Source organism: Meles meles, chromosome 6 (genome assembly GCF_922984935.1).
Source record: "Meles meles chromosome 6, mMelMel3.1 paternal haplotype, whole genome shotgun sequence".
Classification (NCBI taxonomy): domain Eukaryota; kingdom Metazoa; phylum Chordata; class Mammalia; order Carnivora; family Mustelidae; genus Meles; species Meles meles.
Window position 1 is genome coordinate 139,689,406 of NC_060071.1, and position 218,522 is coordinate 139,907,927.

The 218,522-nt window shown below is 39.6% G+C and overlaps 1 protein-coding gene across 9 annotated transcripts; it reads right to left on the reverse strand.

Annotated features, from left to right (window-relative positions):
* Positions 1–230: 230 nt before the first annotated feature.
* Positions 231–162,635, reverse strand: PCNX1 (pecanex 1). Of its 9 annotated transcripts, none has more exons than XM_046007325.1 (37): positions 162,350–162,635; positions 125,463–125,671; positions 114,760–114,865; positions 108,786–108,831; positions 107,880–107,969; positions 98,588–100,294; positions 93,692–93,742; positions 89,109–89,238; positions 83,578–83,762; positions 70,700–70,790; positions 69,375–69,432; positions 67,436–67,653; positions 63,876–64,029; positions 60,999–61,031; positions 58,223–58,394; positions 57,634–57,744; positions 54,428–54,519; positions 45,474–45,583; positions 44,734–44,839; positions 43,174–43,266; positions 42,383–42,533; positions 39,878–40,019; positions 38,983–39,160; positions 36,082–36,190; positions 35,144–35,273; positions 31,130–31,188; positions 28,904–29,119; positions 22,336–22,589; positions 20,105–20,335; positions 19,367–19,467; positions 18,440–18,590; positions 12,774–13,004; positions 11,568–11,842; positions 9,954–10,159; positions 6,622–7,064; positions 6,072–6,212; positions 231–5,874 (listed from the first exon to the last, which is right to left on the reverse strand). In XM_046007325.1, the coding sequence occupies exons 1-37, from the start codon at positions 162,500–162,502 to the stop codon at positions 5,734–5,736; spliced, it is 7,074 nt and encodes a 2,357-aa protein (XP_045863281.1). In that variant the 5' UTR covers positions 162,503–162,635; the 3' UTR covers positions 231–5,733. The 9 variants fall into 9 exon arrangements, with proteins under 9 accessions (XP_045863281.1, XP_045863282.1, XP_045863280.1 ...); XM_046007326.1 differs by having other exon boundaries at positions 67,436–67,638; positions 89,109–89,241; XM_046007324.1 differs by having other exon boundaries at positions 89,109–89,241.
* Positions 162,636–218,522: the final 55,887 nt, after the last annotated feature.

Below are 218,522 nucleotides of genomic sequence, written 5' to 3' on the forward strand. Positions count from 1 at the left end.
ACACATTCAGATAAATTCAAGACCTAAACTACAACCTTTCTACCAAGTATGAAAAGTTATCCTTTTAATATGAAATATGTATATTTCTGTTATAAGCTGAATCACATGTTTATAGGCTTCTGATTAAAATGATTATTTCAGGACCAAGTACATGTTTCAAAATATACTATGCAGAGCTTAATATGGCAAACCTGAATTTTTCTTAATTTGACAAAAATGGACAAAAGACAAAATGAAAAAAAATTTATTTCCACAGTGTTTTATCCACTGTCAATACTGTATTTTTGATGCAATATATTTGCAAAGAAAAAAAAACAATCTCAGCTTTTATTTTCCATTTTAAACAACTACAATATTTACAAGCTATTTAGAATAACAAACACTCAGACGCACACACACTCACAGACCCACGCAAGTACATATATTCTTATCTCTGGTTTATACTGAATGCTGGTAAAGGCAATGAATGCTTTCAGAGCCCATGATCAGAAAAGGGAAACCCATTTTCCTTCCTCACACAGATCTTCCTGAACCACTGTTAGTCTTCTTCCTTCCATTTCCTCATGCAGAGCTCATTGTATAGGCTTAATCAGTTTTTACAATTTATTTTTAAACTATAAGCTTTAAAAAGCATAAGCAGACATGATTTCCCCCACATTTCTGTTATTTTGGTTGCAGAATCAAGCTTCACATATTAAAAAATCTTGTTTAACCACAGTCACACTAAACCCAAGAGTCATCTGGAGCAGCCATCTCATTTTCTACCTGCTACTCTGTTTGGAATCCCAGGGCATCACGTCACCTGCGAGAGCAACACCCAGGCATCCAACCTTCCCGCCATCTTACATGACTGTTGTTCCTTCTAGCGTGGCTCCACCGAATCAGAAATTGTCAGGTGCAGAACGGAGGCATAAGAAAAAAGTTCTGACCCTATATAATACGTATAAGTCTTACGACAGAGTTGTCATGTAACCTCGCGAAGACAACTGGCTCTCGTTCCCCCAAAGAATGTTGTGTTGCTTCCATAAAATGGCAGATATTAAAGTTTAGCTCGCAAACAGAACTTATCTACTCTACTTCAGAAAGAACACGTGGCTGATAAGCAGTAAGGAGAAATTCTTATACATATTTCTTGACAGATGACTCTGCTGAGGTGATTCAATGCAGAAAATATACGTGTTTCAAGCAAAATTAATGCTCCACTCACATACCTACCAGATCTATTTGTATAATAATTCATTCCTTTCCAGTCACAGTTCTTACCTAAACATTTCACAAGTTAAAAATGAGAAGGCCTAGGTGTATACCAACCAGATTTTTTCAATAGAGAAATGAAGAAGTGAGAGGCTGGTTTTTCAATACTTAGTTAAAAACCCCTACAGATAGCCAATGTGATAGTAAAACTTATGCTGCACAAATACATGGTCCTATCTGATTTTCCTCTTTCTCTAGCTCAATAAAACTCAATTTCCACATAAGACTGAAACCAAAAGTTCATAGGCCATTTACAGGTTCCAAGTACCATTTTGGCCTTGATTGACATTCTTTTTCTACTCATTTTAGAATTACAAGAAAAGCCTCTGGAATAAAAATTGATTTTGTATACCTTCTCTGAACAATTTATCGTATCAAAGGAAAATGGACTGGGTCTGTGTCCAGGTAAAGTAGTTTTGCGTGATTATATTACACTACAGAAAGGAATAAGGATGAAGCCTGAGGGCTTAAACAGAAGGGTGGGGGATTGTCTATATTAGTGGAAGAATAAGGAAGATAAACAAAAAGTAATTAATCTGGGCAGCAGTTTGTAGTTTAATAGCTAGTAAACATAAATTCAAAGACTTCTTTTTTTTTTTTTTAATTCAAAGACTTCTTAAGCAAAAATTACTAAGGTATCTTTTTCTCCAGTCATTTATTTAGGAGGAAAGATTTTTGAAAGTTAACTAAAAGAAGAAGATAATTTTAGACTTCGGGCAAATCATAAGTTAAAAAACCTTGTTCTGGATGAGGGACTCAAGGCAGCAATCCACCAAATGAAGAGTTTCTAAGCAGAGGCGGAAGGATGCTGCTCGGAAGCAAAGCGGAATTTATTAAGGCTAAGCTACCCTTGCTTAGATCGGAGGCTGGTTTTTTTTTTAGTATTTTGTTAGAAGATAGAAAAATAAAGCAACTCAGGAAGAAAAACACATCTTCCTAATGAGCTTAGTCTCTACATAAAAACTTGCTATTTTCATTGCCTGACATTTGGTACACAGAGTAATTTTCCACACCTCACTTAGGATAGAAACATTGACTATCTCTGTTTCAAGGATTAGTAGAAGTATCTCAGATATACTTGAAATATTTTTAAAACTACTTCAAATCTAATGGAAGCTCATCTTCCAATAATAGAAACTCAAAGAATGCAGAACACTGATGAAGTCTGTTCATTAATTTCCTGAAAGTCTGTAATTAATTTCCTCTTACCTTAAAAATATACAGCCTCCCCACCTACTCTCCCAAACCCCTTAGATATTAACAGCTTATATGAATCTAGACTCTTGGAAAATTTAGAATACTTTAGAAAAAAGTGAACATTTAAAGTTTTATCAAGTATTGAAAATGGTGCAAAAAGAGGGCCCACACCAAAGTTATATGCTGGAAGATTAACCAAAAGCTTAATTTTGAGTTATAAAGTGATTTTTGCCACTGAATGAGAAGAAATAAGAAAACAAAACAAAACAAAAAAAAAAAACAAAAAAAAAAAACCCTAACAATTTATAATCCACTCCAGGACTCTCTCTCAAAAGAAGGAAAAAAAAAAAAAAAAAAAAAGACAAGAGAGATACCAATGAAACTCTGTTTAAGAGAAATGTATAAAAAGCTAGTATTTTAATTCCATATTCTTATTTTCAAATTATGGAACTCTGAAAGTTTTGGCAATTATGAACTAAAGACACTAGTGTATGTACACTCAAGTCTTCCACACTAATCAAGGAAATTAATCGGGGAATCTTAACAAACAGCTCACTGTTCTCCAAGGTGGGGTGGGAGGGAGAATAAGACAGGATGATCAATTTACTTAATGGAAGCATGTATGTTTGTATGGAAGCATGTATGTTTCTATGTAATCATTCAGGTCCAATTATTGTTAAGAACCTTTCCCTCAATTACCACTGCTTCCTCTGACATCATTATTAGAAAAGTATTTTGACTTTCAAAAGACTATCAGTTTTAGACTTAAAGAAATAAGAACAGGGCTCCTGTTAGGGGTTCCTAACTGATAAATTCACTAAAGGGCTATCCGATAATAAAATTCGACTTGCTTTGAGATGAATGTCCATAGTTGCTACTCCAAATCAAGACGCAATATATGTGTTTTGTATAAAATCTAGTCTTGCATTTTTAGAGTATACAACGTGTTTAACAATTGGGGGTAGGAGGTTAGGAATACAAATAATTCTAACTCTTCTGACTGAATCACCTGAAGCTTAGATTTTCTTTCCCCCGTGTAGGAAAATGAATTATCTTCCATTTAAGACTGAAAGGGCTCCACTTATCTTCCCACTTAGGTAACGGCCACGAAAAGATCATATTCATTTCAGAAAGACAATAAGCAGCAGGAATCATAACTCCTTTGAGAATATCTTAAATAAATATGGATGGTTAGACCGATCATATATATTCAGTTTCAGAAGAAAAAAAATAACAGCCTGAACCTTAATGACATGCTGTGGATTTGCCAAAATGAGGCAAATACGGAATACAGAATGTCACGACAGTATCAGGAAAATACATTTTAATTGGTCAATTTAGCAAAGGTACCCTTTGTGCAAAGGTTCAGGAAATCACTCAACAAATGTTCTTAAACAGTAAATTTTGCGAAGTGTGAAGTATGGAAACATCAGCACGAGGCACACTGGGTTCTGAATTACCACAAAAATTTTTAATTAGAAAAAGGCTTAAGAGATGAAAATGCAGTCGGGTGGTGTATTCTTAGCTACTGATCTCCTCCGTTTTCCTCCCTTCTACTGAAGTGTTGGGCTGCACCGCAGGAGCAACAATGGGGAGCGAGGAGGGAGACAGCTCCCCTCTCTCCTGTCACCTCATCGAAAGAGATTTGAAGCCTGTGCCGTCCAATGTGGGAGCCACCAGGTGCACGTGTGGCCAGTGTGTCCTGGGAATCTGGCTAGTGCCACGTGCTGAACGAGGAACACTTTGGGCGCACTGGATCCGCTAAACTGTATGATTAAAATCAATTTCACCTGCTTCTTTTCACCTCCCACACACAGCGGGGTAGAAAGATGGCTGCTCCCAAATGCTCAGACGAGACACAGTCGTCTTTGGAGTTTCACCCAAAAGGGGAAAGTTTTTTGGAGGCTCTAAAAAATGCCAAAAGTTGGAAATTAAATCTAAACTGCAGTTTCCACCTAGCCCGATTGTAAATCTGAATTATATATTTCCCTGAATACACACAGATTTTTTTAAAAAAACCAATAAAATTTATGAGACAACATATTAAGTCAATTTCACAGTTATAAATATCTCAAATTACACCTACATACTATAAATTACAGGAAATAAAATTCAAGTAATAGAAAAAGAAGACAGGAGCAAAATAAAAGGCAAGGTTATTTAGAGAGGGGTATAACAATCAGAACTGCACCATTTGGAGAATTTAGCTTGAAAAAATTTTACTTGATTAACTGAACTGCATGTGAGTCCCTTCAAGAGCTAATACCTCTTAAAAGAAAAGCAATCAATTCTTTCTTGCAATTCCTGGATGTTCATCTTCGTCTTTGAAAAACAAAAATATTTTCTTCCCAGAACTGCCCCCGGCAGAGCTGCCCCAAGTGCAGAGAAGCTGAGGGCCTGGGGCACCCCTGGTGCTGGGGCTCATCTGCCATGTGGACACAGGAGCTGGCAGTAGTGTTCACAGGACCGACGCGCTGTTACCGCCGGGGAATGCCAAAGGCGAAGCTAAGTGTATCTTCCGATCTAGTGCGCGTTTTAAAGGAAACACCCAGTGTACTGGCATGAAGTACAGACTCTAACAGAAAAGGAGCAGCACAGTTCCTGCTATGTATGTTTTAAGGAAAGGGAAGGGCTTAATCCCAAAGGCAATTTAAATAATGGTATTTTATTTTTATATATAAATAAACGTTCTGAGAAATCTCAGACTTTAGTGCATTGTTGTAAAAAATTAGTGCAGTTTTCTCATTAAAGTTTTTAGCGCTCAAGGAGTAAGATAAATCTATGTCTGTTCATAGTCTCTTTCCCTGTACATTAAACGTTCATACTGCTAATGTCAAACTGAAGGTTTCTACACTGGTCTGTTCTTAAAAATCCAGGTAAATGGATTTCATGTTCTGTGACAAAACATGGCAATTATTTTTGGCAAAGAAATTAGAAAAATATGAGATCGTAGTTTATAAATGAAGAGTTTGTTGATGTAAAGCATAGGCAATACATAGGAAAAGACTTTAAGGATGTATTTTTAACAGAACTTTATCCTTCATGCAAAATGTTTTCTCGGCAGCTAACTTAAAAAAATATTTCAGCTTTATTTGGGGATGGAGACAGTGACAGGAGTTGGGGTGAAGGACGAAGGCGAGGCGCGGAACCAAGCCTGCTCTCCGTCCCCGTCTCTCCCATACCGGAGCCAAGGGATACCTGCAGGCATCTTCCACGCTCTCCTCTCTTCTTCCAACGACTTGGAATGGAGAGGGCAAAGAACCGTAGTTATCCGACACCGGCTCACACTTCAGCCCCAAGTTCTAGTACCCCAGTTTCAATCACAGTCACGTATTTATCATCAATCTGGACCAGCAGTACTGTCTTGTCGATGTGGGATCTAGTACCTGGATCTCTGCTGCAAGGCACCCATCGGTGAATCACCTATTGATTCAGAATACAGTAAGTCAGTGGCAGAGACCTGAAAAATATTCACAAAATTCACTCACACTTACGGGTAGTAATTGTGTTTGGTGAAAAGGTACATTTAAAATAACATAAGCATAAATTAGCTAAACACACGCAAAGAAGTCAGGCTACAAGAAAGTGAGAGGCTGGGTCAGCTTCATGAGAGAACTTACATGGCCTTCCATGCCCTCCTGAGGACTCCAGTCTTTCCAGCTGTTTCTCCCAGCTTTTAACCGAATACCCTCATCAGGCCACTGCAGCTCCTTCCTTTTTGACAGGTTGATCCCATCCAGAATTTGACTGGGATCTACAATCTATATTGCAAATAAATATGGGTCATTTCCAGTTCAATTTTTCTCGATGATGACAAATTATATAATTTCAAACAAAATTTCTTTCATAGACTCTCTATGTCTCAAGTTCTCCACTGCCTACAACTGAACAAACAGTCTGAAGGGCCGCCTCCTGAGTCCCCTGTAGCCTGCCCGCTGACCGTACTGCAATGGTCACACGACGGCAGCTGAGTAGGGCCAAAAGTCACCACTGAAACGCTACTTGCTTTTGGTTCTTATGCTGGCAGAAACTTTTTCTCAACATTCAAACGTGTCCTAGTCTTCATACTAATTAATAGGAAGGTGTGTTCTCACCAGAATGCTTCACTCGATAAATGAGAAAAAAACAAATAAGTGTCACGAACGGCACAAGAACCACGTGCTTACTCACTTGGACTCTGTAAATCACTTCCCCCCTTTTGGCGTGTGAATTATTGGCAGGACTTAAGGTGTTGCTTGGCTGGGCATCCGTGGCACTGCTCTGACCTCCCTCTGTCCCAAGAAAGCCCACGAGAGTGTGATGTTTGCAGGCTGGGATGCTCTGGCTGGAGCTGCTGGAAGAAGGCAGGCCATGCTGCACACAGGCCATGCCGCTCTGACCGGAAGGCTCCATCTGGTTCACCATGGAGAGGCGGGACTGGATGGAGGACGGTAAGTTTCGAAGCGATATCTGACTCGTGGAAGAGCGCCGACAAGGCACAAATCCCGTGGTGGACATCCGGAGGGACGAGTGCCGGCTGCTGTAGCAGTAAGAGGACTGGCTGGCCACCGAGGCACGAGCAGGGGACTGTCTGACCAGGCTTGACTGCACGGAGTGGGAGCTGTGGCTGGTGCCTAGGGAAGGACAAACAACAAGCTCATTCTAAGTTCGATGATTCAAACACAGGGTCTTTATAGTTTCTAAAAGTTTTCCCTTAAGTAATTACTTGGTCAATTCACTGAATTTAAATTATACCTAAAACTTCTTTTTAAAAAGTTTGTATTTCTACCCAAAACTTTTAAAAGAAGATTTATTTGAGAGAGAACAAGTGTACAAGCGTGTGCGTGGGCAAGTTAGGAGAGGGACAGAGGTGGAGGTTGAGAAAGAATCTCTGACAGACTCCTTGCGGGACGTGGAGCCCAACGCCGGGCTTGATCTGACCCTGAGACCATGACCTGAGCCAAAACCAAGAGTTGGACGCTTAACAAACTGTGCCACCCAGGCGCCCCATACCTAAAACTTTTAATGTTGTCAAAAAGAAATAAATATCTGAGATCTGTTTTCTTGTGTGCTTTTGAATTAATAATTTTAATTTGCTAATGCTTTTTAAAATTAAAATTCTGGGGCAAAAACAAGACACATGATTTGTGCAAATATCAGGATTTAACACTGAGGTGAATCCTAAAATATCTTCCACAGATATGCTTCAGAATAATAAGAATACCTCTTTAATGTTTCAGAAATGAAACATCTCATGGAAATGTGACCTTAAGAAATATTTATTAAGGAGGTACTATGTGGTAGGATCTGTAACTACTACTTCTCAAAGTATAGAATTAATGTCCTTTCAATCCATTCCAATGACAAACTATACAGTCTATAGAGAGATGGTGAGTCCAGACTGTAATTTTCATATCCATTAGGGGGTTACTACTAAATATGAATTACCAGTGATTTGGAATGGCAGGTCCTTCTATGTCCTTTTTCAAATGGCTTGATATGATTCCCCAGGTCCGTCTTTTCCCTGACTTATAACAGTAATGTGAAGATTAGGAAATAATTAACTATACTGAAAAAATTGCTCCATGTACTTTCTATCTGAAAATATAGAGCTGATCAAAATAAGAGCATTTAAGAAAGCACAAAGTTCTAGCTTTTCACTCAAGTTACAAAAGAACATAAAAAATGTTGGTAATACACCTATTTAGAATCTTAATTCCAATGCTATTGGATTTTTTTTTTAATTTAACACGGAATGTCTTAAGACTCTCATTCATGTGAAGTGGCAGGGGAAGGCAGCACTGGATCACCCGACCAGCCATATGGAAACAGATTAAATTCGATTCCTACTGCATACCACGTGGATTACAGATCTTATGTTAAAGGGAAATTAGGAAAAACAAACAAACAAAAAAAAACAAAGAAACCCGTCATGCCTTAGGACAGGAATAATTTTCGTAAGTTAGGATACAAAAAGTACTAATCATAAAGGGAAAGATCAGTAAACTGCTCTACACTAAAATTAAAAAGACTTTTTTCAAAAGAAGAGGAACCACTCTTGTTAGGAAGAGAACGGGAAGCCCAGGGAAAGAATGGGAAGAGATATTTGTAGTATAGAAAACTGACAAAGAACTCAAACACAGAATATACAAATGAGAAAAGGATAATCATGGAACCAGAGGCTATTATGCTAAGCAAAATAAGTCAGTCAGAGAAAGACAAATATCCTATTATTTCACTCATGTGGAATTTAAGGAACAACAGATGAACAGGGGAAGGGAAGTTAAAATAAAGTAAGTACAGAGAGGGAGGCAAACCGTAACAGACTCTGAGCGTTGATGGAGAGAGGAGGGGGAGGGTGGGCTAAATGGGTGCTAGGCATTAAGGAGGGCACTTATTGGGATGAGCACCGGGTGCTGATGTGGGTGATGAACCACTGGATTCTGCTCCTGACCAGTGCTGCACTGCTAACTTAAAAGCAAGTTTGAAAAAGAGAAAGATAACCAAAGAGAATAATGGGCAAGAGACTTAATAGGTACTTCAAAAAGGGAAACCGGTGATAAACTCATTTAAAACTTTCCAATCTTGGGTATCAGAGCAATGTAAATTAAAACAATGAATTAAAGATCACCCTTCCCCTTCCCTCCAAGCAAGTAGGGAGCAGAGATGAGAAGCGGTAATACTCCAAAGCTGGTGAAAGTTTACAGGATGGGCATTCTGATGTACGACTGGGAGAGTACCAATTGGTAAAAAACAAAACAAATCAAAAACAAACAACTTGCTGGAAAGATTTTTGGCACTATTAAATATTAAATATTCTCATAGACTTAATGACTGTATTTTAAAAGTCTCTAGCCCAAGAAAATGGCGATTACAATAAGTTTATTATAACATTCAGAAGAAACCAAACCACTGTCCAATGAAAGAGAAGTTAAATTATACTAAATTTATTATAAATTATATATATATTGTATATATATTTATATTATATATAATATTTATATTATATGTGTAATATGTTATATAATATATAATATGTATTATATTTATATTTATATATTTAGTATAAATAAATTATACTAAATATTATTAACCTTTAAAAATATGATATTCCAAATAATACATATATTTAATTAATATAAATAGGATAATGTCCAACCAGGAATCAAGCAAAATACTCTTTTTACATATTTCCAAGTAGGTAATACAGAATTCCTTTTTCTTTTTGAGAGAGAGAGAGAGAGAGAGAGAGAGAGAGAAAGCGAGCACACACCCATGAGGGAGGGGGCTGGGGAGGGACAGAGGGAGAGTGAGAGAGAGAACCCCAAGCAGGCTCCATGCCCAGTGCAAAGCCCATGGGTCTCAGGGCTTGATCCTACCACCCTGAGATCATGACCTGAGCTGAAATCAAGAGTCTGACGCCTAACTGACTGAGCCACCCAGGCACTCTGGTAACACATAATTCTCTTTATACACGCACACTGAGGGGCTAACTTAGATACATAATTTTGTTTTCACATTACCTAGTGCTGGAGGGTAAGATGTGACCGGTGGATGGAGTCCGGCTCCTGACCCTTGCCCTGGATTTCCAGTGCTTCCCTGGGCCGCGCTGCTGTGGGGGTCACCGGCACCCGCTGCATTGTTGCTGGTGCAGGACATTCCGCCTCCAGCGTCAGAACCCTCAGTATTGCCGCCGCTGTTACAGCCGGCTCCGCACCCTTTCCTTAACCTAGGAACAAACACCAGAGCAAGCAGCATTATCCCATGATCACTTCAAGCTAGGTGTTTGATTCCACTTCTAGCTATTCTGAATGTTTAATGCTACTAATGTGCATCTTTGAAAGTCTTTATGGTGCCATCAATATTAGAAACAAAAAAGGCATTTACGTTTTCAAAGAATGGCCTAAGAACTATCCCCTCCTTATTCTCGCTGCTTCAATTCTCCCCAATCTACCTTCACTTTAATATAGTGTATCATCTTTCCCAATCTTTTCATCTCTCCTTAGCTGTGATAAACCGCACGTAACAAAACTGTTCCATTAAGGTGGAAATAGGACTCTTGCCAGCGTCTGCTCAGTGCCTCTGAAGTGTATAACCCCTGAAAAATCCTCATTTCTGCTGTAGCAAACTTGGGAGAGAGCTGCTGCAATCATTTTTCCTGGTTTTTTGTTCGTTTGTTTGTTTTAACGTAGGGTGACCAACTATCCTGGGTTGCCCACAACTGTCTCAGTTTTGCACTGAAAGTCCTGCTTCCCAGGACAGCTAGGAACCTTCATCTCTATTACCGTTTGTCTCGAGGGAAGAGAACTCAATCTTTTTAAGGCAATTCCAGCAAAACAGGTAATTTTTTAAAAGAAATTTGACACACCACTCTGGTTTATGTTCTTCCTTCTGTTTGGATAGGGACCGATATTAAAATGGTGAGACTTTTTTTTTTAGTTTGCCTAGAGGAAAATGCCTTCTTCAGAGTTTGCCACCGTAATCCCACATTCTGTTTTTCCTAAGTTCCATTATTTAAGGACCTAAACGAAAGCCGATAAGAAATTGAAAAAATACTCTGATTTTTCTTCACCATCCACCAAACTATGATGTTCCTATACCGAACACCATAGTTTACTAGACAAAGGCAGAGAAAAAATTCGTGTGCATACTTGAAGACACTAAAGATTTGAGATCGGAGTGACGACTGATCGTTGAAATGGCAGCAGCGTCATATAACGCGGAGTTTGAGCAAGTGCAGCACGCTGGCCCTTCTGCGACACTGGACTAAAGCAGAAGGTGAGCAACTCCTTCAGGTGTCTTGGGTTCTTCTCTAACTTGCTGTTTGTCGACCCACACATCCTACTAGTGTCATTAATGTTGCAATACAGAGTCAAAAAGGTTAAAGAAAAGAGAACTATCCAAGATTCTACCAAATGCTGGAGCAGTGCGATCAGAGTTGGACATGAGATTTCTCTCACAAGAGTCTGAAGAGAAAAATGCTCAGACTACTTTCTGAAGTTCCTGATAGAATAGGTTTATATTGCGCTATGGCACCTGTATTTTTCTGTAAGCTTTCCAGGTGATACTTATGTGAACTGCCTCGATGAAGAAGGTCAGAACACGGCACCGCTGAAATATGCAACCCCACAGCTCACCTGTGCCAGGTTGACACTATGAAGTTTCTGATATTTCCCAAACTGATAGGTCCCCCAAGGATTTCTTTAAGCTGTTCATGGCTGTCAGAGTAAGAAGTTGTCAGGGGTGAGACAAAGATTGGGTAGCCAATAGGTTGGTCACAAGATGAGTTTATCATGTTTCTCAGAGCTTGTTTGGCATTCTGGATGCTACCTCTCTCTGGGTTACGGTTACGTAGAAAAACAAGCTCTTGCTGTTGTCCTGCCCAAAGACCTCGGACGCATTCCTTATTAACCTGAAAACCAGAACACAACGGGAATTAGGTTAAAGGGCCAAGAATGAAATTCATATAAACAGAGGAGTATAAATGAGAGGGATACAAAAGACACATGAGAGCCAAAAGTGAAAAGCAGGAAACAAATACAAGTTGGTCACAGTTGAATAGAAGTTCATCAATTTTCCATTGTCATCAATGGGCTATTAAATAAGCACGTGCACAACTCTTTTCCCTGCTCTGGTAAAAATATCAAGTTTTCCAAATTAACGACGCACTGGATTTTGCAACTGAGATAACAGATGTATGTGATAGAAATCAGAAGTAACAAATATTCAGAGTTAAAAGGATGTTTGTGACTTTGCAGGTTGATTAGATGAAGTAGCTAAAAAGCAATCATTATAAACTATTAAAATAAAATTCAGAAATTATGTCTCCTAAAGCCATGAGATGTATAAAAAAGCAACAAAGGGAGGTAGATGGGCAATGGCGTAACTGGGGGATGGGCATTAAGGAAGGCATGTGATGTAATGAGCACTGGGTGTTCTATGCAACTGATGAATCACTAAATTCTACTTCTGAAACTAATTTTAAAAAAAAGACAAACAAAAAACAAAAAAAGTACAAGCTATGGTATTGTTTTGAAACCGGGAAATCAGATTAGCAATATGGTGTTGATGTTTTAAGAAGAGACAGTGTGCCCAGAGTGTATATATAACAGATAAAAGACGGCCAAAATGGAAATAAGCAAAAATTTTAAGACTTTATGGCACATGAAAAAAATTCAGAGGACACAATAGATTGCAAAATAAATCAAAGTAAGCGCTCATAATCAATGCTAATGCAGTATGGTCATTTTTCTTCTATAAAAAGTTTCGATCACTTTCTAAACTTGGGGTAAGGTTACGTGACTTTTTTTTTTCAGACACAAATAAATGCCTCAAAAACTAACCTTAATGACCCTGAAGCTCAGGTAGCGTCTATTGAGCATGATGATCTTATATTCATTGGTGCCGTCATCCATGACATGCCGCAGAGCGAGAAGAGAGGGAGAGTTGGCAAGGACTGCACTCCGCCACGCAGGGTCCCCTTCATGGGCTATTACGAGGTTCTTTTCATGAGACACAATGGCTTCATAGAGCACAGTAGGGTCATCATACTCATCTGGAGAAGTGAAATGATCCTAAACAGAGAATAAGAAATATATACTTTACAGGAAAAGAAGGACTTGCGGATAAATGATAAAAGCTTCTGCGGTTACTAAGTGAAAATTCTGAAAAACTGGTTTAATATGAATATTTCATATCCGCACATATTATTATTGTCGGAGACAGGGTGTCTTAAATTTAAGCAGGTTAGGAATTAGCTCTTTACTTTTGTAAATACTTCAACCCAACCCTAACTTCTAAGTTTTAAATAAACAAATATTTTTCCAATTTTTATATATTTTCTTTGTTTTTCTCATTCAGGTGGGGTTTTACATGTCTTCATTCATACAACTTTTTTTTTTCATAAAGGACTGCCTCACTGGTATCAGTTAAGGAAGGCTAAACAATATAAAAGTCCCCTAAGTTGTGTTCCTTTTTAATGAGGCATTTTTCACACAGGGCCACATCTCTAGAATGATCCCAATATGCATTTTATCTCATCTAGTTAAGATACGGAGATTAAGGGTCCTAGTCCTAAAGAAGCTAGTCAAGTCTTCCCTGAGAAACCTCTTGGTCTAGGTAACCACCACTCCTGCATTCCACAAGCCATTATTTAACACCTCTCATGTGTGGGATTCTGTGGCAGAAAGCTCGGATGAAAAAGGACTATGTGGAATGTGTCCCCCTTCAGAAACCTGCAAGTTAACAGGGGATGCAGGACATATACCCACATAACCTTAAGACAAATTTAAAGTTCTGAAATGAAGAGTATACAATCGTAGCCATTCATAGTTGGGAGGTTGATCAATTTTTACATCCAGGTAAAGTAACTCATTTCCACTCAAGCCAAGTGACCAGACTGTGTGCGATATCTGAGGGGAGATGGGTGAGTAAAAGAAGGCAAGCTCCCCAACGATGCACCTCCACATCTGGGGCTGGCCGGCCTATATGAGAATAGAAAAAGTATTCACTTGTGAATGTGAATAATGCTTCAGAATGTAAAAAATTCTAGCAGCATGCTCCCCCTGACCCCAGCAACTCTTAACAACCTTGCCAAGCCGATTAAGTAGGTAATACCAGCTTTGCAAATATCAAATCTGAAGCTCAAAGAGTCTTCGCTGCTTCTAGGTTTAGAAAGTTAGTAAATGATTAAGCCAGGACTTCAACCCATGTTCAAAGAGAATTTATCATTCTGATTTTAAAAATGTGTGATTACAAACCTTAACTGAAAAACTGTAAGCCCAGTTGATGTGATTAGGGGAAGTTACACGGTGCAGGTGGTTCTGAACCGAATCTACAAGAATGAAGACAATTCTGTGGATGGAGATGGGCACTGTGCCGGAAAGGGGAAGAGCTCCAGGCAAGACATCTTACAGGAGAGGCACAGGTCAGTGAAGAACATAAAGGTGATTATAGCCTAAAGTCTCTCTGGGGAATTGAGTTTCTATGACGCTGCCAGGCAGCCCTGCGCTAGACTCTGGAGAAAGACCAGTGAGTGAGACAGATACAAGCACTGCTCTCAAGGAACTTAGGGTCTAGTTAGAAAATGCTGAAAACAAAACAAAACTAGAAAACTAGCTTTTAGCCAGATTGTGGAGCATCTCCCTTGTACCTTGTCCAGATTTCTGCTGTTGGACTGGTATACTTGCCTCTGTTACTCCCTTTTCTTACAACTGCCTTCAACTGATGGGGCTGCCTAGGCAGGAAATGTCAGGGGAGGTTTATTACTCCACTTGGTTGTCAGGGGGGCCAAGGGTACACCATATCACTCTTGGTGACACAGACACTCCAGAACTCCCTCTAAATCCAGCAGAAGCTAGAATTCAGCTGAAACAGTTTTGCTTAGCTCTTTCCCTCTTCTTTCCCGCTCCCCACCCTTCCTTACAAATTCACCTGAGGACACCCTTTCAGTCTCTGGCACAGGAATCCTGGGCTCTGACTCTGCTTCTAAAGAGTGTGGCCTAGGCTAGCGTTTATGACACCTCTGTACATCGTACACCAGCCCTCCCAATCTTCCCTTTGAAATACTGAGCTCGCCTTCAGCAGAGAGCTAGATATCGTTATGATGTGCTCTCCTTTAACAAACAGTTCCTTTAGGGAAGGAATTCTATCTTTGTATAGTAGTCTTTGTACAATTTTTTGAATAACAAATAAAAGTGCAGACATAGGCAATAGTTACAGTCTACATTTTATTAAATGGACAACGTTGGAAATTATTAGGCATGCCAAAATGGAATATGATGAATCTTGCTCAATTATTTCTTTTCGCTGGGCTTAAGATGGTTGGATGAGTATTGTTTGAGAGGTGAAGTATTTGAAACAAGTAGAATGTCCATGAATAGGGAAATGGTTGAATAAACTGTAGTTAAGAATTATATTCTGGAATACTACAGAGCCATTAAAAATGTAGAAAGTATCCAAGTTATATTAAATATTGGGGGGGGAAGCACGTGTTACAGATCACTTTATGTAGCGAAAAGGAAAATATTTGTATCTATAGATGGAAATGTCTATGAACTCAGGAAAATAAAAAAAGATATGCATCAAATTATTGGCAGTGACTGCTTCCTGGAAGGGCCATACAACGGTACTGGGTGATGGGAATACTTATTCTTGGGGGAACGCTCACTTTTTAACATTTTTCATTATTTTTCAAATACAAAGAGGAAATGTTCCCAGTTTGGGGAAAAGTTTTCAAATGCACAGTATATATAGTATATATTTTTGAAAAACGAAACTCATTCATTTTACATTCACTGGCAACCAAGCCTCGTGCTAAGCAATGAAGACATAAAGATCAGTAAAAAATGATTTCTGTCCTCGACCACACATTGTAAGATTTTTGTCATCTATCACTTAAAGCCAAAATGGACTTTGATTAGTTTTAGTTCTAACAACCATGTAATCATCAGAGAGACTAACAAAAAAGGTAAAAACAAATAAGGATGTAAAGTGTTTTATGTTTTACAAAATGATTAAATAGAGGATTAAGAATAGGAGAACATGTGAAAAAGGCAATTTGCTTAATTTCTCTGAGTTCTGAGTCTTCACCTACCAAACTGGGATGCAAATAATTTTCTCTGGTATTATGTATATGCGAGCACTAATATGCTGTACAACACTGTACAATTATTAAATATCACACAGATTATGACCATTTTTATTTATAAAGTAAAAGCATAATACAGTCAATTGGAGAATTTAAAAAAATTTTTTAAATGGTAAAGGAAAAAACAAAAATTAAAAACACCTACAAAGTGTGCTAAACAAACATTATCAAGGACTGTCTGAGAGGCAAGAGTTAAGAGAAATTTTGTATTTCTAGCTTTCTGGGAACAAAACCTTTTCTTTACATACAATAAATTACACCATTTTACGTGTGCAGTTAGATGCATTTTGACAAATACGCACACCCACGTAATCACCGCCACAATCTAGATCTAAAACTTTTCCATCACGCCAAAACATTCCTTCCTGTCTTTTGGCATTCAATCTCCACATCCTAAGGAATCACTAATCTGCTTTCTGTGGCTGTAGACTAGTTTGGCTTGTTTTAGATTCTATATAAATAAAATCACACAGTATGCACTCTTTTTATGTCTGGTTTCTCCCGCCGTGCATAATGTTTGAGATTCATTCATGTGGTATCTAACAGTAGCTCATTTTTTTTTACTGCTAAGTAATATTCTATCATGTACATATGCCATAATTACTATGTTCATCTGTTGATGGACACGGGAGTTGTTTCCAGTATGGGTCTATTACAACTGAAACTGCTAGGCACATTCTCTTAAGTAATTATCCAGGAGGGGACCAGCTGGATTATATGGAATGTGTATGAATAATCTTTCTTTTAATATATACGCCTATGGTTCACTTTTGTGGGTTGGGCTTTCAAGAGTATATAATTCATGAAATATATGAGTAAATATATGAGTATGAACTTTGGAGATTCCCAGTACTGATTTACAGATCTATCTTTTCTTGGCCTAAGAGTCCCTCACGGGCAACCCAACATGTGTCTCAAAATGATGCTCAGTAAGTGGTTTTTTCTGGCTACTACAGAGTTCGATCTCACCCTCCTCAAAGGTGTATCAAAATTATGGGACTTTTCCAGGCTGCATTTGTATTCTCTATCTTCCCCCCACTACCAGCCCTTTGTGGCTCCTGGGTTCCTGATTCCAGCTCCTTCCCCCACGGTTTGTCGTAAGCTGTAGTGTGTAGCCCACGTGTGTTGGGCCAAATGTAAGGTAGAGAGACCCTGTCACAGGCAATAATGCCACAGCCAAAAGAACATGTAAGGAAATGGACCTGACAACAATAGGTAAGAGCACCTGTAAGGAGAGACGGGAAAAGACCTAAGGTATCCGAAAACTCCCTGTGCCTCAGTTTCTTCTCTGACAGCTGGAGAGAAAATACCTGTCATAATGTTTAGAACTGACTGAAGATGTGGCTCTGGAGCTGTTAGAGAACCATGCTGTATAAAAGAGTATTTCTTACATACAGATACATTATTAATCAGTGCCTTTTGAGGAATTCTGAAGTTTTAAAAACATTTTAATCTAAAGTCATGATCTTTTTCATTTAAACACACTGACTTGGCTCAAACCTGTAAAGCTCATCTGAAGACAGACAACTCTTAATGTTCCCAAATGTGTATTTTCTCAATGATCCTCAAAAGAGTATTCCATTTTTCCACAGAGACTTTCAGATAACATATCCCTTCTCAGTAATCTCCTAAATAATATGGGACATTGACTTTATTCTAGCAGTTCAGATCACAGTAAAATCACTTGAGGAGTAATTCACCCTTTATTTGGGGGGAAAAAGATTCAAACCGATCTGAGTACAGCCGATGCATTTTAATGAGGCTTATCATGTGGTCTCGGTCATCAAATCTGATGACTATTATTAAGTGGAATGACTAGAGGAGCTTGTACTGGTACTTCATTTCCTAATATAGTTTTGAAATAACCCAGGGTTTTGGGTAGTACTTTGGGTCTGCATTTTATTACCCCACTAGGATTATTTAAGTAAGGCTAAATCTGTCCTAATCATCTGTTATTCTATATAACATGCTACATGAAACAGAAGCACTTACAACCCTCCTGAGATGTTACCACAATGCATTGGGAGTTAGCTAACACTTGCCTACAAAAGAGGCTTGAATCACAATTATGTGAAATGTGAGTTAAAATAAGGGCCTGAGAGCTTTATTCCTAGTCTGTCACTGCTGACAGTTTTCCTCAAGTTCATGTCCAGATCAGTTACTCTCCAATATTAATATTCAAATTTACCCTTAGAAACACAGGTTCAGGCTTCCAAGATCTAGTATCTTGTCATAAATCATGTTTTCCTGTGTTTCAAATAACAGTATTTCTCAAAAGGTTCCTAAAAAACGTCAATTTGGAAGTCAAATGAAGAAGTGCCTTTAAACACCAGTGATGCATTATAATTCTCCTCTTCTTACCTGATGAAGTTTAATGGACATGCGGATTCCCGGGACGACTACTTTCCTTAGCAATTCCATATCGGCGAAGATCCATTCATCTCGAATTGAAGAAATACGGAAATCTCCCTTAAATAGGGCATGCAATCCATAGAGGAATGACTCTAAATTACTGTTAGGATTGGAGATAAAGGTTTACGTATTTTGACAAAGAACTTCCATTACACTGATTCTTACAAGTGGTTGTGCATCAGAATCATCTGGGAGTGTTTTGCAAAGACAGAGTCCAATGACTATACTCATGTCAGAACCCGAGTCAGACTCACAAGAGACAGGGGCCCTTTGACCTGGGACCCTTGTTTACGAACCACTATAAGAGTTAAGTCCATGAAAATAAACAGCAGACAAAGTGTATAAGCCACAAAAGCTTACAGAGGGTCTAATGGAAAACATGTAGTAATCACAAAAGAAATTTAAAATATGTAATATTGCTTAGTTCTAATTCATTCAGACGCGTATGTCAAGAAATTCAGCTTATATTTATACTCCCAAAAAATCTAATGTACTATGTTAACTATATTAAGAGCATAAATGCTCTGGATCAAAAAAAATTACAAGGAAATATGGAAAAACAAGAAGAGCTAACTCAATAGAAAAACAGATGTAAAGTGGAAAAGACCAATCAAACTTATAGGCGATTATTTTTAAAAATGTCTTAAATCCATGAAACTCTCATGATCAGTAGTCACCCGCGCATGTGTGAATTTTAAAAGCCAGCCATTAACCACTAGGGAGAACTCAATTATGTGAGCAAAAGATCTATAAAAAAACAGTATCAGAAGAGACTTTTGCAATAAATTAGCATAGAATGCTTCCATGAAAGGCTAATTCAGATTTCCATTATACAGCTTCTCCTACTCTTCCTGAAAACAGAAATGCCTTCCTTACCTGGACATATGGTGGGATGCGGTCCCCAGAGCTCTCCGTCCCAGAACACAAAGTCCATAACAAAGAGTCACTAGGGATGAATCTTTGTCTACATCCAGCGGCTTGAAAAAACAAAGAACATTCATTATCAGAAAGATATAAAGGTATTTAACAAATCAGAATAGCTAATAAATTAGAGGATGAAGAACTCAACTAATATATAAGTTCTAGGTCTTTAAATAGTTCTAATGAGACAAAACTTAACAAATCAGTGTAAAATGAAGTACGAGTGTATATAAGGAGTTCCTCTGAAACCTTTAAATAAAATCTAGTGCTTTATAATACTGGGACACACTTTTTAAAAAATCCTGACTTTTATAAAGTATTAGGATCTTAGCAAAACATCTCAAAGTACTTACTGGCATACATCATTCCTGATAAGTCCTCTCCTGAAAATATAATATTCTTTCTATTAATTAGTTGTTTTGGGACATAACCTGACAAATAGGTTATGAGTGACAGCTGTGGTAGCCTACTAGCGACCATTACCAGAATACAGAAAATCAAATTTGTATCTGTGCAAATACCGCTTCCCCTCAACCTCTCAATTTTTTTTTTTTAAACTGAAGATTTTCTTACCCAGATGGTCGGAAAGGAGGAGGTCTGGAAAAACTGACCTCCTAATGACAAATGGGGATATTCTTTCCATCTCTGAAAAAACGGACTCAAACAGTTACAAATGAAGTACATGACCTCTACCTTTGCTCTTCGGGAAGAGCAGTACTCTATCCAGTTGAGGTAAATCACACAGAAACTCTCTCTGGATATGCCAGCCAGTCGATGGTCATAGTCTTCATCGATGTTTGGATTAAATGTTGGGTCCACATCAACATAATTTCGATCTGCACACAGACGTAGTCCTTCCTGCATTGTCTCATTGGCTAGCCACTCCTCCAGTTTAGAAGAAGTTGTTACATAATAAATGATACCCTAATGGGGAAAGATTAAAAAAACAACAACAACAACAAAAAACCCAGGTTAAGTTACAGTTTGAATTAAGTCCAATTCTTCATTAAATAAATTCCAATGGTTTATACTGATTGTATAACTAAAAAATATTTTATTCTAGCTCAATACTCCAAGAATATATTTTAGGAATGCTGTAAAAAATATACCTCAGGCCTTTCTGGATGAACAGTTAATTTAATACTTTAAAAGTCACAACCATAAATTCATCAAGACAAATTCAAAACAATTTTTTTCTATTGATTTTAGAGCTTTTGAATTGAGGACATTTTAAGAGAGGTAGAAAAACTTTACTGTGATGCATTTCTCACAGAAAGTTACCAAATCATCTTGTGAAGCTAGTCAAGTTATAAAAATATAATAGTAAAGCAACAGAAATATACCTATTTAGAACCAGAGATAGAAAATACCAATATACACAGAGACACATAGCACATAAATAATGCAAACTAGATCTATTTAGCTTCCTGAGGTTGGGTTTAACCAGCCATTAATTATAAGACTAACATTCACCCCAGTCAGCACAAGTAAAGTGGTACTCAGAGGTAGTAACACAAATACAGAAAATCCAGATATGGGTCACTAAAATTCAGCATACATTTCCCTCTTCAAAATACTGGCTTTGCCTGCAAGCTGCCATATCATAGTTTTCTATAATCTTGTAAAATCTTTAGCAAAAACAGAACACCTGTATAGTAACGAACTAACCTTGCCCAAAGAGAGGTTTGGTCTTTGCCCTTGGGTCCTGGGAGGAAACTTCTACTCCTTTGGAATGTCTTTGTTCACCTATGAGCTTACAGCCATGACCTCTGGAGGAGCTGGGAACTAACGCTGGTCATAGGGTAGTCAACCACATCTAAGTGACTACGCTCCAATAAAAACTACACACCCAGGCACAGGTGAGCTTCTTTGGTTGACAACAGCTGGGAGAAAGGGGCATTATCTATATAACGGCACTGAGAGAAGACAAGTGGAAACTCATGCCTTGGTGTCTCTGGCCCCTGCCCTACACACCTCTTTCCTTGGCTGATTTTAATCTGTATCCTTCCACTGTAATAAACCCTAACCATGAGTATAATGGTTTTGCTGAGTTTTTGGAGTCCTTCTGGCAAATTACCGAACCAGAGACTAGTCCGTGGGGATGCCAAAATTGCAGCTGGTGTTGCAAGTGAGGGTAGTATTGGGGACCTCCCAAACCTTGCAATACTTTTATTCAGGTTACTGAAAGCAGCGCAAGAAATGGTTAGCGACAAGGGCGCAGGAGCTGGACAAGTCTAGATTTAAAATCCTTAACTCCACCTGCTAATTAGAGGACTCTGGGCAGGTAACTTCTGATTCTTGTTTATTCGTAAAACACAGAAGGGGGGCGCCTGGGTGGCTCAGTGGGTTAAGCCGCTGCCTTCGGCTCAGGTCATGATCTCAGGGTCCTGGGATCGAGTCCCGCATTGGGCTCTCTGCTCAGCAGGGGGCCTGCTTCCCTCTCTCTCTCTGCCTGCCTCTCTGCCTACTTGTGACCTCTTTCTGTCAAGTAAATAAATAAAATCTTTAAAAAAAAAAAAAAAACACAGAAGGAACTGTCTGCGTATTCCTTAGCCCAGTGCCTAAAACATATGAGGTACATATGGTAGCTATTATTCATGAACAAATGGAATGAGTTCCACTAAAGAAGGAAACAGCAATACCAACAGTAGGTATTCTTTACTGACTTAATGGATACTAGAGAATTTTTTTTTTTACAAGAGACTCCAGCTGGGCATGGAGCCCAAAGTAGGGCCAGAACTCACAACCCTGAGATTAAGACATGAGCTGAGATCAAGAGTTGGACACTTAACGGACTAAGCCACCCAGGCGTCCCAATACTAGAGAATTTAAATCACTACTTAGAAGCAAAGCACAGTATTTAAAAAAAAAAAAAAAGTTTTTTCCAAGAAGATCAAAAGCTCTAACTGGGCATACAGCCTTACCTTGACGTAGTAAGTGGTGAGTACTTTCCGAAGGTCAAAGACTTGGAGCATAGAGGCAGCACTGTTGTCAGTGATGCTGTAGCCCTCCAGAATATACTTAGTGACGATCACTTCCCAAGCTAGCCAGCGCTGGCTAAACGCAGCATTAAATGAAAGCACATGAGGAATATGTCCAGGTTCACAACAGCAAAATCCTTCATCTTCTTCAACGCCTTCAGTAATGGCCTCCACTTCCCGTTGTTGACAGTAAGTACCTTAGAGAGAGAGAGAGAGAGAGAGAGAGAGAAAGAGAGTAAGAGAGAGAGAGACCACTGCATACAAAGGAGAAAAAAAACCACACGAAGTAGAACATGAATGCTTCAAAGACACCAGAAATTTAGGGAAAAAAACAACACACCTTTTATAGTAACTGAAAGTATGGGAGCGATCTGCCTCGGAATGTTCACTAACCAACGGCAGGAAGCTCGACACCAGGCATATCGTATATTCACCTCCCGCAGAATCACAACATGCATTAGCACATTCCAGCTTCTGGAAACCTGCGCAGTTACCTTCTTTATTTTCACTCACTGATCCCAAACTTTTCAAACTTGGGTTTTCAACTGCAGTCATATCACGTGAAGGCCAATGAGTAAAGGGACATCACATGACAGTTTGAGTTAATTCAGTAAGGGAAGAATGGATTTAGAAGCGAATCATTGCAGGGCACGCAATAAAGACAGACATGCAGAACCCAAAAGAATTGGAGCTCCATTTACCAGTACCATGTCGATGTGGCAAGAAGAAATATTATATACATGTATTTGTTTTATTTTTTTAAAGATTTTATTTATTTATTTGACAGAGAGACACAGCGAGAGACGGAACACAAGCAGGGGGAGTGGGAAAGGGGTCAAACCCAGGACACCCTGGGATCGTGACTTGAGCCGAAGGTAGACGCTTAACAACTGAGCCACCCGGGTACCCCCATATATATTTGGATATATGAACTACAATGGTTCATGATAATTCTATCTTAAATCCGTAATTACTTTTTCTGTTGCCAATTCAAACAGTAATTGGATAAAATTACAAGATCGGCATTTGAAGCTTACCTGCTGATAAAAGTTTCAATTAACCATGAACTCTGATTATTCAACACTAGGAAACAATCCTTTGAAATTACATTCTTTTATATAAGATATTAGACGTTCCCTGCATTACTGTTACTTAAGTAAAAATACAAAATCAGAATAAACACAGAATTATACCCACAGCAATCTAATGCCAGTAAAATATCATCTGTCACATTAATGTTAATTTTTATTTTGTTCTGTGGCCTTGCTTCCACTTAAACAGCAAATTCCTTAAATTCTGTAAGGACTACAAGGGGATTACACTTAATTTTATAAAAGCACATGATTTCGGTTATATTTTAATAACTTATGTGGACTTCACAATTTTTTTTCCTAAGAGAATATATACACCATCCATGTTTGAAAAACACTGTCTTTTTTTTTTTTTTAAGATTTTATTTATTTATTTGAGAGGGGGAGAATCCAAGTGGGGGACAGGGTAGACAGAGGGAGAAGCAGACTCCCCACTCAGCAGGGAGCCCAATGGAGGACTCAAATCGTGACCTGAGCCGAAGGCAGAGGCTTAACTGACTGAGCCACCCATGCGCCCCTGAAAAACACTGCTTTGAGAGAAAAAGATGCCATGAAAACTAGCCGCAGCTGGTGGTGGTGCTATAAAAGATAGAGGCAGAAGAGGTAGGCTGCGCCGCGCTATGAGCTGTGCTGTTTAACTCTCTACAACTCTCTTATTTCATTTCTCGTTTCATTACATTGCTGAGCACGTCCAGAACAATGTCACCCAGTGGTGGAAAGAAAAACCTCGCGTCAACAGGAATGCCCGCTGCAGGTGATCATTACACATGGGACTACAGATCTATACACACAGACTTTTTTTTTCTTCAGAGTAAGGATATGTGCAATTTTATAAAGTATTTTTCAAACCAATAATGGAAATGAAATTCAATCAAATGTCTTTTGGTATCTTCTGAGAGGATCATATTTTGTTGTTTTTCTCCTATAATCTATTAAAAGATGAATTCTATCAATTTGCTAATATTAATTTCAAAAATAAAAAATGAAATGGAAATGGCTCAACTACTGAGAGATAGGTATTAAAAAAAAAAATAAAATGGGCTGCTGCTAATATATGCTTATTTGGGTTCTGAGGATTTTTGCATCCAGGCCCTCATGTGAGTTAAACTACACTTATTTTTTTGCCAGTTGAGCCATATTTTGACATCACTATTACAATGGGTTTGTAAAAAAGCCTGGAGAAATTTTCCTTCTTTATCCATGTGCTGCAATAGGCTAGAGAGGGCAAACAAACTATTCAGTTTCTAGAAGAAACATCCCAAGGCTGGGGTTTTAAAACTGTGGCCTGAAGCTGGGTGTGTTCCTGAGATTTTCTGTGCTATTACTTCATTTTATTCATTTTGTCATCTTTCTGGAAGGTCAGTCAAAGGTTTTTAAGTAAAGGAGATGACATAATGAGAGCTGTTTTTGTGCAGATGACTTTAAGAGTATACAGAAAAGATATGTGGCAAGAGGGAACTTGGAGCCGCAGAATAGAGTGAACAGAGTAACTAATTAAAGTGGGACGTTTTTACTCTACCATACAAATCCCAAGAATATTTTCTACCACAACATGTCCTAGTAATAAACTGTGCTCAGGAAATGAAGTCCATGATAAGCACAGGAGTTAATATTGGCAACTGAAAAAAGAACTCTGAGACTTGGAAAGGGATTCTAGAATATCTGTAAGAACTATTTACCAACTGTTTCCTGGATTAGCTATGTCTTTCAGTCACTTCATAGTGACTATTATCAGTAAAACTAAAACTAGCCGTTATGAAAACTAGATATATTAAAAGTAATTTGAGTAAAAACTGAGATGAATCCAATCAGCATAATACATTTTTGACCTATAAAGTTTGACCTGGAAAACTATACATGGTTGAAGTAACATTTACAACAGAAAGTTAGCACTGTAGAAGATACACTAAATTTTTGATAGACAAAAAATGATTGATAACTAAAATCTATGATATAAAATTTACATGGAAAAGAATATTGAGGGTAACAGTAATATAAAAATGGAAACTAACTGAAAATAAAGGGATTTAACCCAGACATACAGGACACTGATCAAGAAATTTGTTTAGCTAAATGTCATATAGCACTTAGCAACCACTACAAGATGCAATAAAATGAATGAATTAAATTGGCTTAGTGGAGAACACCCCAGAAAATATATTAAAATGTGTCAGGAGATCCAAATATCTATCTGGCAACATACTGACACTCTCGAGTAATAGTTTGAGAGGCAAGAGGTAGACAGGACAGGGAATAACTCTGAAGGAAAGTAAATAACCAACGATTGTAAGAGCTGACCAAGAATACAATCATATCTCACAAGAATTCTGGAATGCAGAGAAAGGAGAAACAGCTATATACTTACATCATTTAATCCTTCTACAAAATAAACTAATTATGTATTATATGCTAACTGATGAAACAGCAACTAGATACACAGTGTTAAATGAATGAAACAGATAGGATTCCTGCCCTTGAGGAGCTTATAATCTACAGCAAAGGTTTGCAAAACACAGCCTTGGGCCAAATCCAAGCTAAGAATGGTTCTTATATTTTTAAATTATTGTTAACAACAACAAAACCAACAAAAATCAAAGAAAAATATGCAACAGAAAACATGCATGCCTCCAAAAGCCTAAACTATTTACCATCTGGCTCTTCAAGAAAAAGTTTGCCAACCCCTGGGCTCAAGAAGAAATAAACTTTAAACAAACACCAATAAATATGAAATTATGAAATTACACTTATGCTAAGCACTAAAGAGGTAAAAATGGCAATCTGAGAGATAATCATGTGGGACAGGTGGTTAGAGAAGGCTTCTCTGAGAAAGTGATATTTAGACTAAAGCTTAAAGATAATTAAGGAATTAGCCAGATGGAAGACTGGTGGGAGGAAGGGAGATGGCTGGTACTTTCTAGGCAAAGGGAAAGGCAGTCTGAAGTCCTCAGTAAAGAATTTAGCACAGTTAAGACCCTAAAGGAAAGCGAGTGAGGATGAAGGTATGAAGTAGAGCGCAGAAACTGGCAAAGATCAGATCACAGTGTGAGAGAGCATGTTAAGGAGTCTGAATTCTACTTAAGTGCAATGGAAAGCTTCATGGACAGTTTTAAGCATGAAAGGGACATGATCAAATTTGCCTCCCCCCCAAAAAAATCACTATGGCTGAATGAAGACTTATAGATACCTACCGCTGTCCAAATCCAAAACAAATTCAGACAGTAAGACGTACTGGGTTCCCAAATCAGTTTGAGTTTTGTTTGGCAAATAGAGTTTGAATGGCAAAAAATTTGTCCAAAATTTTATTTGAATCTACTCAGTACCAGAGACTGAAAGTTGGGAGAGTGAGAATTTGGATCAGTTTTCTGATTTAGAGAATTTCCAGCCAATACGGTAAAATGAGCACATCCTAAGAAGGACCCTTTTCCAATTCACACAGACAAAAATGCTAGATACAACAGCTTCCCCATACACATCTGTTTAAAAAAAAAAAAAAAAAAGAAAAGTTAAAAAACTGTTGGTGGGAATGCAAGCTGGTGCAACCACTCTGGAAAACAGCATGGAGGTTCCTCAAAATGTTGAAAATAGAACTACCCTATGACCCAGCAATTGCACTACTGGGTATTTACCCTAAAGATACAAACATAGTGATCCGAAGGGGCACGTGTACCCGAATGTTTATAGCAGCAATGTCTACAATAGCCAGACTATGGAAAGAACCTAGATGTCCATCAACAGATGAATGGATAAAGAAGATGTGGTATATATACACAGTGGAATACTATGCAGCCATCAAAAGAAATGAAATCTTGCCATTTGCGACGACGTGGATGGAACTAGAGCGTATCATGCTTAGTGAAATAAGTCAATCGGAGAAAGACAACTATCATATGATCTCCCTGATATGAGGACATGGAGAAGCAACATGGGGGGGTAGGGGGATAGGAGAAGAATAAATGAAACAAGATGGGATTGGGAGGGAGACAAACCATAAATGACTCTTAATCTCACAAAACAAACTGGGGGTTCCTGGGGGGAGGTGGGATTGGGAGAGGGGGAGCGGGCTATGGACATTGGGGAGGGGAGGCGAACCATAAGAGACTATGGACTCTGAAAAACAACCTGAGGGTTTTGAAGGGTCAGGGGTGGGAGGTTGGGGCAACCTGAGGGTTTTGAAGGGTCAAGGGTGGGAGGTTGGGGGAACAGGTGGTGGGTAATGGGGAGGGCACGTTTTGCATGGAGCACTGGGTGTTGTGCAAAAAGAATGAATACTGTTATGCTGAAAAAATAAATAAAATGGAAAAAAAAATGTAAAAAAAAAAAAAAAAAAAAACAAAGGTAAAATCTCCAGGTACTGACAATTTAAAAAGAAGTTAAAGTCATGGCAGTAATAGGCACAGTGGTGAGGTGAGGGCGTGCTGACTTTTAGTCCAGTTGGATTACATCTGAACATTAGGTAAGACTAGAGAGAGATGGAATTAAGGTCCTGGGCTCTCGGGGAGAAGCAGAAACAAACCATAAAGCAAGGATAGGACATTTTGAGAGAGAGATTGGATGACAAACATCACAAATGAATAACAAACATCAACATTTACTGCCTTAATCTGAGTGTCACACAAGTACAATCTTATTTCCGGTCAATTTTAGAAAAGCACTTGCTCCATTAACAAAGACATTACCTAACAAAGGTCCAAACCTCTGATTCAAAACCAGTGTGAAAATAAAGCTATGGGTATAAGTATAATTTGATCCTCTAGCTGGCCTATTTTATGAGCCATCTTGGGCTTATCTGGTTTGAACTGGCTTCTGTGGCTTCTTCATTTTGGAGTGTCGTCAGGACAGGCATCGGGCCTTCCCAGAAGCTGGCCCTGGCTTCCTCTTGCCTGACCTCGAGGCATCCTGTTAGGACCTAACCAACTGCCTCTTCTCACAGCTGTCGAACACTGTGAATGCACTAAATGCCACTGACTTGTTCACTTGAAAACTGTGATTTTGATGTTATGGGGACTTCACTTCAATACCAAAAGTTGTCCAAAACAAAGGCATGGTATCTACCTAAAAGTACTTGGTTAGCTACACACGAAACAGCACTCTATGCTCCAGCCATCCAACAAAGACATGCAATTTCTCACAAAGAGAACGGCAAGAGAGCAAGCGCGAAACAACAGAAATTCAACATCGCCAGGGAAACAGTGAGTTACACAAGAATGATACTACCTTCACTGATTTTAGCATAACACAAAAACCATTTTTCTCTGAATGTGAAATTTGGGGAAAAACCTAATAATTGCTCTTTTAACAACTCTTCTCATTCCATAACTCCAAAGGATCTAACTTTATGTTAATTTTTAATTTGAGATGTAAACACATAAAACTCAGATGTGACAGGAATACATTACAGAAATAAAAGGTGAATATCTTACCTCTGAATTCAAGTCCCCGCAGTTGGAAAGTGACCAACCCATTGCCTATCTCTATAAGGTGTACTAATGCATTGAGGTAGTCAGAGGCAAGAATGAAACAGTCGCCTGTACTGTAATTTCCCCATCGTCCTAGGAGCAAATCACCACAGAGACTGTGTTGTAGGGATCTGGTTAAATGTTCATAAAAGATGGAATTCAGATTGTTGTCATCTGATCCTATAAGAAGGAATTAAATTATGTTACATTTTACTCTAAGTCTTCATTATATCAACAAACAGGATTTTTAAAAATATTAAAACTAATTTCCAGTTAGGACTATATCTATATATTTTTGTCAAGGAAAATATTAACACTCTTACAATTCCTATATAAAAATGAAACACAGGGTAATGAGAAAGCTTTCAGAATTTTGAGTCAGAAGTCACATAACTTCTTTGGTCTCTGGCTCCCATTCATATGTGGGAACTAAATTAGCTGAAATCTAAGGGTTTTCACCTCTTCCATAACCATGACCTCTTCTATCACTGTTCAATGAACTCCAACTTATAATGAAAAGCACACAAGAAAAATGAAAAAGATTAAAGGAATTCAGGATTGGAACAAAAAGATACATTAATAAAGAAAGTGGGTAAAGGAATACCAAATTTGAACAACAAGACAGTCCAAAATGAATAGAAGCTGGTAAAAAAATAATAACAAAAAACCCTGAATATTGCAATGGCTAAAACTAGCTTAATAAAAATAAAAATATGATAACAATAATAAAAATAAAAATGAATTTATTAAAACTTGATAAAAATTAAAATAAAAATTAAAAAATAATATATCCATAGAAACAGCAGCAAAGAACCTATAAAATTTATTAGAGTCATGGTTTAAGAAAAAAATTAAGATAAACGAACCATTTTTAGAAGTAACCCATCCAAAGCAATAATCCGTAAACAAGTGCCCACAGTATAATACTGGAGGAAAGCAAAATACACAAAGCTTACTCTTTTAAACTCAGTCTAAACAATAAAATAATGAGAAGGGTACTCCAGATACTAATTCAGTAAGATGGTCATATCTAATGCCCTGTCTGCTCCTTACAGAACTGTGCATATTAATTCAGGTACGGTCTCTTTGATAAGCAGGATGGCGTCATTAGCATCATGAGAATTCTAAGCCCCTTATACAAGGACACACTAGAGCTGAGATGGTTGTTTTATCTACCAGAATGTGATAAAGACAGGTGTTATTATCAAGTAACTAGTCCTACTAGTCCAATTTATAACTATAAAACTATCTGATTATTGTTAATTTAGTTTCTCAAGTAGAGCATTTGAAGGGATCAGCATTTGAAGGAATTTGACAGTCAAATGGATACAAATACTTCAGTCTATCTGAGAGTAAGATTTCTTTTAATAAATTAATACATTGGAATTATGGTTAATTTCTTATGGTTGGATTATGAGATTCACCCTCTGTGTGTCCGATTACTAACAGGTGGGCAGACAAAAGGATGTTTCCCACACAATGAAATGAAGAAACCAGACTTTGGACAATGGACCACCAAAATGCCATCCACTGAAGCTCTATCTTAAGGGCTATTTGGCTGCCCCATATGACATCTCTACATTCCATAAACTCAATGAAATTAAATGAATATTTACCTAAACATCTGGGGAAGCAAATATATTAATACACCTGTTGGTCAGACTGCGTATTCTTTAATACCCTTGACCAGTTTTACTTTAACTGCTCTACTTTTTAAGCTATGTAAGAGAAATCTTTGAATGGCATTTTTTTATTCCTACGAATATCCTTAATGCATTTTATAAAAGATGGGTATACACACTGTAGATGCTTGAATTCATACTTTGCTAAAGTAGAACAAGAAGCTAAGGAGATACAGTCTTTAAAAAGATGACTGGAGGGGTGCCTGGGTGGCTCAGTGGGTTAAGCCACTGCCTTCGGCTCAGGTCATGATCTCAGGGTCCTGGGATCGAGTCCCGCATCGGGCTTTCTGCTTGGCAAGGAGCCTGCTTATCTCTCTCTCTCTCTGCCTGCTTCTCTGCCTACTTCTCTGCCTACTTGTGATCTCTCTCTCCGTCAAATAAATAAAATCTTTAAAAAAAAAAAAAAAAAGATGACTGGAACTCAGAGGATTCTCAGCAAGTTAGGAGTGAACTAAATACGTAACAAATTCCTTGGACTTGCTTCTTTACTCAGAAACAGAGCTTTTACCTGGATTTCTATCAAGCTGGGAAGCCAATCTGGTATTTGAATGATCCACCCGTTTTGTGCTGAAGAAGGCAAAACAGAACATTTTTAATAAGCTTTAATGCAAAAGGAGAAAACTGTACAATATAAATGAAATAAACATTATCACTTCATGAACATCTCAGAAGAATCTATGATTGGTATACTGATAAAATTCCTTACAATGGAGAGGGCACGTTTTGCATGGAGCACTGGGTGTTGTGCAAAAAGAATGAATACTGTTACGCTGAAAAAATAAATAAAATGAGAACTCCATAAAAAAAAAAAAAAAAAAAAAAAGAAATATACTTCCATAGGTATTGTCATTTTTATTTAAAATGACATTTAAATAAATGAATTATAAATAAAATGACATAATAAATAAAATGACATTTAAAATAAATAAAATTTATTTAGTAGCAAAAAAAAAAAAAAAAAAAAAAAAAAAAAATTCCTTACAAGTGTACTTTCAGGCGGAAGGGTTTTACTCAGCCACCTCCGTCATCCATCAACAGCTGTTACTTCCTAACCGATATTTCACTGAACAGGGTGTGGAAAGACATTAATGAGTTTAATCCATGCCCCAAAACTTGATCAGGATGAAACATGCATTCTACATGCAGTTCTTAGAAATACCTGAAACATTCTGCGCAAGGAGAAGGTACATTTATTATACCCAGCTGTACAGTGTTCTTAGAACAGTGGTTTCCAAAATGTGGTCCACAGAATCCGAAGCAGGGGACTTAAGACCCTTTTAGGGAGTTTTCCACATCAAAATGATTTTCATAATAACACTGAGCTGTTACTCGCTTTTTTCACTGTGTTGACGACTGCACTGATAGCGCAAAAGTAACGCGGGTAAGGCTCCAGGCACTTTAACATGAATCAAGACAGTGGCACCAAACTGTATTTTTTACTGCCACATATGTACAAGAAAAAATAAAAATTCAAGTTTTGCTTTAAAATCTCTCTTTTTAAAAAAAAATATTCTATTTATGTATTTGACAGAGAGAGAGAGAGATCACAAGTAGGCAGAGGGGCAGACAGAGAGGGGTGGGGAAGCAGGTCCCCCTGCTGAGCAGAGAGCCTGAGGTGGGGCTTGATCCCAGGACCCTGGGATCATGACCTGAGCCAAAGGCAGAGGCTTAACCCACTGAGCCACCCAGGCGCCCCCCCATAAAGCACTTCTGCTGCATTCTGAAGTAGGATGGTTGTCTCAAGGGAAGCATTCGTGTCGTTTGAACTGTAAGCTGCACTAACTCTTTTCCATGGAACACCATCTTTACTGTGATTATTCAGACTGACATACTTGACAGACAGTTCTCAAAAATAAAGAAAGTGGGTCTGTCCTGTTGCCAATAACAAAATTCAAGTTTCTAAGCAAAAATTCGAATTTAGGAAAATGTATATATATTTATCCAACAAGCTTGACAGCTTAGCAATACTTAAACACATTTCTTTAGAGATGGCTGGTGATATGAATGAACACATTTTTTAAAATTATATAACGAAATGTGTCAGGATCTTGATCAAGAACTGTAAGATCTACATTACCCAGTGAACCAATATTTTTTAATGATTAATAAATGCTGTTTTAAGATTATGCATGGGTAAAAAAAATCCATTCGAAGTGTAAGACACATCAGTGAATTTTGATGTAACACAGTTCCAAGAATTCATGGGGGCAAGGGGAGGCCACCACAAGATGGGTCACTTGGACATGAACATTATTTTGAGCTAAAAGCAATCAAGGGGCACCTGGGTGGCTCAGCCAGTTAAGTGTCTGCTTTTGGCTCAGGTGATGACACCAGGGACCTGGAATTGAGCCCTGCATCAGGCTCCCTGCTCAGCAAGGAGCCTGCTTCTCCCTCTCCCTCTCCCTGTCTCTCTCTCTCTCTTTCTAATAAATAAATAAATAAATAAAATATTTAAAATTTTTTAAAAATTAAAGCAATCAAAACCCAGTAAATTCAGGAAAACATCTTTACCTCCCCCTCAACTGCTTGCTTGTATCACCAAGAGATCTATTAACAGAGATTCCTCTTTACCTAAGAAACTTATCTACAGAGTGGGGCAACCTTTGTTTTCCAAACACCTCTTTTCACCTTCTTGCTAATGATCTTTCTCCCCTTTGTATCCTAAGACCCTTATCCTTCTTAGTTCACAGAAGCAGCATATTACCTGTCTCTGGAATTTCCAAGTCTGTGTGGATTCCCCACATGTGTACACTAAATTTGATTTTCTCCTGTTTATTTGTCTCATGTCAATTTGATTCTTAATTGAGCTAGAAGGATCTTGAAGGGCAGAGGAAATTCTTCTTCCCCAACAATAGATATGGTTTTAGACTCTAACTGCAACTAATCTTTACAAAACTACCATGTGTCAACTTTTAATGATCAAAGAAAAATATCCACAATTGTCTAAAAAGGCTATTAAAATACTTCTTTCTTTTCTAACTATATGTCTGCAAGAGGCCAGATTTTCTTCATACACTTCAACTAAAACAACATATTTCAAGAACAGATTGGCTGCAGAAGCAGATATGAGAATCTGGCTGTCTTTTACTGAGCTAGACATTAAAGAGATTTATAGAACTACAAAAACAGTGACACTCTTCTCACTGACTTTTTTTTGGGGGGGTGGTAAATATAGTAATTTTCATTACAAAAATATTATTTATATTAACACATAATGAATTTATTATTGCTATTTTTAAACTAATAAACATTTGAATTTTTCTAAGTGTTGATTTCTAATACAGTAACTATCTGTAGATAAAACCTGTATCAACAAAAAGTTGTTGGAGACTTTAATAACTGTGAAGAGACTAAAGGCGGATGCCTGGGTGGCTCAGTGGGTTAAGCCTCTGCTTCGGCTTGGGTCATGATCTCAGGATCCTGGGATCGAGTCCTGCATTGGGCTCTCTGTTCAGTGGGGAGTCTGCTTCCCCTTCTCTCTGGCTGCCTCTCTGCCTACTTGTGATCTCTGTCTGTCAAATAAATAAAATCTTAAAAAAAGAGAGAGAGAAAGTAAAGGGGTCCTTTGACAAAAACTGCCACCACAGACATTATTTTGGGCTCAATTTAAGTTAGCTGAGAAGAACAGAATATAAATAACACTGAAATTCATCAAAAAAAGAAACACTATGTGTGATTTTAGATAAAAGAGCAAAAGCTTCAAATTCCCAAGCTGGTCCATTGTTTAAACGGAGAGACTACTACTCTCACCTATTATACATGCTAACGTGTCAAAGTAAAGAAAGCAAAGAAGCAGTCATGAAGATGGCCTGTAGAATTAAAAAATGATATAAGCTCTCTCCAAATCAGTATGTTGATATATGTTAAAAGGCTTAAAATGTGTAGGCTCCATGACTTAGTAATTCCCCTTTTGGATAATCTTTCTTAAATTAAAAAAAAGAAAGAAAAATAGAAAGGAAGGAAGAAATAAATAAATTCACCTGGAGAGATTACATGTCAGGACAGTTAGCAGGCATCATATAAAACAACTAGCCAAAGGTACTAAATCTAAATGGACAAAATACTTTATGTACAAAAATGGATCATTAGGAAGTTATTCTCCTAAAAAGCCAGAAATAATCTACAGAAAAGCTCTGCAAATAACTATTTCTAAGAAAACTATAACTAATTTTGATTGCCATAACGAAATAACATTGTATAGCATGAAGTTTCAGAGTAGTATTAATATGGAACCAACTCAAAAGAAATAGCATTAAAAGAAAAAAGACAGAAAAATGAGTATATTCAACAATAACTAGGTTTTTAAAAAATCTTGTAAAAAATCGAAGAGAAAATATAGAGTAGTTATTCTGACTCTTTTAATTTTATGATTTTGAAACTTTAAGAGAATTTATAAAATAGTTTCAGCAAAATATTTCAACACAAAAAATTATTAGCCATGAATTATTATAATAATGCTGTTGATAGTTTTTCTTAGTAAAGAATAGATAAAATCCACTTTCAGGTGTTTTATTGTACTCACTTATAGTCTCTCTCCCAGAATTTCACAGGTCGAACATATGAAGTGATGAATATTGCACTTCCCAGAAAGGGATTTAGTGGAGTAGAAAAAAAGGCGGACACAGCAGCCTGAACAAACAACATGGCCGAATCTATGAAAAAACTGGTTAAGGATTTTAACACTCACCTGAGTGAGCACGCACGTGTGCACTCACAAACATACACACACACATACATCTCACAAACATACTGCAATTACAGCAACGAGAACAATGAGGTTCATCAGAGGAACACAAAAGAGGGTGTCATGGACAATGTAAGAGGGTACAAGCAGAAAGACACAGCCAGGAAAAGTATACCCTGGCATGATGCTTTGAAGGGAGTCAGATAAGTATTTGCTAATATGTATTTGGTAAAAGTCCATACACTAACTCTTGAATAAATATGCCTGGGTTTAATCTTCCAAAAGATCAAACTAAAATTTACAGATACAAGAAGTCTGCATTTCAACATCCATGTGGTCACTAACCTTTACTTTTATTTAGAAAGTACTTTTAAGAAATGATTAGAATAGGACATTTTAAACATAGTTCAATTACAATCATGTGATTATGAAAAATGTTTGTATCTTCATTCATTTGAAAATATTTCTAAACATTTTGTATTTATTTAAAAATTCTTAGACTTCAATACACATGTATACATAAAATTTTAAATCAGCATTACTTAATCATAAAATCTTAATACTGTCCTCGTGTTCAGATGATCTATGGGTCACAGATGTTAATACAAGTTAAACAATCAAAATCAGTACAGATGTGGACTCAAAGGACTGAGAATATTGATAATTTATCACCTAGTAACCGATCTTCTGTACCTGTAAAAGGTTACGCCTACAAACCGACAGTCACAGCAAGGATGTGACTGCCCTTTCTTACACATCTTTTATTGGAAGGATACGGGGCACGGCAAAGGGCTGAGCAAAAGCATGGAAAGCAGAACCCCATGTAATTTGCCAGGGGGCAATGTAAGTGTATACAAACTGCAACTTATAAAGGAGTTCCCAAAGCTGTAGGAGGAAAAGGAAAACAATCAGTAAAAACCTTATCATCAGGTACTTGAATTAGAAAATGAAAGACCTCTAAAAGTTTCTTTTCCTAATAGAAAAATGGCATTGAAATTACGTGCCATTTGGGTAAAAGGAGAAGACGTGTCAACTGCCAAAACACTGGGTATATATTTAAGTAAAGACAGCGAGCTGATTTATGAGCTTGTGGTTCGCCTGTTTGAACACTGAACAACTCTATGCCCTCTATTGGGTATATGCCTACTACTATAAGCAAAACATAGAAAGGGAGGACCCTAATCTAGGTATTTATAAAGCTTCAGAAATTCATACATATTTTTATTATAAGACACATTTTCCTCAAATTTAGTGTTTTGAAAACTGAGTATGTTTTAAATGCAATGTCAAAAGAAGTGTGAGAGCAGCCAGGCAGGAAATAAAGCTGGAGAACAGCTGTCAGTGTCTGTCTGCCCAAGACTGAGTAGTACGTATTAGGCATCTGTTCTTAATTTCAATTGTGACTGTCAGTGGAAACACAACACACATTTTAACTTTACGTAAGTTAGGATTTGTTTTGTTGTTGAGCATGTCCTCGACACTGGAACAGAATGACTGTGCTCGCCTAAACTGCCTCTGTAGCTCAGGCAATGCAAGACCCAACTCACAGGGTCTTGGGGCAGGAGATTCAAATTAATTCGGTGCCGTGACTCAGGCACTGAACATCTCATACTTAAATTGCTCAAAAATTAATTGCAAACAAACCTGTTTAACTTTCAATTTAAAAAAAGAAATTACAACTTCAACCAATTACAAAACGCAGTTGAACTCCTGCATTCTTTGCGACGACTCAAAATTATGCCGGTAATCCTTGATCAGGATGTGATCAGGATGAGAGAAGTAAAAGCAGCATTTGTATGATCAAGATGCCATCGTAACTGCCTAAAGCAGTACTTTAGAAAACTAAACTTCAGGTTTTAAATGTGAACCAGACTGAACTCAAATTTTGACTGTAATGTTGAAGAAAAAATGATATGCAGTTACACAGATAAGTGGTCGGTGGGTAAAAGCACTTTCGTATATATTCAAAATTTTTTCTGTAAGATTACTTAACTGATGCTGCATTTTACAATGTTATCTTTAAAAATATATTAGAAATCTCTTGGGGAGCCTGGGTGGCTCAGTGGATTAATCCGCTGCCTTCGGCTCGGGTCATGATCTCAGGGTCCTGGGATCGAGCCCCACATCGGGCTCTCTGCTCCGCAGGGAGCCTGCTTCCTCCTCTCTCTCTGCCCGCCTCTCTGCCTACTTGTGATCTCTCTCTCTGTCAAATAAATAAATAAAAATCTTTAAAAAAAAAAAAGAAATCTCTTGAAAATTATTTGCTTGCTATTATTGTTAAGTTCTATCAGCTAACCTTACATAATGCAGTCCTTAAGGGCAGAGCTTTCCCTATTTGCTCGCCGATCTAGAACAGTTCTGGAGCACTGTATGCGCTGAAGGACAATTTGTTTAACAAATGAAAGTATTAAGAAAATCCAAACTAATACAAATTAAGTGCCTTTCAGAGATTGTTTCTATTTTATTGAAACTTTAACTTTTTTCCCAATCAAAAAAAGATGCCATATAAATTTTCAACCTAAATATTTAAATTTGTGAGAGACCACATGCTTCTTTATACAAACAATTCTTTAACTTTCTGTCTTCCTCCTTTGGTTAACCATGCTCACTAGAAGAAGAAATAAATGATAAAAATGCATACAAATTAGTGATTGAACAAATATAATACTGCAGTATTTTAGAAGCTACTTAGTACAATATTTAGCACAATAGTTTGAAATTGACTATCACTAAAATCTTGTTCAGATTAATGGTTTTACATTTGCACTGTTCCCATCCTAGGTTAGACCTCTATCACATCTAAATTACTGTCACAGTCTCTTAAACTGTTCTCCGTACCTTTAGGTTCTCTCTTCCCCAATCCATCCCAAATGTGGCTGACCAGGCTAACTTGCCTAAAATTGGGCTTTCATTGTGTTTTGTAGCTGTCATATGCTTCAGCTCTCTGTTACCTATCAAATGGGATAATATATGTCAAAGTCCTTTGTATGTGGTCAGTGTTAACATGAAATCTAAATTCAATTTAACTTACAAATAATTTGACTCACAACCTATTTCGTTTAGAAAGGTAATATGTTCAGTAAAAAGATTCTTAGAAAGGGAGGCAGAAGACCCAAGTTTTGCCATCTCATTTATAAAATGACTAAAAGTATCTTTCTTAGGGGTAGATAATAAATCGTAGAAGCATTTTGTAATTTTCAGAATATTCTACAAATGTTAACATCAAACTAACTTCTGATTCCTCCCACACGGCCTCACTGGCCTCAGCGTCTAACATTTTCAATTCAGCTATCAGGTTATTTCCTCCCTCTGTCTGTCCAGGAGCCCAAAGCCCAGTTCCACTATTACCGTGTCTATTTCTAGAATTATTCAAAACCACACCCACTTTTAGAAGAGCCTATATATTTAAAAATACATAGCTAATGGTGTTTCTCTAATTTTTCTATATAACTTAATCTTATCTCCTACCTATAGCAAGAAATACGTCTTTTATGGATCATAGTGACTAGCATTATCTAGGGATTCTAAAATGCTCCTAAGTAACTGCTTGATTGAATAAAGGTATTACTTAAAAGATAACGAAGCAAAGGAAATGCAAGCAGAATCCTCACTAAACAGTGTAATACTTAGGGCGATTCTGTTTACAGATAGGGAAATTCCATTCAGTGATAAATTACCTTGTTGAAGAGTATGGACATGAAGAAGAGATCCAACAGCATGGTCTCTGAAAATGCTTCGTAATCAATTTTGAAAAAGAGCACAGTAAAGATGACCGTAACATACTGATATGTAGGGCTGCTAAAAGAGGATCGTAGCAACTTCAGACCAGCAATGGTGATCATTAAAGCACCTAATCTATAATATAAAGAAAGCACCACTCATCAATCAAGGACTGAGAACTTCAGAAAATCTACTAACTTTAGAAAAAAATCATTTCATTAACCATGCTTACAAAATATATGTATCAAATTGTAAACGTCAGGAAATCGCATATGAAAATAAACTACTATAGTATTTCCTTTTAACAACATGTAATATGATTCTTATTCCTTCATATAAATAAGCATGCTTAAAAAAATAAGTAACAGCACTGTAATTCTAATATATGGTTCTCCAGTTTCTGGGCATTTTTATTGCTTTACTATTGATAGCATTTGGCACATAAAAAACATGTATTAAGGCTTACCCAACATGTACCTAGCCTAGTGGGTAGGCTTATAGGATGACTGCACAGGCAAGTGATCAATGATACAGCCTCATTTACACAGTACACAAAAACAGGCATCTCTCAAACTCACCATTTAAAATTAAAAATTAACTTTATTTAATAAATGTCCTCTCATAAAATATCAGTTGAGGATAAGATGTCTGGAGTGGTGATATACAAGAGCGGAAACAGATGTTCGGGCAAGGGAAGTTAAAGACACAGTATCACCTGAATTTTTCTTTATCTCACCATGCACTGCACCAAAGAGACGCTCAATTACTGCTCCTTGATCAATGTCTTAGGACATTGCTTATGACAGCCCCTAGCAGCTAAATATAGATAGATAAGAGGAGTACTGTACTTACTCTGTATCCAGTTTTTTTGGACTAGCAATTGTCTCTGCACTGCTACTGAGTTCATTGAGAACAATCAATGGATAGATGATATTCTTCTCCACAAAAAGAAGCCATACGTGAAGTTTCTCAAACCACATCATAGTGGCTGCATCTAACAAGGCAATGTAAGAAGATCATATCATCTACTGTGTAAAATATAGGCACACCTCATTTATTGTGCTTTACATTATTCTACTTTCCAGATCTGCATCTTTTACAAATGGAAGCTTTATGGAAACCCCATGCTGAGTAAGTCTATCAGTACCATTTTCCAAGAGCATTTGCTCACTTCATGTCTCTCTGTCACATGTTAGTAATCCTTGCAATATTAAAACTTTTTCATTATAATTATATTTGCTATGGTGATTTATGGTCAGCGATCTTTGATGCTACTGTTGTATGCTTTGGGAATACATGAACTGTACCCATGTAAGAAGGCAAACTTAACCAATAACGTATGTGTTCTGACGGCTCTCCTGACCAGCTGTTCCACCATACCTCTCCCTCCTTTCAGGCTTTCCTATTCCCTAAGATTGAAATTAGGCCAATTAATAATTCTACAATGGCTACTTATGGTTACTTCAAGTGAAAGGAAGAATTACACATCTCTCATTTTTAAATCAAAAGCTGGAATTGATTAAGCCTAACGAGGAAGGTGTTAAAAGCCAAGACAGTAGTGCCTGGGTGGCTTAGTTGGTTGAGCATCTGCCTTCCACTCAGGTGATGATCCCAGGGTCCTGGGATAAGGTTAGGTCGGTTCCCCTGTTCAGACGGGAGTCTGCTCCTCCCCTTCCTTCTGCCTCTGCCCCAACTTGTGCTCTATCAAATAAATAAATAAAATCTTTAAAAAATAAAAAAAAATTTTTTTAATTATTAAAATAATAAATAAATAAATGCCAAGATAGGCCAAAACCTAGGCCTCTTGTGCCAAACATCAGTCAAGTTGTGACTGCAAGGGAAAAGTTCTTAAAGGAAATTATGGAGAAAGTGTTTGTGGTCTGCATAGAAGATCAAACCAGTCATATTCCCTTAAGCCAAAATAATCCAGAGCAAGGCCCTAACTCTCTTCAATGCTGTGCAGGCTGAGACAGGTGGGGAGGCTGCAGGAGAGAGGTCTGGAGAAGCCGTCTCCATAACATCGAAGTGCCAGGTGAAGCAGCAGGTGCTGATGGAGAAGCTGCAGCAGGTTCTGCAGAAGATCCAGTGAAGATAAGTAAGGAAGGTGGCTGCAGATTTTCAGTGCAGACTAAACAGCCTTCTACAGTCTTCTGCTGGAAGACAATGCCATGTGGGACTTTCATCGCTAGAGAAAAGTCAACGCCTGGCTTCAAAGCTTCAAAGGCCAGGCTGATTCTGTTGTTAGGGGCTAACACAGCTGGTGACTTTCAGTGGAAGCCAGTGCTCACTGGCCATTCTGAAAATCCTCAGGCCCTTCCGAATGATGCTAACTCTACTCTGCCTGTGTACTACAGATGGAACAACAAAGCCTGGAGGACAGAACATCTGCACATGATATAGTTTACTGAGTATTTCAAGCCCACTGCTGAGGCCGACTGCTCAGAAAAAGAGATTACTTTCGAAAGGATACTCAAAGCAATTTTACTAAAAGGTCCAGGAAATTTGCTTTGAGAATACATAGTCAAGTCTGATACAGAAAGCTTTTAAAAGCTTTAGAATTCTCTGAACAATTAATCTCCAAACAATTGAGGAATTTACTGTCATAATTCACTAACTGAAGAAAAAGCCTTAGGAAAAACCACTGGCTTATTTAATCACAGATATATAATAAATGATGATATAGTTAGGAACTTTTACTGTTTCTCTAAAATGAGGAAGTATGCCACATCACAGGTCATGGGGCCAATGAACAAAGACCAACTACTTATGACAGGAAAGAAAAGTCAGGGTTTAAAATGGACGAGACTCCTGCCTCCTTCTGAGTCAGTTTATACCTTATCCCACATCTGAAGAAGTAAAAACGATTACAAGTGTCTTAAACTTCTTTTCATCTGATCTGCTCTTACACCCTTCTCTAGTAGGACACAGTGTCACTGGTGGAAACAGAAACAAAGTGCTCTCTATTTCCCCTATGCTTTGAGTTAAAAATACTTCAAACAGAAGTCTTAAGGAGAACTGGATTGCCGATATATAGAAAAGAACATTTAGGGAAAGGTAGGGACTGGAAGAGAAGCCACAGACATGCACAGGATTCATCAATGAGAGGTCTGTGAAGAACAACATAGAAAGGAAGTAATTTTATTTTGTGGAAGTTAGCATTGCGGTACTGACATTTATACTTCAACTGAAATTAAAGCATCCTGCAAAAGGTCTGACTCATCACAACTTCAAATCTAAGTAGAACAAACACAAGCCAAAGTGTTACTTGATGATACTTATTTAACCGTCATCTGCTAAAGTAAAAAAAAAAAAAAAAAATCGTACTATTAAAAAGAGCAGAGTTAACAAAATACTCACTCCGAACTTCGTACTGGTTGTACTCCGCTGTCTTCAGCAGAGGGTGGGAGAAGCAGTGCCATGGCAGCTGTTTTCGAAGCTGAGGCAGCACATAATGAGTTACAAAACCCACGAAGCCGACCAATGCATACAACACGTACTTGAGAGCAGGCTAAAAGCAGAATGAAATCAGGAAAATTAAAAGTGATTTTGAGATTTATAGGAATTTCTAATTTGTCAGTTCAATTTTCTAATTATTAATAGAAAATAGCAAAGTGAATTTTTGAATCTATGAACCAAACATCTCTCAATGGTTAACAACTGCTTTCTTATGTGGTTTTTCCAAAACTTGTACCAGGGATGATCCAAAGGTACAGAAAAAGTGGTGGTATGTCCCATCTGACATCAGTTATAAAGGACTGATGCTTCAGTCCTGGGCTTTCTCTCTCTAGGACCACTGGCTCTAGGGAAAACCAGCTGCCATTTTGTGTGGATACTCGAACAGTCTATGGCGAGGGCCGCATGGAGAGGAACTCAGATCTCTGGCCAATGGTCAGCAAAGAACTAAGGCCTGCTTCAGCTGAAGTCATGGCAGTCCCATGACTACGGCATCATAACGCAGCCTGAACTGAGATCATCTAGCTAAGCTACAGATTCATAACTCAGAGAAACCATGAGAAAATAAATATTTGTTGTTAAAACTAAACAAACAGAAAGTCATATATTTCAGCATCACTGACAAATATTACAGTCAAATAAAAAATGAGTCTAAACAGTTATTTCCCCCCAATCAAAAGATCAAAATTCTTTACCTGCAACACTGTGAACACCGTGCTTACATGAATAGCAAAATATAGCACACCAATTACGATGCATACTACTAGGTCAGACTGTAAACGCTCACTCTGTAGAACAAAACAGAATTATCCAACAATTACATAAAATTTAAAAATACATATTTCTTTTATTCCCAACAAAGAAATAATTTTTCATTGATCCTATTCTTCTAGATAGTTTTTATATATAATAATTGGCTAGTAATTTTTTCTTTCCCAATTTCCTGATATTTTGGTTTGAAACTGCAATATCAAGGAAATGAAACTAGTTCTACACACTGTATAATATATTAAAACAAAGCCTTTTAGTTGTTTTATTTTAAAAGATTTTATTTTTAAAGTAATCTCTTCACCCACTGTGGGGGTCGAACTCACAACCCTGACACCAGGAGTCCCATGTTCTACTGACTGAGCCAGCCAGATGCCCCATAACAAAGTCTTTTAGAATGAAGATTCCACCACCCCCCCGCCACTGCTCTGTAAGTTTCATTTTTTACATATGGGAAAAGGAAATGAGTGAGATACTTAAGTTACTATATCAGTTATAGGGGATATTCTTTTGGATAACAAAGTTATATTTTCATTGATTTTTTTAAGATGTTGAAACTGCATGTCCTATTTTACTTACTAGATTTTGATTCTTTTAGTGGTTGTAGTAAATCAAAAATGTCTCAATATCTTGACTGGTCATCAACTGACCCACAGATTTATGCTAATTTTAAGCTACATTCAGAAATCTCTTACCAAATTTAACATGAAATGTCCTTGCTAACATGGAAACTAAAGTCAGAAAAAATTGTTTGAATTCAATCCTTGTATATTTCTAAAGTTTCTGAGAATACGTGAAGAGCTCAAGTTCAGTAAAGGTAAATATTATGACTAATTCAAGACCCATATAAATGGGGAGTTTTTCACAAGCAGAAATAATCTAAAGTAACTTAGAAAAAAATGTTTTATGCTTTGTTCCATAAAGCAGATATGAATCTATAAAATTAATTTTTCAAATAATTACTAAAAGAATACAGACATTGAATTTACTAAACTAGAAACTTTTAAATTGTTACATTTTCTTAAATATATTAAATTAATACAGATAACTGCTCTCTTCTTCAATCTGAAAAATAAACACATAAAATTTTCGGATTGCCCTAGAGGAATAAAACACACTAAAAGATTAGCAGATGATTTAAAAGGACATAGTTTTATCAACAAGAAAATAACAAAAAACAACTTATGTTAAAATATGCATCTTTCAAATCCTAGTTTAAACTGATTAGGATTAAGAATTCTATAAACAATGAAATTACTTCATTTTACCTACTCAGAAAATGAATGTTTAGCATACTTTTTTAAATAGAAATAACCTTTGAGAAATGAGCATTTCTTAACAGGTTAAAATTTGACATAAAGGCAGTCAACAATATACACCTGTTCACACATTTTCCCCAATTTCAAAAGGCCTTCATTATATAAAATGATGAACTGTCTCAAATTTACATCTTTCAGGTGACTTTCAGGTAAAAAGCTAAAACTTACAACAGAATTTCTAAGTTTTTCAGGCAGTGGATCTTTTACTTCAGACAGAGGGTCTTCTGGATTTTTCTCTTCTGTTTTTGGAAAAATCTTGGATTGCACCAAAGAGCTTTAAATTAAAAAAAGAAAAAGAAAGAAAAAGAATAAAAAATATATTCATAACCTGATAACCTGTACTTCAAATGACAAATGAAGTTTATGATAAAAAATCAAGTGTTCCAGGGACGCCTGGGTGGTGCAATCAGTTAAGCATCTAACTCTTGGTTTCTGCTCAGGTCCTGACCTCAGGGTCCTGAGATCAAGCCCCACGCTGGGCTCCACACTCAGCGAGAGTCAGTTTCAGATTCTCTCTCCCTCTGTCCCTCCCACTCATGCATGCATGCTTACTCACTCTCTTACTCTCTAAAATAAATAAATCTTAAAAAAAAAAATAAACAAGCATTCCAAGTATATTTAATCATTAGCAAATGATAGTGTCTAAAGAGTTCACAATGCTATAAATAAGTATACAAAGAGCATATTTTTATTAAAATATATTTTTAATACCTCTTAAGAGAGAAAATGCAAATATTCCCAGCCAAACTGATTAGAATGATCCAAAATTAATGTATTTGAAACCCAATACAGATTAAGTCAACAGCACTTTGACAAGGCAGTGGGAAAACAGATCTTGAAAGTTAAATTTGAAAGAAATGCGAACTTACTTAAATTTCTTTAATTAAATAACGACTGATTTCACTTACAAAAGCACAGATGGATCACTGCTTTGTCTGCTGAGATGATAGGATACTGCCACTAACAAACCACAAAAAACGGAGAAAAGTACTGGAATATGTTGGCCATCCCAGGAATCCTGTTGGGAAAAAAGTTTCATAGAACAATATGCATCTTCATGATCCCAGGGTCCTGGGATCGAGCCCCGCATCGGGCTCTCTGCTTAGCGGAGAGCCTGCTTCCTTCTCTCTCTCTCTGCCTACTTGTAATCTCTGTCAAATAAATAAATCTTAAAAAAAAAAAAAAAAAAGAACAATATGCATCTTTTTTATCATCTATCATATAATTCTTTTATGTCAGTATTTTGGAGGAAGATAAATTTACCAAAAACTTTTAGCCATATTACTAATTGTATTTTATCCCAGATAAATTTAGAGTTACTACTTTTTGGTGAGCTAGAATCTAACTACTAGATCATCTTCAGATTTCTTTTGGTACTAAAACTGTATTTATACACTAAGGATAAGACATTTGCTTCTGATAACATGCTGCTGTCAATTTCTTTGTATTTCAAGTGGTATAAGGTTTAGGGTAAACTACATTCTCCCTTTAGAAAATGAAATAACTTGGTTGATTCGACATAATAATGGAATAGGGAAAAGGCAACACATGGTACAACACATTAGATAAAACAGATGAGACATTGCTGTGCTTTTATCCTGATACCTTTGCTCATACACAATATGCCATTATTTCACAGTCTTCCAGAAAATTGAGTAGGCTTTCTGTGCTCTTGAGTAATGAACTGCATATTCCCCAAAAGAAATAATGCAAAGGCTAGCTTCTAAAGCCAACCAAACATGTGGACGTGGATATGTCATGCAATGTCTGCTCACTGCAATATTTCTGGAGTCTACTAGCACGGTCCTTGATAAAGAGTAGACAATACAAAAAAAAAAAAAAAAAAAAAAAAGAGTAGACAATACTGATGAAAGGAATAGTCAGTAGTTCTTAAGTATGGCCAGTAAGTAAATAGCATTCTATTCCTTCTTCTTTCTCTGGAGTTCAAGAAGGGGAAATGATAGGTGTGAGAATCCCAATAGTAGTTTATTAAATAATTTGGGTTTCTTTTTTTTTAAATAATGAAGTCTTCAAAATTGTTCCATATCACAACATAGAGGCATTTTTGTAATGGCTACATCAAAATATCATTATATAATCACACTGAACACTATGTGTCAAGCCCCATTCTTAGCTCTTTGCTAAGTAGTTCCTAAATTAATTATTAAGATCATCCTTGGAGATATGTACTATTACTCTCCAATTTATAGATGAGAAACTCAGGCACAAAGGGTTCAAGTAATTTGTTCAATTAGGTGGTGGAGCCAGGAACTGAACCACCTGATGTCTGGATTTACTGAGAAGGAAGTTAAATAATACAGGAGTTTAAGAATGAAAGAGAGATAAACACATAAGGAAAAAAGTAAAAGAGAAAATAAAATGTATGTTGGAATAGCATTTGCACAGTGATAATAAGGGAAACATATCAGGCTTATGAGAGAGACAAGGAATACCACGTGTGGTTGACATGTGCAGCAAGAGAGTAAAGAAAGTTAAGCCTACAACTTCCATAAAGCACGGTCCATGGATAATGCATAAAACTTGACAAAATATAAGAAGTATAAGTCAGTTACTTAGACACCAGGAGGTAAATACCAAAAGAATCAACTCAAAGAACTGAAAGTGGTAACTCTTTTTTTTTTTTTTTTTTTGAAGATTTTATTTATTTCTTAACAGAAATCACAAGTAGGCAGAGAGATTTGAAGGGAAGCAGGCCCCCTGATGAGCAGAGAGCCCAATGCGGGGCTCAATCCCAGGATCCTGGGATCATGACCTGAGCGGAAGGCAGAGGCTTTAACCCACTGAGCCACCCAGGTGTCCCTGAGAGTGGTAACTCTAGGGAGGGGATAAAGAGGTAGGAGATGGTTGTTTCTGGTGATAAGTCCTGTAGAAATATTTGATTCTTTGAAAGATATACATGTACAACTTAAGTAAACATGAAAACTAATAAAAAGATGTCCAGAACATCTGCTTTAGAAAACTGGCAATTCCATTTCTGGAATTTACCCAAGTAAAATTAAAACATACATGTGTTCATACATGTGTTCATTGCAGCTTTATTCACACTATTCCTAAACTCCAGAGGTGCCTGGGTGGTTCAGTCTGTTAAGTTTTTGCCTTCAGCTCAGGTGGTGATCCCAGGGTCCTGGAATAGAGCTCCAAGTCTGGCTCCCTGCTCAGGGAGAAGGCCTGCTTCTCCCTTTCCCTCTGCTCCTTCCTGGCTGCTTGTGCTGGCTCTCTGTGTCCATAAATAAATAAATAAATAAATAAAATCTTAATAAAAAAATATTCCTAAACTCTGAACAACTCAGATGTTCCCCTCAAGGACAGCAGAGAAGCTGACATATGCATACAATGGGAGGAGGAATGATTTAAAACTAAATGGGTTATTTTCCTGCACTAAGAATCTCGAAACATTATATTGAACAAAATACATCAGCTACAGAAGAGGTATGATTCTATTTATATGAAGTTCAAGAACCCCAAATTGTAAAAGTGGTTGGGGCAGGGGGACTGAAAAAGGAATATGAGGGAAATTTCTTGTGGTAATGGAACTACATTTTGAGAAGGATATGTATTACCCAGGTATATGCACTTGTTAAAACTTCTCAAATTTGTGATTAAGTTACATGGATTTCACTCTATGTAAATTTTTTCTCAATTAAAAAAAAAACAAGGGTTTGGAGAAAACTAAAGATTAATTCCTTATCTGACAAATGTTTGACACTACTCTTTATTGCTCTCAGACAAAGGAAAAGCATTCTTAAATTGATCTCAAAATCATGTACTTAGATCAATAATTTATAATGATCACATATTCAAAATAACTCAGGAATATTTAAAAAGTAGTAACTACAACCTTTATTGAATCACTAACTAAAAAAGTAAAAAGCAAAACAAACCCAATCAGCTCTGGGTTTTCAGTGAACTCTGATTCAGAAGTGGGAGAAAACTCAGTAACTATAAAAAACAAAAGGGAAGTGAACCTGCTTCAAAAGATTAAAAGATGGCTCTGTTCTACCCACTGCAGTGGGTTTGAACATTTTCTCTTTACTCTGTAATGGCCCAAATTCTAGCAATCTCTTAAAAATATGAAAACATTAGAAAGTATACACACATTACTAGAATGCATTAAAGTTATTTTAGAAAAAAAAATTAGCTTTTAATGAGCCAAAAAGGTCAAGGAAAAATGAAAGAATAAACACAAGGAAAGCAAAAATCAAGAAATAATAAATGTAAATGTCTGTATTAGTAAATAGATAAAAAAAACAACAACAAATCATTCCTAATGGTATGCAATAATGTCTCCCAATGCATCTAGCTGCCCAGAAATAGCTACAGTTATCAATGTCTTGCATATTCTTCCAGCATTATTCTATGTATATACAAACCATTGGAAGTATTTCAGAAACAAAAGCAAAAGCACAAAGGAAACACCCATTTTGGGGGATATTACCTTCCGTTTTAGTAAAACACACACACACGAAAATGTGATATATATATGTGTGTGTATATGTATGTATATACACACACACACACACACACACACACACACACACACACACACACACAAGAGTATTACTCAACCTTAAAAAGGAAGGAAATCTTGTCATTTGTAACAACATGGAGGAAACTGGACGGCATTTTGCTAACTGAAGTGAGCCGGACAGATAAAAGACAAGTAATGCATAGTATCACATATACATGAATTTTTTTTTAAAGGAAAAAAGTCGAATTCGTAGGAACAGGAATAGAACAGTAGCTTCCAGGAACTGGGAGGTGTGGGAAACAGGGAAAGGTTGGTAAAAAAGATAAGAGTATAAACTTTCAATTAAGGTCTAGCTGGGGGGGGGGGGTGAGAAATGAAGACAGCGCTGCTTATTTGAAAGCTGCTAGGAGAAAGAGATTAAAAGTTCTCATCAGGATACATACTCAAAAAACTTTGTAACTGTGTGCTGAACAATGTTGACTTATTGTGATCATTTCACAATACATATAAATATCAAATTATGTTGTGCATCTGAAACTAATAATATGTCAAATTATACTCAATTAAAAATTTAAATAAACTTAAAAGTTTTTAAAAGGATGAGTAAGATCTGAGGATCTAATGTGTAACGTAATGGTTATGGTTGATGACACTGTACTGTACAACTGAAATTTGCTCCAAGAGTAGAACTTAAATGCTCTCACCAAAGCAAAACAAAAGAAAATGGGAGGTGATAAATGTATTAACTTGATGAGGAGAATCCTTTCACAGTGAATCAAATCATCACATATACTTTAAAATATCTTATCATTTTATTTGTTGATTATACTTCAATAAATCTTGGAAAAAAGCATGTTTTGTCTTGAAAACCATTCCACATTAGCACATAAAAATGTTCTAAATCTGTAGATTTATTGTAATGGATGACATCGTAAACTAAAATAGTGTAATAGAACACCACAACCAACAAAAGAGGAAAATAACCTATCTTCCTGCCTGCCTTAGGAGACAAGGTTCTGTTTGGCAGTTTTATAACTGCTGTTCTGCTACTTAATTAGAGTTAAATACACCTTTGTACACTGGGCTAGAAAACTTATTGCATGGTTAACATCTATGATTTCAACTTCCAAATAATCTCTCAATTTCCAAAACATGACTCCTGTAAACTACGATGGTTTACAGGTGGTGAACTTGGGAGAAGCTTGCATTTGGATCTCCTTTCTTCCAATTTCCTCCTGGACTTAGCTCCATCAAGTTATCTCCCTCTCTTCTTTTAAATCCAATCAAGTATCAAATCTTTTTAAAAAATAAAAACCTGAAAACAACCCCCATTATGTACATGTTTAGAAAGCTTATCTTATATTTCCTTAATATTTATTCAAAGACAGCCTTATATTAATCTAGCTTCCTCAGCCAAAACACCAAAAAGCTGTTTTGTTGAAGTCACCAATAAACTGCCAAATTCAATAAAAAGGTTTTTCAGACAATCCTGCCTCTAAAGTTTCCTTTGTGGGACTCTGTTCTATCCATCACTTAAGTATTTGTATTTCCCAACAATCTACCTGTAACCATTTCCTCTTGTCAGTCCAGGTTAGCAGTCTTTTACTTACACTTTCATTTAGCTGATGAATCCTAAATCTTTTAATCATTACCTCAAACCTTTCTACATATAACTACCTACTATGCATCTCTGGATACCCATAAAATCATCAAATGAGGGGCATTTGGGTAGCTCAGTGGGTTAAAGCCTCTGCCTTCGGCTAGGGTCGTGATCTCAGGGTCCGGGGATCGAGCCCCGCATCGGGCTCTCTGCTCTGCAGGGAGACTGCTGCCCCCTCTCTCTTTGTCTGCCTTTCTGCCTGCTTGTGATCTCTGTCAAATAAATAAATAAAATCTTAACAAAAAAATCATCAAGTGAATGTATCCATCTGTAAACAATCACTTTCTTCACTGATCTCAAAGATTTCCAATCAGAGGCACTAGTATCACTATTTAACCAGCTGTTCAAGGCAGAGCCTACCCAGAAGTCATGCTGGACCATCTTCCGGCTTTTCTCTCTTTATCCATAGAGTCCCCAGATATATTCAGTGAACCCAATTTTAGCTAGGTCCCTCATAATTTCAAGATTGTAATACAACTCATTCCACTGCTGATCCTTCCTGCTTATATTTTAATGTCCTTTCACGCCATGTAATAGAGCTTGAAGTCCGGAATTGTGATGCCACCAACTTTGGCTTTGTTCTTCAATATTCCTTTGGCTATTCGAGGTCTTTTCTGGTTCCATATAAATTTTAGGATTATTTGTTCCATTTCTTTGAAAAAAATGGATGGTATTTTGATAGGGATTGCATTAAATGTGTAGATTGCTTTAGGTAGCATAGACATTTTCACAATATTTATTCTTCCAATCCAGGAGCATGGAACATTTTTCCATTTTTTTGTGTCTTCCTCAATTTCTTTCATGAGTACTTTATAGTTTTCTGTGTATAGATTCTTAGTCTCTTTGGTTAGGTTTATTCCTAGGTATCTTATAGTTTTGGGTACAATTGTGAATGGGATTGACTCCTTAATTTCTCTTTCTTCAGTCTTGTTGTTGGTGTACAGAAATGCAACTGATTTCTGTGCATTGATTTTATATCCTGACACTTTACTGAATTCCTGTACAAGTTCTAGCAGTTTTGGAGTGGAGTCTTTTGGGTTTTCCACATATAGTATCATATCATCTGCGAAGAGTGATAGTTTGACTTCTTCTTTACCGATTTGGATGCCTTTAATTTCTTTTTGTTTTCTGATTGCTGAGGCTAGGACTTCTAATACTATGTTGAATAGCAGTGGTGATAATGGACATCCCTGCCGTGTTCCTGACCTTAATGGAAAAGCTTTCAGTTTTTCTCCATTGAGAATGATATTTGCGGTGGGTTTTTCATAGATGGCTTTGATAATATTGAGGTATGTGCCCTCTATCCCTACACTTTGAAGAGTTTTGATCAGGAAGGGATGCTGTACTTTGTCTAATGCTTTTTCAGCATCTATTGAGAGTATCATATGGTTCTTGTTCTTTCTTTTATTAATGTGTTCTATCACATTGATTGATTTGCGGATGTTGAACCAACCCTGCAGCCCTGGAATAAATCCCACTTGATCGTGGTGAATAATCCTTTTAATGTACTGTTGAATCCTATTGGCTAGTATTTTGGCGAGAATTTTTGCGTCTGTGTTCATCAAGGATATTGGTCTGTAGTTCTCTTTTTTGGTGGGATCCTTGTCTGGTTTTGGGATCAAGGTGATGCTGGCCTCATAGAATGAGTTTGGAAGTTTTCCTTCCATTTCTATTTTTTTGGAACAGTTTCAGGAGAATAGGAATGAGTTCTTCTTTAAATGTTTGGTAGAATTCCCCTGGGAAGCCGTCTGGCCCTGGGCTTTTGTTTGTTTGGAGATTTTTGATGACTGTTTCAATCTCCTTACTGGTTATGGGCCTGTTCAGGTTTTCTATTTCTTCCTGGTTCAGTTGTGGTAGTTTATATGTCTCTAGGAATGCATCCATTTCTTCCAGATTGGCCAATTTGTTGGCGTAGAGTTGCTCATAGTATGTTCTTATAATTGTCTGTATTTCTTTGGTGTTAGTTGTGATCTCTCCTCTTTCATTCATGATTTTATTGATTTGGGTCCTTTCTCTTTTCTTTTTGATGAGTCTGGCCAGGGGTTTATCAATCCTCACGCCAGAGACCAAGCAGTCTTTCTGAAACACACACTGATCATTTCTTTACCTTACCTCAAATATTCCAAAGGTCTTTAAAAAAAGAATATTATGATGGTTTTCAATCTCTACCCAATACGTTCAGGGTAAGGTATTTTATAATCTAGCCACTGCTTATCTTTCCAGCCTTACTGAAGGCCATCTTTCCTCGTGCACCCAAACTTCCAGCAATTCCAAATTATTGGCTGTTTCCTATATGCACCACATTATCTTGACAACTCCACGGTTCTCTATCCCTTGTTTCAACTAGCTGATTTCTATCTGTCTGTCAAATACTGGTTAAAAAGCTACCCCTTGGAAAACTGTCTTTAATCCCTCTTGGCTAAATAAGGTGATGATTATATACCTGTACCACTCCATTTTCACAGCCTTCATCATCCCCTGTTGAAAGTGATGGCTGACTTATTAATCACAGCTAACAGACAAACTACTTAAAAGCAGGAAATGGTGTTTAGTGCAGTCCTGGGAACACAGCAAACACTCCCTAAATGTTACTGAATAAATGATGCAAAACAGGATGCTGTAAGCCACTTCTCTTAGTCTTTTCAACCCTATCATTCTCTGACTGTCTTGCATTAATGATAAAAATAAAAATAGGGCACCTGGGTGGCTCAGTCGTTAAAGCGTCTGCCTCCAGCTCAGGTCATGATCTCAGGGTCCTGGGATCAAGGCCCACACAGGGTACCCTGCCCAGGAAGGCTGCTTCTCCCTCTGCCCCTCCTCTGGTTGTGTTCCCTCTCTCTCTGTGTCTCAGTCAAATAAATAAATAAAATCCTTAAAAATAGTAATAAAAAATAAGAATAATAATAATAGGTGCTGAGAGTTGTTCTCAAGAAATTTAAAATTTTTGTTTACAACTTGGTGGCAATCTTTTTAACATGAAGTGAATTAAGGCTCATCCAGATCCTTCTAAGCCAACAATGACGCTAAATTTCAGTGCGTTAAATTTTTACTAGAATGTATCTTAAATTGCAGTCCTTGCACTTGTATTCACACGTCTTGAAGATATCTTGATGTGGGGGCACCTGGGTGGCTCAGTGGGTTGGGCCTCTGCCTTCGGCTCGGGTCATGATCTCTGCCTTCGGCTCGGGTCATGATCTCAGGGTCCTGGGAATGAGTCCCGCATCGGGCTCTCTGCTCACGGGGAGCCTGCTTCCCCCTCTACCTCTGCTTGCTGCTCTGCCTACTTGTGACCTCTCTCTCTGTCAAATAAATAAATAAAATCTTAAAAAAAAAAAAAAGATATCTTTATGTGAATAGCACTTATATATATCCTTAAGTAAAAATCTAAGATTAATTTCATATTCTATTACTACATGACCATCTCTACCCAGACAACCTTTTTTTAATAATCTGTTTCTAATATGAACCTATGATTACTACTACGTGGAAAAGGATTTACTTTTAATAATGGTTAACCATGAAACTGCTTTTAAATTCAAAGTAAATGAGAATGAGAATAATGTTCAGTATACAAAGATTATGGAAATCAGTGCTAAAATGGCTGCAGGGAGAATGTGGGAATGGGAGCTTAAATCATGATTAGTCAATTTAAAACAATCTTCATATAGAAAAATAGCCTTAAAGACAAAATTGTACCATAATGTACTGCTTACCTTTAAAGCGCCATAACACAATCCATAAAGTAAGGCAACTGCCACAATGCTGCAGATAGAACTGTAAAGTGCTGCAAGCAAGCTTGTAGTGGCTGCACAGGAAAGGGGAAAAAATTAGTATTTTATAGACATTTGTGGAAAAAAATCTTAAAAATATTTAAAATGCTATAATATTGACTACAATGAAATATGTACTCATTTGACTTTTAGAAATTCAGTTATGTCAAATTCAGTTACATCATTCTATCCTTTGAAAAGATTCTGAAATGACAAAGGTTTATTACTCACAATTTTTGATAAAGTAATGAACACTTATACATGGCAGAAAAAATTGTACCTATATTATGCTTTGAGACTGTATCTTATTATTTACAAAAGTATGGGAAAATGAAGCTGGCAGAGACTTAAAAGAACTGGCAATGTATTAAGTATTCAACAAAAGGTATTAGGCTCTGTAAACAGAACCTACATTACCCAAAGAAGTAAATTTATATTACCAAGTGTCAATTAATTCTCACAAAGTACAGATCTGACTAATTACTAACAACAACAAAAAAACAGATCCACCTCAAAACTTGACAGCTATAAACAAAAGAATTAAACTGTAACATTTTCTTACACCACACACAAAAATAAGCTCAAGATAGATTAAAGACTTAACAATGTAAGACATGAAACCATAAAACTTTTAAGAGAAAACACAGACAGTAATGTGTTAGACATCAGCCTTGGCAATATTTTCCTGGATCTGTCTCCTCAAGCAAAGGAAAAAAAAGCAAAAATAAACAATCGGGACTACATCAAACTGAAAAAGCTTTTGCAGAGTGCAGGAAAATAAGAACAAAACAAAAAGGCAACCTACTGAATGGAAGAAGGTATCTGCAAATGACACATCCAATAAAGGGTTAACATCCAAAATATCTAAAGAACTCATACACCTCAACATGGGCAAAAACCATAGGTAATCTGACTAAAATGTACAGAAGACCTTAAAAGACATTTTTCTAAAGAAGTTATGCAGATGGCTAATAGACACATGAAAAGACATTCAACATCACTGATCATCAAGGAAATGCAAATCAAAACCACGATCAGGTATCAGTTCATACCAGAGTGGCTACCATCAAAAAGACAAGGAATAACAAGTGTTGGCAAGGATGTGGAGAAAAAGGAACACTGATACACCTGTTCATGGGAATGTAAACTGGTGCAGCATTTAAGAAAAACAGTATAGGAGGGGCGCCTGGGTGGCTCAGTGGATTAAGCCGCTGCCTTCGGCTCAGGTCATGATCTCAGGGTCCTGGGATCAAGCCCCACATCGGGCTCTCTGCTCCGCAGGGAGCCTGCTTCCTCCTCTCTCTCTGCCTGCCTCTCTGCCTACTTGTGATCTCTCTCTCTCTCTGTCAAATAAATAAATAAATAAATCTTTAAAAAAAAAAAAAAAAGAAAGAAAGAAAAACAGTATAGGATTTCTTCAAAAAAGTTAAAAATGGTACTATATGATCCAGTTAATTCCATTTCTGGTTATTTACGCAAAAAGAATGAAAACACTAATTCAAAAACATACATGCACTCCTGTTTATTGCAGCATTATTTGTAATGGTCAAGACATGGAAGCAAGGTAAGTGTCCATCAACAGATGAACAGATAAAGACTCAGCCACAAACGAGACTGAAATACTATCACTTGCAACAACATGGATGGACCAACAGGGCATTATCCTAAGTGAAATAGGTCAGACAAAAAAAGACAAATACCATATGATTTCACTCACATGTAGAATCTAAAAAACAAAAAAAAAAAACAAAAACAGAAACAGACACACAAACATGTAACAAACTGATGGCTGAGAACCGGGGCAGGGCTGGGCAAGATAGGTGAAAGGGATTAAGAGACAAACTTCCAAATAAATTAATAATAAAAAAAAAATTTAAAAAAAAGAGAGACAAACTTCCAGTTAGAAAATAAACAAACCACAGAATGTAAAGTATAAAATAGGGAATACAGTCAATAATATTGTAATAACTTTGAAGAGTGACAGATGATAACTACACTTACGGGGGGTAAGCTTTTTTTTAATGTATGAAATTATTGAATCGCTATGTCATATACCTGAAACTAATATAATACTGTATGCCAATATCAACTACACTTCAATAAAAGATAAAAAAAATTTTTTAACTCTATTCTTACAAGTGGAAAAACAGATTCAATGGGATTACTAATAAGGACTAGGGGACAGCTAAAATAGCTCTCCTTTTGTTCATAGTAATTTTATATGTTAACCATGAAAAAAAAAACCTACAGGAAAAAAATCTTCTTTAGGAGGTTTTTTTTTTTTTTTTTTTAAAGATTTTATTTATTTATTTGACAGAGAGAGAGATCGCAAGTAGGCAGAGGGAGAGAGAAGGGGAAGCAGGCTCCCTGCCGAGCAGAGAGCCCGATGCGGGGCTCGATCCCAGGACCCTGAGATCACGACCTGAGCCGAAGGCAGCAGCTTAATCCACTGTGCCACCCAGGCGCCCCTTTAGGAGGTTTTAAAAAACTAGAAGTTTTTAACAATATATGATGAAGCTCACTATTATAAATTACCTATCCTAAGTACCCTCCATACCCTAAATAATGAAAACAATCTTCTACCCATTAAGCTATGCTAAATTTAGACCAGCCCAGTCTTCATTCATTCCCCTTCAAAAATTTTTCAAAACACAGAGATACTTCTAAAAACCTTATTTAGGATAATACTTTTACTAAAAACATCTGGTTTTGATGTTTCCATTCTAAAGAAATAACAGTGCTCTGAAACCACATTCAGAGACATACCAAATACACATACTAGTTCAAAATTCAAATATAATGCTACGTATCAGAGGTCAAACTATTTGGGATATATAACATTTATAAATATTTCATAAGTCTATGAAGACACCATCTAAACTCACTACAACTTTTAGTTTTAGGCAAAAGTACTTGGTCATTTCTTATAAATAAAAAAGATCCATTATTCCTGGATCTTTCAATAAAGGGGCAGACTTGACTACTTCTTCCTATCTACAAAGTAATTCCTGCTCAGTCTTTAATTATTAAATAATTTCCTTTTTCTTTCTCATTTCAATTCTACTGTTAAGGTATTTTAATGTTACTTTATTACTTAATAATCTGTAAAAGTAATACTAGAATCTGTAATTTTTAAAAGAACTACTCACCATTACCACCAAAGATATGAATATCCAATTGCTCACAAAGGTACATTACAAATGTATTCACCTGAGGCAGGAGACCAATGAAAAATACTATTGGGAAACAGAGTGTAAACACTACAGAAGAAAAGAAAGGCATATTAAAAACATTTACACAACATCTATCCTTTTGTTCATTTTAAGATCATACATGATTTAAAAAATCCAAAATGAATATAAACTGGTAAGCAGTTTTTTTAAAAAATCATTGTAAATTATTTCTATGTAATTGCTTGGGTATTAAATAATTTTTTCAATGATGAAGAATAGCTTTTAAAATTACTTCAATCATTTTCGTATAAGTTATCTGAGATACAGAATTCAAAGGAAAATTTCCATCACATCTGCTTTGAGAACACAAGAATTACTATAATATTTATTCATCATTAACTTTTTTCATTCAAATAGTTTTGTTCCTCACTGACAGGATTACAATAAATAGCAAAGTAAGCCTATTAAAACCATTTTTAACTATATAATTAATCTATTTATTAGGGAACTATTTGTGTACAAATAAATTAATGTTAAGATCTGAAACACTTTAAAGATGACTCACCTATAACTAAATCCCTGGCTGATATAAACACCAGTGGATTAGTGAAAGTTATTCCATATAATTTGAACTTGGTTGTAGTAAGGTTTCTGCTACCATAATCCAGAAGCCAAATAAGACCACAACACAAACAGAAATAAACTGGTCTACTGTAGGCAATGATACGATTATGGCCCTGAAAATGATATTTAAAAAAGAAAGTCAGTTAGTTGATTTTAAGACCCACAACTAGCTACTGAGATCTTTGATAGCTTATATTGTAAGGATTCAAAATGTATCTATGTGGAAGCCAAGGATCTAACTGTGGCAGAAGGAAATCACAAATACGGGAAGAAGAGACTGAACCCTGTGACACCGGACTGACATCAGAGGTATCGATATGAGTTTATCATTTTTAATACACACACAAATCGACAGAAGATGTGTGTACACACGTATGCATACACATATGTGTATACACAAATATATTTCCTAGCTTTAGCCATTGAGAGGACCTAGAAGCAATGACATTCTAGAATAAAGATTACTAGCCTCAAGATCTTAGTTTATAAATAGCATTATTGACTAAAAAAGCTCAGGCCTTCACAGAGAAAAGGCTGGTTTTGGCCTAGGGTAGGGAACGTATATATAGATGAGCCTGGAATGTACTACTGTGAAAAGGAACGAAGTACTTAAAAGATTGATAAGGATATGCAAAAGGACAGAGAGGGCAGCTTGGTGGGCTCCCAGTGGCTCAATCAGAGATAATTTGTGCCTCAAAATAAACATTAGTAATATTATAGTCCACTGAATAAAATATGAATCCATACCATTACAAATAAGTAAATACAGAAGGAAAAGTTCTTCCTTACAGTAAAAAGTCAACTAACAAATGTGGAAGGAATGATGAACTAGAAAATCACTATTTGGCAACCATCAAATGATAACTGATTCAGGCAAGAAATATCAATAGATTTTTTTACTGACAACAAGCAGGTGGAAGTTTACGGGGCAAAGGGACATATATGAAATCCCCAAATAGCTCCCTACCAGACACTTATTAACTCCAGGGGAAATATGGTAACAGTCCAATAATTAGTGGTTCTCAAGGGAGTGGGAGGGAACTTTGTCCCCTAGAGGACGTTGGGCAGTATCTAAAGACATGCTGTTGTTACAACTGGGGAGTGTGCTACTGGCATCTACTGGATGGAGGTCAGAGATAATATTAAACATCTTATTATGTATGGGACAGCGCCCCTCCCTCGCACAGATTCTCAACAAAGAAGTGTCCAGCCTCAAACGTTAATACTGTGGAGTCTGAAAAACCCTGCAGACACTACCCTCAGCCAAAAATGAAAGTTAACATCACCAATAAAAGGATGAATCAACATCACATGCTTCCTGAAATGATGCACTGAGAAAAACACATCCCTTTCATAATTTTCCTTCCAAAAAGCATATCCTGTATCTAATCAAGAAGAAAACATCAGACAAACTCAAATTAAGGGATGGTCTACAAAATAAATGGCATGTACCCATCAAAAGTGTCAATATTGTGAAAGACACATACTGAGGAACTGCTCCAGATTAAAGGAGGCTAAAAATAGTAAACGCATAATCAGGAATTTACTACTGCCAACTGAGTCAACAGGAAATGCCTGAGTAAGATCTGCAGATTAGAAAATAGTATTCTATCAATGTTCAATGTCCTGATTTTAGTAATTATATTAAAATTAAACATGTAAAGGAATGCCTCTGTTTCTAGGAAAATACATGGGTGTATTTAGAGGTAAAGGGGCACTGTGTTTACAATCCACTCTCAGGAAAGTGTGTGTGGAATGGACGGGGTGGGGCAGGGGTGGTGGAAAAAACTAGGAAGGGAATAAGCAAATATGGTAAATGTTCACACAGGGATCTGGGTGAATGGCATCAAGGATTCTTTGCGCAAGCCTTGCAACTTTTCAAATTATGTCAAAATTTGAAGTTTAAAATTTGAAGTTAAAAAAAAAAAGCTTCCATATATCATACACTTCAAAAGCATTCAAAAGCGTATTAAACAATCAGTTGAAAGAAAATAATTTGCTTCCCTGTTCTGTTTTGCTCATCCACAGTCACTATTAAGTATTCCAGTGTATGCGTAATTATATTCAAGAAAGAAGGCATCATCGTAAACTGTTTTTGGAGTCTGTTTTTGTACTATTGTAAAGAGAATGCCCTTTAGTCTATTAAATAAATACTCTATGTTGAGTTCTAAAATTGGATCACACTTCATAAAAAATACCATTTAGCAGCTAATACTCTTTTCAAAGTCACAAAGTGAATAATAAGGTTTTTAATCTCTTTATAGTGTCCACAGGTCTAAACGCAAGATCAATTTATTCCTTCTTTATTCTTGCTCTTAATGATTACCTAAGCAAAAGAATGTACAGTTCTCCTTACTTCAAAATTCTATTTTTCAATACTTACTCATGATTTATTCTTCAAACTTTGTTAAATTTAAGTTATTAAATAACAATGTTTCTTGAGTTTATATGAACCATGTCTACTTAATTGGTAACCTCCTCCTGAAACAGGCTGTCAAAAAATGAATTATTATGCTCATTTTCAACTGAGACTTAGATTCCACAATTAGAATGGCATTTTATTTCACGCTAATAAATCATCTCTCTTTCTAGTAGAGAGTCAAAACTTAGATGAGAAAATAGTAACATAAATCTTAATTCAATCTGACATATGACCAAAAGAAGGTTTCGATGAATGTTAGAGAATTGTAAGTTACAGGCATATTAGAGTGACTTACGTGTCTGGGAGAAGAAGAATCTGGTTGAACACTCTAAAAATGAAACAAAAGATAGATTATCCTACAGAGGTCCTGGTAACTTCATAAGCAACTTTCAAAATGCCGGAAATTATTTCAAGTAAAATAATTCCATAGCTAAGATGTGACCTACCCACATTAAATCTGTTGAAATAACAGAAGATGAAACTCCAGATACTGGTGTCACTGTGTTATCAAAGAGATCTCAAATCTTTCCTGACTCTTAAGTTTACTACAATTAATTAAAAATTTGCAAACAGCTTAACACTTCTGAAATCGCATATGGTAGGTGGTCTATCTTACTCCTTGGCTCATTACTACATATAAGTATAGTTGAAGTAGAATGCTTTCTTGTATGATACCATTCCATTCAGGATATGCACAAAACACGGGTTAGTTTGTAAGAAGAATTCTAGTTCAGCCCACAAATTCCAAGGCTTACTAAATAATTCAATAGTATTTGTATTAAACTTATTATCTGAATTTTCGCATCAAAATCTTCAAGGTAAGCTGTCTCCCTGTAAGAGATTTTATCAACTTTCTTTAAAAACGTTCAAAAGGTATTTTGCAGCCACTTCCCAAATCATGACTTTTCTCCCAAGTTCCTGCTCATTTCTAACAGCATACCAAACAATTGAATTAGGATGGTCTATGACCACCCTACAAGTCTATGATGGACCAGCTCAGTGAGTTTGGCATGTGACCCTTGGCTGGATGAGACCAGGTAAGCTCTAAACTCAATTCCAACATATGGCCTCTAAAAACTTCTGGTCCAGTCTTTCTTCTGGCATTATCACTCTTCTAGTCAACTAGATTTTTTAAATCTAAAAAAAAAAATTTTTAATTTCAGTCATCTTTTACCTTTCGGTTTCTAACCAGATTAACCTGAAAACAGTAGACAAAACTAACGAGACAAGAGACTGAAGCAAAAAGAATGAATTTAAATAATTTATGGTAATAAAAGAGATGGATTACAGTGGTTGGAATAGAAAGAATAAAAGTCAGAAATTTTGACAAAGAATCACCAAATTTAATCAAAGGGACCTATTATTATTATAATAAATACAAATATATAAATATATATTTATGTATATAAATAGAATTATTACTCATTATTAGGGGTCGAGAAGTAAGGAACAGAGAGGCTTTAGGATTTTGAGTCAATATACTACTGTCAAAAGCAAAGGAACTAGGGAAGAAAAATATTTTTTTTTTTTTTTTTTTTTTTTTTTTTTTTAAAGATTTTATTTATTTGACAGTGAGAGATCACAAGTAGACAGAGAGGCAGGCAGAGAGAGAGAGAGGGAAGCAGGCTCGCTGCTGAGCAGAAAGCCCGATGTGGGACTCGATCCCAGGACCCTGAGATCATGACCTGAGCCGAAGGCAGCGGCTCAACCCACTGAGCCACCCAGGCGCCCCAGAAAAATATTTATCAGAAGATGACGACGTGTTATTTTTAAAATGTGCCAAACTGCCTGTTAGGTACATAGGACTAAAGCTTGTGAGAAAAACGAAGACTCTGAGATATAAATCTGGACATGATTCATACATGGGGGCAACTAATAAAGTAATAAAAGAGGGTGACTTCACTGGCAAGGACTTGCAAGCTGAAAAGAAGGCCAAAAAAAACCCTAAAAAATTCTTATAAACTAAGAAGTTGTCCAAAGACCAAAGAGGCATTAACAAAGGAAATGAAAGTTATCTGAAAAGTAGGAAAATCATCAGGCGTAGCATAAAGGCAGATCAAAAATGAGGACTGTATAAAAACAGAAGACAGTATTCATAGGTACTAAATGATACAGCAGTCACAAAGAATGAAGAATGAAAAAGGACGCAGATTTGGCTGTTGGAGATTATTAGCCCATAAAGACTATAATTTCAGTACTGCAATGAGGAAAAAAGCATGGATGGGTCTTGAAGAAAAGGGTTGACACAAGTAGTTTTTCTGGATGTGTATCTATAAACAGAGAAAGAACAGCTAACAGTATGAAAGGAACTAAACAAACAGTTTTCAGGATGGGGGAGAGCTCTGCATGTTAGCATATACCAGGCAAATAACCAATACAGGCAAGGGTTTTTACTAGCACAGAAGAAAAAGGAAACAGTCTGCATTAACAGTCCATATTGATTTTGCATGGAAGGTGAAAAATTAGGTATTTGATTTTTTTCCCTTTTTAGAAAGCTTAAAATTAATAACATTTGGCTACTGTTTAAATAGCAAAGGGATATCAATATTCTGCTTTCAGTGTCCCCAAGAACATATACTAGCCTTGCCATTACTATATCTATCCAATGATGGATTTTAATAAATTTAATCTACAGAATAGAAGACTTAAAATATGGGAGTGGGAGAGACAATGTTCATTATTTTTTAAATAAATTTCAGGAATGTTGGGGTGCCTGGGTGGCTCAGTTGGTTAAGTGGTTGCCTTAGGCTCAGTTCATGATCCCAGGGTCCTGGGATCGAGCCCTGCATCAGGCTCCTTGCTCAGCAGGGAGCCTGCTTCTCCCCTGCCTGCCGTTCCCCCTGCTTGTGCTTGCTCTTTCTGTGTCAAATAAACAAGTGAAATCTTTAAAAAAATAAAATAAAAATTTCAAGCATGTTAATTCTCATTTTTAACAAATGCCCAAATATTTTAACACCAGCCCCCCAAAATAGTTCTTAGGAAGCTTCATTTACATATCATTATTTTTTAAAGTTTTTATGTCCCCTTTATTCCCTATCCAATCTAATATAAACATCTAGGGAAAATAAATCTAAAAATTAACAGCTTACTATAATGCAATGAATTATACAAAACATCTGCTTTTTAACACACATATTATTCCCTATTCTGAAAAGAAGAGTGATGCTGGTACCTTAAGTAGTGAGTACTGACAGCTGGCTATCACTAGGCAGAACTGGAAGACCCAGATATCTCTGAAGAAGCCTTCTATGAGAAGAATAGATCCCAAAAAAGCCACAAGAATAGCCAGGATGACAGCTAACACATTTTCCAGAATTTCACGATTTCTGTAGACAAAAAAATTTATGAGTAAGTATATCATCAACATAAGAAATGAGAGTGAAAAAAGGGAAGACATCATGAGGAAGTTCATACTATGCTTGCTGACATGCTTTTCTTGTACTGGTTTTGAATAAGGTTTTAGCACATACTGAAGGAGAAACTAGTTTATATTTAAAATTAACAAAAAACCTTATGTGGATATAAAGCATGCTATCGTAAGTGAAGTTCTAATTAAAGACATAATATTAGTTTTAATTTCTATTTCAGAAGTTTACTCTTCTTTAACATCTGCTTTTTTGTAACATTTGTTGCTTAATAACTAAGTAACCAACTTGAAAAGGACATATGCAAAGAAAAACACGTTTAAAAAACAAACTCGTTTAAAAAACAAAATCTCAAAAGTTTCTAGAAAATTAAAATGAGCAGTTACTTTATATGACAAAGTTTGTAACCAAATTTTGATACCAAGTGATTTCATTTTCCGCATCCTGAAACCATCTGAAATAACCTCAAAACTAATTCACTAGGATTACTTAAATATAGGCTATTGCATATATTGAAAATGAAGGCAGTAATAAAAAACCATCAGTGTTGTCTCTATCAAAGCTGCTGAGACATTTCATTAAACTGACTAAATTAAACAATGTGATGACCCAGATATTACATATACCAATGAAGATGATTTGTCATACCAAAAAAACCAAAAATCTATCTCATTACTTCTTGGGGAAATTTTATTCATAAAATGCTGGATACTTGCTAAAAAAGTCTTGTTTTTAAAAAACATTTACCAACATGGAAACATGCTCAGTATATGTGCCATATAAAGAAAGCAGGGCATAAAATGATATGCTTAGGAAGATAAAAGTTGTTATTTAGAAGCATACACACATAGGTTAAAAAGGACAGTATCCCAAAATGATACAACTACTAATGTTCTCTCTGGGTAGAGGAATTATGGTGGGCCTCTTCTTGTCTTAAATCTTCCCATACATTTTGAAATTTTCTAGAATAGGTAAAGAATTATTTTCACACTCATAACTTGTTTTTTTTTAAATTTTAAACTTTTAAAAAATTAAGTTGTTTTTTATTAACTTGCTTTTTCATTAAGTCAGCGCCATACTCATAATCATCAACTGACCTAACTCACAGACATCTCTGTACTAATTCATTTCATAGTCTTCTCGGATGAAAGCGAGTTCAGCGGTACTCTCCGATCAGCACACCGGCGTGCTCATTCGTTCTTCCGCCGCAGCTGCAGAAGTCCAGGTCCGCCAAATCAGTGACCGTCAGCAGTTCTGCCGCACCACACACTGGCTGTAGTCTCATCACTGAACATGTGCTCCCCTTACGCTTCTGTTAGTTTTTAATTTTTGATGAATTCGGTTTATCAACTTTGTTGTTTTTGCTGTCGCATCTACAAAATTTTGCCTACCCCAAGGTCAGAGAAATTTCCTCTTGCTGTTTTGTTTGGTTCGAGGAATTTTATTGCTTTAAATTTTAATTTAGACCTATAATCCATTTTGAGTTAATTTTCATAGTTCTCTAATACGGTGCAGTTATCAATATAAAAGGTTTTTTTCACATGAAAATCGAATGGTCCCTAGACCATTTGTTGAAAGGCCTACATTTCTCTACCTGATTTGGGATATTATTCTGATGCCATTTAGGCCGAGAGTTTTCTTCATAGGCAGGTGTTTAACTATAATTTCTATTTAATAGATATAGTACCATTAAGGTAATGTATCTTTCAGAATGAACTATGATGATTTCTACCTTTCAAGAAATCTGTCCATTGTCAAATTTATTTACATGTAGCAGATCATAATATCCTCTTATGACACCTGTAGAATCTGTAGTGATATCCTATCTCATTCCTGTTATAAGCAATTTGAATCTTCTCTCTTCTCTTCTTTTCCCCCCTTAATCAGCCTGGCTACAGTTTCATTACTTTAATTGAACTGCCCCTCTCCCCACTTGCACTCTGTTTCTCTCTGGCTCTCTAAAATAAATAAAATAAAATATCTTTCATGTCTTAACTTTTTTAACATACGGAGTACAAATATACTTGTTTTAATGTCTTTGATAGCTAATTCTAACATCTGTGACAATTACAGGTTGGTTTCGATTGATTCATTATTTCTCTCATAAATCATGTTTAACTATTTCTTTGCATGTTTGGTAATCTTTGGTTGGATGTCATGGGGGATCCTTTGACTGGATGTCACTGTGAACATTGTCGGTCATGACAATTTTCAGATTTCTATAAATCTTCTTGAACTTTGTTTTGCTACTTGGAAACAACAGTCCGATCGTTTTAGATCTTGCTTTTACAACTTGTTTGGTGAGTCTGAAGCAGTGCCCATGTTATGGCTAATTATTCCTCACTTTTTAGGCAACACTTTCCTGAGTACACAATGCACCATAAAATATGAATTACGAGTTTCTTCAATCAGACAGATGGGAACAGGCACTATTCCTATCCCTGTGTGTCAGGCACTGTCCATCTACTTCTTTCACATGATTCTTACCCCGGCCTCAGGTAGTTTCTTCACATACATTCACTCATCTGTACTCTGCTGAAGAGTTGTGGAGACCCACTGCAGAACTGAGGTTCTCTCTGTGAACAGCAGTCCTCTCTCTGATACTCTGTCCTCGCTGTGTTGGGTCTCCCTGTACTCATAGCTCTGTCTCCTCAACTCAGGAAGTCTGCTGGGCTCCATTTCAGTACCTTCTCCCTATGTCAGAGCCAGCGAGGAAGACAGGGAACTCTCTTAAGGCAGTAAGTTGGGGCAACTGTAGGACCCACATAATGCACTTCCCATCTCTCAGGAATCACTGTCCTTTGCCGTCTTATCTCCAAAGTCTTAAAAACCACTGGTTCAGGCATTTTGTCTCTTTTTTTGTTGTTTCAGATAGGAGAGTAAATCCAATCTTTGTTATTCCAGTCTATAGGAAGCACCAAGTTTTAATAGACTAATACTGTTCATTATTAAGACTAGTACTATGAAATAGGGAAAGAGAAGTTTCCTCTTATACCTTTTATATTTAGAGTCATATTACTTATAACCTTATGATCATTAACACTTCATATTCTCTGGCTTTTAAGTATAGTTCCATGATTCCTACTGATAATAAGAAGGATTTTTTTAATAAACATACTAAAATTGCCACAACAAAAAAGTTTTGTTTTTTTGTTGTTGTTGGTTTTTTTTTTTAACAAAAAAGTTTTTAATGGATTTAGGAAAGTCAATGTTTGGGAGCTTTATTAACTTAAATTTTACCTCAAAAGAACCAAAATAGAAAACATTTTCCAAAATGGTAACCAAGTAAAAGCCTCAATGGGTAATTAGGTTCATTTCAATTTAAAAATAAAATCTACACATATCCTTAATATCACTGTGTTCTCACCTATCAAACAGGGCCAGAAGTGTGAGTCTGTCAAAGTTAATGCCGATCCACAGCTGGGGTAAGATCCAAAAGCGGTAATAGTGTTTGACCTTCTGAGCAGCTTCTTCTGTTGGACCATAAGTAGCTGCCAAGTCAGGGCTTAGATCAATGTCTTGTTGCTCCAACAAATCTGTGTCGATGGTCAATAGTCTGTTCAATCGAATCTGCGGAAGAGAGAGCTAAAAGAAAGTCAGCGCTGAAAGCCTCAAAGTATCTTCAGTTAAGTCATGATTCCAGGGCTACTCAATCAGCTTGCAGATGATCTAAGTCCCCTTAATTCTCTACACTCCTAGATATTTTATGATCATTAGAAACTACAAAAGGTGATAATGGGAAGTATACTTAAAGCAAATTAATCAATCAGTCCTTTGGAAAAGCTGTATTGGGGAAAGTGTTTACAATCTTAACACTGTGTGATTGTAGAGCCAGGGAATCCATTAAAATCATTTAATGTGAATCATTAGTGGCTTCTCTAAGCCCTGCCACTATGGCCTTTTCTCAAAGCTATAAACTTCATTACCGTGCTAAACCTAAGCTCCTCTGAATTGGATTCGAAGCCTTTAATTCTCATGTCTTCCTACAGTCTCTTATCGCTGTTGTTTTCAAATCCCTCCTACGCCCCCTTTTTTTCTTTTGTTTTGGCAGGCTACTCTTGGAGGCTATACAGGAAATTACCACATTACATTTCTTTTAGCTTTAATTCACCCACTCAGCAGTTCACCAGTTTCCCCTTTCTTTGAAGGAGTCTAAAGTTTCCCTTATCTAGCACAACCCTAGCCAGGATTTCACTATCCCAACGTTCCCATACCATTCAATAGTAGAAAACAACAACAACAAAAAACCAATCATTTCCCTATTTTTGGCTTTCTTATGAAGTTTCCAGGAATATACTCCAGCAAAAAAGCAGAGACAATCTTTACTTATCAAACACATATGTGGGTATAGTCAAGAAAATCTGCTTCCTATAAATAACATAGATATTTTTATCTCTAAGCATTGACAAGTACCTCCCCCAGACACTTTTTTTCTTATCCTCTATGCCAAGGTTTCTCAACCTTGGCACTACAGGCATTTTCAGTCAGATAATTCCTTGTTTGGGGGTTGTACTGTCCACTGCAGGTCGTTTTATGGTATCCCTGGTTTCTATCCATTCACAAGACACCAGTAACATTCCCCTAGTTGTGACAAGTTAAAGTGTTCTCAGACATTGCCAAACGCTGAAAACCATTGTTCTATGCCAACTCACATCTATGGTCTTAAAACACAGCTCACAACTAATCTTCAGGAAGCCACTAATAATTAACCTCTTTGGCACTACATTTATTTATAGGTATCGCTTTTGTGTTTCATATAAGAATTTCATTTTATATGTTAACTAATTGAATCTAACTAAAATAAGTTAAAAAAATTTCATTTGTTTTGTCTTTTCTAAGTTCAATATATACATCTTGAGGGCAAAAGCAGTGTTATCATTCTAAAACAGCCCCACCATATCTCACAGGATATATTTTTTACACAGTGATATCATCACTAAGCTTCACACAAACACACTGGTATGAGTAACTAATAATTAAGAATTAGATAATGTAATATTCAAAACTGTACTCTTGAAAGGGAAGTTTTAAGATGGCACAACCAGATTATGACATCGGCGAGCAAATGGACCTTTACATATTCTCAAAGTGTAATTACTGATTCATACACAGCTTAGGAAACTTCATGGGGTTTTATGCTTGCTTCCTAACAAAGGACTTACAAGAAGAGATCCACTACGGAGTAGCAAAGGTGATTTTGCCATAGTTTTCAACAAAATTGGTATTTTATAACTTCAACTTTTCTGATTTGCATCACTACTTAATCTGAATGTACATCATCTTATAAAAAATAAAGGAAAACCTACCACATCATGTGGATAAAATCGAACTGAGGTAGAACTGGATACATGAGAATCCGTGTCACTAAAATAAAATGAAAAAATCTTTAGAGACTAAAGAACCTGTCAAGGAATTGAAAGAAAAATAATCTTTTAACAATTATATGATATTTACACTGTCTTTGCTTTTCCAAGTACTTCAACATACAAAATAGCATTTTCCTACAGATGTGATTAAGAGCACAGCTCCTGGGCCAAAGTATTTATATTAAAAATCTCTTCATCAGCTAAATGATATTTGGGAAAGTTATCTAACCTTTTACCCCTTAGTGTCCACCTAAGTAACACAGGATAATAGAACCTCTTATCACAAAGTCCCTGTGAGATGGGTTTATGAAAGCAATTAACACATTGCCTGGAGCCACGACAAACTTAAGCTATACTATGACACCTTAAACTGCGACCATTCCATTTCTATAGTCAAGTTTAGATTTTTTAAACTTGAGACCTTACCACATTTATGGTATAAGGAATTGTTCTTATCCTAAATTACATTAAACAATTATTTGCACTGTTCCATCTTTCTATTGCTTCCACTGTTAGGAAATCACCTCACACTCCAATTTTTGGTTATTCTCGACAGGGTCAGTTTTGAGACTGGACTCAAGAAGCTTAGCAAGTATGTTCTGTCTCTCCAGTGGGTTAAGCAAAGTGACTGCAAGATCCTAGTGCTTTAAATGGCCCCTCTAACTTCATCCTTATCTCATGATGTCATTTCTTCATAAGGGAAGGAGAGAAAAGAAACTAAATGTAACATACGACCCATATTTTAAGAAATTCCTCTTTCTTATAGCTGGTAAACAAATTTTAAAGCAAAAGAAAAGAAGGTCAGGTAAAAAGATATTTGACTAAAACACTTACACAGAAATAAAATTTTTAAATTACATAAACAGAACTGATGGGTTTGAACCTAGTTCTGTATTTTCCTAATAAGCCTTTTTCAAATATGTTTTTTTATTGATCTTGCAAAGTGCATGCGTGTGGGTAGCACAAAATCTATAGTTAAATTCGAAATTGTGGGAAACTACTACCCCCCATTATAAGACCTACAGGGAATTTTTACTTAATTATTTAAAATACAGAACAGCTTTTGTTTTAAGAATAATGCTTTCTTTTTTCCAGAGCAATAAATTCTACCTTATATCTTTGGAGACAAACACCCACTGACAAATTACTTAAGCCAATATGAACAAATATTTTCAAGATAACTTTTCCATTTCAAGGCCTAAAAGCTTTAAACACGGCAAATATATGCAAGTACATACATTCTCCTACTATGACTTCACACATACCAGATATTGGATGCTCTTCTTGCTGCTGGTTCAAAATTCACAAGTGACATATCACAGCCACCAGTCTCATAAAGCGTAGAAGAGAACTTACCTAGCAAATAAATGATTTTTTTAAAAAAACCATTAGAATACTCAGAATTTCTCCATCAGGAAACACTACACTTCAAACTTGTTACAACTTAAGAAAATGTACTATAAACTTTCCCCGAAATATTTGAAAAACAATGATCTGCCTGTAATTCAGCATGATGTGAACGGAAAAGGAATGCAGAACAGTGGGGCAAAATGTCAACGTACATAATCAGATTTTAACAGTAAGGGATTTAAGTCAGCTTTGCAATCCAGTCTCCTCTTGTCTCCTCAAGGGACATTCACAGTTGAAGCAATCACATGAATGAACTTAATGTCGTTTAAAAGGCACCTGACCACTCTGCAAGTGGTGAGTGGCCATTTGGAAAGCTGCTTAAGTGTTAAGATGGCTCAAACTACGAGACAACAAATGTCTGAGATTACCTTCAGAGAGTCTTGTTTTTTATTTCTCCCTTCTTTGTTTTTTTAAATAGTTAAACTCAGCGTAATATTAGTTTCAGGTGCAGAGTTCAGTGAGTCATCACCCACAACACGCAGTGTTCATCACAAGTGCCCTCCTTAATACCCATTATGTTCAGTTTTTAAGGAAAAAAATTACGCATCAAAATGGATCTAAGGAAGTTCTATGAATAGAGTATAATAACATTGGTGAAAATTAAATTGCAGCATTTAATGAACATTACTAATTGCATGAGTCTAAGAACTTTATGAAAAAATTTAGTTAAAACCGTTTGCTGAAAATGATAAAAGTTTAGAAATTACATTGGTTGCAGAAAACTCTTAAAATGAACTCAATTAAGATAAAACGGTTTCTCCTAGTGAAATTTAAAAATCTGGAGAGTGTCTGAAACGCATTCTTTACCTTGACAACCCATGGTAGCCCTATCAGAGGTAAGGAGTGTAAAGAAATGAATATGTACGTTTCCAGTAGGGCAGTAAAATGAGGTATATGACTGCAACCACTGGGGACTACTCCAGGCTGCTTCTGATTATTTTTTACTGATCTTATAAATATGACCGATCTTAAGGGCAATTTCAACTACATGGCAGGGCTAAAAGATCTCTCTTAGACGACTACAAAGTAAACATGGTATAAAATGAAGACTTTATTTAATGAAATCCTTGAAAAGACCCCTTAATAAACTAACTATAACTAAGGATTGCAGAATATTTCAACAATCACTTCGTTCTTTAAAAGGATTAAAAATGGAAAAGTATTAAATAAGACTGAGTACTTTCTATGGGTCAGACAGAATATGCAAATATTTTATTATGATTTTTCTGTAGCAGCAATTTCTTTGTCAGAATAATATACTCCTGAGACAAGTGAGGAAAAAGCATTCTGTGAAATGTCTTCTTCATTTGCTGTTTTTCCAAGGAGGATTATTCAGCATGTGGATTTGCTAAAACTCTGCTTTTTACCACCCCCATATGCCACCCTCATCTTTTGGTCATGAATCATTCACTCTTAGCACCTCTAACACAAACCAGATTCATGAACTAAGATGAAAATAAAAGCTGTCCATTTGGCTTGTTACGTGTCTTACTGAAAAACTTTTACAGTGATTAAGGTGGTTGCAGAAATTGTTAGTGAAGAAAAATATTTTTAAAAGAATACTGGCTTGACTGAGATTTCAAAATTATTTTTAAATTATAATTTTTTAGGCTGTGCCCTCTCTTACAATGGAAAATGAAAAATTGGCTGTGCTACTATAATTAGCTTACAATAATAGAAAAAAAAATCTGATCAAAATCACAGATTGCATAAATGCAGAATAATTATAAATCCATGCAAATGACTACATCACAGAGTAACAGAGAGCTGGCAGGGGTTGGCTACTATGTGTGAAATCCAGTAAGAACTGAATGGATAAAAAATAGGTCTTTGTATCACCTAATTTGTGTGTATTTTTAGAAATAATACTATATTCAACAGAATTTAAATTACTGGAATATATTCTGAGTAATTAAGCACTGTATCAGATTTTTAATAATAAAAGTCCTGTTTGAGGAATACTGAGTATGATAAATGTTTATATGCAACTGAAACTGACTAAAGATATTATTTTTTCTAATATTCAAATGGAACCGGAAAAGAACATTAAGTCATTATACAACTGTATTATCTTTTATGTACAGATGTCTCCTATGAAACAAAGTCGCGCTTTAAGTTAATAGAAACATAAAAACAAAGCATGCCCTCCCAAAAGCTCTCTAGATAAAGAAAGCTGGAAAAACTGAGTAGTTATAGTACTATAAATCTACAACTCTGAATGCTTCTTTACAAACCAATCACTAACAAGTTATAAATTTTGGAAATTTAAACAAAGCATAAAATATATCTAGGGAAAGGGAGGCTATAATTTTAACAAATGTGCAATGGCTTCAAGAGTGCTTTTTTTTTTCCCTAAGAAGCTTTTGTTTACATACTAACTTTATGAACATGCTCAGGTCAGAACAAGCTAACACTGTATTAAGGCTTCGTGCTCTATTCCTAATAAAAATCCACCAAAAGAATAGATTCTCTGCATCTTTGGACTTGGCAAGTAGGATCACTTCAAAAGAAACAGATTTTATTCAGAGGATAAACAACTCAGGAAAAATTATACTAAAAAGTGTTTAGCTTAAGGTTTCAGTGAAAAACTTAGTAATATTTTAAGGTATAATAATCTACTAAAAGCATCTTCAAAAACAACCAAAACATAAAGAAGCATATTTACCATTGGTTCATAAAGATTAAGAATATCCTAAATTTGTACAAATATCCTTAGCATACATAACATTTTTACATATACATAATTTAAGATTAAAATCATAATGTAGTTATCCTTTAGGTCCAAAGTGAAATGTGCTTTTAATTAATAATCCTACTTTTAGTCTGTGTTAAGACTATTAATTTTTTTCTAATTAATATAAATTGAGGAGGATATCAATGAAATATGCCCTCACATGAATTATGATTAAACATGAAATCATCTTATTATATCCAACTCCCAGGTCATAATTAATTATATCTAACAGAATGGTTTTGTCATGATTTCAAGAAAACAGTTACTTTCTGACAAAATAAACAAGACTGGAGGCTGGAATTTCAGGCTTAATGGTACTGGCCATGAGAGAGTGTCTCTAGAAATAAAGAAAAAAATTAAGGTACCTGGTATTTCTCAGTTTTGAACATTTGATTGCTGTTGCCTAAAAAAATTACATTTCATTACACAAAACCATTTTTTTTTAGGCAGGAGAATTTCAAATAAGTGATGAGCAACAGGAAGATGAGTAAAATTAAGATACTGATTTAAAGAAAAGGACACTTGAAACATCTCCCTGAAGCCATGAATGGTGCAGCAGACAAAATACACACGGGCAAGACACTGATAAAAGACATGAGAAATCAATGGGATCCTCTAACTCATCCTTTCAATAAAATCCCTTGCTACATGGCACAAACTGTATAAAGATTGCTCAGATAGGAAACCCCTAAAGCATTCTTGATGTTACTCATTTTACTTATGTACTTTGGAAAGAGGTAGTTACTAAGACCGATCATCTGTAGGATTTTTCTAATCCTTCCAGTTCCAACAACAAAGGAGGCCTCTTAAATTTCCTGATTTCCTTCTTTGGATCCCCTTCCCACCTCCATTAATTCTGCATCCTCTAAGCCTAATCTTGGCACACTGTTAAACGAGTTCTCTCTTTCCTAGTATTAACTCTTCACACAGGCAGGGGCTACGAGAGCAAAGCCGGACACAAGAAAGGCAGCTTTATAAAGTGCTTTCTCGAAGGCTATCGGAGGGTGTGCTCGCTTCAGTGTGGCACACATACTAGAAGGCTGCTGGAGGAACATCCACCTCCATGACGCACTTAAGTACTCTAGAAAAAGTGCTTATTTCTGATGTGAGGAGTACTCTGTTCACAATGCTACTTCAATGAATACATTATTCTACTTTTAAGAGCAAGACCTTGAAGACTAGTTTCTTGGATAGCCGCCACCCTTATTATCATGAATGGTACCTACGAGTCCCTGAGGAAACATGAGTTTTCACCCTGACAGAAAGGACTCCTTCTATTTCTGCTTATGGGTTAACGGACTTGTTTCTCCACAGACCAGTCAGTGGTCAGCACACTTTTTCTACAGCAGGCCAGAAAATAAATACCTTGGGCTGTGCAGGCCATATGGTCAGATGTAATTCAAGACTGCCACTGCAGCAGGGAAGCAGCCACAGAAAACATGTAACATATATTTACTTTATTTCATTTATAAAAATAAGCATCAAGCTGAATGGATTTACCCCCCAGGCCATAGTTTGCCGCCCCTGTCCACCACCAAAAGCCTTTGGCTTCCAAAAACCTTTTAAACTATTGTACTACCATGGTAATCAAGTCACTATGCTATTTGTAATTGAAAGTTTCAATACTGAGAAACAGTCCTTCTTCCTGGGATGTTCAACACTGTGCTAGGTTTTTCGAACAGGAGAAAAATTAGGAAAAGAGCAGGAAGAGAAGAAAGAGCCTTTGAGGCCTGGTAAGGAAAGACAGAGGTCTCTACTGCTTGGCAACATAAGATAGATTTATTTGCCAATATATTTTACTGACATGGCCATTATCCTCTAGTTCTGACTCAACACCACATGCCTTAATTCATTAAGTCTCCACTCTCATTGCCTAATCCCCAGGGTCAGGTGAACCTTCCAAAAGTGAATGTACAAGTTCATATTCTGCTATGATTTCATCATCTGCTCATATTTTCTTTCAAAGGGATGTCTTCCTTTTCTTGGTAAAACCTACAACCTGACAATACTGACAACATTACAAATGATCGGGTACACAAAAAGGCAAGACACAGAACGGGAGAAAATATTTGTAATTTGCATCTGACAAATTTTATCTGAAATACCAAAAAAACTAATACCTCAATAATAACCCAATTTTTAAAAGAAGATATATGTATAACCAATTAACACATCAAAAGATATCCATCATCCTTACTCATAAGAGAAATGCAAATGTAAACCACAATAAGATACAACTACTGGGGCCAAAATGTTAAAGGCCAACAATAACAAACGGGGACATTGATGCGGACAAGCACAATTCGCAAACACTGCTGTGAGAACGTAAAACCACTTTTGAAAACAGTTACGTTTTATTAACAATGGCCCAAATCTGGAAACAACACAAATGTCATCAGATGAATGGATACACAATATACATATTCATATACAATGGAATAATACTCCCCACAGGAAGAATAAACTAATCCATGCAATATGATGAACTCAAAAGTATCCCATCAGGTGTGAAAGGCCATTATTTGGACTGTCTTAATACGGACTCCTAGAAGAGGGGTAACTCTAATGACATAACGTATGCAGTGGCTGCCTGTGGTGGGGGTGGAGGAGGATCGGCCTGCAATGGGGGCAACAAAGAATCTTTTGAAGATGATGGAAATGTTCTGTATCTCCACTGTAGTAATCCAAAGGTGTGCACACCCGTTACAGCTCAACTAATCGCACACGTTAAATGGACGTGATTTATCATACCTACATTACAGATCAATAAAATTGATTCAAAAACAAAGAAGAAAAAAGACTGGTCAGTAAGAGTCTAAGCAGATGGATGCGCATGAAGCAGCATGTAGTCTGCGGAATTCCCACGAAATACAAATCAAGACTTTGCAGAGTGAGTGATATTTGTTTTGTTTTTGCGTTTTTTAAAAGTACTATGTGTCATCAGATTCAAAAGTAGTATATTAAATGAAGAAAAGTTCCCCCACTCCCCAGAGACAGCCACTGTGTTCTTCCGAATCATTTTTATGTACACTTGTTCTGTAATAACTGGATCCCTCTCTTCACACACACTTTCTAAAATTTACTTCTTTTGCTTACTAAGTAGCTTAACTTTTCATATCAATAATAAAGATGCACCAAGTTCTAAATATTATACTAAGTTTTATGTACTATCATTTCTTTTAGGGGTTCTCTAACAACAGACATGTAGATTGTTTGAAGTCTTTCAAAATTACAAACAATGCTATAATGAATGCTCATGTACATGTATCTTTACTAGTTTATAAAATGTTTAGATTAAAAGCCATCGACATTTTTCTTCTACAGTTCTAAAGTATACTCCAGGAGCATTTAATCTTCAGACCTTAATAGACATACTACACATTCGAAGATGAGAAAGATCTCAACTTTTTTTTAATTTGCAACTTAAAAAATTACAAGTAAAGCTTAACTATTTGCCTATGATTGCAAATCACTTGTATTTTTTAACTCTTGACTTTTCTAGTTATTAATCTTTATCTTACTGATGAGTTGAAGTGCTTATTGTGGCAAAGACTGATGACTGACCTCCCTTTCCCTTCCATAATATGACATTCCCTCACTGAATCTCGGCTGGGCCTATGTCGGCCTATTTAGAGACATTTCCTAGCTAGCCTCTCCTGCAGCTAGAAGTTGCTATGTGACGATGTATGGGCCCATAGGAGAAAGTGACAGGCCCATGTTTCAAGTCACAATGTGAAAGATACAGGCTAACGGTCCTTACATTTTTTAGCAACACTTCTCTTTGTGTTTTTCAGATAAATCTCAATGACAGGAGCCGTCACTATGGACCAGCAGGGAAGCCACATGTGGAAGGTAACAGAACCAACCCATCTGCTGGGGACAGCTCCCCTTAAACTGAGAGACATGTAAACTTCTCTCTTATTTCAGGCACTGACTGGTGAGGGGCTGGGCGTGGGGGGTATCTTCCACAGAAGAATCCAACCTGTATTTCAGTTAATGCATACATTAACCAAATTTAACTTAGGATCTTAAAACTGTTAATGTTAGAAAGTAGATAATCTAGTCTAATACTTCACTGAATTCTTTACAACAGAGACAAGCAAGAAACAAATTGGATATCTCAACCGGTCCCTGTTACCTTATACAAAATTCCTAGAGCAGTCCGGGCATCCAAACTTTTAAAAATATACCAGAAATCTTTCCACAGTAACAGCAATAAACTTCTGAGCATTGTCCAGGGGATGAGTTTGGAGAAGATAAAAGTTGGTCTAGGTTTATTTTTCATTTATAATATTTGGGGAGATAAAACATACACTATCAACTCCTGCCAGATAAAGTGTAAACTGGTACAAGCTTCCATAAAGCAATTGACAGTATATGTCAAAGCCCCAAAATGTTTATTCCCTTGGATGATTCCCTTCAACATATTTATCCTAAGGAAATAACCACAGCTGTACTGAAAGGTTTATGTAACGGAGGTCCAGCAGAGAGTTTACTACAACAGGAAATATCAGGGATCATCATGAAGACTAACAATGTGGTTAACTGGTTAAATAAATGTATGAGTAATGTTAATAACCTTTGTTATTAACATTAACAGCAATGATTAGTTATGTAATTGACTTATTATTGCCAGGCACTATTCTAATTGCTTTGCACATTTTAATTGATATAATCCTCATTATAAACCTGTAAGTATTATTATTACTGAGGCTTTGATAAATGAGGAAGCTGATGCACAGGGAGAGAAAATAACTTGACCAAGGTCACACAGCTAGTGAGTAGTAGAGCATGGACTGGAAGCTGGGAAGTCTGACTTCACAGTCTATTATGTTATACTGCCTTTCATGGAGATTTAAGAGAGAAAATAATTTGCCATCGCCTAAACAGGTTAAAAAACATAACACGAGTAAATAACCCATGTGCTAAGTGAAAAAAGCAAGATATAAAGCTCATACAGTAGCACAAAAGTCACACATCATGATCCCAATTCTATTTCAGAAAAGTATATAAATGTATGCATTAAAAAAGACAGGAAGGAAAGAAATCATAAAGTTTTAATAGTCAGTATTTCTAAGTGATAAAATTACAGGTGGCTTACTTTTCATTATATTTTCTAGTATTTCTAAACTTGTATTTTTTTTTTTTTTTTTAATTGGCACAGACCAAGTGAGAGAGAGACAGAGAGAGAGCCCAAGCACAAGCCGGGGAAATGGCAGGCAGGGGAGAAACAGGGTCCCCGCTGAGCAAGAAGCCTGATGTGAAGCTTGATCCCAGGATTCTGGGCTCATGGCCTGAGCCAAAGGCAGATGCTTAACTGACTGAGCCACCCAGACAGCCCTAAACTTGTATTTCTGTTATAAGAATAAGAAAAGCACTTTCTAATTTTATCAAAAGGAAGAATATATATCCCAAAATCTATTAATATTTCCTCCTTTTAGCTATAAAGAAGGATTTTTACAGCTTTAATAAAAATAAACATTTACTTTCATTTGTATATCCTTTGTGTTGCACTTTGCCCCCAAATAAAATAAAATTCAGTGTTTTTTGTATTCAAAAATAACAATAAAGAACAATGAAGGACAAGATCCAAGCTGCTGCGAAAAGAATCTAATGTTTTGTTTAGATGACTGAAAATGATCTGCCATAACATAGGGCACTGAGGTACAGATTCAGATCCCTTATACCTTATTAACTTTATATTTACAGTAACAAGGAAAAGTTCCTATAATGTAGTACAAAATGCTAAGAATAGTACATAATATATATAAACTTTTAAAACACCAAGTCTAACTCTAATAAAAATCACTGAAAGTAGGGGCGCCTGGGTGGCTCAGTGGGTTAAAGCCTCTGCCTTCAGCTCAGGTCATGATCCCAGGGTCCTGGGATGGAGCCCCACATCTGGCTCTCTGCTCGGCAGGGAGCCTGCTTCCCCTTCTCTCTCCCTCTGCCTACTTGTGATCTCTCTTTCTGTCAAATAAATAAATAAAATCTTTAAAAAAAAATCACTGAAAGTATTATAAATCATATAAGCCCCTGCTCTTTAAAGTAAAAAATTTAAAAGCCTCCAAATCATATTTCTGCTTAATAATGCATGGCTGTTATAAACCGCTTAATAAAAAGGGCAAGAGGGTACCGCCAGATTTAAGACTTTTTCTACAGCTGACCGTATTTTCGAGTTAATAAGTTCTGTAGCAAAGAAGATTATCTTTGATAATAGATTAATATTATCTTTGAGAATACCTTCTTTGTCAATCCTCACATAGCAGTGAAACAAAAGAAAACCTTAGAAAAATTCAATTCACACATCACTTTTTAAACCTCTAATGCATTAATGAAATTAAGTCTCAAATTCATCAAAGGAATACCATGTATGAGATTTTATATGTGTACATATATTATTTTTTTAACCATAGATATAAACTTGTTCTCATTTCTTGTCTGTTACAGTTTATTTTTTACATGAAAATTTTATGTAACTTTATATATACTTTTTCAAAGCATATCCTCATCACTGACCAACACTAATTTCATATACAGAAAACACACATAAATTTTCCTGCTTTATCAGACCTTATCTAGAATATTTCCTCTGAGATGAGCTACATATTAAGAGTTTAATTATCAACTATACAGGCATCATTACATCAATTTATTAGTCTTAATTTATAAGAGGAAGCTGAGATTAACATAAAAATTGAGAAGTGATTGCCAACTTTTCTAGAAAAAGCTTAATAGATACAAGATACAACTTTAAGGCTACCGAGATTCAGTCTCCTTTGTGACTCATCTGGGCACTAAGCACAGCTTGTTTTATTAAGTGTAACTGCAATTTAATTCAGAATATAGTAGGAAATCAACTGAAAACATATGAGTCCACTAAAGGACTGTTGAAAAGAAAATTAACCTTTATGATGTGGTTTAAAAAAAAAGCAATAGGTTACATTGAAGGACTTGAGAAATTCTTAGACAGTAATCAGATAGTAATTTGTCACTTCCATCATTTGGACTTTTTTTTTTTTTTTGGCATGGAAGTGAAGTCTATAAGTAAGAAAATCGCCCAAATTTTTCCAACCAGGTTCTAAGTATGTACTTATAATTCAGCTTTTAAAATTAACTATAATTAATAATTATGCCTCCTGAGTATGTGTAATGAAAGTATTTTCTTCTACTGAAAAAGTTACGAATAAAATAGCATATTCAGTGAATTTTTCCACCATTCTAATGTCATCTGGTAACCTTGAAATGCTAGTTAAAATTCAACAGAGATATAAGGATTCTCAGGGTTTAATATAGGAAATGGATATTGTTATCTAGTATGACACTACAGAGTAAATACGTAGAAAGTAGTTCAGGGGGGCACCTGGGTGGCTCAGTGGGTTGAAGCCTCTGCCTTCGGCTCAGGTCATGATCCCAGGGTCCTGGGATCGAGCCCCACATCGGGCTCTCTGCTCATCAGGGAGCCTGCTTCCTCCTCTCTCTCTGCCTGACTCTCTGCCTACTTGTGATCTCAGTCTATCAAGTAAATAAATAAAATCTTTAAAAAAAAAAAGAAAGTAGTTCAGGAAAACTACCTAGGCTTAGAATTAAACAGTGCCTGACTGCAAGTTTCCTTTAATCCAAAAAAGCTATACCTCTGCTTAAACAACCAATTATAATCTATACATGCGTACAGGTGCAAACAATTATATGTACTCATACACATGTTATGAATGCTTATATGAGTTTTTTATATAAATGTATTACGTATTATATATACATTTTCACCTGTAAAGGTTTAAAAATTTTTCAACTGAAGAAGCTAAATTTGGAAAAAAATCCTTTCTAAATATTCCATACTTTCAGGGGATATTATGACTAACTTAATTATAAGATTTTATTTAATTATTTATTTGAGAAAAAGAATGAGAGAGAGTGAGTACGCATGAGTGGGGGGGAAGGGCAGAGTGAGAAGCAGGCTCCCCCACTGAGCAGGGAGCCCAATGTAGGGCTCGCTCGATCCCAGGACTCAGGGAACATGCCCTGACCCAAAGGCAGACACTTAATGACTGAGCCACCCAGGCACCACAATATCATGACTAACTTTAACATATGAGTACCCAAATTCATTTACCCCAAGTTATCTTACCACTATTAATTATAACCACGTAGAAATTAAATCATGTAACAAAAATATTCTAGTGGAATGTTATAAAAATCAGTGTCTCTACCAATTCCTTTAAGTTCAACTGCAGCCCACCTTCAGGATCTTTTCTGGTCAACGTCATTTGCTACAGAATATGTGTACACTGACCACTGTGGCTTGTTTTGTGCTGCTTATCACAATACATTCAGTTTGACAGCACCCAGCTCCCACAGGTCAGTAACTAGCTACCAGAAAACAGGTAAGAAAAAAATCCCAATTTCAAGACAACAGCATCCTGAATATCCACCCACAGATGCTAAAGTCACCTCCAGGCTTCATCCTCGGAACTGTATAGAGAGTTCATACATACGTATTTTCACTATTCTACAAGTGGATTAAGGATGGGATTTTACAATGAAGGTTCTCTTAGCAAGTTTTTCGAATAAATTAGGTTTTTACAGAGGAAAATCGTCTATGCATCATCGTATGCTTGATTTGACAGAGGTGCAAAAAATCCAAAATAGATCAAAATTAAGTCTTTTATTTTAGCAAATCTGCTACCACAGACCCAATGGGCAATGATGATGGTCACTGTAATTTTATATGCACAAACTGACAAATCCTCGTTCCAAAGACTTTGGGGATTAACCTGAGAGAAATAGTGATAGAAAGACATTAATTGCATGTATTTGCAACTAAAAAAAGTATCACTATTTTAACTCAAAGCAAAGTAACTAAACTGAGGACCCTCCTAATAAATTTCCTTACTTTTTCAAATTACAAACGCAAAAGCAAAAGCACTCTATAATTTAAATGTTTTATTGCCTTCTCTTTTATTTAGCAATAACTGTATGTGCGAATGTTATATCTCAGTGACCATTTTCAAGTTACCATAAAATTTGCTAAAGATAATCATTTTCATCAATATACATACCTAATAGTTGTTAACTCTCTGGAAACAGTAAGGATTTTTACAACATGGGATGAGTCAACAAACAGCCCATGAAGCTGGGCGCCTCACACCACACAGCCTTCTAGCCAAAGTGTCACGTGCATTATCATCTTTATAAATGAAATAGTTATAAACAGGGATGAACAAGACCACAGTGAGCAAATGTAATGCTTTCAACTGTGTGTGTTTTTTAATAACATTTTCTTCATTGTATGTACTGAAATTGTTATTAATCTGCATTCTGAACACAAGAAAAATGGATTAGACAGAGAAACAGAAGACCAAAGCAGTAATAAGTACTGTCTTTAAGACACAAAACATATATTTGAGTGGATATTAATAACTTATATTTATACATATATTAACAGGAAAAAGAAAAAAACTGATGGCGTTATTGATACTCATACAGAGCCATGGCACCTCAGAGTACTGCATCAGGATTATAGTAAGTCTGTTTCAGGTGACAGACACTGAAGTGAAATACAGAATACCCAAAAGAAAGATTTTATAGTAATACGCCATGAGAAAGTATTTATGCCTTCCCTGAAGCCAGCGAATTCAAAGAAATTAAGATCTAATCAAAATAACTTTTAAAACTTCAACAATTCCCCTCATGTTATAAGTGCCAAGGAGTAGATGAATTGCCCAAACCACTGTAAGAGAACACTAAAACATGAACCTTTATTAATACTTTTAGCTATCTATCAGTAATAGACATGTTAAAAAAAAATGCAGAATGCTGAGAGAAAAACAGAAAATGGGAAAGCAAGTCAAATTGTCCTCACACATAGGACATATCCTATAAAAAGTGCTCTTATGCATAGTTCCAAATGAAGCTATCTCACAAAAGAGCAATCATCGTCACCCATTATCTGCTGCATTACAGTTTTGTTATCACCAAGATTACAGAAGGCCTGCATACCAAGTTCATCGTGCAAACTGCTGCCGCCTACAGCAGATGCATTGTCATGTGAGGCTTCTAAGTGGATACTCCCATTTCTCACCAGCAAGGACGCACTAGCACTGAGCACTGCAGCCTGGGAAGGGGGGCGGGACTGGACTTTGACCTGGGCTGTGGACTGCTGGCCTTGCTGACCATCTTGAAGGCTAGGAAAAAACATGGATTGGGGAGACATTACAGGGAAGAAAAGAAAAAACAATAGCTAGAATGAAGTCAATACAGAAAACTGATTTTGAAATGTAACTTGATTTTTTCAATGTAACCTAAGAAACAGCTAACAAACTTTGTAAAATATACAGATTATACTGTTGTCTTAAATCTTCTGGTCCTTAAAAATCTGATTCATAGTGATGAACACAGCAAACATTTAATGCATATGTAAGCTAATCAACTTGTGACTTTTTCCCCACCACAAGCCAACAAAATTTTAGTGCAAGGACAAAGAAAGCAGCAAAGAAGCACAAGCACATTAAGTATATGTGGGCCGTAGCTGGTCCCCAATAGATAAATCCTCTTTTTCAGTTTAAATATGAACTTTTATTTATAACCTTTATAATAATTCTAGAATTGTGCTTTCAAATATTCTGGCATCTCAAATTCACAATAAAACAAAAGTTTTTCTGCACTTGAAAACCAAAGAATCTTTATCAAATGCAACCAAAGTGACAATTTTGAATCAAAAGAATCACAAACTAGTGCAAGAGAAACAGTAACAAACACCAACTCAACCAAGTGAAATACGCATGATGCTGGGATGCTGAAGTGTGATTAATTTATAAAGTATTTTCTTCTATGAAAAGCCTACATATTTCGTAAAGAAGGCCATAGGTTCTATCTACATGTTACTACCTTCTCCAATCCATTTCATTGTTTCATTAACAAGGATCCATCATTTTAGAAAGTCTTAAGAGTAATTTGGAAACCAGTAATTTCTCAAGGGATATTACAGTCTTTTTAAAATCTTACAGATTTTTAAAATACTTAGTATTTTATAATTTTGTCACTTATTAAATTCATAAAGATCATCTAAGTATCTAGAATCTATAACTAAGAAACTTAGTTATAAGTTAGTCTTATAAGTTAGTCTTAACTCATATTTTAGATGTTTATTTTAAAATACTATGAATTTTAATGTTCTTAGTATAATACTCAAATTTAAAGTGATGAAACTCATGGAGATATTTTCAGTATAATTATTGTATTTCATTCTCTACAGGACACTCAAAATAAATGTGCATTCTGTTATTAAATTAGAACTTCTAGGAAAAAAAAGAAAATGCTGCTTTGGATGACCTCATTGAATTACTTTATCATTTTCTTGAGTATCAACTCCTTTTTAATGTTTTGAATTGAATACAATGGTTTCTCTAATGCCTATGAAACAAACTCATCTGTATAGACCGTGAAAAGAGCTGTAATTTGAAGTAGTCATGTAATAAAAAACTAACTAGAAAATACTGTTTATGTTGCTTAAGCCTATGGTTATAGCAACAAAATCCACTGCGGAATTACACTGTCTTAAAATGGTAACCACATGTGACCACCTAAACTCAAATTTTAGTTCCTCGGTCCCTCTAAGTACATCGTAAGGGCTCAATAGCCACATAAATAGCTAGCAGCTACCATAGCTAAAAGCTGCCAGAGTGGACAGAAGCTGGTATCAAGTGTCCACCACACTGCACAGTACGAATTATATAGTATTTCCACCACCATATAAAGTTCTATTACCCATCACTACCTGGAACATTCACATTTCAGGCTTCTTTTAGAGCCAAAGAAAAGTATACACTCTAAGTAGAGCAGAGGAATGTACAGAACACATGAAAAAACCCAAGTCTACCCAGTGTTCACTTGTCAATGCTTATTTGCATTCTTTAAGCCATAACTATGAAAGTATTCATTTGATAACTTCTATGGAGTAGAAGCTTTGTACAAACAACATAAATCAAGAGATGATCTTGGGAACTAATATAATTAAATATGGTGGTATCTTCCATACATACATAATAAGTCTGTTACTCCTCCTCAAAATTTACCTCAGGTTACCCACAAAACTTATAAAAATGATCAAATTTCACAAGGGAGAAAATTCTGATGAATAAAATGTTTAAGTAGTTTAAGTACTATGTCCCTTTTGATTTCAGAAGACATTAAGAATTTTATACAATATGTACTTAACAAATTTTTCTTTACTTTTTTGTTTTCACTTAAAGTCAAAAACAAGATGCTATACGACAGATGTATTTTAATGTGAACACATCTGAGAATACAGTAATCCTCAACATATCCAAATATACAAAAAGGTTTTCAAAATATCAAGTAATGCATGGGAATCAATTCCAGAATAAAGAAACCAAGGAAACAACTGAAAATCTATGTGGCCATCAAGTTTTTGAACAACAAAAGCTAGTCGTAAATGCTACGTCCCTTGAATTCTTGTTTTCAGAATCCTTCAACAACGAAAAAGACTGACATTTTTGCAGAAGTTAGCAGGAAAACTACTCTTGCTGGGTTGTACTTCACCTAACTAGTAACTGACAGGAACTATTATTTTTTAAAGTACCAATTATATATCAAAACATAGCAAAAGGAAAAGGTAGGAATTTAGGTCTAACTACCGGCTATCAATAGCATCACTGACATGCAATTTTACTAATTAACATTTCCAATTTAAATACCTGGTCTTGGTCTTTCCTCCTTCTGTATCACTTTAGTATTTGGCACACTCTGTCTTACGTTATTGTTTTGTATGTGTCTCCAAACTAAAAAATAAACCCTAAGAGTCTGCCTTATTCTTATGAACCTTCAGATTCCAGAGAACATTCAAGAGATTGTTTTAAACACAGTACACAAACAACAAATATTTGGTGGATTTATTCCTGAGCACCATGAAAGGATCCCTATGAATTTCTAACCATGGACTGTTATTACTACTATGAACTTATTTGATTACAGATCTTTCAATCTTGTAATACTTTTTAAAAAATAAATATAATAAACGGAATATAATAATATAAGGAATATAATAATAAAAGGAATATAATAAACTTTTTTCTTTTCCCCAAAATGTACTAATTTCTTTTCATTCCAGTCCATTACTAGAGTTCTAAAAGATATATTTGGGTTGATAAAAATAGATAAATATGGAACTCTTAGTTTTATAAAATTTTTAAATATTAATCTTTGCTTTTATCTCTAGTAACTGAGAAGAACTGGCAAGGGCCTAGAAAACCTACGTACAAGGCTAACTTAATGAAAAAAAAACTTCTAAAAATAAAATTCTGAAATAGGACATTCTAACAATTATAAAAAAAATTTGCAAATTCCCTTCATGAAGAAATGTATGATTCATTCACAATCCTTGGAGATCTGTATTTTACCAAGTTGCTTTTGATTGTCAAATACTTAAACTATTCATTAAAGTTTAAAATAAGTTAGTACATTTTATTAATACATAATTGTAATTAATTATCACTCCTATTCCATTTTCTTTTGGCAAGTAAGTTTTTCAAGTTTTCCATGACCATACCATCCATATTTACTTAAAGATGAATTATGTAACTCAAACTGAGAATTAACACCAATATACTCTACCTGAATTTTTTTGCAATTAAAAAATATTTTATCAAATTGGTGCTTCTCCTAATTCCTCTAAGCTAAATTTTATCATATTTCATCCATGATGAAGTCGGCCTATTTAAGATACATGCAAACTTTATACTGGAAATATTCTGGAACCTTAACAAAATCTACATGCTGACTTCTAGATGACTTTCGAAAACTTCTAACGTGAGCCCTTTACAGATAAGCTTCATACCATATCCTCAGTTGAATGGTGATATATTTAAAACCCTACAAAATTCTACATAATTGGCTAGAGTCAGAACATAGTTCTTTAATATTCCACCAGGCAAAGAAAAAAAGTAATTTGTCTGCATTTGTTTGGTGAGTAGGATCCAGGAGCCTCATTTGTGCCAAAGAATGAAAGGATTTGTAAAGACTAAAATGAAAATGTTAAAAAAAGGATTAAGAAATATCAATATGGAGTAAGGAAGCAAGCATGTCTATGGCAAGTATTATTCAGGGGCAAAATGAAGCGGTTAGGAAAAAAAAACAAAACATAAAGTAAAACGATATGCTGAGCTCTTTCTGCAGGTTGGGACCAGACCCCCCAATCCAGCAGCAGAAGGAAAAACTACTTCAGGGAGCAAAGGAAAAGCGGTGAAGGGCATGGAGAAGAGAGGGTTTACAAAAAGCAGCAGAGCTCAGAAAAGTTTCTAGACCAAATGTTTTTTTAACTGGTGCCTTCCCATTTTTACATTTTAAATGTTGGTTTAACTAATCCACACTAATTTAACAGAATCATGTATTACCGCAGGATTAATTTCGAACACGATCTACTAAAGATGAAGTACCCAACTGTAATGTAAAAGCCAGAAGAATAAGCAAGTCTTAAATCCCAGGGAACTATAAAAGCAAACATTTTGTTACTCTCAAGAATAAGATTTTACCAAGAGAAGAGGTCTGGCTCTTCTCATCTTCTGTGCATTCAACAGCAGTTATGTCATCAAATGCTCTTCCTTTTGAATTTCAAATTAAAATGTAGGAAAACAATTTGGTGACGGTGTTTTTCAACACATACATTAATAAAAGTACACGGTTTAATAGATGCGCTGCTTAGGCAAGCACATGTAAAGCATTTTTGTCCATATTTGTATTTCTAAAACAAAAGACAGATCTTCTGTCTCATAAGACACACTTGAGAATAAAACACTAAAATTTTAATGGAAAACTATTCCTAATATTATAAATAGGTGCTTTCTCAATTAGGAGTATTGGGAAAAGTAAAAACGTTTGTCTTCAGTACTTCGGTACAGAGGTTGAGAAATTCAACACAGATATTTGCAAATATATACATAAATACCCAATTGACCATACTTTACCATTAATGGAATATTTTAGTTCCATGTCATTTACCAGGTCCTAGTAATTATGAAATAAAGGACACCAATTTTTAAGCAATACAAAATACATATTCTAGTGAAGTAAAATAATCAAGCTGGCTTATCAAGTTGAGGGCCGTTATCTGTATTCCTCAACAAGCTCCCTGCTCAGTCCATATTTGTTCTTATTATATTGCCGAGAAGTTGGAGGAAAGATGCTGCATTAGCATTAATTTGGAGTAGAAAAAAAAAAAATGAAAAGCCAACTTAGGGCCTCTGTTTACATTTATATAACTGCACTAAAGTAATTTTGCTATTTAAAATCGACTAAACCAATCTGATCATTTTGTTGAAACAGTGCAACGTAAGGCATGCATAATGCAACAGGCTCATGGTGACATGCAGAGAAAGCTCAGAGAACTGAAAACTACAGGAGAGGAACTGGTGGAAAGAGAAAAGGCCATCTGAATGCTTTCTTGGGACTGACAGAACAGGTTAGAAGGTCTGTTACAGGCATGCTAAGCTTGGTGGAATTTTAAAATACCATACCTTAGGGGTGATCCGATGAGCAATGTAGGAGGGGTAGGGTTACTCCCTGCATTGTGCCGGCGCCGTACTGCCTGGCGCCTAAATGTGCTGCGTTCGCGGCGAAAGGACACTGTCTCCTCGCTGGCCTGTGCTGCTGCATCAAGATAGACTTAGGTCAAATAGGAGCCTAGGTCACAGATGTACATAGCAGCTGAGCCTGCCTCTCCCCTGACTTCCCACCCTCAAAGGTAAAGGGAACTCATCTAGGTGAGCCAAACAGTTTTCATACATAAGCAGTTAATCTATCCTAGCCAGGAATACACAAAACGTACATGTCATTTATTTAAACTGTTTCTTTAAAAATGTTTCTAATGTATCTGGCCTTACTATCTTCTCTTCAATTTCAATTTCCTATTTTAATATCTCTGTTGCTTTAAATCTTTTTCTAAAAGCCTCGATTTAATCCCATGATCCTCTATTCCCCCTTTTATTAATTCAACCCCAAAAGTACAGTATTTGTTAGTCCCAGCTAACAGGAATGGGGCATTACTTTCTCACTCTCAAGAGGACAGTTCAAGCAAGTAATGGTAAAACATCATTTCTAATACTGAGGAGTATGGCGGTCCTTTATCCCACACTGCCCTGGGCCACAACTTTGGCTTTTTAAATGTTTAATTCAAGACAGCATAGTCATAACAGTAAGGTAGTTTGCTTCCATCAAACAGTATTCAACTCTGCACCCCAGCTCAGGTCTCCTCAACACTAGGAAGCAAGTATCAGCTAGATGACAAGTACAGAAACTCATAGCTTAATCCAAAAGCAATAAAGTACAAACTAAAACCACATACACAATGACCAAATCACAACAATGCCATTAAAGAATTATGTAAAATTTTATAAAACCATTCTCATTGGCTGATTTCAGTTTCTAAAACAAAATGCAAAATGATGCTTATTATCTGAATTTAAAACAACTGTTTCTTAGTGAGCTGAACGTTGTGATCTATATATTTTAAGGATGATCTTGACTATGACAAAGGGTATTTTCATACCAAATATGAATAAAGACAAAACAACTTAGTACAGCAGCATTCTTTCCAAACACTTTTTTCCTATTCAGTATGAAAAGGATTACAAATCCAAGAATGTTGTATTCATATTTCAGTTCTGCAGCAAACCTTTTGAAAATTTTAAAAGCGTAGTTACTAATTCTCAAATCATTACTCCGCTTAGCACCACACATTTCCACCAATGTGAATGTTGATTTTTTTAATGTTTTAATTTCTGTATTTTTAATGTTTTTAATGTTTACATTTTTTATCCCTTCCCCAGACTGCACCAGTGAACATTCTTTATGTAATGACTTTCTTATGATAAGGAATATACACACTACCTCCAGAAGGCATAGTGTTTCTGTGTTTTCTTTTATTGCAGGAATGACAAGCACATAATTATTTCATCCATTTGGCAAGCTTCTGCCAGTGAGAAGCAGAAGTCACAAACTATGGACACTTACTTACATATTTTATTTTTCAGCTCATACACCACAGTGACATTCTAAAGTTAGGCAACTACATAAGAATGAGGCTTTGGTGCTTTGGCTCCAAATCAGACTTTACTCCTTGAGCTAATATTTCTTTCCTTTTTTTTCCCTCCAGTTTCACTGAGATATAATGAAAGTTCCTTTAAGTGTGAAAAAGGTTACTTGTGAGAGCTCACCTATGCAAAAATTACATATGACCTGTGAGAACAAATCATCATTAAACCTGGTCATCTAGAACCGTGCTGTCCAACATGGTAGCCACTAGCCATATGTGGCTATTTAAACTAGTATTAATTAAAATTAAGAAGGATTAAAAAATCAGTTTATCAGATTCCTGAACCACAGTGCAAGTGTTCAATAAGTACATGACTAGTGGCTACCATTACTGGGGCAAATGCAGAATATTTCCAACATCACGGAAGGTCGTATTGGACAGTGCTGATCTAGAAATTCAAGGACGGCTTCCTGTCACCACAATCTACAAAGCATATTGTGTGCTTAGCCTACTCCTCACAACTGTGACCTCAATAAAAGGAAACTGCAACCAGCACTGTCACAAAGGAGAAAACATACTAGCAGGGTAGGCACTGGATAAAGGATAAAACAAAGAACACGAGACACTTGCAGGAAGACATGCAAACTTACATGAGTGACTGGTATTCCTGCTGGTGGCTCTTAGATATCAGCAAGGTTAATAACTCAGGTTATGGAATTTAAAATTACTCTTTCAAAACTCAAGACATTTGTGACCTTATACTAAAAATTTCTATTACAGCTTAACAAACAACTGCTCAATTTACAGTCGTAACTTCATTAAGGAAATTATACACATTCTCTCTAGTTTTAGGTATCTAGTTTAGATAATCTTATTATCTAAGATATAATTTATGAAAAATAACTTAATCCATAAAATGTATTAAAATTACTCCAACAGATTTCATATTTATAATCATTGAATACTGAGAAAAAAAGAAGGGAAACAGGCAACAGTCTTCTTTACTCTCTTCCTTCTACTGAAGACATAATGGTGTGAATTTTAAGTAAAAGCCAGTTACTCCATAATACTAAAATGAAAACACAAACTACAGTATCCATTTATAGTCAAAATGTTCTTTGGCTTCTTCAGAAAACAATTTTTTTTGCTATTATCACACCAATTATATTTTGTCATTTGCCAAAGAACTGCATAATACTACTCATTCTCCTAACCAAATAGTTTTGGAAACACTTCAAGATGAAAGTTTGGACATCGACTGAACAATGTTTTAAAAAGGAGTTATGATTATTGCCTGTGTTGTCCTTAAAACATTCAGGGTGTAAACATCTACAGCTAAAAGAATTTTCAATGTTTACTATCACAACTACCTTAACAGCAGCTAGGGTCACACACTCAACTGAAGACGCTATGCCATAGTTCAGGTCACAACAAATAAGACTAAACCACACCCTCTGAGGAACGTACTACTTAGACTGATCGTCTCTATTCAGAATAGGAGTGGGAGGGGTCCAGTTCTACTCCTGACAGGGAAAGAAAAGTGTCTTTACAGCTTAAAATAATTTGCTGTAAGCACAATCATACAAGTTAAAGACACTTGATGAAAATTCAGTTCTACAACCCAATTATAACAAACTCTTTTTGAATCCTTTAAATTTGTAAGAGAAAGAAAACAAAGCACATGCAAAAAATCTTTGAACTAGGGAATCAGACAGGAGGTACAAAACACTCTGAAACCTGGTTTTCAAGTTGACATTTTGGCATTGCTTGAAATCCAGAATAAGATTAACTAGAATAATAACAGCATAAAATGCAAACAGTGAAAATTTAACACTCTGGCTACAACTAAAGTTAAAGGATGTGTAGGTAAAGGAGGAAAAAAAAACAACCATTAATCTAACTGATTGAAAAATCATAAATAACAGGACAGATTTAAAAATACTTTCAAGGACATACACTTAGACAATTGTGAATCTTTTAATGCATATTTTCAAAATCACAAATCACTTCTTTGCGTTAGAAAACTTCAGGAGACTGAATTATAAGCACAAGTTTAAGAACGAACCTTGGATCATGTAGCTCTTTTGAGAAAGTAAAACAATCATTCGATTAAGTTTAAACATTTACTGGGGTCTAAGGGCAATTCATGCACAAGGCACAGAGATCCTAAGATATTTTAGACAGGTGTGTGAGCCGATCTATCCTAAAGATCGTAAAGACCTTTGATCCTAAAGATCAAATAAAAAACCCAAACCACAATACATACCTCCCAATTCAGAAGTGACTTCCCATTTACCTAAGTGAGTTAAGGAAAATTCTCTAAATTCTGTACTGAATTGTTTTAGTGCATGATTTATTCTTATATTGGGGATAGTGAAACAACAGACTATCAGTTTGTTTTACTCTGTGAATGGAAACAGGAAAAATATCAAAGGCAATAAGTACTTTCAGGATGGGGAGGTACAAAAGAGGGAGGTAGAAGGCAAGGGTTATCCATATTCTATCTCAAACACTGGAAAGTTCTAACTGTAAGTACGTACAGAAAAAGACACCACCTGAAAACACATCAATCATACAGCTGATTGCTTAATGTAAGGTTTCAAATGTAGTAAGTTATCATCTAGTTGCTATATACAGTCGTGAATGGCCTCTTTGATAGCTCAGTTGCTATTAAAATGAATAAAAATTTAGACAAAACTACTCAAAGGTGTTATCTTCAGTAGGGAATATTTACTACAGGAAAAAGTAAATTTGGGGCAACTGTGAAAATCAAAAGTTGGGTTTTGGTACCTCAAAGAGATTAGAAGCAAATGATATTAGGAAATGAGACTTTAAAGAGAGACAAAAATACAGACAAGTATATATAAATCTCAGAAAAATAAAATATATACAGACATCCTGAAATACACGGAATATTCTTCAAGATAAAACTATTTTACTTATGAATACAAAGTTACTACATAAAGAAATACACATTCAAATGATTATACAAAAGACATTTTCAAAGAAATAATTTAAGTCTAGGCAGGAAACCCATCTGATTTAAACATCTTTTCCCCTGCTTACTTTCCATGTCAGCCAAGGATGATGCTAACACCAGCATGCCAAGATTTTGTTCTAAAATAAAAACAGATACTCATCAGTGTCATTTTCTGGGAGGCTAAAGAACACTCAAAGTCTACTGTACAACCTCGAAACATTCATTGTGAATTAAAACAATTTCAAACTGTGAACACATTTTAAAGGACTACTTTACTTTTCGACAAGTGAGCCAGCAAACAGCAACCAACAAGAAAGGATTAGCTCTGGGTCTTGAGTGAGAGAATTTGCATTCCTGATAGCTTCCACAATCCCAGGCAGCGGAACAATCCAGGTGGGTAGACAAAATGCTTTCAAGAAATCAAACCACACTCTGGAGTCGTGATACACAAACAACAGTTCCTAAAACCCCCAGTTTCAGGATCACTTCCTTTCAACAGTAGCTTCTAGTGCTTTTTAATCCTTTGTAAATGGGACGAAAAAATATAGACCCTCTCCCAAAAAACTGCACCCAGAAACTATTTTGCATATATTCTCAGAGATGCACCTAAGAAGGGATCACTAGTGGAGAATATATATTTGAAGTGACATCATTTGAAGAGGGAGCTTTCCTTAACAAATGATTAAAAGGCAGTTTTTATAGTAAATACATATACTTATATATTATATAATAGTTTTCATAATAAACCTACAATTTAGAGAGCACTTTTACAAATCTAAGCTCACTGGAGTCTAAGAGTTAATGGTGCCTCAGACCTAGCCAGCTATTATTTCTGTTTTATAATTGAGGAAACTGAGGCACCGATTTAAGGACCTGCCTAGTATATCCAGTTGGTAATTAGACGTGGTATTAAAATGTAACTGTTTAATTCCTTATCCAGAACTTTTCTGCTGCTAGAAAGAAAAATACTGTAATGTCTGCCTCTACCATACAAAATCAGGCATGAGCTGGTTTGGGGAATTCTATACACCTAACCCTTACTTGCCTAATCAGTATCTTTTCTTCATCCTGCTTTAAGATAATTTTCCCAAGTGCATGAAGAGTCTAAATCTGTTTACTGCACTGAATGAGCATCCTTCTCTGTCTTATATGCCTAAACTTTCTTCTCCATATAGATTAACATAACCCTTTTCCTGAATCAGGGGCCGTTGCATTCACATTTATTACTGAATTGTACTACACTACATTCAGCTATGATCCACCATGTCCTTTGAATACTATCAAATTAAAAAGACAATCTGCCCCTTCATGTAATGGCGTACCCTGTATGCATGGTCACTGCAGCTTCTCCTATCATATTAGGTAGCACATTTCTGCTGCTTTCCTTACTTTAACCTTTCCAAGCACCAATCCCCTCTACTAACGTACTGCTTCTGACTTGCCACATGGACCGAGGGATCAGAAAATTAATGTATTAGAATTTAGAGTTCCTCTACTTAGTAAAGTACAAAAGCTTTAATTCTCATGTTCTTGTCTGTTCAGTGGTCTTCCTAGGGTTCAATGCTATCTGGGTTCAAGTAACTGACCTTCAAATTACACACGTGGCAAAAACCCTCATAAATTATTTATCGAGTTTTGGGTTTTCTTTGAATAAAGTAATATTCACTTAACAAAAGATTATCTTTGGTTCCCAATACAAAAATAGTAATAGGATCTTATTACAAACTTATAGAATAAGGACCCACACATTACATTTAAAATAATTTTCTCAAACAGAAAAACAGAGGTTAAGAAATTAAGAAAAAAAAAATTACAAAGAATAGAGCAAATATAAACCTCTCCATTCTGGTTGTTCTTCATAATCTGTTGAATCATGCAGTAAATTAAGGGTGCAAAAGAAAATGGTTTTTTAAAAGCAGTGTAGGCTACACAACATGACACTTTTCTACCATATATAACTTATCTGAAATTTTTCCTTTAAATATTAGCCATAAATTATTAAAGACATGCTTTATAATTATAAAAGAAAATTTAAATACAAAAGACATCAACAACAGAAAAATGCTTTAGTTTACACCTAAAACTTTTTTCCTGCCTAAACAGGAAAACTGATGAAATCCAATTTTAATATTTTAAAAAATATTTTATTTATTTATTTGACAGAAAGAGAGATCACAAGTAGGCAGAGAGGCAGGCAGAGAGAGAGAGGGAAGCAGGCTCCCCGCTGAGCAGAGAGCATGATGCCGGCCTCAATCCCAGGACCCTGAGATCATGACCTGAGCAGAAGGCCGAGGCTTACTCCACTGAGCCGCCCAGGTGCCCCTGAAATCCAATTTTAATAGAAGTACTTGATTATTGGTGAGAAGTCCTATGAAAACAATCACTGGTGACTGAATATCAAAGGTAAATTAAAGGACATACCTACTGCCAAAATAAGATTAAAATCCTATTACTTGATTAAATGTTAAGATTTGTCTGTTGGTATTACGTAAGAAATTAGGAATACCAATATTCTTATTTTTACAACTATCGAGTTTCACAATGGCCTGATTAGAAATCTCTGATCTATGTCTAAATTAAATCATTTTCTTCTACTTTAAGGACAGGATGCATTTGAGTCTGTCTAATAGAAATAGTCGCACTATTAAGCATTTGCTATGTGCTAGGCAACACTCTAAGCATTTTACATCTGGGAATTCCTTCCATCCTCACAGCAACCCTGTGAGGTGAGAAGGCTGAGGCTTCAAGAAGGTAAGCAGCTTTCCTACAAGAGTGCATATACACGGGCAAGGGTGTCCGAGTTCACGTTATCATGCTACATCACCTCCTGTTTTAGAGTTTTAGAGTATTGGATTCTAGAACTTTAGAGTACATTTTCTAGATTTCATTCTTCCACACTGCCAACATCGTTCAGCTTAAAAATAAAACAAAATCATTGGAGAACTCATCAACACTTTCAAGTTCCTTAGAATAAAATCTATTTATGGTTTATGTATGACCATATGAATGGTCAAACAGCATCCTGTTTTGTTGACATGTTTTAGTAGTATGGTATGTAAGAACAGATAGCCCAGAAAAATATCTCCTAAAGTTCCAGAAAGGACTATAGCAATTAAAGCTAATATAAACAAATCTTTACCAATTATTCAATATTTTAGGTAATTTTTAATTGCCCCCTCACTACCTCCAATCTTCCAAAAAGCCCAAACAAAACTCTAATAAAATGTAATAAAAACAACTAAATATAAACCCTCCACATATTTAAGCAGTTTAGTTTTACTCTTATTTCATTCTAAACACAATGAAACTCAAATAAAAACAGCCCTTACGATGTTCTTCCTTTGGCAAAAAAAAAAAAAAATTTTTTTAACAGCCCACAGACTATCACATTTATTCCATCGAAGTATATGGAAATTTTCAGTTCATTATCGGTTTCTTATTAACATTCAATGAGTTGTTTGTTTTTAAAAAATAAGAACACAAACAAAAGAAGACAAAACCTGGAATCAGGAAAAACAAAAGCTTGTATTAGCCAAAGATCTGCACCAAGAAGCAAATAAAACCTTCCATGAATCAGAACACCTCATATTCCCTGTGGAAAGGAAATGACATTTTAAATACAAAGACATAAGGATTTACTATAGCTCTTGTCCATATGTTTTTTATAGTATTTAAATTTCCACAGTATTTAGATTTAGAATAGTAGTATTTTTCTACCATAGCATGTTCATTCTTTTAAAATTTACTTTAATGACACCTTAAAAAATTAAACTATACTTTAAAACCCAATAGTTTCTTGCATAGTCGTGAACATCTCTGGTATGACTTGTGTGAGAAATCACTAAAGCATTTCAAGACCTTTTATAAAAAACAGAATGATAGCCACATCAAAGATTCAAGGGAATTTAATTACTATATGGTCACCAAATGGTTATAATCATTTCAGATATAATTAGTTCTCAATATTCAAGTCTGACAGAATGTCTGTTCTTTAAAGATCATTTTTTAAATTCCCATTAGAAATTAATCTGTATTAGAAACGACACCAATGGAAACAACAGAATTTTTACAAGGGATAAGCTTGAATACAGGGAATAAAGTGAAGGATAAAAAAAACTATGATGCGAGCAACAGAAGACATCCGAATTCTTGTGAACCAGATTCCATAATAACCACAACAGAATAAATTAACTACTCTGGGTAGGAGAAAATAGCAAGAAACAACTCTGAAATAAATAAAATGGCCAAAACACTGACAATACAAAACCACCCACTGAATTTTGCACAATTTCCCATAAACCTCAAATAAATAAGCTTTTAACCAAAACACCATCGCTGTTATCATAGGGAGCATTATGTATCCACGGAGGGATACTAAATGCCGATATAAACTACAAATGTAATAAACTCTAAGTGTGAAGCTAAAAGAAAAAGTATGTTAATGCCTGGTACTAGAATAAGCAAGAAATAAAACCAAAGCGACAGATCGAAAAAGAGGCATAAGTTTTCCAAGTACACAGTCAGAGATAAAGTAATATTTGGAAACATCTTACATAACCGATTGAGTGATCTAATTTTGAAGGCTCAGGGGCACACACTGTATGCGAGATGACTAAAAATGGTTGGTGACCTGATAAATTTCGACATTTTCTTGTTGCTACTGTCGTACACAGAAAGAAGAGAACCAATTCTTGTTATTCCCGGTAAAACAACAGGAAGTGGCAATGGACCTTTTTAGAAAAACCCAAGGCCAAGAAAGAACTGATCTATTCCAATAACACAACTGAAAATGTATTCCTCGGTGTTCATACCAAAGCCTCTTCTGAGACAACCTTCTCCTCCTACATGGAAAAAAGCTTATTTGAACAACACCGTGGAAGGAGGGAGAGTAACACAAAGCATATTTTAGTAAGCACCACTCTCATCCATAGTACCAACAGCTGCAGGGGTTCTTGGGAAATCTCCTCCTGTGACTTACTTACCTCCACTGCCTGCATCTTGCTCCTGGCCTTCAGGAAACGCAACCTGGCTTGGCAAGCTATTCCTCGACCGAGTGACCGTCTCTAACTGGGAAGCCCGGCCCAATAAAGATAGCTCATCTAGCACCTCTCCCTCTTTGGCCTCGAGATCTGATTTTGAAGTGGTTAGGGGTTTTATACTTTCGGGCGCCATCAGCCTGTTGGAGTCATTCAAACACGCTACTGTGCCGCTGTCCAGGCTCAACACCCGGGCCCGAGTCTTGGCACTGTTTGTGCTGGAAGTCCGACGTGCTGTCCGCTTTTTGCCAGTTCCGTCAGGACCCAGATGGGCTTTGTGTGCGTGCTCGGAGTCAGCGCCCCTTTCTTTAGGGACGTGTTTGGTCTTTAGGGCACTGTATCTGCCCTCGGGAGACTGACACGAATGAGAAGTGGTGCTAGAAGAGCTATCGCTGCTGAACTGGTGGGCAGACTGAACACTGGACGCTCTGCTCAAGTCACTCTGGTCACTCGAGTCCTCATCGTGACAGAATATAGCACTATGTGGCTTTGTGCCAGCAACACCTCGAAAGGAAACATAGTCCCTGTGCCGACTTGAATCAAAACTGCTGGCTCGTTTTTTTCCTGTCCGTCTCCGGCCTGATTTATGGGCAGAGGCTGTCCGGTGGATCAAGCTTGAGGATTTCGGCCGTACGTCCCCCTCCTTTTGCTTTCCACTACTGTCTTTAGCAACTTTGGTGTCCACTGGAACAGCAGACTTATCACTCTGCTCCTCTTTGTTTTCGGCAGTTTTCTCGAGTGGTTTGTCCTCCTGTGACGTAAACTCGTTCGCGTGGGGATTTTTATTGGCTTCTTCAGACGCAGAGGTGCTGAGGCCTCTCTGATTGTGCACGTCATCGGAGGTATTGGACTCCTTGGGCTCCTGAACCCCACTGTTGGGACTCACTTCCACAGCGGTCTTCTCGCTGCTAGTCCTTTTGTCACTGGTACAGCTACTCTTGTCCTCTGGGTCAGCACAGCCCTCTTTCTTCCTGCCACCTTTCTTTCCTCCTCTAGGAGACTCCTCATGCTCCGACAGGATGCTCTCTATGTGAGTTGAGCTGGTCTGCTCACTTTTGTAGCTGCTGACGGTACTGTTGGTGTCACGGTCCGTCCCACTGCAGTAGCTCTCTGTTGACCCGCTACTCCGCGTGCTCAGGCTCCTCAGGCTGTCCATGCTTTTGTCTGCTTTCAAAGGTTTGCTCTTCCCACTTCTTGGAGGTGGCTGAGAATTAGTGTTTTTCAGCTCACCAACAAGCTGAAATTCCCCAGACAAACAAGAATTTTCCACCAAGGATTCTTTGGATCCAGAATGAGGCTTGGAAGATTCTAACTCACTAACTGGATCCAAGCCCCGTCTTTGCGGATAGAGGGGGAAGTCATTCAGGGAAGTGTCTGGGAAAGCCACCGCAGAGCTAGAAGTCCGTGGTACCCCTCGTGGCCGGTGATCTTTTCTGTAAGAGTGTGAATGTAAAGGGACAAGAGAAGCTACTTCCGTATCACAGGCATTGGACAGAGACTGATCGATGTGGTGGTGGTGGCTGTGACTCGGCAAGCTCACTTTGTCACTGAAGTCCCTTGGCAAGTCCTGCCCACAGGAGGATAAGGAAGGCTGAATGGAGATGAAGGAATCATTGGAGACCAGACGGAAGAGCTTCCGATCAGTTGCCAGATCTGTTGCAAACACATATTTGGAAACGTTAACACAAATCTATCATCTGCTTTTCTACTGCTTAACAATGGAAAGAACTCACACCACACCGTAAAACGAGGAAAAGCAAGTTCCCAAGTAGTTCACTGAATTAGAGTTGGCCAGTCATTCGAAAGAGCTGGTGTCTATTTCACAGCTGCACAAAGGGAGCATTCTGTGGACAGAATGAACTGAACCTCTACATCCTTGAATGGCCGGAGAAAAGGTTTCACAGACTATCAACAGTCAGAGGCAACACAGCATTATATTTAAAACTGCCCTGGATTTTTTTCTTTCGTAAAGATTTTATCTGAAGTAATTTCTACACCCACTGCGGGGCTTGATCTTATTCTCCCGAGATCAAGAATCGCATGCTCCACGGAATGAGCCAGCCCGGCGCCCCATAAAGCAGCCCTGGATTTTTATGTGAAGTGTGTCTCTAGCTTACTAACTGCATAGCCCTGGGTTACCTTTCCAAGCCTTGGTTTCCTCATCTATAAAACAGGATCTCAGAATCATTAAGTGGCACCATGAAATAACTGAGTTAACGTGCTTTAGCATATACACGGCTTGGCACAATGCCTGACACGAATAACAGTAGCTACACTCTTTTTCTTCACTAACACAATACAAAATCTTTTTTGAAAAATTAATGTGATTACCTTATTAAAAAAAAAAACCTAGAAAGAGGAAAAAAAAAAAAAATGAAAAGTCTGAACAATCCCCAAGGAAGACATGATACAATGATGTTAAGATTTTGCTGTTCACAATGACCGAAACGATTCAAATAGTTGTGGAGCAAAATACACTTTCTCTTTCATCATTCATACAACAATTACAAAATGCCTCATGAAAAACTACATTATCTATGTCAGACCATTCCTTTAACCCTCCACTTAGGGCAGTGATTAGTGACTTGAATTTCCACACTCACTACGTACACAGATATAAATAAATTCACCTACCTACCTACATTGTAATTTCTCTTGAAACACAGCCTGGCAACTGAACTGTATAACAGCTGACTTTTTATATACTTTTGACAGACAAGTATGGCTGAATCTGCTGTTAGTTCAATAAAAAGAAAAATGACTATTTTATTTGTTATAAGTGAATAGTAAAAACACCATGATAGATTCTGCAGTTAAGTCAGACCGCTCTCAGGAGAATCTCAAAAATAAAAGCATACCTTCCCAAGATTGATATAAAATAAAAATGAATTACTAGAAATGTGTGTGTACTTTTAAAAAATCTAAGCCTAGACTAGATTTAAATAACCAAAAACTCAGAAACAGCCTCTAGAATATACCATATAAACTGATTTATAAATGACCTATCAGGCTCTATCTTAGGTTTTAAAGTCTTCAGCTTTAAGTAAAATTCATGTTCTTTATCCAGAACAGCTGCCACTGTACTTGGGTTCTAAATATCAAAATTTAAAAGTCAGCATCATATTCAATCTTTTGTAATATTAAATCATAAAGTTATTTCTAAAATCTCTCTATATCTCTACTAAGCAACTAGAAATAGTGTGATATTCACATTTCAAAATTATGGATTTTACAGAACAAAAACTTAACTGAACAAGTAACTGGAATCATTAATTCTAATACACAAGAAAAGACTTTTTAAAAAATGCTAATAATCAAAACCAATTCCCCTCTAAGACATTAATAAATCAGAAATATAAGTTTTTCATTTAAAAAGACAGCCAAACTTACTGTAACACATGTACTTTTTTCAATGTGGCTAAATATACCATAAAAAATTTAATCTTATCAGGAAGAACCTTAGGTGGTTTTAGGAAATTTTCAAGTAAATATGCTTGCTTGGATGTTTTTCTTACTGGTAGCAATATAGTCAAAGACAGGCTCAAATCAACACAAAGAGACACTGTTTTTCATAAGCAAACTTTTTCTTCAACAACTGCTACTTCCAGGCATTTAGGGCAAGAAAGGCATGTGCACATACTGCTTGTCCTGGTGCAAACTGGTGTAACCTTCTATGAGGCAATCTAGCAATGTGGCCAAAAGCCTTCCAAAGATATACTCACCCATTATCACTCATCTTTTTCTAGAAATTGCTGTTAAAGGATAAAATCAGGTATGTATATAAAGTTTTAGCCACAAATTGTTCATTTCAGATTATTAGAAAACTTAAAACCTGGAAAGTATTAAAATGTCCAATGAAAAAATATTGAATAAACTAGACTGTCTATTAAAACATCAGACAGGCACTAAAAATGTTTTCAAAGATTACACACTCATACGAGAAAAAGTAGTTTAGTGACAATGATGATACTATATAAAAAGTATGGTTCCAATCTATAAGAGTTAAAAATATTAAGAGTATATTTGCATATGTGTATAGGAATATTAAAAGTTAGATACCTAAAGCATAAAGTCCCGACATGCCATATAACATGCTAAGTCAAAGAAGCCAGACACAAAAAGCCACATATTCTATAATCCCATTTATATGAAATATACAGAATAGGCAAATGCATACAGGCAGAAAATATCAGTGGTTGCCAGGGGCTGGGGGACAGAGGAAATGGGGAGCGTAATGGGTATGGGTTTCTTGTTGGGGTGACAAAAATGTTCTGGAATTGAACAGTGGTGATGAGCATACAACCATGTGAAATTACTAAAAAATCACTGAATTGTATCTTTTTTAAAGATTTATTTATTTGACAGACAGAGATCACAAGTAGGCAGAGAGGCAGGGAGAGAGACAGAAGGGGAAGCAGGCTCCCTGCTGAGCAGAGAGCCCAATGCGGTGCTCAATCCCAGAACCCTCGGATCATGACCTGAGCCGAAGACAGAAGCTTTAACCCACTGAGCCACGCAGGCACCCCAGAATTGTATACTTTAGAAGAGTTAACTCTGGGACACCTGGGTGGCTTAGTCAGTTAAGCATCTGCCTTCAGCTCAGGTCATGATCCCAGAGACCTAGGATCTAGCCCTGCCTGTTTCTTCCTCTCTCTCTGCCTGCAGCTCTCCCTGCTTGTGCTCTCTCTCTTACTATCTCTCTCCCTCTATGTGTCAAATAAATAAAATCTTTTTTTTAAAAAAAGTGAATTTCATAGTATATGAATTATATCACAATACAAAAATAATTTTAAAAAGTGATGCACCAAAAAACATTGTTATTTCGGTGTCAGAAGTGTGAATTATTTTCTTCATATTAACTATTTTTTTCTAAAATTAACATATGTTACTTTCCTAAACAAAAACCATATTTCCTCCGCTCTTCTGGATCATCTCCATCAATTATAAAAACAAGCTGTTCTCTTACGCATTCTTACAAAATTCAAATCTCTCCTTTATCCTCCCTTCGCCTTTGGCTTTCACCTTCCATCTCTGACCCTCTTACACAAATTCACCAAAAATAGTCTGTATTGCCTCTTTTCAGTTCTCCTCTAATTCTCTCCTACTTGTACTCTGAACCCCTCATGAATATGCTTATCAAGGTCACCAACAACCTCTGCGCTGCTAATCTCAATGTCAAGCCTCAGTCTCATATCACCTGGCTTATGAGTAATGTCTGACAAAGCTGACCACAGCACTCTCCTTGATTACGGATACAACACTCTGGGTCTTCCTGCACCCCACCAGTTGTTCCTACTCAGTCTCCTGCACCTTTTTTTTTTTTAATTTTTAATGTTTTAAATTTTTTTATTATCATGTAATGTATTATTAGCCCCAGGGGTACAGGTCTGTGAATCGCCAGGTTTACACACTTCATAGCACATACCTTCCCCAATGTCCATAAGCCCATCACCCTCTCCCTAACCCCCTCCCCCCAGCAACCCTCAGTTTGTTTTGTGAGATCAAGAGTCTCTTATGGCTTGTCTCCCTCCCAATCCCATCTTGTTTCATTTATTCTTTTCCTACCCCCAAACTCCCCACGTTGCCTCTCCACTTCCTCATATCAGGGAGATCATATGATAATTGTCTTTCTCTGATTGACTTATTTCACTCAGCATGACACCCTCTAGTTCTCCTGCACCTATTAAACTGGAGTGGCTCAAAGTTCAATCCTGGGAACTTCTCGTTCCACCTCTACATCCTCTTTTCTATCTCTCATCCAGTATTCTGGTCCCGTGATAACTAAAATTCAGCAACCCCTGTAACTAGTTTCCTCCATCTTCTAGCCAGTCCCCATACTCATATAGGAAGAGGCTAACATACTGATCTTAGGTAAGGAAAACATAAGTGTGGCCGGAGAGGGAGGCTGTATGTAAGTCCTTCTTAAAAGTGAAAAAAGCAGAATCCGGGCAGCAGAGAGAGGGAGAGGGAAAAGCAGTCTCCCAGGACTCCAGGATCAGACCTGGGCCGAAGGCATCCTCAGGTCACTCTCAATCACACTGAGTCATGTTGATAAAACGAGTGCCAACTAATCACTAACTGCCAACCAACTAAAGGTCGCTATCCGTAAACCCAAACCAGCTAGAGAACTTAATGCGCCCCAACTGATAATTAAGCCAGAATGAACATCTGCCACTAGGTGGTGCCAAACCACAGCCGCGACCAACAAATTTGGATCAGGGCAGGCAGGACACGGGAATTCCAGGTTAGGCTAACCATGCAGGCTTGCCCAGTTAGTTTATGAACTTCATGGTAACCCATTTCGCTGGTATCTATACACTGAAAACTCCTAATTTTAAAACTCAACCCATACTTCTTACCTGAAGTCCAGACCTAATTACACACTAATTATTGCCATTTAGAGGTCTAACAGCATCAGACTGATATGCCCAAAACTGAACTCCCTCTTTTACCCTCGTCCCTGCTCTCCCTGCTCCTAAATCTGCTCCTTCTCAGTTTTCCCCCTTCCTATCTTCCCCATCACTTAACTCAAACACCGTACAGTCATCATGAGTACTATTTCTCTCACATAGTGTATCCATCAACATCAAGATAGCCTCTCATTAATATCTTCTACATACACAGTCAGACTACTTCTCATTGCCCTCATCTGTGCCTTGGATTACTGTAATCATCCACTCACTGGGCTTCCTGATTTAGCCTCTGCCCTTTTTAATCTCAACATAGGAGCCACAGTGATTCTGTAAAATTGTAACTGACATCACGACCCCCTTTCTGCTCAAAACCCTTTGGCAGTTCCTCATCTCGCTGGGAATTAAAGCCACATCCTTTTTTTTTTTTTTTTTTTTTAAGATTTTATTTATTTGAGAGAGAGCGAGCAGGGGGAAGGGGGGTGGGAATCGGGCAGCAGAAAGAGGGAGAGGGAAGAGCAGTCTCCCAGGACTCCAGGATCAGACCTGGGCCCAAGGCAGATGCCCCACCAACTGAGCCAACCAGGCACCCAAAAGCAGAGTCTTTAAAATGGCTTACAAGGCTATGCAATTTGTCCCCTTACTTACTTCACATCAATCACACAATTTCTCAAACCTGACAGGCATGTTGTAACTTTAAGACTTTTGCCGATGCTGTTACCTCTGCATAGAGAGTCTCTCCCTCCAAATACCCTGATAGCTCACTCCTTCACGTCCTTCAGATCTTTGCTTCCGGCAAGGCTTTCTTCCCTTGACCACTCCGTTTAAACTAACCCCTCCCCCATCCCGTCCCTATCCTCTGTCCCTACGACTGCATATAGATTTGACTTATACTAGCCATACTAGTGGTACAGAAGCCACATAATGGTAGAATTTTTTGTCTGTTCACTGATTTATTTCTGGTACTCAGAATGGGGTGCTCTGAGCACATAATGAGTACTAAACAGTATCTTTTAAATGTTATCTTTGTGTGTTATCTGCTGAATGTTTAATGTTATCATATTAAAATGATAGAAGTTACAAAACTATCTAAAAGTGGTATAACAGAAATTGAAAGCATGATTCAAAACTAGATTTCAATTATAGGACTGCCATTTTGTACCTATGTGACTTTGGGCAAATTTCTTATAACCTCTAAGCCATGATATGTTAATCTGTAATGTGAGAATCGTATTATTAACCTCAAATGCTTATAGTAAAGACTGTGTGTATGCTTATAAAATGCTTAAAAGAAGACCTAAACCACCAGGTGACAAACTAAGAGCCATTGAGCCAAACTGGCTCTCTGCCTGCTTCTGAAAAAGGCTTTAGTATAACACAACCATGCGCACTCATTTACGTGCCGTTTATGGCTCCTTGTGTGCGCTACAATGGCAGCGGAGTAGTTGCAAAAGAGACCATGTGGCCCTCAAAGCTATCTCACCATTTATGGAAGAAGTTTGCTGACCCCTAGCCTAAATAATAGTGTGTGCTCGGTGAGTGTTAGACATCACTGTCTATGCCAATATGTATCTGCAGGAGAGGCTTGTGTGCATGTAATTCCCAACGCAAAAGACTACAAAACTCTTGCTTATGCATGGGACTTTCCAGATACAAAATAAAGAAACAGGACCCTAAATGCAGTGGCACTAGCCCAAGATCATTACCTAATTTTTGAGACATTCCCATGATTATATATCACAGAAAACAAAACTGTAATTCTCAAACTTATCAATTCACCTTAACCTTTTATAAGAAATAGTTTCTATGTTATATAGTGTGTTTGGAAGTTTTTTACAGAGGAGGGGTATATTGGCAGAGGTAGTCCATAAAAGAAAATAAATGATGGGGTACTGCAATTCCAAAAAGCAGCTATAGCACAATAAACTTATATTCCAAGTACCTGGAACAAAACATTCGTGTAAGAATTGGTTGTGTAAGAATTGCTTGTAAAATATTAAATAGGAAAATGTCATAATTTAGAAAGCTATTTATAACTTAAATAAATATCCTGTACTTAATTATGAAACTTATCAGCCTGCCTGCCTTCCAAAAATCACACATAGGCCAATAAAAACAACAGGTTAGAAACAGGGAAACAGGTTTCTGTCTCACTGATTATGTAACTTGGGATAATCTCCATTTGAAAATGAAGTAACATATCCATCCTTTCATGTCTGAAAATTAAAAATGAAACATAAAAATGTGATGTTCTTTAAAAAAAAAACAAAAACAACTCCATTAAATCCAAAATACTCATTTGTAAGGAAATGAATAAGGAGAGAAGGAAAAACACTTAAAGCCCAAATTTCCATTAAAAATTTGCTACAGGAGGCACCATGTCGGAGGCAGACATGGTTTCTCTGTAAGTCCAACAAGTTAGTTCTCTATTAAAACATACTGTCCGGTAAGATATAGAGCAACTGACATTTAGAGGTCATACTAGATGGAAAGTAACAGCTTATATACTAGGTTACTAAACTAGGCAAGATGCTCCGACCCACTACAGACTAGCGGATTATCTCTCATCTCACACTCACTCCAGGGCACAGGCTCATCAAATTTTTCTCTCCATGTCGACTTGGCAGAACATGTGTAACTGAATTCCAGAAAGCTAAAAGTACTTATAACACTGTTTTACTATTATCTTAGTTAATAACTTTATTTTAATGTTTCTTAAAGATATCATATTAAATTATTATAAACTTCTGCCAAAATAAACAGCATATTCTACAACTCACCGTGGCCACCACAATATATAACGTCAGTGTGAAGTATAATGTTCTTACCTTGTTCTTCACTTCCTTCCTTACAAAGACTAGAGCTCTGGCCCAGACTTAAACTGATATCATCAGAAGTCTTAGCGGTGTCTGTATCTCCTACGAAGTTAAGAGAAACATGTGAACACATTATATTAAAAGTAAAGTCTGTACAGGGTGGCATAACAAGGAAGGGTATCAACTACACTAGTTTACTATATACTATACTAGTTTAAACTAACCCCTACAAGAGCAGGTTTTGCATACCACGGGTTACGATAATGGATGACGCACTGTAACTAATGGGAAGCATCACGGATTATGAGACCACATCTTTATTCTCACAGCACTATAAACCAAATAATACAGAAAGCTTCATATGGTTAGCTGATAAAACTTTCTTTAAAAAGAAGCACTTTCTTAAAAGAAATGGAAATTATGTAATAACAAAATAATATACAGTTCCTTCCCCAGGAAAATTATAAAAATTCCCCTAAAAAAGTATAGGGCAAAAAAAATTTGTCTGAAATAGATGCAAGTAAAAGGTGTATGTGAGATGTACAGACAACATTTTCCCTCTTTTTTTACCATCTTATTTGTACCTAATTTAAAGGTTTAACATTAAATTAGTCGGTTTTCCACAAATCTCACCAAAACCCAAGAAAAGTCCTTCACGGCAGAAACTTTCTTATATACCACAACCTATAATTCACACAATGTAATGCAAATATTCAAAGATGTCTGTGAGATTTGGATGGTGAAAGGAGAATTCAATTTAAATCAAATAACCTTTAACATAAGATACATAACTGCATCTACGAATTAATTTCAAGAATGATCTTTCATGACATGTGAATATATAGTATTCCGTTTTCTTTATTACGTCAAAAATGAAATGGAATGTCACAGGCAACTTTCAACTTAGATTATGTCTACCTTTAATAGTTGCTGCTGTTCCAAGACGAGAGGAACCAGATCCAATCTGAAAATATGATATTAAGGAAAACTAATTAAAATGCTATGTCATTATCAATATGGCCTAGCAAGATCATCAGGCTAAACAATCATATTATCAAAACACGCTATCAGTCACTTGTATTGAAAGATACCCGCTGGGCATGCTGCCTCAGAGCCACGTAACCTGTTTGCTGCGGCACATTCTGCACGTCTGCTGTAGATGTGCTGGGGAACGGAGTCCCTCTGCTTGCTCAGGACTGACGGGGCCCACAGAGCGGAATGCCTCCTCCAACACCCAGCAGTCCACGTCATACAATTACTAACTTTTTTTCATGCTCATATTATAAATAAAAGCAAAACCCGGTGTTAAGTCTATCTGAAAGTCTATCTGAAATAAATGTAGATTTATCAGGGCATGTAAAAGGAACAAAACATTAACATATGTTACAAACAGCAACCTAAATCTTACTGTCAATTGTTAGTGTAGCAATATGTACTTTCCTGACTTCTAGACAAAAATAAGTACTTCTTTGCAGACCACTATAACATATTTAAAAAGAATAAAACACTAAAGGATCCAAGTAAAGTAAATGTTTAGCATGAACTATAAACAGAAAACTAAAACCTATTGAGCTTTTAATGCTTATATTCAGATGATATAACACGTCCCTAAAATCTCAGCCTTCATTCATTATACTACCATAAAAATCATACAAACAAATACCATAAATTCCAAAAACACATTAAGGAAATCAAACATAACAACCTGACAGTTACTAAATCCACAAGTCTTAGTTACTTTCTATAACCTGTTTTCAAGAGGATTTAAGAAGAACACAGTCAAGCAAATTTAGTATTTTAGAATAAAATTAATATTCATATAATATTTTGTGTTTTACCAAATCCTTTCTTTGTTTGTTTGTTTTATTTAAGATTTCATTTTTTAAGTAATCTCTACATCCAACTGGGGCTCAAACTCACAACCCTAAGATCAAGAGTTATACATGCTCTCCTGTCTGAGCCAGCCAGGCAGCCCCCAAATCTTTCCTTTCTTTGATTCAACTGATAGGAGTAGACAATAAGAAACTTGCTCAAAATATAAGTTAATAAACTGAGTTTGAAGGGGCACGAGAGTCTTTCTTGATCTGGATGGCAATTAAAGGGTGTATACATATGTAAAAACCCACTGTGCTGTACGCTTAAGTGTATACTATGCTATATGTTAGTTTTATGTCAATGAAAATGTCAGTAAAAACAAACATATACAAACAGGTTAGAACTAGAGCCTTTTGATGTGGCCAATTAAAAAAAATGAGTTTTGCAACATTTTTTGATCACTTTATTAAGCTTGATGCTCCTGATTTTTCCTAAGTTCTGCTTTCAATTAGCCATAAAAGGCACTGCAACTAAACAGAAACAAGCCAAAAAGCATTTTACTACAAAATAAAATTTCATGCTTATCACACCTGGTAGGTAAGTTATGGAATTAATATACACTATTTTTCACTAGAATAATACACATAGCTTCCTAGACAAAAACAAACAACAAAAACAAAAACAAAATAAAAACAAAAAACAAACAAAAAAACCCATTTTTATAAGCACACCCTCTAGAAACTTAAACCTAAAAAACAACTTTTTTTTTTTTAATTATTTTTATTAATTTGACAGACAGAAATCACAACTAGGCAGAGAGGCAGACGGAGAGGAGGAAGCAGGCTCTCTGTGGAGCAGAGAGCCCGACGTGGGGCTCGATCCCAGGACCCTGGGATCATGACCTGAGCCGAAGGCAGAGGCTTTAACCCACTGAGCCACCCAGGCGCCCCTAAAAAACAACTTTTGAATACTGGTATACTAGTCATTTGCCTGCAACCACAAAGTGTTCCCTTTTCTTTCCTTAACAAGCTTCCTACTTTGTTCAGGGGTTGGGTGTGTATCTTTTGATCTATGAAAAGTGGGTCCTGGTTTTGGTTGGTGAATGTGTGAGAGTCTTCTGGTGGGCTTCAGGGAAAGATCTCTGCATGCCTGAGAAGATGACAAGCAAGCACAACTCTGCCCACACTGCTGCCTGCTTCTTACCTTTTGACAGGGTCATGACTGAAACTGTAGTGCTTATCCCACAATCTGGAGGGAAAAGCCAACCCAAGACCTAACATGACTGAATGGCTGAACAAATGGCCCACAGCAGCCTTCAGTCTTGGAGGACAAACACAGACTCTCATTTCTTTGAGTCACTTAATTAGTTGAGTTCTATTACTTGCTGACAAAGCATGCTTAATGGATACAATGGTGGTTATATTTTACTCTTCATGCTTTTCCGTATTATTTAAATTTATCCCCACCAAATATAAAAGAGTCAGGACTATTTATGTCTGAAACAGAGGACTCAGAATACAGTACATCCAAATAGGGGAATGCATTCCCCCAAAATGTCACTGTAGAAAAACACTGAATGTCATTAACATTCATGATATATTCAACAAAGAAAATCAAGTTCCAAACAGCATGAACACTATAATCCCAACTTTTTAAAAAATGGTTTTTGATTACGACATTAGGGATGATTTTTATTTTCTTCTGTTTGCTTTCCCTCAGTAGCTATTTTTCTAAAAATGAACACATTTAGAAAAGGAAAATTTTATGGAAAAAAGGTGTTCTGCACCAACCAAAATGGTTCAGTTGTTTCTTCTCTTTGGTAAGTGCCACAGGAAAGGTCAGAAAGGATTATGGGTGTCAGAGAAGAAAAATTCTTCCAACTAAATAACAATCAGGCAAGGCTGCCCTCTCCACAAAGTCTTTGCCCCTCCTTCTAGCTGGAAACAATTATTCTCTCCTCTAAAATCATTAGCCCCTTTTCTGTACCATTCTTATGACAATTACTACTCTGTACGTTAGACTTACATTTCCTTGGTAACATACATCGTATTTATAACTTTGGTTACTTACAACGCATCTACCCTGGCACTGTAAACTCTGTGATGGTAAGACCCACTCCCCACTCCGTTCAAATAAACTGACTTGAAAGCTACTGGGCACTAAAATATATGAGGGAAGACAAGGGACAGAAGGAGAGGGAGGTACAGGGTAATAAAAAAAAAAGAAAAAAGAAAGGGAAAGGAAACAGAATAGAAGATGGAAGGCAGAAGGGCAGAGGCAGCAAGAAGGAAAGAATGATAATGGCTAAGACACAGTCACCATGCTCAAATTCACTACCCAGTATAGAAGACATTACATAAACAACTATGATAATGTATAATCAGTGTCATATAATAAAATATGGACAAGAAGCACAGCATGTCTACTGGTATATCTCCACCAATATACAAAAAGGCTGACTCTACTTCTTCACTTCAATTTCCCTAAAGGGGAACAGTAATTATGCCACGCATGTATTTTGTTATAAATGGGATAAAACTAAAACACCAAAATCCAAGTAACACAGTAACTTCCAATATTTGCCCATTTTTATTCAAGAGTTAATATTTTAAGGAAAATCAAATTGGGTATGTTGCATATTTATGTCCAGACAAGCTTTAATGATACTCAGGATGGGAGTCCCTCCCTCAAAAAGTAGGCCAAGTTCCAAGAGACACGATGCCATGGTAGAGCTACCGAAGATGGCTGGCTACTGCTGCACCCTTTCAACTGTCCTACTGGGAAAAGGGAAAAAAAAAAGTTTGGCTCTCCAAAAGATTGTGGGAAAAACACACACTTAACTCCCTCAGTAATCGGACATTGCCACCATCTGTCAGTATGGACAAAGGCCAGTGTTAATTAAGCATACAAACACGCAGCCATATTTATTTATTTTTTTTTTTTTAAAGATTTTATTTATTTATTTGACAGACACAGATCACAAGTAGGCAGAGAGGCAGGCAGAGAGAGAGAGGGAAGCAGGCTCCCTGCTGAGCAGAGAGCCCGATGCGGGACTCGATCCCAGGACCCCGAGATCATGACCTGAGCCGAAGGCAGCGGCTTAACCCACTGAGCCACCCAGGCGCCCCCACGCAGCCATATTTAAAGATTAAACCATTTCACTTCATTAAGAGACTGGGAAACCAAAGCCAACCAAGAGGATCAAGGATAGTAATACTTCTCTTTAAACTGCTATTGTAAAAATTGAAACTTAAAAGGTATGAATGTAAGTAAAATGTCACAACCCTTTGCAATAATGTTTCTTTTTTATTTTACTTACTTTCTGAGACAGAGAGAGAGAAAACGCACTTGGGCGGGGGAAGAGGCAGAGGAAGTAGGAGAGAGAGAATCCTGAGCTCAGGGCTCAATCTCACAACCCTGAGATCATGAACTGAGCTGAAATCAAGAGTCTGACACTTAACCAACTGACCCACCACCCAGGCATCCTACCACTGTTGTTGTTTTTTAATTCTAACATTTCCCATCGGCTTGTTACAGAAAGAAGACAAATTTAAGGACACACCTGTTCTACACCACATTTAATCAAAACTAAAACTGTGACCAAAAATTCATGCACTTTAAGTTTAAATCATGAAACACAATTCAAACAGAGGCAAATCTATCAAAATATATCAGGAAACAAAACCCTAGTCAAGATTTTGAATCACAGAATATGGTGTTTTCCCCAATATTGTAGGACTAAACAAGGTGAACAGTAATACTGTGGGACAGTCGGGATTACTACGTCTGCCACTTCATCATTTTGTTAAACGAAGAGCCAGGTCAGCTTCTATTATCTGTATAGATAAACATAATTAGCACCTGTTCACTGAAAGTTAACTATGCATGAGGCAGTCTATTGGACCAAGGAGGAGGGAGGAGAACCGACGCTGTGGGGGATTACAGGCTGCCACACATGATCACACACCGAAGAGTGAAGTGCTCATAAGTGCTCCCTCTGTAGGAGGAAGAGGCAATAGCACAAGGCCTCTGAAGATGCTGAGAAACGGGATGGTTGTAACAAAAGTTTTGAGTTAGGAGGAAGAGATCTCAACCCACAAGCAGTGTGGAACAGTAGAGAGACTGCACTGAACATCAAGAAGTGAGGTCCAGACCCTGGTAAAAACCTTCTACGTACTGAAAGGGCTGACGGAAGAACCCACTACAACCCGTGGTTAGCTAACGGACTATGACAGGACCTCTAAGATGCTCCTCTCTCCTGCTTCTCCAGCGTCACTCCAGCTACCTACCAGGCTCATCCGCTGAGAAGGCAAGCAGGCGTAAGTGGGACTTGGACTCGTGTGGGAGATGTTCAGGACGGGGGACAGAAATGCAGCTGTGAAGGCCCAGCTGGGGTTAGAATGACAGCACAGCTGGCGTCAGCCAAGTTGAGAGCAGATTTTCAGAGTTACCATTTTAAGTTAAACATTACAGAACAGAAAGACATTAAAATTGGCAAAAGAAGATCTGTATTCTACATCTCGCTCTAACACCAACACCTCGAGCAGCAATTCTGAGAACATTTTATTAAGTACAATTAACATACGTTAAATTAGTTTCAGGTGTACAACACACTGCCTCAACAACTCTATACGTTACTTGGTGCCCACCACAGTAAGTGTAGATTTTAAAGAAATTACTTTTTTTTTTTTTTGCCATGTTTAAGCTAGAAGCAACCCCAGACACCTATCTCCTTCCAATACCAAAAATGTGAAGGTAAATAAGAGTGCAAGCAAGGGTCTAATTTTGCTAAAGGCATTCACCACAACTATCATGATCAAAACTATCCCAGGCAATGAGCACGAGGCACATGCTCAGCAAAAATGTACTTAATGAATGTGAAAATTTAGTTAAAAATAAGAATACCAATGATGATATTATTAATAAACACTTAAAAACTTAAAATCAGCTTAAAAACCTAAACTTAATTAAAAACTTGAAATCAGCACGATATACCCAAACATCAACTATTACATATAGAATTACTTAAGACCACCTGCAGAAGGGAAAAATACAAAATAAAATCACAGGTTCCTACCTGGTTGCTTGGATCTAGGCCAGCGTAAGAATTTCTTGAACTGCAACCAACTGGAGGCGTGGCCTCTCGAATGAACTCAGACATTTCAATCCCTCCACCAGGATCACTGTGTGGAAAAAATGAGAAAATGAGAGAGTAATTGTCATTATTCTGCCACCAATGGTTTTTTATTATTTTTTAAGTTATTATACCTTTTTCTATAAAACTGAAAGGCTCTAATTTCTAACAGAGCAAACAGGATTTTTAAGAAGATCATTCTTCATTTGTAAGTCTTATAATATGAACTATTTTATAACCACATCACTACTTGAAAATATTTAAAACTCTCTCCCAAATGGTCTACACCTAATCTGACATTAGTAACTCACCTTAATTACAATTATAGATGCTAAATACAGCACATATTTTATGACATGTGCCATAAGGTCACTCTAGCAAAGACCTGATTTACCTTTTGTTTCCCAAAAGCACAGAGCGACTGGCCACGGCAAACACAGAAAGCAGTCAGATCTCACACCGCCTCTCTCCAGGAGCACAGTCTGGCTGAGCTGCATGACACTATGAGGAACATCCAACGGTCCGCCTTGTCAAGCTAACGCTGTCTGTATTTTTTATGTTAACAGCATTTAATTAGGGATACTAACTTGTTTTACAGAAGGAGAAAGCTAAGATTCAGATTTGTATTGAGTTAGAAGGCTTAAGTTTAAAAAAAATAAAATGATGTAGTAAAACAGGTATTAGAAAGACAAGAGAGAAGTACTAAGTTCGAAGAATATGTTGAGTACTTAAAGATAAGAGGATCTAAAATTAGGGGAAAAGATCACACCAAATTTCAAAAAACTTAGAAAGTTATAATAAGATTCCTCAGGAACATAACTTTTAGAATAATGCAGTCCTAAAATTTACCATAATCCCATTTTTTTACCCAAAGATTTTTTACTCATTCTAGCTGGTACATACAGAGGAAATATGTGATAAACTTTTAAGTTACTGTTATCAAGGATAAACGTTCCAGTATACATGCTAGAATTATAGCAGATATAAACTATCTTGCCATCCAGCATCTAGTTCAAACATCTGGTTAACAAGATCACCAAAAAGCAACCCAAAATTCTTCTGTTGAGCCACCTCATCCCAAACTCATATATGGTTTTGGGTAATGTTGACCATACACTCGGGTCTACGGGTGAGCGCTACTGGCCAAAGCCAATCAGCATGTTCCATTCTTTTGGTCATAGAACTTAGTCCTAGAACAGGCACTAACTCAGGCTTGTATGAATCAGGCCAGGAGTGTGCTACTATTAAGAGAGGTTATTTCTCTACATCTGCTAGTCTTAATGCTAGTATTACTGCTGAGAAGTCTTAATGCTGAGAAGATTTAAGGCCTGGCGCTGCGGCAGCCATTTTACCACAGTACGGGGGCTGCTGTCTAAGAAGTCCACCGGAAAAAATGGAGACCAGCCTGGTAACGGAAGCCAGATCGTGAAATGACTGACACTGCATCTTCCCAATTCGAAGACATCCCTCACACACAGACTTTTCAGTAGTGTGTGCCATAAATTCCCGTAAGCCTATTTCAATGAGGTAATCTGACAGCTGCAATCAAAAAATACAGGCAAAATAGAATTTGCTTACAAATATGCCTTCCATTTTTAAGTATTTATCACTACAGCTATTCTAGTGACTTTTTAGTATTAATGGTTTCATAACTATCATGTCCCCTTTTACTTCATGGGATCCCAATTCTAGGCCACCAACTGCAGTTAGTTAACTCATACTCAGTAAAGAAAATCAACTTTCTAACTTGCTATCCACTTACACAAATAAAATATACTGGAACTCAGTTACAAATCTCACAGCAATTCAGCGTGCAAATGTCCATGTGTGAGAGAGGTGCAACATGCTCGAGCTTCTTAGCTGTTTGGCGTTAACTCATACAGGACACGTGGGCCAGAATGAAAAATCTTTTTCTAATTTGGCAAAATCTTCAGTGTGTATGCAGAGACAGCTCTCACCACAATGAATGAGTGGTGAGTACTAGCCAGCAACATTCTCCCCCGTTCTCCAGAATGCATTCCCTAAGTCAGATTCCCGGAAATCAAAAGACGGAGAGTAAGGCAAAGATTAAAGAATACAATATTCAACCCCAGCGAAAGGATAGAGAGCCTCACCTTTCCTAGTTTATATACATCAGCTTTATTAGTATATGATTCACATATCACCCAATTTATCCATTTAAACTTTGCAAATCAATAGTTTTTAATATACTCATAAAGTCATGCAACCATCACCATAGTTCATTTTAGAACATTTTTATCACCTCAATAACAAATCCCGTTAGCTATTACCCCCTTCCCTTCCCATCCACCCCAGCCTTAAGTAGCCAGAAATCTGTTTTCTGTCTTTATATATTTGCCTATTTTGCATGTTTCATAGAAATGAATCATAATATGTATGTTCTTTGTGACTGGCTTCCTTCACTTAGCCTCACGTTTTCAAGGTTAATCCGTGTTGTAGCAACTATGAGTACTTGATATTTTTTATGGCCAAATAATCCTGCACTATACGGATAGAACACATTTTGTCAACTCATTCGTCAGCTGATGGACAGTATTGCCTACTTATAGACATCACTTCTGATGGCAAGTACCAATGATTACAATCTGAAGGTTAAGTTATTATAAATAACAAATAAAAGCAAATATTTACTAAGTACTTAATACATTCCAGTCATAGGGGCATGTGCTTTATTTGCATTTTCTCATGAAATCTCCTTCTAAAACCTAAGATATACTTATTCTCATTTTAGAGATGAAAAAACTGAAAACCAAAAAGTGTAAAAATCTACGGTCTCACATTGGTATATGGAGTTCAGGTGGGAAGGGAGGATACAAATAATATTTACACAGTACTCTACAATCTGTTATTTGTTTTCTCTCCCCCAAACAGCTGAATGTAGGTACTTACAGCCAATGAGAGAACTGAGACAAGACTTGAACACCTTGTCTGTACAGCTCTAAAGTCCACTCTAAAACACCAATACTTGTCTTTTAAAAAGAAAATAAGCATTAAAGTTTTCTTTCCATTTCAAAACCAAAAATCAACACCACTGTCTAAAACAGGGTTTTTTAACCTCAGCACTGTTGACATTTGGGGCCACTTCATTCTTGCTTGTGGGGACCATCTCGTGCACTGCAGGACGGTTAGCGTTATCCCCGACCGCTACTCGCTAAATGCCAGCAGCGCTTTCCCCTGTTGTGATAAACAAAAATGTCTCCAAATATTGCCAAATGTCTCTTTGTGGGAAAAATCATCCCCAGCTGAGAAACAACGATACAGAACTAGTGCCCAGGGGCCAACACTGAGTGGGCAGGAGGTATTAAAGGGAGTAAAAAAAGGAGGAATGAAAAAATGGATAGCTCCTTTTGTAACGAAATAATCCTCTAGCAAAATTACCATACCTCTCTTCTCTACAAATTCAAAGTAGAACTTTAGCCAGCGGTCACTGTCCTAAATATAGCTAAACACACAAAATGGCTGAGTAAGAGTTTCTTTATTAGCAAGACTTGCAGATTTTTGGCAATGGCAATTTCAGCACATACCTGGAAAGTATAGCAGTTTACAATTCTCACAGAAGCAAAGTGGTCTACTGCAGTAAGCAATACACCAAATTCAGGGAATCTCTACCTTTATGCCTTAATTTCCCCATCTGTTAAAAAAAAAAAATACCAGGTACACGGAGAGGCAGAAAAGCAGAAGGGGTCTAATCTGAATTATAAAGGAGATTTCACAAACCAGATTTGTTGGTTATTAGTATCATTAACTGCTCAGGCTTTAATGAGAAACTTCACAGCACCATTACAGTACTAAATTTGCAAATCTAATGTAGATCATGATGATGTTCATAAAAGTATGAATAGGTAAAAACAAAGTCCTTAAACAAATCTTCAAAAGATTTTCCCTAAAATTTACCCACATACAGTTTAAATGGGTCCTTAATTTACAGTATTTCAAGCACTATAGTCATGAGAAACAGAAAATATGGTCTCCAAAATATTTGTATTCAAATCCTAAAATCCAGTGTGCTAATTTCCTCTCCTGAAACATTAAAAAAGTAATACAAATATTAATGACTTTCACTCTTTCTCTAATAAAGATTAAATAAGGATTTTGAACTGCTGTACCAGAGCCGACAATCATAAGGCTCAAGGAGTCCTTCTGCGTTCATTCATGCAACAAACTGACAACTATACTGTACCAAGCAGAGTGATACTCTCTGGAAATGAAATTATTTTCCTGTCCATTTCTTCTCCTCAGAATGGAATGTGAGTCCAAGTGGGAGGGTAGGGGAAAACAGATATCAAGAACAAAAATCTACAAAAAAGATTTCATTTAAGGGTGAAACTTCAAAACACTTGAAGATTAGAAAAACACAAGGATATAAGCCAAACCTATTTTACTTTAACCACGGGCTAGAAGTCATAGCCTATGAAAGTAAAACTAGTATAAGGACTAGAAAGGAAGAAATAAAACTGTTGTCACTTATAGAAAATCAAGAAATACCTATAAAGTTGCAACATTAATAGGGAAGTTTAGTGAGGCTGCTGGATAAAAAGGAAACTTATATTTAAAGGAGGAAAAAAAACAGAAAGGGCAATTATGAAACATTTCTGTAATGAAAACGCTATAAAATAATTTGGCAAATTTAACAAAAGCTATGCAAGTCTTATGAAGAATAGTCTAATGAAGAATTGATATATCTTTACTGAAAGATATTAAAGAAGGCTAAGGAAATGGAGAGATTCAATATGGTAAAGCTATTAATTCCCAGCAGAGGAATCTACATATTCAATGTAATGTCTATAAAAATCCTAAGTTCTTAAAGACTTTGCCCAACAGGCTCTAAATTCTATATCAAAGAATAAAGAGCCAAGAATAAGAGTCACTCCTGAAAAAGAAAAAAGTAGGAGGTCTGCCCCACCAGACATCAAAAGTCATGTCATGAAGCTACAATAACGGGGACAGTGTGGTAATGACAGAGGCACAAACAACCAGATCAACAGAACAGAAAAGAGAGCCCATAAACACACCTACCATATATGGAAATTTAGCTTATGACAGAGTGAGTACTACAGATCACCAAGGAAAAGACAGTCTCTTTAACAAACACTGATTAAACCAGTTACTCATAAAGAAACAAGAGTCCAAATCCTACCTGACACTACTAATTAATTTGAACTGAAATCCAAAAAGAAAAGAAATATGACTTTTAAAAGAAGATATAAGAGAATATAGTTCTTATCTTTGTGTAGGAAATAACTTTTTAAACAAGACACAAAAAATGCTAATTATGAAAAAACTGTAAATCTTGAATTTTAGAACATATGCTAATCATAAATCCCCTGAAGGAAAGCAAAATGGCAAGCCACAAACTAGGAGAAAATGTCCGTAATGTATATAACCGATAAAGTAGTAGTATCATGAATTTACTTTTAAAATTCTATTATTCAGTAAGAAAAACAAAAGTCCAAAGAAAAATGAAACAAGACATGAACGGACCTTGGAAAAAAACAGAAAAACTAAATGGACCAAGTATGTATGATAAGATGACCAACCTCACTAGTAATCAGAAAGTTTAACTGAAAGTCCCAATGAGGCACATTTAACACTTATTTGAATGGCAAAGTTTTAAGGCTTATCAAAATCAAATACTTATGAAGATATGGAACAACAAGAACTTTCACATACTAATGGTGTGAGTATAAAGTGCCAAACAGGCTGGTATTATCTAATAAAACTGAACATGAAAATACCCTATGAACCAGTTAAAATTCACTAGGTATCTTGTGTACCAAGAAACACATACAATAATGTGTCTTCAGAACACGTGGATAAATAAAATGGATAAGTAAATTGTAGTCTATTCCCACAGTAGTAGACTATGCAATGGTAAATACGAATAAATGAAAGCTATAAGCATCAACATAAATAAGCCAATAAAATACAGTATTTTGGACAAAAAAACCCTCACAGAGGAATACATATAGTATTAATCTCTTTAGGATATCCTAAGGCAGATTAAAATTAATATGTTTAGTAATATGTACAAAGACTGGATAAGAAAGAAAAGCAAGGGAATTATTAACATAAAATTCAAGATAATGATCATTCTTGAAGGAAAAAGAAAACAGAATGAAATGGGAGTATATAAAGGCTTGTACAGTATTGGTATAATAACCTATTTCTTAAATTTTGTGGTGGATAATCAAATAGTCACTTTATTATTATTCTCTAAATTATACTGAATGATATAATTGATAAGCTATTTAGGAATATAGACATTTCACAATAAAAATTTTTAAATTTTAAATTTTAAACTAAAAGAAAATGGAAGAACAATTCAGTAATGAAAGGAAAGGAATTAAAAACACAGGGACACCTGGGTGGCTCAGTTGGTTAAGTGTCTGCCTTTGGCTCAGGTCATGATCTCAGGGTCCTGCGATCGAGCTCCATGCCCTTGGGCTCTGTGGTCAGCAAGGAGTCTGCTTGAGGATTCTCTCTCCCCTGCCCTCTGCCCCACCCCCCCTTAAAAGAAAAGGAATGGTTCTAAATGCTTTATATGTATTATCTCTCATCCATTCCTTGTATCCTATATCATAAGATAGAGTATTTTTTGGGAGGCCTGGGTGGCTCAGTTGGTTAGACAACTGCCTTCAGCTCAGGTCATGATCTCGGGATTGAGTCCCGCATCAGGCTCCCAGCTCCACTGGGAGTCTGCTTCTCCCTCTGACCTTCTCCTCGTTCATGCTCTCTCACTGTCTCTCAAATAAATAAATAAAATCTTTAAAAAAAAAACGATACAGTATTTTTATTTATATATTTTATATTTATATGTATTATACATATTTATATTTATGTTATATATACTTACTTCTAATTTTATTTGTTTATTTATAGTATTATTTTATTTATTTGCCTCATCATTCAGGTGAGAAAGCCAAGGCATTAAAAGCTTAAGTAGGGCGCCTGGGTGGCTCAGTGGTTTAAGCTGTTGCCTTCGGCTCAGGTCATGATCTCAGGGTCCTGGGATCGAGCCCCGCATCGGGTTCTCTGCTCCGCAGGGAGCCTGCTTCCTCCTCTCTCTCTGCCTGCCTCTCTGCCTACTTGTGATCTCTGTCAAAATAAATAAATAAATAATCAAAAAAAAAAAAAAGCTTAAGTAACTCCCCCCAAGGTTATACAGTCAGGAAGTGATTCAAGCCCTAGCAGATTAAGTGCAGAGTGTACATTCTGTCTGCTTACTCATAATACAAGGGTATGCACTTCCTAATAAAAATAAGACAGACTTAAGAAATACATAGAGCCCATAGAAAATATATGAAATTTTATGAGACAGGTAAAAAAATGGATACATACACCATGTCCCTGATAAGACTTCATATTTTAAAGGTTAAGTTTTCTCCATATTGAATGCACTTATCAAGTCTAATGGAATTTTCTGGAGAATGAGCAAAAGGGGCATCTCACAAAAAACTACGTACAGCTGATCCTTGAACAACACAGGTTTGAAATACGCAGGTCCACTTATATGTGGATTTTCTACATTTTACAGTACTGTAAATGTATTGTCTCTTCCTTATGATTTTCTTAAAAACAATGTCTTTTCTCTAGCTTACTTTATTATAAGAATACAGTACATACATAATACATATGACATACAAAACATGTGTTAGTTGACTGTTTATGTTCCCAGTAAGGCTTCTAGTCAACAGTAGGCTATTAGTAGTTAATTGGGGGGAGGGGAGTCAAAAGTTACACATGGATTTCTTTTATTTTATTTATTTATTTATTTATTTGAGAGAGCGTGAGAGTGAAAGAACACAAGAGGGGCAGCAACAGAGGGAGGGGAAGAAGCAGGCTCCCTGTTCAGCGGGGCTTGATCCCAGGACTCTGGGACTCTGGGTTAATGCTTTAACCGACTGAGCCACGCAGGGGCCCCCCATACATGGATTTCTGACTACATAGGGGAAGGGGTTTGGTGCCCCAACCCCCTTATTGTTCAGGGGTCAGCTATTTACACATGAGAAGAACCAAGATAACACTCAAACAGAGAAATACTGAAAAGGGATCAACAATGCTAAATAATAAGCATTATTAGTAAGCCATAAAAACAGTACAAAATAAAAAACAAACAAAACAGGGGCGCCTGGGTGGCTCAGTGGATTGAGCCGCTGCCTTCGGCTCAGGTCATGATCTCAGGGTCCTGGGATCGAGCCCCGCATCGGGTTCTCTGCTCCGCAGGGAGCCTGCTTCCTCCTCTCTCTCTGCCTGCCTCTCTGCCTACTTGTGATCTCTCTCTCTGTCAAATAAATAAATAAAAAATCTTAAAAAAAAAACAAACAGCAGTATGGTATAAACAAAAGAGAAAGGGACCAATGGGTCAGAAAACAAAGCCCAGAAATTGATATAGGTATATATGCGTATGCTACATGAAAAGGAAAATATTTAAAATTCTGGGGGAAAACGCATTAATCACTCAATAGTGTTGGGACTAACCTAAAAAAAAAAAAAAAGAACCAAACAAAAAAAGAATGTTTCAGCTTGACTACAATTTAAGATGAAAAATTATTAAAATGCTGAAAGCAAACACAGGCAAACATTTATATAATATGGGGGAAGAAAAAAATCTCACACAACTTGGTATCAAAGGCAGAACTAATAAACATTCACAGAATAGACAGCACAAAAATAAACTGTGACATATAAATAAATAAAATGCTATAAAGTATTTGGCACAAAATATAGAGAATTAAAATCCTTCATAAATACCTTCTTCAAATCAACAGCAAAAATCACCAACAGAAAAATAAACAATTCACAAAATAAATATGTAACAATAATAACACAAGAAAAATACATCCATTTTAACTAGTAATGCAAAAACTTAAAAATTAAACAGTGAGCTATCTACCACAGTTTTGTCTAAATACCAAACACTCATTGTTGTCAACATACAGAAAAAGCAGCCCTCAAATTGCTGACAGTGGTAATTAGAAGGTTAATCTTTGGAATGTGGCAATATATACTGAAAAACTTAAAAATGGGTATAGCTTTCTAGTATTTTACCTCTGCCAAATTATAATTAAAATTTTAATCATTAAAAATGAAAACATCCAAGGGGCACCTGGCTGGCTCAGTTGGTGGACTATGCAATTCTTGATCTTGGGGTTGTGAATTTGAGTCCCACCATTGAGTAAAATATTTATTTTTTTTTTTTTTTAGATTTTATTTACTTGTCAGAGACAGAGAGAGAGAGCGAGCAAGTGACAGGCAGAGGGAGAAGCAGGCTCCCTGCTGCAAGGAGTCCAATGTGGGGCTGGATCCCAGGACCCTGGGATCATGACCTGAACTGAAGGCAGACGCCTAAGCAACAGAGCCACCCAGGCATCCCCAAAATAAAATCTTTAAAAATAAAATTTAAACATCACAGTGATCTAACATACAAATTTAAATTTGAAAATAAAGTAATATCAAAACAGTTAAATTATGACATACCTACAAAATGGAATACTGTACAGTTATTAAAAATAGAAAAAAATAGTATGCAGAAAAAATGCTTTCACCGCTTCAAATATTTTCTGAGTACCTATCAGTGACTCTGCTTTAGAATTTGGGAATAAGATAGTTCACAGGAAAAACAAGGCCCCTCCCTGCCTTTAAGAAATGTGTAATACAAACAAATGATTAAGTAAGACAATTTCAAGTAGTGATTAATGTTCTGAACATTAGGAAATAATGTTATGAATATCTGCTAATGAACAAACAGTGTAATCATGTTATGGGTGGAGAAAAGTGTAACTGAAAAGGGATAAACTCGATGTACTGGAAAACAGAAACATTACCTACCTTAAAAGAGGAGTACCCACTTTTCATATTATACTGAGTGGCAACATCTCAGAGCGGTTAAAAACATGGACTCCAGATCAGAGTCCCTGGAATATTTCCTCCTTCTCACTCTAGTTTCCTCATCTATAAATCAGGAATAACTATAGTATCTATCTCACAGAACTGTTTTAAGGACAATTACACACAACAAGTGTTCATATAGTAACTGTTTTTTGAAGACTGGGAGGGGAAAGAAAACCTCTAGGAGGAAGTAACATCTACACAAACTTGAATCCTAAGAGGTCAGTCATACAAAGATGGAGGGAAGGAACAGCGAAGTTTCTAAGGTGAGAATATATAACTGAGAAATACTGACAATGGATTGAGTGAAAACTGCAGATTAAAAATGTCAAGTAAAATACTACCACAATTTGCTTAAGATATATACACATTTTACTTATACATATAAATAAAATATAAATGCTAAGATTTATAAGCCATGCTTTAAAATTATTTCTTCACACTGTTTTTCACTGGTTTTGGTCTTGGTGTGAATAGCTATTTTACAATTATAACTTTTACTGGTCTAGCATGTTATTTAGTAACAAAGCCAGGACAGTTACTTAATCCCTCAGATATGCCTGTGAGCTTTGCTGGGGTCTAATGTGATCATCTGTACCCGTCCTGTTACCTCTTGTGGCAAGATCTGTAACTGCCTTAAACCCACATATCAGAACCGAGGCACAACACAAGAATCCCATCGTTGTACACAAGCATGACCCACATCCTTACAAACTGAGTGCCATGGGTTTCCTTACCTCGGTCCGTTACTGTCTTTTCTTCTGGTTGAACAGTTGCCTTGCTCAGCCTTGGCTCGCTGATCCGGGAACTCATGCGCGTTCCTCTCTACGACTTCTCCGGCGTCCAGGGCTCTGTGGAGTCGGTAGTTGACCATCTTCAGAACAACGAAAACAGCAGCTATCACAGGACAGTAAACTGCTACGATAATCATAGAAGAAGGAAGAGCCTTGGAGAGAAAGAAAATAAAGATAGGCATTAAAAATATTTTATATTTTACTCAATTAGGGAAATCTGTAACTAAAATGATACACACACACATTCACACGCAAAATGGTCTCAGTGGTAGAGCATTTGACTGCACACGCAAAATGGCAATGATGTTACTAGCACTGTTATAAAAGTGTAAGACAGCACTTACTGTAAGATAGTAAGACAGCCCAAGATAGTAGCCACCAGCTACACGCAGCGATTACGCATCAGAGATATGGTTAGTGTGAACTGAGATGTGCTCTAAGAATAAAATAACACTGGAATTTGGAGATTCGGTATGCGAAAAAAGAATGTAAAGTATCTCGATTTTATATTGATAACATGTCAAAATAATGTTTAGATTATACTGGTTAAGTAAAGTACACTACTAAACTTATTCTCATCTGTTTCTTTTCACTTATTTTTTAATGTGGCTACTAGAAAATTTTAAATTACATATGTGGCTTGCATGAGTTATGTTTCCACTGGAGAGCACAGTATAAAGTCCATGCCTAAAAGCTTATGATACAACTGGAGAGTCAGGTATCACTTTATATAATACATGAGTAAGACAGGATTGTGGTCCAAATATATATAAGCCCCGTTTATGTGCTCTCTGGAACTCTCTTCAGGATATAAACATTCTTTGGGTTCTAGAAAGTTGTTCTAGTTAAAACTGTTAGAAGAATAACCTTTGAACTATGACTGAAAATGCAGATAAGACATGGGAGACATGCAAAATCCAAGTATGTCTTCTTTTTTTTTTTTTTAAGATTTTATTTATTTATTTGACAGACAGATCACAAGTAGGCAGAGAGGCAGGCAGAGAGAGAGGAGGAAGCAGGCTCCCCGCTGAGCAGAGAGCCCGATGCGGGGCTCGATCCCAGGACCCTGAGATCATGACCTGAGCTGAAGGCAGAGGCTTTAACCCACTGAGCCACCCAGGTGCCCCCAAATATGTCTTCTTTTAAAATACTTGAAAACTGCAGCCTGACAAATAAAAAAAAACAAAAAAACAATACAGAACAAATCAAACAAAAACAAACAGGCTCACTGAAAAAAACACAGAAGCTTCCTGGGCAGGAGGACTGCAGACCCATCATACCTGAGGATCTACTGATGTGGACCTGGGTCCAGGGCTGACAGGTACAGCGACCACCCCATTTGGAAAGCATGGCCTCAGGGCCACCACTGGCAGAGACTATAAAACTAGACACTTTATGCCTATTTTCATAAGATACAAATCATTCCCAGTGTTTGTAGCTCTAAATTTCATAAGATTTAACCCCAGTCATCTGAGAACATGGCTCCAAATTTGCTTGGAAAGGTTACTTCAAATTGCTTGAGATGGTAAAACTAAAAAGGTCCTGGTGAACCAGGTAAATTCAGAATACAAACATGATAAAAGATTAAAAAAAAAGGGGCGCCTGGGTGGCTCAGTGGATTAGGCCGCTGCCTTCGGCTCAGGTCATGATCTCAGGGTCCTGGGATCGAGCCCCGCATCGGGCTCTCTGCTCCGCAGGGAGCCTGCTTCCTCCTCTCTCTCTGCCTGCCTCTCTGCCTACTTGTGATCTCTCTCTCTGTCAAATAAATAAATAAAATCTTAAAAAAAAAAAAAAAGATTAAAAAAAAAAAAGTTATTTGGTAGGGAGAAAGAAGGAAAGAAAGTGGGTTGGAATTGGGAGGGGAAAAACAAAAGTAAATAAAGCCCACAGTTTGCTACTTTTGAGTTGCATATGGGCATAATAGGTATATATTTGGTATTTTTAAAACTTGGATTAAGGAAACCTTCATGTTAAAAAATTAAACCTGTGCGGGTGCCTGGGTGGCTCAGTGGGTTGATCCTCTGCCTTTGGCTCAGGTCATGATCTCAGGGTCCTGGGATCGAGCCCCGCATCAGGCTCTCTGCTCAGTGGGGTGCCTGCTTCCCCCAATCTCTCTGCCTACTTGTGCTCTGTCAAATAAATAAAAATCTTCCAAAATTAATTAATTAATTAAACTCGTGAATTCAATTTAAATGTCACTGAATGACTGACTTAGGTTTATGACTTTAAAATCCAAAATGTATTTAAAATTTTAGAAAATCCATAAATATCAGGTTTAGAGAAGTTTAGTACTTGGAAAGATTTATTAGATAATCTAAGTATTTAAAAATGAATACTAAATTTGTAAGTATAATTTAAATTAAAGAGATCTTAAGTGTAATTTAAAGGGATCTTAAACTAAATTTTAAAAAAAACCCCAAACATCTAAAACAAAATTGTTAAGAATGTATTCAATGAGTTTGAAACTGTTTTAACTTGTAACTTTAAAATAAATCTAATTTTTTTGTAAAAAAAAAAAAGGCATCCTGAATAAGAAAACACACACACACACACACTTTGACAAAAATTCCAAAGTAAACACACAAACACATACAGACACATATACTGCTTAGAATATTTCCAAAAGTTTGCATGATGCCAGTTTCTATACAGCATGTTCATGTAAGAATTAGAATTCTTGGCAATCATTTAGTTCAATACCTTCATTTCCAGACAGAAAATTGAGACTTACTAACTTTGAATGACTTAGCCAAGATTACCCATCTTTTGTTTTTGTTTTTAAAGATTTTATTTATTTATTTGACAGACAGAGATCACAAGTAGGCAGAGAGGCATGCAGAGAGAGGGAGGAGGAGGCAGGCTCCCCGCCAAGCAGAGGGCCAGATGCGGGGCTTGATCCCAGGATCCTGGGATCATGACCTGAGCAGAAGGCAGAAGCTTTAACACACTGAGCCACCCAGGCGCCCCAAGATTACCCATCTTAATGACAAAATTAACCAATATTTTTCAGGCCTAAGTCACTGCATGTTTTACTATACACCTATACCAATTCCACTCTCAAATGTAAATTGTCAATGAAAAATAAGTCAGAGTTCCATCATTATTCACCATAGTCCCTATTAAGATAAAAATTATTGATTATATTAATTAAGCAGATAGAAAGAAAACAACCTCAGAGTGGTAGACAAATTCCATGGAAATGTTAATGGCCCCTCCAAATGGGAAAAGAGAAAGAGACTACTTAATATTTGAATGATCTATCATATCTGCATGTAGAGAGCCAAAGATTATGAATGCCTAAAACAGATCGAAAGAAACTCTCTCTCCCTACTATTTTATTGCTACCAGTAGTAGATTATTGAATGCCAGAAAACATACTAAATGTATAGAATCTATATAGTAAGTACAGAATTTTTTAAAACACTGAACAGTGAAAAAACTGAAAGCTAAATAAAAATTCAACTGACTATTTCATACCAGAAACCACTATCAGATGATGAGCACTTGTATTTTCTACTCAAACTACAGAGGTTATCCATTTGTTTTATACCCTATGGTTTAAATGCAGAAGCCCTGTCCATGGTTACTCTGGAGGTTTCTAGGTGACAGAGGACAGCTGTGCTCTAAGTTTCACTTTTCCCAGGAGGGACAAAATGCATAGACACACACTGGGCTGTTGTGATTTTATTCAAATTTGTTCTCTACTTACTTCACTGCATAGCACAGCTGAAAATATTAGTATGATCATAAATGTATCACAAAACTTCCCTGTAACTACCTCACTAATACACAAGTGAGGTAGTTTCAAATGGTATCTGCCTTTACAAAATTGCTGTGGTTCCCCTAAAATCAAAACCAAACAACTAAAGACCAATTAGGACACCTCTCTTTCAGTTTTATGATTATATACCAAAAGTGCAAACCAAGTAGTATTTACTATTTGCTTTTATATTTTATTAAATTAGGTATATTGATACTGTGTTTTCAAAGAAAGATTTTCAAAAACATTCATAATTTTATTTATCAACAAGCAACATCTCATTGGAAAACAGGCTCTTTTTCTTGGCAGGTACCTTTTTATATATCTTTATATAAATTATTTATATATCTTTATATATCTAAATATTTTAAGTATGTCTTTTTTTTTTTTTTTTTTTTTTTTTAGTTTTTAGTTTTAAGTAGGCTCCACACCCAACATGGGGTTTGAACTTACCACCATGTGATCGAGAGTCGTATGCTCTATTAACCAAGCCAGCCAGATGGCCCTGGCAGGTACTTACTGACTTACTATGTTCCATAACAAACAATACTTTAAAAAGTACTAATTTCCAAAGGTCATGTTTCATCCTAGTTATAATATTTTACCACAGATGTTATCTTCAAGTTAATGCTGATGACCAAGCACATTAACTGCTCTCTGATAATAAAAGTGATCTATTTTATGTTCACTTCAAGGTCTATCTACAGGTACAAATTGCTTATATGGAAAGGTTGATTTTACTTCTTCCCCAGGATACCACAAACGGTGGATGGCAACAAACGAAGATGGGGTAGCAGGTGGTGTAATACTGATGTTGGACAAACAAAGCCCTCCCTGAATATCCAGAAAGGTCACAGCACTGGCAAGCTCACCATAAAGACGAGCAGTCATCACAGACTTCAAGGGCTCTTCTACATCTTAAATATCTATGCATCTTATATACCTTATGTATCAAGAAGTATATCATATGTATCAAAAATGACTAACCTCTTAATATGGGGATCTGCTTATTTATGTAGTCACACTCAAGTATTCATCCCAGTTCAGTCAGAAATCAATGGTCTATAATTTATTTTTTTTTAAATATTTTATTTATTTGACAGAGAGAAATCACAACTAGGCAGAGAGGCAGGCAGAGAGAGAGGAGGAAGCAGGCTCCCCCACGGAACAGAGAGCCCGATGCGGGGCTCGATCCCAGGACTCTAGGATCATGACCTGAGCCAAAGGCAGAGGCTTTAACCCACTGAGCCACCCAGGCGCCCCACAGTGGTCTATAATTTAAAGGTTATCACAACGGCAAACTATCACCCCCAACGGAGGTCAAGACTGTGAAAAAAAATGTAAGATATCTCCTAAAACAGCTATTATTAATGTAAAACACCTTATATGTTTATTTTCTTTTTTCCACTGTTGAAACTACCTTATTATTTAAGGCAACATTTACCAAACTTTTGGCATCACAGCCTTAATGGGTATTCAAGCAAACACGTGAACTCTACATGTATTTTACATGAGATTAAACACATCTTAATTTCTTAAACTGACAGATGGATTAGAGACTTTAACCTAAAGAGCAAAGCTTTCAAAATTTTAGAAGAAATATAGAAGAATATCTTTATGACCTTTAGGGTATTTCTTACGCACGATTCTCAAAGCACACACTATAAAGGAATGATAAATTAAAATTAAGAACTTCTGTTCAAGAGACAATATAAGTTGAGCAAGAAGACAGCTACAAACTAGAAGACCCATTAAAACATGTATTATACAGACATATGTACGTATATTTATATACACATATATGTACAGATGCTATACATAAAGAGTAAGTATAAATAATTTTTGAAATCAGTAACAAAGAGGCAAACAAACCAATGAAAACAAAGGACAACAAAAGGGCCTGACACAGAAAAACAGATATAAATAGCCAATAAAACAACATGTGAAAACATGTTCAACTTTATCAGTAAAAAACCAAAATAGAATCTAAAGCCACAGTATAGGGGCACCTGGCTTAGTCATTAGAGAACGTGACTCTTGATCTCAGGGTTGTGAGTTCAAGTCCCCATGTTCAGAGTAGAGCCTACTTGAAAAAAAGTAAAAGAAAACCACAATACATCATTTAATACCCCCCCATATTAAAAAAAAATGAAATATGGAGAACTAGAATTCTTATTAAGTACTGGTAGAAATACAAATTGATAGCTATATCACCCAAGATCTAGCAATTCCTATCTTTAAGTATAAAATTGATAAAAACTCTTGTATATGCAACACTATAATAAGACTTTCATACAAAAAATGGAGAAAAAACTTAATTGAAAATGGAACGGAAAAAGGAAATATGTAGACTAGTTTCCAGTGGAGTATGACAGTGAAAACTGCAGCCAAATACAGTCACATTAACTGTACAAACACGATATGTATTATATTCCAAATATAAATTTGTGCTTTACTGTATTTTCTTGATTTTTTTTTTGGTAGTGAGTATGTATTTCTTTTATAATTAGAAGAAAAGAGCTAAAATTTTAATAGTGACAAACGGGTTTTCATATTAGCTTTCATCTTTCACAGAGACATGATCTATATTCATCTCAATAATGGATGACTTAGCAACAGATCAAGTTCCAATCAAGGCAGTTTCTTACCCTTACTCCTTATTTGCAAAAAGTTAAAAAATATCTCAGTTCTCAATTATACATCCCTAAGGACAGCAGCAAGTATTAATGGCTGTTAGATAGCTCTAGATATTCAGATCAAATATAGACCCCCAAACAGTGGTAAGCCTCCTTACTGCAATCCTGTGTTAGATACCTTTTTTAAAAGATTTTATTTTTACTTATCTATTTGACAGAGACAGAGAGCACAAGCAGGCAGAGAAGCAGGCAGACAAAGAGGGGGAAGCAGGCTCCCCGCCAAGCAGAGAGCCCGCTGTGGGGCTCAATCCCAGGACCCCAAGATCATGACCTGAGCCGAAGGCAGAGGCCCAACCCACTGAGCCACCCAGGCGCCCCCTGTTAGATACTTTTAATAAGATCATCTCTCTTAAATGTTGGATGGATAGAAATGCCAATCAAAACTACAATGAAATAATACCACACACCATTAGGATGGCTACTATCAAGGGAGGGAAAGAGAAAAGATGAGAAAATAACAAGTGTTGGCAAGGAGGCAGAGAAACTGGAATCCTTGTGCCCTGTTGACAGGAATGTAAAATGGTGCAGCCTCTATGAAAACAGTATGGTGGCCCCACAAAATTGAGAATTACCATACTTGATCCAGCAATCCTACTTCTGAGTACTTACCCAAAAGAACTGAAAGCAAGATCTCAAAAAGGTATTTGTACACCCTTGTTCACAGCAACGATATGCACAAGAGCCAACAGGTGGAAGCAATGCAAACGTCCGTCAGCAGGTAATAAACAAAATGTGGTCTCTACGTATCATGGAATACTATTCAGCCTTTAAAAGGAAGGAAAGCCTGTCATATGCTACAGCACAGATGAACCTTGAGGCCATCTGCCAGGTGAAATAACTCAATCCGAACAAGACAAAATACTAGATGATTCTACTTATATGAAGTATCTAAAGTAGTCAGATTCACAGAAACAGAGAGCAGAATGGTGGTTACCAGAAGCTGGCAAGAGTTTAACAAGTGAGTTGTTAATAGGTATAGACTTTGTTTCATAGTATGAAAAAGTTCTCAAAACCCAATGCACAATAATGTGAATATACTTAACATTACCAAATAATGCACTTTACAAATGTGTTTAAATGGTAAATTTTATGTTACATGCACAGTTTAGTCCCTTAAATTCTGACAGTTTATCCATAAGATTTAAAAAAAACTGTGATAGGGTCAAGCTATTAAACATGCCAAATATATTTCTGATAGGACTCTTTGAGAAAGACACTGGGAATCACAAAAATAATCATACTAGATTTATCACAATCATGAAATAAATGTCTTGCATTTCATTTCAAACATCGAGTAATTCTCGATGTGGCTAGCCCACTGCATGGCAGAAAAACAATCTTCTATACAATGCTCATTTTCTGTGCAGCAGCAATATAAAGACATATGCTCACTATGCTTTGTGTTAGATTCATAAATTTCACTATTTTGAACACTGGTTCATCAAAATCTAGAAGCATTCACTTAACAAATAAGTACTTCCTTAAGACATTTGTAACTATTCTCAAAAAGAACTGATTTCAAAGCATATTTTCCAGTTCCTATTACAAAGTGATTATCTGCTATCTAATGCTTAGGAACAACTAACATCTTATACTTAATATCAACTGCAGCTAATACTTAGTGATTACCATGTACCAGGCACATTTCTAAATGCTTTATGTATATTAACTCATTTAACCCTCATGATCACTTCACAAAGTCAGCACTGTGATTCTTCTATTTTTTACAGATGGGGAAACCGAGGCACAAGGCGATAAGTAACTTGCCCAAGGTCTCAGAATGAGGCATTAAGGAGCAATTTTAACTCCAGACTCCTTGTTCTTAATCATGATGCCTACCTGCCTCTAAATCAAAGGTTGGCAAACTTTTTCTGTTTAAAGCCAAACAAAAAATATTTCATGCTTTACAGGTGATACGATCTGTTGAAACTAAACTCTGCCGTTAGCAGTGTGAAAGGTTCCCTACACAATACACACACTATATGAACACACAAGCAAGGTGTTTTCCCATAAGATTATTTATGGACACTGAAATTTGAATTTCCTATAATTTTCACAAATAGCATGAAATACTGCTCTTTTTGCTACTAAAATAGGTTAAAAAAAAAAAAAAGGTGGGGGGTACCTGCATGGTGCAGTCAGTTAAGAGACCAACTCTTGGTTTCAGCTCAGGTCATGACCTCAGGGTCATGAGATGGAGCCTCACGTCAGGCTCCATGCTCAGCACAGAGTCTGCTTGGGACTCTCTCTCCCTCTGCCCCTCCCGACAAATGCTCTCTCCTGCTCTCTTTAATATAAATGAAAGAAATCTGAAACCAAAAAAACAAAAAGCATAAAACAAAAACAGGGGGACACACCTCTGCTTACTCACCCTGATGGAAAATCGTTTTTGGCTTATTCACAAAAAGAATATAAATGGATGAGCTAATTCCTACCATGTGCAGAACAGTTCCCTATCTATACCACCTTTCCTTTCTGGCAAACAGAGAGAATGCTGAAGGAAAAGGGAGGAAGAAGGATGGGCTTAGTAGAAAATGAGAGTCAACGAGGGGTAAGGAAAGAGGTTAGATCAGAAAGGAAATGAATTAAGCCTTATAGTTTTCGTATACAGGCTGTCCCCAAAGGACTTTAAAAAGGCTTTCGTATCACAATCATGGCTCCAGGAATTCAGGCCTCTTTCCATAGTCTCCTTGGAGGTAAGATAAAGCGTTCTAGGTAAATATTTCATTTTAGAAGACAGGGTTGCAGAGGGAAAGGGAACGGTACTCCCCGTGTTGAGATTCATGTATACTTTCCCATAGAAAAAAAACCCAAAACACAGAAATATAATTTTCTATAAATCCAACTATACAGTAAGTCAAATTGATTTCAGAGGGCCAACTGGGAACCTGTAACGAACTCTGAATACATCTTCCCCAAGGGCAACGAACTGATTTACAAGTGAACCATTAGAACTTGAGCCTACCCATATTTCTGCAGAAGTTTGAATTTTATCTATATAATATTTTAATATGAATAGAATCATAAAAATACTAGATGCTATATATTAGATCTGTTTAATTTGCATTTTACATTTATGTCATTCTATAGTATATATTTGTATTTACATTTTTAGTTACATTTGAATGCTCTTCTTAGGGAAGTGACATTTAAAATTATGTATTACCCAGATAAAAAGGGACCAAAATAATATAGTATATATAACTCATCATCAACATATATGTACTAGAAGTTAGAGATGGGCAGCTTAAAATATGAACAAGAAGATGGCGTGGATATGAAAAGCAAGGAGAAATATAAACCCTAACAAATAAAAGTAAGGACACATACTGATGGACCAAAATAATCCTATACACTTTATAGGAATTTTCCCACCTTTTACCTTTTCCAGTAAAAAAAAAAAAATTCTGTATAAATATAATTATAATAAACATTCAGATATACTATTTCAAAATATATATTCCCAAATACAATTAGCCAATAATGTAAATGATATAGATGGAACTCGTGAGTCACAAAAATTCTTTTTAAAACTAAGCCATCCTCTCCTATGTGTTGAAATGGCTTTCTAATGAGATTAAGATACCTATTCCGAAGCCAACAAGTAGAAGTCAACCTGATTTAGAATAAAAAATAACTAATACATTTGGAAATTTTAACTAGTTATTAAACTGTCAGAACAGCAAATAAAAACAGAAAGGTAGAGATATTTATGCATTTAAATTTAAGACTCATACAAGTTTATCTTTCACCATTACATCCAGAAACTGAACTCCATTCTTTACCAAAAAATTCCCCAAATGAAGTCTGAATTATTATCTAAGAACATAACTTGAGAAGCACCAATGTTTTGATTCACAAATGCTTTTCTAAGTAAACCTAATCATGCTAGAAAGAGAAGGCGGGGGTACCTGGGTGACTCAGTCATTAAGCAACTACCTTTGGCTCAGGTCATGATCCCATGATCCTGGAAGGTCCTGGGATGAGCCCTGTATCAGGCTCCCTGCTTCTCCCTCTCCAACTACCCCTGCTTGTGTTCCCTCTCTAGCTGTCTCTCCTGTCTCTCTCTGTCAAATACATAAGTAAAATCTTAAAAAAAAAAAAGGAAAGAAAGAAAGAAAAGAATAGGGTATCCCATGGTAAGAACTATCTTGATTCATATTTCCTTTCATAAATTAGTAACCTGACACTGTGATATAAATCATTTTTTATTAATCAATTGAAATAAATCCTTGATTAATTTGATAAAAATAATTCAGTAAATTGATAAAAATAATTCATTTAAGTAGTAAATACGAGGACCAGAAACTGTCTCACAAAATTCAACTTTAAATAGCTTGACCTACTTCTTTATTCCATTTGTTTTCGATATATTCTACTGAAACAATTTTTCCAGGATTCATAGTAAATGAAAATAAGAATTCATTAACAAGGTCTGTCAACATGACTTTGCAATTTTGAAAAATAGCAGCTATATTATTACCTCACAAAATGTCAGCTGAGGATATATCCAACAGGATTATCTTTAGGCCAATACATATAAAATAATGGATTATTGGGGCACCCAGGTGGCTCAGTCAGTTAAGCGTCCAACTCTTTATCTTGGCTCGGGTCATATCTAAGGGTGGTGAGATCAAGTCCTGCATGCGGCTCCACATTGGGCATGAAGCCTGCTTAAGAGTCTCTCTTTCTTTCCCTCTGCCTCTTCTCCCCCCAGCCCCCACCCAAGCTCACACTGTCTTAAAAAAAAAAAGAAAAAGAAAAAGAAAGTAAATCAGTAAGATGTACAAATTAAATGCATACTCTTAAGAATAGTAACAGAATCTATATATCATTCTGGCCTGAGCTCACTGAATTTGCTGAGACAGAAAGATGGTATTGCATGCTATATAATCCATCCCTATCTTTAAATGTTAGGGGTGTCTGGGTGGCTCAGTCAGTTAAGCACCAGACCTTTTTTTTTTTTTAAGATTTTTTATTTATTTATTTGACAGAGAGAGAGATCACAAGTAGGCAGAGAGGCAGGCAGAGAGAGAGAGGAGGAAGCAGGCTCCACGCGGAGCAGAAAGCCCGATGCAGGGCTCGATCCCAGGACCCTGGGATCATGACCTGAGCCAAAGGCAGCGGCTTAATCCACTGAGCCACCCAGGAAGCACCAGACTCTTGATTTCCGCTCAGGTCATGATCTCAGGATCAAGACTGAGCCTACCCACCCCACCCCATACTCACCAGGTGGGCTCCACACTGGGTATGGAGCCTGCTTAAGATTCTCCCTCCCCCGGGGCGCCTGGGTGGCTCAGTGGGTTAAAGCCTCTGCCTTCGGCTCAGGGCCTGGTCTCAGGGTCCTGGGATCGAGCCCCAATATTGGGCTCTCTGCTCAGCAGGGAGCCTGCTTCCCCCTCTCTCTCTCTCTACCTCTCTGCCAACTTGTGATTTCTATCTGTAAATAAATAAATAAAATCTTTAAAAAAAAAAAAAGATTCTCCCTCCCCCTCTCCCTTTGCCCTCTGCCCTCCTCCCCCTACTCATGCGTGCATGCTTTCTCTCTCTCTCTTAAAAAAAAAAAAAAAAGGAAATACTAAAATCAGGCAAGGTATGATACACACTAGATTTAAGATGAGATAAACATGCTTAACAGAAAAAATGAATTAAGGAGTGAATATAGCATACTTTAACACCATCATTTACTCATTTTCCATAAAGGCAACTCTGACACACTTAACTCAGTGCATACGAGCTTTATTCATTGATTGAACATATATTTACTAAATGCCTATTAAGTCCCAGATACTCTTTGAAAGAGTAGTGCTGCCCTGCACGTGGGTGGCTCAATTGGTTGACCATCTGCCTTTAGTTCAGGTGGTCCTGGGATTAAGCCGCTGACTGAGCTCTCTGCTCAGCAGAAAGCCTGCCTCTCCCTCTCCCTCTGCTTGGGCTCTCTCTCTCCCTCTTGCTCTGTCAAATAAATGAATAAAATCTTTTTTTTTAAATGGTAATATTGCAATAAACAAGATCCTTACTCTTCCTGAGCTTCTTAGAAGAATAACTAATTTAGTGTTCTACTCAGCACCAGGAACTTTAAGCGATTATCTCACAACAATGCTTTGAATAAAGTACTATTATTACCTCTATTTTATGGATAAGAAAACTTGAGGCTATGAAGTTATTTGCCCACAACTGGTAACTAGTAAAAATAGTCTAACTCCAGTAGTTAAGAATCTGAGTTTTGTGAGAGTTTAAGTTTTATTTAGTAATCTCTACATCCACATGGGGCCTGAACTCCCAACCCCAAGATCAAGAGTTGCAGTCTCTTCTCATTGAGCCAGTCAGGTGCCCCAAGAATCTGAGTTTACAACACTACACTAGGCAGTCTTTCCTCCAAGGCAACGTTCCACAACTTATTGTTTTGTTTTGTTTTTCCATTATCACCCTAAGGAGCCTTTTCTGACATTTTTTCCTAATCACTTCTGTGAAATAATTGAAATTTTATATATATATTTCTGCCCCTGGTTCCTGGCACAGACCTCCTAAAACCCTTGGAATTCCTAAGTGAGAAGAGCCCTAGAAGCATCTTTTGTTCTAATATTGGTCTTTGACTCAGGTTCCTGACATGTAAGTCCCTTGGAATCTTCTGGGTGATAGCAATGTCTTTGTTCTAATGAGGCAGATGTTGGTGGATTCCTAGATGGGGGCTGCTCACCAGAAAGACCAAGCCATGATTAGAAGTTTGGGATTTCAGGGATGCCTGGGTGGCTCAGTGGGTTAATCCACTGCCTTCGGCTCAGGTCATGATCCTAGGGTCCTAGGATCGAGTCCCGCATTGGGCTCCTTGCTTGGTGGGGAGCCAGCTTCTCTCTTTGCCCCTGCCTGCTTCTGCGCACTCTCCCTCTCTCTCTGACAAATAAATAAATAAAATCTTAAAAAAAAAAAAAGAAGTTTGGGATTTCAGAGAAAGAGAGGGGCTGGAAGTGGAGTTAATAACTGATGATGCCCTACATGATGAAGCCTTCGCAAAATCCCAGTAGTACGGGGTTTGGCGCGCTTCCAGGTTGGTGAACACGTGGAGGTGCTGGAGACTGGTGCACCCAGAAAGGACCTGAAAGCTCTGCACCCCCTCCCACACCCCCTGCCCTACAATCCTTTCTAGCTGGATGTTCTTCTGTCTGCTTTATCACATCCTTCCATAATAAACTGGTAAACAGTAAGCAAACTTTTCCTGAGTACCGTGAGCCAGTCTAGCAAATGAACAGAATCTGAGAACGGGGTCGCAGGAACTCCGATTTGCAGGCAATGGGTCAGACGCACAGGTGACAACCTGGCCTTGTTACTGGCATCTGAGCTGGGGGAAGGAAGCAGTCTTGTGGGACTGAGTCCTTCTACTGCTGGATCTGATGTTCTCTCCAGGCAGGGTCAGAATTAAACTCAAACTAAATTAAACTAAAAATTAAGTTGTAAGACACTCAAATGGTTACTCAGAATTGTTTGGTACGGGAAAAACCCCCACACATCAGAAATGTTTTATGTGTATCGCAGCATAGAGTAAAAGACAAACCCATGGAAGCATAGGTTTTTGAAACACTCCCCCTCATGAAATTTTTTTTTTTTTAAAGATTTTATTTTACAGACAGAAATCACAAGTAGGCAGAAAGGCAGGCACAGAGAGAGGGAGAGGCAGGCTCCCTGCCGAGCAGAGAGCCCGATGCGGGGCTCGATCCCAGGACCCTGGGATCATGACCTGAGCCGAAGGCAGAGGCTTTAACCCACTGAGCCACCCAGGTGCCCCCCCCATGAAATTTTATCACCAGATACACTAAGGCTCTATCTACCGCACATACATGGGTACTTCATACATAAAAAGATTTCTCACCACCACCACCCAACCTCCCCCATCAAATAACTTCCACCCCCTTGAGGGCAACATCATATCCACTGAGAAAGTATGCGTTACAGCAAGTTTCTTATCCTCAGCAATGCTGGCATTTGGGGCCAGTAATTCTACCTTATGGGCGCATCTCTAGTCTCCCCCAACTAGAAACCAAGTGGTAACTGTAGCCAAGTTTGGTTAAAATCTCCCAGCCCTAAAAACATGCAGGAAAGTAGCAGCAATTGTTTCTCTTGCTGCCCTTTACACAGTTTCAAGAACTACAGATCCTGATTTTATCCACAAAAAAATTGGAATGGACGGGCTATAGTAGCCCGCAAAGGCTGTCTCTCTGCAGCTGGTGTGAAGGGGCACATGCAATAGCAGGAAATAGTATTTTATACAAACATAGCAGGGAAAGAACCCCACAGTAGACCAGTAAGTGAAAGGACATTAAATTTTAATAAAATCCATTTATAATACATGCCACAGAAGAAGTCTAAGTAATCCCTCCCTCCAAAATGATGAGCGAGACAAATTATCTCACTTTAAGTATAGATGAGAACCAAAACAAAATCCCTGGGAGAACATTATGTCTTATAATGGGCTTCCATTGTATTCACACAGTACTGCTGGTCAAGAGGAGCCAAGATTAAGGATATAATTAGATAGTGACGGGAAGGGCAGCTCTGAGAGTTCCAGATTCAGAATATATATATCAAAAAAAGATCAGGGACACTAAATTCATCTTGAACATCACAGGCTGGCTTCACCAGGAGATTAATCGGAAAAGCATCTTGAGCGTCTGTGTGGAGGAGGATGGTGAAGGGTGATGTGCTGGTGGTCTGGAGGTCAAAGGGGAAAAGCAGCAAGGAGAGGTGCATGCCCCTGAGCCAGGGTCTTCAACTGTAAAACAGGGTAACAGCATCTTCATTTCACACAGCTATGGAGACGATTAAAGGAGAAAATGTGAAAGTGGGTGATGCATGGCATGTAATAATGGCACAATAACCATGTTTTAAATCACATTTAAGCAATGCAGTGGCAAAAAAAAAACCAAACCTAAGACAAGCAAACAGAAAGACCTCCGAATAGAAATGGATTAGAGGAACCAAGATGTGTTACAAAAAAGATGAGCTAGGGGCGCCTGGGTGGCTCAGTGGGTTGAAGCCTCTGCCTTCGGCTCAGGTCATGATCCCAAGGTCTTGGGATCGAGCCCCGCATCAGGCTCTCTGCTCAGCAGGGAGCCTGCTTCCCTTCCTCTCTCTCTGGCTGCCTCTCTGCTTATCTGTGATCTCTGTCAAATAAACAAATTTAAAAAAAAAAAAAAAAAAGATGAGCTAAGTAAGACATGTGAGTCCTCAGAATACCCAGAGGTAAATATTTGTCTGGTAGCACACAACCAAGTCATTAAAAAATAGAAACGTGTTTCTATAACACGGTAAAGAAAAAGGGATCTATACTTCAAATAAAATTATGCTTAATAGAAAACACTAGCATTCCTATTAAAGTAGGGAACCAGGTAATGCTGCCCATATTTTCAACATTACTTAATACAGATATAGAAAGTACTATGCAGGGCAATTACACAATAGAAAAAAGTATAAATATTGGAAAAAACTTCAAATTATTTTTCACAAACAGAATTGTATATCTGAAAGTCCTTTTAAAATAAGCAGAAATTATTAGAAAAAATAAGCTAATTTCATAAAGTATCTGGTTACAAAATGAATAAATTAAAATCAATCATTTTAGATGGGATCCTAAAACAGGAAAAGGACATAAGAAATCTGAATATGGACTTTTCAGTTAATAATGATATATCAAATATTGGTTCATTGGTTGTGATAAATGTACCACAGTAATCCAAAATGTAATCTATAGGAAAAAATGATTGCAGGATATATGGGGTCTCTTGTACCACCTTTGTAACTTTTCTGTAAGTCTACAACTATTCTAAAAAAAATTATTTTGGGGCGCCTAGGTGGCTCAGCCAGTTAAGCATCTGACTTCAGCTCAGGTTGTGATCCCAGAATCCTGGGATCCAGTCCCCCATCCAGCTCCCTGCTCAGAAGGGAGCCTACTTCTCCCTCTCCCTCTGCCACTCTCCCTGCTAGTGTCCTCTTGCTCCATCTCTCTCTCTCTCTCTCTCTCTCAAATAAATAAAATCTTAAAAAAGACAAAATGTTATTTAAAAATAAAAAAACCAATAGTTTTATCATACATAAGCAAGTACCAGTTAGAAACAGTAAAATGGTTCTATTTATACTATATTAGAAATTAAAATCTGAGAATAATAATACTAAGGAAAAATGTATAAGGTTAACAGAAAAAAACCTTAAAAGAGAAAATTCTCTTTAGGGACATAAAGGAAAGGAAGATATCACCTTAACTCAGTATTATAAAGACATCAAATTTTGCTCCCTGACGTAATCTACAAATTCAATACCTTCCAATCACAAATTCCATTGCATCCCTGGAAAACTAAACAAAATGGATAAACATGGAACAACACCAAAAAAAAAAAAAAAAAAGGCAAAACTAAACAAAAAATGTAGTAAGACTAACAACACTATGAAAGAAAAATATATACATATACAAAATAACGGTTACCAAAAGTACATAGTATTAATATAAGAGCCGATAAAATAGACACCAAATACACCAGTGGAAACTTAAATTATGAAAAAGATGGCATTTAAACTACTAAGAAAAATATGAGATGGTTTAATAAATTAGGCTGACTGGGACAACTGCCTGTCAAAAAAAATTTTTAACTAGATGTTCACACATTACTTACAGCAAAATAAATTCCAAATGGGCTAGACTATAAAATTATTAGATGTTTGCAATTATATTACAAAGGACTAATCTCCTTAATATGTAACAGTGCTTAAACATCAGTAAGAAACAAGCTAAGAGAGAGAAAATGGATAAAGCCCGTGAAATCTTCACAGAGAAATGAAAAAAAAAAACAAAAACTCTTAAGCTTATGAAAAGCTGCTCAACGCCACTCAAAGTAAGAGACAGGCAAATCAAACCACTCTAAGATACTATTTCTTACCTATGAAAACAGCAAAATATGTGAGGCTGTGCCACGTGTGAGCACAAACATACTCTCACGTATTGCTTCCAAGCATGCTAGGTGAGGAATACCATACCTCTGAAGGACAATTTCGCAGTATCTTTCAAAATTACAAAAGCATTTATTCTCTGAACAAGCAATCTCATTTCTAGGAATTTATCTTAATACTATACCTGGACACATGAGATGACATTTATACAAATCATTCACCCCAGAATGGTTCGTGTTAGCAGGAGTTGGCAAACAAATTAAATGTCTATATATCTATAAAACCTGTATTTATAATATATAAAATATACAACATATACTAATATATATGTTATATATGCATTATATATAACATACATAAAACACATATATGTTATATATAACATATAAATTAAATACATATGTATACAATATATCCACACAATGGAATTCTATACAACTATTTAAAAAAAGATGAAACCAACAAACAAAAATCCAGGACCAGCTAGCTTCACTTGTGAATTCTACCAAACATTTAAAGAATACCAATCCTTCTCAAACACTTCCAAGAAAGAGAAAAGGAAGGAACAGCTCCAAACTCATTTTATGAGGCCAGCATTACCCTGATGCCAAAACCAGACAAGGACACCACAAGAAAATTACAGACCTATATCCCAGATGAACATAGATGCAAAAATCCTCAAGAAAATATTAACCAAATTCAATAATACATTAAAAGAATTCTACAACATGACCAAGTGAGATTTATTCCACTTGATGCAAGAATAGTTTCACATCTGCAAATCAGGGGTGCCTTGGTGGCTCAGTTAAGCATCTGCCTTCAGCTCAGGTAATGATTCCAGAGTCCTGGGATAGAGCTCCCCATGAGGCTCTCTGTTCAGCAGGAGCCTCTTTCTCCTTATCCCTCTGCCTGCTGTTCCCCCTACTTGCACTTTCTCTCCTTGTCAAATGAATATTTTAAAATAAAATCTGCAAATCAATGTGATAAGCCACGTTAACAAAATATAGGATAAAATCATGTATCAGCTCAACAGATGCAGAAAAAGCATCTGACAAAACTTAACATCCATTTATAAAATTCTCAAAAAAAGTAGATATAGAAGAAACACACCTCAACATAAAGGTCTTATATAACAAGCCCACAGTTAATACTACACTTAACAATGAAGGCCTTATATAACAACCCCACAGTTAATATTATACTTAACAGTAAAAAGCTGAAAGCTTCTCCTCTAAGATCAGGAACAAGACAAGCATTCCCCTCCTTACCACTTTTATTCAATACAGTATTAGAAGTCCAAGCCAGAGCAATTAGGTAAGAAAAAGAAATAAAAGGCATCCAAATTGGAAAGGAAGAAATAAAACTCACTATTTGCAGATGGCATATTATATTTAGAAAACCTCAAAGGCTGTTTAAACAAAAATACCAAAAAAACTGTTAGAAGAAATCAATGAATTCAATAAAGTTGAGGACTTAAAATCAATGTACAAAAATGTGTTCCTTTTTTAAAGATTTATTTTTTGAGGTCGGGGAGGGAGCGCACAGAGGGCCACAGGGAGAGAATCTTCAAGCAGACTCCCTGTTGAACACCGAGCCCAACAGTGAGCCCAACCCCATGACCCAATATTATTAACTGAGCTGAAACCAAGAGCCAGCCACTCAACCAACTCAGCCTCTCAGGCACCCTTGTTATGTTTCCATACACTAATAACAAGTTTTCAGAGAAATTAAGAAAACAAGCCCATTTACAACTGTATCAAAAAGAATAAAATACCTATGAGTAAATTTAACCAAGGAGGTAAAAGACCTGTACACTGAAAACTATCAGGCACGATGAAACTGAAGGCAAATCACAAATAAATGGATAGTCTATGCTCACGGGTTGAAACAATTAATATTGCTAAAATATCCAGGGACGCCATGGTGGTGCAATCGGTTAAGCATCTCACCCTTGGTTTCAGCTCGGGTTATGATCTCAGGGTCATGAGACTGAACCCCGAGTTGGGAGACTCTCTCTCCCTTTCCCTTTTGCACCCCCCCATAAATCTTTTTTTTTTTTTAATTGCTAAAATGTCCACGCTACCCAAAGCAATTAGACCAAAGCAACCCCTATCAAAATTCCAACGTCATTTTTCACAGAAATAGAAGAAACAATCCTAAAATTTGTATGGGACTATAAAAGACTCAAAGCAGCCAAAGCAATCTGGAAAAAGAACAAAGCTGGAGGCATCACACTCCCTGATTTCATTACAAAACTGCAATAATTAAAACATCATGGTATTGGCACAAAAACACACACAGATCATAGAACAGAATAGAGTCCAGAAATACACGCACACATATATGGTCAACTGATTTATAACAATGGAGAAAGGACAGTCTCTTCAATAAATGGTTTTGAGAAAACTGGACAATCAGGTGCAAAAGAATGAAACTGGACCACTGCCTTACACCATACAAAGTAACTCAAAATGGATTAAAGACTTAGAAACTTAAGACCTGAAACCATAAAACTCCTAGAAGAAAACACAGAATTAAGCTCCCTGACCTTAGTCCTGGCAAGGTTTTTGGAGGAGTTGACACCTTAAGCAAAAGTGGCGAAAGCAAAAATAAACAAGTAGAACTACATCAAACTAAAAAGGTCTTCCCAGCAAAGGAAACCCTCAACAAAATAAAAGGGCAACCTGCTGAATGGAGAAAATACTTGCAAATCCTATATAGGATAAAAGGCTAATATTCCAAACACAGACAGAACTCCTATAACTCACAGCAAAACAACAACCAGATTAAAAAAATGGGTGGAGGACATGAACAGACGCGTTTCCAGAGACATAAAGATGGCCAACAGGTATATGAAAAGGTGTTCAACATCACTACCACGGAAAGGCAAATCAAATCCACAATTAGGTATCACCTCACACTTGTTGGGAGGGTTATTATAAAAAAGACAGGGAATAAGTGTTGACAAGGATGTGGAGAACAGAGAACTTCTGTGCGCCGTTGATGGGAATGTAAATTGGTACTATGGAAAACAGTACTGCGGTTTCTCAAAACCTTAAAATCTTAAAAGTAGAACATATAATGCAGCAATTCTACTTCTGGGTATTTATCCAAAAGAAACAAAACACTACCCTGAAAAGATATATGCAACCCTTCATTCACTACAGCATGACTTACAACAGCCAAGACATGGAAACCAACCTAAGTGTCCATCAATGAATGAATGGATAAAGAAATTATGATGTGTGTGTGTGTGTGTGTGTGTGTGTGTGTGTATATATAGATACAGGCACTATGCTAAGTGAATTAAGTCAGACGAGGGGGGGGGGATAATCACATGATCTCCTGCATACATGGAATCTAAAAACAAAACTAAAACAACTGAGCTCATCAATACAGAGAACAGGCTGGTAATTACCAGAGGTGGGGGGTGGGATGATAGACAAAATGGGTGGAGGTCAAAAGGTAAAAATTTCCAGTTATAAAATAAAAAAGTAATGGGAATATACTCTAAAGTTAATAATATTGCACTGCATATTTGGAAGTTGCAAAGAGAATAAAAGGTTTCATCACGAAAAAATTATAATGCTGCATCGTGACAGATGTTAATTATACTTACTGCCATCATTTCACAGTATCTACAAATATTGAATTATGTTGTATACCTGAAACTAACATAATGCTACACATCAAGTATATCTCCAAAAAAAAAAACAAAAACCCAAAACCACTGAAGAAGCCCTTTTGGTACTGATGCACGTATGTTTACGATATATTAAGCATGGCGGAACAATATATAGAATACCGTAGGTGGGGGAATTTGAATCTGTAGGTTGTGGTGAGCTTCACGGTGGTTTCTTATGGGAGATGGTGCAGGTGGAGAACTGGGAAGATGGTGGACTGGTATAAAAGGGCAACTTTTTACCACCTTTAGAGTAGTATGTGTGTGTTTTAATCTAACCATGCAAATTTATTCCCAAATTTTAAAAATCAGATGAAAACAGGGATTCCTTTTTTACAAACTTTTAACACAGAAGCGCCTCATAAGCATGAAGAAAACTAGTAAATGTGGCTACTAAAAAATGTTAAGTTTATGTGTTCAAAAAACCCAATCATAAAGTTAAAAGACAAAGTAGGGAGAAAATTTAATACATGACAAAGAGCTGATACTTATAGGGCTCTCAAAAGTCACTTAGCACAACAACAGGACTTTCAAAAAAAGATAAAGGATACAGAAAGCAATTTAAAAAACATAAATGTCTGGGGCACCTGAGTGGCTCAGTGGGCCTTCAGCTCAAGTCATGATCTCCCGATCCAGGAATAGAGTCTCAGGTCATGGTCTCAGAGTCCTGGGATTGAGCCCCGCATCGCATCGGGCTCTCTGCTCAGCAGGGAGCCTGCTTCCCCCTCTCTGCCTACCTCTCTGCCTACTTGTGATGTCTCTCTCTGTCAAATAAATAAAATCTTTAAAATATATATATATACACATATATACAAAAGTCTAGTAGGCATATGAAAAGACAGTTGAACTTATTAAAGAAACAAAACAAGATGCCATTTCACACTATCACACTGCAAAAACTCTGTAATAACCAATGTTGATAAGAACAAAGGGAAATATGTCCTTTCACACTGGTAAAAATATAAATTGGTATAGCTTTTTTTGAGGTGTAATTTGGCAACATCTGGGTGAATTTAAATATGTGCATTCTTTGACCTAGCAATTCCTCTTCTAGAAACTTAATGCTGTACACTCCCACAAGCAGGAGTTTATATACACAGATGTACACCACAGCACTGTTTGTTCTTACTGTGATCTTTTGCTTTGGACGATACTTTTAGTATGGACTGTATATATGCATACAGTTTCTAGAGAGAGTATTATTTTCATGGTAATACCTAATGGTGGTTTTTTTTATCTGGAAAGTGAAATGCTCAAGAAATACACCAAACCAGGTAAAAAGCACTCTGTAAGCATGCTATTTTCAGTGCAAGTACTGATACTGATAATGTTGGTTACAGCCTGAATTAGTTATGCAGTAATTCACTCACTGCTGGAAAGTGCAGATGACCTAAACCAACAACCTAACCAGGAAACAATAAGGTATTTTCAGAAGTTCACAAATAAGAGAGTAAGACCTCCCAGGCTAGTAACTGTTAACTTAAGGTGTCTATCAGAGTCACGTAAAGGCATTATCTGTTGGTACCTTTAGGGCTTGCTGTTTTTCAAAATACACATGTTTAGAATCTCCTCTCTGGTACTGACTTATTGGAATGAAGCAAAATAGAACCTTGGGCAAATTAATTCACAAGGATTAGATAGTGGGTTTGGGCTCTTTTTTAAAGCAAGTTAACAACAGGGGCGCCTGGGTGGCTCAGTGTGTTAAGCCTCTGCCTTCGGTTCAGGTCATGATCTCAGGGTCCTGGGAAAGATCCCCACATTGGGCTCCCTGCTCAGTGGGGAGCCTGCTTCCTCCTCTCTACCTGCCTCTCTGCCTACTTGTGATCTCTCTGTCAAAAAAAAAAAGAAAAAAAAGAAAAAAAAAGAAAGTTAACAGTAGCTCTGTCCCATGTATCACCTATGAATAAGCCTGTGTCCCATGCTATATGCCAGCAATTCTCAAGTAGAGCATCATGACAGACACTAGTAAGGAACATAAACTCAGTAACTTGCTTTACAAATAAAAGGCAGACTCTGGGTTATCTCTGCAACAGCCTCACTCTAGCCTGTGCTGTGATACACATTTTGCTGCAGGAGAAGGAAAAGAGATGAAGAGTGAGTGACTCAAAGTGAGCAGAGGAGTGAAGGGCATAGTTTGAAACCATCCCATGGAGAATTCTAATTCTCCTCAACCTATTAATAAGCAAAAAACTATAAAGTTATAATTAGGTGAAAGCCACACGCCAATGCCTAAAATAGTGGGAAGAGCTATGTGGTGCATTCTGTGATATTACAATTACTTCGACTTTCCTTATTTTATGTATCAATACACTTTCAGTAAGAAAGCCAAAATAGACACATAATAAAAGCTTGAGTAACAGTGACCTGCATAATATGAAATAGAACAAAAATGATGCTAGTAAAATCTGTCAGTACATATGTAAGATTACTGAAACAAAGGCAAAGGAACAATGAAAGGGAAATTTGAAATAACATCACTAATCACATTGAATATCATGCTAAAATATGTAAGTTCTAGAAACTATAACTTTGGACAATAAAATAAAGGTTAAGTTTGCAGGAACGACAGAGACTAGAGAGGAAAAAATGACATCACAATTAGACAAATCCATAATGTAGAACGTTCTAGAAGATAATTAGCCTTCAGGTGCCTGGGTGGCTCAGTGGGCTAGGTATCTGCCTTCGGTTCAGGTTGTGATCTCAGGTGTCCTGGGATCAAGCCCCTCATCTGGCTCCCTGCTCAGCAGGGAATCTGCTTCCCCCCTGCCCTACCCTTCACTTGTGCTCTCTCTCTCAAGAAAATAAAATCTTTAAAAAAAAAAAAAAGATAATTAGCCTCGAGTTTTTAAGAAGTCAGCTGAATAGGGAAGAAATGATTAAACACTAAACTAGATGCCTGGTTTGGAAAAACTAGCTATAAATGACATTTTCAGGATAACTGGGGAAGTCTGAATATAAACCAGATGTTAGGTATAAGAGAACTATTAATTATCTTCAACATGGTGGAAGTGTTAGGAATATAAAGATGAAGACTGAAGCATTTAGTGGTAAAGAATCATGATGTATCGGATGCATACATGTTTCAGAGTGTGGGTACAGATGTATGGTACAGTTATCCATCATACATCAGTATATGCTGAAGCAAATATGATTTAAGATTTTTATTTATTTATTTGAGAGAGAGCATGCGTGTGCGCTAGCAGGGTGAGGGATGGAGGGGGAGAGGGACAAGTGGGCTCTGCGCTGACCACTGAGCAGAGAGCCTGCGGCGGAGCTCGGTCTCATGACTCTGAGACTATTACCTGAGCCAAAATCAAGAGTCAGCCTCTTAACCACATGAGCCACCCAGGTGCCCCATAAATATGATTTTTTAAAAGGTTCATAATTGGGGCGCCTGGGTGGCTCAGTGGATTAAGCCGCTGCCTTCGGCTCAGGTCATGATCTCAGAGTCCTGGGATCGAGCCCCACATCAGGCTCTCTGCTCCGCAGGGAGCCTGCTTCCTCCTCTCTCTCTGCCTGCCTCTCTGCCTACTTATGATCTCTCTCTCTCACTGTCAAATAAATAAAATAAAATCTTTAAAAAAAAAAAAAAGTTCATAATTGCTGAGTCTAAATAGAGATATGGATGAACATGTGTTCTTCTTTCAACCTTCTTGTTCATATGAAAATTCATGTTAAGAAATTTTTTTTAAATTACTCAGCTTACTGTTCAACAGCACATACTGCATATTTTAATATTCCTGTGGCATAAAGGACTGAAAAAATATATTTTGATAATACAAGTATAATTTTATTAGATCAAGTAAATTTATTCTCACTTTAAAAAAAAAAAGTCTTTAAATTAAGGATTTTCTTACTAAAGTGCCCCAAGAGCCCTCTTTATTCCCTTGCAAAGTTCACTTGGTTTCTGTCTTCAGGGCCTGCGGTGCTTGTGGAAATGATGTGCAATGCTTCATCTGTGGCATTAAGCTGTGGCATCAATAAGATACTGCAAACGATAACTGGTATATTTGGGTTCTTTTTAACTATTTGCTTTTATATCTTTTCCTTTAACCATTCCAGATAACTTATTCAGAAGCAGTAACATTATGGGCATAAATGCTATTGTGTGAAGTTTAAAAAATAATTCCCTGAGGAAGACTCAGTATGTTGGATATATTACACTAAAATTCTTCATAGCAGAGCCAATCACCACACCTCAGAACATATTCTCTTGTAATAAACAATCTTTCCTCCAGAACAAAGATTCATTTCCCTGGCGGGAAGATATGGGAGCCATTGCCCCAGCTCACATAACAAACCTCATAAAGGCCCTCCCGCAAGGCCTGCCACAGTGCCCAGCGTATGATAAATGTTTTCAACGTAGAATTATCCTTTGCATAAAGACTTATAGGAAATACCAGCATCCTCCTTCCAATTCCTTAACACTGTATGACACAGAAGGAATTAATCATATTCTACCCTGTAAAATGGTTGCGTGTTTGTTTCGTGGCCTCTAATTTACAAATTAGCAAGAACAGCAGAATTCAGGAAGCTAAGACACTGCTGTCCATTTTGCACGAATGATGTCTAAAGCCACTGTCATATTTAGGATTACATCATTTCATACCATGTTTCATCTGTGAACTATCTCAACTTTAAAACAGTGTAACAGGGCGCCTGGGTGGCTCAGTGGGTTAGGCCACTGCCTTCGGCTCAGGTCATGATCTCAGGGTCCTGGGATCGAGTCCCGCATCGGGCTCTCTGCTCAGCGGCGAGCCTGCTTCCCTCTCTCTCTGCCTGCCTCTCTGCCTACTTGTGATCTCTGTCAAATAAATAAATAAAATCTTTAAAAAAAAAAAAAAAAAAAAACAGTGTAACATAGGTTAATGGTCAATGCATGATTCAAAAATCATTCAGAATACACTGCTCTTGTGTCCATCTCAAGTGTACTGGTCCCAGACATAAAACCTTTCACTAACTTTTCTTATAATATACAATTTGATAAGTAGTTATACATCGTAAGATTCCTTAAAAAATAGAATCCCAACATGGCAAAGGAAAGCAGGAAGGAAACTGTATTAACAATGAGGATACTAAATTCAATTTAGTATCCTGGACTGGATCCTAAAACAGAAAGGGGACATTAGTGGGAAAACTAGTGAAATCCACATGAAGTCTATAGTTTGTTAACAGTACAGTACCAGTGTTAATTTCATTTTAGTAACTGCACCATGGTTATGTAAGATTTTAATATTAGAGAAAGCTGGGGGAAGGGTATACAAAAACTCTCTATACTATTTCTGTAACTTTTTTGTAAATCTAAAGTTATTTCAAAATAAAAAGTTTTAAAGATAACTTCAGTGGTTGAATCTGTTTAGTTTATGTCTAGACAACACTCAGGGAGTAAGGAAGGGTAGGAAAAGGAAAACACGCAGATACATAATTCAAGCTTCTCAAATCTGTGACTAATCTTCCTGCCTGTTCTCAGCACAGTTGGCACTCAGGGTTCTATTTGGTCTGTACAAAGCTCTACAGAATAGGACTTTTTTTTCCCCCCTAAAAACCTCAAAAGGAAATGGCTTGCCTTTCCCTAGGTTTTTTCTTTCTTATCATAACACAAAGCAACAGAGACTAGCACCAGGAGAGCAAGTATTTAAAAAGATACAACCCCTTGGGTTCTAATGATAAAAGAAGAGAAGGAAATTCTGAACTATTTTACAATTCTACCAAAGAAAGCATTTGACCAACTTTTTCAGGAAATAAGCAGAGCAATCAGAATCAGCAGCTACTAATTTTACTGTAATTTGGTAAAGTGTGCCTATATATTAAAGATAGATGACGACAGTAGAAAAATGTGTTGCGATCTGCCCTTTTCCATACCATTAGTCAATGCCATTCTTGTGTTACTATTCCTGGGTATCTCAAGTGTCCTAGCCCACCTACAGAATAACTCTCCGCCCTCCCCAGCTATGCAGAAACACAGGAAAACCATTTGATTTACCTCAAATTAGATAACAGGAAGAAACAATCAACCTCTTCTCAAAAAAACATTCTGCTTTTTTATCAGTTGCCTACTATGAAAATGATCTGACTACAGAACATGCGAAAGAGAACAAAGATGTTACGTGATACACGTCAGTGCCATAAAATCCTTTATCTGTACTGAGTGTGAATTAAAAAGTATTTCAAGAGAAATTCTATTGTCAAAAACAGAGTATTACTGAAATGACTTTATTTAACATTCCACTGAAGAAGACATTTACAACAATAGCACCCTGTTTGGGAAAGTGTTGAGTGGAGGTGGGAAGTACTCTCAACACTGCTTTGGGGGGGGGGGGGGGTTGGAAGATTTTATTTATTTATTTTTGAGAGAGGGAAAGAGAGAACAAGTGGGAGAGAGAAGGAAGGGCAGAGGGAGAAGCAGACACCCTGCTTAGTAGGGAGCCCAATGCAGGGCTCCATCTCAGGACCCTGGGATCATGACCTGAGCCAAAGTCAGATGCTTAACTGCCTGAGCCACTCAGGCGCCCATTCTCAACGCTGCCAATGAAAATTTAAATCAGGACAGCCTTTTCAGAGGGCAAGTTGGTTTGGTTTTGTTTTGACCATTTTCTTCTTTTCAAAATACTCTCTTTCCTTGACTTCTGTAACAGGTCCCTCTCTTCATTTTCCTCTTGCCTTTCTTGTCTTCTTTGCTGATTTTTTTTTTTTTTTTTTTTGACAGACAAATCACAAGGAGGCAGATAGGCAGGCAAAGAGAGAGAGGGGAAATCACGCTCCCTGCTGAGCAGAGAGCCCGATGCGGGGCTCGATCTCAAGACCCTGAGATCATGACCTGAGCTGAAGGCAGAGGCATTAACCCACTGAGCCACCCAGGTGCCCCTTCTTTGCTGATTTTTAACCGCTCATTTTTAAGGCCTTGGAGTTCTGTCTGACTCATTTTCTTTTTAATGAATTACACTTTCTCCCCAGATCTTATCTACTTGTGCCCTGGAGTTATCCCCTGTAGGTGACAACTATACAGAGGTGATAACTTGTAAGTAAATTTTACCCTAAATTTCTCTCCTGAAGATTCCTCTTCAACAATCTGAACTCATGCTCTTCAAAGGTATCCCCAAAAGTGCCCGACAATCCTACCATCCCTTGCTGGTCAGTTTACTTCCCCATTCTCCAAAAATTAGGATAGCATTTCGCTTTCTGGAAATCCTCCATAAACCCTGAATATCCTCTCACCTCCCCTCTCACTCTCAACAGAAAACACTGTATTTCAAGGAGACCATCAAAATTTTAAAAACCTCCCTCAACTTTCACCACTAACTGTTCATCCCCTCTTCCACCAGCATTCCTCCTCTCCGAGGATGATCCCTTACGACCTGCAAACCTCTCCTGCCTTCTCAGGAGCCTTGCATTATTATTCAGCATTCCCTCACTCATGTTCTCTCTCAACATAAAGAAAGATTCACTCATTGTAAACTGCATGATTATCAAACACAAATATACATATTCCTTAATTCAACAAGTCTACTTTTAGGAATTTATACAAAAGACTAACACAAAGATTTAACTGCAAGAATATTCACCCTAGTGTTTTCTCAACAGCTAAAAATTACAACCCATATAACTAATAACGGAAAATGATTCCATACACTATAATACATCTATACTATGACCTACTACAGAGCTATTAAAACTGTTATTTTTTCCCCACGTGGAAACATTTACAATTTATAGTCAAGAAAAAATAGAAGGCAAAAAATAAAAAATAAAAGTCTTCAAAACAGTACAAATTTTACAAACCCATTTTTGTAAGAAAGAAGCGTAATACATATTTATAAGCTCCAAATACACTCTGGTTACTAAAATGTTCAACAAACTGGGTGAATGGGATTACAAATGGTTTTATTTTCTTCTTTTTAGTTACCTGTAAATTTGGAGTTAGTAAAAAATCCCACAAATATATATATAATATATTACACACACACACACACACACACATATACAGTTGAACAAAGATTCTACTACACTGACAGAAAAATCTAAATACTAAGCAAAGAGAAGTACAGTATTAAGGAGCACAAAAACTGAAATGAGAGGATAAAGTATACAATTATCATTAATTCATGTTAAATTAAAACATGTTCTTATTTGGGGAGAGAAAATGTTTTTAATAATTAATAAAGTTTTCCAGTTTCTTTTGAGTCCTCATAAAACCTACCCTCATGCTGGGGTGACACCTTTTACATAAAGCCAAAAAGTGAAATAAGGTCCTCTCTACAGGAGACTAGATAAAGATGAATAAACTCTAATACGTTCATACAAAGAAACACTGCTCATCAGTAAAAAAGGAACAAGTTACTGATACATATGACCTGAGTAAATCTCAAAAACATTATGCTGAATGAAAAAGACTTACACAAAGGTAATGCTACATGACTCCATTTAAATGAAGTTCTAGAATAGGATAAACTAATCTACGATGGGGAAAAAATTCTGAATAGGGGTGAGAGAGCTGACTGGGAAAGGCAAGCAGGAAGTTTCTGGGCTGACATTAATGTTCAACAACATGAAGTCGCACTACACAGGTGCATGCATTTATCAAAATTCAAAACTCATCCAATGGTTTACTAGGATTTGTGCCTATTAGAACTCTAGCTAATGATATGCATGCTGAAATGTTTAGCGTGATCTATAATGGTGTCTACAACTTACTTCACAAGTATCCCTCTTTTAAAATAGGTCTTAATAGAGAGAGGGATACAAAGACACACACCACGTAATTTTTAAAAAGATAGGAGCCAGGTGGTGGGTAAAATTCTCTCAACTCTTCTCTATGCCTGAAATTCTCATAACATACTGGAGGGGCGCCTGGGTGGCTCAGTGGGTTGGGCCTCTGCCTTCGGCTCAAGTCATGATCTCAGGTTCCTGGGATGAAGCCCCATATCAGGCTCTCTGCTCAGCAGGCAGCCTGCTTCCCCCTCTCTCTCTGCCTGCCTCTCTGCCTACTTGAGATCTCTCTCTGTCAAATAAATAAATAAAATCTTTTTAAAAATGTCATAGCCAATTATGGAAACAATTGCATATACCTTAATACTAACTGTATGTTCGGTATGCAAAGGCACAGAATAATAGGTCAAAACAGACCACCAACCATTCATCAAATTGTTTCCTAAAGGACATAGAAGATACTAATAAGTAATCACATTTAATTGTTAACTTATAATACAATAACTTACCTAAAACTTTTTAGGAAACATAAGCTGTTTTAGTCCTATAGTCATCATAACAAAATCTTGTTTACATATTTAAAATATTTTTAAATATTTGCAAAAGAAAATGACATGAGGGCCTCAGAAAAATCCTTCCGAATAAAGGGTTTATCATTCTGTAGATGATAAACATCAGCTACAGAAAATACAATAAAATAACCTGGAAGAAAAAAAATTGAAATCTTCATAAGTTTGATATGGATAATTTAGTTTTTGAATATAATCTCTCCATAGATTTATACAGTGTATATTACTATATATATGTGTGTATATATGTTTATGAAGTTGCATATACAAAAAAATCTATATATGCTACACTCTGAGTGATTTAAGGGCTTTTCAAGAGTTATTCTACATTTGATTTTTCAATAATTCTATATTTGATTTTTCTCATGCACACTGATACTGAACCCAACCCCCAGGTGAGATGTAACTCCACCGTACAATATGGCCTACCACAATAATTCCCCATCCCCAAATATTCTCTATCAGTTATGTTAATAAGTCTAAAGAAGGTTCACATATATCATAAAAAATTCCTTGAACAAATATTTAGTCAAAGCTTCTAGTAGCCAAGCATGAGGACAGACACTGGATACACAATACCCGCTAGATCACACGATGCCAAGCTTCACAGAATGTACAAGGCACAGGTGAGGGACAGGTATTAGAGACAGCAAATAAGTAAACAAAGATATAAGTACGTGTTTATGGTCAAAACCATGAAAGCAAGTTACAGGGTGGAATGATGGAAAAAAGAGAGAGAACTTGCTTATGGTTATTAGGTCAGACCTCTCTGGGGAGATGATATCGAAGCCCAGCCCTATGGACCAAGCAGCAGCCAGCTCTGCAAAGAGCAGAGGGATGAGTACCCCTCAGAAGTCACAGCACGGGCCAAGGCCCTGAAGGGAGATCGGCCCCGCAGGTTGAAGTAACCGAAAGTCCAGTGATGTAACTACAGGACAAACTGCAGACAACGGGAGAATCAGTGTCATCGAGGCTTTAGTAAGAATGTTGGATTTTATTCTCAAGGTAAAAGAAAATCATTGAAGGGTATTAAAGGGAGAATGACAGGACTAGATGGGTATCTTCCACTCTGTGGAGAAAGAGTTGTAAAGGGCAAGAACAGAAGCTAAAGTCACGGCACAGACAAAAGAAAAGAGAAACAGTGTGAGCGTGGAAGGGAAGGTCTGAGATACTGACAGTACGCAGGGGAGGGAGACCGTACGAGCAACTACACACATGATGGTGCCATTGACTAAGGGGACAGATGAAGAAAACAAGTTTGGTGGTGGTGGTGGTGTCGGAAGGGTTAGCAGCGAATCAAGACCGATTTAGACATGGTATCTCTGAGATGCCCGCAGGACAACCAAGAGGATGTGATGAGTAGGCAGCTGGATTTAGGTCAGAGGATGGAACTTAGGGGCCTATCAATCAGGTTCTTTAAACTGACCTGGATGTCTATAAAATACAAACAAACAGGCCACCCTCCAGACACTCGGCTTCAGAACGACCACGCGCACAAACTCTTTTTTAACATGTTCAAGCGATTCTGACATCAAATGGAGTCTAAAAACCACTTATGTAAACAGATTTTAATGTTATATAGTTCATCACCTAAGGATATAGCTCTTTGGAGAAGAAAACAATAAGCAATAAGATAATGGTTTGACCAATAAATCAAGAATTATCTAATGTCCTCCAGTCATACAGCATTATAGAGGTAACACTGTTCTAATTGGCCATTCTTTCAAATGGCATTTACTAAAGGCCATTCTGAAGGTGAATAATTTTTTATTTCATAAATATCTGCTTACAAAATACACATGAAATACCTCACAATGAGTCAATCAAGGTTCAGAAAGGTCGAGTCATACCCAAAGGACTTACAATCAATAAGAGACAGAATTCACAAATCAAGATAACACCAATTACAATCTGCTTTCCACAACACAAAAAAGCCACAAAGCTCATGACTACAAAGCTCACCATCTGTCACATGTCATGTGCAAAAATGATTACAGTTGACCCTTGAACAACACCTACTTGAAGTACATGGGTCCACTAACATGCAGATAAATACAACACAGTACTATAAATGTATTTTCTCTTATGATTTTAACACTCTTTTCTTTAGCTTACCTTATTAATTATACCTTATATATATATACCTATATAATAATACCTTATTATTATAACACAGCATATAATACATATAACATACAAAATATGTTACTTGACTGTGTAACCAGTAAGGCTTAGGGTCAACGGTAGGCTGCTAGGCCAAGTTTTAGGGGGTGGGGGGAGTCAAAAGTTACACGTGGATTTTCAACTGAGTAGGGGTTGGTGCCCTTAACCCTCATGTTGTTCAAGGGCCAACTGTACAGCAAGAGAAAATGGGGTGAGTGCCTTAAGAGAAACAGAAGGGGCAGTGAAAGTAAGAAGGAAAAATTACTTCTCCATTTTCACTACTTAAATGATTTATAATTGCAGAAACTATAAATTCTACCTTTCAAAGTATCCGAAAAAGCTAATAATAGCAGAAGTGTTTTACTTCTAATACAAAAAGCCCTGAGACTCTACCTACGTCTTCATAGACTTTGGGTCTTTCATTTAAAAAAAACAAACAGGGGTACCTGGGTGGCTCAGTTGGTTGGGTACCTCCCTTTGGCTCAGGTCCTGGGCTCCTGGGATCGTGCCCCAAATAGGGTTCCCTACTCAGCAGGAGGCCTGCTTCTCCCTCTGCACTGCCCTGCCCCAGCCCCCAGGGTTTGTGCTCTCTCAAGCACATGCTCACACTCTCTCTCTCTCTCAAAGTCTTTAAAAATAAAAAATAATTAAAAATTAAAAAAGAAGAAACAAAAACTACCTAGACAATGGCTATACAATGGCCAAATGTACAAATACAACATACAAATCTATACAATGGCTACAAAAGCCCTTATAAATCCCAGCTCTTTATCTGCCTGACCTCTGGGGCTGACTGACCTCAGGTGTCCTCATCAGTAAAATGAGAACACAGCGTTTGGGATAAAGAACCTATTCACTTTATAGGCACTATCCTTGATAATTATTATCGGAAGAACATACAAATAATAATCTATAACTGTCAGATTTTATTTTTACATGGAATGCTTCAAGTGTATACTTTCAACTATCTGCCTTAATACAGCAGAACTAGTAATGTTTCTGAAAATGTTGACAAATCGGGGTACCTGGGTGGCTTAGTCGGTTAAGCCTCTGCCTTGGGCCCAGGTCATGAACTAGGTCCTGGGATCAAGCCCCATGTCCAGCTTCCTGCTCTGAAGGAAGTCTGCTTCTCAGTCTGTCCCTCCCCCTGCCTCACATGTGCACTCTCTCTCTCTGATAAATAAATAAAATCTCAGATGAATAAATAAAATAAATGAAAATGTTGACAAATCATCTTTGCTGACTGCCCCTGACTAGAATCAATCCTGACTATAAACTCAAGGTCACTCTGTACTTACCTTTTCGCAACAGTTTTAATGCTTGTAAATTGTTCCTTACCCCCAAGCTAGATAGACTTCAAGTTCCTTGAAGGCAGCTGTGTCTTGTACACTTCTGATCATTCAATATCTGATCATTCAATAACCACATAGTGGTTACTATGTGCCTGGCACTGATCTAGGTCCTGACCACACAGCAGTGAACAAAGCAAAGTCTCTGCCCTCCTCAAAGCTAATACTCCAATAAGATAGGAGATACTAACATGTATCAATTAATGATAAGGAATATTGAAAAAAAAAGGAGGGAAGGAGGGCTAGAAAATACTGTACGAGCTGGAAGGTTGCTATGTTACATAGGGTTATCGGGGAGAGCTTCACATATAACTGAATTCTGAGTAAGTGGAGTAAGTCACACAGATATCTGGAGGGTAGGAGTCATGGGGGGTTGCGGGAAGGCAAGTGCAAAAGCCCTGAGGCAGAACATCAGTTATTATGTGGGGAAAATTCTAAGAAGGCAAGGGGGTGGGGCATAATAGACACACATGGGAGGGCAGGCTCTGAGAGAAGAGTGCCATAATCTGATTCACGTTTTAAAGAATCACTCAGATTTCTGTAACAAGAAGAGAGAATAAAGAATAAAAGCAGTGAACCTCATTAAAACCCTGCAATAATCCAGGGGAGCCATAATGGTAGCCTGAACCAAGTGAGTGGTGACGATGATAAACTGGGCTTGAGTTATGTTTTGAAAAGAGAACCCACAAGATTCGATGAACCGGATGTGGAAAGAGAGAAAAATAACCGAGGAGATATTTTAAAAGATTAGGAAAAGTAGACTTGCCATTAACAAGACAATATAGTCCGTGAAGCAATTTTCGCAGCATCTAGCAAACTACCCAGCACAGAGCAGGCACTCAAATGCTTGTGAATTAAATTTAACTGAATAAACTCCCAAAAGGAAAGGGTAAACTCAATGTATTGCTTTCTATTTGCTCTAATTTCCTTTAGTAATGTTTGCTAATTACACAAAGACTTAGCCGCTAACACAGTTCACGTGCTTACAAGGAAACATTACACAGCACACAGCGACACAGCAACTAATCCTCACATCTCAAGTACCAGTTTCGGTTTTAAATCTACAATTCTCCTGGATAGAAGAGAAATTTGCTATGAAAGCTCTGTGACAGCCTGAGGATTCTTACACCCGAAGTAATTAACCTGTTCCTTAATGATGTCATATTCCTGGAAGGTAGAGCAGTGCAAACAGAACCCCCTAAGCCAGACTGAATTGAAAATTATAACACTTCATGATAAATTTTCAGAATGGAACAAGACTGAACAAGTCCCCTAAAAAAATAAGTCATCAGTCTTCAGCATTTTTCAATCCTTTTTTTTTTTTTTTTACCTCCAGCATAAGTCCCTTCAAAACAAGTTTAATGAAAAACTAAAATCTGCCTGAGAATGTGAAATTTCTCACATCTTCCCCCAAGCTGGCACTTTTCCTGCCAATCAGTGAAAAGGAGCTTTGGGGCGCCTGGGTGGCTCAGTGGATTAAGCCGCTGCCTTCGGCTCAGGTCATGATCCCAGGGTCCTGGGATCGAGCCCCGCATCGGGCTCTCTGCTCCGCAGGGAGCCTGCTTCCTCCTCTTTCTCTGCCTGCCTCTGCCTACTTGTGATCTCTCTCTCTGTCAAATAAATAAAATAATAAAATCTTTAAAAAAAAAAAAAAAAAAAAAAAAAAGAAAAGGAGCTTCACTTAGGGAAGAACTGGGCATCCTCACTTTAGCACTTAGGCGTACTCCCAGATTTTCTAATCCAGCACCCGTACTCTATAGCTCCAGGAAGAGCCACAAAGTTAACAGACAGATACTAAAAGTAATTCTAAAATAAAAAGTTTTTACCCTGTCCTGCCTTCCGGTTACTTTAAAAACTTAACTAACCTTAAAAAAAAAAAAACAAAAACCCAATACTGAAGTTTAAGTATCATCTCTCTTCCACGAGATTCCCTAATGCCGCACCCTAACCTAATATGTTAAAAAAAAAAAAAAAATGCGCGTACAACTTCCAGCGAAAATACAGCGTAACAACCTAGATCATTCTGAGAAGCCGATCGCACTGAATTCAGCAACAGGCAGTACTTCCTTTTTCCTATCAGTAAACGGCCTTGAACGAATCCAAACAAATCTGAAATGCCAGCCAGATTCCCCGTATCTCCCCCGCTCCCTCCCCCTCCAAAAGCTGGCCTGGAAACACAGCAGCCAGTGACCGCGGAGCTGAACAGAAAAGAACCAGTGGTAAGCAAAAACAGTGATTTTTAGAGGCAGGGAGGGTAGGAGCCGGGTTTTCCACCACCATCTACTCTCGAGTCAGAGCCGGACGCCCCACAATCACGTTCCCAACAGAGCCGCGCGCCTTCTCCTCCCGCTCCGAGGGCCCCCGCACGCGGATTAGAGGCGAGGTGGAGAGCAGAGCGAACCGCCTCGGGTGAAGGGAGTGCCCAAGGGGTGCCCAAGGGGTGCCCGGGCGCCCGGGCGCCCGGGGAACGGAGCGCAAATAAGCACGCGTGCCAAGGATGAATGCGGCGTCCCTCAGGAGCAGAGTGCTCAGCGCCTGCCACAAAACGTGGAGGGCAGGGAGCCCTAATTGGGCTTTCCTCCCGGGGGGACAGGCTGGAGGGGCTACAGGTTCAGGACCCCCTAAGGCCGGGCCCAGAAGGCTACTATTTCCCCGTAAAAGGGTGGGGCACACGGGGGAGCCAGGTGGGGACTGCTGCTGCTGCTGCTTGGTCCCTCCTGTCATCACCGCCATAGGGGACACCCTAATGAGGACAGAGTGGGGACTCGGTGGGGGAGGGGAGCACCACAGCCAGGGGGGCAGCGGGCCCCGAGGGAGCGGCGGGCGCGCGCTGGGGAGAGGAGAGGGCGCGACCCCGGGCCGGAGCCCGGGAGGCGCGAGCACCCGCCGGACTCTGGAACGCCAGCGCTTGCGGGTCCCCGACGAGGGGAAGCGGGAAGGGGCCACCCTCCTCCCCGCCCCCACACTCACCATGTAGAGGGTGAAGGGCAGGCCGAGCAGAAAGAGCCACAGGTAGAGGTGCAGCGCGTTCACGAAGGTGGCCTGGTGCGGGTCGTAGTACCAGCCCCCGCTGAGCGCGGCCCACACCCCCTGCCGGAGGATCTGCAGCGTCTGCGACCCCATCCCCACCCGGCGCCGCCGCCGCCGCCGCCGCCGCCGCCGTCCCCGCCCCGGCCCCAGCTCGGCCTCGGTCGCCGGAGTCCGCAGCTGTCCCGTCTATCCCCCTCCGGAGCTCCGGGAGAGCGGGCCGGCGCTCCGGCGGTCGCTAGGGCTGCTGCAGGAGGAGGAGGAGGCAGCTAACGAGGAGGAGGAGGAGGAGACCGAGGAGGCGGCGAGCGGCGGGGCGGAGGAGAGCGGAGAAGAGGAGGAGACCAGCCTCCACAGCGCCGCCGCCATCTTGTCTCCTAACACCCGGAGCCAGAGCCAGGCCCCCGCGCCCGCGGCCCGCCAGCGCCGCCGCCGCCGCCGTCGCCGCGACCCCCGCCGGCCACCAGCCTCGGACCCGGCGGACAGGGAGGCCCGGCGCCCGGGAGGGACCCGGAGCAAGCCGCGCCCCCTCCAGCCCCTCCTCTCCTCTCCCTCCGCCCCCCGGGCCGGCTCCCCGCGGGTGCGCGCAGCGCCTCGGCCACCGCGGGCGCCTCCTGCCGGCGCCCGGGAGAAGCGCGCGCGGACGGGGCCCCGGGGGCGGGCTCTGAGACACCCCTTTCTGCGCGGGGAGAACCACCCTGCCAGGTGCGTTGACCGGTACCCAACGCGAGCCTTCACGCTCCCAAACCCTGTCTCTAGAACCTCGTCAGCGTCCTGGCCGACGTTTTATGATGTTTATGGAGCACCTGGGCACAGTGAGGCTGGGATCTGCGAGGCTTATTAAAGGCCCGGGAGAATTCTGTACAGCTGGTGACTAATGAAAAGTCACAAATGCGCCCCATGTGAGCAAGAACTGTGTTGGCCCTTGGCGCGAGCTGGAGGCCCTCGGTGAGAAAAATAGCCACGCCAGGGCTGGAAGAATTTACTACTTCCAAAGGCAGATAAATTAATAGAATTTTCAAGCGATGGAACAGGATGGGGTAGACAGATTTATCACTTTACACGGTGATTTTATATTTTAACGTGCCGTAACGTAGCCATTTTTATAAGTGGACCAATCCAAACAGCCTTGAAAGATTAACTGTGACTCCACCCCAAGTCACGATAGGGTCTCGCAGTTCTCTTTTTGTACTGCTGTACACTGGGAATCATTCCTGGCTCTTTGTAATGTTTATAAGGCATGTCTGATCTCATTGAATGAATTTTTTCCCCTAAGTTTGAGTTTATTATAGCAATAAAAGTATTCGATATTCCTGGATTAAAACTGCTATAATTAATGAAAAAGCAAGAAAGCCAAAAAACTGGTGCTGTTTTAAGAAGAGTATTGAAAAACCATTGTAATACCTCCTGGTGCCATCCCACTCTCCACTCTCCAGCTCAAACACTTTCCTACCCATTTTATTTGACCTGCGCAACGCTCAGGTAATGGCAGCGTAGAGGCTATTATTTGTGGCCGAGGAAGCGGAAGTGCGAAGAAAGAAAGTGATTGCCCATGTTCTCCTACATAATCGTAGTTGAGAAGACCTCTGAAACCATCAGTCATTCTAACTGCACCGACTGGAATTAGGAGCTTATTTCTCAGCACCCTCCACCTTATCAGTTCAAGACAAGAATTTGGAACTGATCAACACTGCCCCGCAACTTTCAGTTTCCTGTGGCCGGTTTAAACGTTATGAGCAGTTGTTCTCCAAGTGTAATCCCAGGAGCAATTGTGTCAACATCATCTGAGAACTCTGTCAGAAATGCAAATTCTCAGGCACCACTCCAGAGAAGCTCTGGGTGTGGGACCCAGCAATCTGTTTTAACAAGCCCTTCAAAAGATTCCAGCGTGCTGGGAAGGTTGAAACTACCATTGTAGGACACTATCCCCCAGCCTTGATTACTTTATTTCCTTATAACCACAAAGCCATCAGGTTCCGAGCACCTTCACATTGTGAGACAAGAATGAACACTGGCCAAAATATACTTTAAAATATATGAGTATGTCTGAAAGCATGATCGAGTTTAAATAAGGCAATTTTACAATTAAAATAAAGGCCTTGAGCCTTGGTCTTAAATACAAGGTATTGTCAAGTGTTCATTTGTTTCTCCCAGAAGAGACAGGAAAGCTCTCTGAGCCGGTTTTGGAAGTGATCCCAAGCTTTTCCAACACAAACAAAGATGTAAACAAGGATAAAATTCCAATACCACTTCAGTTTCCACACCAGCAAATATCTGCTTTAGTTTAATGTAAAAGGATTAACTGTAATAAGGGTGAGGTAGATTAGAAGAAGTGGAGACCAGACCTAGATACATCATGGAATCCGAGGCCGACCCAGCTGGCGTGATGAGCAAGCAGGCAGAAGACAGTATCTGGAGGGTGTGGAATGGGCTGTAGCCAGGAAGGCAGCCAGCAGGAGCCTGGTTCAACACAGAGAATGCAAGTGTTGTAAGTCAGTGGGCAGCTGGAACACAACCTAGGGCAGTCCAGCAGCAGACAAAAATTGGGAAATCATGTCAAGCATTAAGAAAATGTGCTGCTTATAGCAAAACCCCAGCTTCAGTGCTTTCTTCCAGGTCTGGATTGCTCTCTCTATAAAGGACTGATGAAAGAATCCAGGTCCTTGAGATATGTGCTGGGCAAGTTTGCAGGGCAAGGACTTGGGCTCAGGGCTACAAGACAAGTATCCAAAGGCCAGATTTGACAGACAGAGGGAGACTTAGAAGCAAAGAAGGAACTTAATGCCTAGAACTGAGAACAAATTTCACATTGATGGCAGTTGCCTTGTGTTGAGTTCCCAGAGATTTAATACAGAACTCGAAGTCCATTCTATTATGGGCTGGGAGAAATTCAGGAGCCTAGAGATGAGAGTCCGGTGACACCAGCCACTGAATAAAGGGGGTCAGCAGAATAAGCAGGCCCAGAAGGTAAAAAAGGCAGCTATAGACTACATTTTTCAGCTCTGGACTGGTAAATGCATTTTAGAAAAATGCTAATTAACTTAGCTAGCAATTGAAAGAATTCAACAAAATGGAGGAACTTTTTGAAAGACTGTCTTTGGAGTGGGGGGGTGACAGGGGAGAACCCTATAATACTTTTTATCTGTATCTTTCAAAATGTTTATGAATGCTGCCACAATAAGATTTCTATTATATGGACAGGAAGCCAGGGCACAGAGAGGTTAAGTGGTTCGCCCAAGGTAATATAGCTTAAAATGTAAGAGCAGTGTAAAAACTAAGGAATCTAATTTGCTAAGTGTTAGTCCTCTGAGCCCTGCATAAAAGCTATTAATAATGTCACACTTAGCATGTCAAAGTTAGCAGCAATGACATACTACCAAACCACCACCTGACATCTGCTCATCTTTCAGCTAATTCTATTAAAATTATACTTCCTGACTACTTCATGGGCCCTTTGAGGACTGGGAATGCTCTGAGAGCAGGTACTCCCCTCGTGCCTGAAAGGAACAAAGCTGAATGTTCAAAGCCTTCCTTTTAAAAAAGAGAGAGAGAGAGAGAGAGAGATTTATTGATTGATTTGAAAGAGAGAGTGAGAGGAAAGGAAGAGAGCATGAAGGGGGGAGGGGCAAAGGGAGAGGGAGAAGCAGACTCCCCACTGAGCTGGGATCATGACCAGAGCCTAAGGCAGATGCTTAACCAACAGGGGCACCCAGGTGCCCCTGTGCAAAGCTTTCTAGTAACCCCCAACCCAGCCCCCCTTGGAGCAAAGGTGAACAAACTGCAGCCCTGGTCAGTTTATACAGCAACAATTAGGTACTTTGGACGTTACAGCCCACATGTCCTGCCAACAACCTAAATGGAACAGGTACCCATGTTTTTTTTTTCCCCCCTCAATCCAAACCAGCCCTTCTTATTTATTTCTCTTAGCAAAACCAATATTTTCCATCGAGCTCGGACGTTAAAGTTCGTATACCCTCCCGCCTTGGTCTAGTCACTTGCAGTCTTTGTCCTGCATAATCTTGTCTTCACACTACGGACCAGCCATCCTGGTGGATTCCTCTTCCACCAAATAGCCTCAATTGCCTCCCTTCAGAAACCATTCTACATTCCACCAACAAATTAATCCCCCCAATCCACTTTTTCTGTGCCCCTCCTTTTCTCAGAAGCGTTCCATTCCCTTCTGGTGCCTCTGATCAGAATCATTCTGTCTTCTCTAACTTAACTCCCACTACTCCCAAGCATAAACCATTTTGACTGGCAAATATCAGCATACCCACTTATTTAACTTTTTTTATTTACCAGCCCATCCGCTTAATCTCTGCCTCTATGCTCCTACTGACACCATTTGCCTTATCTAGAAAAACTTACTCCTTCATCTGCCTGCTAAAATCTGTTATGAATACTTCAAATCCATTCATCTATTTCCTGAATGGCCTAAAGCACTCATATGTTCCATTCATTTAGCACTTAAATGTGTGCTACTTTGTATCCCTCCAACCAAACTGCACATTCCTTGAGGGCAAGGCACTTCTCAGCCTGTCTCACAATGCCTAGCAGAAGGCTGTTCCGGTCAACGGACACTCAGTCCACGTAAGTTGAAAAAATAAAGCATTACAGAAAGCAGAGGCTTTTCAATTAAAGATTTTATCTGTTTGAGGTTTCACTTGGTAAGTCTTCAACATTCAAAAACATTATCAGCTTGGAAGAAATACGGAATAGAGATGAGGATCATTTGGAAGAGAAGGGAAGTGTCCTAGAGTCCTTCCCTAATTCTCTTTTTGGTTATTTGCTATTTACCACTTTCTATCCCATCAGAAAAGTCAATGTCAAAGCAGGGAAGGGGAACTTCCCAAATCTTATATTATATATTTATAAAATACCAATATCTGGATATGGAGCTGAATAAGCTCATTCTTTTGGGAAATCTCAATTCAATCTACTGTTTTGTTTTACTTTTTTTTTAAGTTTTTATTTATTCATTTACTTAAGTAATCTCTACGCCCAACATGGGGCTCAAACTCACCACCCTGAGATCAAGAGTTGCATGATCTTTGGTCTGAGCCAGTCAGGTGCTCCCCTATTATGGTTTCCAAATGCCAATTCTACATGAGGACTACTTTAGAAAATGTTTTAACTGACAGTAAGTAGTTCAGTAATTCTTGCTATGGTTTTGGGTCATCTTAAGGGTATCTTCTGTTATATCTCAAAATCCCAATTCACTTTTCTTAAACTCACGCCCAGCACTTTCGGGACAGGGCAGTGAAAGAAAAGGGGAAGTGTATAAGATATTGTAAAACTCCCCAAATGCTGGGAATCCCTGAATTAGAAACAGTATGCATGTGTATTACTTCCCATCTTTTCCCATGAAAGGATTCTTCTGTGTCAGTGGATGGCTGATGTGTTTAGCTGTACCGTATTAAAGAACTGGCTTACCTTTCTGTTTCAGCCAAGGTAATTCTGGCAGGACCTGTTGGGCCAACTGATCTAGCTGGGGGATTCTGTGAGGAGTTCTCCTGATTAGTAGCTACTGGTGTCCTCTAGAGCACCTGCCTGTCCTCTAGAACATAGCAGAAATGAGAGTTGTCGCCTCTGGAAGCTAGATGTCTGGCCCTTCTGGAAAGGAGCACCAAGAACATTCCTCGATGGGAAGTGGTGTCTGGAAGTGGGATATCATGGAAACAACCAGTGTTTCAGTCCAGAAGTTTTTTTGTTTGTTTGTTTTTCATTTTATTTATTTGACAAAAAGAGAGAGAGGGGGAGAGCAAGCACAAGCATGGGGAATGGCAGGCAGGAGAGAAGCAGGCTCCCCGCCCAGCAGGGAGCCCAATGCTGGGCTTGATCCCAGGACACTGGGATCATGAACTGAGCTGCAGGCAGACACTTAACGACTGAGCTACGCGGATGAGCCTAAGAGTTTTCTACTTTCTAAGTCTGTCCTAGTCCCAACTCAAGAAATCCAAGCAGAATTGAAGAATCCTGGGGAATTCTATGTTGTGGACTCATTGCATTTAGTTTGGATCGCTTCATTCATTCATTCACTCATTCATTCATTTAAGGGGGCTCCCTGCCCAATGTGGGGCTTGAACTCATGACCCTGAGATCAAGAGTCACATGCTCTACCAACTGAGCCAGCGAGATGCCCCTCAACTGCTTTTTCTAACGGCAAAGATAAACAATGATGTAATAAAAAGATCTTTCCCTTGGAGATTTTTCACAGCTTTCTTTATGGAAAACTTGACAGCACACGAGACTGTGTTTCTTAGGAGTTTTGTTTGTTCCTTTGGTTTGGTTTTGGGTTTTTATTTTTATTTTTGTTTTTGCTTTGCCTATTGCACCGGGACTCAGCAGCTGTTAATATACATAACCATTTCCTAACTGCACAAATAGTATACTTTGTATATATGTCCCAGGGCGGTGGTATCTTCAGGATAAAATCTCCCAAATAAATCAATAGAGATCATGATGAAAGTTAAAGCTCCCAGTCCGTCCAGTTTTCTCCCTCTCCTTCTCAGTATTTCCATCTTTGAAACTCATTATGCTCTCACTTCCTATGACAAGTGTTTTTCAATGTGTAGTCCATGAATCCCCCCCCCCCATCACAATCTATTAAGAATGTAGAACTCCAAATTCTGGCACATCTGTACACAGGGTACTGGAAAACTCCTCCAGTGTTGGAAATCCCTGAAATAGAGAATGAATCTAAGTATCTTTTGTCTTCCATCTTTCGCTATTAAAAGATGGAATTATGGAATTCCAAGCAGCCAATGGAACACTGAAGAAATCTTTCTTTAAAAAATGTTTATTTATTTAAATAACCTCTACACACGCATGGGACTCGAACCCACGGCTGAAAGATGAAGAGTCACGCCCTCCACCAACTGAGCCAGCCACGCACCCCTACACTGACTGAGCTTTCAACAGCTGATATGGATTGATCTGTAAGATACATGGCTAAGTGTGTGGGGGAGGGGGAAGCATAGGACAGTATGTATAATATGCTGTTGTTTGCATAAAGAAAAAAAGGCGTATTTTGTATGGAGTTAAGTATTGAATGTCCTAACAGAACATCTGAGACAATGGCAGCAGGAGTTGCCACAGGGGTGAGAGAAAGACTTACTTTTTGTTGTGTATCTTGTACTTTATGAGTTTTATGTTACGTTCATGTTACCCAATTTTAAAAAGGTAATTAATAGGCTGGAAAATAATGCAGATCCCTAGGTTCTGCTTAAGTCTTAGTAAATTGAAATCTCTCACACCGGGCCAAGAGATCTACATTTTTACACCCTATTCTGTAAACCACGATTGAGAACCACTGTCCCCAACATTTCCTCCTTTTTTTTTTTTAAATTCCTTCTTTTCTTTCTCTTGACCCCTCTGCCATCACCCACCACCTCTCCTGTCCTCACTTTCTCATCAATGTCGGTCTCAGGGCTTCACAATTCGATCATTCCAAGCCCAGTGCTTTTTTCACTCCTTCCCCTCCCCTCCTTGCCATCCACTAAAACCACAAATCAGGATGGATCTGCCTTTTCGACCTTCAGCACACAGATGAACTTCCCAGGTTCTAATCTCAGCTGCGACCTGAATACTCCCTGACAATTTCTTTGGTTCTTACTCAGTAACTCGTAATGTCTTTTAAAAGGTCACCAATGTTCTCAAAACATATATACTCCTCTCGCTGCCGTAGCACAAAGAAAATAGAGGATATCAGACTGGCATCTCTCAATCCCCTGCCTTCCTACTTCTAAACTACGCTCGCATCCATTCTTTCTTCTCTCTTTTTCTTTTCTATCTGCAGTCTCTGGACCCTTCTCCTGTAATCTCTGAACCATACGCAATCTGTTAACCTTGGCTCCTTGGGCACCAGAAGCATTCTCTTTCTACTGATTCTTTCCTTCAGCCTACAGACAAGCACTCTCCTCCACAAGCCTTCTGTGGGCTCCAGCACGCATCCTCTTTCTTCTCTCCTTTCCAGCCAAGTTCCTTAGGAGGGGAGTGATGAAGGGTGCCTGGGTGGCTCGGTTGGTTAAGCATCTGACTCTCGATTTCCGCTCAGATCATGATTTCAGGGTTGTGAGACTGAGCCCTATGTGGGGCTCTGTGCTCAGCCAGGATTCTGCTTCTCTCCCTCTCCCTCTACGCCCCCTGCTCAGGCATGCTCTCTCAAATAAATAAATAAATCTAAAAAAGGATGGAAGGAAAGAAGAGAGGAAGACTCTTCACCTACCTTGAACTTAACTCTGGTCACTGCTCTTGCCCAAGTCACCAGTGATTTCCTAGTTGCCAAGTTCAGCAGGCACTTCTCAGTCCCTGCTTTATTTGACCATTTTGCTCCTGGGTCATCACTCTTTCTTCCTGGTTTCCTCTCACCTCCTTCCCTGATTATCGGAGACTTGGTCTCCTTTCTGGAGTCTTCCTCTTCTGCTCCTCAAAGATCATCAGTGGATTAAGAAGGAAAAAAAAACTTCCTATTGTCCACTTCCAGGAGATGCTAACGCCCCCCCCACCCCTGCCTGAGTCCTGTAGTGACCCTCAGCCTGTGGGAAGTACCAGAAAGTGAAAACAAAGTCCAATGAGCAGCGATTAGAAACAGCCCACCTCAAAAGTGTTTGTGAAAATTAGTGTCTCAAGAGCAGAAGACTGAGCTCTGCGGTATTACAGCTATGATTGAAATTTGCTTTGGGGGTTTTGCTGGCGTTAAATCCCTTACTCCTAATAGCCTCAGGTTACTATGAGTTCTTAAACTTCCTAATCTCTAATTTATGAAGAGCTTTTTTTATAAGCGTTTATTTATTTAGCCTTCAGGCTTGTATTTTGAAAACCTGACATTAACTTATTAGGATTTGCTTGGCCCAGCCTCTCTACCAATCTGCTTCCAAGTGGCCTTTTTGGCTGGTATTTAGCTTTTCATCATTTAAAAAAATTACATTTTTGGGGCACCTTGGTGGCTCAGTGGGTTAAGCCGCTGCCTTCGGCTCAGGTCATGATCTCAGGGTCCTGGGATCGAGTCCTGCATCGGGCTCTCTGCTCAGCAGGGAGCCTGCTTCCCTCTCTCTCTCTGCCTGCCTCTCTATCTACTTGTGATCTCTCTCTGTCAAATAAATAAATAAAATCTTTTAAAAAAAATACATTTTTTAAATCATAGAAAATATAGAAAAAGGAGCTAAAACTTACCCACCGGGCCCCCTACCCAGTCACAGCCACTGAAAATGTGTGTATCCTCCTTCTCCGTCTCTCCGCTCTGTCCCCCCATCTACTTCTGCACCATCATCTAATCGGAGTTCAGAGCCTGATTGGGAAAGTTTTTATGTCAACACATGCCATGTGCCTTGGCAGTCTGCTAAGTCTGAGAAACTTCAGGAGGCATTTTTTCCTTCTGACTTACCCATGTGTTTCTCTCAGATTCTTGGAAACATTCCTCTGTGCGACATGGGTATTAGCCTACAGTCTCAAGTAACAGAAAATTCTATTCAAACTCACATAAACAATAAGGAAAAATATTGCTTCATAAAACTACAAGTCCAGAGGGTAGGGTGGCTTCAAGGGCAGTTTAATTTAGTGGCTCTGGATCTATTTCTCTGCAGTACCCTGAGATGACCTCCTTCATGGGTTGGCTTTCTCCTCAGGATGCTCCCTTCATGGGGACAAAATGGTTGTACCAGTTACTGGTTTCACATAGAAATGCCATCCATCTGGGCATAGTTCACCTAAGAGCAAGGAAACTTCTTTCCCAAGAGCTTCTAGCATTCTTGAGTCAAGCCGTTCTCGGGGCAATGCCGTGCACCACCTTTAGCCAGAGTTCCTGAACCAGTTACTGGCCCTGAGAACGGAGCTGCCTTCAGACGAGCCAGTCCCCCATGTGGGCTGAGACACAAGGGGTTATTGTGGAGAGTGGTAGATCCTCAAATAAAACCCGGATTACGTTAAGAACCAGAGACAATGAATGCAGACGAAACAGACAGACAACCGCACACGCATTTACAAACTTGGCCACTAAATTCCTTACTTAATGTATCAATAAAATTAATTGTGTTTCACTAAGTAAGCAAGGGTTTCGGCTTATTGTTGTTTTGTAGCTCATTTTTGAAGCTTTAATAGGTGACACCTTCACACAGTTCAATATTTAAGAAAAAGCAAAAATCAAGCAAAAAGTATATACAGTGAAACATCCTTTCTATTGCTGACCTCTAGCCCTGCAGAGATATTTGATGTTTGTACAAAGGAAAAACCAAGAATCTAGACATATAAACTCTCTATCTGTACACAAAGTATAGCATGCTATACCGTACTGTATCTTGCTTTTTTCTTTTTTCTTTTTTTTTTTTTTTTTTTGCTGAACAACATATATTGGAGATTACTGTATCAGCACCTGAAGAGCTTTGCCATTCATTTTTCCCCCTGCATTGTATTACACTGTATGAATATGCCACAATTTATCCAATACCTATGGATGGACATTTAGGTGGCTGATAACATTTTGTTGTTAAAATGCTGCTATAATGGATGAGATCATATGTATTTCATTGTGTACATCTGGGGACTCTCTAAAGCATAAATTCCCGAAACTGGAATTAATGTCAATTTGCTAGCTGCTCCTGCACCTGTGTGTACTCCCACTGGCAGGGCTTCAAAGTGCCTGTCTCAGAGCTCCCTTATCAGCACAGCACGGTATCAGACTGTGGGGGTCTTTGCTAATCCGATCATTGAAAATTGTTATTGCCGTATTTTTTTTTAAGGATTTTATTTATTTGAGAGAGACAGACAGAGAAAGAGAGAGAGAGAGAGCATGAGCAGGAGGGTGGAGCGAGAGGGACGGAGAAGCAGACTCCCCACTGAGTAGGGAGCCTGACACAGCCTGAGTCCCAGCAGCCAGAGATCATTATAGGCAGACAACGCTTAAGTGACCAAGCCACCCAGGCGCTCCTGTTATCTCAGTATAATTTTAATTTATTTTTTTTATTTTTTAAAAAGATTTTATTTATTTATTTGACAGACAGAGATCACAAGCAGGCAGAGAGAGAGGGGGAAGCAGGCTTCCCGCAGAGCAGAGAGCCCGATGTGAGGCTCGATCCCAGGACCCTAAGATCATGACCTGAGCAAAAGGCAGAGAGGCTTTAACCCACTGAGCCACCCAGGCGCCCTTTAACTTTAATTTAAATCTCTTCTGTTGTGGGTGAGCTGAGCCACTCTCCCGTGCCTGAGGGCTGTATCTTGCTCTTCCAGGACTTGCCTTTTCTTATTCTTTGCCCATCTTTGTGTTGCACCGCTGGTCTTTTGCTCTCTGATTTGTAGGAGCTCATGTGTTAAGGGAAATTAGTCTTTGGCCTGTAATACAGCTGCAAATGTTTCCATCCAATTTGTCATTTGTCTTTTGCCTTAGCTTACGGTTCTTTCCAGGCAGAAAATTTTAATGCTATGAGATTGAACATATCCATCTTGTACAGTTCTGGGTTTAATATCATAACCAAAAAGGCCTCATCCTATTCTTAGGTGAATAACTCTGTTTTAGTTTCTTCTAAAAGAGAAGATGGTTTCATTTTTATACCTTTAAATATTATATCTGCTTGGAATTTATCCTGGTCAGGTAGGAGGAATAAGTCCAACTTGGATTTTTTCCCCCATTTCTCCCCATGTAGTTTTATGCCATTTTGTGATGATGCCCCTTCTTGTTTTACGACACTGAAGGTATTGCCAGTATTCTCTGTAAATGTTTTAAAACATCTAAGTTTTCATTGACTTTATTTCTTTTTAAGATTTTATTTATGGGGGCTCCTGGGTGGCTCAGTGGGTTAAAGCCTCTGCCTTCGGCTCAGGTCATGATCCCAGGGTTCTGGGATCGAGCCCCGCATCGGGCTCTCTGCTCTGAGGACAGCCTGCTTCCTCCTCTCTCTCTGCCTGCCTCCCTGCCTACTTGTGATCTCTGTCTGTCAAATATATAAATAAAATCTTTTTTTAAAAGATTTTATATATAAGATAATATATAAAAGATATAAAAGATAATATATAAATAAAATCTTTTTTTATTTATATATTTGACAGAGAGAGGGAACACAAACAGAGGAGCAGCAGAAGGAGAGGGAGAAGCAGGCTTCCTGCTGAGCAGGGAGCCGGATGCCTGGCTTGATCCTAGGACTCTGGACGTTTAACGACTCAGGCGCCACTTTCATTGACTTTAATTAGCAAAATCGTAACTCAGAGTTTCTATAGCTTACCCTAGGCCATGATATATGTTGGATGTTGGGGAGACAATGGGGTTAAAAGGTCCTGAAATCATGAAAGGGATAATGCTTGCTGAATATTCATCATGATCGCTATTTGGAAATACCCTTACTCAGGACATGCACACACAACATAAACAATTGAAAACAACAAAGTAGGGGTGCCTGGGTGGCTCAGTCAGTCAAGTGTCTGCCTCCAACTCATGTCATGATCCTATCCCAGGGTCCTAGGTCTAGTCCTGCATCAGACTCCTTGCTTAGCAGGGAGCCTACTTCTCCCTCTGCCTGCTGCTCCCCAACCTTGTGCGCGCTCTCTCTCTCTCTCTGACAAATACATAAAGTCTTTTTAAAATATAAAGAATTTTTAAAAAAAGAAATACGTTTAAAAAAAGAAAAGGAAAGAAAAGAAAACAGGGTGCCTGGGTGGCTCAGTTGGTTGGCTATCTACCTTCGGCTCAGATCGTGATCCCAAGGTCCTGGGATCAAGTCCCACCCTGCCACTCCCATTGCTTGTGCTCTCCCTCCCTCTCTCTCTTTGTCAAATAAATGGATAAATCTTTAAGAGAATAATAAAGAAAACAACAAAGTATAGCTTAAGTGATTTAAGTCACTTAAAACTGACACAGGAATCTTCTCTTTATGAGTTCAGGCTCTTTTTGGACATGGCATGATTAATGTCCTGTAGGACCGAGCCAGGTAGCTCACTTCTGGGTGCACTCTCAGATACTGCTGAGCACCCAGAGTCTTAACGAGGAACACATGGTCTAGGAAGCCCCCTCCAAAGCCAACCGGGGAGAGGGGAGCCCAGCAGGAAAAACAGAACGGAGACACATCTTGGTTTCCTAAGCTGTGGATTTTAGCAGTGGGGTGGGCCAAATCCAGATACCCAAGGACACTTACCCAACTCCCTTTTACTGAAAGAAGAATGGAATATGCATTGTGATTCTCCAGTGGAATAAAAACTACCATTATCCGCAGCAACGGAATGCCATGGTCCCCGCGGAGTAAAAATCCTTTGACAAGTACAAACAGACTTCTGCCGTGGCACGGTCCCATCGCATTATAGCTATGTGTTTACTTCTCTGTCGTTCCCAGGAGACCGGGAGTTATTTTAAGGGCAGAAGCTCTTTGTCTTCTTTGAATCCCTATAGCTTAGTATCCTCATCCCTCTCTATAGGAATGTGCTTATCGCATGCTTTCTCTGTTTACGTATCCCACACTTCAACACTTGCCGTTTGCCCAGCAGCTAATGTCAGCCCCTGAACTTCAGAATTCCCCATGCATTACCTTTTTTTCAGTTCTCACAGCAGTGGTATGAGGTGCGCCCTATTATTTCCCCCTTTGTAATAGTGAGGAAACCGAGACACCGTGAGGTTAAGTAAGTTGCCCAAGGTCACACAGGTAAAAGCTGGTGGAGCCAAGACTCAAACCCCAGATGGTCTCTAACTCCACTACATCTAATTTTTTTTAAAAATTTTATTCTTGAGTACTTTCTCCATCCAACGCAGGGCTCGAACTCACAACCCCAAGGTCAAGCGTCGCATGCCCCACAGATTGAGCCAGCCAGGCGCCCCACCATTTAATCTAATTTTTCTTTTTTTTGTTACTGACAAATTCTTGTTGACACATCTCGCAGCTGACTGCCACACAGCGGAAGAGAACCTCTAATTTACTGGAAAGGATGTGGGAATGGCGTTCAAAGAGATCGGGTTCATTTTTGGGTTGCAACTCGCTGGCGGTTGCTTAAGAAAGCGCATCTGTTTTCTCATCTGTAGAATACAAAATTAAATGACCTCTTTATCTCGGGCTTGTTGAGAGGATTAAATGAGGTTTAAAACAATCTGCTGTAAATGGCTAAACAAGCGTCGATCGCCGCCGTCCGTGCCTCCCCCTACCACCAACGCTGTGCGATTTAGCCCTGAATGCCGGCTTTCCTCCTGCGGCAAATCTGGGAAAAGCCTCCTTAGTTATGCTGGACACATGTTACTTTCTGACAATGAAAAAGTAATTTCTCCACCTTGGGGTGAGTTGAAATAACTTTCCCAATCCAAACGTCAGGTCCGCTTAAGCAGCTGCTCAAGAAAAGGGATTATCCCAGCTCCTGCTCATAGCTGCGCCCACAGAGCAGAACCATCGCTGAGCGCCAAGACTCTGACACCAGCTCCTTTCTCATCATTCTAGGCCAGTATCCTGGGATCTGACATGAGCCATTAGGAGTTTCTTAAGCAACCGCCGACTTGGGAAAGGCAACTGCCAGTGCTGAAGAAGTATGTTAAAACTCATTTTTTTTTTACAGTAAAAGTCCCAAAGATAGACAAAGACGCTGAGTTGACTCATAGCCCTCAAATAGAAGAGTCATCTTGATGGCGACACTCATCCTGATGTCCTGACGGTGCTGAACAGGTGGCCTATTCTGTCAGCCACGGGATCCAGGGCTGCGGGAACACAATGTGTCTCACTAGGTCATCTATGGGGGAAGAAGTGGACGACGGCTCCAAGATCCTAAGGGTTTCAGTTAAAGGGAAAATTTGGTTCTATGAGAGTCACTAAACAAATGGGAGGGAAATGAGGACTCGGCACGATCAGGGTGGGGAGCCTAGGCAGGAAGTGGTTTGGAAAATGACCTTTAGGCTTGTGATTGGCGCCAGTGCAAATCAAGGCTAGGTGTGCTGGGAGCATGGAACAGACTCTTAGCCCCAGACACAGAAGCTGGGAGCCACCATCACGGTCATTCTTTTTTTTTTTTTTAAAGATTTTATTTATTTATTTGACAGACTGAGATCACTAGTAGATAGAGAGGCAGGCACAGAGAGAGAGAGGGAAGCAGGCTCCCTGCTGAGCAGAGAGCCTGATGCGGGACTCGATCCCAGGACCCCGAGATCATGACCTGAGCCAAAGCAGCGGCTTAACCCACTGAGCCACCCAGGCGCCCCATCACGGTCATTCTGATCATGTTCTTGTGTCAGGCAAACTCCACTTCCGTTCTCTGTGTTCTACTGTCTCAGTGCCCACTAGCTGTTCTGATGGTGGCTTCCTTACAGCCTTGAGAGGCTTAAAGATCCCTGCCTGGGCAGGAACAATGAGGAAGCTACCCCAGGGCATTTCTTACCCTCTTCTCTTTACCCCCCTTAACACTTTCCCCCTGATGCCCAGAATCTGTTCTTTCTTGCTTAAAAAAATTCAAGCCCTCCCCCAAAGCTCACCTCTCCCATGAAACCTTCCTTAATCTTTCTGTTTTCATAACACGTACAGCTTGTACGCGCAGAGCTGATGGACACACAGACCGGTTCTTCCCTGTCTGATGTGTGCTGACCTTTTCTTCCCCCAAATAGATGAAAAGTCCTTGAGGACAGAACCACGTCTCCCCCTTCTTGACATCACGTGCCTGCTGCTATGATTTGGCAGTCAGTGTAGCGGGGGACACCTGAGGCGCTCAGACTGTCTCTTGCTGGGGAATTTAAGGAGCCCTAAGCTGGCTTCTCAGGAGGATGGCATCAAATCAGCCTTGCTGATTGGGGCTGGGGGCATGCCTGGAGATTAAGTGCCTTTTCCGCGACCCTTGCCGTATCCCATTTGCTCTGGATTGGGTGTGTGCTCTCCTGTCTCACCAAGAACGCAAAACCCACCTCTGAACCATGCTTCCGGCGGTATAGTCCCTGCTACCCACTATCCAGAGCAGCTCCGTGGAATTTCGGACTGCCCAGACCTCTGTACCATGTGGGTTGTGCTCCACCCCCCTGTAGCTCATCCCTCATCCTCCCCGGCACCAACCAGCTCGCCCATCTCTCCATCAGACTCTTTCTGCCAAGACCATCTGGAAATGCCTGCCTTGCTCCAGGGTTTCTGGCTGGTCTCTGAGTCCTTTCCACTCTGCCATCAACTGAGCCATCATTCCAAGACTTCAAAAAGAAAAAAATTATTCACCTCAAAATCCGAGACAAACACACATACACACACACACCCATTTTCACAAATTCATTTATCAGTTGAGAAGATTTCCACTACTGTCCTAAATGAATACTCTCCATCTTCTGGCATTTCTCATCATTGCTAAGTCTTCCAACATCCAGCCTGGAATTCGCTTTAAGTCAAAGGAGATCATTTGCTCCAACACTCTTATTTTATTCCCAGTCTCTATTTTACTACCCTACATTTATGCTTATTTAGAAGCCAGTGTTATAGGATTTTTGCTAATGATGACTTTAGCAAGGAATTCTCTTTGTCTCTTAGTAAATTGCCACGGTGCTAGAAAACTGTATGGGAGGTCTCAACTTGGTCATCAGTTACCATCAAAATGCATTTATCCATTGCTAAAATGAGATAATCTCCTACTCAGCCTCAGAAAGAAGACACATACACACAAGTTCTCTCTCCCTCCCTCCCTTTCTCTCTCTCTGTGTCACTCCCCCAATGCCCTCAGCCAGCTTTCTGTCCGGAACAATCAAAATACCTCCCAGCTGGAATGACAGCATCCTTTTATTGACTCCGAAATCGGAGAGTGATAAAGCAAGTCGCAGCAGGCACAGCAGACATGCACTGCTTCTGTGATTCGTATTTCTGAAATGATGCCTGAGACCAAAGATGCAAAACAGAGTTTGCTATGTGTTGGCAAAAAATGGAGTTAAGGGCAGTCACCTCAGCTGAACCTTTCACACTCCAGAGGAAGCAATACCGCTACTGATTCCCGCCTTCACTGGGAGGTTGCAGTGGACAGTACATCTCCTGCAACCATCCCCTCGCTGTTCTCTATGCTTGGGAGCTGGCTAAGCAAACTGGTGTTTCCTAGGTGGTGATCTGGCTATGAGAATCGCCGTGGAAGCAGCCTCCCCAGATTATGGCTTGCCCAGCCCCACCTCTGGACAAAGGGCTATCTTAGTCCACACTCTGCAAACCCAGAATCCCGGGGTGTGTGTGTGTGTGTGTGTCTTACATCTCCCTCTGCTTTCCTTACTGTAGAAAAACCCTGGAAATTCCCTCTCCCTGCAGGTTTCTACAGCATTTTTCTCTTCTTCTTACTCTGACTGGTCTTCTCTCAGACCCAAGTACAGAAAACGATGCTGGGTTGACATTTTATGAGCCCTGGAATATGGGACGGTGCTGTTGGCAGGGAAACAGGGACAGACTCACAAAAGATGGACCAGAGTCCTGAGACCTCAGTCAGATCTTTGCTGTTGGGGTCTTACAAACTCTCCTTCTTAAACATGTCTTCCAGCTCCCAGCATCTAGAGAGCACTTAGACCTCCTAGGGGAGAAGCTGCTGCTTGCCCGTAAACATCACTACCTCTGAAGTCTTATTTCTGGACATTGGTTATGAGTCAGTGAAAAACCCCAAATGATCTCTGTATCAGGTGCTCTCCTGCCCCTTTGCAGCTTATGTCACAAACAAGAAAAAGGACTGAGCTCAATTTGCTGGAATCTCCCTCATGACAGCTCATTTTTATTTTGAAACAAGTGTTGGAAATTCTTAACACTAGGGGAGAGGCTTACAACAAATAAAAAATGAAAGCAGAAATGAGGCCGTTCACACGGTCTCCACTTTCATGACTCTAAAAACATCCATCAGTCAGCAACGCAGCTCAACCAGGAAAACCGAAACACTTTGTAATAGGCAGAATTCTCAGAGGGTCTCCAAGATGTCTGGCCCCTGGCGTGCTCAAGCCTTCTCCTAGCTGGCCGGCCACTCACCTCCATCCTGCTGTGAAGAAATTCTGCAGATGTAATTAAGTGCCCACATCAGGTGACCTCATGACAGGGAGGTTGTTTGGGTGGTCTTGATCGAATCATGTGGCCCTTTATATCTGGATCTAAAGGTCAGAGACAGAGAGGAAGTCCAAGAGATTTGAAGTCTGAGAAGGATTCAACCAAAGGGAAATATTCCATTGCTGACTTTGAAGACGGAAGAGCCAAGAAGCAAGACATGTGGCCGTCCCTAGGACTGCTGGGAGCAGGCCCCCGGGGTGACAGCCAGTCAGGAAATAGGGACGTCAGCCCTCCAGCAGCAAGACACTGAATTTCATGACAACACGAGTGTACGTGGACAATGGCCCTGAGCTCCAGATGAGAGCGCATCCCGGCTGACACCTTGATCTAGGCTTGTGAGAACCTGAGCAGAGAGTCCGCTGTTCCCAGACCCCTGGCCCATGGAGTCTGTGAGATAATACCGGCTTAATGTGTTAAATGTGTGATAAAAACAAATACCAAAAAAACGGGTTAAAAGCATTTTATCCAAGACCAAAATTCAACCTGCTCTGGCGAGGAACCCAGCAGCCTATCAACCACTGTAAACCAAATCCATCAGGCAAGCCCCTTACTGCTCAAAGTCTGATTCATGGACCAGAAGTGTACACAGAGCCTGGGAGCTGCTGAGAAATGCAGCATCTCAGGCCCCATCCAGATTTTCTGAGTCAAATCTTCATTTTAAGAAATTCTCTGTGACTCATGTGCATTTTAAAGCGTGAGAGGCAGTGGTTGGCACCCTCACTCAGAGCTGGAAATCTGGAATCAGCAAAACCTGGATTCTCCACGTGGGGCCATGGTTTTACTGGCTGTGTGGCCTTGGACAAGTTGCTTAACCTCTCTGAGTCTCTATTGATCTATAAAATGGAGCAAACAATAGTACCAACTTGTTAGGGTTGTGGTGAAGATTCAATGGGACAGTCTGTAAAATACGTTAGCCCAGTGCCTCCTGGCACACAGTAAGGGCTTAATAAATGTTGGTCATTATTGGATTGGGCACCAAGAGCAGGGTGAGTCAAATCTAAAGGGGGCAAACCCCATCAGTTGGAAGCCTGTAGGATCACTGTGGCGAACGTCTTTCTCTGATGAAATACATGGTCACAGGCTCCTCAGAGACTGCGGAAGGTCATGACCTTACTTTTCTACCCCAGTAAGCATCCCCTGACCCCAGGTTGGGTCAGTCCCGCCCTCCCATCACAAGCGTGGACTCTTGTAACCACCTGTGTCTCCCGGCCCCCGCCCCTGAGAGGTCTCCCCTACCCGCATTAACCTCTTAACCCCATGGGGCTCCACCTCACTTAGCTAATGAGATCTGGCCAGAAACCATGGAGACGGTTGTCCGACACCTTGAGCAGCTGGCATCCCCGGCTATCCATGACGGCTCCCCCCACAGACAAGATGAATGGGCATGTCAGCGGCCGAGCACGAGCCATGTGGCTGGTTAGGCAGAAATCTAAGGTTCTTTTCATTTCTGCTGAAGGGGATGGTGACAATGGCAGCAGCATTGAGTGTGAGGACAAATGAGCACACGGACAATTACAAATGGCCAGAATGAGAGGGAAGTCATCTGCCACGGGCTCCGGGAGGTCCGGCTCCCCTTAAATGGTTTCTCGGCTCCCGGCACACGCTCCTCTCCCTTGCTTTATCTTCGGAGCCCGGGCTGAAGAAATCTCCACGGTTCCATATAAGTAATGAGGACGACATTGATAATAATAAGAGCCCTCATTTGCTGAGTGCTCCAAGTGCCAAGCACTTCTCATGAATTATTTACACTCCTTATGACAACTCTGTGGAGAAGACATGATGAGGTCTCTTCTTAGTCAAGGAAACAGGTTCAGGGAGGTTAAGTGGCTTGCCCCAAGTTTACACAGCAGCTATATAGTTGCCCTTGGAGTCAAGCCTGGGTGTGCTTGACTTGGAAGCCTGTGCTCTCTTCCCTTTGTCTCTGCAACATAGCCATTGCCCTGACTCCTTGAAGAGGCTGCCGACCCTCTGTGTTGAACCCCACCTTTGGGTCTTTGATGCTAAGGCCAGTCAGCTCCTGAAGGGCCTTTCTCCGTCCTTCCCAGGTGTGCACCAACCACTCCTAGATCCTGTCCTCTCTCCTCAGACACCCACCCATCCTGTCCTCTGTCCTCAGACGCTGGACAAAGACAGCACACACCACTTTCTTGCTGTCCACATGGTTCTGCTCTACGGGGTTCCTCATCTCACTGCTCTCAGGGGTACTGGCTGGGTCTGCCCAGTAAGGGACTGGATTGACACCCCGAGGCATGGATAACTGTCGCTCCCCCGGACCTCACCTCACAAGTGGAGTCTCCTGTGTCCTCCAGCTTGACTCATGGTGGCAGAATTGCTTCTGGGATGTTCCAGGTGTTAAAGTAATTAAATAAGGAGGCCATTAGATTGAGATGGCCCTACCGCCTTGGCAGCCTACGTAAGGAAACCAAAGTCTAAGCCAGAGTCGATGCACTCAAACCTAGAAAATGAAACTAAGACCAGCCAGTCGCAAACACACAACCAGGCTTCCCCAAATAAGGCAACTGTGTAAGCCATGGTCAATGGAGTAATCTCCTTGCTTTGCTTCTTCATCCTCTCTATAAAAAGCTCTCTCCTAGCTTCTGTCAGTGGAGTGCTCCCGACCATCATTGGTTTGACTTCCAATTTGAAAGGATGTATGTTCAAGGAAACCCTTGAAAAAAAGTTTTACTATGCCTCAGTTTACCTTTTAACGCAGGGAAACCCCTCCACTTCGGTTCTGCCTTCAGTTCCTGGTCTGTCCTGTCTTGAATATTCTTTTTTTTTTTCCCCTTCCAAAACCACATTCTATAGCTACAGTTCATACCTGATTCAAAATCCACTTTACTGCTCATGGAATAACTCCTTGATCTGGAACCATATCCCTTCACGATCTGACCTCAATGACCCTTCCAAGCACCAACCCCATTTTCCAGCCAACCCTTCCTTGTCCCTTCCCTATTATTTTCTGCTGGGCCTTTGCCCAGCTCTACTCTGTCAGAAATGCCCATTGTCTTCACACCATTTCTGTGTTCTCCAAGATCTAGCTCAAAAGCCATCTTCAGCACAAAAATGGCTCCAATCCTGCCAGCCAGGAATAATCCCTTCCCTCAGTTGATCTGCTGTGGCACTTTATTTGCACTTTTCTGGTGACACAATCACTTTATAGATTTCACCATAGGTAAGTAAGTACATAATTTTTCTCCCCCTTTAGACTATCAGATGTCTGAGACCTGACCATCTGTTTTTTTTTTTCTTTTTGGTAGACTTACAATGCCTAGGAAATGCCTTAATAAATGCTTGCTATAAACCTATTGATCCATCAGCTGGATGGTGGATGAATGGGTAAATGGACACATGGATGGATGGATGGATGGATGGATGGAAGGGAGGTTACAGGTATTGGGACTCTGGCTGGGGTTTTCACTGGGCTGCTATGACAGGAGAAAGGCTGTGGCTGTCAGGTAAGCAGGCCATCACAATTATGGAAGAGGAAGAAAAATTTGGACAAATAAGCCATGCTGGTTGTAAAATCAGACCATGCATGTTCACTGTTTTGTTGTTGTTGTTGTTGATCTTTATCAGGCTGTATCAGTAAGATCATTTAAAATATGAGTAAAAGAAAACCCAACTCTTCAACCTAGCTTCCATGGTCAATACATTTGTTGGAATGAATATAGGAAGTCAGAGATAAGGGGCGGGATCCGGATTGGTGGCTTCAAAGCCTCTTTCCGTTTTCCTAGTGTCCTGTCCTCATCCTAAACTTCATCCTAAGACAAGTTCCCTGGTTTCAGGAAGTCTTCTAGTAGTCTTTGGGCTAACTGTCTCCCTTTGTATATTCTGCTAACTTTCTATGGTTCTTTTTTTTTTTTTAAGATTTTATTTATTTATTTATTTAACAGACAGAGATTACAAGTAGGCAGAGAGGCAGGCAGAGAGAGAGGAGGAAAGCAGGCTCTCCACCAAGCAGAGAGCCCGATGTGGGGCTTGATCCCGAGTCTCCGGGATCATGACCTGAGCTGAAGGCAGAGGCTCCAACCCACTGAGCCACCCAGGTGCACCTACGGTTCTTTTTTAAGGAAAAGGAAGCATACTTGCCAGAAGTGCCTAGAAAACCTCTCTCCATGACTCATTGGCCCAAATGGGCTTCAGCCAGCCTCATCCAGACCCATTCGTGGATGGGCCTTAGACCACTGAGGGCCCCCCTGGAGCTGTGGCAGAACCCATGATGGAGAGTCACTACAAGTCCCATTACACAGCAGACTGTTTTAATGGGTTCTACTCCCATTAAGGGTTGGTTCTTGGGAACTTATCATTTTATACAAGCAATAAAAAGTGGAAAAATGTGTCCTCTGAAAGATCTCATTGCGCCAGATACTACAATGCATCTGCTGTTCTTAGAGTCCTTCAGAGCTTCTCGTGCAAATCCATGGTTAGTCAGTAGGGTTAACTGAACACATGTTGTTTGGGTAGTGTTATTCTAAGCACTATGCAAAGCTAGAAAAAGGATACAATGCAATGACTTTTTTCTCTTTTAAAGGCAGTGTTAATTCTACTCATTTATTTTCCAGACATTAGAAACTACTTAAGTTGTGTCCTCCTCTCTTTGTCCTCTCTCATTTAACTCTCCCTTTTCTTGTTATTATTTTTCTACTCTAATTCTTTGCTCACTTTAGGAAGGCAACATAGTAGAGATTCCTAGGGTAGAATCTGGAGTCAGGCTTTCTGGGTGGGAATGCTGACTGTGAGCCTGAGCTATGACTTTCTGGCCAAGCACATCATTGCTCCAGGCTTCCGTGTTTCAATGGTGAATCATACCTAATTATTACGTCTCCTTGGATGGTGCACATGGAAAGTGGTTAGTAAAGGTTAACTATTTTAATTCTCTTCCTCATTCATTCTCTTTTTTTTTTTTTTTAAAGATTTTATTTATTTATTTATTTGACAGAGAGAGAGATCACAAGCAGGCAGAGAGAGAGGAGGAAGCAGGCTCCCTGCGGAGCAGAGAGCCCGATGCGGGGCTCGATCCCAGGACCCTGAGATCATGACCTGAGCCAAAGGCAGCAGCTTAATCCACTGAGCCACCCAGGCGCCCCCCTTCATTCATTCTCTTTTGATGGTGCTATATTTTTGTATCCTTTTCTTCCCTGTTAAATCCCAGAGTGATAGGTAGTTCAGAAATAGAGTCAAGGTTAGAGTTATTCCAGGGAGGAATAGAATGGAACCATTTCGTTTCTGTCTCTTCTCCTCATTATAATCAGGGTATTTAAAGAGTGAACATAATTAAAGGGTGAACATGTGCAAAACCAGTTGAGAGGCACACATATGTGCTACATATGCGAGCAGGAGGAGAATGTTCTAGAATCTGCAAGAATCTCCCAGCTGACAATTTCAATTCACCGAGGCCTAGTTTTGCTCAGCTGGCAAGGGCACTTTCTGATGAAACCACGGTGATGGCTTTCCTTTCAGAACGTGGTGACCCACTTTATCTATTTTATAGCTGCAGACTGCTCCTCTGATCCTGACCAGCCATCTGCAAATACATCCATTGTTTAGAAGATGATCAGTTGGAAGAATCTGATTGAAGCAATCGCAGGTCTATCATGCTGGTAGAAAGCAACAAGTACTACGCTCTCACGGTGGCGCTTAGTGGGATGGCTGCACATGAAGAGAACGCAGACCATTGCCTTGGTAGAGGTCGTGGAAGACCAAGCAGTGGGAAGCCAAAGATTCAGCAGCAGTTGGCAGCCCACAGCAAACACTACTCCGGTGTCCCTTGCCTTCGGTGCCCCAGCTCTGTCCAGAGACGAGAATGTTGTAGACTATTAACATTTCCTCTCCACACCAGCCACAAACGCTTCTCCACTGACAGTTTCCTCTGCCTGGAATACTCTTCCTCCAGATACCCACGGGGCTAGAACCATCACTTCTTTCAGGGCTTTACTCAAAGATCACCTTCTCAGGGAGGCTGTCTAGCCGTTCTATCTGAAATTTACCACCCCTCCAACATTTAAAGGGCTGCTTCCCTGCTTTATTCTTTTCTCCTTGGGCTTTACAAATATCTACCATACAATACAGTTAACATATTTATCTGATTCATTTTCTACCTTCCCTAATAGAATATAAGTGCCGTGAAAGAGGGCTTTGGGTCTCTTTTGCTGATTATATTATCCCTGGTGCCCAGCGTAATGCCTGGCACACACTTGACTCTCAATGAATATTTGTTGAATGAATGACTGAATGAATTTGGGTGATTAATTGATCAGTGTATCCCCTCTGAGAGTGAGCTTCATGAGACCAGAGACCAAGATGGTTTTTTTTTTTTTCCCCCACTTCTGGATTCCTAGAGCTAATCACAGGGCCTAGCAAGTAGTAGATACTCAGTATGTATTTTTAAAATAAATAATTGAAAATACCAATGATGCCAGAATTGACAGAAGGAATCTATTGGAGGGAACATGGTTATGCAGATGTCTTCACAGCTATGAGGCTGCCCAAACCGTCTCCAAGTTAACCTGAGAGTGACATTGGGTATTGTTAGGAGTCACTTTTCACGTACACTTAGGGTCTGACAACTTGAAACGACACACCCTAGGCTGTAGCGGTGGTGCTACACCGTGCTTGGGACTGGGGCTTTAGAAACATATTTAGAAAAAAATTACTCTAAAAACCTCTTCAATCACCCATACGGTACAGATCACAGTGCTTCACGCATTTGGTGCCATCTCTCAGTAAGTTCAACACAGCCCGTTTTCCCCCAGAGTTGGAACAGATGGCCAGGGCTGTTTCTTTGGTTAAGCACCAGATGAAGTCGTTGGCGTGAATGTAAGGGCCATATTGTCGGGGAGGAAATGACATCTATGTATATGTTCATCTGTATTCTTTTCTTTTATTCAACATACAGTTGACTTCGAGCAACTTACTTGTGTATGTAACGCCGCCGGACTATTTGGTCCTCAGAGGTGCCAGACCCTCTTTATGGTTTATCGTGGAGAAAGGTATAAAGAAGATGCAAAATAACCTGTGGGAGGCATTGCAGTGGCTGGTGTGGCCGACAGGAGAAAACCAACCATCGTGACTTTCCAAATTAAAAAGAAAAAAAGCCTTTTATCTAACTTGTATACAGAGCCTAAGTCCTTACAAAAAATAAAAAAGAGCATGTATGAAGTTGTTCCTAGGTACTGGGTACTGGGTTCTTGACGTATATTGTCTCATTGACCTGCCTCATACAACCCTTTGAAGAAGGTATTATATTCCCTGTGACTCTGCTGTGATTCTTCAAGCCAGGCAGGCATGCAGGCTTGACCCATTCCCCAAAGAACACATTTAGCTGTAGCCAATGATGGAGACACTCTGAGCCCTGGGTATGATACAAACAGTTCTGTCCTTTTCTCTTGAGTTTTCTTTTAGTCCATACCAAGTCTGCCTTATAGGGGTTCTTAAATACCTCTTCCCCCACTTCATAAAAGTAACTGGGGTAGGGGCACCTGGATGGCTCAGTTGGGTAAGCATTGGCTCTTGAACTCATCTCATGCCTTGATCTTAGGGTCATGAGTTCAAGCCATGAGTTGGGCTCCATGCTGGGTGTGGGAGTTGGATGTGGAGCCTACTTAAAAAAAAAAAAAAAAAGGTGGTAAGAAGAAATCAACTTGTTCTTAAAGTTGTACATTATGGTGCTCCCTTTATTGGTAGAACTGGAAAAGAAAAAATTCCATGTTGATCAGAACTTGTCAGTTATTCATAAACCAACTCATTCGAGGGGTGGAAACAATGATTATCACTTCCTATGTACCTCTTTTGAACATGGTCTCTACTCAGTGTCCTATTTTCTACACTGGGTACATTTTTTCTTCAATCTGCGTTCAACGGAACGACTACTCATACATCACCATCGCCCTGGACAGGTAGCGCTGGAAGATTCCGCCTTGCTCATTGGTGATGGCTCCTCTTGTGCTTTTTCCTTAGCCTCTCTAGGTATCACAATTTCTTCCACGTCATCCAAAAACATTTTCAATATTGATCATAAGTATGGCCCATGCAGTCAATATGTCTAAAATTTCTATCATTTTTGCTTCCTTTCTTTTCTATCCCTTCTTCCTCAGGAGCCTGGCTTCGTGCTACCACCAGACACGTGTTTGAAGAACTCTCCCTGGTCACACTGGTGAAGACGGGGAAGGAGCAAGGGGGAAGAGGCAGAGACGTGGCGATGCTGCTTCGCACATTTACAGATGGTGATGGTGGTTCGTGGGGACTTTAATCAGCTTTCCCCATGTTACTCACCTAGTAAGTAGCTGAGCCAGGGACTGAACCTGGGTCAACGAGGCTCCAAAACACTGTTTCCATTCTACCACACTGCTCCTCAGAGGCAGGAAAATCCCATTAAATGCAAATTTGGGGCAATAATGACGGCCAGACTTTGTGTGAATGGATAGAATCTTATATGACTCACTAAATGGGTCTGACACTGTGACCTTGGAAGGAAGGATGAGATAAGTGAAGGACTTCCTGAAATCATCAATGGCATGAAGGACCAATATTTACTCTGTGCACAGGAGCATCCTAGATGTTTTGAAGGAGACACGGGGAATCCTAGAAGGTTACACTCAAGAGGCAGTCTAGCTGAATGGAAAAGTTATGTCTTATAATAGGGCACCTCCTGGAAACAGAACTCATTCAAACTACGATTAAGAATTTAAGGGACTGGGGCGCCTGGGTGGCTCAGTGGGTTAAAGCCTCTGCTTTCGGCTCAGGTCATGATTCCAGGGTCCTGGGATCGAGCCCCGCGTCGGGCTCTCTGCTCAGCCTGCTTCCCTTCCTCTCTCTCTGTCTGCCTCTCTGCCTACTTGTGATCTCTCTCTGTCAAATAAATAAAATATTAAAAAAAAGAATTTAAGGGACTAATATGTTTATAAAGATGAGGGTGAGGTTTAGGGAATTGGAAAAGGAACATGCAGTGCCCTGGGACCAGCAGCGGTAGGATTCTCTTACCTACCCCTCCACACATGCAAGGGCAAGGGGAAGGAGCAGAGTAGAGCTACATGAAGAGGAAGGGACACTCTCCTATCTCAGGAGCTGTGACCTCCAATAGGGAGAAGTGGCCAATCCACAGCGATCCATCAGGGAGGGGGCCACAGTCATAAATATCTCAACCTACTCTTCGATATCCTGGTGATGCTTCCCATAGCTAACCCCAACCAGAAGCTAAAGGGTAGGCATTGATTCTGTTCATAAAGACCAGCCTCCCAGGCACAGCAAGGAGTAAAAAGGGGTCAACAGTGGATCTAAAAGGGCAAATGAAAGCTAATTTTATATATATATATATATATATATATATATATATATATATATATAAAAAACCAGTGTACCATTTAAGTGTCTTACAAAGGTTGCTATTACAGGAATATTACTATAGATCATCTTGTGTAGTAAAATACTCTTTACGCACCTTTAACTGCCATTTTTATATATCCTGTTGTTCTCTTACTAGGTTAGTTTAGTTTAGTTTAGTTTTTTAAGATGTTATTTATTTATTTATTCTGAGAGACAGAGCATGAGTTGGGGGAGAGGCAGCAGAAGAAGGAGAAGGAGAGGGAGAAGCAGACTCCCAGCTGAGCAGGGAGCCCAATGCAGGGCTCAATCCCAGAACCCTGGGATCATGACCTGAGCCGAAGGCAGACGCTTCACCAACTGAACCACCCAGGTGCCCCTCTTATTAGGTTAGTTTCAAGTAAGAATGGCCCAAGTTAAATATTGAAGTAAACTGGCTTCCTGGCCCAAGCCAAATGAAAGGCAAGATGAGACAAAGCTTTCTGAAGGAGCCCATCTCAGCTGCATTGCATGAACAGTACTTTTGCTCAGTCCTTTCCCCATTGTGCTGCTTTATTTCATTCACTCAGATTTGTCTCCATTATTTAAAAACTCTTTCTTTCTTACATTTTTGCCCTCTCCTTTCCTCCAGTAAGAAAAGCTGCTTGGCTCACACCTCCATTAACAGATGCTTGAAAATAATGCACCATGGCAACTTTTCAAGGATTTTCCTCTTTCCTCCCTCCAGAGAGAAAAACAAAAGGGTGAGGATAGCTTGAGGCATTGGACCAGAACATTGTCTTACTGGAATTTGCAGCTGTTTCTGGATTGCAGAAGTCACTAGAGGGAAACAATGTGCTCGGGGACTGAAGGAAATGGTTTGGCTCCAATCTGTACCAAGTCATCTGGGGAGGAATTTTCTCATTGTTACAGAGGTTGTTACTCCACAAAGATTTTGCATCTTTCGACACAGAGTGTGTGGTGAGGGCAAGAAAAGAGAAATCCATGTATGACGTAGGACAGGAGCAAAGAAGGCAAAGGCAAAGAAATAACTGACCTTTGGTAAGTGTACAAATCACTCTGTAGGCTCTGGCCGAAATGTGTGGTTGATTAAAGGGTCACCATTTTTTTCCGTCTTTTTTTTTTTAATTTTAATTTTTTTAAAAAGATTTTATTTATTTAGTTGACAGAGAGAGATCCCAAGTAGGCAGAGGGGCAGGCAGAGAGAGGAGGAAACAGGCTCCCTGCTGAGCAGAGAGCCCGACTGGGCTTGATCCCAGGACCCTGAGATCAGGACCCGAGCTGAAGGCAGAGGCTTTAACCCACTGAGCCACCCAGGCACCCCCCCCCACCTTTTTTTTTTTTTTAAGATTTTATTTATCCATTTGAGAGAAAGAGAGAGTGTGTGCCTACACGTGAGTGGGGGGAGGGGCAGAGGGGGAGAACCTTCAAGCAGATGCCCTGATGAGTGGGGACCCTAACACAGGACTCCTTCCTGCCACCCATGAAATCATGAACTGAGCCGAAAGCAAGAGTCTGATGCTCAACAGACCATGCCACCACCGAGGCACCTCCCCAAGAGCTTGAGGCCTACGGTGAGTCAATGAGATTTCCATTTTCACCCCACAGGCAAAATAAAGATGGGGTTTATATACGCATGTGGATCTAGTTGATGAATGAATGAATGAAAACAGTCCAATAGCAGATTTTCAAGCAATATTTACATAAGAGGCTCATTGGCTTCTCATCAAATGTGAAAGGCTAGATTTATATGCTGAAATATTACTGGCCCTATAGATCTATAGGACAAATAAATCCATACATACCTCTGTACTCATATGTATATATTTCTAGTACTATTTGAGAAACTTCTGAAACTGGATTTTCCTCCTGGGTACTATCCCTGCCATAGATCCTGGAATCTCTGTGGAAAGAGCCTATAAACACTTTTTAAGTGGGGCAAAATCAGAGTAGGTGGATAGCTATGGAGACCTACCCATCATTCGTTCCAACTTCTCTTGGTAGATATTTCAGTTTACTTTTGGGTTTGCATATATTCTCCCTTGTTGACTTTTTGAAAAGATTTTATTTATTTGTTGGAGAGAGAGAACGAACAAGCAAGGGGAGAGGCAGGCTCCCCACTGAGCAAGGAGGGGAATGTGGGAATTACATCTCCTGAAAACAACGTGGAAGTCCTAACCCTTAGTACCCATGAATGTGACCTTATTGGAAATAGGATCTTTGCAGATGATCAAGTTAAGACGAGGTGATCCAATGTGTCTTGTGTCTTCGTGCAAAGGGCAAATTTGGACAGAGAAATAGATACAAAGGGATGAGAGTGTGAAGACACGGGAGAAGACAGCCATCTACAAGCCAAGGAATGCCTGAAGCTACCAGAAGCTAGAAGACAGACAAGAAACAAATTCTTCCTCAGGGCCCCAATCCTTCCACCTCCTTGATAAGCCACCCATTTTGTGCTGCTTCCATCTGGCAGCCCAAGGAAATCAATACGGATTAGGTCTGATGAGATTTTCTGGCACAATCTTTTGACTTCCTCAGTGAAGAACCTGAAGCTTTAAGAGTAAAAAGGTTTAGGAGTCACAGAGCCCATCAGGGATAGCGATACATTCCTCCCTCATCCCCCTACCCATCGCTGTAACTGGTCTGGTTTGGATAACGCCAACAGGCTTCTGCTCAAGCCAATGGAGCAAGGACATCTCTATCCTCCAATACAGTTGCTCCCTGGGCCTTAACAGTTGAAACAAGACTTTGTTATTATTTTTATTTTATTTATTTATTTTTAAAAAATTTTTATTTGACAGAGATCACAAGTAGGCAGAGAGGCAGGTAGAGAGAGAGGAGGAAGCAGGCTCCCCGAAGAGCAGAGCGGGATGTGGGGCTTGATCTCAGGACTCTGGAATCATGACCTGAGCCGAAGGCAGAGGCTTTAACTCACTGAGCCACTCAGGTGCCCCAAGACTTTGGCATTATTAACATGGAGTGGAAATGTTCCTTCCGTGACTCTCTGTGTCAACGGATTTCACTCAGTGATCACGGGCTCATCATTTCCAAAGTTACCCAAGCTTGACGAGATGGTTGATCCAGATTACACCTTACATATGAAAGGAGGGAACTACGGGGCACTTCTTGGGAAAGTCAGGACAATTTCACCTACATCTGGTGGCTTCTCTTATAAGAACCTAAAGCTCTGGGGAAGCTGTGGGAGCTCCTGAGGCAGGCAAAGCTGTGAATGGTGAGAGGCACAGAGTAGGAAGGAGCTCAGCCTGCCTGCTCCATTCCCCTTCAGCTTCTCCTGGGTCCCCCACATCCTGCCCAGTGCTGCCCATCTTCGGGGGTGGGGGATGGGAGGCTCCACTAATCTCTGACTCTCTGGTCCTTACTCAGTGCTCTCAGCGGCCTGTCCCCAAGTGCCCATCGGACAAGGGGCAGTCAATCCTTTTGCTTTTTCCCTCTCTGGATGCCAACACAGCATGGTGCTAGGAGCACCGGGGAGGCCTGCTGAAGAACAAAAATTCAGTGGAGTGAATTTGAAGACCTAATTGGCTCTATGCAATCATTCATGAACCCGGCAGCATCTCATCTAGCAAACAGAAGGGCGCTCTCAGCAGCTGTATAAAGTGGAAAGATTTGGGGGGGGGGACGGGTTAAGTGGGTGATGGGCATTAAGGAGGGCACTTGTGATCAGCACTGGGTGTGGTCAGTGATGGATCACTGAATTCAACTCCTGAAACTAATATTCTACTGTATGTTGGCTAACTGGAATTTAAGTAAAAACTTGGGGGGGGGGGAACCAAAAGTGGGAAGATTTTATAGGCAGAAATAGGGCAAGACAAGGAGGTTAGTAGCAAAAGAAACGAAAGGATTATTTCAGGCGAGGTCACCTTCCCGTGGGGGAACCAGAGAGCGTCTCATGGTGGTGACCTCACTCGTGCTGACCGACTGGTTTAAAATTCCATTCCCGGGAATTGTTGAAACGGCAGTTAAACGAGGTCTTTCGTGCTGGTGGGACTTAGCCAAAGTGACTCCATTTGGGGCCTGTCGTTTCTTTTTCACAGGATGGTGGTGATGAGGGAGCAGGAGGCTGGCTGAGGACAGAGCAAAAGCTGGCACCTTGCACCCCCCTCTCCATCCGCTCCCCTCGGTAATCTGTGTAGCCTTCCTCAGGCACCCCTGACCGCCATAAACGAGAAACAACTAGTTCCCCTTGGTTTACAAATGTCCTAGAGATCTACAAACAAAGAAGTTACCTGGTGCTATTGATAATTTCCAAAGGCAAATAACTCAGTTCCTCAAGCCCTAAGGTCGCCCTCCCCTCCACACACAAAACTGAAGGAGGCTGCTGTAGAAGGAAATGTAAATAAAGTTAAATCTCTTCTTAACCTAAGTCTCACTAACAAAGATGCTTGATAGCAGGATTGTGACGTCCCTCCAGGAATCTCCCAACTATCTTGATATTAATGGTTTGCCAAAAGACAACATTGATCAAGCCAGAAGACCTTCCGGTATCCCCAAGACCTCCAGGTTACTCCTGGCACCTTGTAGGCCCTCTTTAGCATATGAAAACTCCGTTGAAACCTCCCTTCCCCTCACCTTCCCCCAACCGCAGGGTACAAAACCTGCCATCCCTCCCAACCCGGGGCAGCCGCTCTTTCTGCCCACGGGTCCTGTCCCCGTGCTTTAATAAACCACCATTTTGCACCAAAGATGTCTCAAGAATTCTTTCTTGGTCGGGGCGCCTGGGTGGCTCAGTGGTTTAAGCCTCTGCCTTCGGCTCAGGTCATGATCTCAGGGTCCTGGGATCGAGCCCCGCATCGGGCTCTCTGCTCAGTGAGAAGCCTGTTTCTCCCTCTCTCTCTGCCTGCCTCTCTGCCTACTTGTGACCTCTCTCTCTGTCAACTAAATAAATAAAATATTTAAAAAAAAAAAAGAATTCTTTCTTGGTCATCGGCTCCGGACCTCAGCCCACCGAACCCCACCTAGGTTCTAGAACTTCATCAGTGGAGTTAAGGGTTGTTTATGAACTTTTCCCGAAGGGAGGCCTGATTCAAAGAGCAGCTGGGATTTAAGAGGAAGGCTGGGGGTAAACCTCAACCTGGGTCAGCCGGACGGAGCTGAAGGCGTGCAGACAGGACCACGGACGGCCAGACCCGTGGACGGGAGGCACCAGGGAGAGCCCCGTGGCGGTGAAGCAGGAAGATCCCGCAGAGCTGGGGTTTTGTGGACAGTTGTGACACTCGCCCGAAGAAAGCAAGAGAAAGGGTTATAAGGAGAAAGATGGAAGGAACAAGACGTGGTCAGCGAGGGGCTGGTCAGGACACAGGGAAGACGAGTTTAGATCTGGTCTGCTTAATGCGGATGTCATCTTCGTTTTACTCTAATGGGTTCGCCAGACAAGCGGACTCCTACATTTGCAATTTTCCTAATCCTTTATAGGGGCGTTTCCATTGCCTTTCAGGCTCTGATGGAAGATTAGCTCCAGTGAGAGTTCGTTAAATGAACTAGCTTCGGGGAGCTCTGTGAAGTCGGCCTCAGACATCAGCGGCTGCTTTCTTTAATCATTTCCTCCCCTCTTTCCTGGATTCTCCCTCGCTTATCTTTTCCCGGCTTGGAGGAAGCAGCGACCCAACTCGGTGTCCTTGATCGTGACTCCCATTCTTATCACCGGTTCTCCTTCCTGTCCTCCCGCAGGCCTTTCTTCTCATTCCTCCTCTCCAAGGCCCTCCCTCCAGGGGAATGTGTTTCTGTGGCAGACACTACTTTGTTCTCCACTCTGCCCCCAGACAAGACTCCAGGCCAGATCTTATCTGGGTACTTCTGTGGGTGTCTCTGTCTCTGCCTACAAACTTGGCAGGCGTCTTCCCGCAGAGAGTCACAGACGGTACAGTCCTGTGACAAGAAACTCCCCCAGAGAGTGTCACGAAATGGGGATTCTCGGAGGCTCCGGGGGCTGGAGCTCAGGGCTAATGGTGAGAAAACCGTGAGGGAGGTCACAAGGCCAAACTTTCAAACTTGGACAAAACTGTGGCTCTGGCGGAATTTATCCCCAGCCCGGCCACTCTCCTTAGAGCCTCCCCACCCCCCACCTCGGCCAGGTTTTCAATGTCACACACTCTTCTGGGATGCTCTGGTCTCCTTTCCCAGCCTGCCCACCTGGACTGCCAGTAAGATTCAGAATCGAATGTTCCATGCTTCCGCTTATTCGAATTTACATTTAATTCGTTTTCGATCAGTGATGGACGGGGCAGGGGATCTGAACAGATACGTGACTGAAGAAGACAGAAGGACGGCAAATAAGCACATGGAAAAGTGAGCTACGTCATCACCCACGAGGGAGATACAACTCAAACCCACAGCGAATTACCGCCACACTGGCACCGGAATGGCAAGTTAAATTGCCATCAGAAAACTGAATTTTTTTAAATTAAACAGATGAAACATACTAAGTATTGGCAGGAATGTAGAGTGGCTGGAAGTGCCAAACGCTGCTGGTGGACGTGCAGAACGGTATTGTCCCCGTGGAAAACCGTGTCGACGGTTTTTCAGAAGCATGAATGTACCATATGACCCAGACATTCCCCTTCTAGGTATTTACCCAAGAGAAATGAAAGCAGATGTCCACACCGTGATGTACACAAACCTTCACAGTGGCCTCATTTACAGCAGCCCCAAACTGTAAACAACTTACACGAGTCTAATCCAGCAGTCATAGCAAAATCCCACAGACTGCGCGGCCTTCGCCACGGAAATTCATTTTCTCACGGTTCTGGGGCAGGAAAGTCCAGGATCGGGGTTCCGGTAGGGTTTAGGTTTTGGTAAGGGCTCTCTTCCTGGCCTGCCGATGGCCACTTTGTCCTCACATGACCTTTCCTCTGAGGGCGCTTGGAAAGATAAAGAGACAGAGCAAGAGAGCTTTCTAGTATTTCTTCTTATAAGGACGCTGATCCTATCCAATCAGGGCCTCACCCTTATGACTTCATTTTACCTTGATTACTTCTTAAAGATCCTTTTTCCAAACACAGTCACATTATTGGGGACTTAGGGTCTCCCCATAGTAATTGAGGGGGGCAAGCCACATGTCAGTACCCAGCACAACCCCAACACCCATCAACAGAGGACCGGCTACACTAGGTCTGGTCATGTGTGGATGTAAAATGGCACACTCTTCAGCAATTCAAAGGAATAAACGATTGTACTCAGCACTACAGATAACACAATGACCAAGCAGTGAAAGAAGCCTGACGAGAAAGAGAACACATACCAGGTGATCTCCTGTAGATAAAATCTTGGAGGGCCACCCGGGTGGCTCAGTCATCGAAGCATCTGACTCTCGCTTTGACTCAGGTCACGATTTCAATGTTGTGAGATCTAGCCCTGCCTCAGGCTCCCTGCTGAGTGTGGAATCTGTTTAAGATTCTCTCTCTCCTTCTGCCCCTCCCCCTGCTTGGGTGCGCACTCACCTGCTCTCTCTCATAAAAAAAAAAAAAAATCTTAGAAATGCAAGGTTATCAACAGCAGCAGAAAGCGAAATTGTCGATGGTCTGGGGATGGGGAAAGGTGAGAGGAACAGGAGGGAGGGATTACAAAGCGGCCCGGGAGCATCCGGGGAGTTGTGTGTCCATTCCTCTGTTCTACTGATGGCTTCGTAGATAACGGTGCTGTTCTGTTGTCTGCTTGAAGTCCGTGCGTGCAGCTCACCATTTCAGTCAGAGCTCCGTGAAGCTGTGTCACAATGTGCATTCCATAAGCCCTCACTTGGGCGGGTTCAATTCATTTGTAGCAGTGTTGATCCCTCTTACGTACCCTGTGCAGAACTGTTTCCCGCCCTTCCCTCACTCCCCGGCCGCCTGGCTCTGCACCAAATACTGAGAGGTCTGTCTATAAAGACGAACAATAATCAACGGTAGCAAAGTATTTTCTTCTAAAACATATTTTGAAATCTGATGAAAAGGACTATTTAATACGGTTTTACTTATCCCTGTGTATTAATTGGTCTTTGGAGGACTGATGGGTCATGCCTGGGGACGCCAGGATGTCACCTGAGAAATCAGGTGCCCATGAACGTGTGATGCCTGATCCGGGCACCTGTGCGTCGATGCGGAGGCAGCAGGGATCACTAATACGTCTACACAGTGATCGTGAGTCTGCAACTTCACTGATCATTTCAGCCTGTATTTACAATAATATCCCAGCAGTCTGGGGATCATCCAAGGGGTATGACTAAGTCCCCAAGCTCCGAAGCTTCAAGGATGCTGGCCAGATCCTAGCAGGGCCGGTAGTAGCCAGAGCGTGTGGAGTGGTGGAAATGAGGCCCAGCTGCCTCTCATTGTGAAAAGCGTGGCTACAGTACTTTGCAGCTCCTATGTCCCGGCTCCTTGACTTTGGGCTGGCCTTGTGACTTGCTTTAACCTATGGGATGTAGCAAGAGTGACATTACTTAAGTCCCAGAACCCAGGCCCAAGAGATCTTGCTCCTCCCCGGTGGCCTCCTTGGCACAGTCCTGCAGTCACGTAAGCTTGCATTAGACTACCGAATGACATCAGCAGGACAGGAACATCTGTCAGCTAGCATCAAGGCCCCAGGCCCCTCATCTTAGATCATCATGCTCCAGTCCATCCACCAGCAGTTTACCAGCTCACGAGTGACCCCAGGTGAGGCTGGGTAAGCCCCGACCCAGCCGCAGAATCATGAGCAAATAGATAATTGTCACTGTAAGTGGCTCAGTCTTGGGGTGGCTTGTGATGCAGTAAAAAGAGGCCCACGATGCTCACCTATGGGCCAGCCACATGAGAAATCTAAGGCAGTTTCCCAGGAAGCTCCTAGGAACCACTTTCTAGTGTTTCCACTGCCTTGTGTCGTAACAGTGGGCAAGCCGCTCATCATCGACGCCTCAGTTATTTTGTGCCTCAAACAGGAACATCATTATGTATTAACAGAGGGTGTGCTGAAAAAATTCATTCTTGTAGGGCATTTCTATATGCAGTTGTTGGGGAGTGAAAAGTTTAGCTACATATTTAGAAAGTGGGTCTGTTTTGATAGCTTTGGTTAATAAGATCTCTCTGTTGAAGCTGTCTTTAAATAGAGTTAGCGTCAAGCTGTTCTGGTTCTACTAGCGGACAGTCTTGAGAATACTGATTCCTGCTTCTTCCCTCTGGTCTACCCTCACTCCCCTTCCCCCCACCCCATTGGTCTTCTTTGTCATCTTTGGGGCAGGAAACCTGGGACAGATGTTGCAGCCTTTTTTCCTTTTCGTTTAGGACAGACTGTATCTTTTTTTTTTTTTTCTTTTAAGTTTTATGTATTCGAGAAAGAGCGAGGGTGCAAGTGTCAGGGGGGAGGGGCAGAGGGAGAGAGAAGCCCAAGCAGACTCTGCACTGAGCGTGCAGCCCAATGTGGGGCTCGATCCCAGGCCTCTGAGATCATGACCTGAGCTGAAACCAAGAGTCAGACGTTTAACCGACGGTGCCACCCAGGTGCCCCTAGGACTTATTTCTACCTCTTGCTCCTAGCACAGCGCCCTAAATGTAATCCGTGCTCACTGTAGGTTGAACGATGACACTATTAAACTGCCAGTGCTTGGGCAGGAAAGCCCAAGGAAGGTAAAAACTTCATTATTTGATTTTAGAGAGAAGCTGCCTTTTAAAAGAGGCACCTGCTAAAACCCATATTTGGGGGCAGCTGGGTGGTTCAGGGGGTTAAAGCCTCTGACTTTGGCTCAGGTCATGATCCCAGGGTCCTGGGATTGAGCCCCGCATCGGGCTCTCTGCTCAGCGGGGAGCCTGCCTCCCCGCCTCTCTCTGCCTGCCTCTGCCAGTGATATCTGTTTGTCAAATAAAATCTTTAAATAAAATAAATAAAATAAAACCCATGTTTGGGGGCTACAACAAAGGACTCGGGGCAGATCCTGGTATGCAAGAATTACCTTGAGTTGGATTTTTCGTTTCCTAAGACAAAGCCAATGGTGACCTATTTTCCTGGAGGAAGGAATCAAATAGGATGCGTTTCCCATCTAGGGCTTGGTCCAATCCCTTGTATGTGGTTGACTTTTGGGAGCAGGTTGGAGAAATAGGCGCTGGAGGCCAGGGACCCTACTTGAATGAAAGGGCTCTAATACTCAGACGACATTTCTTTGGGGTTTAATATTGTTCAACACTTCTGATGCTTCAGATCAGCCCAGCTAAGGTCAACGAGCAGAAGAAGACACCAAGGCTCCCCAAAGGGCAACTTAAATTGGTGGTGAGGGGAACCTGGAAGGGCAGCTTGGAGTCAATCCCAGCACTGAGACTGTCGTACTGGAAAGGCTCAGGTGGGCAGAACGTGTGTAAGCCTGGAAACCTCTCCTGACCTAATCACCTGGACTTGGACTAAGCTTCGGAAGCAGGAACTGTGTGTACGTGTGAAACACACCATGCAACTTTAGGAATCCCAGTCTTTAGAAACTTTAGGAGCCCCATGGTAACACCCAGAGGTTCAAACTCTGGCCTAGAGTACCAGTGAGAGAAGAGACAACCTCTTCTTTATTGCTTACACCCTGACAACTGTTTTCTCTCTGATTAAGGGTGTGGGGAGTAGAGCCGAAGTTTCTGGATCCAATTCCCAGTCCTACCAATACTGCTCATAGGGTTCTTCCCAGGATTAAAAGAGAGATGCACGTAACTTGCTTAGAACAATACAGATGCAGGGTCAAAGGTCAATAAATGTTGGTCATGGGCTTTCACAGGAATAGGCAAGACTGGTAGAGGGCTGTGCAAAATGTCTCTCTCTCTCTCTCTTTTTTTTTTTAAGATTTTATTTATTTATTTGACTGACAGAGATCTCAAGTAGGTGGAGAGGCAGGCAGAGAGAGAGGAGGAAGCAGGCTCCCTACTGAGCAGAGAGCCCGATGCGGGGCTCGATCCCAGGACCCTGGGATCATGACCTGAGCTGAAATCAAGACTCCGACGCTTAACCGACTGAGCCACCCAGGTGCCCCCAAAATGTCCTTTTTCAGTTGTGGTCCCATGGACAGCAATGGCAGATTCTCTGGCTTTCCCTCTGTAAGGTGCCTGGAATGAGTGAGGACTGCCATTTTGTCATGAGACCATGAACATCTTGTTCTGTGCCGTCTTCAGAGGGATATCATGTCCCAGGTGTGAGTCTGACACCACATCTCTGGGAGCCAATCCTAAAAAACCAGCAACTAGGGGCATTTTAGGTGTCCTTCAGCCTCAAGGTGGCTTGCTATGTCCCAGCTTCGAGGTAAGCACGGAAAAGCACGCGTAGGCTTCAGGGCTATTGCCAAAGGTCGCTCACAGGGCAAAACTGGACTCCTTAAAGACTGGGACATTAAGGAGAAATGTGACCTTGCTTTGTATCGCTCGGCTGGCGTGATGTGGCTCATCTCAGTGACTTCTGAATTCCCTCTCCCACAGTGACTCTCAGAGTGCGGTCCTGGATGAGCAGCGTCGGTGTGACCTGGGTCCTGGGTAGAGATGCAAAACGTCAAGTCCCATCCCAGACTTCCTGGGTCAGAAACTCTGGTGCGAGGCCCGGCAATCTCTGTTTTAGGAAGCTCTCGGGAAGGTTCTGGTGCTTATGAAATAGTTGGAGTGCTCTATCCCTGACAAATAGTTGCTTGCCCAGCGTCTGCGGAACCTCTTGGGATGGAGAACTCACCACCTCCAGTGAAGTTTAGGAAGTCTCCCTAAACACCTCCTGCCAATCAGACTCCTGGTCATTTCCTCTCCTTGGTTCTAAATCTACTGGGTAATTGAGTCACTTGGAGGAGTTAACATACACATACACATATGTACATAAGTACCGGGTAACTTACTTTGTTTACATCCTATTAAATTAAGAGCTGGACGTGATTTGGGTTCTGTATCCTTACTGTCATAATTCACATCATTTATAGACCTCAGCCAGTAGTGGAAGCGGATAATTTAGGGTTTCTGTATCTAGATTCTTCGTCAAGTATTTATTCCCCAATGAAACATTCATACAGAGAGATTAAGAAAATTCTCATTCTTTTTTTAAAAGGTTTTATTTATTTATTTGACAGAGAGAGAGAGAGAGATCACAAGTAGGCAGAGAGGCAGGCAGAGAGAGGGGGAAACAGGCCCACTGCTGAGCAGAGAGCCCAATGCGGGGCTCGATCCCAGGACCCTGAGATCATGACCTGAGCGGAAGGCAGAGGCTTAACCCACTGAGCCACCCAGGCGCCCCGAAAATTCTTATTCTTTTTTTTTTTTTTAAAGATTTTATTTATTTGACAGAGATCACAAGTAGACAGAGAGACAGGTAGAGAGAGAGGGAAGCAGGCTCCCTGCTGAGCAGAGAGCCCGATGCGGGACTCAATCCCAGGACCCCGAGATCATGACCTGAGCCGAAGGCAGTGGCTTAACCCACTGAGCCACCCAGGCGCCCCCCCCTTTTTTTTTTTAAAGATTTTATTTATTTATTTGTCAGAGAGAGAGAGAGAGAGCGAGCGCGCACAGGCAGACAGAGTGGCAGAGGGAGAAGCAGGCTCCCCGCGGAGCAAGGAGCCCGATGCGGGGCTTGATCCCGGGACCCTGAGATCATGACCTGAGCCGAAGGCAGCCGCTTAACCCACTGAGCCACCCAGGCATCCCGAAAATTCTTATTCTTTTTTTTTTTTTAAAGATTTTATTTATTTGACAGATAGAGATCATAAGTAGGGAGAGAGGCAGGCAGAGAGAGAGAGAGGAGGAAGTAGGCTCCCTGCCAAGCAGAGAGCCCGATGCGGGGCTCGATCCCAGGACCCTGGGATCGTGACCTGAGCGAAAGGCAGAGGCTTTAACCCACTGAGCCACCCAGGCGCCCCCGGAAAATTCTTATTCTTAAAGAAAGCGAATTGCAATGTGGAAGGAGGCATGACGTCGTGCACAGGACTCGGTGAGGTGGTCGGAAGACCCGAGCTCTGTCTTAGAGCTGCTGCTGGTTGGCTCCCTGTCACTGAGTACGCCATTTACCTTCCCTGCCCCCGAGTCTCCCAATCTGTCGAAGAAGGGGGTTGGATTAATGGTCTGTTATTAGGGATTCTGTGAATCTTACTTTGGGAGACAACATTAATGAGATAAGGAATGCCTTTTCACGAGGGATCGGGCGTTGGCGGAAAGAACAGAGCGTCCAGTGAGAACATTTCTGACTTGGGCGCCTGGCCGGTTCAGTTGGAAGAAGACGCAACTCGTGTCTAGTTTGAGCCCCACGTTGGGGGTAGAGATGAATGAATAAGAAAACTTTAAAATGGTTGGGGGGAGCCTGGGTGGCTCAGTTCGCTACGTATCTGATTCTTGATCTCAGCGCAGGCCTTGATCTCGGGGTCATGAATCTGGGCCCTGCCACGGAGACTACAACAGCAACAACACAACGTGTGTGACAAAAATCACAGGCCTGTCTCTTCGAGCATCACGGGCGTCTGCTCTGGAATCTGGGTCCGGAGGCTGCTTCTTTGCTTCGGAAAGGAACAATGCGTGGCTTGGCAGAATGGGGAACAGGTGTGGAAGGCACTCACAAGGGCTCTGGGGAAACGACAGACTTGCTTTCCTGAAATAAGTGTGAGCCTTCAGCCAAAAGACACGTGTAGATTTCCATAAACTGAAAAAACTCACGGCAAATATAGATTCATTAAAGGGCCTTAAGACTTGGATCTAGGCTTGGAGCGAGGCAACCTTTGTCCCTCTCTGCCCTTTCCTTGTCTTTTCTTCACCCACCCATGAGCTTTATCTGAAAAGATGTGCCAGGATCTGGTTATAAATACCCAATTGGCTAATATAGTTCAAAAGATATTTATTTTTTGAGTGATGGATACTGGAGTGGCTACAGCTTTAAAGGGACAGCTGAACAATGGAGTGCAGGGCCCGGACTGCCCCGAGCTCAGCGGGCGGCTGGGATCTTTTCTACGCACTGCTGCTGCGGGATGAACCTCTTCTGTACTTGTCTCGGCTCAAAATTCAGATTCCCCAGGAAGACATTCTGACTGCCCAGCTTAGGTCCTATGTCCACCCTGTGATCAGGGGAGGGGTCTGTGATTTGCAGCCTCACCAGCAGAGCAAGGGCTAGGGTGGGAAAGCCCCTGCCCCCCTGCCCCCCAGCTCTGTGCACGGTAGGAAAGGGGTCTAGCAGATGCTACCAGAAGGGGGAGTGGGGAGGGTGAGACAAACACAGAAAGCTCTGCAACTCCTCAGGGACACTGCAAGGGACAGCAAGTTCAGGCAATACCAGCGTGTTCCCAGGGCACAACTCGGTAATTTCGGGAGCTGTGAAGGCTGGCTGGCCAGAAGACTGACATCCAGTTTCTTTCTTTCTTTTTTTTTTTTTTTTTAAGATTTTATTTATTTATTTTACAGACGGAGATCTCAAGCAGGCAGAGAGGCAGGCAGAGAGAGAGGAGGAAGCAGGCCGAAGGCAGAGGCTTTACCCACTGAGCCACCCAGGTGCCCCGAAATTCAATTTCTATCATAGAAGGTAGAGCCGACCCTTTCTTCTGAGGAGGCTTGTTACGGTTCGGATTCAATAATATTCTTTAACGGAGTGGCTGGCGGAAGGAAGGGATGGTGCAACTTTTCCTTGGGCTAGGGGAGGACTTCTGTTCGGCACTAGCCTGAGTTGAATTCATCTAGAAACTGCCTAATTAGGAATCTTTCCGTTGCAAGCGATTGAAGCCCATCAGAGTTATCTTTAGCAAAAGATGGTCCTCGCTGGGATAGCATTGCTGGCAGGCAGGGACAGACATGAACCTCGTCCTGAATATCAGGGAGCCTCTTGTCTTCCCTCCTCTCCAAGCCTCTGCTCCCGTCTCCCACTTAAAGGGGGCAGCGTGGTCATCTTTCATTTTTCAGTCTACCTTGTCAGCAGGTGGCGGTCTGAGCCTCCATGGCTTGTGTCTCTGCTTCTCAGAGCCCAGGGTGACTGAGACCACCGTACCTTCATTCCCATCTCAAACCCAGGACAGGGACTCTCCCTGGCCCAGCTTGAACCAGGGCTCTGCCCCTGACTCAACCAACCAAAATGGCCCACGGTGCTTGGCGGAGGTGGGCTGGGCAGGGAGGGCCGTTACACTATAAATTGGGCTCTAGGAGCAGTCCTTGGAAAGAAAGGGGGATGTGAGCCGACAACCCAACTGCTGTCTCCTGCAGAAGCCAAATAGAGTCATCTTTGCTTACATTTGTAAAATTTGCTTATATATATATTTGCTTATATATATATTTATTTGACAGAGAGAGAGGTCACAAGTAGGCAGAGAGGTAGGCAGAGAGAGAGGGAGAAACAGGCTCCCCACTGAGCAGAGAGCCCGATGTGGGGCTCGATCCCAGGACCCTGAGATCATGACCTGAGCCGAAGGCAGAGGCTTAAACCACTGAGCCACCCAGGCGCCCCAAAATTTGCTTATATTTGTATATTTGTATAGTGCTTTAAGAATACTTGATTCTTGACCTGGGTGAGGGAAGGCGATCGGGTCATAGTCTTTCTTTCATAGCTACCGGCTTTCACTGTGCTGTGGTCTCTGTTTTCCAATTCTTGTCTTCCCCCGCTTGACTTTACATTTATTGAGAGCAGAGACCATATCCTGTTTATCGTTGCTTTTCTGTCCCCAGTACCTAGCTCTGGGCTCTGTACCTGGCGGCATCTAACTGATGCTTATTCGTGGAATTCCTATTTTTACAGGCGAGAAACCCGGGGTGCACAGTATTGCAAAACGGAGAAGCCCACAAGGGCCCCCAGTTGCGCAGCGGCTTACCCCAGGTTGCCAGCTGAGCGAGAGGGTCCGCCACGGCTCAGGCAGATCATTCTTTAAGGCAGAGGGTGCGAGCCCTGACGTTAGATTCCTCCAGAACCATCTCAGCTCTCCAGAAAGGGTCTTTGCCAGAGGCGGTGGACAAGCAAGCAAAGGAGGCAGGTGATTAACACTTTCATTTCCTTGGGACTTGACTCAGCTCCCATAGCTGTCGGACACTTGAACTTGATGGGAGAGAAAGGAGAAGGAAGTTGAGGGGGGCACCACTGCTAGGGGAAGGTTTCTACTACATGACAGGAAGCAGCCAGGAACACCGACAAGGGTTTTGTGGTCTCTGTCCTAGGCTAGATTTTCCAGTTCTGCCACTTACCAAATGACCAGTCGCTTCACCTCTTTGAGTCCATCCTCCCTGGGCTGTGCGAAATTTCAACAAGAAGATGTAGGGGAAAGCCCTTTGCAGATGGGAGATCATTATATCATACTATTATCTCTCTCCATGCGGGAAGGACATACCGAAATTGTGCCCCACAAAGGTAAAGAGGTCAATCTTCTCCCTCAAAGGTCTAATGGTCCAGGATGGGAGCAGATGGCCGTGCCAAGGGCTGGGGGCTCTGAGCGTGGGTCAGTCCCACGTGACCCCGAGAGGAAATGTCCTGTGTGTCTTTAGGATACCCAGGAAAGGATTCCCAGCGTGGGAAGCTTTGGAGCCAGGTGCGAAAGGAATTCACTAGGCAGAGGGAGTGACTGTCCGCAAGAAACAGTGCGATTACGGCAGGGTGGTTATGACGGGACAGAATTACCGAAGGGCGGGCGCCTGGGTGGCTCAGTGGGTTAAAGCCTCTGCCTTTCGCTCGGGTCATGATCCCAGGGTCCTGGGATGGAGCTCCGCATCGGGCTCTCTGCTTGGCAGGGAGCCTGCTTCCTCCTCTCTCTCTGCCTGCCTCTCTGCCTACTTGTGATCTCTATCTGTCAAATAAATAAAATAAAAATCTTTAAAAAAAAAAAAAAAAAAAGAATTACCGAAGGGCCCCGAGGATGACATTACCACCATCGGACGCTGTTGGGGTCCCACACTGATGCTGCATGGGCCACGCCTGGCAGTCTGCTCTCGGGGTACCAACCAAGAAGGCTCTTGGAAACCCCAGGCTCTTGATTCCTGCTCCCCAGCTGGCTGGTGCCCTCCGTTCGTCTGTCCAGCTTCATTTCTTCCACACCAGGAGAGATCTTGAGAAACAATCCTGGGCTGTCCCCTTGGACTGCGAGCCCAGTGGCATGGAAAAGGCAGCTGGGAGCGAGAGAGGCTCCCACGGCTAACCGGGGATATAGAAGCCAGGACGGTTTCTGCTGGGGTTCTTGGTCTCCTCTACAAACAGGCTTCTTTTCTTCTTTGGTTCCTTTTAAGTTTCAAATCTCCATTTCGGGTAATACTTGCGGTATTCCTTATTTCCATGTAATGTTTCAAGTCCTTTCTTGGCCACAGGTTATGAAAAGGAGAGAAGTGGACAGGAGGGAGCAAAGAGAGAAGGTGGGTGCCGGAGGCTTCACGGACAAAAAGAGAAACTTCCTGGGCTGTCAGTGGATTCGGTGCACGTAACCCTCCTACCCAGCAGAAAGGCTTCTTATCCAAACCACAGACCTGGGGAGCCCTGAGAACCAGGACCACTATTTTTGCAGCCAGGGACAGGAAGGAGCCCAAGGGTATAATTTAAAGGGTTTTAAGGTCATCAAAATAAATAGCTATTATCTTCCTCTTTCCTTTCCTTCTCACCTAGCCCTATTAGTGACTTAGTGTCTTGGCCCCGGGAGAGAGGAAGGAAGACAAACCCAAGGGCCCGTGCAGGCCCAGCCACCGCCCAGGAGGCACACGGATGGTTCCGCCTGTGCATGCTGAGCTGCAGGGGGAGGCAAGGGAGAGAGGGGGTCACGGCTGCGGTAGTGGGAGTAACAGGAGACAAGTGTGCTGACTGTGGGTTATTAATAGGCACCGAGACCTATATTTACAACCGGTGGCTTAAATTAGGAGCAGAACAGTCACACCTAGCCAGAGTCTCACCCCACGCCAGAAACACCTGAATTGTGCAAAGTGGTCATTCTGCCTCCAGCTCACCCAGGTCAGTGAGCAGGCGGCCGTGGGGCGGGAGCAGTGAGATCTTCGAGATCTTCCCTTGCTTGCTCAAGAGGTCTGTTGCGACTCTGCCCGCTGGGCACAAGCAGTCCAGCACAGAGCACCACTCTCTAAAGGAAGGGAGGAGGACAGATAGGAGGGGGGGAGGGAGGAAAGTAGGGATCAAGGAGGGGAGGGTGAGGAGAGAGAGGGAAAACAAGACACCGGGTTGCAAACATCAAAACGGAAGCTCAGGCCAAGCCTCGTGGAGGTTTTCTATCCCTCCGCATCCAGCCCGCGTCTGAATGGGGAAATTGTTCCATTTCTCCAGGAGAGAAAGCGTCTACTCACGACCTGCCAGAGGCCCCGAGGTGGAGCATGGGAATTTCAACATCCAGAGGCCAGGGACAACCCCCAGCCCTGGCGCAGGAGGATGGCTCGGAGGGCCGCGAGCTCCCAAACACCATGGGGGTCTGAGTCCGAACCTGACCGCCTCTGCACTGTCCTCGGGCCCAAACACACAGGTCCCCAGTCGGTCCTCCATGCCGGGTCAGAACAAGGATTCTCTGCGGGGAGGCTGCGCTGCATCTGAAGTTGGGGGAGGGTTCAGCCCCCTCCCCCGCCCCCCTTGGATGCCTGGGCTCAGTCTCTGAATTTGGGAGGAAGAAAGGGAAGACGAGGGGATAATGGGTGAATGGGCTGCCCTAGGTGTCAACACGGGAGAGAGAGATTCCGAGTGGGAGAAGCTTGGGAATCCAAGGGAAGACTCACGACTGGGTCTGGTGTTTCTGCTACTTCCTACGGCATTATCACACTGAACAGCCTGTCGGAGCCTCAGTTTCCTTATTTGTAAAGTTGGCTAAAAAAGAATATCCACTTACAGGATTTTTTTGAGGGCCCAAAGAGGTGAAACAATCACTTCTGCCTTTATTGAGGGCTGCTATATCCTAGGCATTGATTTTATTTTATTTTTCAAGATCTTATTTATTTGACGGAGACTGCACGGGCACACAATGGGGATGGGGGGGGAAGAGTCGTGGGGGTAGGAGCAGAGGGAGAAGCAGGTTCCCCAGGAAGCAGAGCTCAACGTGGGGCTCGATCCCAGGACCCTGGCATCGTGACCCAAGTCGAAGGCAGGCGCTTAACCCACTGAGCTGCCCAGGTGCCCCTCAGGGCGCTGATTTCAGTGTTTCCCATGCATCATCCCACTGAATCCTCAGAATCACTTTAGACCTGGGGGGTTTGCATATATGCAAACTGACAAATTGTACACATTGGAGGGATGCAGTTCTGCGCGTATTATACCACAGTGAAGCTCTTGACACACGTTACGAGGTAGGCATGATTTTTTTCTCCCCATTTTGCCATTGAAGAAACTGAGGCCTAGCAGAGAGTTTACTTCTCACAGACCAACAGCAAGACATAGCAGAAGCGGGACTCTAACCCAGGCAGTCTGGCTTCAGAGTCTCCACATCTGATCAGTGCACCAGGGCTTACCTGTAAAGGTGTCTTTGGGACTGCAAACCACTGTGGAGAGGTCAGTTGTGGTTCTACTCAGTGGCACGGCTGGTAGGTCAGTGGCACTGTTTTTGTGTAACGAGTGAGGGCATGTGGGTCGGTTCCCAAACTACTGCCTGGTCCTCAGTAAGCGCTCAGTCCCTCTGCCATCCCTTGTCCTTGTCCCCAAGAGAGGACACGGTGCAAAAGAAGGAATGTCAATTCCCCCACGGACAGAGCTATTGTGAGGGGTGTCGAGCGCAGGAAATAAAATAATAAGGAGATCACACAGCTGTGAGCAATTGCACCTGTCCCGGGCATCAGCAAAATCCAAGGAAGCAAAGAAGGGAAGTCCTCAGACTGGGGTCTCCTCTACCCCTGCTAAGACAGGAAGCCTAGGGCAGTTTCCCTGATGTTCCACAGGCCTGGCGGGCCACTCTCTGGGGCTCCCACGGACCTCACACGGGCTCCATCCCATAATCCAGGAAACACGCAGCCGTCCTCCTGAACGCCTAACCAGTGCCAGGGACATGTCTCATGTCTGTGAGCAAAAGGTTAACAGCTTTCCACTATGTAAGGCAGAGCCGCTTTAAAAGGGCTCTTTGGGTAGAGAAATCGGGAAAGCCCAGGGCTAAAACAGGAAGTATTTTATCACTGGGGCCTGGTTGTTTGCTAGTCATTAGGGTGTTCTTAGTCACTTGACGGAGGCGATGTTTTCACTGAGTGTTCCTATTTAGTGGGCCTTGGCTGAACTCCAGACCTACACAGTCAACCGCGGGCCTGACCTCTCCACTATGGGGTGGACGAGTGAGCTCACACTTCAACAGGTCTAACCGAGACTCCCCCGGGGCTCCAGGAATGGTAACGCTCATGCCCCAAACCTTGGCCTCTGCCTCATGTCCTCTTTCATACTCCTGGTCCCTCAGCAAAGCTCGTTGCTCTACCCACGAAATAGATTTTAAAAATTGGGGCCACATTGTGCCATACCCACGGTCACCTCCCTTGTCCGACCTGCTGTTATCTCTTGCTAGGGTCACCGAAGAGACTTCCGGGTTAACACCTAGAACTGGAAGCTGCTATGTGGCAAGCAAGGGTCGGAAGAGGGCCTGAATATTTGGGTTCAAGGCCCAGGTTGGTAACACTTGTCTGGGTCTCAGTTTCCACAACAAATAGAAAGAGCTCCACCCAGTGGCCACTAAGGGTACTTTCGGCACTTCGAGTGTAAAATTTGGCTCCATACCCCTCACCACCACACGGTGGCGCAATTGTCTACCACCGTCTCTAAGAGGGCGTTGCCATGCCAATCCCGACGGTAACAGCCCGCCTGCTGGGCGCTGTATTTCTCCTGGACACCTGTGAGAGGGGCTCATTCACCACCTCTCTCTGGTTTGTTTCAATAACAAATAACGAAAACCATTAAGCTGATTTTTTTTCAGAGAAGAAGGCATAAATCTCAAAAGCAAGTGAGTGGAAATTTCAGCTAAATCTTTGTCACCCGCGTTATTTAAAGACCAAGCTGAAAAGCTGGAAAACAAAGGAAGTCAATGCCAGTGTTAGGTGAGGCCCACCTCTATACTACATTAGTTCTTTTTCTTTCTTTTTTAAGAAGATTTATTTATCTGACGACAGAGATCACAAGTACGCAGAGAGGCAGGCGGGGTGGGGGTGGGAGTGGGGGGAAGCAGGCTCCCTGCTGAGCAGAAAGCCTGATGCGGGGCTCGATCCCAGGACCCTGAGACCATGACCTGAGCTGAAGGCAGAGGCTTTAACCCACTGAGCCACCACGCGCCCCACTACATTAGTTCTAAAAGTAAGTAGCTGCGTATTTGCCTGCATATAACCAAGAACGTCGTCTCTAGGAGGTAGGGAGGCTGGGGAGGAACTGGATTATTTATCCCAGGACCTTTTTGTTTGCTGAAACAGCCATCAAAGACTCCTCCTTATAAATAATAAATAATATAATAAAACAGACTGTGAACCGTTCATGGCACACAATAAGCCCTAAACTCATTGCAGTCATTAATATCATTATTGCATTCTAGTTCTACCCCTCTCCGATGAACAATAATGCTTTTGGCTTGAAAATTACTTTCGATCACAACAAATAAAAACGATTTTGTGATTCTTTATTCTAATTAAAAACTGCCTACGTTCCACCACTCAGTGCAGAAGTAATGGAAAACGTTTCGATACGCCCCAAATGCACCCACACGCACACCCGTTTGTGGTCACATTGTATTGGTGAAAAACAAAATTCTACTGAATAAATTTTGATGATCTATTACCTTTATCCAACGATTCACGAATTGGGCCACATCCCAGCTAGGAGACAGAAAGGAGCTCTGGGAAGCTGTACAAAGTGAAGGACTCTTATCGCAGAACAGGGAAGATAATTGGGCAACAAGTGAACTGCTTATGGCAAGATCACTCTCCTGTAGGGCATGGCCGGGTCGATCGGGCAGGTGACCTCACTAGCCCTGACGAGGTGATTCCTGAGTGACCCGGTTAAGACTCCATTTCTGTGAGAGAGGCTGAAGCTGTAAATAAGTCTCAATTTAGTGACATGGGGCGCATAAGTGCCTCCATTTGGGGTCTGTTGTGTTGTTTTTAACAGTATTAAGGCTTTTTTTTGTTCATTAATTTTTCATTTATCATTATACTAAGCACATTACCACATCGTCATTAATCATCGTTGATAATAATGCACTTCTTTGATTACAAATGAGTTCATTCTAATGGTAGGAAATACTGAAGAGTACAGGGCAAAGATAAAGAAGAAATCATTCCTAATCCCATCATCCAGACTGAGATAATTGTTCACATTTTGATGTATTTCTTTCAATAATATTCATGCAAATATATTTTCCATAAAATCAGGACTATACTACATATAAGATTCTTTCTCTTGATTAACTGATTTTAAAATTATTTTTAGATTACAGTAGTTTTCTTGTCTTTTTAAAATTTTATGTGATCATTTTTTCCTGTCATTACATGTTCTTCAAAACCCCAATCATAGGGATGATTTTGCTCTTTAATTTCTCTCTTGTTTTGATTGTTTGGGGCCCTTGACTAAAACACTTAAGTGGCGAGCACCTGGATGGCTCAGTTGGCTCAGGTCATGATCTCCAGGTCCAGGCATCTAGCACCATGTTGGGCTCCCCACTCAGCTCGCTCAGGGAGAAGTATGCTTCTCTCCCTGTCGGCCACCCCCCCCCCCCGCCAAATAAATAAATAAAATCTTTTTTTTTTTTTAAATGCTTAAGTGGAATCCTTGCGGAGCCATGGCATGGTCATAAGAGGTGTAATTTCACGAGGGCTGTCCCATGGGCTAGGCCTGCATTAGACTGAACGGAGCGGAATTCTGCTTGACCTTCATTCCTTGATTCAAGGCTCTGCTCATTATTGTACTGCAAGTTGCGGCATGACATTGGAAACAGCTGCCTTACTTAGTAGAGTTGGCTTCTGCATCGAGATTTCACAGGAGGAAGGAGGAAAATTTCTCACCATGTTTCAGTGTTTCAAGCCCCATTAACTCTCAGAAGATAGGGATTTAAATACTATTGGTTAAGGTAAGAACATTCACTATCGAGTATGCATGGGGTCCTGCTAGGAATTGTCCTTACTTCATCTGATCTCACGTCCAACTCCTTTTACACAACAAGGGATGACACAGAGGCTCAGAGAAATGCAACCCTTTGTCTAAAGTCCCGGTTGACCCAGGTTGGGAACCTAAGTGTTTGGCTCTGAAACTTCTGTTCCAGCAGCGCCATTATACACCTTCCCAAAACATTTCCTGAAAATCATATTTAGTGCCGATGGAGTTTATGGGGCAGGAACGAGGGCTCCTCTCCTCAAATGGTGAGAGAAAAGCTCCATGTCTGCCTGAGGGATTTTCGGGCCAAAGTCCTGATCTATAACTCAAGAGTCCCCTGGGGTGTCTGGGTGCCTCAGTCAGTTAAGCCTCTGCTTTCGGCTCAGGTCATGATCTCAGGGTCCTGGGATGGAGCCTCCTATCAGGCTCCCTGCTCAGTGGGAAGTCTGCTCCCCCCTCTGCCTCTGGTCCTGGCTTGTGCTCTCTTGCTCATTCTCTATTTCTCTCTCTCTCTCTCAAAAAAAGGGGGGGGCGCCTGGGTGGCTCAGTGGGTTAAGCCGCTGCCTTCCGCTCGGGTCATGATCTCGGGGTCCTGGGATCGAGTCCCGCATCGGGCTCTCTGCTCAGCAGGGAGCCTGCTTCCCTTTCTCTCTCTCTGCCTGCCTCTCTGCCTGCTTGTGATCTCTGTCTGTCAAATAAATAAATAAAATCTTAAAAAAAAAAGTTCCCTTTACCTGCAGGGCACATGTTGCAGGACCCCCGTGGAGGCCTGACACCGCAGACCCCGCTAAATCCTCTATGTTCTCCTCTACACGCACACCTGTGATAAAGTTTAATGTATGCATTCGGCAGTAAGAGATGGACAGCAATAATACAACAATTATAACAAGACATTGTGATGAAAGGCACGTGAATGAGCACTCTCACTTTCTCCGCCAAAACACGTGATTTACGTGAACTCGCCCTTCTGCGGCGATGTGAGACGCAGACGGCCCCCGCGGGGAGACAGGCTGCGCGGGGCGATCTCGGCGCCGGGACGGAGAATGAGACCCGCGCTGGCCTCCCGAGGGCGCGTCACCCGGAGGACCTCCTGCTCCTCTTGGCCATGGGCGGCCACCGCTGCAGAAAGTAGAACCCGACATGGGGGCGGTCGCTCCTGTATTTCCCAGAAGAACCGAGGGGAGCACGACGTTCACTTACCAATGCACGTTAGACTCAAGCAGGAATGACGGTAACGACTCTTTGGTAGACTCTGTGCGGAGCACATACTAGACATCGGGTCCTTAATCATTCCAGGAGGCCAGGAAGATGCGTGTGAGTGTCCCCAGCTTCCTAACGAGGGGTCTGGGACGCCAGGGGGTTGCCCTGCCTAATGGCAAACAGCGAGTATGGATTCCACTCTTGTCGGAGTCCAGGTTCCAGACCTAACCATCGGTCTGCTTCTTTCCCCTTCTCCTTGCTTCGTTAAATCAACTTAATGATTTTCGTTATTTGTTTTAAGATTTTATTTATTTATTGACAGAGAGATCACAAGTAGGCAGAGAGACAGGCAGAGAGAGAGGGGAAGCAGGCTCCCTGCTGAGCAGAGAGCCCGATGTGGGACTCGATCCCAGAACCCTGAGATCATGACCTGAGCCAAAGGCAGAGGCTTAACCCACTGAGCCACCCAGGCGCCCCTGATTTTCGTTATTTGTTATTGAAACAAACCAGAGAGATGGTGAATGAGCAGCTCTCACAGGTGTTCAGGACAAATACAGCGCCTAAGAGGCGGGCTGTTATCGTAGGGATTGGCGTGGCAACGCCCTCTTAGAGACGGTGGTAGACAACTGCGCCACCGTGTGGTGGTGAGGGGTATGGAGCCAAATTTTACGCTTGAAGTGCCCAAAGTATCCTTAGTGGCCACTGGGTGGAGCTCTTTCTATTTGTTGTGGAAACTGACCCAGACAAGGGTCAACAACCTTAGGTCTCCATCCTAACTCCCTTCTTGTCTCCCTCGCCTCCTTCTTGCTCCCTTCTTCTTTTTCCCTCCCTTCTGTCTTCTAGAGGGAAAGAACATAGTGGACCTCCCAGTCCTCCCAGTCGAGAAGCCTCTGCAGTTTTCTAGGGTGTGATGAAGGCTGTTTCTGACAGCGACGAGCCCCGGAAAGAAGCAAGTGAATGCGTTGACTATGCAGCCGGTGCTAAGCTGCACGCTGAGAGCTTCTGGATGACTTGTGTCATGGAACCCTACAAACCTCTAGGAAAAGGAGTTTCGATTGCTGTGCCTATTGAAGCAATGAGGAAACTGAGGTTTAAACAGGCACCTTGCCAAAGTCGCACACTTGGTTTTTGTTTTTTTTTGTTTTTTTTTAAGATTTATTTATTTTAGAGAGCATGAACAAGAGGGGCAGAGGGAGAGAGAGAGTCTCAGGCAGACTCTGCACGGAGCAGGGAGCCCCCTGACACAGGGCTCGATCTTATGACCCTGAGATTATGACCTGAGCCGGACCCAGGAATTGGACACTCAGCCAACTATGCCACCCAGACACCCGCAAAGTCTGTCTTAATGAACAGAGCCAGGATAAATCAGGATCTGGTGTAAAAGTCTAGTGCGCAGCTGTACCGCTGATACTAGACTTTTCAGTGTGGTAGACAAAATGACCCCTTTTGGGTGATATTTGTCAACCACTGGCCAAGAACTCAAATGAGATAAAATCTTGGTAATTCCCTCTGGCTTTCAAAGTCTTTTGCTACCGGCCCTTCTTTTATTTAGTCAATTTCATTTCCCACAACTCCCTTCCTACACTCTCTCCTCTCTGCAGGCCGGTACTTCTGTCACCGCTGTCTATCACATTAATTTCCACGTGCATGCTTTCTAGTCTCCACTCTGCGAGCGACATCCATCCTTCGATGCCCAGCGTAAGCTCCTGTCTATGCATCCCTCATCTCCTCTGGTCCTAGGTGACAGAGATATTTCATTACCCCACAGCCCTGTGCAAAAGCTTTCAGTGATGACCTTTTATCTGCTAAACAAAAGCCAGGCATCTTAGCTTGGTATTCGAGTTTACCACTCCGTCGCAAACGTGTACCAAGAGCAAGTAATGTGCTAGGCACTCTCTGGGTGCTGGGAGAATTGTAGAGAACCAGACAGACAGGTTTCCACCCTTATGGTGAACAAACTGGGCATTAAATAATTACAATTAATCAACTCAATTATCAGTATGATTCAAGCAATTACGAGGCCCTCTAGAATCTGGTCTCAACCTATTTTAGTTTCTCCTCGTCCTTTCTTCCATTCAGAGGAGCCTACTCATTCCAGCCCACCTCTGTGACTGTGCTCAAGCTCTCCCTTTTTTCCTTCAGGCAAATTCTTCCCTCCTCCACCCCCTAAGCCCTTAAGGACCAGCTTTGATTCTGCCTCTTCCATGAAACCCTGTTAGACAACTTTAGCCAAAAGGATCTTCCCTCATTTGAATCCCTAGTGCTTATCCATCAGACAAACATTTACTGAAAGACTTCTTGAAATGTTTGATGACTTGACTCTCCAGGAAGTCCTAAACACATGCTATGGTCTTAAAGATTTACGTTGTATGAGGAGTTAGACTTTCCCTACTGAGAGGGATTGAGGATTTTTTCCCTCTTCTTCACTGGGTGGGAAAGGAGTGGAGATCAGAAAAGCTACAGTGAGTGGTATCTGGGTGGCTCAATCCGTTAAGCGTCTGCCTTTGGCTCAAGTCATGATTCCAGGATCCTAGGATCGTAGTCCCACGTCTGGCTCCCTGCTCAGCAGAGAGCCTGCTTTTCCCTCTCCCCCTGCCTGCCTCTCTGCCTACTTGTGCTCTTTCCCAATCTGTCAAATAAATAAATAAAATCTTAAAAAAAAAAGAAAAAGAAAAGCTACAGTGAAGCATAGGAAATTACTAATAGGCAAAGTGACAATAAAAATTGCCTAATTACTCATAATCCTACTACTTGAAAGAGATCTACCTCTGACAACTTTCTACCTTCCTACTTTTTTGTTTCTGTTTCTATTTCTGTGTGTGTGTGTGTTTAGGAGAAGTTCCTTTTTCCTCCTAATTAAAATTTTATCAAGAAAATCTTTTTTCACCGGGCGCCTGGATGGTTCAGTAGGTGAAGCGTCTGCCTTTGGCTCAGATCATGATCTCAGGGGCCTGGGACTGAGCCCTGTGGTGAGCTCCCTGCTCAGTGCGAGGGAGGGTCTGCTTCTCCCTCTCCTCCCTCTGCCCCTCCTGCTGGTCGTGCTCTCTCTCTCTCTCTCTCAAAACAAACAAACACCTTAAAAAGAAAATAAAATCTTATTTTTTTTATGGTCTCTTTTAAAATGGAGTAATTCTACCCCCACTTACCTGCTCTTCTGCTTGGGGTGGGATAGTTCTGGATTGAACAAAACCTAGAGAATTTACTTAAAGACTCATCCATACCTTTTCCAGCTCACTGATCCTGTGTACAATAAGAATCTTCCCATTAGTTTTAGGGCATTTACTCAGAAGTCCTTTTTCGAAACCTACATTGGATGCTCTCCAGAGCAGTACACTTACCTAGTCCAAAGGTGTGGGATGCCTAGGGACGCCAGACTTTTATGCAAACCACGCAAGGTGGGGCCTACAAGAACTCGGATCTTCCAGTCTGCACCGCTCACATAAAGGGGGAGCAGAATGAACTACAGGGCTAAGTCCTTGCCCACGATCAGGCAGCTGGTGGGGACAGGGCCGAAGATGCCAGCCTGGATTATTTTTACAAATTGACGATCCCCAGTTTGTCTAACGATCAACCTCAAACTAAAATTAAACAGAAAATACTCGGGGAAGCCCTAACTCTTGCTAAACAAATCGTATTTGGTCCTACCACTGAAGGGGAAAAGGCAACACAGTTTGGTAGAGACTGGGTTAGATTCCCCCAGCACTGACCCGTTTTGAACTGTCAGTAAACTTTCTCCTTGGAAATTTACATTACTGTGATAGGATTAAAACGAAGAAGAAATATTAGGGTCCACTTATCTCATTCTTTTAAACAAATATTTATTTGAGAGAGAGAGCAGAGGGAGAGGGAGCAGCAGACCGCCGCTGAGCAGGGAGCCGGGAGCAGGGAGCAGGGAGCAGGACCCCGGGATCAGGACATGAGTCTGAGGCAGACACTTGGCCGACTGAGCCACCCAGGGGCCCCATCATTCGTTCTTAATGTTCGAGAAACGAGGAAAACAAAAGGCTGTAGAAAAGATTGGCCCTTCATCAGGAATGTAGCATTGGCTTGTATGTACAGGGCATTTTGGTTCTTCATCAGGTTTCTGGAGGTCACCATGGTCCGAGCAGCAATTCACTCAAGCAAAAGAATCTCATAATCGTAGGAAAACTGGGTCTGTTCTGGGAGACCAAGCCCTCTTCACGGACAGCTTCTAAGCTGAGCTCCCCGGCCTCAGTTTGAAGCCCCAGTAACGCGGTCTCTCGTTCTCTCCGAGTTCTGGAAAGGGACGGTATGGGGTCTCCTTTGACAGGAAGCCAGCTGTGTGAACGGGCGAGAGTGCTTCTGAAGAACATTCCATGGGCCCAAGGAGGGCCTTACGGAGATGAAAAGTTTCCTGGGTGGGAGTGGGGCCGGGAGTGGAAGCGGATCCACCTGGTTGTGCGGGGGCCGAGGGCCACCCAAGAGCCGGGACAAGCCAACTGGAAGAGGGAAGGGCGCTGGCGGGGGAGGTACGAGCCAGCTCCCTTCTCCTCGGCTCCGTCTCAAAGGCTCACCTGGGGATCAAGAGCACAGGTGCTGCCCAGCGGGGCCCCTGCGCGACCACAGCAAACAAAGGGCGCGGCCTCCTCCAGTCTTCTGGGTCCAAAAGGAGGCTCGGCCTTACCTTCGAGGATCCACCCATCCCTCCTCGGGCGCCCATCCAATGG

Excerpts from the sequence above, each read along its gene's own strand:
- PCNX1 (XM_046007324.1), bottom strand. The coding sequence starts at position 162,502 with ATGGGGTCGCAGACGCTGCAGATCCTCCGGCAGGGGGTGTGGGCCGCG. Across the intron at positions 61,032-63,875 it reads GTCAGTACTCACTACTTAAG|AGTGTTCAACCAGATTCTTC; the intron begins GTACCAGCATCA and ends TTTCATTTTTAG. Across the intron at positions 20,336-22,335 it reads TCACCACTTACTACGTCAAG|GGTATCATTTATTATGTAAC; the intron begins GTAAGGCTGTAT and ends TTTCCCCATTAG.